Source organism: Platichthys flesus, chromosome 8 (genome assembly GCF_949316205.1).
Source record: "Platichthys flesus chromosome 8, fPlaFle2.1, whole genome shotgun sequence".
Taxonomy (NCBI): Eukaryota; Metazoa; Chordata; class Actinopteri; order Pleuronectiformes; family Pleuronectidae; genus Platichthys; species Platichthys flesus.
In genome coordinates, this window is record NC_084952.1 from 26,913,614 (window position 1) to 27,157,054 (window position 243,441).

At 41.6% G+C, this 243,441-nt stretch overlaps 2 protein-coding genes and 5 long non-coding RNA genes across 13 annotated transcripts; 5 read left to right on the forward strand and 2 right to left on the reverse strand.

Annotated features, from left to right (window-relative positions):
* The first annotated feature begins 12,248 nt into the window (after positions 1 to 12,248).
* Positions 12,249 to 75,729, forward strand: fbxo38 (F-box protein 38). 4 transcript variants are annotated; one of them, XM_062393385.1, is made up of 22 exons: positions 12,251 to 12,384; positions 13,735 to 13,882; positions 13,986 to 17,506; positions 17,959 to 18,092; positions 20,233 to 20,396; positions 21,681 to 21,846; positions 25,464 to 25,739; positions 26,070 to 26,163; positions 27,171 to 27,301; positions 27,644 to 27,814; positions 27,928 to 28,070; positions 33,596 to 33,791; positions 39,840 to 40,040; positions 40,151 to 40,306; positions 40,951 to 41,598; positions 46,644 to 46,744; positions 50,920 to 51,022; positions 51,688 to 51,854; positions 51,963 to 52,108; positions 66,990 to 67,093; positions 73,918 to 74,031; positions 74,153 to 75,729. In XM_062393385.1, exons 3-22 carry the CDS (start codon positions 17,328 to 17,330, stop codon positions 74,329 to 74,331), a joined length of 3,573 nt encoding a protein of 1,190 aa, XP_062249369.1. In that variant the 5' UTR covers positions 12,251 to 12,384; positions 13,735 to 13,882; positions 13,986 to 17,327; the 3' UTR covers positions 74,332 to 75,729. The 4 variants fall into 4 exon arrangements, 3 of the variants coding, with proteins under 3 accessions (XP_062249370.1, XP_062249369.1, XP_062249371.1); XR_009921691.1 differs by lacking the exon at positions 66,990 to 67,093 and having other exon boundaries at positions 12,249 to 12,384; positions 74,153 to 74,281; XM_062393386.1 differs by lacking the exon at positions 13,735 to 13,882 and having other exon boundaries at positions 12,249 to 12,384; positions 17,278 to 17,506.
* Positions 75,730 to 98,798: 23,069 nt separating this feature from the next.
* LOC133958568 (uncharacterized) lies at positions 98,799 to 100,037 on the forward strand. Its single transcript, XR_009921696.1, has 3 exons — positions 98,799 to 99,034; positions 99,587 to 99,640; positions 99,898 to 100,037. It is a non-coding gene; the product is annotated as an uncharacterized LOC133958568 (long non-coding RNA).
* LOC133958570 (uncharacterized) lies at positions 100,018 to 111,631 on the reverse strand. Its single transcript, XR_009921698.1, has 2 exons — positions 110,727 to 111,631; positions 100,018 to 100,255 (listed from the first exon to the last, which is right to left on the reverse strand). It is a non-coding gene; the product is annotated as an uncharacterized LOC133958570 (long non-coding RNA).
* A 3,134-nt stretch (positions 111,632 to 114,765) lies between these two features.
* LOC133958572 (uncharacterized) lies at positions 114,766 to 128,861 on the forward strand. 3 transcript variants are annotated; one of them, XR_009921700.1, is made up of 4 exons: positions 114,766 to 115,074; positions 116,032 to 116,081; positions 119,300 to 119,359; positions 127,161 to 128,861. It is a non-coding gene; the product is annotated as an uncharacterized LOC133958572 (long non-coding RNA). The 3 variants fall into 3 exon arrangements; XR_009921702.1 differs by lacking the exons at positions 114,766 to 115,074; positions 116,032 to 116,081 and adding exons at positions 116,110 to 118,584; positions 118,738 to 118,805; XR_009921701.1 differs by lacking the exons at positions 114,766 to 115,074; positions 116,032 to 116,081 and adding an exon at positions 116,110 to 118,805.
* Positions 128,862 to 134,572: 5,711 nt separating this feature from the next.
* LOC133958529 (storkhead-box protein 2-like) lies at positions 134,573 to 215,422 on the forward strand. Its single transcript, XM_062393389.1, has 4 exons — positions 134,573 to 135,588; positions 203,211 to 203,363; positions 210,215 to 212,597; positions 213,585 to 215,422. Exons 1-4 carry the CDS (start codon positions 135,156 to 135,158, stop codon positions 213,787 to 213,789), a joined length of 3,174 nt encoding a protein of 1,057 aa, XP_062249373.1. The 5' UTR covers positions 134,573 to 135,155; the 3' UTR covers positions 213,790 to 215,422.
* On the reverse strand, positions 141,099 to 151,959 carry LOC133958569 (uncharacterized). Its single transcript, XR_009921697.1, has 2 exons — positions 150,779 to 151,959; positions 141,099 to 142,229 (listed from the first exon to the last, which is right to left on the reverse strand). It is a non-coding gene; the product is annotated as an uncharacterized LOC133958569 (long non-coding RNA).
* LOC133958575 (uncharacterized) lies at positions 155,026 to 160,232 on the forward strand. Of its 2 annotated transcripts, none has more exons than XR_009921705.1 (2): positions 155,026 to 155,230; positions 159,988 to 160,232. It is a non-coding gene; the product is annotated as an uncharacterized LOC133958575 (long non-coding RNA). The 2 variants fall into 2 exon arrangements; XR_009921706.1 differs by lacking the exon at positions 155,026 to 155,230 and adding an exon at positions 155,247 to 159,118.
* Positions 215,423 to 243,441: the final 28,019 nt, after the last annotated feature.

Consider the following 243,441-nt stretch of genomic DNA (forward strand, 5'->3'; position numbering starts at 1 on the left):
TGACATATTGCACATCCCTTATACTGCTCATAAATCTTCTGGAGGGATGGATGCTTTTTAACCCCTTAAATTTTCTGGACAGTCGGTACCAGACGGTTGATCTGTGTCTTTTGCTGCGTAGTCGGGCTACCCTACCAGGCAGTAATTATATATTTTACAAGGCTCTCTAATACAGCCTGATAAAATAACAGCATATACCTCTGCTCCTGAGTATACTGTCAACATGGGACTTCCAGCTTATGCATTATGGGAACACTGTTTTTCCGTACCGACCTGGGATCACCTACGGCCTTTGTGTCATATATCATCTCCTCAGTCATGTCCATATTCAGGACAGGATTGGTTGTTTTTACACCACTGTAAGAAATTCCTAAATTTTGGAATGATATACTGATGGGCTGATGTATTTGTTTATAAGGCCGAGGATGGCTGTATCATCCAAGAATTTTATGATGTAGTTCACTGGGTGGCGTTTTGTGCAATCGTTAGTATACGATGTGACCATAACATGCTGAGTTCAGGTTGTTAAAAAGGAGAAATACAATTTCAAAATAAAAGGATTAACTTTCATCTGTTTCGGTTTCTGGATTAGTAAGTGAGGCTGCAGAGTGTTCAAATGTTAAAATGGTTAAAATGTTAAATGGTAAGCGTGCATAAGCCTTGGGGTTATCTGGGTGTTTACTGATCAGATCTCTGTTGCTATTAATAGCATAGTCTGTGCCACACCCTTGCTTGTACGCAAAACTGAAGATGATCTAAAAACTATTTAGCCTCCTGTTGAAGAAATGACACCATAATCCTCTCAAAACATTGGATGTCAGAGAATTGTTTTAGCCAGAGTCATGTTTATGATTGCCTTAATAGTGTCCCACAGTTTTTTGAGCTCATTGCTGTGAATCTCTGTGCAATGATCTCCATATGTCTCTTCCTAGCTTCTCTGAGCAGTTGATTCAGCTCCTTTTGCACAGTTTTGCTCTGTCCCCGTTTTGATGCCATTTTTTTGCAGTTGATATATTCTTTAAGTTGATATATTAACTTTCTGTTATATAAAACTCTTTATCTTTAGTTATAGGTTTTTTGTTGTTAAGATACACAATAATTTTTTTCTGGGCTATCACTTTGTCAAAACACTAAATTGTATATATTCAGTTACCATCAGTGTAGCATTATCCACATCCATCTCATGAAAAGACAGCTTTGGCACGGGTGAAGGTGGCTCCTTAGAACGTTCTACAGCAGAATTGAGTAGTCCAATCATTCACTCTCCTCTTCTTAAGCTGTGGTGTTGCAGAAACTGAGTCTTTGCTAGGTTGCAGGGAGAACATTTCTTACACACCTGAATCATGCAGTACTGGTTCAATGATCATGGAGAAATACTTTGATGTCCAGCAGATCAGCACACACTTTACATCTGAACAATCCCAAAGACTTGAAGTGCTGGCAACAATTTGACCAACTAACTAGTTTCTTATTACCTCGTGGCTGGTTTCGGGGGTTGTCATAAAGGTTATGTTTATCTAATAACATAATTTATGATGTCAACCAGGAAGGTCATATGTAATGGTTTCCTATTCTCTGCCCATGATATTTTACACCATCCAATTGTGGCTTTCCACCAAGTACCCCCTTTCACCCCTGGTGCCAGATTAAACCCCTTCCAACAGAAATTGCAGCAGCTAATTAATATAACATATTTCATATAGGACAAAAAGAACAAGAACAAATATAATCTGAAGTGATTTCGGTCCAAATAAACTGAGACCTGCTTAAGGAGTGGCAAGGTTGTAGATATTTTTTCTCACCCATAAAAAACAACACCTACACTTTTACAAATTCTTCATTACAGGTGCAAAAGTCCTATGTTTTGAATATCAAATAAAGAAATTCATGCTACAACATTTTGCCACAGTTTCTGCAGCAAGTTTGTTTCAAAAAAATACATTCACACACCCATAACAAAGAATGTAAAGTCTTGGATGAAATTTGCACATCCGCAAGTCAATATGTGCTTGACAATTGAATACCTGCAGAATATTTCTTTCTCTTTGAGCCACAAATTTTATTTTTTCAGTTCCATGCAATCACCTTTGCATCAAATATCACAGTGAAAGTGGACCAAAAGTGATTTCTGTAGCTTTGTAGCATAGGGCAGGCTTATTTAGAGATTTGAGAACCCCATTGGTCAATAAACAAGTATTGAGTATTATTGGTGGTTGGCAAACTACTGTATAGGTTATGCATCATCCATCTAATATCAACATAATTAGTGTCATCAAACATAATATATATGTTTAGTCAGTCCATATGAGCATTTTAACTCCATATTGTTATAATCTCCATCCATACTGACACACCTGAAAACGTACATCATGTTACCATTCACACACTCAGCCTACTGTATTGCCTTGGCCAGGCCAGGATGTAACAGTGGCTATTACTGGGGTGATTGGTTCCAACCTGTTTACTCTGGTCAGTTGATAAAAACATGTTGTACAAATGTATGTTACTGGGGCCAATAACTACAATTTCTGTTTTTGATGAATGTAAATGTCTTTCTTAATTAAGTGAGAGATCCATTCGATGAATACATTCTTGATCGGTAAGTATTGTTATGCTTCAGTAAGTCTGTAAAGTTTTTATTAGATATTATATTCAAGCTTTGAAAACATCAAAAATGAAACATTACTATGATGAGAATGACTGCTGTCTTTTAATTTATTCTTAAATCTCTTTCCAATTTCAGTATTTGAAACTTTAATTGTCAGTTTGTTGTATAAAATTCCAGTTTATTGTCTTGAAACCAAAGTGATATCAGGCTAAAAAGTAGCTAATTGTGTATATTCATAATGGAAATACAGGCCTGCTTACTTTATTTCTTGCTGAAGTAGGCCTGCTTGGTGATTCATTCATTTCCCGCAGGAAAATTCAAGCAATATTGTGTCTCATCTCAGTGAATTGCAAAGCGTTGGTACTAGCTAGGATAATTGCAATGATAACTGTTGTAGAAAATATGTCAATGGCTTGGTCACATTGGGGAATATCAGTTGTGGTCCCCACATTTTTTCCCTCTATAATTTGTTGCCCCTTGTTGCTGTTCCGTGCCAGCTGCAAGGGTCTCAGGTAGAGGTCTCTCACCAGTGGCTGTGGAAACAGTCTTTTATATGGCTAAAAGGATCAGATTTACACATTTAATTGTATTTCAAACACATACAATTCACATTTCATTAGAGAATGCTTACCACTTACCACCATAAAATATGTTTATACTTCACTTTAAGCCCTGTCCTTTAATAGTTGTTAAAATTGTTCCTTTTGGTGAGAGAAGCATGGCAGGCTGATCTGAATTTACAAATCACAGAAATGAATGGTTACTGGTCCTCTATATTTGATGCCCTATCCAAGATCATAAAAGGCCAATAGAGCCGAACCCGCTCACGGCTATATTTGGTATTCAATGTGAGGATGACCATCTTCCTAGGGCACAATCGAACCGCATTGCTTTTGTCACCCTCTTAGCGAGAAGAATAATTTTACTTAATTGGAAACAGGCTGCCCCGCCCTCCTATAAATATTGGGTTAGAGATACTCTACAACTCTTGAAGCTAGAAAAGATCAGACTGACTCTGTGACGTCCTAATGATAACTTCAGCAGGATATGGCAACCTTTTATTACATACCTGCTTGAACAAGTGTGAAGTTTTGTCCTATATGTCATGTACAGTATATTGTCATTTACCATTAATGAAAACCACATGAATGTTCTCTCACACACACCTTATGTTTTGTCAGGTTTTTTTTTGTTTGTTTTATTGATGACAATGATGTATATATATATATATATATATATTATTATTTTTTTAATTATTATTAAATTGTTTCTTTTCTGTTTGTCCCCCTGGGTGGTGGGGGGGGGTGATGTGTTAATATACGTCTGTATGTACAAGGTTTGATTTTCAATTGTGAAAACCAATAAATAAAGTGGAAATCCCTTTTGGGATGTGATAGAGCAGAATGAACTAAGACAAGAGGCTTCACACATACCCTGCCCTATTAGGCTACTATATATATTATTATATCTGTTCATATTCATGTTAATTTTTTGCTGTGTAACTGCCAAAATGACCTTTGATGACCTGCATCACAGCAGATGCATTAGGTATCAGTCTCCGAAAGATCCCGGGCCATAGGATCCACAAATCTGAACTCACTGTGCTTGCCTCCTCCACGAAGACCTTGAAAAAGGCCCTTGTTCTGTGTCTTATCTCCTGTCTCACGCTATTCACACAAACACACACATCTGCTATTCACACACAAACACATCACCCCTTCACCAAATCTACATTAAAAGCACACGCCTGGGAATGTTTCTTTGTCATTCCCTCTGCAGAATGCTCTTCACATGCTGTATAATTGTCTGACCTTCCTTCTAATGAATAAAGTATACTTTAAAGAACATTATTGTCAGATTCTTTATTTCAGAAGTCTCACCAGGTCAAATTTCACATCACATTCCCTTGCCCAAGGACATTTCGGCATGCGGAATGGTGGAGACGGGGATAAACCGCCAACCGTTTGGTTAGTGGCTGACTGGCTCTACCTCATATAAATGAGGATTTTATACCCATGGCTTTGGAATGCATTATATATTTAGTATGTGTGGCTTTTATATACATTCATTTATGTGGATTGTGTACACATTTATAAATGTTTAGTACATTTCTTTGTAACGTCTTATTGGCTGGTGCACATGTGATTTACAAACTACTTTGTTCAAGCACGATTCCATCGTCCCAGTAGTTCAGATGTTTTTCTCAATGGTACAATGTTAGCTATTAGCTGATTAAAATAGCAGATATATGAAGAAGCCTCAAGATGATCTGTATCAGTGTTTTGGCATAAACATAAACTTTTTATGAATCCTTTTAATTGTCTTTTAACAAGTAACAACTCTTCAAAAGCAGTAGTGAAAATTATGAAACACACAGTGTAAATATCCCTTGATTACTTTTACAACACACAGTTGGAACACTAGTATAGGTATAATCATCTCTGTTCTCAAGACCAGCAAGCTTAGCTGCATCAGTTAGTAATGTTGATAATACACAAAGTCTAACAGCACATTATATACAACTATGACCTCTCGTTATGTTTGTCACCCAAAAAAGGTCATCTCCAGCAGTTCATGACAGGAAACTAAATTAATTTCACACTTAACTTTTCAGAATAATGTTTATATAAGGGCCTCATATTTTCCAAAAATACATACTGTATTGTTCAATTTACAACTTAGTTGTCCATACTTGGCTATCTTAAAAATGTATCCTCACACCTCATGAAAGGGGTTGTTTAAAAGTTTTCTTTATAAGGAAACGGAGGCCTATCACTGCCAAACCTCAGAGAGAACTATTACGCTTCTCAACTGAGATACATTGTGCATTGGTGCCCAACTGAGTATTAGGCTAGATGGAAACACATTGAGCTGAATTTGGGACCTAATTATAAATAGTGGTTGTTCGGAGGTTGGTCGCGCTGCCTTGGTCAACCAGGATCGAGCAGGCTGTAGCGGTAATGATCCCTGCGCAGGTTCACCTTCAGAAACGTTGTTACGAGTTTTACTTCCCCGCTAGATAGTCAAGTTTCAGCGTCTTCTCTGCGCTTCGCCAGGTACGTGACCAACTCTGGCAGGGCCAACTCGAGGACCTCATTAAACCATCCAATGGGTAGTAGCGATATGTGTACAAAGGGTAGGGACTTTTCTTCTTTGTACTAGCACTGTGGAGGTTGTTAACAAAAGTGGAAAACTATCTATTATGTGTGCCTAGAACCTGTTTCCTTTTGCTGAGTTAGCATGGGCATTGTGTATCAATCCTGCTACTGATTAGAAAGTGAAAGGTCCATGTTTAGTGATATTTACAGTTAATACTTTTTTAGTGGTTATACTGTGGTCTATTAGTGTTCTAAGGCAGACACAAGAGGCACTTGTTTATTCTGTTTTTAACACCTCACTGGAGACATGCCATGTACCAGTCTGCTTCAAGACCTCCATTATCATCCCTGTCCCCTAAAAAAAAAAGATCACTGGACCAAATGATTACAGGCCCGTCGACCTGACCTCTGTGGTGATGAAGGCATTTGAGCGCCTTGTGCTGTTCCACCTCAAAGCCATCACTGACCCTCTCCTGGACCCCCTGCAGTTTGCTTACAGAGCCAACAGGTCTGTAGACGATGCAGTACACATGGCCCTTCAATTCATCCTCCAGCACCTGGACTCCTCAGGAACCTATGCCAGGATCCAGTTTGTGGACTTCAGCTCTGCCTTCAACACCATCATTCCAGATCTGCTACAGGCAAGCTCTCCCAGCTGAGTGTGCCTGACACCACCTGCAGGTGGATCACAGACTTCCTGTCTGACAGGTGGCTACATGTGAGGACCAGGACCATAAGCACTGGTTCCCCTCAAGGCAGTGTTCTTTCCCCTCTACTCTTCTCCCTGTATACAAACAGCTGCACCTCCAGTCACCAGTCCGTCAACTCCTTAAGTTAGCGGACGACACCAGCCTCATTGGGCTCATCTCTGGTGGGGATGATTCCGCCTACAGGTGGGAAATTGACCATCTGGTGACCTGGTGTGATCTGAACAACCTGGAGCTCAATGCCCTGAAAACAGTGGAGATGGTTGTAGACTTCAGAAGGAACCCAGCCCAACCAAACCCCGTCAACCTGAGAGACTCCCAAGTCTTCACTGCGGAGTCCTTCCGCTTCCTGGGCACCATCATCTCCCCGGACCTCGAGTGGGAACTGAACAGTAGCTCCATCTCCAAAAGAGCTCAACAGGTGATGTACTTCCTGCTGCAGCTGAGGAAGTTCAACCTGCCAAAGACAATGATGGTGCACTTCTATACCTGCATCATTGAGTCCATTTTCACCTCCTGTATCAGCATCTGGTACGCTGATACCACTGCAAATGACAAAGGCAGACTGCAGCGTATCATCCATTCTTCTGAGAAGGTGATTGGCTGCAAGCTGCCATCTCTACAGGACCTGTTTGCCTTTAGGACCCTGAGGTAAGATTGTGGCCGATCCTTACCACCCGGGTCACCATCTGTTCGAAGTACTTCCCTCAGGCAGGAGGCTGCAGTCCATTAGGACCAAAACCTCATGCCACAAGACCAGCTTCTTCCCGGCTGCAGTTGGCCTTATCAACAAGGCCTGGGACCCCCAAATAAATACATGATTCTGATTCTGATGTATTGGTTCTTTGTTTTACCTAGAAATTCAGATGCACAAGTCCAATACTACTTGAACTTCAGCATCTGGGGTTCAAAAGTTGTAAATTATACATTATATATATATTTTTGTCATACATTTTCAGTCCGTTGAAATAAGGCTGAAGAGAAAAAAATTACACAACTGCCTAGAGCCGTTTCCAAATCCTGGTTGGCACGCTCGGTCTGTTAGTTGGTTTGGGATCAGATAATCGGAGGACAAGCTGATTGATGCCCCCAGTGCCCGGCAGAAAGCTCCCCACACATGGGATGCGAATTGGGGCCCTCGGTCAGAGATGATATCCTGACCGTGCTCGGTCAGGAGGTCAGCGGTCTCTAGGGCTGAAGGTAGTTTGAAGAGAGGAACAAACATGCATGCCCTTGGAAAAGCGGTCCACAATGGTCAGTATGGTTTTGTTACTTGCCGATGAGGGAAGACATTGTTTGGTGAATTTCAGGGTTCTTTGGACAACGGGATGGCAGGTTAGCTTGGATGCATGCCTACAAACAGGTACTTGGGATCTGAGGGAGTCTAGAACGTAGAGGCGGTTAGAAGGACCGTTACCTTGGCCAGGTTGCTGGGCCTCCTTTACCCAGGACTCCACCTCCCAGAAGGCAGCTGCCACAATGCACAAAGGAGGAAGGATTACATTACATTACATTACATTACATTTCATTTAGCTGACGCTTTTATCCAAAGCGACTTACAATAAGTGCATTCAAACCCGAGGGTACATACCAAGGACGACAAGAATCAAGAAAGTACAATTTCTTCAAATAAAGCAAAACTACAAAGTGCTATAAGTAAGTGCCATTTAAGTGCTACTAAAGTGTTAGTTTCAAAAAGTTGTTTTTTGTTTTTTTATTCAAGGTAAAGTCGGAAGAGGTGTGTTTTTAGTTTTCGGCGGAAGATGTGTAGACTTTCTGATGTCCGGATGTCAATGGGGAGCTCATTCCACCATTTAGGAGCCAGGATGGAAAACAGTCGTGTTTTTGATGAGTGTTTAGCTCACAGTGAGGGAGCAACGAGCTGATTGGCCGAAGCAGAGCGGAGTGAACGGGGTGGGGTGTAACGTTTGACCATGTCCTGGATGTAGACTGGACCGGATCCGTTCACAGCATGGTACGCAAGTACTGGTGTTTTGAACCGGATGCGAGCAGCCACTGGTAACCAGTGAAGGGAGCGGAGGAGAGGAGTAGTGTGAGTGAATTTAGGTTGGTTAAAAACCAGTCGAGCTGCTGCATTCTGGATGAGCTGCAAAGGTCGGATGGCAATAGCAGGTAGACCTGCCAGGAGGGAGTTACAGTAATCTAGACGTGAGATGACCAGAGCCTGGACCAGAACCTGCACCGCCTTCTGAGTGAGAAGGGGGCGTATTCTCCTGATGTTGTACAGCATGAATCTACAGGACCGTGTTGTTGCAGTAAGGGAGAGTTGGCTGTCGAGTGTTATGCCCAGGTTCCTAGCTGTCTGAGTGGGGGTTAACACAGAGTTGTCAAAGTTAATAGTCAGGTCGTGGATGGGAGAGTCTTTCCCTGGAAGGAAAAGTAGTTCAGTCTTGTCAAGGTTAATCTTCAGGTGGTGTTGAGACATCCACTGAGAGTATGGACATTTGCTGAGGTTCCCACCGACACCAGATATGAGCCTATGAAATTCTCGTCGGACCCCGAATCCACCAGGGCTTTGAGGGGGTAAGAAAGAGAATTCAAAAAAGCTCTGCACGGGTTTCTGGATATATTACCTGTGTTAACCAGGTGTTAAAAACTTAAATAAAAAAAAAACTCAATAAAAAGGTACATTTCCAAGTCCATCAGGACATTGGGATAATTCAGTTTAACACAATGTTAAGGTAACTACTGCGGTAACAGTAGCATTAACTTTTTGTGTGTTTTGTTCAAGATTCAAGATTTTTATTTGTCAAATGCACAACAATAACATTAAGCAGTCGCTGGCAGTGAAATGCTTGAGTCTCAGGCTCTCTTCTAACAATGCTCAAGTAATTACACACTATACAATAAAATAAGAGAAATAGTATAAAATAGAATATCAAAATAGGAAATAATGTATATATCTAAATATATATGAACAGCTGAAGAGAAAATAAAACAACAGAAGTGCAAATATGCAAATATGTCACAGTGCTAGTTTGGAGTTATTGCAGTTCAGAGGAGTTTAAAAGTCTTATGGCCTGGGGGAGGAAACTGTCTCTGAGCCTGGTGGTGCGGGCCCGGATGCTGCGGTACCGTCGGCCAGATGGCAGCAGGCAAAAATGTTTATGGCTGGGCTGAAAGGGGTCTTTAATAATCCGGCTGCTCTTCTTCCTGCACCGCTGGGAGTAGAGGTCCTCTATGGATGGTAGCGCTGTCCTGGTGATTTGCTGGGCAGACTTCACCACCCTCTGTAAAGCCTTACGGTTCAGGGCGGTGCAGCTGCCATACCAGGCGGTGATGCAGCCAGTCAGGATGCTCTCTATGGTGCATCTGTAAAAGTTGCAGAGAATCCTGGAGTCCATGTGGAGCTTCCGCAGCCTACGGAGGAAGAAGAGCTGCTGTCTGGCCGTCTTTCTGATGGAGTCTGTGTGATGGGTCCAGGTCAGGTCATCAGTGATGTGGACCCCGAGGAACTTGAAGCTGCTGACTCGCTCCACCTTGGCCCTGTTGATGGAAAGGGGGGCGTGTTCTTCTCCTCGTCTCTTCCTGTAGTCCACGATCAGCTCTTTCGTTTTGCTGACATTGAGATGGAGGTTGTTGTCCTGGCACCAAGATGTCAGGGCTCTGACCTCCTCTCTTTAGGCCTTCTCATCGTCGCCTGTGATCAGGCCTATGACAGTGGTGTCATCAGCAAACTTAACGATGGTGTTGGAGCTGTGGGTGGCCACGCAGTCATGCGTGAACAGGGAGTACAGAAGAGGACTGAGCACGCAGCCCTGGGGGGCCCCGGTGTTGAGAGTCAGGGTGGAGGATGTGGTGCTGCCGATCCGCATCACCTGTGGTCTGCCCGTCAGGAAGTTCAGGATCCAATCACGGAGGGCGATGTTGAGCCCAAGGTCTCTGAGCTTGGTGACGAGCTTCAGGGGCAGGATGGTGTTGAATGCTGAACTGTAGTCGATGAACAGCATTCTCACATATGTGTCCCTCTGGTCCAGGTGGGAGAGGGCATCTGCAGTCGACCTATTTGACCTGTAGGCAAACTGAAGAGGGTCCAGAGAGTCAGGGAGGGAGGAGGTGATGAATGGTTGGACCAGCCGCTCCGATGTGATAAGTGTTGTACATCTAAAATTAATCAGGTAAAAAATTGGTAAGTATTTATGTAGAAAAGCTGTCAGATGATACTGACGGGGAAAAACGTAGTAAATTAACTTGATTAGTTTTTGAGGATTACATTCAGTTTTATGATTTCTCCTGGGCTACGGTTGTTGGTCTTCTTGGTGCCAGTGTCTTTATATCTACTTGAATCTAATTATTTCATTCATGATTTTTTTCTATTTCTCTCTGGGTGTTATTGTTTGTTTTAATAACCTACATGAGTACACGAGAGGCTGAAGGACTGAAGCTTAAGTTGATGATGATGATGTGAAACAGCTGGACCTCATCCAACAATCAGATCACTGGTGCCAAAAGAAGGAAGACCTCATGTATGGAGCCGCATATTTTGGTGCCATTCTTCAGCTGCATGTGTGATGGTGAGCTGTACCTGGCTGTGCCTCTGCACTGGGGGACACAGAGGAGCTGTGACATGATTTGTTTATATTTCCAGATTCCATTTCTTACCTTCTTAACCAAATTAATTCACTACTAGCAGTCAAAGGTGTTTACAAATGTGACACAAAGAGTCCTGGTGAAACTGTCCAACCGGAAGTTTACCTGTATGAATTGTGACTTCTATAACAATTGTTTATTTCTGTTTACCCTTTAAAAGTATGTATTACATTTACATATTTTGTAAATGTGTAAACAGATGTTTACTTCACCTCTGATATTTATGATTAAACTGTACAGAGTGCATTTTCCATTGACTACAGATGTCTAGTTTTTGCACATTTACCTCTTATGATAAATCAAACAGGACACTGTTTAATTAATGTTTTCATTGTCATGAAAGGTTGTCATAAGACACATAAGCAAAATATGAACTCATATCTTCTCCATCAATGGTTGATTTGATTAAAACCAAAATGTAAAATACCTGTTATTAATATCAAATTAGTAAAGAAGTATTTCATAAAAATCTTACAGTTTACTATAAGCTAAGGCCTGGAGGAACACAAGCTGCTCCTATATTTACAATGTTTAACTGTGTGTAGTTAGACTATAATGATGTTAAATGGTTTTGTATTAATATAGTGCTTTTTCTAGTCTTGACCACTCAAAGCACTTTACAGTACAGTTTTACATTCACCCATTCACACACACATTCATACAGTGCATCTATTCACAGCACTTCGATATCTATGGGGGGCCATTTAGGGTTCAGCATCTTGCCCAAGAACACTTATGCATATGGCTCAGACCAGGGATCAAACTGCCGACCTTCAATTTTGAGGACGACCACTCTACCCCTCAGCCACCCTGGTGGTGATGGAGGAAGGATGCAAACAGTCCAGGAGCAATTATTCATCACAGTTCATGTAGCATCTCACATATGTTCTGACGTCTCTGAGTGTTCTGAAGATTAAAACACGGTGTAAGTAAATATTTAACACAAAACTATTTAAAATTAGTTACATGCTAACTTATAAATATAGCAACAGAGTTATATCATAAACTTAAAAACACAGTCCAAAGGAACAGATTAACATTAGGGTTCAAGAGCAATGTTGGGATTCAGCTGATGCAGGACAGAGGGCAATCCTCAGGTTATTACAAAACAGAGAACTCTACAATATAAATGAGCTAAACATCCATTCTGACAGACACTCCTTTCCAGACAGTGGCGGTAATGCACCGATAAGCTATTTGCCAACTGCGTCTGAAGAAGAAGAAGAAGAAGAAGAAGAAGAAGCAGAAGAAGAGGAGTTCGAAGAAGAAGAAGAAGCAGCAGCAGCAGCAGCAGCTCAACTATTTCATAGTTAAGCTGCTGTTCACACAGTAACACCACTTCTTTGATAGAAAAACAGAGGTATGTTAGCTGCTCTACCATACACCGTTCACATTCAGTCAGTGTGATTGCCTCTGTGTGCTATGTTAGCTGGGACTGTGCTAATCGAGCTAGCTTTGACAAAGAGCAGGCTGAAGTTTACAACATGAAGACGCGTGTGACATGTTTGTGTCTTCAGTTTAATATAAATCTTTGGGTGAAGACGTAACTTTGACTGGTCTCTGGACATGTGTAATAACTTTGATTAATTGGCGAACAAACCGCTGTTTGTCTTGTAGCTGCAGCGTTTCCGTTAAGCTGCCTTTCTGGAGCTTTTTTGTTGTTAGACTTCTGCTGTTGGCATTTGTGCTAAGTAATGTTGCTATCATTAACTAAAGCCTTAACACTTACTCATACGTGCTCCTGTAATGGATAAAGCGTGTGCTTGAAGCCTCTGCTGCGCAGTGTGTGTATTTCGTTAAGAGCGAGCTGTCAGGACAAAGGTCCTTCTTCACATCAACAATAACCACTTCTCAGGTTTATTGATGTGAATTATCATCGCACAATAAAACCAAAAATTATATAAAAGTAAGGTCATTATCAGTTGGTATTTCTTACTTTAATTTCCAAGTGCAGTTAACCGGAATCCAATCTGTGTTTACTGTGATCCCCCTTCTTTCTTTACACCAGCACCAGTTCGGCTCAGTTCACTCTCAGGTACTTGATAGGCGGGTTGTTCAGTATCAGTGTTGTTTTTTTAAGCCAATTTCAGACATGAACCTTTGAGGATGTCCACACACTTGGGTCTGGACATTGTCTGGAGTTAGCCTTTCATACATGAACAACGCAGCAGGAGATTCTTGGCTCAGATATGTTTACAACAACACAAATCTCAGAAATTTAATGTATAAATTCTGCTGTTGAGATCACAGTTTTTTGCTGACAGTTCAAGGTTCAAAGTTTAGTTTATTGTCACATGCACCAACGACAGCGTCATCGGAGCAGTGAAATTCTTGTGACATGGCAGGCAACATCTACTCAGTAGCCGACTTTAGTAAAAATATATATATTACATAGGCAGATAAAAGTCCAAATGAAGCAGCAGTTTACAGGGTGAAGAAGTGGGGAATATTAAATAAAATTAATATATGTGAAGTAAGTGTATATGTATGAGTGGGGGAGCAGAATGTACATGGTGCCTGCTCAGAGGGTCAGTGTTGATTGTTCAGAAGCCTAATGGCCCGGGGGAAGAAGCTGTTTGTGAGTCTGGTAGTCCGTGCTCGGATGCTCCGGAAACGTCTGCCAGACGACAGCAGTGTGAGAAGTCCACAGCGTGGGTGGCTGTGGTCCTTGATGATCTTCCGTGCTTTTCTAAGGCATCTTGTGTTGTAGATGCCTTGCACGGAAGGGAGATGCAGCCAATGATGCGCTCCGCTGTCTTCACCAACCTCTGCAGGGCCTTGCGATCAGCAGCGGAGCAGCTACCATGCCAGGCAGTAGTGCAGCCTGAGAGGATGCTCTCAATGGTTCACCTATAAAGGTTTGTAAGTGTTTTTGCAGCCATGCCAAACTTCTTGAGTCTCCTCAGGAAGTATAAGCACTTTTGTGCAGTTTTGACCACAGAGTCCGCTTGTTTGGACCAGGTAACGTCATCTGTGAAGAACGCACCGAGGAACTTGAACTCGGAGACTCTCTCCACTACAGCTCCATCGATGTGTATCGGACCGTGACTCCCCCCCTCTGCAGCTTCCTGAAGTCCACGATCATCGCCTTGGTCTTGCAGACGTTAAGAGACAGGTTGTTCTCTTGGCACCATGTTGCCAAGCCTCTGACCTCATCTCTCATCTTTATAGGCGGTCTCATCGTTGTTAGAGATGAGACCCAGGATGGTGGTGTCATCTGCAAATTTGAGGATGATGTTAGAACTGTGTGTTGCCACACTGTCCTGCATGTACAGGGAGTACAGGAGGGGGCTGAGTACTCAGCCCTGAGGGGCCCCGGTACTCAGGGTCAGTGAGGAGGAGGTGTGTTTGCCCATTCTCACCACCTGGGGTCTGCTCGTCAGGAAGTCCAAGATCCAGTTGCACAGGGGGTTTTAAGACCCAGACTCCTGAGTTTGGGGACGAGCTTGTCAGGCACAATTGTGTTGAATGCGGAGCTGTAGTCCACGAACAGCCTCCTCACATCCAGGTGGGAGAGGTTGGTGTGTGTTGTCAGGGCGATAGCATTGTCCGTGGATACATCAACACCGGCATCGACCCTTATTACTAAAAGCTTTCTTGACATCTTCCTCAATGTCTTGTTCGTGTATCCTGAGATGTTTATATTTATTTATATTATTTTTTTTATTTTTTTTTACCTCTGTCGCATGATAGAAACTTGCAGAGAATGTTCAGAGATATTCCAGAGTTTAGTGCATGTTTGAAAGCAGCTTTAATTTGATCGCACACTGGCTCCATGATGTTGAGATCAGGTTTCTGTCCAGGATCAGACTGTACAGAATGGCTCATTGTCCTGCTGCACAAGAAATCTTGGATTATCAGACGCTGCCTGGTGATACTGATGATGGAGAACAATCTAAAAATCAAGAGCTAAAATTTTGATGTCTCAACTTTTATAGTCTCAAGTGTTGTTTGTGAGATGATATAATAGCGGGATAAGCTTGTGAAGCCAATTACGGAAAGCCTCTCTAGACCAGACGTTCCCAATTTAGTTCAGTCTTCGAAGGGGGTCGGTCTTGGGGGGCTGCATAGATGGTGTCCTCAGAAGGATGCAGCCCCTAAATTGAGACTAATATTTCGATGTCAACCACCATGCCTGGTTGACACCTAAATCATTGTATTAGAACATTGCTCCAAAAAAATTAAGGGAATATTCCATCATCCTATTATAACACCATGTCACTTATACTTAAGGGATATCTATCTGTGCATTTATGAAGCATTCGTGATTGATTCAATTTCACCTGCTTCTGTGTAGATGAAAGTGACAAAAGGTGCAATGGAGAGACAAAGCAAAACAACCCCCAAAAAGGGAACTTTTTTGCATGTAGTGGCCACAGACAATTGCGCTCTCCTTATCTGACTGGCCATTACCTTCCCCTTACCTACATCCAATTGAGCACCTATGGAACGTTATGTATAGTGTAGCCGACACCACCAAGTATCGCCACAGACTGTCCAGGAGCTTACCGATGCCCTGAAACAGGTCTGGGAGATCCCCCAGGACACCATCTGCAACCTCATCAGGAGAATGCCTAGATTTTGTTGGGAGTGAATACAGACACGTTGAGGCCATACACACTACTGATTCACATGATGAGTTGCCGTGATGAAATTAATGCAAGTTTGATCAACCTCTGATTTCAATAGTTTATTTTATTTTTTTAATCCAGCCCTTGATGGGTTCTTTATTTTGGTTTCCATCGACCCTTGTTACTTATTTTGTTCTCTACAAATGATTCAATGTACATCTGTAGAGACTTTAAGTGTTCCCTTTTTTTTCTTTGAGCAGTGTATATGCTCTCTGTAATGGATTTCTAAACTCAAGTCTAAGCTCAAGTGAAAATAACCTTGATGACATTGCTAAGCCATTATGAGGGTTATTTTCTCAGAGTAATACCCCTTTAATGGAACAGTATAACTTACAACCTAAGTAAACGCCAATGCCAACTCACAAACAGTATTTAGCTGCTAAGAAACATATGGTAAATAGAGTAAAGTGTCTGTTAGCTGTGGACACATACGAATTGCTAGCAGAGAAATAAGAGCTAAAAGAGCTATAACTGACTATGTGGAGGATCATTTGGTAATGGCTTGTTGCTCTCACCTTCCTACTGGTAATCAAATAGAATAAACCGTTCTAATAGATAGTGTTGTAGTGCAGCGATATTCTGGTAGCCCGAAATGAAATTGGTTAATTTTAGCCAATGAGATTGCTACAGTAATGTTAGAGATTGGAAGAGTGGTTATGCCTGGACAGGCACACACAAAAGGAGATACAAAAAAAGCAAGAGGCAATTCCTCTTCCTAGCCTAAATTGTTTGATATTACACTAAATGCACCTATATATTGCACTATCATGCAAGCACTTTGTAGTTTAGCTTTTTTTAAGGCAATGCACTTACATGATTCTTGCTGTTCTGGATTTGTACCGTCATATTTGAATGCACTTATTGTAAGTTGCTTTGGATAAGAACGTAGTAGGACTGGATCATCACACTCCTGTGACCAATCCTGCATGAGACTTGAGGTTAGGCTTGCCTTTCTCATTAGCATACAGTCACAGAAATACAGAAATACATAAATGTGGAAATATATTTAAGATGTTTATTTATACATTACTGTATTTATTTACTTAATTATGAATGCATTTATTTATTTATACATAAGTCATGTATCGTCCTCCATACTGTTATCCAGGAACATAAATATAAATTCAGCAAGTTTTTATAAAGATCAGCTCTAAGTTTGTGATTAGAAAAAATCAGAGGTGCAGAATCTCCTGTTGACCAGCAGTGTAATGCGGCTAATGAAGATGCACACCTCTTGTGTTCACACTGACAAAGATCTATCATGTGTTTAAAATAAAATTCTTTGTTACATTGATAATTGTTTGATATTAAAACAATAGCCCTCTGAATAGGTATCTATTGGTGACGTGCCTAGAGATTCCCACGCCTAGTGTTATGGAAATGCATAATGCAGTCACTAACAGGTGCAATTTAAATGTTGTCTGCATTTGATGAAAGACAAAAGTGAAAGATTGCCTTAAATACTTCCTCATGGCACCTCAGCTTCTTCAACTGTGAGGGGAAGTGTCCTCAACTATAATCTGTTAGATAAAGATGTTAGAATGACATGCTCAACCTGTGATACCTTGTGTCCTTCTCCCACAATCCCATTAGCTTTCCATCTTCTGTGATACTCTGTCTAGAATGATTGCTTGAGGAATAGATCCTCCAGGCTGCAGGAGGAAGGAGGTGCATGTGCGTGTGTGTGTGTAAAAGCCGGAGGCGTAAGGTAGTACCGATGGGTCCGAGGAGGAAGGCCTCTAAACTCCAGCCTGTTGGGGGCAGCGGTGGAGAGGAACTGGTCCACTGTCCCTGTGAGCCCAAGGACTACATCAACGAGCTGTCCCATGAAGTCCTCTGTCACATATTTAGGTACACCGTCCTCCTACAATTCTGTCATTTACTTTAACATAAATTATATATATGAATAGAACCCTACAATATGTGTTTTCATTGTCTTGCATTTTGCAAGACCATCACTGTGAGTATGATGTCAGCTCCGTAGGTTGCACTGTAGTTAAGCAGGGTGTTTATATCACAGGAAAAAAAAAAACTGTTTGTAATTAAACCCTTTTTAATGAAACGTTGTGAAAAATTAAGGTACTTAATTATGTTGATGCAAGTCATCTAAAAAATTGCAACAATGCTCAAATACACCCAGAGGTTTTAGACAGAACATTTTGACAGTATGGACAGTATCACAAAATCTTTGATGAACAAAACTCCCTTCATTATACATGTTTGTACAGTACACACATATCAAACTGTGTGTGAGTAAACTGCAAAAGGTTTTCAATCTTTTAAAATTGGTTTGTTTGCTGTAGATACCTACCCATGAAGGACATCATGTGTATGGAGAGTCTGTCCAGAAAGCTACGAGAAGCTGTGACGTTGTACCTGCGAGTAGTAAAAGTAGTGGATCTATGTGCTGGTCATTGGTGGGAATATATGCCTTCAGGTAAGACTCCAAAATAAAACCAGTGTTACAGCTACTGGAAGTGCTTCAGGTCAGAAATATTGTTTTTGAAGTCTGGTGTGAATGTCTTCTGAGCTCAGTCCACAGTATATCTACTGGGTTAAGGTCTTTGCTCCTACTAGATTTATTCTGCTGGTAGATATCCCTTTTTTTGAAGTCATTCTGTTTACAATCAACCGATCTTCAGCTGGTGGACCGAAACCCTGACATTATTCTGTAGGACACGTTCATAATCTTGGGCAGGGCCGGCCCTAGCACATTTGGCGCTCTAGGCAAGCTTCACTCCTGGCGCCCCCCCACACGAAAACTTATTATAAAATTATTTCTTTCTTCGTCGAAGTTGCTTGGACACACACACTCTAACCATAAGCCTCAATGTGCTAGCATGTTCTGACAACACAAAGGAGGTTCGTACTTCAATTTTTGCCTCATTTTACCCTAATGTTAGATTAATTTTTTTAATGTCAAAGTATTGGTTGGACATGTATGTTATGGGTCGCAAAATTTATACCACAGCAACAAAGTATATCTGTAGAATACAGCATGAATGCAGCCGCAGTAACGACACGGAGCATTCAGTTCCACATCCAGACTGCATCTTATTCAAATTAAACACAATTTCAAGTACAAGCATTTCTTTGAGTGTAACTGCATTTTAAAGTGCATAAAACATACATTCAATTATTATGGTGTCTCTTTCCTCCAAACATCTTAATATACATCATCACTCATAAAGAAATATAAACATTTACAATATAGACCTATTGAACATTAGCTTATAACTGGTCTTTATAAGGCACAATAACAATACATGAATTACAGAGTCTGTGTGTGTTAGAGCTGAACTACACACTGTAAAGTAAACAATATACTATCGCGACCCGCCTGCAAGACGACGTGCAGGTAAAAGAAACACCTTTACAGGCGAATGTAGCCCCGCCCACCTAGTGCGCGAGTGTCTCTCCTCACTGCCCAGCGGAGTTTCTAAGTTTTACCAGTAAACACGTCTCAAAGACACCCGTGGTGATCAAGCGAAGCTTTAGGAGCTAACATAGGTGACTCTCACCCACTACTACCCTGTAGAATACAGGATGGAAGCAGCAGCAGGAACGACACGGAGCATTCAGTTCCTCATCCAGACTGCACCTGACAGTACGGGGTTCAACTGCTCCCGTGCCAAACGTTCCACTTGAGTGCTGCTGTCATTTACTGATTTCTCTAATGAAACTACTTAAATTACTGTTAGAGTAATTAAATACAATGTTTTTGGCCATACCACATAGAGAAGGGGGCGCAAAAAACAATTTTTTTATTTTTTTTTTTTTGCTCTGCGCAGTTTTTGGCGCCCCCCTCTGAGTGGCGCCCTAGGCAACCGCCTATGTCGCCTGTAGGAAAGACCGGCCCTGATCTTGGGGATTAATTTTCCCCTTGATGATGTGAAGCTGTCTGGGCCCAGACGCAGAGATGTTACACCAGAGATAAAACATACTTTATCCAGTCCATGTTATGTACAATTGAGCCCATCTACAAACAGACAAAGGGCTGCATCCAGTTGACACTAGTATACAAATGTGATATGTAATAAATATGTTACTTAGGGCATAACAGTCATACATTTTTCAACTATAACATACATTTACCATGTTGTTTGACCATACCCTCAGCTTACTACACAGTAGTTGGATAATTAATAAATACTTCAGAGTAGCCCTACACTCCAGTCGGGTTTCATTGACTGGATTCCAGTTTTAATAAATACTAACTCCGGTCAGCTTATGTTGATGTTAGTGGAAGTTCACATACTGTTTCAAAACCTTAATGTGAATATTTCAATGTTATTTACAATATGGAGGAGAACAATACAATGATTTGTTTGGTATTCGTTAAAATATTGTGTTTGTCATTCAGTGTAACTTTGATAAGGATCTGACTAGAGCTGTAGACAAATATAAACATGAACACAAATATTTATAGAGGGTTCACCTAAGACTGAGACACTTCACTTGTGCACACATGCATGCTCCTTTTCCCGAGAAAATAAGAAGGGACTGCAGAGTCCAGTGGATGTCTGAAAGCAGCTATTAAGAGAGTCCAATCATGTTTATTGTGATTTCTGTTCTAGGCTTTACAGACAGCAGCTTTCTTCTTCTCTTGAAGAAGATACCAGATTTGGAGCAGCTATATGGCCTGCACCCTCGATACCTGGAGAAGAGAAGAGTTCGAGGCTATGAGGCTTTCAGTATACCAGGAGTCCTGGAGGCACTACAAGCTTGTCCCAATCTGCTGGTTAGTATGTGAGAATTATATACTAGAGAAGTTCTGAAAAATTGTAATTGTAGGTCCAATTGCGTTAATTATCCCAGTCAGTCACTTTCATTATTGTTCAGCTCAACTTTCAGAAACTCATGTAAACTGCGTTAATAGGAAAACCCGAACACTAATGACAACTGTTTTAAAAACTCTTTAACCTCCAGATTAAATTTTTTGTTGTGCTGTCTAATTCTGTGCAGGATAATACATTGTACAGGGTTTCAGTAGTCAAAGGTACTGAGGTTATAATATATGAAATAAGGGCGTAACAATTCTTACAAAGAACATTATACCCAAAAATAAACGTTAAATCTATATATATTTTCAACTGCTAGGTATCTACTCCATTATTAAAGGGTATATATGACCTGCTGAAGTATAATTTGGATGTTTAGGAAGAAGTTGGAAAATGTTGACCTTTTTTGTTACCATTTACTAGGTACATATCACTATTTCAATGTAGAGAATAACCATGAAACTGAGTAAAAATCTAAACCTTCATCACATAATAGGGATGCCACAATAGTGAGTGTTACCGGTTTTACATGGTGTTGAGGCACGCACTGATTACACAACTTGCGCACTGGCTAGGCAAGCATTAAACTTATTTTTGTTCATCAGTGGCAGTGCCTACAATCAATTCAAACATAAACATTTTTGAAATACTTACTCAGTTGTGAACTGAAAGTGTCTCCTCGATGCTGCAGGGTACAGAGTCAAATCACAGAGTAAATTAGTCTTGTCTTATTTGATTACAATTGACCTACAAGTATGATGATGACGTGCAAGGAGTCAGGCAGTTAAAATATGAATGAAATGTTTTGAAGATCCACCGTCTCACAGACAGACCTTTTAAGTGTTTATGAGAGACAGAGCGAGCGAGTGCAGACCGTAGAACAAATTTTGAGTTAGAGATGTTTCATGTTATGAGAACTTGAGTTCCAATGCCTAGGGTATTAATGGGAAAACGCTGCACACAACTTTAAATACACTACAAGACAGAGGCCATAAGGTATTTTTGGCTCAAAACAGCTTAGCACCTGTTGCAATGGAATTTGTACTCGTAGATAGGAAGTCGTAGTTGTAGGAAATGGTCAAACATGTTAATCAGTTAATTTGAAGTCACAGAGGGTTGCCCCCGTCTAGGTAATTAATGGATAACACAGGAGCAATTACTTTACAATTAAGCAAACTGAGTCCACTGAGAAAACTGCAAGATTTCGTTGAATAAAAAAATAATATGATTTGACCTCATGTCAGGGCGTGGAGACTTCCCACCTGGAACTCGTGGAAGCCATATGGAACTATATGCCCCAAGTTCACATATTGGGAAAGTTCCGCAACCGCAACGGGGCTTTTCCGATTCCTGATGAGAACAAACTGACCATCCCCTTAACTGCAAAGATTCAGACTCTACATCTAGTGGGTGAGTAGGACATCATAATAAATTTACACTTCTACCTCTGCCTCCACATTACAGGTGAAATACAAAGGAGTAATTTTATGAGATACTGAATGTAAATAAGCTTCATCCTCACAGGCCTGTAGAAAGCTTCTCTTGAATCTGAAGTAGGTTTTCACATTGGTGGCAAAATTATTTTGAGTTTTTAAAGGGATTCACAAATACATCTCTCTTTTTTTTAAATGTATAAAATAGATTAGCATTTTGTAAATACAAACAGACACAGTGAAAATAAGAAGTGGTTTTGTAAACATCTATGTAAAAGTTCATAGCAGAAAACTGTAAAGCTCAGCTGTGAGTGATGCATAAGTTACAAGTATGAATTGTAACTCTGTTCTTAACCATGATTTTGAATGGACAGTTATATCCTAATAAGCGGCAGCAATTTGTCAATATGGGGAGCTGTGGGCACCGCCCCCTCCAACATCCTGAGACAAAAAAGCATTGAGGAAATGTAAAATATGATTTAAGTCGATGATAATAGTTCACTTGTACAATGCACGTGGTAAATGTAAGTGGCTGTGAGCATTCAATAGAGATTGTTTCAAATTGTATTTGGGTAATTTCTGTCTAAATACATACACTTCCAGGTGTGGTGCGCCGGCCAGATGAAAGTGAATGTGGGTCCTTAAACCTTTAGAACCTGAAGCTGCTCTTTAATTGGTTGTTGCAGGTTTTCCATGGGACGCACCTCTCTGCGCCCAAGAAACTCCCCCTTTTATTAACAGCGAATAGGCTTTGATTTACGTTACGATTTTTTCAGCATATCAGCCCCTCCCTCGGAGCTGGTCAGAAACCAAAAGTATATCACACATGTTGATATTGCGATGACGATAGTTTTTATAAATATCATGCAGCCCTAATACATACTCCTGAGTCACATTAGGCGTTGCCATAAGAAATTTACACAAGTTGGATCAGCCTGTGATTACATTTTAGTGGATTTTTGGTGGTTTTGAATCCAGCCCTCAATGGGTTGATGATTTCTATTGACTTTTCTAACGTAATTTTGTTCTCAACAAATTATATCATTTAAGATTTTCAACTTGAATAATTCATTCATCAAGAGCTGATGTGTGATTTAAGTGTTGCCTTAATTTTTCTACTTTCGTTGAAAGTACAGATGATTAACAAACCATGACTTGGACTTGGATCACCTTCAGTTGTGGCAGAAACAAACGTTGTCATGTTAATGTTGGATTAATGTACCTTTTTATTTAGCTTGACTTCAACACCTGGTTAACACAGATGAGCAGCCCTGAGCGAACTGGTAGGCCCAGCACTGCAAAGTTACCAGATAAATAGCTTGGTTAGCATTGTAGTTCATGTTCACTGTGACAGTAACTAGCATGTTTACAGTTTCCTCTTCTCCGGTCAAAACTAGTGCTGTCAAAAGATTAAATTATTTAATCGCGATTAATCACATTTATGTCATAGTTAACTCAAAATTAATTGCGATTAATCGCAAATTTGTATCTATTCGAAATGTCCCTTCATTTAATTTTTCCGCATCATTTTTTTTTTTTTTTTAATGCTCTATCAACATGAAAAGTGGATTGGCTTGATTTATGCAAATGTTTTATTTTATTGAAAAACAACATTGCCAAACAGGGCACTACAAAATAAAATTTTGTGCATATTTCAGGTAAACAAGGACTCTTGTTGCCTACAGTGCAGTTAAACCATGGCTTAATATTGTCTTTTATTCAAGTTTGCTGTGAACATAGCAGTCAGGCCTCTCGAACAGACAAGCAACAAAATAACAAACAAACAAAATACACAGGCTTGTGTCAGTCTACTTTGAAACAAATTAAACACAGAACTGTGTAGGGCTATTTGAGTCCTCCCCATATTTGTGGAAAATGTATTAAATAAGAAGTACCCTATTTTGAAATAAATAAAAACATATAGCTGCAGCCTAATAGCTTATAAATATATATTTTAGTTGGCGAAATATTAAAACAAAAAGCGAGAGCAGGTCAGACTGGAGGCAAACACAGATACTGAAGCTCGGTAGAAACCAACTGCAGCTTCTGCTCTGATCGAAAAGCTGAGGCGCTGATCTCTGATCAGCTGAGACCAGAGAAACTCTGTGTTTTCACTGTTTCCATAGTTAAGAAGCAGTGAGTCACTGAGCTCTGATCTCACTGTGTCTCTCTGAGCGAGTGCGCGGGAGCAGGGGGTGGGGCTACGGTGCGCTATCTGGAACCACACACACAGACACACACACACTCGCCCCCTCCTTGTACTTCAAGACGGCCTGATACGATGATGTTTTAAAAAATTAATGTGACTCAGTCAACCACCAACATGCAAAAGCGTGTGTCACACGGCGAAAGCGTGAGAGTTGGCAGCTCTGCGTTAATCTCGCGATAAAAAAATTAACGGCGTTAAAATGGGTTTGCATTAACGCCGTTAATAACGCGTTAAACTGACAGCACTAGTCAGAACACATAGAAACATTTGTTGAGCACAGTGAACACTTGTGAAGATAAAGTCTGTAAAACTTTTAGAAACAGGTTTACTCAAGTAACATACCAGAGATATCAGCTCCTCTGTACTGTGTCTTTTGTTACTGAAGAAAAGGCCTTAAACCCGGTGAATTCAAAACTAATAATCAAAATAAAAGCACTAGTTTCCGTCAGTGCTCAGACACTAATAAAGACAAAGAAACAATAAAAGCGTCATGTAAAAATCCTCTTCAGCGACTGATAATGACAGAACTGAGTGAAAACGATAGAAATTGTGGGTTTTTGAATAGCAGTCTATGGAGCCAGAGATTTCTTTGTGCCAGTTTGAACCAGCCCCTGCCGGATTGCTGCCGTAATACAATTTTAAGCACTTCCGCACAGCCGTCTTCTTTTGGAGCAGGAAGCTACGTCCATTTTAAATATACAGTCTATGTTTGCACCAAGTTTTTTGGCTGGTCCCTAAAATAAGCACAGTCTGCTCTGAATGTTCAGCTACAGTTGGTGTTGAGTTAAGTTCTTAGGTCTACTGATCAGCTGTAGACACTGCTGTAACAATGGTTTCAGTTATCTCATACAACTCTGGGCCAAACTAGCCACTAGGTGGGTATGACACATCTTACTTGGTGATGAAAGAAGTTTTACAGAAAACAAGGTAGTAATGCAAATTAGTTTTCTGAGGTAAAGAAGGCCTTTGTAACCCAGAACTTTTTAACATTTTCAAAAAAGGAACAATTTCTCCCCATCCATGTTTTTCTTCAAAGTTGTCGGGCATAAAGCCGTTCTCAACTTTAGTATTTCAGTATACACCCTGGACAGGTTGCCAGTGTATCACAGGACTTGCATACAGAGACGAACAAACCCTTCATGCTCACATTCACACAAACGGAAAGTCTCCATTTTACCTAACCCCAGTTAGACCAAATGGCATGGGCTGAGCATGCAAACTCCAAACAGAAAGGCTTACTGCCAAACAAGGATTTAAACCAAGAACATTATTACTGTGGGGTGACTAACCACTACAGGGACAATTTTGAAGATCATAACATTGGCACTTAAAAAAATACACAGTTGAGTATATGATGTTCTTCAAATTGTGCATGTTTGTTGCAGGTGTTAATGTCCCAGAGATTCCTTGTGTTTCGATGCTGCGCCACCTTTACCTGAAGTGGGTCCGTCTCACCAAACCACAGCCGTTCAAGGATTTTCTGTGTGTGAGCCTCAGAACCTTTGTCATGCGGAATTGTGCAGGGCCAACCAACTCCCTAAAGTACGTTCCCTTGGTAACTGGTTTAGCATCAGCCAGGAACCTGGAGCAGCTAGAGCTGGTGAGAGTTCCCTTTCTGGGAGGGCTGATCCAGCATGTCGTGGAGGATAGCTGGAGATCAGGTGAGGATAGCGTGCGTTTCTAATCAGCCTGCAGAGTTGGTGTAACAAAAGTATTATAAATTTTAATGATTAATTGTTTGAATCTGGGTTAGGATTTTATACCAAAGGACTGTGACAAAGATATAGTACTCTTATTGTGTACCTCATTTTATTCTCCATTTCTCTTTATGCTTATCATGCTTTTTTTTGCTCTTCTTAATTTCAATCATCTTTCCCTGTCATATGTATTATGAAAATGACAGCAGAATTTGAGTTTATGAATTAAGAGTATTTGATTAACTGTAAAATAAATGGTTTGCTCTCTGTTATACTGTGTATTTTTATTCCTAGGAGGATTTCGGAACCTCCACACCATCGTGTTTGGAGCCTGTAAGAATGCTCTGGAGGTGGACTTAGGCTACCTCATTATCACTGCTGCTCGCAGGTGCTCAGCCAGTTTCTTTATCTAACTGAAATAAAAAACTTGTTTATATGCAGATCATGTTTTAAAGCAACAGGCAAATGGTTTTATTCAGTATACCAGTATTGTGTCTAGGAAAACGACTGTGAACCTCAGGAAACATTGAAATGTAAAAAGCCCTAACCCTAAAATCAGTGTTTAGTTTGTCTGTACTCCTGGTTAAACTTTCAAACCTTTTCAGAACCAATATACTTTTCCATGGGCTAGAACTTCCTTAGAGCCACGTCTTTGCGTCACCATTTATGTCACTGTCTACCGCTCAGATTTCCCAGAAACATTTTGCGCCGACTACAAGCTAGGGTTGGGCAATATTATCCATCGTCATTGTTCGTCGATCTTCAGTTGTCTTTTTAGCCATTTAGCCGGCTAATTAAAAAAATGTAAAACTGCAGTAACATAATAATGTCAAAGTAAGTAGGAGGTGTAATAAATATATATTTATTTGTAATTGCTTCAGGCTAATGAAATGTACAATCCATTAGTGAAAACACATTGCTGATTTATTTATCACGACCACTTAATTTGACAGAATGAGAAAAGGTAAAACTGAAAGAAGGAACAGGACATGTTCTATGAAAGGTCTGGACCACTCATTTCTATTTGTGCTTGTAAGAAAACTCAAAATACATGAGAATTGGTGAAAGCGACAAGTTCTTAATCATAAATTATTCAAATGCACAACTTTTTCTGCATGATTCTTGCATTAGGTCCAATGATTTCAGGTGATCTTATACTAATGTAAACATTGTTATGAATATAATATATTTCTGTCAATTTATCATATAGTGATCCTATATACATATTTAAGAAAATTTCAGGAGTTTTCTTTAAACAAATAAATTTGGTGAACATTCATGTAATTAAACAGTAAGCCTTCAATGTTTTTTTTTTATCTTCAGCTAACCGTAGAAAGGTTGTCAGAATTGTGTAATACAAACACTTCTCTAAACAATTTAATTGTGTTTTAACAGGCTTCATGAGCTGCGTATCCAGCCTTCACTGACTAAAGATGGAGTTTTCTCAGCTCTAAAAATGGCTGAACTAGAGTTTCCGCAGTTTGAGACACTTCATCTTGGATACGTGGATGAGTTCCTGCTTCAGTGTTAGTTCCTCCTCTCAAATATTATTACAAGGCTCTGACAACATTTTGGAGTTTTAAAAAAAAAAGTGCCCCTTTGCTTTTGTATTTTCTAAAAAAAAAAAAATGTATGACAAAAGGCTAGAGATACCCATTTGTATATCGCCCGGGGTCCTCCTGCAGTTTGAATATACCCATGTACATTTTTTCTGAACATTGTGAGCAAATTTGTGAACAAGTTTTCATACTGATAAACTGTAGCAATGGTAGAAAATCTCCAGAGTGCAGTAAAAATGCAACATTTTGAAACTTATGAGTTAAATTTGCAGTTGTGTGAAAAAAAGCTTGTTTGTGTGTTGATTGCAGGTAAAATGAGTCATTCGGAGCTTGTGAAGTACGGTCTGGCTGATGTTATTGAAAACCCAGGCATCATTACTGATATTGGCATAAAGGTTGTGAACGAGGTGTTCACTAATATTAAATACCTTCTCATCTACAACTGTCCTCACCTGCATAATCCTCACCACTGGATCACAGGTAAAGCACACTATCATAGCCTTAATATTCACGTACATAAGTATGTTTGTGGTAAGCTCAGTTTGATTATATATAAAAGAGAGTTCTAATATTTTGTCTATTTCTCTGCCCAGATCAGTCCAGATGGAGCCGTCTCGTTGATCTCACCCTTGTTCGCTGTCATGCAATCAAATTGGAATCCTTCTCCCAGTTCATAGAGTTACTACCCAGTCTGGAGTTTATCTGTCTAGACCAGATGTTCAGAGAACCACCGAAGGTATTGTGTGTGTGTGTGTGCTGCTCACAAAATTAAGGGAACACTTAAACCACTGTATAATTTGTTGAGAACAAAATTATGTTAAGAAGCCAATAGAAATCATCAACCCATAGAGGGATTGATTCAAAACCACCATAAATTAAGTAAAATATTTACTCACAGGCTGATCCAACTTGCGTGAATTTCATCATGGCAACTCCCAATGTGACTCAAGAGTGTGTATTGGGGCTGCACGAGATATAACAAAATCTATCGTTATTGCAATATCTTGTGCAATATACAGTGCATCTGGAAAGTATTCACAGCACTTCACTTTTTCCACATTTTGTTATGTTACAGTCTTATTCCAAAATAGATCAAATTAATTTTATCCTCAAAAGTCTACACACAATACCCCATAATGACAAAGTGAAGAAAAAAAAACTCACATGTACATAAGTATTCACAGCCTTTCTCAATACTTTGTTGAAGCACATTTGGCAGCAACTCAAGTCTTTTTTAGTATGATGCTACAAGTTGGGCACACCAACTTTTGGGCAGTTTTGCCCATCCTTCTTCGCAGGATCTCTCAAACTCCATAAGGTTGGATGGGGAATGTCTGTGCTTAGGGTCGTTGACCTGTTGGAAGATAATACTTCGCCCCAGTCTGAGGTCCAGAGCACTGCCTCTTTACGTTGCTGAATTCATCTTTCCCTCGATCCTGACAAGTCGCTAGTTCCTGCCACTGAAAAACATCCCCACAGCATGATGCTGCCACCACCCTGCTTCACTGTAGGGATGGTATTGGCCAGTTGATGAGCGGTGCCTGGTTTCCTCCAGACATGACGCTTGGCATTCAGGCCAAAGAGTTCAATCATTGCTTCATCAGACCAAAAACTTTTGTTTCTCATGGTCTGACAGTCCTTCAAGTGCCTTTTGGCAAACTAGAAATGAGGAAAGAAAATTAATTTAATCAGTTTTGGAATAAGGCACATAACAAAATGTGGAAAAAGTAAAGCGCTGTGAATACTTTCTGGATGCACTGTACGTATCACAAAAGACCGCCTTACTGAGATTATTGGTGATTCATGCGCCATGCATTCACGCTCTGCATGTCAATTGGATTCTCGGGGATCTCCTCCCAGACCTGGATCAGGGCATCTGTGAGCTCCTGCACAGTCCGTGGTGGTACTTGGCGGCGACGAATGCACCGATACGTAATGTCCAATAGGTGCTCAATTGGATTTAGGTCAGGGAAACGTGAGGGCATCGATGGCTTTGTCATCCTGGAACTGCCTACAAACTCTAGCCACGTTAAGGCTGGGCATTGTCCTGCTCCAGGAGGCCGGGCATTGTCCTGCTCCAGGAGGAACCCAGGGACCACTGCACCAACGTAATGTTTGACAATTGCTCAGTGAATTTCATCCTGGTACCTACAGCCGTCAGTGAACCATTGGCTATGACAGAGGTCTGTGTAACCCTCAGACTATATGCCTCCCCAGACCATCACTGACCCACTAACGAACCGCTCATGCTGGATGATGTCACAAACAGCATAACGTTCACAATGGTTCCTTCGGACTCTTTCAAGTGTGTCACATGTTCTCAGTCTGAACCTGCTCTCATCTGACAAGAGAATGTTGCGCCATTGGAGAATGCCAATCGAGCTTCACGGTGCTAGGCTGTGAGCACAGGTCCCATGAGTGTTGGGACCTCATGCCACGCTCAAGGATTCTGTTTCTGACACTTTGGTCAGATACATGCACACCAGTAGCCTGCTGGAGTTTGTTCTCTGGGCTCTGGCAGTGCTGCTCCTGTTCCTCCTTACACAACAGAGAAGATACGCCCCTTCGAGAAGCAGCCGGTCTCCTGGTACAATATCACCTTCATGCTCTTGAGACTGTGCTTGGAGACACAGAAATCCTTTTTGCGACCACACGTATGGATGTGCCACCCCAAAGGAGCTGGACTACCTGTGCTACCTAATTTGGATGCAGGTACCGCACCATGCTACCAGTAGTAACTGGTTTGTATTTATTTATTTTCTAGATGACCACTCAAAGTGCTTTACAGTACAGTTTGTCATTCAGCCATTCACATACGTGATACAGTGCATCTTTTAGCAGCACTTTTGTTCTTAAGAGGGGCAATTCGGCTTCAGCATCTTGCCCAAAGACACTTCGGCATGCAGATGAGGAAGACTGGGATCGAACTGCTGACCTTCTGGTTGGAGGACAACCACTCTACCTGTCACCCACAGCTGCCCCAGTAGTGGCAAGGACACTAGCCGAACACAAAACTAGAGAATAATCAGTTAGGAAGGGTAAGTACAGAGCAATTGTCTGTGGCCACCACATGCAAAACCATTTCCTTTTTGGTTGTTTTTTGTTTTGCCTCTCCATTGCAGCTGTTGTCCCTTTTTTAATTTGCACCAGAGCAAGTGATTTGCAAATCACTTGTGCCTCTTAAATGGACCGATTTAGAATTAACTGACTTGGTGTTATGCTGTGACGCTTAGATGTTCCCTTCACTTTTTGAGCAGTGTATATATGACATTCAAGGCATCAAGACCAAATCTAAAGGCAACATAATACCAAAACAGCATTTGGATGGAAACTAAATACCTAAATATAGAAAAATAAGAAATACAAGAGCAAAAGTTTACAGTGTATTGAAAACAATTATGTCTTTAGCTCGGATTTAAAATAGCTAAGAGCTGCAGGACACCAGTTTGTTTCACATTTGTGTAACGTAGAAACTGAGCACCGCTTCTCCATGTTTAGTTTTGACTCTGGGAACAGAAAGCTGGCTAATCCCAGATGACCTGAAGGGTCTGAATGGTTCCTAATGAATAAGCAGTCTGTGTTTTGGCCCTAAACCATTCTTTTCTTTTTTATCCACAGCAGAGTTTTGGAATCAACTCTTTAACATAAAGGTAGCTAGTGTAAGGATCTGTTAACTTGACTGATGTGACTTTCTTAGCTCTTAAGTAGCAGCATTTTGAAACAACTGTCTCATCCATTTTTTAGGGAGACCTGTAAGCATAGCCTTAGTGTGAAGGGGATGGAAGATAAAAAAACATGGACCCTTTTCTCCAAATCGTGCTGAGACTTTAGACCTTCATTCAGACTGTTATAGTCAATCCCATTTCACCCCTTCGTCCTACCCCTTGTTTTTGAGGGTTATCTTGCCACTTGAAATGGAGTCACAAGGAGTAGCGGTGGAAATATTCCCCTACGAATTAGGCCAGCCCTTCAAGAGGCCATTACATCAGTAGTCGTTTTGTCAGGGCTGTCATTGTAATAACATTGTTGTGATCTTAATTATACAAATTTTATGGTTTGCTGTTACTAACTTATTATATCCAAATAACATCTATGCTAATGCAGGTGAATCAATGAGATTTGAAATTGAAAAACATGAATGCTGTGCATTTTTTCATGAATGAATCAAAACCACACAGCTTCAGGCTGCTAGCAATGGTCTGTATAAAAGCCTGCCAGCATGCTGTGTTGTTAGAAGAGCTGTTCAGTAACATTGCAGATAAACACGGGTTCGATCAAATGCACCGTTTGTCTTCAAAGAGGGGGGATGCGACATTAAATTATGGCAAATATGGGATTATCATGCAAAAAAAAAAGCTCACTGGCATGCTAACGCTAGTGCGCTCGCAATCTCTTTTTTTTTAAGGTAGTGAAAAAAATGACTATAGTACATTGAAATTATATTAAACTACTCATCATTATTATAATTTAGCCTACAGATGATTTGCAAGGCATTCTTGGTACCCCTTTGTTTGGGTCCTAACCCTACGCAAAACAAAGAGTAAGGGCTAAGGGCTAGGGCCAAGGGGTGAAATGGAATTGGGCCTTAAAGTGAATTTTTATTTCTGGGTGAACTGTCACTTTAAGAGACCCCTGAAAAGCTGATATGCAATGTATACAAAAATACATGCATACAGTGGGGCAGTGGTGACTGGAGAAGAGGATATAGTATTTTTCTTTTAAAGCAGCCCGTCCAACATGGGGTCAAGTGTGTGTATTATAAACAGTGACATTTAAGACTACACCAAAAATGGGCCAATAGTACTTGCAAATATCTTCATATTATTTCTCATGGGGTAGTTTGCAAACATTTCTAATATAACTATGTAAATAAATAACAGCACTGCATGTCATTTAAATAGTTGAAAAGGCACTTCCATTCAAAAGTGAATTTTGAATTTTATAGAGGTTTTAGTTCACTCTATATTGTTATACAAGGAGCAGAATCTCACCATCAGCATCATGGTTGAACTATTCCGTTAATGTTATCGAAAATTGTGGTTTGAGTCCATGACTACACCAATATGTCTGCCTTGATTTGTGTTTTTTTGCTTAATAGAACCTGAATTATAAATGATCTTCCTTGTTCACAGAAACATTTTCTTGAGGTTTATCTTTGTTTAACTGAAGGATTTTCTGTCTCTCACGTGTCTAAAACAGCACTTAGATCCAGTAATACGAAGACACTTAAACAGTGCTCTGTTTAAGTGGATATCATTTCAGACCTTAATGAGAATGCTCGGTGGTATAGTGCGGTCATATTTCCCCTTTGAAGACATTAAAACTGAAATTTTACCACAGAAAATTCAAGTTCAATCTACAACCTTCTTATTCACATTGAAGGCCTTTGTATTTAGATAAGATTAACACTGACTTTTATAGTTAACAACTAGAATGAGCCCGACAGTCTCCTCAGGAAACCACAATTAAATTGACTAGAGGGGGATTTTTATTTGGATATGCATCATATTGGACTATTTCATAAATATCACTCCCTTAAACATTCCCTTTTTTTCACTCGAGATCCAAAAATTATGAACTCTGACAATGAGGTTATGTTTTCATTTGCATTTGTTTGAAATCAGTAAAAAAAAATAAAAAACATGGACCACCATCACCATTATTCCGATGGCGGGGTGGGTGAGGTTATTGAGTCCTTTAAAACACTTTTGGAGTTTCAGGGGTACAGCATGTTTTAAGCCGAAATGTTAGTTGTGATCTACGCGCAAACTAAGCTCCAGTGGAGGATATCAGAGGACATTTAGGCTAAACACATGGTTTAAATGACCTAGTTTCAACTTGAATTTGATCACTAAAAGGAGCAGTATGGAGACATATTATATATTTTTCTGTTATTTACGTTTGAAGAATTGGTCACAATTTAATTTAATTGTATTTGATTTAGCTGCGACGTTGTTAACCCCCAAAATCTTTCACACATACCTCCGCCATCAAGGTGTTAAGTAGATAATGAGTGAATATGTCCTAGTTGCCACTATTTTTGTGTTAATCCCTCCAGTAGTTTTTACATTATCCTGCTTACTAACAGAGATGAGGACAAACCAAGAGGAAAACATAACCTCCTTGGCAGAGGTTACAACAATAAACAAAAAAAATCAAAACAATTTCATGTGAATAATTGATGTGTGGCTCATACCTAAAACTGCTTAATAAGGTTGTTGCATGTGCTGATGCATAATAAATATTATGTTTGTATGTTAGGGATGTGCCAGAGTGGGCCTGAGTGCAGGAACTGGTATTGGCGTGTCCTCTGCATTGGTGAGCAACCAGAACTCCAACAATGACAATGAGAACAACAACCACCACCACCACAATAATGAGGCCAACTTGCCCCCGGCCCCCCCACCTGTCAACAACAATCAAAGGCAGCAGCAGAACCAGCTTCAGCAGCATAATGGCAAGTTCCAACTCATTGTTAGTCAGTGGAATAACAGCAATTAGAACACAGCAGCTTTGGCTTTCTCTTACAAATAGCTCACTCGTCTAAACTTATTAGTGAAGATGAAATAAGAAAATGTGATGTCATTCATGTACACTGACTGTTGTAACATCACATCATCACAAACACATCACTCTGTTATTGTTCAGTCACGAAAAAGATGTCAGCAAATTCTGAGAGCATGTTAATATTCAGATGAACAAACAGGGAAAGGATATTATCTGCTTGGTTAAAGAATGTAAATAATTTTACCCCTTTTTTGTAGATTATAAAAAACTCCAAGGCTCTCTTTTGAAGCTAAAAAAGTGCATTTATTGTCACATCATGGTCATTTGTACCTCAAAAAATGTAACTTTTCTTCATCTAGCCTTTGTCAGGGAGTTAAACAGATCACCTTAAACTATGGTTAATTTCTGTAGTGCGATGCAGCCAATAGGAAACTGCCAATCAGACATGGAGTTGTGGCCTAAAGGATGTGGACACATAAAAACAGCTAATGTGATGATTAGCTCAACATGTTCATCACAAAATCATCAAAGCATAATATAAACAATGACTGGTTAGGATTATACATTTTTTTTATCAAAAAACAATATAATACAAAAGCTCATTTAACCCTGGGTATTTTGTAGCCTGTAATTTATGGAGCGTCCTCAGGTTAAAGTCTGCTTTATCACCTTTTCAGATAGAAACAGGGACGTGCTCAATGCCAAATACTTGTATGGCATATTTGTGTTCTGCTAGTCTGGCCCGGAACTTTTTTTTATTCCTGATGGGGAAAAAAAACTTGGCAAATAGGACATTCTAGTCTGTAGATTACAAATGTTGCTTTACAGTTTAGGTAATGATTTATGGTGAGTTCCTTTTGGGTTGTACATTACATAATTGCCTGCTTGACATTTGTGCAGTGGTTAAAGGTAGGTTTTAGACCCAACCATGTTTGTCGGGTGTACGGTAGAAGATGGCTGTGTACCAATTAATGTTACACAGTGTATCCATACTAGAAAGGTACCACGGTACCCTTACTTAACCTAACGATACGATTTTGCATTTATTTAGAACCGGTGCTTCATAAAAATAGCACGCAAGCACTATCGGTTCCACTCCCTGTCAGGCTACCTGCATGCATCGACTGCAAGGGCGGGGCTGCCCACCTCTCACACATGCAACAGTCAGCCCTCACTCACAGCAGGTGATCTCAGGGGAGACATGGCTCATGTGCAGGAGCTCTTGCAGACCCTCCTCGGCTGGTTAAAAAGAAGATGCCAGAAGTGAGATTTGGAAGAACTTCAGCCTCGAAGCAGACTGTGAAGGAAAGTCCATCAACACACAGAGAGCCATCTGTAAAACATGCTTCAAATCCACTCAGGCAAAGGGAGACAACACGTCAAATATGGCTAAGCACCTCTCAGACAGACACCCCGAACTTTTCAGAGAGTTCAAAGAACGACAGATTAGCAAATGTGATTATAAACATGAACACCCCCAAGCTCACCCATATACAGCCTAACACGAGCAGCCTTAGCCTAGTTTAGCGACAGGATTTTCCCCATCACAGAATTTTGACGATGTGTTGTACAATGATCATAATGCAGTTTGGTTAACACAGTTTTAACGTCTGCCACTCCCCCTGCCCTGGAGCAGACTGTTGACAGGGTGGGGGTGCATGGCAGCGTGGCAATTTCTGAGGGACATGGTTGCGTTCTGAGGGACAGCTGGCAAGTCAGGGCTGAGAAGTGCAATACAGTGGACCATAGATTCGATTCAACTTTATTGTTATTGCACAGTACAATTACTTATACAATGAAATGCAGTTAAGCATCTAACCAGAAGTGCGAAAAAAAGGCAGTAAATGGCAGAGTATTGTGCGTATGGTGCAGTGGTAGAAATTCACCAGAATCTGAGGAGACAGATGGGCCTTCTTCAGTTTCCTGAGGAAGAAGGGTTGCTGGTGTGATTTCTTGACCAGGGTTGAGGTGTTGACAGTCCAAGAGAGGTCCTCAGAGATGTGGAAACCCAGGAACTTGAAGCTGGTGACATGCTCAACCTCCGTCCCGTTGATATGGATGGGGGTGTGTGTGCCATCTTTCTTCCTGAAGTCCACAATGAGCTCTTTGGTCTTCTTGGTGTTGAGAGCCCGGTTGTTGTCAGTGCACCACTCCGCCAGATGCTGGACCTCTTTTCTGTAGGCTGACTCATCGTTGTTGCTGATGAGGCCAATCACCTTTGTATCGTCTGCAAACTTGACAATGGTGTTAGAACCATGTACATATGTGCAGTCATAGGTGAAGAGGGAGTAGAGGAGAGGACTCAGCACACAGCTCTGTGGCATGCCGGTGTTCAGGATAGGGGTTGAGGAGGTGTGGTTCTCTAACCCAACAGACTGGGGTCTGTTGGATAGGAAGTCCAGTATCCAGTTGCAGAGGAAAGAGTTGATGCCTAGGTCACTGATAGTCCATAGACATGCAAGTACCCCTGCTTGCATGTCTCTGAAAACACAGAAGCATGCGCGGGCCTTAAGTGCATCAACTCCGAGGGTACAAACCAAGAACAACAAGAATTTAGAAAGTAAAATTTCTTGCTATAAGTAAGAGCCATTTAAGTGCTACTAAATTTTTTTTTTTTAATATATTATATTTTAACACAATTCAAAATGAAATGCCGAGCCGCAGTTTGGACACTCCTGGTCTAGAGGTTTCGCCAATGTGCATGCTATTTGGAGCATATAGTTACTCTAGCCTTGTTCCTGGAAATGTGTTTGTCACACATTCTACATGTTTGTTGAAACTGGCCAAAAGGCAAATTGTCTTTAAGCAACTGTGGATGGAAGCAGTTGGCATGTAGTATTGTAATTCTGTCTGAAGGTTTCATTAGTTTACATGTATGCCCTTGATTGTCTTTGAAAATGGTTACTTCTAAGAGAAATGAAAAAAGATAGATTGTTTTTTGTCACAACACACAGTACAGAAGCAGAAAACATTAAACAGATAAAAAACCAAAATTTGTTTATTTTGGTTTATTATCAAAATAAACAAATTGTATTGGTTGAAAATTGGGTTATCATTACAACTGCAAATTGGGGTATCAATAAAATGTTACGCAAGATCTTCCCGACCCACCATTGTTCCATTTCAGGAGATGCTCAACAATGCAGGATAAACTGGTACAAAGCCATCTTAAACCTACCACCCAACAAACTGGTTGGGCCCAAAACTTCAGGGTCCTACAAATGTAACCACTTCAACCACCACATAAATGTCAAGCAGACAACTGCATTTATGGACTGTACAACTCTAAAGTAATTCAACATCAATCATGACATTAACTGTATAACAACATTTGCAATCTACAGACTAAATCAGAATCAGAATCAGAATCAGAATTCTTTTTATTGCCTTGTATATTTTCACATACAGGAAATTGCCTTGGTGTGGTTGGTGCACTTTACAAACAACAATATAAAAACAACAATATAGAGCAATATAAACATCAATATAAAAAACAACAATATCGAAAAAATAATATATACAGTAAATGTGTTGTGTGCGGTTTTAAGGTGCAAAGATTGGTGGTAGTGCCAATAATGTAGTGTTATAAATTATGTGCGAGGGTGGGGGGGGGGGGGTCAGCAGAGTCAGTGTGATGGGGGGGGCTTGTTTGTGAGCCCCACTGCCATGGGGAAAAAGCTGTTCAGGTGACGCGAGGTTTTAGTCCTGACGGCCCGGAACCTTTTCCCAGATGGAAGTCTCTGGAACAGGTGGTGACCGGGATGGGAAGAATCAGCGATGATCTTGCCTGCTCTCTTTCTGGTCCTGGAGTGGAACAGGTCTTGGAGAGCCGGCAGGTCACAGCCGATGACCTTCTCAGCTGACCGAATGATCCGCTGCAGTCTGCCCTTGTCCTTGGCAGTGGAGGCAGCGAACCAAACGGTGATGGATGAGGTGAGGATGGACTCAATGATGGCTGTGTAGAACTCAACCATCACTTTCCGCGGCATGCTGAATTTCCTCAGTTGCCGCAGGAAGAACATCCTCTGCTGGGCCTTCTTGGTGATGGAGGTGATGTTCTCCGTCCACCTCAGGTCCTGTGCTATGATCGTCCCCAGGAATCTGAATGACTCCACTGTTTTAACTGGGGAGTCGCACATGGTGAGGGGGGCGGTTTGGGCTGGGCTCCTCCTGAAGTCTGCCACCATCTCTACAGTTTTTGAAGCGTTCAGCTCCAGGTGGTTCTGGCTGCACCAGGAAGCCAGGCTGTTAACTTCCTCTCTGTAGGCGGCCTCGTCCCCATTGGAAATTAATCCAATAAGGGTGGTGTCGTCGGCAAACTTCAGGAGTTTGACAGAGGGATGGCTGGAGGTGCAGTTGTTGGAGTAGAGGGAGAAGAGGAGAGGAGAGAGCACACAACCTTGAGGGGCTCCAGTGCTGATGGTCCGGGTGTCAGAGACAAGCTTCCCCAGCCTCACGCGCTGCTTCCTGTCGGTCAGGAAGTTGGTGATCCACCTGCAGGTGGGGTCAGGCACGCTCAGCTGGGTCAGCTTGTCCCGGAGAAGAGCTGGAGAGATGGTGTTGAATGCGGAGCTGAAGTCCACAAACAAGATCCTGGCGTAGGTGCTGGGGGAGTCGAGGTGCTGGAGGATGAAGTGGAGTCCCATGTTGACTGCATCGTCTACGGACCTGTTGGCTCTGTAGGCAAACTGCAGCGGGTCGAGGAGGTGGTTGGTTATAGTTTTGAGGTGGGTCAGCACGAGTCGCTCGAAGGTCTTCATTACTACAGAGGTCAGGGCGACTGGTCTGTAGTCATTAAGGCCTGTGATCCTCTGCTTCTTGGGAACGGGGATGATGGTGGATGTTTTCAGGCAGGCGGGTACAACACATTCAGCCAGTGAGGTGTTGAAAATGTCCGTGAACAATGGAGAAAGCTGATCCGCACAGTGCCTCAGTGTAGAGGGGGAGACAGCGTCTGGTCCAGCTGCCTTGCGGGGGTTCAACTGGACCAGACGCTGTCCTAGTTGCCAAGTTTTATCCTCGGGAGAACAAAAAACATTTCCAGGACAGACTAGCAGAATTTTGGCATTGGCCACATCCCTGTTTACATCCGAAAAGGTAACCAAAACCCTTGACTAAACAGGAAGATTTTGGGATCCATAAATGACATGCTACAAAATACCCAGGCTTAAAGGTCAAGTGTGAAAGATTTTTTCGTGAAAGGGATCTAGTGGCCGAAATGGAATATAAAATAATCCTAGAGGTGTTTTCATCCTAATTCTTTGTTTTTATAATGCTTTGAACAATGGAGAAAGCTGATCCGCACAGTGCCTCAGTGTAGAGGGGGAGACAGCGTCTGGTCCAGCTGCCTTGCGGGGGTTCAACTGGACCAGACGTTGTCCTAGTTGCCAAGTTTTATCCTCGGGAGAACAAAAAACATTTCCAGGACAGACTAGCAGAATTTTGGCATTGGCCACATCCCTGTTTACATCCGAAAAGGTAACCAAAACCCTTGACTAAACAGGAAGATTTTGGGATCCATAAATGACATGCTACAAAATACCCAGGCTTAAAGGTCAAGTGTGAAAGATTTTTTCGTGAAAGGGATCTAGTGGCCGAAATGGAATATAAAATAATCCTAGAGGTGTTTTCATCCTAATTCTTTGTTTTTATAATGCTTTGAATATTTTGTGATCAACATGAGCTAAACATTACCATATCCTGGAGTTTTTATTTGCCCATTCCCTTTAAGCCACATTCCATGTCTGAGTGGCAGTTTTCTATTGGCCGAATCGCAAAATGGATTTTTTAAAATTTTTTTTTATATGAAAGGCATTTTAATAGCTTTAAAGAGAGAGCCTTGCAGTTCTGTGTAATTTTGTATCCACATGTATCCAGGTCCAAAGATCACCTCAAGCTAACTCAGTTTGAGTCCAGGAAGTTCTTATTTTTTTGAGAGCTTTGAGAGAGAGCCTCTCAAAGTTCTCAAAAAAAAAAAAAAGATTTGTTTGTTTCACAGCTCCGGTTGAAGTAAATGGTATGGAAGATGAGGAAGAAGAAGAGGAGGAGGAGATGATCTTGGAGGAAGACAACATGGAGGCTGAACCACAGATAGAGGTGAAAGTAGAAGAAGGGGGGATGATAGTGGACGAGGCTGACATAGCTCCAGGGAACAGTTGTCCTGCTGGAACACGGCAACCTCTTGATGAAGAGCAAGCAGGTTTGGTGCTGCTTTTTGTTCAGAATAAGCAGATGTTAAAATAATTTTTGTGTTCTACACTTTTCATCACCATTTTATCAATAAGAAACTGATGTCCTTTGCACATCCAGGTCCCAGTGGTTTAGTCCAGCATTGCAGAACGGCTGGTACTGTGGTTCCAAAGCCCCAGCTGGTCATCTCAGACTCCGACAGTGAGGAAGAGGAAGGTCTTGTTTCAAGGCTGATGCCAGCTTCCTGTTTGCAGCAACCAGCATCCTTTACAGAAGGTGTCAGTACAATATAGAACAAACCAGTTAATCACAACAGTAGCCAGTGTCCATCCAATTGTAGTGCAAAATGAAAACAAATTTAAAGAAATCCACAAAATGCTAATGAATGTGTTTCCATCCACTAATGTAAATTTGGTTTATTATTATTATTTATTATTTCTAACAGCTGGGAAAGGTATTTCTCAATTCACTGCCATGAAACTACTGCAGAAGATGATGAGTTGATTAAAAGAGCTGCAGTCAATGCTCAGATAATGAAACAATTTCTGGAGATGATGGAAACTTTTGTTTAATATATTGATGTAAGGAAGGTTCCACTCTCGTCATTGCTCCACACACATCTGAAGTTTTCTCCCTTTGTGCTTCAGAGCTGTCCGCTTATTCTTTTAAATAGTTTTTTATCAACAACAATGCTTATACCTCAGCCAAATGCAGAACTTCTCTCGTGACATAGTGAGTTTCAATGTTTGCTCTCAGGTTTCTTTAATGTGCAAATTGTAACTGCATCAGATGTAGCTGAAAAGAGATCATCTAAGTTTCAAAGTTGAATTTATTATGATGAACTATTTCTGGACAATAGATATTTTGTGGTGGCCTTACCAGATTAACAAAAGTGTTTCTGTGTGCCTGATTGTTCTCAGGTAAAGGAAAGACTCCTCTGCGGCGAAGCAACAATGTCGCTATATCAGTGTCAATGGACAAGAAAAAGGTTCAGGTGTCAGACAGCAGCTGTGAGAAGAGCTGTCAGGTGACCAGTGAGCAGATCAAGGCAGATATGAAAGCTGCAGCTGATAACAGCAGGAGGACAAGCAGTAAGGGAATCACTACAGAGTCCCGGGAGACCACTCCAAGAGCTGCCAGTTGGGGAGAACAGAGCTCTGGAAGTACTGGGGCAGCAGCAAGGACTGAGCTGAGGCAAGTGACTGAATCTGTGGTCAGAAATGGAGCTGGAGCAGCCACATCCAGGCAGGTCGATAGATGTGGGAGGGTGGTTGTGGGGATGAGCCATAGAACAATTACAACCACTGAAAACCCCTCTGGAGCACTGGATGGGAGCACAAGGGATTCTGGGATCCGACTGAGCTCTAGTCCTGCCAGTTTAGAGCCAAGAGGTGCTGCTGTAGACCATGCTTCTAGGAGACCAGCACTGGTTGGAAAGCGAGAAAGCCAACATGTTCCTGATACTGGTTCAGGTTCAAAACATGCCAGAGACGAGAACTTTGTTCCTAGAAGACCTTTGACCCGTTCTTGCACACGTATGTCCTCTGTACCCCTGGTACCTGAGACAGGTAAGACTGAAGTTACAAACATAGAACACACTTGATGTGTGCACTGACATGAGTTAAATGAATGTATCATGTTTAGTTGCAAGGGTCTGGGCTTGTGCTTCCATATCAGTGCACGTGAGGCCCATTCCAGTGTTAACTAATTCTTGTGTGCAGCCATCCAATTAATTGATTTCCTAATTCCCCTCAGCTGTATGTTAAGTCTCTAAGAGGGGTAAGAGATTACTTCAGACACATGTTAATATGTAACCTGGACTTAACTTGCCGTAGACTCATCAGTCTTCATAACCTCAAGAAAAAAGCAGTGGCACAGTTTCAAAGTTTGTTGAAAAAAACAACAGTTGTGTTACTTTTGAGCTGAGAAATGCAAAGTGGTCACTAATCCTTCATAACTACCCTATGCAGGTCAATAAAACTAAACAAATGACAAATTTCTTTAAAAAAAAGCTCCTTTCTCTTTGTTGGAATGTTGGAAGGCTGAGGTTGCTGTCAGCTCTCACACTCACACGCCCACTCAGGTGAGAAGGTGAAATCTGACAATTTTAAAGAGCAGTAGTTCAGAAAAATGACCTAGGAACACCTTCACAACCAATCTAACATCCCAATCCATCCCCTAGACCAGGGGTCACTAACAAGCGGACCCAGAAGCCGTCCCGGACGGACCCAGGCTTACAGCCAATAAAGAAGGTTATGATTTTAAACCTGACGGGACACTTCTATTTGTAACCGTCGCAGCTTTTGTAGTCTTTACAGAGGTAGTTTAGCGGATGAGGAAACGCACAGACCAATTGCATGCGAGTTAAGTTATCCCACGTGATACTACTCAGCCAATCAAAGACAGAAAGGGAGAGAAACGGGAGTGAGACAGAGAAAGTTCAGAAACAGAGTGAGTCGGAAATGGGAGAGAAACAGAGGAGTGAGAGAGAAAGTTGAGAAACAGAGGAGTGAGACGGAGAAAGGGAGAGAAACAGAGGAGAAATGGAGAGAAACAGAGGAGTGAGACAGAGACACATGAGTGAGACGGAAAAAGGGAGAGAAACAGATGAGAAAAGTGGGAATGGGATATAAGAGGGGAAGAAAGTGATTCTAAAACTATTCAATTGTTGAGATGTGTTGAGATTTATTGTCTGTAACATTCTTTGAGACTTTCGAGTCAAGATGTGGAACAGAAAATTTAAATTATAGATCTACCTTTATTTTATTTTTCTGAAGTTAAGCCCTTTTATTTGAACATGCAGCCCTACTTTTATTTAGTTATTATTGTTGTGAAGGGTGAAAAGCTGTTTGTATCAAGTGTGATGCTGCGTCCAATGTATTTAAGATGCAGCACCTTGACGGGGACGTCTCGACTGCCAGCCACTCAGGGCTGGTGAATTTGTATAAGAGCAAAACAAATGCTAATAAAAAGAGAAACAAAATGCCGGCAATAAAACACAGCTATAACCCTGATGCAGGCCTGAATTTAGCTTGAGAGCACGAGAGAGCTAAGTGCACTTACAGCAGTACGTATGGATTCCTTACTCTTAGAGGTGATGACACAGTCGGCTGCTCACTCAGCACCAAAAGTGCATCCTCCTTACTCAGAAGACAGGTGACAGACAGCAGCTAAAGTCCCACTGGCCAAGAAGAACAGTGACGGCTGGTCTCCCTCGAAGCCAGTGGTGCAACCAATACTTCTAAGGTCACACAATGCGCTATCTGGTGCTCCTGTCCGGCTCCCACGTACATTTTTAAGAACTAGCATGGCATTAGCTGAATTCTAAGTGGCTAAAAAGAAGGCTCAAACGCAGGAGTGACCTCACACAGTCCAAGAACACTTGTCATGTTAACAGCTGTAACAGACACTTAGGATATATATACTTCTAATATAGCTAGTAGCCACATTAGGAGAAACACACACTGTGACAAAAGACCCCATTGTGTCCTCCATAGTTTACCTGCTCTCCTTTAGTCATAACCTCTTGATCAATCAAAACCTTGGAAAACGTTATGTATCTCTATACTGACTAATCAGAGGCAGATAATAAAGATACAAGATAAATTTATTTATCCCAAACACATGCACAGACACAATCATGCAATTGGGGAGACACCTAAATTAATCAAGATAGTGTGTCACCCCACATGTTAGGAGATGTACCTCCAAAACATACTACAGAGAGGTTACACATCTTAAAGTGACATACCCTATAATGTTGCTAGTGCATTACTTTATTATTATTAATGAAACTTATGGACCGGGAATAAACCCATACACATAATTGAAACCTATCATATCCAAGAACAATTGACTGAGCAAGGACCAAAAGGCAAGGTAGAACTCTGGCAGAATTATATCTGGACGTGGAAATATTTATTAAATCAAATCGCATAGTACATAAAAGATGTTTTAAGCATTTTGGAATTGGACTTTGGTTGCACATGAAAATGTATTCTTGAAAAAGATATATATCTATATCTTTTCTTTGTAGAAGGGTTTACTAAGCACCAAGTATCGACCCTACCGGTGAGGGCTGCTTAGTGATATAGTGCATCAGAACAGGACACACTCGGTAAATTTCCAGTGCTATGTGGATGACACCCAGTTATATTTGTCATTTAAACCTGAACCAAGTAATCAATTACCTTAACTTCGAGCATGTCTCAAGGACATAAAAACCTGGATGACCCGCAATTTTCTCTTATAAATTCAGATAAAACAGAGGCTATAATACTTGGCCCTAAACACCTTAGAGATACATTATCTCATGATTTAGCTGCGCTAGACGACATCGCCCTTGCTTCCAATGAAACAGTCAGGAACCTGGGAGTGATCTTTGATCCTGATTTGTCCTTTAATTAACACCTAAAACAAATTTCTAGGACAGCCTTTTTCCACTTGCGTAATATGTACAAAATTAGACATGTCCTTTTGCAAAAAGATGCAGAAAAACTAGTCCACGCCTTTGTTACATCCAGACTAGACTATTGTAATTCATTATTATCAGGCTCCAGCAGTAAGTCGTTGAAGACTCTGCAGCATGCCCAAAATGCCGCAGCACGTGTCCTGACGAGAACCAAGAAAAGAGAGCACATTTCTCCAGTATTAGCATCGCTACACTGGCTTCCGGTTAAATCTAAAATAGAATTTAAAATTCTCCTCCGCACGTTCAAGGCCCTGAATAATATGGCGCCATTTTACATTAAAGAGCTGTTAGTACCTTATCAACCCACTAGAGAACTCCAAGAATTCAGGCTTACTTGTCGTCCCTAAAGTCTCTAAAAGTAGAGTAGGAGCCAGAGCTTTCAGCCATCAAGCCCCTCTCCTGTGGAATAATCTAAGGCTTAAAACCTTCCTTTTTGATAAAGCTTATAGTTACAGCTGGTCCAGTCTTAGACCTGCCCTTAGTTATGCTGCTTTACGTCTAGAAGGTTGATAACATCAACTGGCGCTATGCATTAATTAGTGCGGCAGAACTTAACATGTCGTATGTTCTTAAATAGGAGGCGTTTAGTTTAAAAGGGCATAGAGGTAATGAGGTCTGATCTACTGAGTGGGCCACATGGCTTTCATAGTACTGCCATACAAACCAGTAGCCAGTCAGATTTACCTTGAGCCTCATTGTACCAGCAAGTTCAGCCTGTATCATTGATTACAAGGCAAAAACACCTGATGGTGCATAGGGAATTTGTGACACATGACACACGGAGCTTCTTCCAGCTTCTCCATCCTTACCACATCAAAGTAATTCATATCACATCAATACATGTTTATGACTTGGCCCCTTCCCCGGAGTCCCTGTGCCTTATCGCCCGCAGATCCAGGGCCACAGCTGTAGCTACATCATCATGGATTGCGATTTTTGGATTGCGTGTCAGGTCGCGGTGGTGGATCCAGTGTGGTGGATTCTATGTCGTGCCGGCTGATCATAGTGGGAATGGCGGATTCTTTGACGTGTTGTAGTGAGATAATGGTGGTGGACCATGACCGAGGTGGCAGCTGATGATAGATCCTAGCTTTCGGCATTCGACAATGACTGTGGACTATAGTGAATACGATCTTCATTATAGATCATGATCTTGCTGGCTGCTGACCATAGACTATGATTGCAGCAGGACTGCTTGATATATAGTATTGAAGTTAATCTTCAAAATGTTTACCCTCATCAATGCTACTAAAACTTGTATCTTGATGATTTTTTTCTACACTTGACATCTATTGCACGTCTGTCGGTCCTGGGAGAGGGATCCCTCACATGTGGCTCTCTCCGAGGTTTCTACATATTTTAACCCTGTTAAAGGGGGTTTTAGTAGTTTTTCCTTACACTTGTTGAAGGTTAAGGACAGAGGATGTCTCACCATGTCAAAGCCCTATGAGACAAATTGTGATTTGTGAATATTGGCTATACAAATAAAATTTGATTGATGAACAGAAGCAGGACATTGGTCACTGTTCTCAGCTTTGCCTGTTCTTTCAATATTACAGTCCCATACTGCATTGAAATCTGTACCAAGAACCAGGTGGAAATCTGTGTGACTCTGCAGAATTTTGGTTAAAAGATCATAGAAACCAGCATCAAAAGTGTTCATAGGCAGAGGTCAATGCAATGTTTTTCCCATCTAAACCAATTTTAGCAATGGCAATCTCTCCATCAATATCAGCCCAGGAACCAATAATATCAAACTTCAACTTTTGCTTACAAACAACCAACAAGCCCTTGGTTTTTCGTAGGAGCTGACGAGAAAGCAATTGGGTGGTAAAACGTATTTTCAAAACACCAAATACCCCTAAGGAGGAAAAAATAGCCATCCTCAAAACAAATAACCCTAAACAATAAAGAATCGCAAAACAAAGCGTAGTAAAGTGAAAAGAAAGCTTACTCTCCAACATTTCTGATAATTCCATCATAAGACGAAAAACTCAAATCGACGAACCATAATGCTGCCTAAAAGAGTCTTAGCACCTGCTTAATGCTGTAACATAAATTATGTGTGTGTGGCCTGTGAGTTGGCAGAAGGCTTAATATTAAGTTTTGAATCGTTGATATTTTTTTGTGTATGCTGTGAAGATCTTTCAAGAGCCAGGCCTCGAATTGCAGTGAGAAGGAAACGAATGGCTGACAAATCAACCAGCACCTCAGACCCAGTCACTGAGGATGACCATGTACAGGTATACACACACCTTACAGTAGACAATTGTTTATGATGTTACACTATAGTTTTAAAGTCATCAATTTATAAAGTGTCATTTATTTTATCATTAAATATCCAGGCGGGTGAATACTTTAGTATGCACGGTACAGACTATACATTTTTTTTATGTTATTAGGGCCCGAGCACCGAAATCGGTGGGAGGCCCTATTGAAATTGAAATGATTATTATTAGGGCCCGAGCACCGAAATCGGTGGGAGGCCCTATTGAAATTGAAATGATTATTATTATTATTAGGGCCCGAGCACCGAAATCGGTGGGAGGCCCTATTGAAATTGAAATGATTATTATTATTATTATTATTATTATTATTTTTCCTTGCTTACTAGAATTGGCTTTTTGAGGGCTTTAACATGCTCAAAAAGTTTTAAAAGTTTGCAGTAAGTTAGAAAGTCGTGAAAATGGACATATTCTGGGGTATTTGGAAGTGGGCGTGCCAAAATGGCTCAACAGCGCCACCAACGGAGCTTCCCCTCATTTATGGAGAAACACCTCATTTAGCATTCACTGATCCGCACGAAATTGAAGACAGTTGTGTATCATCACCAGATGCACAAAAAAACCCGCTAGGAGCAATATGAAAAACGCAACAGGAAGCACGCCATTTTCGATTTCGTGGCCATTTTGGTCATATTCCATAATCCTTTACTTTGATATACTTCTCGTACAGGTTTCATCACATCAACTGAAAATTAAGACGAGTGTCATCACAACAAGATGGAGATCTAAAGTTATCAAAGAAACAACTTTTCGTCACACTGTCTGACTGTGGCGGGGCGTCACATCAGCTCGCCATGACACACGAAAACGCTTTAACTTCCGTGTTCATGGGTCCATCTCCCTCAAACTACATGTGTGTATCATCAGCCCCCCTCCCTTGAAGATATTCAGATGGTTTTAAAGAATGGGCGTGGCAAAATGGCTCAACAGCGCCACCAACGGAGCTTCCTCTCATTTAGAATTCACTGATCCTCACGAAATTGAAGACAGTTGTGTATCATCACCAGATGCACAAAAAACGCGCTCTGAGCAATTTGAAAAATGCAACAGGAACCCCGCCATTTTCGATTTGGACCATATTCCATGTTTTTTATTTTCAAGTACTTCTTGGAGAGCTTTCATCAGATCAACTGAAAATTTAGACGAGTGTCATCACAACAAGATGGAGATCTAAAGTTATTGAAAGATCAATTTTTCGCCATACCGTGTGACCGTGGCGAGACGTCAAAATGTGACTAAACGCCATCAAAACACAAGCTTCTGTATCTTGGACATATTTGGTCCAATCGAGTTCAAACTACACATGTAAGACAAGAAGCGCGACCTGATGACATCAACAAAGACACCATGACTTAAAATCATAGCGCCACCTGCTGGCTACAGGAAGTGAAGCGTTTATCTTGCAGCAGTGCGCAAATGCATGCAACGCTGAGACGAGCGCTTGGTCATCGAACGTTCTCTCTTCCCCGACCGCAACAGACTTGAAATTGCCTGTGCTCGGGCCCGTTAGTGCTACAACGTAGCCCTAGTTTTATTTTGTATTCATTTTTTTGTGCAACAAAGCAGGGGAGCATACCATATAGCGGTTACACTATAGCTAAGTTACACATTAGACAATGATCCGCTTTTAGCATAAAATGAAATATAACAGAGCCATGGATATTTAAATTCAATTTAAGGCTGAGCGTTTGTTTTTGAAAAAAAAATCTGAAATTGCATCAATCATTCTCTTGCCATGGGACATTTAGGATTCTTCAAGTTTTGCAATACGTATCGATAAGATACATTTTTTAAATACTGAATTTGCTTAATCAGGTATCATTGTGTTGGAGTTTAAAAGTCTAGCACTGGGCCAGGTTCTAAGTCTAGACTTCTATTGCAACGCGTATACAAATAGATTTCAGAATTATTAGTATCACTACAGTTTCAAAACATTTCACTAGAGAAGCTCAAAGTTCAATAAAATGGAGCTTATTTTTCACAGGAGGTTACGCCGAGCAGGCTCCGGAACCCAACTTAAGGCTAAACCTTGATACCATCGCTTATATTGTCCACCTTCATCTCTGCTATGTCTTTTCATCCAATCAGGAAATGGGTGTCTCCATCCCCCTTTTTTTTTTTTTTTAAATCTAATTGTCTATCTCCCCCTACTTTTCCATATTTTGAATGTTATCAAAAGCAATTACGTTTGGCCTATGATCTCTGACACCTAACAATTCTTAGTATTCTTAGTATGACAGCAGTTTCTATTTTTAACTTCAGCATGTTTAGGAGATATCAGACTGCACTTTAGAAAATGTATTGCATATATCACCACACTAGCTATTTTAAGTTAATAATGTTTTTTAACGAGGATATAACTACTCAAAATGCTTTTTTAATGAGTATATTTAGTTGGAGTACACCATGGAGAGAGAATATTTATGATAAGTCATGTGCACTTCAAACAAAGGGGGAAATGTATGAATAGTGAGAGCTTATCTCTCACGATGAATATCTGATATTAATGAGAACAGTTCAAACTCAGACTAGAATGTTTAACAAAAGTTTTCTTCAAAGACAAAATCGTGGTTGTAATGGTAGAGCCGAACCCACCCAATTCCTCAATATTTTTCAGATATTTTATCGGTGTAGCATTTTATATTCTGTACATTTCCCCCAATAGCTTTTCTGATGTTTTTCCCTTTTTTGATACCTTATTATAATATTGATTTGTAAGGTCCTACTCAATCTCCAATAATTTTGTAATACTGCTTTTCAATAAACTCCGAAATCTCCAAGGGAGCATTATAGATAAACAGTGTTGGGAGTAACGCAGTACATAGTAACGCGTTACTGTAATTCCACTACTTTTAGCGGTAACGAGCATGTAACGAGGTATTTTTTTAAATCAAGTAACGCAGTTACAATTACTGAAATTTAAATGAGTTCGTTACTTGCGTTAAGTCGATTGCGATCTACTGGTCGACCGCGAAGGAAGTGTGGGTTGATCGCACTGGATAAGAGGCAGTCATGAGGACGCTCCGGCGCACGTAACAGCTCTTTTTCTTTTTTTCGCCCCCCCCACGCCTCCGCCACATAGTCGCGCGTTTAGATTTCTCATCTGCTCTCTGTATCGCTCACGGCGAAGTTCCATCCCGATGCGCACACACACAGGTGAGCACACTCCCACCAGCGGACAGAGAGCTTCCGCGCCCCCCCCCCCACCCAAAAAAAGCTGTAAACCTAGGGGAAACACTGACAGTGTTGGCGTGTCTATTAAATCTGTCCGCTCCGTGAGAGCTACAGGCAGTTACGCAAGGTGAGCTGATTCTCTCTCCAAAGAGGAAATAGGCTCTCAGATCATAAGTTTGAGAAGCTTCTCCTCACTTTTATTTCATTGGGCCTAATGTGGTAAAAAAAACACTGTTAAATGACTGAGACAGTTATTTTGTATTAAGTTAAGTATTAAAAGGGATTTTTGTACTACTGCTTTATTTGAAGGCGTGTTGCCCTGTTGATTACAAAAAATATGTTTATTGTGTTTAACTGTTCAGTACTATTCATATTCATTACATTTGAAAAGCAGACATATAAGTAACTTAAAAGTTACTTTCCCTAGTAACTAATTACTTTTGATATACAGTAACTGGTGAAGTAATTCAATTACTTTTAAAAGAAGTAACTAGTAACTGTAACTAATTACTAATTTTCAGTAACTTGCCCAACACTGTAGATAAATAATTAAATTTAGAAGCTACTACCATTTCAACTGTAATCACTTTACCCCAGAATGATAGCCTTAGAATTATATATTTTATTTTGCTCAATAGTGGGACATAATTTTAAGTATTTATTTCATCTAGATTTTATAGGCACTTCTTTCCACGTGGCACCCGTCTAAAATTGAACTCAAAGACTGGATTTGAATCACTGGATTACTCCAGATTTTTTTAAGTTAAAACAGTTTTCCCTCACTGGAGGGTGGTAGTCTGTTACAGTTGGGGCTCAAAAATATCATCATTAAACATAAGTCTGACTTAGTTTTTTCTTGCTTTTCTGTTAAACATGTTTGTAGAGGACATTACTTCTGCAAACCAAGGAATCTTCTGTAAGTGTAACCAACATTCGGAGATGCCTTTTTGTTTTTGCAGATTTTATCTCTGAGGAGCAAGAACCTGGTGGGCATCACTCTAACCAACTGTGGAATCACAGAACTGGTCCTCAAGGACTGCCCCAAGATGATGTTCATTCATGGTAACACTGATATTTGATGATTCAGTGATGTTTTTTTGAATTATTAATCTTTATAAATTAACTAATAGCTGAACAAGTGTTCCTTATTTAAATAAAGTTGTCTTCATTTTTCTTGAATAATTCTGAGCTTTATTTCACATTAATGCTTTATTCACAATAAATAAGATGTGCGTTAGCGAATAAATTATAAAGATCATAGAGAATTATGCCTTGAGAAAAGAAAGATGGAATCCAAACCATTCAATGATGATCTGACACTACTTTTACTTCTTTAAAAGTAAATAAAGATGATTTACCTGAGTTTGATGAAGAGAGGAGAGCTTGGTGAGTTCCCCTGCTCGGTTCAGGAGCTTAAACTGTTCCACAGCTGCTTCAGGAAGTATTTCAGGATGTTTTTCGTATGAAGAACTTCTGCAACAGCTGGCACCAAGACAATAGTTCATGAGTATTTAAATTGACAAAAGTCCATTTAGGGAGAACATTTATTCATTCATTACCCTGCTTCAGTACAGGCTTCTCTGTTTACTGTGTTAATTAATGGACTCAAGAATAAAGTTATATAAGCAGTCACATTCACTGAGTTTAACATAACTCGCAGCATTTATCCTAAGTCTCTATGCTTAATCACTCACTGCGCTGTCTCTTTGTGTTTCTTCCCTCTGCAGCCACTAGATGTCGAGTGTTGAAGCAGCTGAGAGTAGAAAGTGCCCCCATAGTGAACAGGTTTGACTATGCTCAATGTAAGAAGTTGGACATGGAACAGGTCCTGGATCAAATTTTGAGAATGCCTCCTGAGCGGAACCGCATCATCTATATGCGCCCTATGCATCGGGTTGGTAATCTTAAAAAATTAACATAAATTGTTATGAGGGTCCCTCTGTGTAGGAATCTTTTGTCATCCCTTGTTGGATCACTGTTATTATTTTTCTCCCGTCTTCAGATTGACACAGTGGCATTGGAGCGTCAGCTTTTCCAGGGACCATATCCCTACCACATTGCTGTAGTGCACGAATTCAGCAACCCTCCAAACATAAGGAACAAGGTTCGCATTCGCAGCTGGATGGACACGATAGCCAACATCAGCCAGTGAGTCGTATTTCACAAATAAGTCTACCTTTGTGTCAGTTTATGGCCAATATTTGCCAGGCAGTGTTTGTTCTCCCTGCTTTCTCTGTCCCTTTGCGAAATTGAATCCCTGACCCTACGATGTGTTTACTTTTCTAAGAGATGGCAGAGTCAAATGTTTAACTGGTAGTGTAGTTTCCACATTGAAAATAGTTGTTGTCATGGTTTGACTAATACTAATTGGAACTCCCAAACACACAAGGCTTGGGATGTGTTCAGCACTTCATTTACACTCTTGCTCCATCCGGTGCACAATGGAGTAGTCAATCTCCTTAACATAGTTTTTTTATTGCACTATGACAATTTCATATCATTATTATAGTGAGCAAAATTATCACAGTAATCAGTATTACTAGGGTAATGTTAAAATGTTCAAAAAGTACTGATGCTCAAACCGTTATATGAAGTATTAAATTTGAATGATATGTCATTGATGAAAATTATAATTTTATCATTTTTTAATGACAATAATATAATGATAATGAAACAAAAGTCAACACCATATCAAATTTGCGACATTCACATAAAAGAAAAGGATGATCTTTTTAAAATATTTTTGAATGAAAACTTCCCGTAATGCAGGTATATATTAACACAATCTTAAATAAGTACAAATGTACATGGTTGTAGATATTGTTTTTCAAAAGTCTTGGCATATTAATTTCTCTGTTTAGTCATGTCAGAATATAGTGATAATGCTGTATGATGTTTTTTTCAGTATGACTCAGTGTGAGTCTCTACTGCCTTTTACATCATTTAAAGTCAAGTTTCTCTCCGAACAGGGCAGGAATGGAGGAGACAAGTTAATAATAATAATAATACATTTTATTTGTAAGGCACTCTTTATCCGAGAATCTCAGAGTGCCACAAGTACATAGTTAAAAATCAAAAATCAAATTCCTAAAAACTCAAACTCAAAGTAAGAACGCCTTTTTGAATAAAAAGGTTTTTAGACCAGTCTTAAAAGAGTCCAGGGTCTGTGTTGCCCTCAGGTGGTCAGGGAGACCGTTCCATAGGCGGGGCGCTGCTGAGCAAAAGGCCCGGTCGCCCATGGTGCGGAGCTTGGTGTTGGGAACCCGAAGGAGCGAGCTACTTGTAGATCTGAGGGTGCGGGTGGAGGTTTGGGGAGTGATGAGTTCTTGTAGGTAGGGAGGTGCATGTCCATTTATGCATTTATGGGTGAGGAGTAGGACTTTGTAGTCAATCCGGGTTGAGACAGGGAGCCAGTGGAGTGAGTGTAGAATTGGTGTTATGTGCTCATATTTACGGACTCTCATCAGGATCCTGGCAGCGCTGTTTTGGATGTATTGCAGTTTTTTGATGTTCTTGCCAGTGATCCCAGTGAAAAGTGAATTGCAGTAGTCCAGTCTAGAGGAGATGAATGCGTGGACAAGCTTCTCTGCATCTGACAGGGTTAAAGTGGGGCGGAGTTTGGAGATGTTTTTGAAATGGTAAAAGGAGGTTTTGCACAGGTGTTTTATATGGTCATTAAAGGTCAGGTGAGGATCAAACCTAACTCCCAGATTAGTGACTGTGGAGGAGAGGGGTATGACCTGACCGTCGAAGGTGAGCTGATTTATGGAGGATGACTGAACCTGGTGTGGAGTGCCAACAAGAAGGGCTTCAGTTTTGCTACTGTTTAACTGGAGAAAGTTGCTGCTCATCCATGTCTTTTATCTCCCCAAGACAGGCGGTGAGACATGAAATGGCTACAGAGGGGTTAGGGGCAGTTTTGATGTAAAGCTGTGTGTCGTCAGCATTACAGTGGAAGGACATCCTATGTTTGCTGATGACACGACCGAGGGGAAGCATGTAAATAATGAATAGGATGGGGCCGAGGACCGACCCTTGCGGAACACCACAGGAGACAGGGAGCAGTCTGGACTTGCATCTTCCCAGTGAGACATATTCAGTTCTGCCAGAGAGGTAGGACTGAAACCACTTGAGTGCAGAGTCTGATAGTCCAACAGCGTTGTAGAGGCGCTCTAGGAGGAGAGTGTGATCCACTGTGTCAAATGCAGCAGTCAGGTCCAGGAGGATGAGGAGTGAGGGTGATCCTGCATCGGCTGTCATCAGCAGGTAATTTGTAACCCTGAGCAAAGCCATTTCAGTGCTGTGGGCTGAACGAAATCCTGACTGAAACTTTTCAAACAAGTTGTTATGTTTGAGGTGGTCCTGAAGTTGAGAAGCGACCACCTTCTCTAACACCTTGGACAGGAAGGCAAGGTTGGAAATAGGCCTGTAATTTGCTAGAACCTCCGGGTCCAGGGTGGGTTTCTTGAGAAGGGGACGGATGACAGCAACCTTGAGAGTAGGTGGGACACAGCCAGACTGAAGGGAAAGGTTAACAACCTTGGTGATGAAAGGACTGAGAGTGGAGATATGTAACTTTAGCAGAGCAGTGGGAATGGGGTCCAGGATACAGGTACAGGATTTCATTTTTTTGAGGATTGCCTCAACATGGCTCTCCTGAACCTCAGCGAGATGTAGAGGAGACAGCACACTCGTAGATAAGGTGTTGGTGTCGAAGGGAAGCAGAGATGGAGAGCTGGACATCAGAGAGCGAATGGTGTTGACCTTTGATCTAAAAAAGTCAATGAAGCTGTTGCATTGCTCCTCTGTAGCCTCAGTTGAAGAGGGTGGTTGTGGTTTCAGGAGATAGCTTATGGTGGAAAAAAGCTGTTTGGAATTGCCAGGGTTTTTATTGATTACCCCGGAGTAGAACTGTGAGCGAGCATCTTTAAGGGAGTTGGATTAGGCCCTTTGATGCTCACGGTAGGCCAGTTTATGGACAGTGAGCCCAGTGTGTCTGCAGCGTCGTTCCAGGGCACGCCCAGCTGTTTTTATTTTCCTTAGCTCATGTGTGAACCAGGGAGCGGAGCGTGAGAAATTGACCTCACGTGACTTGACAGGGGCATGGAGATCCAAAACACTTCTCAGTGATGTATTGTATAGTTCCACTAATTCATCCATTGATGCAGAGGCTGGGCAGGTGATGAGCTGGAGATCCATGGTCATAGTGGCCGACGCCTAGGTCTAATAGTAGGCAGCATAAAAGTTAAGGCCACTGAGACCACTTTGTGGTCGGACACACCAAGATCATAGACCTGTAGGTTATTGATGGAAGCAGAGTCAGTGATAACCAGATCAAGAGTGTGCCCCTTGGTGTGAGTAGGAACCTCAACATGCTGCTGCAGCCCAAGACACTCAAGCACACTCAGGAAATCTGCTGCAAACTGACAGGAGGGGTTGTTGACATGGATATTTAAACCAACAATGACAATGTTAGTTGACATAGTGCAGAGGGAGGTAAGGAGATCACTTATCTCAGGTAGAAAAGATGGGTTTGGTTTTGGAGGACGGTATATGAGAAGCACTGTCATGGAGTATGGAGATTTGCATTTGAAGGCCAGGCATTCCATAGAGGAAAGATCAGGCATTGGCAGAGGAGACAGTTTTAGCTCAGCCCGGTGCATGACGGCTAGTCCACCACCACGACCAGAGCTGCGTGCCTTCTCCATGTAGTTATAGCCAGGGGGGCATGCTTCATTAAGCACGGAGTAGTCCCCTGGTTTGTGCCAGGTTTCGGTTAGGCACATGAAGTCAAGCCCTTTGTCCAGAATATGTTTGTATATGAGGAGGGATTTATTTGTGAGGGATTGTGCGTTTAGCAGCTCCATGGTGGTAAAAGACAGAGGTCGGGGTGGAAATCCCTGAAAGCTCCGTAATACACTGTAATCCACTCCGTGTCTTCCATTTTGCCTGGTATTGGGTAGTATCGCGATGTTTCCAACGATGACTCCGAGGTTTGCTCTGTTTCCTGATTTCACGTTGAAGCCGCAGCGGGAGCCTCTATGGATGTAGGGAGGTCTGTTTTTCAAAATCCCACACTCGTGACAGAGGGCTTTAAACCCTTTGTCGGACGGAGCCATGAAGCGGCGCCAACGCCATAGCTGCGAAGCGGTGTATGAGATCATTGCCAGCACCAATGTAAAAGACAGGACACAAAACAAGCCGCGCCATCCGGCAACGACCACAGGCTGGCGAGCCCCAGCTCCCGAGTCATCACAGAATAAGGACTCCAGTAGAGCAGGTAGGCTCTATTAATCCAAAGTCCGCTGAATAAAAAAGTTTTAAAAAGTCACATAAATCACAGGAGCGGTAACAAAGTGTCAAGAGGAGCGGCAGCCAGTGTGCGCCAGCGTACCCTCTTGTTTCTCAAGTTGAGTTGAGGTTGAGGTCAAGTTGCTATGCTAAGTACTAAAATCTGAAAGGTTGGGTTCGATCCTCACATCACTGCTCATTTGTCAGTGTTTCAGGTCTGTCAGCCGCTCTCTTCTAAAATTGACTACTTTTTACTTTTTACATTACACATCTTATAGTATGGTAGTTTTAAATACAGGGTTCATACACATTTTGACCAATGGATTTCCATGATTTTTCCATGACTTTTTCATGCGTTTAAACCAAATTTCCATGACCGAACATTTTGTGAAATCTCTGTGTATTCGCGAAAAAGTGACAATGTGGTATTCAAACTAACAAGGAGAATTCCAAGGCATACAGTATACCTTAAATTACACAAACCCAAGTACCCAAGTTCCTGCTTATATTTTAGCGTTTTTCTTTAAAAGCATATGAATTATTTAAACTCAGCGTAAATGAACTAGGGATGGGCATTCGATTAAATTGTCTTAATCGATTGTTGGGAGAATTAACGATCGATTTTCGATTAATCATTAATATTTTCATATTAAAATTCACTATTTATAGGCTATGTTAAAATGCAGTGAAAATAGAAAAAACAAAGCGTGTTTCCTCATTGAGATCTTTATTCGAAGATGAACAACTCTTGGGGCAGATAAACAGGATCCGTTCACTGGTAACACTTGAAAAAATGCGCTGCTGTACTCTAACTAAGCCCTGTTGGGAGCTAGCTGAATTTGACTGTTCTCGCCCTCTCAGTCAAGTTATTGTCACGCCCTAACTCCCGGAACCCCTCACACAGACCCGGGTCTGTCCGGGTTCCCCTCTGCATGGACTGACGGTCTGTGTGCGGACATGAAGCCGAGCAGCGCAGGTTAGCTCCGGGTTGCTTTCTCCAACTGCTAACATCCTCACTGTGCTGCGTTCAAGGCAACTCGGATATTCCGACGTCCTGCCACATAGCGAACATGCAATAGTTTTCATCCATAAAAAAATAATGTAATAACGAAACTCATCGTCTATTAATTATGCCCATCCCTAAAATGAACAACATGAAAATATTAATATAACAAATTTCCATGACTTTTCCAAAACTTTAGGGAGATTATTTTTTTCCATGACTTTTCCAGGCCTGGAAAAACATTTTTTTTAAATTCCATGACTTGTCCAGGTATTCCATGACCGTACGAACCCTGTAAATAATATATTGTACTGGGTTGAAGACTTTTTAGCCTAGGTTATCAGGATTTTGAATACAATCAACCTAAAGTTCTCCATTCATTCGCTCGGCTGGTTGAAGTTACCTGGCTGCTAGGCTTCACCACCATTACCACACCTGAACGCAACCATGCCAAATAACTTTGGCTGCTCTGTTCCAATGTGGATAGTGGTCCTACTTTGCCGAGGTTGCTTTAGCACAGACTGATGATCCGTGGGTGACAATGGGAGCAAAGTTTGAAATAAAAGCCAGTTCTATTTTGTGCCAGGCTCCAGAAAAGGCGCACCCACCCCTGGACGGGTACCGGGATGGCCCCGATTGCCAACAGTTCATATAAAGCTGATGGAAAAATTGTCACACACAGTGTACTACCATATAAATGTCTTTAAAATTTTAGTACTAAGACACTGCCAATTTTATGTTTCTAATCGTCAAACACAGATGGGCGTTGATATCTTCTACGCTGAATATTAATAATAGTCCATGACAAAAAGATGAATGAATTAAATTAAATGTATTTAATTCAGTAAAATTTTAAGGGCCAAATCATAACATAAATAGATCAAGACCTTAGAATGAATAGAGAAACCCACCAGTTCCCTCAATGAACAAGAACTTCGGCGACTGTAGAGAGAAAAACTCGACAGGGCCACACAATTCCGAGTCTTGCAAAGTGGTCAGCTATGGAGCTGCAATGAGCCCTGTAATTTCCAACAGTAATACCTATCCATGTTATATGTAGTTTGTGTTTCATTAAACCAGAGGTGTTAAGTAACGAATTACATTTACTCACGTTACTGTAATTAAGTAGTTTTTTTTTGTACTTTGTAATTTTTTGAGTAGTTTTTTAAATGGGTAATTTTACTTTTACTTAAGTAGATTTTGACTGAAGTATTGTACTTCGCTACATTGGAATTACATCTGTTACTGAGTAAAAAAAAAACATAGTTCAAGGCGCAAGGCAATTCTCACTGCAGTGGCAGATGCTGCATAGAGTGGATGAGGTTCCCTCATGTGCACTTTCAACATATGAAAACTGATTGTAAAGTTTACTGTTCGCGAAAAATATGCGCGACATGCACAAAACTGGGAGCCACTGCAGAGGGGCTGAAGAGCAACCCGCGGCTGCAGAGTTATAAGTTCCGACCCCTTGCTACGGCGAACGAGCGATTATTTCTCTGGGCCGTCGTTACAGAGATGCGCACGTCTAAACATTAGTTCGGCTATCTTTTTCCCCTCCCGGTCGCGCGCACCAGATGTTATGGGCGCACCACACAGTTTGAGAATCACTGCGCTACACAGGCCTGGCCCTAACACATTTGGGGCTCAATGCAAGCTTGACTCCTGCTAATGGAAGTGAGTGGAGTCCATAACACACTGTCAATTATTTACATAGAATTTATTTAACCAAGGCAGGCATGTAGTTGATATAGTGATGATTTGCTACCAGAAATAAGATTTAGTTATATTTAGGCTTTTTAAACTATATTTAGGCCCTGAATAACAAACAGCATCTCACATTTAAAACTGACGTATCATTAGGTAACTAATAATAAACCACACAGAATAATAACTGTCACAAACATCTCCCTAGTATAAGAAAAACTTTGTGTTCACATGGAATAACAATCACCTGTTACAAACAGGAACATCATACTGGTATAAAAGAAAATACAAAAGCCGGCACTGGAAAACAACAAATAAAACGATCAGTTCAACCCCCCACATTGCAGGCCTGATAACTGGATTATTTTTCGCCCAATAATGGCTACTCATGACCACCCCGATAATATTGCCTTCAGTAGGTCCGCTAGCATCCACACGTAGCTAAATGGTCGTCCAACGAGGCTGAATGGAACCGCTCGTGTTCGTGGTAGCTATCGGTGCTATTCAGTTGCGTAGCTCCCACGTAGGCTGCGCAACTGGGGAACCACAATCGTCCGGGTTGCTAGGTGGCTCTCTGAGCAGCCCGTTAGCTTGCCAGATGACTGCGGTACACCTCCGCTAAATCCGCTAGCACTAGATATCTCCAAAAACGGAAAACATAAAATACTTCTCTGGCTGAATGAACACAACAAACGCTTAGGTACAACATTTAAAATGGTTTCACCATGCATGAACTCGTTCATGCACAACACTGCCTGAAACTCAACACTGGCCTACCTGCCTCGGCCGCCTGCAAGCAACTCTTCAGCTGTGCTGCTGTTCATTGCACAGATACCCTGGATTAGCTCTACTCACCTTGAAATTCAGCTGCCGCTCAAACTCAACAAGATGTTTCTAGACTAGTGCTCTAAAGGTGGACCAAAGTTTAACCAAAAGTTTAAATATACAGTGGGACAGCGGCATTTAAACTTTTTATTTTAACTGTAATGTGGTTGATGTCTTGACATGTCCTCCCAAAAGTTGATTGATTATTTATTTAAGCCTCGGAAAACACACTGAGGAATAAGACCCTCATTTACAACGGTCCCGAGGGGCAGTTATTAAATGTTGTGTTGACATGTTAAATTTTTAATGTTTGACATGTTTAATGTGTTGCACTTATATTTGTAAAGATTATCCTTTAATTAATTGGATTTATGACCCCTTGTCCTTTTTTGCACTGTATAAGAGCGGCCCCACTTGAGTAGATTTTTAGATGGGTACTTTTACTTGTACTTTAGTAAAAGTTCATCAAAGTAAAGGTACTTTTACTTGAGTACAATATTTCAGTACTTTTTACACCTCTGCATTAAACAGCGTACTTTCCCAACCCAATCAAACAACTTCAAGAAAGAAGTGGCATAGCCACCTACCCGCTTATGGTTTTATTATGGGTGCCGCCTAGTGGCTGGCACCACTAGGTCCATGCTTTGCAGGGCAAAGCCCTAGAGGCAACGCGCCATGCAAAGCATTACATATTACTATTCTGTATACTTCTTATTATGGGTGCCTAGTGGTGTACCACTCTCTCTCTCTTAAAGCAGCCAGTCTGTCTCTCTTCACAAAAAAAGAAAGTCTATTTTCGACCCGGACGCAGAAGGCACCCATTCGAAATTTCTCGGCAGGAGGAAATTTCTAGTTTCTCTTCACCGTTCTATATACAAAGGCATATAGAACCCTAACCCACTGGACATTTTGTGCCCTATGAAAGAATATAATACTGACCTAAGCCAACCACCAACCTGGAAAACGCATTTTACTCTTCAACAGCCCCAAATGAGCTAGATAACCACTCCATATATATATACATTTTCAAAGTGACGAATGTAATTTGTTGTGCAATAGAGCTAGACAATTCAAATAAAAACCTTTTTTTAAACACAAAAGTGAACATTACTCATAACATGCTGCTTGGAGATGGATGCATAAGAATTAGAAAATGGATGGTTAGTTTAACCTGCTTGTATAGGTATCCGGTTTTTGATGGGGTGTTATTTTATATAAATAGATCTTTTGAAGATCAGTGAAGTTACATCGTTTACATTTTCAGCTTCTTTACTTTTTTCTCCCCGCAGTTGGGCCAACGACTTAAATTTCAGAAGCCAAACATAAATGTTTGCAACACTTTCTGTACCCTTTTTCAAAATGTAAGCTCTTCAGCGTTTCTGTTCACTGAATCCATTCATTTGTATAGTACTGGTATTTATGTAGGACTACTTTTATTAAAGGAACTTCATTAGTCACACAAGAAACTTCAAAAGGACTGTAGTTATAGGCTATTAAAAGTTAATGTAAAGAACTTCACGTGATTGGCAGTCTCTCTCTCTCTCATTCTCTTGCTCCGTTTCTCAAATACACAAACACATACGCTGTAAATAGAAAATATAATTCTAATTATATTAACTTACTCATAATAATAACAATAATAGTCTTCTTTGAGAGCCCTCATCTGTGCTGGGCCCTTGGAATGGTCCTAACTCTATTGTTTAACAGGCTTTCAACTGTGAGTGGTCCGTTGTGTGTGACTCCCAGGTAAACACATACATCACCTTGTTTGCAAAGATGAAATTGGTTGAAAAACTGTTCTTCACTCAACAGCTCTGAAAAGTGCACGATTCCAAAACACCTTGAGGGAATTCTCTCACATTTGGCACAAGTAATCATTTTAGCTTGGATTTCATCTTGGCAGCCTAAGATCAAGGGTCAAGGTCACGGTGGCCTTAAGTAGGTTTTTCTTCAACATCTTTTCCATCCCTTAAATTCAGCTTTAGGGAACGTCTTCAAATTTACTGTGAATGTGACATATTACAACTGCCCGTAGGGAATTTCGTTACATCCGGCTCAATTCACTTGGACTCACTGATGAATTGATTACAGAGTGTCTGCAGTGCGGTAATTGTAGTTGTTACAAAATGTTCTTTAGTGAACAGAAAATATTATCTTAATGCTTTGAATTAGCTGTATTTTTATACTGATTTAGAAGCTGACTGCTAAAGCAATCATCAAACTTCGCTATGATCTTCTGCACGGATCAGCTCCAGAAAGATTCATTTTGCAAATTAAATTCATAACAATCTAATATTGGTTGATCTTCCAGCATTGAGAGTGGTTCCTTTTTTCCTTGTAAAATTTCAAAGTTGTATTCCTTCCTATGATGGAAGGAATCCAAATGGTGATGTTTTAATAAAACCTAGTAATCCCCCTGCTTTTTCATACGCTCCCACTAACACAATTAAAACTAACTAGTTCAGAATTCAGTTCATGCAAATGAAAGTGAACTAGTTCACGGTCATAGTTTATTTTTTAAATGTTGAACTTAGTTCAAAGTGCCAAAAATGAACGTTAATTTATTCAATTCTTTTTATTAGGATGATTTAGATGACAAACTTACGATCATGTGTTTAGTTATTAGTCGATGGTGTTGGATCATAAATCAGTTTCACTCACTTTAACACCAAGTCCTGCATTTCACGTCTCGTGTTATGCTGAGCACAAAATGCAAACGAATAATTTTTCATGATGTTTAAATTCAGTCTCACAAACACTTAGTAAACTTCATGTACTAATCAGGTCCTAATACTTGATGAGGGTTTATCACTTAAAGTGAGAGCAGGTCAGCAGGAGAGTGGAGGAGGACACAGGAAGCTCCAGCACGATACAAACCAATTGCAGCTTCTACTCTGTAGAACGTGTTCCCACACAGTTTAAACACATTTATTTTATCAATTAAAATTATAGAATTTAAGGTCTTGCCTATTAATTGGTTTCATAGCAAGGCATAGCACTATGATTTGTTGTGCCCTTTGTTTGCAGGGTATGAATAAATAAACAGGCAAAATTAGCAATGATAAAAAAAAAAAAAAATGTATGAAGTACAGTTTAAGGCAAGGGTTAGTGATGGATACAGTTTTCTTAAAAAACAAGTTAAGTCTTTCACTCCCACTTCCCACCTTTTTAACTATGACATTAACTGAAATATGAACTAGTTCAGAATTTAAATGGTGAACTATGAACGTGAACTATTCATGTTTACTTGTATTAACTGAACTTTGAACTAGGTCATGAGCTGTTTGAACTTGCACAACACTGGCTGTCTGCTGCGAGAGGGGTATCAGAAGAGAGCGAGAGATGTGAAACAACAAAGAATTTCACACTGATGTCTTAAAACATTCACTTGACATTTAATACCATCTCAAGTGGAAAAAGCCGGGATATATTGAGTATATTCAATATATTGCCCACCCCTAATAGTAACTCAACTTAATTTAATAAATATAAACACAGACAGATGTAGATGGTTATTAGACACCTTCTTAACCAAGTCGTAGTCAAAAGAGATGTGTCTTCAGCCTGCAGCGTAAGATGTGTAGACTTTCTGCATTACTGATGTCAATGTGGAGCTTGTTCCACCATTTTGGAGCCAGGACGGCAAACAGTTATGACTTTGTTGAGAGGCTAGCTGTCCCTTGCAGTGAAGTGAATATGAGCGAAGATGAGTGAATGACAGAGTCGAAAGAGTTGGTGTACAGAGAGAAAAGGAGGGGACCCAGGACGAAACCTTGAGGGATTCCAGTAAATGGGCAAGGTTCTGACGCAGAGCCTCTCCAAGTTAACTGGAAGGTACAGTCTTTGAGGTAGGGAGAGTGCAGAGCCTGATACACCCAAAGAGGAGAAAATAAGGATCCAGTGGTTCAGCTTATTAAATTTAGCAGAAAGGTCTAGAATGAGGACCACAGAGGAGAGATGGGCTGGAGGGCAGTTTCAGTTTAGTGGTAGGGATTAAGAAGGTTGTTCCAATGATGGTAGGTAAAGATAACACGCCCGAGTGCTTTGGAGAGAAAAGGAAGAAGAGAGACAGATCTCTAGTTGTTTAGTTTAGACGTTTTAAGGGGGGATTCACTAATCCACAGAAACTGCTTAATCCCTTTTCAAATCTCACCAAATCATTAGACTTCTACCATTAAGAACTGGGAAGCCATGTCATTTTTCGCTCCTATAGGTACCGTCCGCTGGTACTTTTTTTGGAACACCTATGCAATCAACTACAATCTACTTAGAGATTGTACCTGCAGGAAAAATACTTTTCTGATGGTTATGATGTTCAGTTGTTGCACTGTTCACATGCACAGATGCATCTGAGGAAGGATGATGAAAAATAGAAACAGCTCTCAGTAGAATGCATTCTAATACAATGCCACCTTAGAGAACTTACTCATTTCCCACTAAGTCACCACCTATAATATCTCAGCTGTGGGTTTGAACTTACATTCAAGATACATTGCTGTGTTCAACTTGATGTGTAATTCCTTAGGAAAGCATACATAAATGAGCAGTTTTCACTAGTGATGCACCGATGTATCGGTCGAACATCGGTAGTGGCCGATTTTCGCCTCGTTTAATGATATTGGCATATCGGTAATAAACTTGACTTTCACCGATACCATTGGCCGATGTTCATATTTGTGGTAAAACCGCTGGGCACGTGCCGCAGCTGGGGGAGCAGTCGCCCCGTCACCCTCCTCTCCACGCCGCCGGAGGCTAGGTGTGCGGCACACCAAGTTTTTTTTAGGGGGGGGTGGGAAATCGGCCCCGGCACCTCACAGTGTTGCTGGTGTGGGGGATTTCTTTCTCTTGAACCACGGGGCGGTGTCCATCGTCAGGTGCAGAAGGCGGGGCGTTGGAGGGGACCGGGTGCGGCGGTCGGCGTCGGCGACTCTGGACGGGTGTCGGATCCTTCTTGGGGACCACCTCAGCTACAGCGCCCGCTGGGGGAACCCTCCGTTCGCCCCGGGGCCCTCTCCGGCGCTGCGCCTCGGCTGGTGCCTAGAAGCTGCCTCAGAACTGGCGCTGACCAGGGGAATTCGACTGTTTAATTAAAACAAAGCAAACGAAGGCCCATGGTGGGTGTTGACGATGTGATTTCTGCCCAGTGCTCTGAATGTCAAAGTGAACAAATTCAATGAATGTAAACGGTGGGAGTAACTATTGGCACTCAAAACAGGTCAGTCTGAGGATGGCTGTTTTAGACAGGGTAAAAGGTGCTGTTTTAAATTATCTTTGTGGTATTTTGACCAAAATATGCCACAGATATTTCATTAAGACCCCAAGGAACCATATCAACTTGCGGTAAAATGGGCATAAAATGTCTCTGTTAAATAAAGTTTAGTTAAATTAAAGATTGTTTCATGAATCTGATTCAATATGTGCTCATTAAAAGATAACAGTGATAAAGGGCTGACATTTTTTTTTAAATAATTATTTAATAATTTTTCTGGCATAAAAGGGTGAATGAATAACAAAATAAATCATATCGGTATCTGCCATCGGCCAGATTTTTGTTTTAAATATCGGTATTGGCCAAGATTTTATTTTTCACCATGTAGATGTAAACTAAATGAACTAGGAAGATGCATGGACACACAAGAGATGGACAGATGAAGCATGTTTGATTAAATAGATAGTTGAGCAAAGAGATAATCATACTCACAAAATTGCCTTCTTATTTAGAGATCTGTAACAACTAGTGTTGCAAAGGGGTAAAACTTTCGGAGACTTTCGATGTGAATATTGGGCTCAGGAATTGGGGAATTGGGGAATTTTGAAAAAAAAAAAAAAACGGAAATTAAGCACTAAGCAATAAAAACATAATTCAAAACTCTATTTTAAAGATGTATGGAATGCAGCACATGCTGCCTATTGAATTTTAACCCTACACTGTGCATTCTTCCATCACATGCGCACATCATTCCCAGCAACCCTGCACACTACAGCAGGGCTATTTAGGCCTTCTGTAGTGTGCAGGACTAGTCAGGTAAGTTTCGATGATAATACTGGGAAAAATATATTAGCATGCTGATCAAGGATGGTTCATCTGTTCATCTAGATCAGGGTCGGGCAAACTTGACTCGCGGGCCACAATGGGTTCTAAAATTTGACAGAGGGGCCCGACCAGATGGATGGAGTGTTGTTGTGAACTAATATAGATGAAATGGAAAAATCCTCACATGAAATGATTTGGCCTTTAACAAGTAGCAAAGCATTTATTTGCAAGGCAATTTAACAAAACCCGCCTTGGTAGATGACTCTTGAATCGCAGTTTGTCGGTGAAAAAAATGTTGCGGAGTCTGTTAATTAGCCGCCATCCTCTGAGCCGTAGCCGCCCGTTCTTAAGTTGACTGCTTTCTAGCGTAGTTAGCATGCTTCTTAGCAAAGTGTCGGCTGATGTTGTACTCCTTGAAAACTGCGACAGTTTCTCGGCATATGAGGCATACAGCCTTCGATTGGTCTTCAGTGAAAAAATATTTTGTTGTCCACTCTGTGTTAAACACTCGGCACTCATTGTCCACTTTTTCGTTTCCTTGATCCGCTCATTTTACAGAAGGGCTCACAGGGCCATGCGAAAAACCGAAGGGAGATCATGTGCCCTTTCGAGCCCTATACACCACACTCCTGGTCAAATTTAATTTAGCTGATGCTTTTATCCAAAGCAACTTACAATAATTGCATTCAACACCGAGGGTACAAACCCAGTGTGGAGACATTTCACCCCAGCCAATGTAGAAGGAAAGGCTGTGTACATTTGCAAATTCTGTGGTAAGGCCTATGTTAAGAATGACACAAAGATGCAGAAGTATATAGTCAAGTACCCTAAGTTTCCTCAGGGCTCAAATCAGCATATGACAAAATAAAACGTTTATATTTATGTCTGTATATTAAAGGTAAATACAGTTAGTATAGATTACCCAACAAATTTCCAGTTTATTCCCATTAATTCCTGTATATATTCCCGTATATTCCCATGGAAAGTTTCCAACTTTGAATATTCCCGGAATTTTGCAACCCTAGTAACAACCAATCTAATTACACGCAAAGTTTAACTCATTATTAATGTTTGGTCACTCGTACATTGTTGTAGTATGAGACAAATGTTATTTCAGAACATTATCTTTGTCTCCATCTTCTGATCGCTGTGTTTGTTTGTCTTTCCCCCAGAGAGTTAATTAAGTATGAGTTCTTCCCAGAAGCCACCAGGACAGAAGAAGATGTCAAGAAGTATCCCAGATACCCTTGGGGCAGGGACATCTATACACTGGAGGGTAATAGAGTCATGCCCATACACATACAACACAGTGTTTTAAAGTGCAGATTAATTGGCAGCCACTTGACAAATTCAATGAAAACCAGCACAAAGTGTCTGAAAAAGGTGTCAGAACATCTTCTGAATACTGTACCTATGGTAGGAGTCCTTTTGTCAAACTTTTGTCAGATAGTTGATCCCCCTACTAGGTAGTGGGTCGTCTGATCTGAGGCCGCATGTTTTGGACACTCGGGTAAAGAGAGGGGCGGAACTGTCAACCGACCACCATCTGGTTGTGAGTTGGATCAGGGAGTGGGGGAAATTTCCGGATAGACCTGGTAAGCCCAAACGAGTAGTGCGGGTGAACTGGGAACGCCTGGAGGAGGCCCCCGTCCTAGGTATCTTCAACTCACACCTCCGGCGGAGTTTTTCTGGCATTCCTGTGGAGGTTGGGGGCATTGAGCCGGAGTGGGCGGTGTTCAAAGCCTCCATTGCTGAAGCTGCGGCGGCTAGCTGTGGCCTCAGGGTCTTAGGCTCCTCAAGGGGCGGTAACCCTCGGACACCGTGGTGGACACCGGTGGTCAGGGAAGCCGTCCGATTGAAGAAGGAGGCCTTCCGGGATATGATATCCTGGAGGACTCCTGACTCGGTTGCAGGGTACCGACAGGCCCGAAGGGCTGCAGCTGCTGCCGTGTCGGAGGCTAAGCAGCGGGTGTGGGAGAAGTTCGGAGAGGCCATGGAGAAGGACTTTCGGTCGGCACCAAAGTGTTTCTGGAAGACTATCCGGCACCTCAGGAGGGGGAAACGGGGAACCATCCAAGCTGTGTACAGTAAGGATGGGACTCTGTTGACCTCAACTGAGGAGGTTGTCGGACGTTGGAAGGAACACTTTGAGGAACTCCTGAATCCGAATAACACGCCCTCTATGTTGGAGGCAGAGCTCGAGGTTGATGGTGTTTCATCGTCAATTTCCCTGGTGGAGGTCACTGAGGTGGTCAAACATCTCCGCAGTGGCAAGGCCCCAGGGATTGATGAGATCCGGCCAGAAATGCTAAAGGCTCTGGGTGTTGAGGGGCTGTCATGGTTGACACGCCTATTCAACATCGCGTGGGAGTCGGGTACAGTGCCAAAGGAGTGGCAAACCGGGTTGGTGGTTCCCCTGTTCAAAAAGGGGGACCAGAGAGTGTGTGCCAATTACCGGGGCATCACACTTCTCAGCCTCCCTGGTAAAGTCTACTCCAAGGTGCTGGAAAGGAGGGTTCGGCCGATCGTCGAACCTCAGATTGAAGAGGAACAATGCGGTTTTCGCCCCGGACGTGGAACTACGGACCAGCTCTTCACTCTCGCAAGGATCCTGGAGGGGGCCTGGGAGTATGCCCATCCGGTCTACATGTGTTTTGTGGATCTGGAGAAGGCGTATGACCGGGTCCCCCGGGAGAAACTGTGGGAGGTGCTGCGGGAGTATGGGGTAAGGGGGTCTATCCTCAGGGCCATCCAATCCCTGTACTCCCAAAGCGAGAGCTGTGTTCGCGTCCTCGGCAGCCAGTCAGTTTCGTTCTCAGTGGATGCTGGTCTCCGCCAGGGCTGCGCCTTGTCACCAATCCTGTTTGTGATATACATGGACAGGATATCGAGGCGTAGTCGTGGTGGGGAGGGGTTGCAGTTCGGTGGTCTGAGGATCTCGTAACTGCTTTTTGCAGATGACGTGGTCCTCATTGGATCATCGGCTTGTGACCTTCAGCACTCACTGGATCGGCTGGCGGCCGAGTGTGAAGCGGCTGGGATGAGGATCAGCACCGCTAAATCTGAGGCCATGACTCTTAGCAGGAAACCGATGGATTGCTTACTCCGGGTAGGAAATGAGTCCTTAGCCCAAGTGAAGGAGTTCAAGTACCTTGGGGTCTTGTTCGCGAGTGAGGGTACTATGGAGCGTGAGATTGGCCGGAGAATCGGAGCAGCGGGGGCGGTATTGCGTTCGCTTTACCGCACCGTTGTAACGAAAAGAGAGCTGAGCCGCAAGGCAAAGCTCTCGATCTACCAGTCGGTCTTCGTTCCTATCCTCACCTATGGTCATGAGGGCTGGGTGATGACCGAAAGGACGAGATCGCGGGTACAAGCGGCCGAGATGAGTTTTCTCAGAAGGGTGGCTGGCGTCTCCCTTAGGGATAGGGTGAGAAGCTCAGCCATCCGTGAGGAACTCGGATTAGAGCCGCTGCTCCTTTACTTAGAAAGGAGTCAGCTGAGGTGGTTCGGGCATCTGGTAAGGATGCCCACTGGGCGCCTTCCTTGGGAGGTGTTTCAGGCACGTCCAGTGGGGAGGAGACCTCGGGGAAGACCCAGGACTAGGTGGAGAGATTATATCTCAACACTGGCCTGGGAACGCCTCGGGATCCCCCCGTCAGAGTTGCTCAATGTGGCCCGAGAAAGGGAAGTCTGGGGCCCCCTGCTTGAGCTGCTCCCCCCGCGACCCGACCCCGGATAAGCGGATGAAAATGAGATGATGAGATGAGATAATAATAAAAGTCTTTAGTTATTTTTACATCTTTTTATTTCCAAATAGTTCAAGAGAGACCACTACAAATGAGCAATGTTATGGAAATTGATGGAGTTTTAAATTTGAATGTGTCTAGTTACAAGGATTAATAAATCACATTACATCTTTCTTTCAACCAAAAATGCTTTGCGCTGGTCAGGGGGTACTCGGCAGAATTTTTTCTTCAAAGGGGGTACGTCACTGAAAAAAGGTTGAGAACCACTGCTCTAAAGTGTAAACGTAGTGATTAAGTGATAAAAGTGCAAACAGTACAAGAGACAGTTTGTTGTAGAGTCCTGAGTGTTTTTAGGGGGGTGGGGGGGATTTCAGACTGGAGGATATGGCTGGGGGGAGTGAGGTGAGAGAATTTTGCTTCCTAACAGCTTGGTGTATGAAACTATTTCTGAGTCTGGTGGTGCGGCAACGGAGGCTCCAATACCTTGTTCCAGCGGGTAGGAGGCTGAACAGACCGTGTGCGGCAGCCACTTGACAAATTCAATGAAAACCAGCACAAAGTGTCTGAAAAAGGTGTCAGAACATCTTCTGAATACTGTACCTATGGTAGGAGTCCTTTTGTCAAACTTTTGTCAGATAGTTGATCCCCCTACTAGGTAGTGGGTCGTCTGGGTCCTCTCAGTGAAGCTGTGAATGGTGATGAGAACCACCAGAGTTGTGTCGCCCGCAACCTTCACCATGTGATTGGTTCCTCAGGCCAGGACTCAGCGGTTCACTTATCAATTGATCAATCAATCAAATTGTATTAGTATCGCCCATATCCACAAATCCAAACTTGTCTCATAGGGCTTTAACCCGGTGTGACATCCTCTGCCCTAAACCATCAACAAGAGTAAGGAAAAACTAGTAAAATCCCTTTAACAGGGTACAAATATGTAGAAACCTCCAGGAGAGCCCCATGTGAGGGATCCCTTACACTTACACCTTTTATAATGTGTGTATTTTGGCCAGAGAAGATGGATGCGATCTCCAGGGGGGGGCGCAATGTCACAGACCAAAAAAAAAAAAAAATACGGCCGACGACCTGTCACTGGTTAGTGAAAGCTCCCTCAGTGGTGAAATGCAAGGGGCTAGACCAGTGGTCTGCAACCTGCGGCTCTTCAGCACCTCTGCAGTGGCTCCCTGTGCAGTGCGTGTTGCGCATATTTTTCGCGAACGGTTAACTTAACGAATCAGTTCTTTCATGGGCGGCTGTGGCTGAGGTGTAGAGTGGTCGTCCTCCAACCTGAAGGTCAGCGGTTCTGAACAATCTGCATGCCGAAGTGTCCTTAGGCAAGATGCTGAACCCTGAATGACCCCCATAGAATAACAAAGTGCTGGGATAGATGCACTGTATGAATGTTTGTGTGATGAATGTGAAACTGTAGTGTAAAGCGCTTTGAGTGGTCATCAAGACTAGAAAAAGCGCTATATAAATACAAATCCATTTACCATATGATGAACGTGAGTGAACGTCACGTTCATGTTCATTTTTTAAATAATCATCGTATCAGGCCATCATGAAATACCAGGAGCGGGTGAATGTGTATGTGGGTGTGTATTTGTTTGTACGCGCTCCCAGATAGCCGACAAACACACAGAGCCTGGGCTCCGCCCCCCGCCCTAAGCCCCGCTCACTCACTCAGAGAGACACATTGAGAGTGACTGACAGGCTGCTTCTCAACAGTGGAAACAGTGAAAACAACGAGTTTCTCTGGTCTCAGCTGATCAGAGATCAGCGCCTAAGAAGCTGCAGGTGGTTTGTACCGATCTGCAGTTTCTGTGTCGGCCTCCAGTCTGACCTGCTCTCACGTTTTGTTTTAATATTTCAGCAACTAAAATATGCGTCCCGGCGCTCTTCCCTGCATGTCGCTGATCTATAGTTCCGACCCCCGGCCTCGGTAAACTAATCATGGATAAATCCCAGCAAAGAAAGTCTGGGAGGGAAATAGAGTTTAATTCTGCGTTGACAGATTACATTGCTTTCACTGCCACCAATGCTGTCTTACATGTATGTTTGATATGTGGCGAGGAATTAGCAAACAATAAGAGACGTAATGTTGTAAGATATTTCCAGAGCAAGCACACAGCATCTGCTGAAAAGTACCAAGCTGGAGATGAGTAAAAAAAGCTGAGTTCTGTGTTTAATTTATTCCAAAGTAGAACCACACATGTATTTTGTTCTCCAATTAATAAGAGTTTGGTGATTTTGTAACAGGTAAAAATAGCAGTTAAATGTCAACAGCTTTTTTTTATTGTCATTCTATTATTTAATAAATGCAACAAACTATAGTTTTTATATATATTTTATAACTATATATATATACATATATAACTTTATAACCTGTGTTATCAAATATGTTGTGCGGCTCCAGACAGATTTAATTTGGGGGAAGAGGGGGCGAAGTGGCTCTTTCGATAGTAAAGGTTGCCTACCCCTGGGCTAGACTGACACAAACATATCAAATACTGTTTCGTTCCTGATCCGCCCGTCAAAAGAGGAGTGTTATCATTTGAACGCGATTTGCACGTATGCTTCCGGGTATAAAAGTAACTGCAGGCATGGTCAGCGCTCACACTCACTGAGACGACACTCTGCAGAGTTTCTGCGATTTCTCTTGTTTCCTCTATAATTCAGATATTCATTGCTTAATAAACAGTCTTTTTAAAGACTCACTCCTTCCTTAGTAATACCTTCCTGCACTTGCAGCAGGCCTATTCGTAGCCTAATCTAAGGAGTAATTTGCTCCAGTCTTTTTTAGAAAGCTCATAGCCCCAAGAGCTAGCCTTCTAGCTAATTAACTTCTTCCAACTGCAGCTAGCCCTTTTCACCTTAACACCTTCCTTTAAATCTTCAATCATCCACCGTGTTGCATCAAATAAAACACCAGCACACCACGCCGTCTCACTCCTGAACAGCCAATCCAAAGTGGCACTGTGCAATAACCCTGGTTCTTTATAATAACCACTGTACAAATACTCCGAAGTTATATTATATTGTAATTATATATAATTATATTATTTATTTCACCCTCACTGTACAACTGTAATACTCATACCATTCAATATTTATCCCTGCACTTCATCTCTTTCTTTTTCTTAGACCATCGCATTGTTTGTTTTGTTTTCTGTTATGTGTATTCTATGTAAGAACATTGAGAGCCACTTCACCATGTCAAATTCCTTGTTTGTACAACTTACTTGGCCAATTAAACCTGATTTGGATTCTGAATACTATTCTGTGCAAGTTTCTGATTCGTAAAAGTCAGGCAACCGTTGCGCCACTTGCGAAGAAGCCAAAGCTTTGCAAATATGACGAGAGCTATTTGCAGTTTGGTTTCACCGTCACTGGCACGACTGAGCAACGTCCTCAGTGTGTTTTGTGTGCCGAGGTGCTGGCAAATGACAGCATGAAGCCATGCAAATTAAAAAGGCACCTCGACACCAAACACCCCAACTTGAAAGAGAAGTCTGTGGACTTCTTTAAAAGGTAAACGTGATGGCCTCCAGCAACAACAATCCACCATCTCACACTGCATGGGTGTGTTCGGAGAAGGCTTCGACTTCCTGTGTTTTGATTTTTACCCAGGTTGTTGTTTCTTAATTGTTATGGAACTTTCCTGGAAGCTGATGAGAGGAGAACTCAGGCAGCAGCTGATGTCTGAAGATGTCTTTCCAAGTATCCCCATATATCATCCTCTACTTGCGTCACCCATTCTAACAGCACATCTGTGAATGGCTAGAATTGGTGTCACTCTCATAGTTACATGTAGGCGTTCGCATCCTATTGGGTAGTTAAGCCTTGTGTCCTTGCACCTTGCCACTAGTGAAATACGCAAAAGAGTTGAAGTTGGTGCCTCCCTGTCTGGCACATTTGAGTTAGATATGAAAGACCCTCAACATAGACACAACAATGCACTGTTGGTTGGCCCTTATCTATAACCACGACTCACACAACATCAGGGTGGATCTACAACCTAAAGGTATCAACAACCATTCACACCTTGACTCGGAGGTACCTAACGACCCACCATATGGTCGGGGTGTGGGTCCACAACCTGATTGCTTAACATAACGACTCACAGGACAGACCCACATAGGTTATATGATACACTATATTTTCAACCTCCTCTGTTTTGATTCAGAATCAACTAGCCTTGCCTAGTATTTGTATACATGCCACAGAGCATGATGGGATGTTGAAGGGATGTGAACTGACAAGTTGATATTTTAAAAGACCACCCATCAATTCACAGTCTGGAGACATGAGTCCAAGATTCTTACTCTTCATTAATGTCTCCTGTCATGTTCTTCAGGAATTGTGGATGGGGCTCCCTACAGCATGATAACTGACTTCCCCTGGCTGAGAACACTCAGAGCAGCTGCTCCCAACAGCTATGCCCGCTATGACTTTGAAGATGATGAAAGCAGTGAGTACAGTCAATGCATCTTTGGTCTAGTAGGCTCTCCATTTAGTTGTTCTCTCAATGTACACAATATTTATCATAGAGGCCTTAAAATATTTTTCTATGGTTTTATGTTGTTTGTTAGCCACCATCTATGCCCCACGGCGAAAAGGCCAGCTGTCAGCTGACATCTGCATGGAGACCATCGGGGAAGAGATCTCAGAGCGCCGACAGAGCAAACAAGGAGTATTTCAGAGAGTAGTGGTCGTCTTCCTTCATCACTGTGATACACCAGGAGAACCTGTGGATGATGATTACATCTAGACAATAGACCACTCCTATATAGGACTTAAGTGGGATCCATGCAATGACAGTCCTGCTGCAGGCTATGGCTTGAGCTCCGGACTGACGAAAGATTTGGTTTTGTGAAGACACAATGTGGGATCTGAAGAACACTGCTGTGTCCTTACAAACTGTATCGAACATGATTACTTAGCTTCATGGATGAGGAGTAACTACATTTGTAATGCACTGGGTGTTGCTGGTATCAATCGCTTTTCAGCCATTTCAAAGAAATTGATCATCTAACTGTATTATGTCATTATTTGAATAAAAACTGTGGCTTTCAAAATGAGCAAGTTCTCCAGTATAGTATTGCTCCAAATAAAGGCTTGACTCTTTGTGCTGTTCAGGCATAAGCCCAGCTGTCAGCTCTTATTTGTTTATCATGCTACTACGGAGAAGACTCACAGAGACGGGCTGCCTATCTTGTTTCCACTCATGACTGATCGCCAGACACAAATGTCAAACAAACCATACTTTTTAATTAAGTTTTCCTCAGATTCTTTTCCGTCAACTAAGATGTTGGTGGCTCTGTTTTGTTTTTAGACCAGCAAGAAAAAGAAAAAAGGGATATTCAGTCAAAATGGAGCTGAGAAATTAGAACTGTTGTGGGTGAACTTTTGACTTTTAAATTAGTTTTCTTGCACGTTTGACCCATTGGATAGAGATTAGGGAACTAGATCTTATAGCCAATTCCTGTCCATTGGAAGTTATGAATCAGATCTGCTCCAACATGAAGCTCACATTCTTATTCGGCCATGCAAACATAACATGTCTGACATGTCTTTAGCACATTGACATGCTGAGTTTCCACTGACTCAGGCTAAAAGCAGTGGATCAATTCTTGACGTTGGAGTTGCTATTTCAGCCTGCAAATATAAGAATGAACACATCTGAATCTACCGTTAGCTTATCTGTTCTATATTATCATCGACCCAGACCCTGTTAACAATATTAGTTCTGAATTTTGAAATTGGATTCCAATTTTCTTTTATTTAATTGTTACTATTTTTCTTTTCTGATGTCTGTCAATCATTGAATTAAATCAGACAGTTTGATTTAAGCTATGTACATTATTACAGATTGTGAGGGTCCATTTCCAGCACAGTAAACAGAACATGAACTGAAGCATCAACCTTTTGGAATGTGTTTGAAGGATTAGTAGCCCAAATGGGTTAGATTACTTTTCTTCTGGCATCAGATGAACATCTTTGTTGAAAACAAACAGAAAGTGCAGTGTACAGGTTAAAGACTGTACTTCTTAGTGTATTGACAAATGTACAGATGTCATGGTTGATGATATGCTTCCATGGTGTTCATATGTTTATAAAGGAAGAACAAGATTATTTCAGATAAATAAAATAAAATAACAGTAAATAACTTTTGCCTTTGTTGTCTTATTTCTGTATCAGAATTGAATTACCATGTATGGAGTTATCCTCATATCATTAAAGATTTACAAATGTATATACTTTGAAACCTGAGTTCCCTTCACACAAAAAAAAGAGCGTTCATCCACATCCGAGTATTGATTGTGGGTGCATTCGGAAAGTCATAATAATCTCCTTTCTTGATCACTATTCCTTGACCCCGACTCAATACGTCACAAGGTCAAGGAATGATGTGAGAGAAAAACCATGATGGTAGGAAAGGAGAAGCATGGTGCAGAGAATATCAAATTCCATTTACACTTTTAAGAACAACTTTATAACAATAGATACACACAAATTGTATGGTCTGTGTTGTGGGGTGTTTGATTTAATAAGTTTCCTGTCCAAAACAGAAGAATATGTCTTGAGAAACAATGTTTTCAGTTTATACAGGGGGCACATTTGATTATCAGATACCCAGAGAAAAAACTAAATCGATTTAGATCATGTCTGGTTAGGAAAGCGACCAGATATATGCAAGGCATATGTTTATGATTTACGAGAAATGTTTAACAAGTAACTGGTTGCTTTCATCGTACATGCCCGTTTTCTACCCCCCTCTATATGATTGCATGGGGGTCACAGTATTATCTTTCAATTATCTATTTTCTGAATTTTCTGAAGTGATTGTATATTTTTCAATGTACTGATAAGCCTAAAGCTTATATTGTTCCATAAATCCAATCATGTTTTATATGCCAGCAGGAGGCACTATTGCACAACTTGTTTTCATTCACTGCATTTAACAGCCACAACGCCCACAGCCATCAACATCTCAGCTGTCTGAATAGTTTATTATGAAACTTTTGGAGAAGTTGTTTGTCATTTTAAACCCTACTCTTCTTATTCACCAGGTGCACTGTTTTTCTTTACATTGATTTAATCTCATCTCATAGTACAGTTAGTTGTGTTTTTAAATCATAGGTCCATATATCCTTTATTGGAGAGATTGTCCTTTCAGATGCATCAAACGCATTCAGAGAAAAATCTTTACATTCCTTAAATTAACGTGCTATGTTTCTTACATGTTTTTTCGATTAAAAGAGGAACATTTTTTGATTTACGGTAGTACTTTTCGTAAACAGTCTGACAATAGAATACCACTTTCAAGCAGCTCCTACCATTGATAAACAGTGCATGCCAGCCAATGAGGATCAGTGAATGCTAAATTAGGTGCTTTTCCATAGGTGCCACTGTTGAGCCATTTTGTCACGATCATTTCCAAATATTCCAGAATACGTACATTTTCACCACTTTCTACTTTACTGCAAACTTTTAAAACTTTTAGAGCATGTTGAAAAACGCTCAGAATAATCCTTACAATTTCAATTGGGCCTCCCACCGGAGGTGCTCGGGCCCTAATAAATGCTGAAGTCAGAGTACACCCAATGTTTTATTAGGGCCCAGGCACCTCCGGTGGGAGGCCCTATTGAAATTGTAAGGGTTATTGAGCATTTTTCAATGTGCTCAAAAAGCTTTCTCCTCATCCATTTTGCAAAACCTTGTCATGTCATTTTGCAAAACCATGTCAAACTGTGTCAAATGGGTCTCAAGACATTGATAATGTAGCCAAAAGATTATTGTGACTTTTCATCATGTGGATTATTAATCTTGGCATCAAAGTCAGCTCGCCATTACACACGAAATCGCTGTAACTTCCGTGATCATGGGTCCAGCTCCCTCAAACTACATGTTGTTGTGCAATAGTAGGAGAAGAATTGACGTTGGCTAATTATTAATAATCATGAAATATGATTATTAAAATAACAATTATTTCTTAAAAATAATCAAAAATGATAAAGCTATTAATTAAGAATAGTAACACATTTAATTAGAAATTATACGGTTATCAATTAATAATAGTTAAAATAATTAATGAAAACAATAAAATTATTAATTAAGAATAATACAAATCTGTAATCATTGCTTATTGTCGTGGGGCACCACCCTGGTTACAGGGACCAACGAGTCAATCAATAAAATATCAGTCTCAATGATATAAGTTATATTAATAATCTCAATATTTAGTATTAATGATTATATAATAAACAATGAAGGGTTTTAAGTTCGAGCACAGGCATAATCCAGCTGCAATCACATACATATGCACAAATAATCACAGACTACAGATACTTTAATTACAAAAGCATTTATTAAAAAGGGGAAATAAAGTTATGTTATTCAATGATTCATCATTTTAACAAGCTCCGATATTTCAAAGATAAACACAGCAGCAGCACTTATCACAATTCAGAAAATACATGTAAAACCGGCGGTCTACCTATGTACGTCTGTCTCGGTGTGTGTGTGTGTCTGTGTCAAAGGGTCTCTCTGTGTATGTGTGTCTATGTGTGTGCATGTGAAATACAGTTAGTGTTATTTAATGATTCATCATTTTAACAAACTCCCATATTTCAAAGATAACAGCAGCAGCTTATCACAATTTAGAAAACACATGTATTCATCTATGTGTATCTGTGTGTGTGTATCTGTCCGTGTCTATCAATGTGTCTCTGTGTCTGTGTGGGTGTGTGTGTGAGTGTGTGTGAGAGAGAGAGAGAGAGAGAGAGAGAGAAAAAGAAGGGGGCGTGGCGATGACGAAGTCACGTCACATCTAAGATGGCGGTCGATCATGATTCGTGGAATCAAGGCCTAAAAACTCTCAAAATGGCGAATTGATTACAAAACAAGATGGCGGAGCCGTTATGAATTTAGAGCCAGAATGGGAGGAGAGTGAGAGAGGAGGCGTGGCAATAATAGACTCAAAATGGTGGTTTAACTTGCGTTATTCAAAATGGAGTCTATGTTAATGACACCATGTGGCCGGAGCTCACACTGGTGGTCGTCACATGAATTACACAAAGGGATTTTCAGACAAAGAGAATTCTTTGTCTCTGCTTTGGCGTTCGGCCGCATGGCTTCCAGATGTGTCCAGCCTCTCTGAATATAGATTTAACTATGTTACATGAACTGTATTCTAAATACAGATCGGATGTGTGTATAGGTCGGTTTAGAAGGAGAGAGAGAGAGAGAGAGAATATACAAGGAGAGAGCAAAGCTCTTAAAAGCACCGTCAGAGACAAGTTACATTTACTTTACCACTCAGCACCCAAGTGGCGTTGTGTGCTGAGGTTTGACCGGTAAAGTCTCTTTAAAGTTGTTCAAATGGTCACAATGAGCTGGAGACGCTGCTCACGGCGCTTAAAAACTATGGCACATGGCCGTAACCGGAAACAAATACATTCAAGTATTAAAACAATACGCTACGTATTAGATTAACATCTGCCCAGACAATAAAGCCTCTTACTGTGACCTTCACTGTGTTGCATGCGCGTGTCGCGCGGATATTTCCGAAGTCCAGTGAATAATCGTGGCCGCTCAAGCTCTGTTGCGCTGGTTCCTCTGTCGCAGCGGCGTCGGCTGGGCCGAATAGGAACGGATTCTGCTTGCTCCTCAACGGGATGAACGTCGTGCTTCTTCTTCAGGGGACGGCTGTGGAAGCCGTTTGTAGATCGTTGGGAAAAGAAAGTAAAGTCCGTGGGGAAAGTGAAACAGTCTGAGATTGTTCCGCGTGCAATTTCCTGTTTGGTCTTTTCAAGTTAAAACAAAAATAGTCTCTATCAAAGTAAGATCAAACTTAAGATAAAGAAAATGAAAGAAATGAACGAAAATAACTCTGGTTGCCCCCTTTAGCAACTAAAACAGCTGGAAGGCCCCGAAGGGGCCTCGTGATGTCTTCAGAGCAGGGTAAAAATGGCTGATAAACTAGAAGTTAAGGTTACCCCCTTTAGCAACTAAAACAGCTGGGAGGCCCCGAAGGGGCCTTGTGATGTCTTCAGAGCAGGGTAAAAATGGCAGCGATTATTGATGTCTCAGTGGTTTTATTCTACCTGAGAGGTTCTGCCTCCTTGAGGTGCTGGTCATAGGATGATGCTGGCTTTAAGCCAATTGATTGTCAGAGTTGGACCTCAGTGGGCGGGGCTTGGAACTCAGCGGGGGTCCTGAAGGCTCTTCAGGACATTTTCCAACCACCAGGGGGAGATTCTCAGGCCTGCTGGAGAATGTTTTCCCTCCAAAAGTTTTACAATCCTTTGTCCTCACCGTCGGCTCCAGGCTGTTTGAGGAAGGTGTGAATTAAGACTGAAAACTGGCCAAACTGGTTTCAGCTTGGCCTAGCAGGGCCCAAGTATTTACAACCCACTGGGGAGTCTACCCCAACAATGTGTGTAGTAAAAGCCCCCCCTTGAAGATATTCAGATGGTTTTAAGGAATGGGCGTGGCAAAATAACTGACTAGCACCCTCATAAAGGGCAGCCCCGGCACTATGATTGGTCTACATCTACAAAAATCGATACGGATATGAGGCTTTTCATGACAAAGAAATAAGTCTCTTGGACAGATATGGTTAACCAAACAGGAAGCCGGCCATTTTGCCCATATTCCACATTTTTACTTTGATGCACTTGTCGTTAAGCTTTCATTGGATCAAATTAATATTTAGATCAGTGTCATCAAAACAAGATGGAGATCTAAAGTTATCAAAATTTTAACTTTACTTCATACCATGTGACCGTGGCGTGGCGTCAAAGTCTGATTATACGCCATCAAAACCCGAGCTTCTGTATCTTGGACATATTTGGTCCAATCGAGTCCAAACTACACATGTAAGACAAGAGTCCCGACCTGATGACATCAACAAAGACACCATGACTTAAAATCATAGCGACACCTGCTGGCTACAGGAAGTGAAGCGTTTATCCTTGGCGCAGTGCACAAACGCATGCAACGCGGAGACGAGTGCTTGGTCATCGAACGCTCTTTCTTCACAGACTGCAACAGATTTGAAATTGCCTTTGCTCTGGCCCGTTAGTGCTATAACGTATCCCTAGTTTAATAAAATCTCGTAATAACAATAGAGGTTAAGGTATTATAAAATTAGTTTGGCCTGGTCACAATCTGGGTTTCTCATGTAGCACTCTGGAAAAATAATTGGCCTCCGATGATTTCAAATATAAAATCAGTATATGAGCTATCAGGTCATGCCCTATATACCCTACCGTTAAGTTGTTTTAAATGGCAAGCGTCTATAAGCATGATGCGAAATTTTGCAATAGCAGACAAAGACGTGGAAGATGTTCCAGTGAACATGGATACCACAACTCTGACAAGAGATTTTATAAACTTTTCTGCATAGTTAGGAAGACATAGAAGATGAATATATTGTAAAATCAGCAGAATAATATCTACAGTGGATATAAAAAGTCTACACACCCCTGTTAAAATGCAAGTTTTTTGTTATGTAAACAAATGAGACAAAGATAAATCCTGTCTGAACTTTTTCCACCTTTAATGTGAGCTTTAACGTGAACAAATCAATTGAACATAGAAACTGAAATCTTTTAGGGGGAAAAATAAAAATAAAAAACTAAAATAATGTGGTCGCATAAGTGTGCACAATCTCTTACAACTGGGGATGTGGCTGTCTAATTCACCAATCACATTCAATCTCATGTTAAATAGTAGTCAGTATGCACCTGCCATCATTTAGAGTGTCTCTGATTAATCCCAAATACAGTTTAGCGGTTTTAGTAGGATTTTCCTGACATTCTCTTAGTTGCAACTTACAGCAAGAGCCATGGTCCGCAGAGAGCTTCCTAAGCATCAGAGGGATCTCATTGTTGAAAGGTATCGGTCAGGAGAAGGGTACAAAATAATTCCCAAAGCAATTGTTATACCATGGAACACAGTGAAGACAGCCATCATCAAGTGGAGAAAATATGGCACAACAGTGACATTACCAAGAACTGGACATCCCTCCAAAATTGATGAAAAAACTGGTCAGAGAGGCTTCCAAGAGGCCTACAGCAACATTAAATGAGCTGCAGGAATCTCTGGCAAGGACTGGCTGTTTACTACATGTGACAACAATCTCCCTTATTCTTCGTATGTTTGGGCTATGGAGTAGGGTGGCATACAGAAGCCGTATCTTACCAAGAAAAACATCCAAGCCCGGCAAAAGTAATATTTTTTTTAAATATCATCGTATAAGGCCGTCATGAAGTACCTTGGGTCGGATTTATAACCGTCGTACGCACAAAACGGGTCCTGAAATGTGCGTACGCCACCTTTCACGCCAAAGTTGGGATTTATAAAAACAGACTTGACGGGAAAATGTGCGTATTTCTAAGCAAACTCTGACCCATGTGTACGGACGGTTTGGAGACGGGAAGGTGGCGATGCAGACATCAGGTGGTGCACTGAAGCCAGATTATTGATCCAATTAATCATTTACATTAAAACCAACATCTTAGTTTTGCTCGCGCGACATATCTGCTCCACCCGAGTCTCTTATTTAAAAATATATAATACAACTTACAGCAAATTACGTTCAGATTCTATTTAACAGTGAAGTTACAGAGCCGAGTCATTAATCGTTTTTAATAATATCTTCTTATCTATATTATCTTAATATCTTAATAACACTGTGCGTGTATCATCATATCGCTGCAGAGAACGTGACCCTGCCACAGAGCGCACGGAGCGCAAGTTTCTGATTCGTATAAGTCAGGCAACCGATGCGGCAGTTGCAAAGAAGCCAAAGCTTTGCAAATATGACAAGAGCTATTTGCAGTTTGGTTTCACCGTCACTGGCACGACTGAGCAACGTCCTCAGTGTGTTTTGTGTGGCTAGGTGCTGGCAAATGACAGAACCTCATGAGTGCGGTGCACTTCGTACTGCGGCGCATATCGTCCTGCTGCGCACATCATCCTAGGGCGCACATCGTCATGTGCGGCGCACATCATTGTGCGGCTCACATTGTTGTGCGGCTCACATTGTTGTGCGGCAGACATCATCCTGCGGCGCACATCATCCTGCAGAGCACATCATCCATGGAAGCACATCATCGTGCGGTGCACATCATCCTGCGGCTCACATCATCCTGCGGGGCACATCATCCTGCGGCGCACATCATCCTTTGGCACACATCATTGTGCGGCTCACATTGTTGTGCGGCAGACATCATCCTGCGGTGAACATCATCACCGCACATCATCGTGCAGTGCACATCATCTTGCGGCACACATCCCCACCGCACATCATTGTGCGGCGCACGTCACATCATCCTGGGGCGCACATTGGCGCACATCATCTTGCGGAGCACATCATCCTGGGGCGCACATCATTGTGCGGCTCATATTGTTGTGCGGCAGACATCATCCTGCGGCGAACATCATCACCGCACATCATCGTGCAGTGCACATCATCTTGCGGCACACATCATCTTGCGGCACATCATTGTGCGGCGCACGTCACATCATCCTGGGGCGCACATTGGCACACATCATCTTGCGGAGCACATCAACCTGGGGCGCACATCGCGCACATCATCCTGCGGCGCACATCATCCTTGGGCGCACATCATCGTGAGGCGCACATCATTGCCGCACATCATCCTGCGGCGCACATCATCATTGGGTGCACATCATCGTGCATCCTGAGACGCACATCGTCCTGTGGCGCACATCGTCCTGCGACACACATCATCCTTAGGCACACATCATCGTGCAGCCACATCGTCCTGCAGGGAACATCGTCCTGAGGTGCACATCATCCTGCGACGCACATCATCGTGAGGCACACATCATCCTGCGGTGCACATCATCGTACGGCCCACATCATCATCCAGGGCACATCATCCTGCCGGTTCACATAACAATTTCCTGGGACGCACATCGGCGCACATCATCCTGCTGCGCATATCATCGTGCGCATCATCCTGAGGCGCACATCGGCTCACATAGTCCTGGGGCGCACATCGGCGCACATCTTCCTGCTGCGCACATCGTCCTGCGGTGCTCATCGCCCTGCGGCGCACATCCTCTTGCGGCGCACATCATCGTGTGGCATCGTTTTTTTTCCTCGACAAACCTCAGACAAGACTAGTAACAAGAGGAGATCGCATTCGCAGTGGCCGCCCCAAACCTGTGGAACAACATACCACTTCACATTAGATCTGCCCCGTCTTTAACACAACTTAAATCAACTATTAAAAACACACTTGTTCTCACAGGCTTTCAGTTGAGTACGTTTCATCGCAGCTGATTTTATCTTTCTTATCATAAATAAAATTGATATTGACATTGACATTTACTTAAATGGACAAGCTCTTCCACTAATTTTATATTGGAGAGATATGGACCTGTAAAAGCAGTTCCGAACAGGCTATTTTTTGTTGTGGAAATATTCCTTGCAGCGCATACTTTGTTTTTGTCAGATTTGTTTGTATTTAAGAGAAGATTATTAAATAAATATAAATGACACAGATTTTTTAATTTAAATGTTTGATAAATTATATCATATTAATCGAATAATAAAAAGGAATCTTTCGATTAATCAAAAAATGTTTCATTAGATTAATAAAAAACAGTAGATAAAACAAATGTCGATAGGCGCAGCCCTAGTAAACAGTCTTGTGCTCCTCCAACAGCTCAACTAATTGGCTGTGATTTAATGCTCGTCCTGAATAAATGTCTAACTTTTGACAAATACTACAGTGCAAAAATTATAGCTTATATTCTAGGTTAATCTCAGACACTCTATCTTGCAGCCTCCTTAATGGCCAATGTTTTTTCCAGGTTAATTTAAGACACCTGTCTGTTGTAACATCGACCAACCTTTTCCATGTAGTCCTTACTTTTGCATGCATGAAATTGCGTCCGCAAATAAAGCCTTACCAGTTTTTGTCCCTTTCATTGATTGTATGGATGCCAGTTCCTCCATAATTTAAAAGTATTTTCTGGTTGTTTTGTCTTATTTGAAGTGACACTTCAAGTTATAGTCTTTCGATACAGCCACGAAGAGACGCATTTTTAAGCTCTCAACCTTACAATGTAAAGTGCCTTGAAAAAATGTATATTTTGATATGGCGATATACAAATATAATTGAATTGAATGTTCGTAGCAAACTAAGAACACAACTTTACCACAAAGGTCAATAGAAAAAATACTGAGCAATTAACCTTGAACGTTTTAGCACTCATTTTGAGTAGGTGATTCCCGATTGGAGGTCCATAGACTGCGTTGCACGAACAGCAGGACAACCCCACCTTCTTTATAAACTTCTTCAATGTTAAAATTGTAACTATTAGAAAAAAATCTGCCATCTCCACCCCTCAGTTGACGCGAATACATCGTCAAGCCCAGAAATCTCAGGAACAGCTGGGAATCCCAATTATTCTAGAAAACTTCTCTCCGATCCGCTTGATCATTTGACCACAATAATCTTATCGTCTAAACCTGCAACTTGTATCTCAGATCCCATTCTTACAGTAAGTAAATCTTACAAAAAGTAATATACTGAATATAATCAATCTATGATTATCATCAGGATATGAACCACAGTTCTTCAAACTAGCTGTAATTAAATCCCTTCTTAAAAAATCCATCCTGGACCCGGCTGTTGTAGCCAACCTCAGACCGATATCCAACTTCCCTTTCCTGTCTAAAATCCTTGAAAAGGCTGTAGCCAATCAGCTGTGTGAGTTTCTCCAGGATAGCTATGTATATTAAGACTTTCAGTCAGGGTTGAGAGCTAATCACAGCACGAATACAGCCTTGGCAAAAGTCACTAATGATGACCTTCTAATAGCTTCAGATCAGGGATTTGTGTCTATTCACGTTCTGTTAGATCTTAGTGCAGTGTTCAAAACTATTGATCATCACATTTTATTACAGAGACTAGAACAGTAAATTAGCATTAAAGGAACCACCCTAAGCCGGTTTAAATCCTATTTTTCAGATCGATTTGAATTGTGCAAATTAATGATGAAATCATGAAATATGATTATTAAAATAAAAATTATTCATTAAAAATAATTAAAACTATAAAGCTATTAATTAAGAGTAGTAAAACAATTAATTAGAAATTATACGGTTATCCATTAATAATAGTTAAACTAATTAATGAAAACAATAAAATTATCAATTAAGAATAATACGATCTGTAATCATTGCTTATTCTCCCGGGGCACCACACTGGCTACAGGGACCAACAATTCAATCTTTAAATATCAGTCTCAAATGATATAAGTTATATTAATAATCTCAATATTTAATACTAGGGCTACGTTGTAGCACTAACGGGCCCGAGCACAGGCGATTTCAAGTCTGTTGCGGTCGGTGAAGAAAGAGCGTTCGATGACCAAGCGCTCGTCTCCGTGTTACATGCGTTTGGGCACTGCAGCAAGGAAAAACGCTTCACTTTCTGTAGGCAGCAGGTGGTGCTATCGTTTTAAATCATGGTGTCTTTGTAGATGTCATCAGGTTGCGACTCTTGTCTTACATGTCTGGTTTGGACTGGATTGGACCAAATATGTCCAAGATACAGAGCTCATGTTTTAATGGCGTGTAATCAAACTTTGACATCACGCCGCGGTAACACCGTGAGACAAGAAATCGATCTTTTAATACATTTTCATCTCCATCTTGTTGTGATGACACTCAACTAAATTTCACGTTGATCTGATGAAAGCTCTACGAAAAGTACATCAAAGTAAAAGTGTGGAATATGGTCAAAATGGTGGGCTTCCTGTGTGGTTTAGCATATCTGTCCAAGAGACTTATTTCTTTGTCATGAAAAGACACATGTCCCTATCGATTTTTGTAGATGTAGACCAATCGTAGTGCCGGGGCTGCCCTTTAGGGGGCGCTAGTCAGTTATTTTGACACGCCAATTCCTTAAAACTATCTGTATATCTTCAGGGGTGGGCTGTTGCTACACACATGTAGTTCGAGGGAGCTGGACCCATGAACACGGAAGTTACAGCAATTTCGTGTGTCATGGCAAGTTGAACTTTGATGACACGCCATTAATAATCCGCATGATGAAAGGTCACAGTAATCGTAAGCCTACATTATCAATGTCTTGAGACCCATTTGACACAGGTTGACATGGTTTTACAAAGGGGATGAGGAGAAATGCATCCAAGTGTACAATGTACCAAAAACAAGATATTTCCTGCTGCCACCAGGAGGCTCTGTGATTTTAAGTCACGATTTCTGTGATGACACTCGTCTAAATTTTAAGTTGATATGGTGAAAACTCTACGAGAAGTACATCAAAGTAAAAATATGGTATATGACCAAAATGGCCACTTAATCCAAAATGGCGGGCTTCCTGTTAACTTTTTCGCAATGGTCCTTGAGGCTTTTCTGTGCATCTGGGCATGATACACAACTGTCTTGATTTTCCTGAGGATCGGTGAATGCTAAATGAGGGGCTTTTCCGTAGGTGGCGCTGTTGAGCCATTTTGCCACGCCCATTTCCAAATACTCCAGAATACGTAAATTTACTCTCTTTTAGTCTAGATTTATCTATGCCACATGAAATATGTAAGTGTAGGTCGGGATGTGTGTAAAAACAGGTTTAGGAGAAAAGAGAGAGGGATAGGGAGAGATAGAGAGAGGAAGACATCAGAAACATCGTCAGAGACAAACTTCCAGTGAAGCGGACAGTCCAGTTACGTGAGATTTATCTTTTAACAGATGTAAATCTCTGCACAATATCTCTGACGGTAACACGTTAAAAGGAAGCGCCAGCTTGTTACGCGCGCTTCTCAAAACACAGTAGACAAAGGAACCTGATGTGACGTCTCCGTTCGTTGTGCGTTACACAGCTTAAAACAGATTATCGATGTGCAAACAAACAAAACACTCAAATAAAATGACACGCTAAGTATTTAAACTAGTCTCTGCCCAGACAATAAAGCCTCTTACTGTGACCTCCGCGGTGTTGCCTGCGCGTGGCGCGCAGATTATCCGGAAGTCCAGTGAATCTCTTGTTAAACCTCAGGATGTGTGCACGCACGGGCGGATTCCTGGAAAACAAATGAGTGAAGTCCTGGCCTCTTAAGCGGTGCTCTGGTGGGTCTCGTGGTTGCAACGGAGGTCAGCGCTGGGCCGAATCGTCTGTGTTGTGTTCCTCGTCCTTCTCTGACGGAATTCTGCCTCGTCTCTTCTGCAGGGATGATCAGCTGTGGTGCAGCTGTGGATTGGGGAAAGAAAGTCTCTGAGCTTGGCCTGCGAGCGAGTTTCTGTGCGCGGCCTTTTCAAGTTAAAAACAAAAATAGTCTCTATCAAAGTCATTGACTGAATAAAGAAATAAAGAAAAATGAAAATAAAACAAACGTCTGTAATTGCTCCCTAAAAATACCTCCGGATCAACTAACTGGAAAGGTCAGCTCTATCTTCAGGGAATTGGGAAAGGCAGCGATTATTGAGGTCTCAGTGGTTTTAGTCTACCTGAGAGGTCCTGCCTCCTTGAGGTGTGGTCATGGGATGATGCTGGCTTTAAGCCAATTGAGTGTCAGAGGTCAAAGGAGAGTGGGAGCGGCCAGGAGCAGAGCAGGGGTTCCTGGGGAAACCCCAGGGATTAAGTTACCATCAGAAGATACAATCTCCATGCTTGATCTTAGAGGGAAACTTTAGCTGGCTTCATCTTGGCTCACAGGCCTCACTTTTATAACCTATTTTCTGGTCAACTCACTGGGCTGTTGCCCAACATTGTAGTTAGCTTAGCCGCCGCAATGCCCCCTGTCTTAGCACGTAGCTTAGCCTCAACTAGCAGTCCCTCAACTTATTCCGTGCAGCAGGTAGCCCAGGGCGGCTGGGTGACGGTCCGGAGGGAGCATAGTGCTAGTCTTAAAAAGCCCACGTTTAAAGAGCCATCAGCTCACGGTTTAAATAGATTCTCTCCACTCAGCGAGGCACCGGCTGATAAACAAACACTGATTATTGGCAACTCGGTTCGGAGAAACTTCAGGTTAGCAAAACCTGCAGCGACCATAGTCAATTGTATCCCAGGGGCCAGAGCCGGCGACATTGAATCTAAACTGTTGCTGGCTAAAACTAAACGTAAATACGATAAAATCGTAATTCACGTTGGCAGCAACGCCCTCCGGCTTGGCATGTCGGAGGCCATTAAACTTAATGTTGCGTCGTTGTGTGCTTTCGCAAAAACGATGTCGTACACAGTAATTTTCTCTGGCCCTCTGCCTAACATAACAGGTGAGAAATGTTTAGCCTCATGTTGTCTTTTAACCGCTGGCTGTCGAGGTGGTTTCCTGTAAACGGTGTGGGCTTTGTAGATAATTGGCTAACTTTTTGGAAAAAAACTGGTCTTGTTAGGAGAGACGGTGTGCATCCCACTTTGGATGGATCAGCTCTCTTATCTAGGAATATTACTCAGTCTATAACATGACAACCCATAGTTGGGACCAGGTAGCAGAGCTGCAGTGCTAAACACTTTTCTGCACTCCCTCTGGATCACTCACACAACCCCAAAGAGATTGTGTCTGTCCACCGTCCCATTACATTATCTAAATTAAACAATAACAGAGCGAGAACTCCACACAAAAATCTAATACAAATTAAAACAACCTCTGAAACAACACAGGACACTACGACTTTTAGATGTGGTCTTTTAAACATTAGATCACTCTCAACTAAGGCTATTTTATTAAATGAACTAATCTCTGATTACAACCTAGATTTATCGTCCCTCACTGAGACGTGGCTGGATCCTGATGAATATGTCAGTCTAAATTAATCTACTCCCCCCAGTCATATAAATTCAAAGGTTCCCAGAGAACCTTACTATTATGTTACTTAATACAATCAATCTGTCATTATCATCAGGTTATGTACCACAGTCTTTTAAAATAGCTGTAATCAAACAACTTCTAAAAAAAAAAAACACCCTAGACCCAGAGATTTTAGCCAATTACAGGCCAATATCTAATCTCCCCTTCATGTCTAAAATCTTAGAAAAAGTTGTAGTCAATCAGCTGTGTGATCAACACAATTGACCATCAAATGTTATTACAAAGACTTAAACAGTTAATTAACATTAATGGAACTGCCCTTAACTGGTTTAAAACCTTTTTTTTCTGATCACTCCCAATTCGTGCAAATGAATGATGAGTCATCTGTGCCCACCAAAGTTAACCATGGCGTCCCACAGGGCTTTGTGCTCGGACCATTTTTATTCTCATTATAAATGCTTCCACTAGGAAACATTATCAGGGCACATTCTGTAAATTTCCTCTGCTATGCGGATGACACCCAGTTATACTTGTCATCAAAACCTGGTCAAAGTAATAAATTAAATAAACTTCGAGCATGTCTCAAGGACATAAAAAGCTGGATGACACGCAATTTTCTCTTATTAAACTCAGATAAAACAGAGGTTATAATACTTGGCCCTAAACACCTTAGAATTACATTATCTCAAGATATAGCTGCGCTAGACGACATTGCCCTTGCTTCCAATGAAACAGTAAGGAACTTGGGAGTGATCTGTGGTCCTGATTTGTCCTTTAATTCACACCTAAATCCAATATCTAGGACAGCCTTATCTAAAAAATTAGACATGTCCTTTCGCAAAAATATGCAGAAAAACTAGTCCACGCCTTTGTTACATCGAGACTGGACTATTGTAATTCATTACTATCAGGCCCCAGCAGTAAGTCGTTAGAGACTCTGCAGCCTGTCCAAAAGGCAGCAGCACGTGTCCTGACGAGAACCAAGAAAAGAGAGCACATTTCTCCAGTATTAGCAACGCTACACTGGCTTCCGGTTAAATCTAGAATAGAATTTAAAATTCTCCTCCTCACCTTCAAGGCCCTGAATAATATTGCTTAATTTTACCTTAATGTCGGTTAGTACCTTATTAACCCACTAGAGCACTCAGCTCCCAGAATTCAGTCTTACTTGTCGTCCCCAAAGTCTCTAAAAGTAGAGTAGGAGCCAGAGATTTCAGCTATCAAGCCCCTCTCCTGTGGAATAATCTCTCACTTTCAGTTTGTTTAAGAGTAGGCTGAAAACCTTCCTTTTTGATAAAGCTTATAGTTAGAGCTAATTAGTGCGGCAGAACGTAACTTTTCCTACTACCATTCAAACCAGTAGCCAGTCAGATTTACATTGAGCCTCAGTGAACCCCCAAGTTCGGCCTGTAACGTTGTATCATTGATTACAAGGCAAAAAACCCAGATGACGCTAATACGCAAAGGGAATTTATGACACATGACACACGGAGCTTCTCTTTCCAGCTTCTCCTTTCTCTTCGTCATCCCTATCACATCGAAGTAAGCCATATCTCATCAGTACATGTTACTGACTTGACCCCTTCCCAGAGTCCCTTTGCTTTACGCCCGCAGATCCAGGCCGGCTTTGGCCGCACCATGGATTACGATTGTGGATCGGGCATCAGATGTCGCAATAGTGGATCCAGTATGGCGGATTCTATATCGTGCAGGGGTGATTGTAGTGGTAATCGAGGATCCAATGTCGCGTTGGCATCATATAATGGTGGTGGACTACGACCGAGGTAGGTGGCTAATGATGGATTCTAATAAGCGGCAGTGGACACTGACTGTGGACTGTAGTGGATCTCGAAGGCGGATCATGATCTTGCTGGCTGCTAACCATATACTTTGATTGCTCCTGGACTGCTTGACATATAGAATTGAAGTTATCCTTCAAAATGTTTACCCTCATCAATGCTGCTAAAAACTTGATGATGTTTTCCTACACCTGATATCTTTTGCACTTCTGTCCGTCCTGGGAGAGGGATCCCTCGCTTGTGGCTCTCTCTGAGGTTTCTATGTAGTTTTACCCTGTTAAAAGGGTTTTTAGTTAGCCTGACGTTGTCAGACTCATAATTCTAGTCAGAATGTGAGTCTGAGACCGCTCCATTGGGCTGTGATTATGGGGCGTGTTTCAACTGACCAGGAAATAAAATTCCTCTTCGCTCAATTGGATAGACCTACAACCAATCAGAGCAACGTAGTATGTGACGTATGTTAAGCAACGCATTGTGAGTTATTTACTAACGCCGGGTTCACACCGGATGCTGAAGCGACGCTTCAACGCAGCGCCAAGCCTTAAATAACAGCTGGCTCCCATCCACTCCCATGTTAAAACTTTGTGCGGGTCACACCGGAGGCTGAAGCGCCGCGCTGCAACAAAGCTGCTGAAGCGCCGTGCAGCGATCGTTTCGGCGTCGAGTCTATTTTTTGCGCTTGACGCGAGTGTATCGCACCAGGAAACACACTGAAAAACGATTTTAAACTATATTGATGACATATTTTATATGATATAAATGATCAAATATGCATCCCATACTTTGAAGTCCCCTTCTGTTGTCCTGGAGTTGCCCATCCACTACAGCCACACAAGCAGTGATACAGATAAAAAGAGAGAGAGAGGGGGCTACGTATTCTCCACATAGGCTTGAGTGGAGAATACGTAATTTACCCCCGACACCCAACATTTAACGGAGCAAACAGCGAAGTTCTTCAACATGGATGACATTAAATCAATAATTGAAGTGGAGAAGTACAGTGAGTTGCAGTGTTTCCCCTAGGTTTACAGCTTTGGAGGGGGGGGGGGGGGGCGGTGGCGGCGGTGGTGGCGGGGGAGGGGGTAGTAGTCACGGACTCAAAAACTTAAAGGAGTCATGAAGTTAATGTGTTTCTTTTAATGATTTTGAACTGTACATTGAATTTCTGAATTGTACATTGAACCAAACTAGAATTATCACGAAGCCCTGTCAAGAAAACACAGAAACGCTGGAGCAGAGTGGTTCAAATCGATGTAAAGCATCATGGAGCATGCGCATGAAGTGAAAGAAGACGAAAGTCGAGATTCTATTAGCTGAACGACTTCTCTACCACCTGAAATCACTGTTAGCACAGCAATCAAACAGGACTAGTAAGAATCGAGCACTTCGCCATAACCCTCGTTTGTGTTAAGTTACCATTTTGAAACTTCCATCTATATTACAAATCTTTTCACGTAAGATTTGCCGGTTTTGAATAATGGTCAGATGAGAATAGATTAAGCAGTGATAGATTAAAGTGTTGCTTGGTAATGTCATCCCTTCCCTAACCAGATTCTTAAAACATTGATATGGTTTATGTTGTTGCTATTATGAATAGACACAGCGGGGTTAATAAGGGTTCAGGCTGAGGTTGCGAGGGGAGCATTGTTGCCAACTTAGCAACTTTGTCGCTAAATCTGGCGACTTTTTAAATTCTCATGGCGAAAGCTACTAGCGACAAATCTAGTGACTTTTTCTGGTGTTATGGAGACTAGCTCTGCCAGAGTGTCTCTTTTGAATCATTTTGCTGGTCCCAAGCCCGGATAAAGGCGGAGGGCTGGACGTAGAGCTAGCAGTTCCACCCCACATAACAGCCTTTTGATTCAATTTGATATTCTAACATTTAATAATACAGGAAAAAATTTACTTATATATGTGGGTCTAGATACAGCATTAAAGTCATGAAGTTATTTTGAGAAGTGATGGCATATTTCAATGGCAAGATAAAAAAACAGAATCAACAGAAGAATACGGAAGCGTATTGCATTCATTTTAAATTTTTTATTCATTGGGAATTTATCTCGGAATTTCAGAGATAATTATCACAGAAAAACAGAATTATTTTTTAGTTTAGTGAATGTAATACTCTTCTGTAGAATAAAGCTTATTTGTAGTTCTCAACATATTTATTTTTTCTCACTTTTTGTATGGCCTACAGCGACCACTACATTATGCAAATTAGTCGATGGCGTCACTCAGCGACTTTTAGGAGAGCCAATAGATACTTTCCTTACTGAGGAGTTGGCAACAATGGAGGGGAGGCGAGGTGCGTTCACGGTTAAATACAACAAGCGGAGAAAGCAGAATCGCGGGCTGAACGGCGCTGAGAAATGCGCGTCCCGTTTTAACAGCCAGGCGCCTGCGCGCTTGAGAATTTCGCGATGCTGCGCTTCGCCGTCTTACCGAGATCAGTCTTGTACAGCCAGGGGGAGTATTTCCCGTCTAACAGCCAAAGTGGGTCAAATCCGATGGTGACCGGACAGATGCTTGTCTGGGGCAGGGCGTGCAGCACTTGGGCTCTTCTCTGCACTTGGACCCGGAGCAGGAGAGCTCCTCCGGCTGCTACTCGCAGGAGAGTGGCTGTTACCATCATAAACCTGGGAGCGTCTAAAAAACACGGATATTTTTAGCTGCTTCTCAGGTGGTTCATGAGACATGTTCTCAGATGCTCTCTGTCCGCTGGTGGGAGGTTGCTCACCTGTGTGGGCGCGCACGTGTCAGTGTGTGCGCGCATCTGGATGGAACTCCGCCGTGCGCGATACAGAGAGCAGAGATCTAAACGCGCGACCATATAGAGACAGACATAACATACCTCTGGCGATCTGGCGCTTTATTACAAAATAAAAAATAAAATAAATAATTAAGTTGATCTTCCAGGGGGGGCGGGAGGTGTCGTTGGCGGGGCGGGGCGCCCCCCTAGTAGAACGGTAGGGGAAACACTGAGTTGTATGATCCTCGGAACATGTTGTATAAAGACAACACCAAGAAAGACAAATGTTGGGACGCTGTTGCTTAATGTTGGAGCAACAAGTAAGTATATGCTTTAATCTACTGGATCAACGGATGATATTATTAGCGCTGCCCGGCGGTTCAGCGTCGCTTCAGTGTCCGTTGTGAACAGCCAAGCGCCGGCGCGATAGGGATTAGCGCGGTGCTTTGGTCTCGCCTCCACGTTCTCTGTTCCTCTTTCAAAATGAATGCGCTGTCGATGTCTTCTAAAACAGACTCAATGGCAGCATCTACACATCTCAGCTCTCAGGCATGCATGTCCCGGCAGGCATGTTTGTTGAAAACGAATTCAACCCAAGGGCCCTTTGCTGACGTGGTTACCGTTGATCATCTGTCCATCGTCGTATAAAGCTCGCCCTGACAATCTGATTGGCCCGGTCGGGCATAATTTCTCCTCAACGGAACGACTCCAGACCGAACTTCCCGACCTCAAATGTTGTGGGCGGGGCTAAGTTCGTCTGGCATCAAGACTTTTTAGTAGTTTTTCCTTACTCTTGCTGAGGGTTAAGGACAGAGGATGTCACACCATGTTAAAGCCCTAGGAGACGAATTGTGATTTGTGAATATGGGCTATACAATAAAATTGTATTGATTGATTGGGACGGAATTGAAATGCAAAAAAAAAAGAAGAATGATGGCGCTGTTGTGCAGAACGTTCATTACATCTGTCCTTTGTGTACTAATATATTTGATTTGCTTTTATATGCAAAGTACCATGAATGTTTGTTCGCATAACCTTGCCTCACAAGCATTATACTCTTGATTTGAAGTCACTTGATTTGCATGCATTTCTATCTGTGTTCTTGCTCTATGAAACGAGCCTCTCTCTTGCCATCCGTCTCTGCTCTGTCCCTCTCTACTCTGGGCTCAACTGCCCAAGCTTATACTGTTCACATGGACACACCACTTGCAAGTCACATTTGCATTTTACAAACAGCTGTTTCCAGTAGCACTACGTCTCCTAAACCTCTTTATTCACAGTATTGATGTTGACATTGATGTGAAGCTTTGTGTCTGTCTAATCCTTTCACTTTGTTGCAATCATTTTACTGTAATGCTGTATTATAGACAACATCTTTGTGTCGCGCCGACTCTAATACATGTGCAGTGTCAATGACATTGGATTTTTGCTCCCTGCTGGCACTCAAAATGCAGCCCATAGTATATCTTACTGGTCTATATCGGCCTACTGCTTATAATAATCAGCGACCTCTATTTTTCTGATAGTGACATGATATCATACAAAATTCCCACACCCGAAATTTCAGGGCAAAATCGCCACTGAAGCAAATGCAACCAGCATCACGCGTCACATGTTCACAATCCAACATCTGAAATCATTGTTTGTTGTTATATCTATTGACAACATTAGGACTCACCATCACAAACACTGCGATACAATAAATATGAGCGCAACAACACTGCTGTAATACATCACTGCTTAAAACACTGCACTTATTGAACGACCAAAAAAATCACATAATACAGCTTGTCACACAAATTCAGCTTTAGAAGTTATTGTCATTTGTCTATTACAGACGAAAATGTGCTATCTGCAAATGAAACTGATTGCCCCCAACCACTTGCCAACACAAGCATGATTTAATACATGACATCAAGTTATCAAAAAAATCAACTTTTCGTCATACTGTCTCACCCTGGCTTCAAAGTCTGATCACACGCCGCAACAGACTTGAAATTGCCTGTGCTCGACCACTCTTCCCCCTTATTTAAAGCTGTCTGGTGCCGCACAACATATTTGATAACACAGGTTATAAAGTTATATATATATATATATATATATATATAGTCATACAATATATAAAAACTATAGTTTGTCGCCTTTATTAAATAATAGAATGACAATAAAGACAACTGTTGACATTTAACTGCTATTTTTACCTGTTACAAAATAGGAAAACACCAAACTCTGACCATGGCATGGAGTCAAAGTCTGATCACACGCCATCAAAACACGAGTGTCTGTATCTTGGACATATTTGGTCCAATCAACTCCAAACTAGACATGTAAGACAAGAGTCACGGCCTGATGATATCTACAAAGACACCATGACTTAAAATCCTAGCGCCACCTGCTGGCTACAGGATGTGAAGCGTTTATTGTTGCTGCAGAGCTTAAAACGCACGCAAGGCAGAGACATGCGCTTGGTCATCGATCGTTCTCTCTTCCCCGACCGCAACAGACTTGAAATTGCCTGTGCTCGGGCCCGTTAGTGCTACAACGTAGCCCTAGTTATTATTATTATTTTTCTCTGTTTAAACTCATTGGCTTTTTGAGGGCTTTAATGTGCTCAAAAAGTTGTAGGAGTTTGCAGCAAATTCGAAGGCGGTGTAAAATTACGTATTCTGGAGTATTTTGAAAAGGGCGCGGCAAAATGGCTCAAGAGCGCCACCTACGGAAAAGCCCCTCATTTAGCATTCACCGATCCTCAAAAAAAACAAAGATTATTGTGTATCATGACTAGATGCACAAAAAAGTCCATCAGTGCATTATGAATAACGCAACAGGAAGCCCACCAGTTTGACTTTAGTGGCCATTTTGGTCATATTCCATATTTTTTCTTTGATGTACTTGTCGTACAGCTTTCATCAGATCAACTTCAAATTTAGACGATCGTCATCACAACAAATTGGAGATCTAAAGTTTTTGAAGGATTACGTTTTAGCAAAACCGTCTGACCGTGGTGTGGCGTTAAAGTTTGATGAAACGCCATCAAAACACAAGCTTCCATATTTCAGACATATTTTGTCCAATTGAGTCCAAACTAGACACATACGACAAGAGTCGCCACCAGAAGACATCGGTGCAGAAATTGTGACTTACAATCACAGCGCCCCCTGGTGGCAACAGGAAATGTCTTGTTTTTGGTACGTGTTATGTTTTTATGTACTACTCAGACAGCTTTCATCAGATCAACTTAAAAATTAGATGAGACTCTACAAAACAAGATGAAGATCTAAAGTTATCAATATTTAAACTTTTCATCATACCGTGTGACCGTGGTGAGGTCTCAAAGTTCGACTAAACGCCAATATAAGCGAGCTTCTGTAACTTAGACATATTTTGTCCAATCGACTCCAAACTACACATATAAGACAAGAGTCGCGACCGGAAGACATCTACTTAGAAATCATGACTTAAAAGGAAAGCGCCCCCTGGTGGCATCAGGAAATGTCTTATTTTGGTCATCTTACTCTTTGATGTATTTCCCCCCAGCCACTTTGCTAAACCATGTCAAACTGTGTCAAATTGGTCTCAAGATATTGATAATGTAGGCATAACATTACTGTGACTTTTCATCATGCGGATTGTTAATGGCGTGGCATCAAAGTTCATCAGCTCACCATGACAAATGAAACCCATTTTAACAGAGTTACCATGAACGCATCATGAGACCGCTTTCGGTTTTTTACGTCTCACACTTGGATGTATTTCTCCTCATTCACTTTGCTAAACCATGTCAAACTGTGTCACATGGGTCTCAATATATTGATAATGTAGGCATAACATTGCTGTGAGTTTTCATCATGCGGATTATTCATAGCTTTGCAGCAGACTTCTTCAACTCGCCATGACAAACGAAGCTCCATTTAACACAGCTGCAAGTGAACGCCTCATGAGACTTTGAAAAAAGTTACAACGTCACAAGCTGCGGAGCTGTGGATCACGAAGAACCTTAGGACGGTTGGCGAGTCTGGATGAGAGGACGGCGGCGGAGTCACTGTGGACGTTGTTCGCTCAGCAGGTTAGAGTGTGGGACGCTCTCAAAGCTTTTTTCCCCTCTCCCCTCGTGTCTTTTCCTGTGTGAACTCTGCCGCTCTCAACAGCAGCACTAGCTATGAGCTAGCTCCTGCTAGCTCCAACGAAGCATCTCTCAACTGCTACGTAAGTTAAACGGACACTTCATCAGATCAACTTCAAATTTAGACGATCGTCATCACAACAAATTGGAGATCTAAAGTTATTGAAGGATTACGTTTTAGCAAAACCGTCTGACCGTGGTGTGGCGTTAAAGTTTGATGAAACGCCATCAAAACACAAGCTTCCATATTTCAGACATATTTTGTCCAATTGAGTCCAAACTAGACACATACGACAAGAGTCGCCACCAGAAGACATCGGTGCAGAAATTGTGACTTACAATCACAGCGCCCCCTGGTGGCAACAGGAAATGTCTTGTTTTTGGTACGTGTTATGTTTTTATGTACTACTCAGACAGCTTTCATCAGATCAACTAAAAAATTAGATGAGACTCTACAAAACAAGATGAAGATGTAAAGTTATCAGAATTTAAACTTTTCATCAATCCGTGTGACCGTAGTGAGGCTTCCAGTTTGAAGAATGAAAACACCTATAACTGGCAGATGTGCTGCAATATTTAGTCACTAGATGGTAGTGTCAGACAATGGTTTGTGTTATCTATGCATTAACAGATTGTGTTTACAGGGTGGCCAACTTCAGCGGAGAATTAAACCTTTTACAGCATTGCTCAAACTTTGGTTTTAGTCTCAATCGCTAAGTTCTTCCTTCATGACAACTCTGAGGGGGGTGTATTTTTTTTTAACTCCCTGGTTTAAGCGATATAGATGTTTGAAATTCACGTGACGTCACAGGGACGAGCGGTACTTCCTGGTGCCTGCGGTTTCAGCTCAATAGAGTGAGCAGCACACGCCTCATCAGACTGTGCGCGGCTTCCACTCCCATATCGTATGAGAAACACGGTTTGAAGTTCAGCTTGTTCTCCTGAGGGACACGTTAAAGACGTCTGCGCTGCTGTTTCTGTGGTAAGTCACGTAGAGTATTTTATTTCCATGTGTTCGCAGTGATTCGCAGGGTGCCTTTCAATCAGGCTTGCTAGCTTAGCAACGCTAATTCGTAAACTATATAACAGCTGCGATCGTGTTAGATGCAAATGGCAGCTGTCACTGACACACCACCATGAACGCAGGTCAACAAAGCAGAGACAAGCGTTAGTTTATAAGGATGAATCTGAGACAGGAGACTGTATGTCGGTTTGTTAGTTAGCTTAGCCCGGAGGCTAAATAGTTTCCGGGCTGAAACCTGAATCTGCCACCTACACTCTTTAAATCGTTAATCTCAGACAGACTTCACTGAATTCTTTTGTGAAATATGAGTAAATCATAGCCTTGTAACTTTACTAGAACAGACAGTGTCATACAGAATTGTAGGCTAATATGCACTACCTATTTCCTAAGCTGAATTGATTTAACTTTGAAGTAATATTTTATTTTTACCATGTAAAAGTCTGTTAAGCAGTTGACCTGGCACATGTATGACTTTACATATCTGTGTATTTGTGGTCAATGTTCCTCTAGGGTGTTCAGCCTGAGACACAACTTGAATCCAACCAGTTTGAACATTGACTCCAGGTACAGACCTGTTTCATTACTTACAAACAATCAAAGTATTGCACATAATACATAATGTATTTAATTATAATGCAATACTTTTAATGTGAAATAACTCCATACTGTACATTTATTGTCATGCTGGTGCACGTTTTAATCCTAAAGCATATTCAAATACATAGTTGAATATCCACAGAAAATGAGAATACACACTTGTTCAAAAGTAACACTTCCTGTACAATAATGATATATTTTGTGTTTCCTATCATTTTTATTAGGGACAGACGAGCCTGAAGGACACAGCTGTGACGACCATGTTGTGTCTCTTATGGCAAAGCAGAAATATTAAACACAGGGTTCTTTTCGAAAGTGTATAAAATCAGAAAGCAAAAAATACACATTGTTCTAATAAATGTTTATTTTTTTAACCAACCATAATGAAGATAGACATTAACTCTTATACATGACACTTTGCAATGACCACCACCACTAAACAGCTGCAGGTCATATTTAGTTAAGGGAGGAATTTAGAAGTGTTGTGTAGATGACGATTCAGTCGTCCACGTGTTGACCAGCATGACGCTGCAGATCTCCACCATGTTGCTGCTGAGGACATCAGGTGCTGCAGTTCTTCATCTATGAAGACAAAAACAGCACTGTTAAAGAATGTTTTGTGTTGTGTATGAAGCACAACAGATTTCAGATAGAGCCCTTGTACTGTGGTCTTGGTTTGTATCGTCATGGTTAAATGTACATGTTTGAAGTCACTTTATTATAAAAGTAGGGAAAGAAATACAACATTGTACAAATAGAGAAAATGTATTTTTACCTCATCTGTAATATTCAAGGTGATAATTTCCCACAGAGCTATTGATAACAGTCCACATCAAGTCTCTCCACTTCCCTCAGTATGAAAACATAATTATACAATTAATTGAAGAACTGTGTTTACACTGGTTGTCACATTAGTTATTTGTGGGATATTAAAATATTATCCCAATATATGTACAAAAATCAAACTAACCATGTCATTTGTCTAAATGGTTGCATTTAATGGACAAGTACTTCAACATTACATATGTAGTCTGCGATTGATATGAATTAGTTCAGTGGTGTTTCTACATTTGGAACACCACATGTAGATGGCGCTGTTGTGAAGAAAGTCCAATACATCTGTCCTTTGTGGAAAACTATATTTATTGGATTTTATATGCAATATAGCCTGAATGTGTATGTGAATAAACTTGACTTACAAGCTTTACAGTCTTGTTTTGGAGTCTAATATTTTGTGTGGTTTCAATCAGTGTTCTTGCTCTGGGAAATGAGCATCTCTCTTGTCGTCCGTCTCTGCTCTGTCCCTCTCTATTCTGGGTGCAACTGCACAAACTCAAGCGTTTTGTCATGTAACCACAACTAGGCATGAATCACATTGTCCAAAGTGAACTTTGGCTTAGGGGGCAGAGCTGAGACACCTTCAAATTGCCGCATGAAATCTGCCTAGCAACTACAGTGCCATGATGGAAATGGGACTCCATCTGCGAGCCTATTGACTGCTGGGTTTCATCTGTGTCAACAGGCTAACACCAGTGAACAGTCAGCTGGTGTTGTCATCATAATGTCCACTTCATTAAGATGGCACTGAGTCCTGACATCAGAAGTTGTCAGATCCATTGACAACATCAGGAGCCACTATCAGGATGTATGCCATACACAAATATGAGAGCAAGGACAACGCTGTATTGTTTTAATGCATAAAACATTTCATTTGAAGAGATTACATATATGACATTATAGGGACTTTGTATTTGCAATAATAAAAATCAGATGACACATGTCTTCGGATGTTGTAGTGAATGGACAAACGATTAATATGTCTATGTAATATCATGGTGCTTGTTTATTGAAAAGACATTTATGTCTATAGAAATCAATTACATTTACTTGAATAACAGTGTGATTGAAATGCTATGACCGGTACACTGGGGTCATCATCATCAAGTCCTCTACAGTAAAATGCCATTGCGTTACCACAACATTGTAAGATCCACTGTCGGCATCTGAGAACACCGTCTTGACAAGACAAAGAATATATGGTTAAAAAACACTTCAATATAGTTATTGATCGTACAGAGTTATTTTGCAATGCATAGAATTACAACATTGTACAGTGTTGTGTAGTAAATTAACTATTATGCCAGTTGAGTGACCGTGGTGAGGCTTATAAGTTTGATAAACAAAATGAAAACACCGTGTCTGTATTTCATTGTGTTACATTCTCAAAACTGTCTCGTTACTTGAGCAGCACAGGTTGGCGCAACGCGAGCCTGTATGCACGGCGCACCTCTCTCTCTTGCTCACTCGCGTGCCAGCTGCCTCGGGAGATGTGCAGGTCCAACGGCGGGGGGGGGGGGGGGGGGGGGGGGGGCGCGAGACCTCCCTCACGCGAGAACCCAGCGTCCACAGGTTGGTCGTGCTGCCTTGGTCGACTGGGGTCAAGCAGGCTGTACCGGTCATGATCCCTCCGCAGGTTCACCATCAGGAACCCTGTTACGAGATTGACTTCCTCTAGATTCCAGTTTGATCGTCTTCTCGACGCTCCGACTCTGGCAGGGCCGATCCGAGGACCTCACTAAACCATCCAATGAGGAATAGCGATGTGTGTACAAAGAGGAGGGACTTAATCAACACCAGCACATTCCCCATCCATTTATTCCCTTTATAATGATTCAGGTTCTCCTGCAGGAGCTCGGTTCAGTTCAGCTTTTATTATTCGGTCTGAAATTTGGCAGCAAAACGAGACTGTCCAGTGAGTTTTTCTTATTTGTACTAGCAAAGTGCAGCTGTTAACAAAAGAGAAACTATCTTAATTTGTGTGCCTAGAACTTGTTTCCGGTTACTGAGTTATTAGAAGGGACATTTATGTCTATAGAAATCAATTACATTTACTTGAATAACAGTGTGATTGAAATGCTATGACCGGTACACTGGGGTCATCATCATCAAGTCCTCTACAGTAAAATGCCATTGCGTTACCACAACATTGTAAGATCCACTGTCGGCATCTGAGAACACCGTCTTGACAAGACAAAGAATATATGGTTAAAAAACACTTCAATATAGTTATTGATCGTACAGAGTTATTTTGCAATGCATAGAATTACAACATTGTACAGAGTTGTGTAGTAAATTAACTATTATGCCAGTTGAGTGACTGTGGTGAGGCTTATAAGTTTGATAAACAAAATGAAAACACCATGTCTGTATTTCATTGTGTTACATTCTCAAAACTGTCTCGTTACTTGAGCAGCACAGGTTGGCGCAACGCGAGCCTGTATGCACGGCGCACCTCTCTCTCTTGCTCACTCGCGTGCCAGCTGCCTCGGGAGATGTGCAGGTCCAACGGCGTGGGGGGGGGGGGGGGGCGCGCGAGACCCCCCTCACGCGAGAACCCAGCGTCCACAGGTTGGTCGTGCTGCCTTGGTCGACTGGGGTCAAGCAGGCTGTACCGGTCATGATCCCTCCGCAGGTTCACCATCAGGAACCCTGTTACGAGATTGACTTCCTCTAGATTCCAGTTTGATCGTCTTCTCGACGCTCCGACTCTGGCAGGGCCGATCCGAGGACCTCACTAAACCATCCAATGAGGAATAGCGATGTGTGTACAAAGAGGAGGGACTTAATCAACACCAGCACATTCCCCATCCATTTATTCCCTTTATAATGATTCAGGTTCTCCTGCAGGAGCTCGGTTCAGTTCAGCTTTTATTATTCGGTCTGAAATTTGGCAGCAAAACGAGACTGTCCAGTGAGTTTTTCTTATTTGTACTAGCAAAGTGCAGCTGTTAACAAAAGAGAAACTATCTTAATTTGTGTGCCTAGAACTTGTTTCCGGTTACTGAGTTATCAGAAGGGGCATTGTGTATCACTCCTGCTACTTATGAAAGATCCAGGTTTTGTGATATTTACAGAATGTTTTAGTTGTTATACTGTGGTTTATTAATGTTCTTAGGCAGACACAAGAGGCACTTGTTTATTCTGTTGTGTTGATTATTTGTTGTCTCTAGAAGTTCAGATGCACTGGTCCATTACTATTTGAACCTCGGTATCTAGGGTTCAAAATTTGTAAAATTATAGATTATATGCATATTGTTATAATTTTTCAGTCAGTTGAAATAAATCTTGAGGAGAAACATTTTTGGTAGTTTTCTGTCTGTATAGACTATAAAAAGTACTTTAGATTTGTAATTTTGGTACTTGTACTTTTGATACTTAAGTAAATTTCAACACCAGATACTTTTAATACTTAAGTACATTTAATATGAGCTAATTTAAGACTTTTACTCAAGTCATTTTCTGACGGGTGACTTTTACTTTTACCAAAGTCACTTTCAAGTAAGATATCTGTACTTTTACTCAAGTATGGCTTTCAAGAACTTTATACACTGGTTTTAAGGTTACTAACCTCTAGTTCATAGAGTCACCTGCTGACTACAGGAAGTGAAGCGATATTGCCGCAATTCACAATCACAGGCAACGTGGAGACGAGCGCTTGGTCATCGAACGTTCTCTCTTCCCCGACCGCAACAGACTTGGAATTGCCTGTGCTCGGGCCCGTTAGTGCTACAACGTAGCCCTAGTTATTATTATTATTATTAGGGCCCGAGCACCGAAATCGGTGGGAGGCCCTATTGAAATTGAAATGATTATTATTATTATTTTTCTCTGTTTAAACTCATTGGCTTTTTGAGGGCTTTAATGTGCTCAAAAAGTTGTAGGAGTTTGCAGCAAATTCGAAGGCGGCGTAAAATTACGTATTCTGGAGTATTTTGAAAAGGGCGTGGCAAAATGGCTCAAGAGCCCCTCATTTAGCATTCACCGATCCTCAAAACAAACAAAGATTATTGTGTATCATGACTAGATGCACAAAAAAGTCCATCAGTGCATTATGAATAACGCAACAGGAAGCCCGCCAGTTTGACTTTAGTGGCCATTTTGGTCATATTCCATATTTTTTCTTTGATGTACTTGTCGTACAGCTTTCATCAGATCAACTTCAAATTTAGACGATCGTCATCACAACAAATTGGAGATCTAAAGTTATTGAAGGATTACGTTTTAGCAAAACCGTCTGACCGTGGTGTGGCGTTAAAGTTTGATGAAACGCCATCAAAACACAAGCTTCCATATTTCAGACATATTTTGTCCAATTGAGTCCAAACTAGACACATACGACAAGAGTCGCGACCAGAAGACATCGGTGCAGAAATTGTGACTTACAATCACAGCGCCCCCTGATGGCAACAGGAAATGTCTTGTTTTTAAGACGTGTTATGTTTTTATGTACTACTCGGACAGCTTTCATCAGATCAACTTAAAAATTTGATGAGACTCTACAAAACAAGATGAAGATCAATTAGTAATCAATCAGTTATCAATATTTAAACTTTTCATCATACCGTGTGACCGTGGTGAGGTCTCAAAGTTCGACTAAACGCCAATATAAGCGAGCTTCTGTAACTTAGACATATTTTGTCCAATCGACTCCAAACTACACATATAAGACAAGAGTCGCGACCGGAAGACATCTACCTAGAAATCATGACTTAAAAGGAAAGCGCCCCCTGGTGGCATCAGGAAATGTCTTGTTTTTGTACATCGTGCGCTTTGATTTATTTGTCGGAGAGCTTTCATCACATCAATTTAAAATTTAGACGGGTGGCATCACAACAAGATGGAGATCTAAAGTTATCAAAGAAACAACTTTTCGACACACCGTCTGACTGTGGCGGGGCGTCAAATCAGCTCACCATGACACACGAAAACGCTTAAAGGGGACATATTCGCTTTAAAGGGGACATATTATTTCCATTTCACCACAGTTGATATGGTTCCTTGGGGTCTTAATGAAATGTCTGTAAAATATTTTGGTAAAAATACCCCAAGGATAATTTAAAACAGCACCTTTTTACTCTGTCTAAAACAGACCTCCTCAGATCAACCTGTTTTGAAGGCCCCGCCCCCCTCTCACCCCGCCCCCATCTTACCCCACCCCCTTTCACCCCTCTCATCCCTCCCCCTTCTCGACCCTCCCCCCTCTCATGGAGGTGTAGGACATGTGCTTGAATGTGTTCTCACTACAGAATGCATTCAACATCTATAGGGCAGATTATGGGCCTTGTGAAAATGTACGTATTCTGGGGTATTTGGAAATGGGTGTGGCAAAATGGCTCAACAGCGCCACCAACGGTGCTTTCCCTCATTTACGGAGAAACACCTCATTTAGCATTCACTGATCCGCACGAAATTGAAGACAGTTGTGTATCATCACCAGATGCACAAATAACGCGCCGGAGCAATGTGAAAAACGCAACAGGAAGCACGCCATTTTCGATTTCGTGGCCATTTTGGTCATATTCCATAATCTTTTACTTTGATATACTTCTCGTACAGCTTTCATCACATCAACTGAAAATTTAGAAGAGTGTCATCACAACAAGATGGAGATCTAAAGTTATCAAAGAAACAACTTTTCGTCACACTGTCTGACTGTGGCGAGGCGTCACATCAGCTCGCCATGACACACGAAAACGCTTTAACTTCCGTGTTCATGGGTCCATCTCCCTCAAACTACATGTGTGTATCATCAGCCCCCCTCCCTTGAAGATATTCAGATGGTTTTAAAGAATGGGCGTGGCAAAATGGCTCAACAGAGCCACCAACGGAGCTTCCCCTCATTTATGGAGAAACAACTCCTTTAGAATTCACTGATCCTCACGAAATTGAAGACAGTTGTGTATCATCACCAGATGCACAAAAAACCCGCTCGGAGCAATTTGAAAAACGCAACAGGAACCCCGCCATTTTCGATTTGGACCATATTCCATGTTTTTTATTTTCAAGTACTTCTTGGAGAGCTTTCATCAGATCAACTGAAAATTTAGACGAGTGTCATCACAACAAGATGGAGATCTAAAGTTATTGAAAGATCCATTTTTCACCACACCGTGTGACCGTGGCGAGGCGTCAAAATGTGACTAAACGCCATCAAAACACAAGCTTCTGTATCTTGGACATATTTGGTCCAATCGAGTTCAAACTACACATGTAAGACAAGAAGCGCGACCTGATGACATCAACAAAGACACCATGACTTAAAATCATAGCGCCACCTGCTGGCTACAGGAAGTGAAGCGTTTATCTTGCAGCAGTGCGCAAATGCATGCAACGCTGAGACGAGCGCTTGGTCATCGAACGTTCTCTCTTCCCCGACCGCAACAGACTTGAAATTGCCTGTGCTACAACGTAGCCCTAGTTATTATTAGTTCCCTTGTGGGGGCTTTTTCAGGGTCTAGACATGCTCAAAAAGTTGTGAAACTTTGCAGGAAATTCAAGGTCTTCGGATATTTTAGTATTCTGGAGAAATTTGAATTGGGCGTGGCAAAATGGCTCAACAGCGCCCCCTGGAACCAGCCCCTAGGTTTCCCCTTCTTTCGATCTTCACCAAAATCGGGACATAGGTGTATCGTGACCAGTCATGAAAAAAAGGGCCCCCTGGTGGCTACAGGAAGTGACATGTTTTATATTTTTGATGAACTGCTCCTGGCTGCTTTACAATATACAGCTCAAATTACCTCAGTCAAGTCAATGGATCAAGGTCAGAATTGTGACATTTCCTCAAACCATGTAAACATTGATGTTTGGCGAAGGATCATCCTTCGCCAGACGAGGCGATGTTTTCATAAGTCCACTGTGCATTGTCCTATTACTACCACATTTCTGTCACATGAAAATAGTACAAGCCTGAACAGCTCTGTGTGTCAATATTTCCTCAGTGTAATAGCGCCACCTACTGATTCGCCAGGAAACAGGAAGTACTTTGTTAATCCACTCTGCATTATCCAACCGGCTCCAAACTACTGACCTATAATCACAATACTGATCTGAACAGCTCCACATATAAATATTAGTTCAGGGTCATAGCGCCACCTACTAATCAGTGTGAAAATTACTTTGTGGTAAAATTGTCCAATTGACACAAAATTGCTCACGCTATATCAGAGCGGCTACTTGAACAGATCTTTATGTCTGTGTGTAATAATAGTGATGGCCCCACCTACTGGCAAACCTACTGCCGCAGAGCGCAAAATGGATGCAACGCAGAGACATGCGTTTAGTCATCGATCGCTCTCTCCACCGACCGCAACAGGCTTCAACGTGCGGGTGCTCGGGCCCGCCAGTGCTACAACGTTTTTTTATTGGAGTCATATCACAAACATGGTGCACATACACCTAAGAAATCAATACCTCCCCCATTTCAATGACAAAAGATAATTGGTCTACCTCCTATCAACAATTCTTTATTATTGAAAATAGAAGAAAGAAGATGCCATTTGCAGAAATAATTACTATACTTTTCTACTGAGTGCCATATCTGAAACAACTGGGACACAATCGGACCAAGCTGGTTAGTTTCTTTCCAGGGTAATTACAATAGGGTTATTTCTGCTCCGTTCGAGGTATGAGATCAAAAGCTATTATCGGCTAAAGTACAGATCCCTGGAAAAAGAGTAATGGATTTACAGGAAATTGACATGTTCAAAAGAGTTTAAGACACATTAAAGTAAGAAACAATATAAAAGCAGCACAGACCTTTCTAAAATTGTTTTTCTATTTCAGACCATCCATCAATGGTTCCACTTTTATAATTTATTATTACAATATATAAATACATTCCAACTGTTATAGCTTCATTTGAATCAAACAAAGATCCTTTGATTTCCAACATAATACCTGACAGTGTTGAAGCTTTTAAGGGCAAAATAAATACTTAAGTCTCTCCTGTCGTCATTAGACGAAAAAATACCCAATAATAACAGTGGTAAATTGTCTCTGCCTATTTACAGTTTCTCTTTGGCGTTACACTTGACAGATCGAGTTTCATATCCACCATAAACTTTTTTTTTCTGTTTTACAGATGAGACCGCCAGGTATCGAAGTTTCTTTTTATATAATTTGTTTCACAGTAGTGATAATTAACCGTATAATTAACGACTTTGCCTCAGTCACATGAATGCGCTTGTAATTGTAGAGACAAACCCAGAGTTAGCTGGGACAGTCGATAACCAGCTTGTAGTAAAGATTATCAGGAAAGATGGTGTTGCCTTTCGTGAAACCAGACAATCTTAATATATCCCGGGTACGTTGAACGTGAAGTACTCGCTGCTGGAGCACCCGGACACTCCGCCACAGTTTCGCAGATTTGCATGACCTCTCCCCTTTCGGTTCTGGTGTGAATTGGTGGCATCATGGCGGTCTAAAGTGTATTTTACAGTGCTTGGACTGCACCGCATGTCCTTGGCTATGCGGCGGTAACTCCAGCCAGCATAAAAAAGGACCTTTCGAGCCCGTTGCTCACTCGTTATCATGTTTTTTTGTAAGGAAAATGACCTAAATCTTCTTATGATGGCTCTATTCTATGGTTTATAGGGCATAATTGATGACTTTATAGATATTTCATTCATTTAATGGGTATTTTAATGGCCAATTCAACAAAAACAACTGAAACCTCTTAAATATGCCTTGTTCTAATAATTTTGGCCACCATTGTATATATTTAATGTTGTGCAATAGTAGGTAGACTTGACGTTGGCTAATTATTAATAATCATGAAATATGATTATTAAAATAATAAAATATTATTTATTAAAAATAATTAAAAATGATAAGGCCATAACTTATCGTAGAGGGGCACCACCCTGGTAACAGGGACCAACGAGTCAATCTATAAATATCAGTCTCATAATGATAAATGTCAAATCAATAATCTCAATATTTATTATTAATAATTATTTAATTAACAGTGAAGGCTTCTAAGTTCGAGCACAGGCAATCATAATCCAGCTGCAATCACATACATATGCTCAAATAATCACAGACTAGAGATACTTTAATTACAAAAGCATTTATTAAAAGGGGAAATAAAGTTATAATGTTATTCAATGATTCATCATTTTAACAAGCTCCGATATTTCAAAGATAAACACAGCAGCAGCACTTATCACAATTCAGAAAATACATGTAAAACCGGCGGTCTACCTATGAATGTCTTTCTCGGTGTGTGTGTGTGTCTGTGTCAAAGGGTCTCTCTGTGTGTGTGTGTCTATGTGTGTGCATGTGAAATAAAGTTAGTGTTATTTAATGATTCATCATTTAAACAAACTCCCATATTTCAAAGATAACAACAGCAGCCGCTTATCACAATTTAGAAAACACATGTATTCATCTATGTGTATCTGTGTGTGTGTATCTGTCTGTGTCTATCAATGTTTCTCTGTGTCTGTGTGGGTGTGTGTGTGTGTGTGTGAGAGAGCGAGAGAGAGAGAAAAAGAAGGGGGCGTGGCGATGACGCAGTCACGTGGTGACGTCACATCTAAGATAGCGGCCGATCATGATTCGTGGAATCAAGGCCTAAAAACTCTCAAAATAGCGGATTGACTACAAAACAAGATGGCGGAGCCGTTATGAATTTAGAGCCAGATTGGGAGGAGAGGGAGAGAGGAGGCGTGGCAATAATAGACTCAAAATGGTGGTTTAACTTGCGTTATTCAAAATGGAGTTTATGTTAATGACACCATCAAAGAGAATTCTTTGTCTCTGCTTTGGCGTTCGGCCGCATGGCTTCCAGATTTGTCCAGCCTCTCTGAATATAGATTTAACTATGTTACATGAACTGTATTCTAAATACAGATCGGATGTGTGTATAGGTCGGTTTGGAAGGAGAGAGAGAGAGAGCATACAAGGAGAGAGCAAAGCTCTTAAAAGCACCGTCAGAGACAAGTTACATTTACTTTACCACTCAGCACCCAAGCGGCGTTGTGTGCTGAGGTTTGACCGGTAAAGTGTCTTTAAAGTTGTTCAAACGGTCACAATGAGCTGGAGACGCTGCTCACGGCGCTTAAAAACTGTGGCACAAGGCCGAAACCGGAAGTGGCGAATCGCCGTTAAACACTGGAGACTCAGCGGTCTCATACAAAACAAATACACTCAAGTATTAAAACAATACGCTACGTATTAGACTAACATCTGCCAAGACAATAAAGCCTCTTACTGTACCACCCTCGCGGTGTGCGTGCGCGTCGGGCCAGTGAATCACGTGGTCTCTCAAGCGGTGCTCGGCCGCTGGACCGGACAAGCAGCGGATTTTCTCGTGCTGCCACGACGGGATGAACGTCGTCCTTCTTCTTCAGGGATGTGGAGCTTGTGCTCCTCAGCGGAATGAATCTCGCGCTTCTGCAGGGGACGGCTGTGGAAGCCGTTTGTAGATCGTTGGGAAAAGAAAGTAAAGTCCGTGGGGAAAGTGAAACAGTCTGAGATTGTTCCGCGTGCAATTTCCTGTTTGGTCTTTTCAAGTTAAAACAGCAAAAGTCCTTTTGAAAATAAAAACGTCGACTGAGATAAAAGAAAAATAATGAAATGAATTCAAATAAACGTCTTATCGCCTCCATTAGCTTGCTGAGTCGTGTAGTTCGGCCTCTGGAGGTCGAATACAACTTGAGCAGTGGAGTGAAAGGGAAGAGTTAAGAGTTAGTTGCCTCCTTAAGCATCGGGAACCTCTGGTCAGACCTGTAAGGGCCTGGTGGGGACATCTGTGCTGGGGTGAAAAAGAGAGTGAAAACCTGAAAGTTCTGGGACCTCAGCACTCTTATACCACCTGAGGACTTCCTGCTTCCCCCGGAAGTGGTCATAGGGTTCAGTTGGCACTCAGCCAATGAGAATGTCAGGATTCCGACCTTAGTGGGCTGGGAGTCGACCTCAGTGGGCGTTTCAGGATCCCAGTGGGGGTCCCTGACGGACATCCGAGATTCTCCCCCACTGAGGCGAGGCTCCAGGCTGTCTGAGGAAAGTGTGAATTAAGACTGAAAACTGGCCAAACTGGTTTCAGCTTGGTCTAGCAGGCCCCAAGTATTTACAACCCACTGTTTGATGTTCCTCACTGAGGAGTCTCACCCAACATTAATGAATAAACACTTTGTACTGTTATAAAAATGTGAACTGTTGAATATTCATAATATGTGGAGCCCCCGACATGTTTCAATTTTTTCTAAGATTTCAGTCAACTTATATTCATGTTTTATGTATTGATTAAATTTTTTTAATTCTTTTTTAAATGATCACAGAAATTAAATTTTCAATTTTCTTTATTTTTAATTAAATATGTAAATATAACTGCCTTATAGTTCCCAAATTACTTTTTGAGTGCTCCATATACTCTACTATATTCTTGTAGGAATTGTTGTGCTGTTTCCATAAAGATGCAAGACTTTATTTCGCAGTGAAAAATGCCCCAGAAACGGCTCATTGTCAGATATGATTTAAACATTGTAAATTAATGTTTTAATGTTGAAACGTCTGGTCATTTCTGTTTTAGGGACTTGTGTTACCTTAAATCACCATTTAAGCAGCAGGGTGATTTTGTTTAAAGGATTCATATTTTCCCAGGGCTTAGTTCGAATATTTACATTTGTTTATTTTATTTTAAAAAAATCGTGTCCTTTTTACATGTGGTTTTAGACATTGTTCAAATCTGAAGAATTAAAACGGCTGTTTTGTGTTTTAGTTTTTACAAACCATGACACTGTCTCACTTCTTTCTTGAGATTGGGGAGCCTAGTACATGTTTTGTTCAGGTATGCCCTATACATAAGCCATAATACAGGCCATACCAATCATTGTTGACTTGAAATTTAAAGCCAGACCCAGCACAGAGCCATCTGTTTCTAAGGCTAGACTGATATGGAAGGCTGTGCTTTGATTCCAGATCACAATAATAGCAGCTGACATCAGTAAGTTCTTCATGACTCCACTGTCATGAAGACTCCCTAACCCTTATTTTTTATATTTACTTTACAAACCCTTTTGCATTTAAACTTAACACAGTAGTTTATCATTAGCCCCCTAATTGTTAAGATTAGCATGTTTAAAACCCTGAGTGATCCTGCCCCCCCCCCCAATACATTTGTTGAAATCCTTTAAAAGGCATTTTACCGTCCATGTTGCAGATGAGTTTCAGCAGATACGTGTGTGCAACTTGTCTCTGTTTGAGGGAACAGACTGGAAACAAGATTACTCCTTATGTGGGCTTATTGTACATTTATTAAAGAGTAATGACTTTGTGTGTGTGTCTGTGTCCATGCTTGGGTGCATCACTAATAGCCCAGCGTTGTCAGTTGCTGTAAACAGTGAACCATCTCCAAACATTACCTTATTAAGACACAAGAGATAGGGTCTGAATAATCCAGTCACTGTGCTACAATATTTAAGAGAGAATTGGATAATGTTTGAACCTAGGCTACTGTTTTGTTCATCACTCAGCTCATATTTGATCTTAAATTGAAGCAAAGAAGATACCATTCAAAGCAATAGCAGCATGTAACAATATCCTAAAGTTTTCAATGAGAGTTGTTTACTGCCGGTCATGTGAGGCTTGCCAGTCAACACAAAAACCACAGATTAGCCAGTAAGTAGCCATAGTGTTTTCAAGAGCCACATCACATATGTTAAGTACTGTACATGCAACATAAACAACATTGTGGTAAGAGTAAATAGTGCTTTTCTACACTTAACGGCAACTCAAAGCACACACTATATAGATCATATACATAGCAAATGAGAAGGGGAGATGCAATGTGAGGAGAAGTGTACTGTGTTTCTCTGCTTCACCTGAGACAGGTATTTTAATTTGACAACGGAGGAAGTTTGATTCGAATGTAAAGTATATGTGAATTTGCTTGGAAAATATTTTGATAATGATTAAATAATATGAATGATTTTGAATGATATTGTATGATTACAATAAATTAAATGTAAAGTGCTTTGAGTGGTCACAAGACTAGGAAAGTGTTGTTGGGGGAACAATTTCCCTAGTGTTTAAAATATGTGTCTGACAACTTTCATATTTCTTCTAAATTTGGGCTTTTTCTGAATCGGGCAGCTGACTGGACGGCAAAACAAAGTAACATGTGGAAGCTATTAAATTGCTTCAGGGGGAGAAAAGGGGCGTAGAAAGAGAGGCAGAACAGGAGACAGAGAAGGAAGGATAGAATGCAGGAAGAGAGCAATTATTTGGAGACAGAGATTGCTATTCTTGCTTTCACAAAAGCAAAGGGTCTGTACTGATATGACTGAATTTAAATACAGCATAAAAAAGCACATAGTACAAAGAATTATCAATGGGAAAAGAAACATATTATCCAGGTATACCATTTAGACAATTGCATTATAGGAACTTGTCCTCCCCCCAAAAAAGTAATTTGATATCAAGGTGAAGCTTAGACAATTGGCTTGCAGTGACTTTTTACAGAGGGCCAGAAGAGCTACAAAAAGAATCGTTGCAGACCGGAGTGAGACAGACCGACTTTTGTTCAGTTCAGTGTCTCAAATATCTACATTCTCTTTCCAAACAAATAAATAAAAAATATCTGGCTGAATTTTGCTCTAACCAGAAGGACAGCAGTTTGACCCCTGTCTTCCCTATTCCACATGCCTAAGTGTCCTTGAGCAAGAAACCGAAACTCAAAAGTAATGTGTGTAAATAGGTGATGGGCAAAAACTTACTCTAACATTTATTCTTTTACTTTACACAAAACCTTTTAATCTTTCAATTTCACTCTGAAAGAAAGGAAAATAAATTAACAAAATCGTAAAACCCCAACCTAACCATCATTCATATCTTACCCCTTCCCTTACCCAGATCATTTGAAATGAAATCAATTAAATCCGAATTAGGTCTTGATATCTTGACAAGGTGAGTGTTTAAGCTGTAAAGGTTCCTGTAGAGTTAACCAAAACAAGGTCACATACACAGACACAGACAGAGACACACACACACACACACACACAACCACACACACACATGCATACACTCCGAACTCTGGCATCTCATTCATTCATTTTTACTTTTGATCTTCATGTCTTTTCTGTCCCTCCATCTTTCACAGACTCCACAGGTCACTGGTTAAGGCTTCTTGGTTTTCTCTGACATTGGCGAATCAGTCCTGTTTGGAGGAGGAGGCATTCTCTGGTGTGAAGCCCTCCCTCCATTGACCATACAAGGTAACAGAGGAATGCATGGCTTGGCGGTCCATCTGCTTCATAAGAAAGACACAGACAAAGACCAGAGGATGTCCCACACTGACGAGCAACCTTATTTTAGTGGGATCTGAACTTTTGCTAGCTGTGAAGAAAGGTTGAAACTAAATTTAGAGAACTTAGCTAGATACCCATATAACACTGTTGTAGAAGTAGCCCCACAGCGGACAAACAAGTCAAACAGCAGCTGATTGATTTCACCCAGGAAAACCAAGTATGCAGCCTGTGGAGATGGCAAGAAAGAGATGTCCAGGAGTGAAGCAGCTCTGAGCAGCACCTCAGCTGACCTGGAGCAGAGGACTTAATAAGGTATGAGATTTCGCAGATTACTCGTGTTTCACAAGAGTGAAAGCGGACATGTTTTTTCCCTGAAGGTTCTCCACACTGAGTTTGGTGTCAATCCAAAGCAGTGGTTCCAGAGTGCACTGTGTTCAGTGATGGCAATGTAGGGGTTTGGACAATATCCAAATACTTGGTCAATGTCGCAAGCCTTTGCTACAGTTCAGTTGTATTAACCAGCCAACCAAGGGCACTAGCCAATACCCGTGGACATGTATATGTTAGCACCAAAATAAATCATTTTTGTGATATGATTTCATGTAATGTCTCAGCTTGGATATACTGTATACATACATATTATATTAGCTTTTCTTCATACAGCCATGATTCAGCAATGCTAAAAGCGGACATTCTTCAACAGTTTTTATTAAATCATCTTACACAGTGTGATATGTAGTGACACTGTATGTTGTCACAATGAATAGGGGGGTTGTAGGGGCTGATTTAAGTTGGCATATGTACTGACATAATTCAGTACAGTTAAGTTTTACGTAAGTACATGTTTTGTAGATTCAGTGCCAGCCAAACAGATAAGGAGGGCAAGAAAGTCAGGAAGTAAAATTCAAAAACTAAAAGGTTAACTAAATGCCATTCACCGAGCCACCCCTTTAGTATTTGAAAGCAACTGAACTGATCATAAACAGACACAATTTACAATCAGTGCAAGGTGAGGTAGGGTGGGGTGGGTTTGGTTTTATGCTTTCTCTAAGTACAAAGCAAAAATCTGTTACGTACCCTCCTGAAGTATGGCTGACATTGGTGTCACACAATGTTTCATCTCAAACAGGAGGCCAACATTTATAACAGGTACTATAGACAACAGTTTATATATATAACATAATAAGAAAGAATAGGAAACAACTGCTAGTCATATACACACACATACAATATAAGCCCAAGCTTACTTAATTCCATCTGTTCCCACAGAGCCCTAGCTGTGCGAGTTCATCCTCCAACAGAGGGATGGGAATCAGAAGGTGTGGAAGAAACAGACCTGGCAAGAGCAACACACGAACGCACATGCACACACACACATATACATAATGGTCCTTTTACAAATGTACACACTGTGACATAATGAATTCTGAGCCTCTTTCCCCAACCTTTTTACCTGACCCTGAAACCAGGTATCAACCTTCAAACATTTAGGTAATAATGCAAAAGCAGATATGCACTCAACACAATGTTTTTTTTAAAACTGAAATAGGTACTTTACAAAGAAAACAAGATATGCAAACACTGTTAATTGGAATAGGACTGTACAGCAAGTTGGGTGAATTTTTTCTCCCCAGACTTTTGCTGGAAACAGCTCTGTAAATTGTGGCTTTCAACCAGCTGGGACTATGCATTCGGATCTTACTTTTTCCTCCAAAATGAGTTTGCACTGAGAGGGTACCTTGAATGTTAAGGGTTAATGATGATGGAAAGGGACTGCATTGCATATTTTAGAAGTCTAGCTTCCAAAAGTCCAGTGACTAAAACACGTGTTGTAACACCCCAGCTGTCAGGAGCTGCTGTCCTGCTGATGACTGGGAAGAACATGAGAAAGTGCAGAGGGAGGAGAGGAGGAAATGCTCTATTTATTTACTGAGTAGTCAGGGCACTAAGTTAGGAAGACTTTCACATAACCTACCCATATATAATCAACACCGGTCCTCCCCTGGGACCAAGAGACCATCCATGTTTCCCAGGGTCAGTTTCACATGGGAGAAGGAGGGGGAGCAAGAGGAGTTAAGACATAGCCCATGGAAGACTTCATGAAAATACCCCGGACTCAGAAGATGTAAACAACCCCCAACCAGTTCAACTCTTATAACCACACAAACCACTTTAAACCAAAGTTTTACCATTCATACAGTGCTTTTATGTGCAGCACTTTCTCTATTGTGCATCATTCATACACTGCTGGCACAGCTGTCAGGGGCAATTTATGGTTAAGTATCTTGACCGAGGATCCTTCAGATTGTGAAATGTGGGAATATGGGGATCAACTTTCTGGTCAGGGGACAAACTGCTCCATCTCCTAAGCCACAGCCGCCCCCTACTTGACTTGATATCTTTCCTTTTCAGCAAGTGTATATTTCTCATCATTGTCGTGTTAAAACACTGAACCATCATAACAGCCATAACTTCCTGTGCCCCTGGACTCCCACCAAAAATCCTCTCTAAGTTCCTTACAGCACCCCCTAATAACAGCCTTAATGTTCTGCGTTGCACTCCACTATGACAGGGTCCTGTAGCTCTGATCAAGCACCAGTGTTTGACTCCCTGTTCAGCATTGCCATTTTTGTGTCGTACAATGACTGTTTCTGTGTCTTTGTGTACGAAACTTTGACAACACCACTTACTAAGTCACTGCACTATTAAATCATTTTATACATACATATACATTCAAATATAATTTTTTTACATACATGAGATTGTGTGTATGTGTGTGTGAGTGTGTGTGTAGTTTGACAGACAGATGGATACAAATTGAGAAAGGGCTTCCTGTGTGTGTTTTACAGAGCCAAGGAGAAACAGAAATATGACCATATTAGGCAATGTTTGGCTCAACAACAGAGATGGCTCTGACTGTTATCACAGCCTGTCTTAACAGACACACACACACACGCACGCACGCACACACACACACACACACACACACACACACACACACACACACACACACACACACACACACACACACACACACACACACACACACACACACACACACTCACACTCACAATCTCACATATATACAAAGTAAAAGAAGACTTACTAGTGCTGTGATTTTTATGGAGTTACAGTTTCTGTGTAATCCGTTCTGGAACACTGCGAAGAAAGAGGTAGGGTGCAAGTAGATTCGGTTTTGTGCTCTCCTTAAATGGTAAAAAACGTGTAAATCTGATCCTCCTGTGGTATGGCTGACATTTGTCTCACACAATTTTCCATCTTAAGCCAGCATAGATGACAAGGATCATAGACATAATTATCTACACATACCAGGCTTAGAAAGAATAGTACAACTGCTAGATTTATACCTACACATAGAATATACACACAAGCTCACTTAACTGCATCTGTCCCCTCAGAGCGCTGCCTATGTGTGCTCATGCCTAGAAACAGAGAAACAGGCATCAGGTGATGTGAACAAAACAGACCATGTAAGAGCAATACACACACAAACACAGACACATCGGCGTAATGCAGTCCATAGCCGTTTACCCTCCCCTAAACACTTATTTAAGCCCTATGAGACAAATTGTGAATTGCTGATATGGGCTGATATGATGATTGATTGATTGATAACTAAATGCCTAACCCTAACATATAAACTACTGTCAGCCCCATCGTCTGTTTTGATACTAGGGTGAAACATGCAGGTGCTTAACAGAGTTTTGCGAGTGGAGCCTGAGTGTCCCTCAAACCGCACACACCTCAGCTCCACAGTTAAGCCATAATCCACATCTGAGGATCCTCTCTTTGAACCAACAAGTAAACTTTGATTCTCATTTCATATTTAGCTAAAACATACAAAACAACAGAGAGCTTCACAACTTGAATAATTATTGTCCTAGTATTTGATTTCCATTGCCTTACTAAATTTAATTAAATGTATTATTACTGAGAATGTTTTCCTTTTTACAGTATTCCTGGCATGCAATTTAAAACCATCCGTACCTGGGTAGCGGCTCTTTTTAAATGGGAATAAAGTGGTTGGTCTTTTGTTTGATTTGTTCTATTAGTTTTATTTATTTATTTTTGCACGTTGATGTAGCAGAGTATAGCCAATGTCACTCTCATGTTGTGCTAAGTTTTTAGGTTCAGGATGTAAATGTAACATATTTTAAAAACAGAATGTATATGTGTAAATTGGAGTGTAAATGATTGATAATGGTTGGTCTGATGTATTCATGGAATGGCCACACAGCTAGGCTGCTGCAGGACCTGGCACAAAATTATCTTTATAACGATAATTGTATAGATTATATGAAGGCTCTCCATATTAAGATGGAACATGGCGAATCAGTTGCTAATAAGAAGGTCCACTCATAGTAAAATGTGTCTTATGTTGTCATCAATTTAAATTGCAACGTGTCCTGTAATCACCTAGGAAGAAAACCTCTCTACAGTAAAAATAGAAAGCAGCCAAAGTGTCTTTCAGAGAGATCTTTCTGTGACTGAACATGTAACATTTGTAATTTCCAAGGGGTTGAGGAGAGTGAACAGGAGTGGCCAATGCCTGGATAAGAAGAGGCTAGAGGAATTGGTAAGTATGTCATCCTGAATACAGTGCAATACTTCTCGACTTTCTCAGACACTCACACGGATAAATATCTTCCCACTTTACAAATACTAATCACAACTAACCATGCAACATGGAGATGATGATCGTAAGTTTGAAGCTTGGTGTCATGTATGCATACACACACACACACACACACACACACACAGGAAGGCATTGAGAAAAGACTTGACGTGGGTCTGTGGTTTTGTGTGTGTGTGTGAGAGAGAGAGAGAGAGAGAGAGAGAGAGAGTGTGAGAGAGAGAGAGATGGTCTTTCTTCTTAATATGGACTTGTTTGGCCCAGAGCAGAGGGAAAGGGACTAAATAAAGGGCGCCCTCCTCCTCTGCTGCCTCCCCACTGTGACTAGAAAAGGGAATGTATTTAGCCAGAAGGGTAGGGGATGGTGGGGGTGACAAACTATCAGTGGGAGCAATCACATCCTGGAGGAGGGAATGTTTATCCAAAGCAGCAATCCCTTTTTCCATGTTCCCAGAAATGAAAGACCATATATGGGCAGACTGGGAGTTTCAAGCTGAACACAGTCCGAGCATTCTCTTTCTGCTCCTGTCTTTATAGGTCTCTCATTGTGTTGTGAAAGGGAGTTCAATTACAACATCTGTACATTTGATATGAATCCAAAGTAGATGCCACTTATATTCCAATTACATATACTGAGACCTGTGAAAGCGATTTGCACCACTTCTTCTTTTCAGTCTCCAAGGTCCAGAGTCTTTCAACAATTAGGTCTTTAAATACTGAGTAACAAAACATCACGTATAAGCTGCTGTTATATCCCAATAATGCCCTTTTGGATGGGATTTTTAAATTATAAAATTGTTAGACTGACAACAATGAGCTGTAGCAGCACTACCTCCACCTCACTCATAAGCACCTCGATTTTGGTGTTGGAAAAGTTGGTCTTCTCGCTTGTTGATGACATGATTCACCATAAGTAAATCATTGAGGAGCTTTGGCTTGACAATTTATGTTGAATGTGGGAGTGTAGAGGGCAGGATATGTATCCTTTTTTCCAGGTGGACTGGGATTTTGAAACCGAACATTGCCTTCAGCCGTGCATCTGCAAAGTTTTTAAATCTTATGATTTATTTCGCATACGCCATTTTTGGCTATTGTGCGCATGTTCATTTTAAATTTGAATCCTATGTAATGTTATATAAGTGAGTTCCCTAATGATGTTATAATTATAGAGGAAGATAAATACCCATCTTCTACATCATATTCTGACAACAATTAAATCCAGTGTCATATAGATACAAATAATTCAATGAAAACTCAGTCAATAGGAAATCACCAGTAGAAAGTTTCACTTAATTACACCAATGACAGCCCATGTGCAGCACATGGAATTATTAAACCGTCTCAGCTCACTAAATTTACGTTGTCTGCTATTTCCATTTTTTTTCTTCTATCAGTAGATGTCCTTCTCTTCCCTATGGCCCATGGTGCAGTGCTGCATCTCTGGTCAGTTGGTAGTCTGAGATGAAGCACTGTAGCTCGGGACGGAGGACAGAAATATCAATCTGAGCATGTCCACAGTCATGTAACAGCATCAATCAGCAGGTAAATGGTACATGGACACTATTTATATAGTGCTTAGTCTTATAGTCTTACCACCAGTGCTTAACACTACCATCCACATTTACCCATTCACATACACACATATTCATACAAAACTAATATATGCTGTGCATAAGTACCAGATATGTGGTTTTCTTGTGTTAGGGATTATGATGTGAAATTATATGATGATGCCAGTCGAGGATGATGTACGCCCACGTCTGTTTCTGCTAGAGGTTTGTTCCAGTTATTGGGGGAGTTTCTCTATAATATTTAAGGTCTCAACCTTACTATACGTGTGCTATGAAATGATGTATGTTATGATTTGGCACCATACAAATCCAATTTAAAACTTTGCTTGTCTTTGTAAGTCTTTATAGCCTCATAGAGATATATCAACCAGGCACCCCTTATTCTATTCCATTATTCTATTCTATCATCCAATTCTGTAATTGTCCATTGCAATGAAAAGCCTTAAATTACAGCTTGTGAATCCTTCCAGATTAATGAATTAACATGTAATCGATATCAGTTTAAATTGTAATTGGATTTCTAGACTTGAAGATAACTTTTTTGCAGTTTGGCCCATTTACACACATTCATAAAGTGCATCTATGTGCAGCACGGTCTCTAATAGATAACACTCACACACTGTCAGCACAACTGTCTGGAGCAATTTGGGGCTCAGTATATGCGGAAACCATTTTTGAAGTGGCACTATCAGAAGAAGGAAAGTAAAGTACAGATGTGGTCGTTTCTAATCAACAGCTGCAGTGCTGCATGTGAAGAATGGATCCATTGCTGTTGGTGTCTGGAAAATAATGGATCAAATCAAAAGATTTATCTCCTCTCTCCTGGGGTCCAGTTTTCCCAGGAATCCCTTGACCTATCAGAAAGAGGGATTCCTGGAAATACTGTTCTTGGGGGTTGGGCTTATCAGCAATTCCATGGGCCATATGAAACAGTATGCTCTTGTTTGGTACTTGTGACAATGCTAGGGCTAGAGTTGAGAAGCACAAATCCTTATTTCAGTAGCATGTGATGCTCTGGTTGTCCTTACTGAGGGGCTGCAATGTAAGCAGCCAGCGCACAATATGTAATTAAACAAATTAATACTGCTTATTGATCAATAAACTGTCAGAACAAAGAAATACTTGAATATATTGGACTTTTATTTAATTTAAATTTTTTAATTAAACATTTTTATGGGGGTGGCCTCTATTATGGATAGGAGAGTGAGCTAGCCGTGTGAGGAGCAAATAGTGTGTTGGGGAGGAGATTCAGCAAAGGGCCGCTGCGGATGCGGCATATCTTCAATTGGGTGGCAGCTCAACCAGGTGAGCTTTATGCTGCACCAAATATTTTGTCATTCATTGTATTTGAATTCTGCACTTTGGGATTAGAGTACAGGAGTAAAAAATATTTAAACTATCCATTTTTGTCATTTTCATTATGACCTATTCAAGACGAAATCTATACTATGTCAATTGAGCGGGATTTATTTGTTTATAAATAATGTCATCTATAATAAAATGTAATGGTAAATGGTTTTGTATTTATATAGCGCTTTTCTAGTCTTGACAACCACTCAAAGCTCTTTGCAGTACATTTATACATTCACCCATTCACACACAAACAAAAAAACAATCAAACACCTTAACCTTGTTGTAATTGGAAGTTTTTCAGGGAGCCTGTGTCCATCAGGTATTTCAGGGTCAACTTCGGGTTGTTAATGTAATTAATGTAGGAGCCAAATTTTGTTAGTTTTCAAATTGATGTGAATATGCAAACAAGGGAAAAAAAGAGTCCACAGCCGAGGTCAAAATTTAAATGTGAAAAATTAAAAAAAAATCGAAAATAAAAATAGATCAGAAAGCAGATCAAAAGTGTCAAGTAAATTAAATCAGTCCACGATTTATACAAGCAAAACAAGGTGACCAGTCTGAAGCAATGTTCTCCTCCGGAATGCCAGCTTGAGTCATAGGCTAGATAAAAAGATAGAGTTACAGCATGTTTTGTCTTTAACTGCGCTCATGTGTGAGTAGAATGGTTCTATATTGAAAGTTGCTGGGTCAAATTACCCCAGAAAGTAAAAATAAGGTTATGACTTATCAAAATCAGATGGGATTACATAAACTAGATCAAATTAAGCGTTATGCTCCCAGACCCAGAAATATTTGTGATAAAATGCTTATAATTTAATGCCTACAAGAATTACGTGATAAATAGGAAGTAAAGTATGATGTCTATGTGCTGACATTCCTGTAGTGAGTGAGTATTGTTTTGAGGAATTTACTACACTTACGTAATGTTTATGTGGAGTGTTCTACAATAAAATATTATTTAAGTGCTTTTACTTCAAAATGTTGTGTGCTATTTAATCTGATACTTGGAGTTTGTTAGTAATTCAAATCAAATCAAATCAATTCAGAGTTTATTGTCACATGAACCAAATAACTTAGCGTCATCAGAGCAGTGAAATTCTTATGACCTGGCAAGCAACATCTACGCAATAGACGGGATACAGGATAAAAAAATAACACATATCATATAACATAGTAACATATGACATATAATCCTCATATTGTTAAGTAATTTTGTTAATTCACGCCAAGTAATATGAAATACTCTTCTGTATTTACTGTACGACCCAACACAATAGAGCAGGGGTGTCAAACATACTGCCCACCAGGGGGTCCAGCTCGGCCCACCGGATGCGAGGCATGCTCTAAATTAAAAAATTGAAATAAAAAAACTGTTGATTTGTCAATCATTATCGTATCAGGCCAGCAAGAAATACCAGGAGCGGAAATGTGTGTGTTTGTCTCCAGACAGCACACACACACAGGCCCCGGGGCTCCGCCCCCACTCACTCGCTCAGAGACACACACATGAGATCAGAGCTCGTTGCCGTGAAGCAGCTGGTCAGGGACAAACAAGACACAGTGTTCAAAAAACAAGTTGAAAAGAAAGTATGATGAAGCCTGTCTTGCTCTTTGGTTCACAGTGAATGAAGGAGGACATGAGGAGAGACCAGTGTGTATTTTAGGTCTGAAAACTCTGGCAGCTGACAGTAAGGGACCCAACAAATTAAAAAGACACTTAGAAACATTCCACCCCAGTCACATGCATGTATTCTTTTTTTGTTAAGCTTTATCATCGTTGTAACAAAGCGATTATAATTTAATACATTTGTCTCTATTTTTGAAAAAGTACAGTCTGATGGAAGAATTTAGTGATTAATGTAGATAGATGATAGATGGATACTTTATTAATCCCGTGGGAAATTCAGAAAATAGATGTCACCAGAAGTACTTCAATTAAGTTGAATTTAAGCAAAGTTTAAAAAAAAGATATACAGAAATACATGTTGCATGTTTTAATATATCTGTTTACTACCATCATTGTTGTTGAAATCATTGTTAATAATTATTGTGAGAAATAATTAACATTGACGTGATCAGACAGTCTCTTCACATATATTATTATTAAAAGGTGATCTTTGCAACTTTGTTATTCAGGAAGTTTGTATCAAACAAGTAGCCCTTCGTACTAGTCAGTATCTTTGAAGTAACTCTCAGTTTCAAAAGGTTGGTGACCCCTGCCATAGACCATCGGTTCCCAAACTGGGGTACGGGGTACTCAAAGTGGTCCAGGGGTTTCGCAGTGCTGTCCACGGAGCCCTTGGGGGCTGGAATCCCACACCAGCCGGTGCGCGACGGCCCTCATCTTTCACTTTCAATGCGTGCGTCAGACTCCTAGGTCCTTGTTGGTATCTGCTGCAGCCACGTCCCCCCCACCATGAACGTCATCCAGGGCGGAGGGGCATGGTGGCGGCGGTGAAAAAAAAAGGGGGGGTACGAAGCTATTATGCTATGATTTTACTGGTCTGGCCCACTTGATATCAAGTGAGCAGTATATGGCCCTGTAACCAAAATGAGTTTGACACCCCTGCAATAGAGTAAAGTTTACTTGGGTAATGGGAATGAAATTCAAAAACCCCCTTCCTGCTCAGCCAGTGATGTAAGAGAACAGTTTGCGCTCCTTTCACACAATGGGTTAGACACTGCCCAGAGCAGCAGCACCTGACCCAGGAGGACAGATGTCTCTAGATCATTTTATAACTCAATTGATGAGACAGTTCATGGATGTGAAGCCACTGGGGTAGGTTGTGTGCTTAATTTACCTTGTAAATTCATGTTAGCTCATCTTCTAAAGTCAGTGCGTGAGTAGGCCACAGACTAATTTGCTAGGATTAACTTAGCTTGCTAGCTATTATAATGCTGGCACATGTACAAATTAAATCTAATTGAATTTAATAAAACTGTACGACCACACTTGGTAAATTTGTGATGATTATTATTCTGACAATAATAAAAACATATTTTTTTCCAACCTAAGACTTACTTAATATCCATACAAATACTTTATTGGCAAACCACTCATATCCCTTTGTGTGCTTAAAAAAAATATATATGTTAATTTGCATTAATCATTAAGATATTTACTACAATTGACATTTAAAATACAGTACCAATCAAAAAGCTGTTAGGCCAGCTTGTTGATTGGTATAGTCAATAGTTAAAAATAGTCCATAGCCTTCAAAGTTCAGATTTCGAATGTTTTTGACATCATTTCAGCAAGGAAGCCAAATATGACTTCTCTCATCATGATTTTAAGATCTGAAGGAAATGCAGCAAGGGAAGGCCACAACCCCTGACCATTGTTCTTGATTGCAAATGTTTACCTTTTACTCAAAGGCCTAAAAAAACAGAATTTGTTGGAAATTAACTTACTGCATTTCTATCCTGTATTTCTTACAAAGCTCTCTACACTTTACAGTAATACTTCATTGAAAATATAATCTCTGCAGATGTACACGTTTTTCTGTTTAGTCAGACTGTCTGAGTGATTTTCTGAAAGCTCTTGAAACTGTAATAAAGTTATGGCCACACTGTTGAGCATGAGGCCACTTTGTAAATATTGTATGTTTGGTTATGGCAATGGTTACAAATTATGCAAGCATTGCAGGCTAGCTGAAATATGCATACTTAAAGGCCTCAAGGGGTTAATTTGGATAGTTTTATGTGTGATTGTATGAGGTCCTTATCAATAGCCAGTGTATTCGCTACGTGGAGAAACAGCATGGAATATAAGCAATGATGTGCCATGGACGGGGTAAGCAAAAAACGTATTTTAGCAAATTAAAAGACCAACTAAATGCCTAAGGAGAAATCACATATTATTTGTGCTTGCATTATTGTGTGACCTTGGAAATCTTAACTGTCCCTAAAACACTGAAGTTGCAAAATAACACAAAAAAACTAAGGATCTAGGCTGCACTCTTTTTAAATGTCTAAAATGTGTTTGTTGCTGACCCTACCCGCAGTTCATTACTGAGCTTCTGTGCTGGTACCTGTCTGTGTTTCTTCTAACTGTGATCGGCTGACTGCTATCTACTGTAGCTAATACACTGACTAAAGACAAAAACCTCATACAGTCACACATTTAATAATATCCTATCAAACTGTAAGAGGTCAAATGCATCAGAAAGGTCACATGTCCTATTTGAAAATGTTTTAGTCTGAGTAGGTGTTTCAAATGCACTGATTTAGATATGTTTTAATGTGCACCAGATTTTGAAGTGTAAAAAGCATCCCACAAGGATTTAAGATAGATAAGAAAATGTGTGATATTCTTTAGGGAACTAATGAAATGTGCTATGAAGGGAGTTGAATTAAGATTTGAGATCCTTTATATTATTAAAAGTACATACGCATCAACAGACATAAGTGTCAGTATATTGTGATCTTTATCTTGATCTTTGCAGCACAAGCTATGTAAATAAATGTAGTAGGATGAGTGTCATAATGATAATGGAAATACTATATAGAAACTTTACCATTCAGATAAAATCCAGTTCAAATCCAAAGGAGAGCAGGGGAGACAAACAGTCTTTAAACTCTCCTCTTCTATTACGGAAAATAGAGAATAATAATCACTACTGTTCAAAATCAGCTAAATTTAAAGCACAGATTATTATGTAAAATCTTAAATAAATAAATCAAATTTATTAAAGGTAACGCAGATGAACAAGTACTCTCTGCGGGTTGCTTTGCCTCATGTTCTGTCACGAATTCGCCTTGTTATTAATATTTTTAGTTTGTCTGTTAATTTTTGTTTACTAATTCCCTTCTCTTTTCAGAACTCGGCCACTCCCCTCCTGCTCTGCACTTCCTCACTCCTCTGATTCCTTCACCGGCTCCACCCACTGACGCACCTGTCTTCCATCTTCTCATTAGTCTCCCCTGTATATCTGCATGCCTGTTCCCTTTGTCCTCTGCCAGATCTTTTAGTGTGTACGTGCCTAATCTGTCCAGTGTTTACCTCCTGATTCCTTTCCTGCCTGATCTCCACCGTGACCTGTCTGCTTTTTCTCTGGACTCCTCTTCTGCCTGCCCCTTGTCGGTTTTGTTTGCTTCGGACTGACTACCTGGCTCCTGACCACTGCTCTGTCTACCCTGGATTATCTCTGGCCGGCTCCTTATTGGATTTGTTTGCATCGGACTGATTGCCTGGTATCTGACCCTTGCTACGTTCCAATAAACCACGAACTTTGCTTATTCCCACTCTGCCTCATTGTCGTTTGCTTTTGGGTTCACGCCTGTCATTCTGCCAGCCCTAACATGTTCTATTGTATGAAAGGTTTAAAGCCATTAACTATAAGTTCCTCTCACTGTTTTCGGTATTAAACTGATAAAACAGGAAGAAGTTGTCCACTAACAATGGGTACTAAAGGGATTGCGTCAACCCCCTCCTATTCTCCTCCTCCAGTTGAATCGGAAAAAAAACGTTAACATCTTCATCTCTCAATCTTATGGGCGATTTGATTAACTGAAATTAACCAGTGTTAAACAACATGGTTTACCCTGCAGGTGCCAAAGATCCACACAGAGTTTGGAAAATCTGCTTTTTCTTACTGTATTCAAGGTACACGTGTAAGTTGCATGTGATAGTAACTAAGTTTCACAAATATTCTGATACAGGCTGGTATATCCACCATTACTACTGCATCTCGTTTATTTAGCCTGTTATGGAATTTTGGAGTGAATTAGACAGTTTAGACAGTTCTCATAATTATATAATTATGTTTTCACACTGAGGGAAGTGGAGAGACTTGATGTGGACTGTTATCAACAGCTCTGCTGGAGATTATCACCTTGAATATTACAGATGAGGTAGAAAGACATTTTATCTATTTGTAAAATGTTTTTTTCTTTCAGTACTTTTATCCCAAGCGACTTAAAATATGTGGATTTAACCATGAGGGTACAATCACAGAGCCCAGTACATCGATTCTGTCTGACATCTGTGGTGCTTCATACACAACACAAAACATTCTTTATACTGAGTGTCTTCTTTTCATTAGATGAAGAACTGCAGCACCTAATGTCCTCAGCCGCAACATAGTGGAGATCGGCAGCTTCAGGCTGGTCAACATGAGGACGACTGCACCAGCTTCATGTTTTCTGCAACTGTTTAAGGTTGGCAGAAATTGCTAAGTGTCATGGATAATAGAGTTAATTTCTATAGTCATTATGGTTGGTTAAAAAATTGACACATTAGAACAATGTGTATCTTCTGCTTTCTGATTTGATACACTTTAGATGTTTGATAAGAACCCAGTGTTTTATTTTTCTTCTTTGCCATAAGAGACAGAACACGGTCATCAAAGCTGTGTCCTTCAGGCTTGTCAGTCCCTGATAAAATGATAGGAAATATCAAAGTATGGCATTATTGTAGAGGAAGTGTTACTTATGAACAAAGTTTGTATCCATATTTTCTGTGGATATTCAACTATGTATATGAATATGCTTTTGGATTAAACTGTGCACTACCAAGACAATGAATGTATTGTATGGAGTTATTTCACATTAAAAGTATTGCATATATTAGTTAATCCATTATGTATTATGTGCAATACTCTGATTTGATTGTTTGTAAGTAATGAAAACAGGTCTGTACCTGGAGTCAGTGTTGTAGTGATGACTCAGTGTTGAGTCTGGTTGGATTCCAGTTGTGTCTCATGTTGGACATCCTAGAGGAACATTCAACACAAATACACCGATATGTAAAGTCATACATGTGCTAGGTTAACTTCTCAACAGACAGCTACATGGTAAAAATAAAAGTGTATTACTTCAAAGTTCATCAGATCATAGTCATTTCAGCTTAGGAAATATGTGGTGGACATCAGCCTCAGGTTCTCTATGAGACTGCCTATTCTAGTAAAGTTATTCTTCCTATAATTTATTTATATTTAACACAATAATTTAGTGAAGACTGCCTTAGATTAACGTGGAAAAACTGAAGGTTGCAGACAAGTTTAGTTTTCACTGTAACACGTTACAACACATCGACACCAATACTCTGAATAAAGAGCATTAGGAGAGGTAATGCTACTTTAACAGCGGCTCTTACAATGCAGATTTGACTTTAAATACTCAGGTTTCAGTTGACCATAGTAAATCTGTTTCTGCAGAATAATAATCTATGCTAATGCTAAGCTACCTGAAATTAGATAGTATCCGTTGCCTCTCAGAGCAAGAACAGACATGATGCAATATCTGATGGAATGAGGTGTGTTGTAGAAACCACCAATCCTTTCAATACTCACCAAATTCCAAAACAAACTGATTATTGAAGATTTGTCCAGGAATTGCAAGCCAGTAATGAAATTAATCGTTCAGATACTAATGCGATTTTTTGCTTCATTGCTGCCAGATTCAGTGTATTATAAAGTTGCCAATTTGAGAACAGATTTATCTTAATTCCACTACACCCAGACAGCCTGTACTTGTCTTTGTCCAAGAGAAGGTCTGGCGGTGTATGCAATAGTGGTAAAGTGTGACCTGAGGGCCTGAGCCTGCCTGGTGGCAGCACAGTCTTGATGTATGCTGGTGACATGTTGATAGTCTCCCTGTTGCAGGACGCGTGTCGCTCTTACTCTATTTTGCTGTTGCAGAGACTTCCTGATTGTGGTCACAGAGCAGGCCCAGAGGTTACATATTTGGTAAACCAGCGTCTGTCTCAGGCCTGTTGCTCTCAGGAATGAGAACAATTTTTTTTGCACATCTTGAACAGTTCTGCTACTCAGCACATGACAGCAGTTTGTTAATCTGGCTAAATCCCAAGCATTCATCTTAAATTTAAGCTTTCAGCACTCCTAAACCCAGAGACTCTTATTCCCATGATGGATGAAAATTATGAAAATGACATTGTATTTGATAGTGTACACCCTTGCAAGAACTCACATTTTGGCAAAGAAGAAAGCTGCAAAAATAAGATATGCTTTTGGTTTGATTTAAAGGGGACATATTATGAAATTCCACTTTTGTAGTGCTTCTGCACGTTAATTTAGGTATCTGGCATGTCTACTGTCCCAAAAACCCTGGAAAAAATCATATCCCGTTGATTGTTGTGGTTCCTCTATGTCAGAAACGATACACTAGAGTGCGCCGAATGGTATTACCACCATAACTGACGTCACAGTCTCGCTAACCCTCTCTAGGGCTGTTTGAGACAGGGTAAAAAGGGAGCTGTTTTAAATGATCCTTGTGGTATTTTGACCAAAATATGTTACAGACATTTCATTGAGACCCCAAGGAACCATATCAACTTGTGGCAAAATGGGCATTCGATGTGCCCTTTAATTAAATTATAAAGATAGTAGGTTGTTCAGTCTTTTTGCGATCCCCGTGCCAACTGTCATGAATGGCCCATCACAGGTGGTAGAAGGAGGATCAATAAGATAATAAGATAACAATACAGTGCAATATGATAATTTGTTACCTCCGTTGCGTCCCTTTATAAATCTGGAAATAGATCTGTACATGCAAAGCTATAAGAACTACAAATACTTATTGTAGACCAGTTTTTTAAGGAGGAGGAGTGAGGGAGGGTGGGGGGGCACTCAAAACAGGTCAATCTGAGGAGGGCTGTTTTAGACAGGGTAAAAAGCTGCTTTTTAAAATGATCCTTGTGGTATTTTGACCAAAATATGTTACAGACATTTCATTAAGACCCCAAGGAACCATATCACCTGTGGTAAAATGGGCATACGATCGGTCCTTTAAGTAGGTTGAAGCTTTCCCAACTCTTCTACATAAAACATCAGCAGAGCTGCCAACTTTTCAAAAAACCTTGGAGTGAGATTTTGTCGGGGGTTAAAATTTTGCAGCGCACGCAGCCACACTCGTTGGTGGCTCAAATATCAGTGAATTGGAATTTGCCGTTGTATCCATGTTGTGCATTCTGGTGTTATGGGGCCCGAAGTTGTTGATAGGGGCGGCCTAATGTAGATGGACAACATTGGTTACATTCTAAGAAGACATAGCTGAAGGTCCACCCCCAGGAAATTTTGGTTTAAGTAGATGTTATTTCCTGCATTCTAGTGGATTTTTGGATGGTATGCTAAAGATGTGCAATATCTGAACTTATTCTGATTCATGTTCCTCTGATCATGACTTGTAGGGCCTTCTAGACTTGAGCTGAACATTCAACCAGAAAACTATTGTTGTGCCTCAATGACTGTCTATGTACCACAATATAGCTGAATTAATAGACCTTTGTTTAAGATTTGACCAAGGTAGATTAATTGACATTTTGATTACAATGGTATTCAACTAATTCTTAACTGAAACCTAACCTATATTTTTAATAATTGTATTCTTAAGAGCATTTAATGATTTAAGTTCAGCAAAAAATTACACAAGATTAGTTAGGGAAAAATATTTTCATTAATCAAAGCCTCCCACCACATGTTCCATCAAACAAAAAAGTGCAACAAATAAAGTGCTTAAAATGCTTAAACAGTAGCCTTTTTAAGCAATACAATGGACCCTCTTCCCCTAAATAAAATTTGTCTGGAGCCGCAAAACATATTTGATAACAAAGCCAATAAAGTTTTATATAAAGTTATACTATACTAAACTATAGTTTGTTGCATTTATATAATTATAGAACAACAATAAAGAAAACTACGGTGGCCCTGAGAGCTCAACAAACAGCAACCTGAGAAAACACATGCAAGTTGACAAAACGCATGCAAGTTGAGAAACCAGAAGCATCAATTTCACAACACAACACAACACATGCGCTGCAAATAGACAAACGCGCTGCAAATAGACACATGAAATTGTTGGTGGCCTGCGATGCAAAATCCAGCTATGCTTGAAAGATGCAAGATAACACTGGAAAGCCGAGCGGCCAGGCTTTGCTGGTAGTTCTCGATGTCACAGAGGGACTTCACATTCCCAACGTCATGTGCAACAATTACTTCTCCTCCTACAAACTTGCGCTGCAGCTCCTGTAGAGGAAGATCACAGTGGTCGGCAAAGTTCGGAAGAACAAACCCAAGCTCCCGACCAGGCTGCTTGCAGTCAAGGGAGGATAGGTGTTCTCATCCAAGTTCGCATTCACGCCCACCGCCACTCTGGTGTGCTACATGCCAAAGAAAAACAGGAAGGCGGTGCTCCTGAGCATGCGGCACGCGGAGGCCAACATCAGCAACCATGAGAAAGGGAAACCGGTCATCGTCCTGGACTACAATCACAACAAAGGAGGCGCGGAAACTGTCTGGCCCTAGTCAATGCCCTAGCAGCCTTGCTCGAAGCAAGTAAGAGGAGGATTTGTCAGATATACCCCAGGAAAAAGGACTGTAAAACTCACACGTGTGCCGCGGGTGTAACAAATACATCTGCAAGGGCTGCTCACTTGTCTATTGCCCTACATGGGTGTGCTAATATGTGGCGGGCTATGTGAGGGGGCCAACAGCCAGGGGAAGCATGGACAACCGCCAGGGGAAGCAGGGACAACAGAAGGTTTAAGCCACCCTACCACAAGGCTAATAGCCATGTTTGCTCACTACTGCACAATGAAACACTCTGTTTAAGCTCATTATGATGACATGTATAGTTTATGAATTATAAACCATAATACATTATTCAATAAAGATATACTATGATTCTTTAAAGTCTATTGAGGTCAATTCAGTCCCATTGTTTACAGTTTTCTCTCAAATAATAGTCGGGGGTAAAAACAAGGATGGCTTAACTCCAGTGCGCCTGTCATATAATGGGCACAAACGAGAGGTTTAGATAACATATTTTTTCGAATATACTAAGTTAACAAGTCCGCAGAGTGACGGTTTTCATACTTTAAGGGTCGCTACTGACCCCCTTCAAGTAATTACGGATAGTAAAAGAAGTTTATTTTACACAATATGGGCCCTTTAAATTTGTTTCTTTTCTGTTGTTTTTTTATGTTTGGTTATGATGAAAGTCCCTAATATCTTCAGTTGTATTGGATTGGCTGCTATCTGACTGCTTCACATTTTACCCCTGAAACTCATGGCTCACATGAGTTTTGTCCGGAATATGTGCCTCCTCCAATGAGGTGCTTTAAATCTCAGCGATATGGACACACACAAACGTTGAAGAAATCACAGAGCAGCTTATGGTGTATTTTCAGTTCGAAAATAAACAGTGATCATCTAACAAGTTAAATTGGAGTGATATGTGACATATGCAGAGGCTGAAAAGATATATAATAACGAAACGAGAGGAACAAATGTTTCAAAGCCGGAATGAGCTGGTTAATACAGGATCAGGACGAATGTGGGAAAGCAGTTCAATTCTAGACTTTTAATATGAAATTGTCAGCGGTTACAAAATATTATCGATAAATAAAATATGTGCATGGCTTTGCTCTGTGTGTCCAGATATGTTCACAAGATGAGACAAAAGCAGAAGACAAATTTCCCTAATCTGCATGTCCTGTGATTGTGCATGTGTTTGGGATCAATAAATGCATCTTATCTTAAACAGTTGTAAGCAGATAAAGCTTGTTTTTAGTATTCAAAGAAAGCACTATCCAATATTCATAAAGGTAGGTGTAGAAATGAAAATGGATTCGGATGATAGAGAAGGGCGATGGAAGTTACAAGGAGCAAATTAGGATAAATATAAACTATTATCAGAAGAAAATGCAAGCATGTAAAAAAGATGACATCAGCAGAGAATTATGCAGCATTATTATTGGGGAAGCAAAAGACAAAATTCCAAGAAGTGGGAATAAACAGGGAGAAAGATAGTACCATGGTTGAATCAAGAATGCACCAATTCAATAAAAATAGAAATAATACATTCAAGGTATTGAAGAATATACACAATTTTCAATATTTCATTGAGTGCAAAAGGGAAACAAGCAGTTGTTAGGAATGCTATCAAAAGGGTAAACCTGACTTATTAGCAAAGGCTTTTTTGACGAAAAGAGACAGAGGGAAAGGACAATAGATATAAATATAGAAGCACCTCAAGATAGTAAGGATGAGTGAAGTAAACAGGGCATTAAGTCAGGCAGGCTTAAAAAAATTATCATTAGTAGATTGGAAAAAGATCACATTACATTGCTGGAAACAAGGCTGTTTTTTTTGTATTTTTTTTGTAGACTGAAAAATATTCTGATCCAAACTCCGGCTCAGAAGGGGGCGTTGATGCACCTAAAAGTCGTTTGCCAACCACCGTAAAAATTCAACAGACTCCGCAGAAGAAGAATAAGATGCGGTTTGTATAATTACCACTCCGTATCAGAGCTCCAAATAGTCGCCGTCATCATACCTGAATCTAGTTGAGAAGGTCCCGCATCTTGCAATGCTCGCCTGCACTGGACAAGAGCGTGGCAGGCCACAGCAAGACACCGTTCTCCCACGGCTGCTGACATCGCCTGCTTATTAACCTTAAAAGCAGCAAACAAACATACAGGTGTCCCAAGAGCAAGGGTTTGTGATCGGCGATGAGAAGAGGGGGCTGGCTGCATCTGTTGCGTGTGAATTAATTTCCACATTAGCATCCAGTTAGCTAACTGTAATGTCAGACACTTAACGTAAATATCAGGGTTTACATTGAAAATCGCAAATGTCAGCTTTCATTAGTGGTGGGCAGTGCTTAGCGGGGATCTCCAGTAAATACAGGTGTGGTAACGGACTGATACATCACGTCTGTATAAGAAGAAGGACCTGAAAGGTGCACGGATGTTCAGTGTAATGCTTCGGAGCTAACGGACTAGCTTGGTGGAAACATGTCGGTAGTCTGAACTGAAGAGCGTTGATTGTCGCTTTACACGGTGCTAGCTAATATGGATGGTCTTACTTCCACCAAGGATCACTGTGTCTCGCATCGGAAAATGCAATGAGAAGACTGCAAGAGGAAAACCTGTAAAGCTCGACGCGATAATGGAGACTTTCTTGCAGATAGCTCCCCATTCCCTGGCAATAGTGCTTTCCAGGGTCGAGACTGGGGAAGCAGAGGGGGCGGCCGGGGTATCAGAGAGCGATGAATTGCCGAAGCACCACACAGGCTATGATATATTTGCCGATTTCAAAGCAGAAAATACCCAGCAACGTGTGTGGAACCAACGGATTACCGACGCTATGTCCGAGACCTTCTTCCTGGGTTGGATAGACGAACATGTGCTGCTGATCCAGGGGAAAGAGGACCATCTGGAGGTGTTGAGGGATGGATGGATGCGGAGGTACCTCAATCCTCCTCGGGGATTCACCATCAAATACCTTGGTAAGGCCTTTACACTCAGATGTCTACTTAAGGTTGGGCCCACTCGTTTCCCCAAGCGTTTGCGTTTGTTTTCATTAAGACTGTGGGATACTACTGCCTTTCAGCACCCAGATTTTGATGCTAACATCAAAACCTTAGTCTGTTGGACTATTTCTCTCTTGCATCCAGACTTTAAAACGGAAATGTCAGTGCCTGAAAAATTTAAGAAGCAGTTGCATCATAGAGAAATATATTTTCTACTGTCATTAAAAACGCAGAGGTGGGTGGTATTTCATTGGTACCATATAATTATTTTGGGTGCTGCTTTTCTACATTTTAATTACCCTTTATACCTGCTCATGTTCAGAACTAGACTAATACATTTTCTTTTGTCAAATGTATAAGTCACATAGACCCACAACATGACATATGGCTTTATAGTTACCAATTTTAAGGTGAAATGGAAAGAGAGAATTATGTAGGTGGGGACGATGATGATTTTAGTCTTAACTTTGGAGTATTTATGATGTGAATTTCACAGGCAGTACAACTAAAAAGATCTTTTGTCAAGTCAGGCCTCATGACTTGCACAGCTACTAACCCGCTGTAACATATGTTGAATGCCTTAGTTGTTCTTAATATGAGATGAATCAGGTCTTAGCTGAAGTCCTTTAAACGTGTATTGATTCCTGTGGTTGCTACACTCTATTGCTCACTCACGGTCATACACTGAACTCTAAAGCGTTTTTCAGACATGAGCTCCAGGTAAAATCAACAGCTTTGGCAACGGAGTTTACCCAGTGTCTGCCTAACAACCCAGCGAAAAGTTAACTGCACAGACGCGTTCACAACAGCAACAAATCTCTTGCGTTATTCAGGAGAGAGGTGGTGCAGACAGAGACAGGTGACTTATTATCTCCGATTCGTAGATGACATGATCATGTTAACATCAGCCTGACACAGTCAACAAAACTCTCTTGACATCTTCGTCAGTGTTTTCTACGTTTGTCACAGCTTTTTCACTGGGAGATATTAGTTTTCGTTTTGTTTGTTAGTTGATTTTTTTCTTTTTTTAGGAAGTAGCGTGTTAGAAGTGTCATCAACCCCCTTACTTGTTCGTGATTACGTGTTCACACAATGACTTCTCCTGGATTTCTACGGACCTTATACTAGTTGGCCAGGTGGATAATGTCTGTAGAAACTGTGGAGCGTTTCACTCGTTTCATTTGCGTTCATACATGCACCTCCTCCGGAGAAAATACGGAGGAAATGCAGAGCCCAGTACATATCTGATAGCAGCTAATGTTTACTTTGTTACCAGTTAGGCTAAAGCTGCAAATATTTAATTAATTATTTACAAATTTTACAGAACAAAAGGGGGGGCTATTTTTTAACTGATAAATAATTTATGTAATTCTTCAAGCAAAAGTGTCTATTCTGTTTTATGTCATGTTAAAATATGATCAATAGACCCAGATGTGTCCACTTGTGTAGTTCCATTGAGTTTATATGCCATTGTAGTTTCATTAGCTTAAAGGGAAAGTTCATCCGAAAATGAAAATTCACTCATTATCTACTCACCCCTATATCAATAGTCTCGGGGGATGGGGGGGAAACTTGCTTGGAGCAGAATCCAATTCAATTGAAGTCAATGGTGAGTCATTCTCCAATCGTAATTAAACAACAGAAAAATCATAACATGCCTTCATACTGCTTTTATGGTGTCATTCAAGTGTCCGGAAGCCCCGACATCTACGTGAAAAAGTATTTGCCTCTTCCTGGTTTCTTAGGTTTTTGCATATTTGGCACACTTAAATTTTTCAGATTATTAAACCAATTGTTATATTAGACAAAGATAACCAGAGTAAATATAAAATGCAGTTTTTAAATGATGATTTCATTTATTAAGGGATAAAAGTTATCCAAACCTACCTGGCCCTATGTGAAAAAGTTATTGCCACCCCATGATAAATCATGAATGAATTGTGATTAACAACATTTTTGGGAAAGCTGAATTCAATTTCACTAGCCACACCCAGGCCTGATTGCTGCCAGACCTTTTGAATAAAGAAATCAATTAAATAGAACCTGTCTGACAAAGGGAAGTAGGCTAAAATATCTCAAAAAGCGAAACACCATGCCGTGATCTAAAGAAATTCAAAAACAGATCAGAAACAAAGTAATTGACATTAGGGCTGCTGCGATTAGTCGACTATTGACGCTGAAAATGCGTCGATATCAACATTTTAAACCGACGCGTCGGACCCACACAAATTATGAATTTACCTTAGGGCTGCTCGATTATGGAAAAAAAATCCATCACCGCCGATCACCACACACACAACTCGCCTCATTCACTTTACTGTTGCTTGAGAGTGAGAGCCAGTCAGCTGGTCTGCTGAATGTTTTGGGGGAAGGACTGAATTACATCGGACGCCAAGGCGCTGCACTGCGCAGCGCTATTCTGAAGCACGCAGGCGCCGAGCTGTTCACACGGTACGCGCATTTATCAGCGCTGGTCAGCCAACGATTCTGCTTTCTCTACTTGTTGTTGTATGTAACCCGTGATGATGATGAGGGTCTTCATAGCCCTCCCACCCCTCTCTTTCTCTCTTTCTCTCTCTGTCTATATGCTTGTGTGCTTGTAGCGGATGGGCAGAGGGGGTCATTTAATTATGTGATTGGGAAAATTGGGGAAATTAAAACATATTTGATCATTTATATCATATAAAATATGTCATTAATATCGTTTAAAATCATTTTCCAGTGTGTTTCCTGGCCTGCGGCGAGCGAAAAACATAGGCCGTGGCCTCGTTCAATGTTATTCACAACAGTTGATTGACATGTAGGTTTAGCTAATAGGAAGCCCCTATGTTGGTATGTTGTGGAACAATAGGAGGAGGCCGTGAATGTGGGGGGCAGGGTCAGACACAGAAGTGAGGACCCGAATAAAGAAGTCAACATTACTACACAGTCTGTCTCACGCACATTATTAAGCGAACACGACAGACTCGTCGCCGAAACCGTCGGTGCTGGGCGCGCGGCGCATCGATGCCCATGTGAACCGCACAAAGGTTTAACAGGGGGGTGGATAGGAGGCGACTGGCTTTCCTTGGTGCCGCGCAGTATGGCGTGGCGCTTTTGAAATGAAATAAAATGGTCGATTCGATTTTTTTGGGCAGAAAATCAATCGTTTAGATTAATCGACGCATCGGTAAAATAGTCGACAGATTAATTGATAGAAAAATTTGTTAGTGGCAGCCCTTATTGACATGTATCAGTCTGGAAAGGGTTAAGAAGCCATTTCTAAGGCTTTGGGACTTCAGTGAACCACGGTGAGAGCCATTATCCACATATGGAGAAGACTTGGAACAGTGGTGAACCTTCCCAGGAGTGGCCGGCCTACTCAAAATAAGACCCGAGAACAATATCTAAGGAACTGCAGGCCTCACTTGCCTCAGTTACGGTCAGTGTTCGTGATTCAACAATAAGAAAGACACTGGGCAAAAAAATGGCATCCATGGGAGAGTTCAAAGGCGAAAGCCACTGCTGACCAACACAGCATTTCATAAAAACAACATCATACCAACAGTCAAACATGGTGGTGGTAGTGTGATGGTCTGGGGCTGCTTTGCAGCTTTATGACCTGGACGACTTGCCATAATTGATGGAACCATGAATTCTGCTCTCTACCAGAAAATCCTGAAGGAGAATGTCTGGCCATCAGTTGGTGACCTCAAGCTCAAGCGCACTTGGGTAATGCAGCAAGACAATGATCAAAAACACACCAGCACGTCCACATCTGAAATCGATAAAAAAAGTCAGAACTTAAATCCGATTGAGATGCTGTGGCATGACCTTAAACAAGCCGTTCATACTAAAAAAAAACTACAATGTGTCTGAATTAAAACTATTCTGCAAAGATGAGGGAGCCAAAATTCCTTCACAGCGATGTGAAAGACTCATTGCCAGTTATCGCAAATGCCTGATTGCAGTTGTTGCCGCCAAGGGTGGCACAACCAGTAATTAAGTTTAGGGGCAATTACTTTTTCACATAGGACCAGGTAGGTTTGGATAGCTTTTTTCCCTTTAATAAATGAAATCATAAATTAAAAACTGAATTTTCTATTTACTTGGGTTATCTTTGTCTAAAATAAAAATGTGTTTGATGATCTGAATCATTTAAATGTGACAAATATGTCAAAAAATTAAAAATCTTGAAGGAGGCAAATACTTTTTCACAGCACTGTATATTTGACTCGAAACGAGGTCATTTACATTGTGTTTTTAGCCTTAATGTGGATTACATGTTGGATTTAAGGTTAATGTAAATAATCGATTCAAATACTTTGCCTCAAACCTTAATTTATTCCATATACTACTGCCGATTCTGTGTTTATTGGCTCTCTGTGCATTACAAAGGAACCAAGATAACAGAAATAATTGCTTACAATTAGGGCTATCAAACTAAAAAATGTTTTAATCAGATCAAACACAGGGTAGCTGATATATACATTTAACATTTGTTTTTTCTGTTGATGACAAGTCCAAGTGATAGTTATTAAAATAAAATCTTACTAAAACATTACCACACCAAAAAAAATGTAATCAAACTATAAGATAATCTTTATCCTAAACAATTGAGGCATCTTAGCCAATGTTTATTAATTTATTTTTTAACAAGTATAGGATGGTTGAATAAAACTTAATTTCTTTTTAAATCAGACAAACAACCAAATCTTTACACAATTAAATGTGAATGTAAAATAAGAATCTGAGTCCATCTTTAGAAGCAGTGTTGAGCCTGATCACACTTAAGAAGAACAAGTTTCAAGTTCGGTCATGTGTTTGATTATGAATCGATGGTGTCGGATCATGTCTGTGTGCTGTCCACTCATTTTACCACTGACTCCTGACTGTGAGCGTCACGTCTCGTGTTGCACTCAGCACAAAATGTTGACGAGTAATTTTCATGATGTTTACATACAGCCTTATAAACTCTGGAATCAAAGAAACACTAAGTTACTTCATGTACTTATCGGGTCCTGATAACTAGTGAGGAGTGTTTATTAGTTTAAGTGAGAGCAAAGTGGAGGTGGACACAGAAACTCCAGCTTGGTACAAATGTATTATTTATCCGATTACTTGATTAATCAATAGAATACTGGATTACTAAAATAATCGATAGCTACAGACCTAGAGCGAGTTTGGTGTGGAACAACTTGACTAACCCAAACGGGTCCTGACCTCAACCTCATCAACATCTTTGGCGATTGCAAGTCAGGCCCTTTCGTCCAACATCAGTGTCTGACCTCATAAATTCTCTTTTTAATGTATGGGCAAAAATTCCCACAGACACACTCATTCTTTTCAGAAGAATGGAAGCTGTTGTAGCTATTAATGCCTATGGATTTAGAATGAGATGCCATAAAACGCTCCTGTAGGTGTCCCAATACTTGTGTCCATATAACATATCGCATTCAGTTTCACATTCAGATGCCATAGAAGAAATAAACTCATGATAGTGAAAAGGAGTTCTAAACGAGTCCTTTACTACAGAGTGTTTGTTCATAACAGTGATATAGAGCTGAGTTATGTTTGAGTAATGAGCTGGGAGGGCCAATTGAGGTGCATCGTTAGTGAACATGTAATGAGAGAACAACTGATATACACCCCCCCCACATTTTTTACATAATTAAGTCGTAGCTTCTTGCAGTTAAATAATTGCACAGGCAATTGTAAAAATTGTCATAAGATGAATTGTGCAGCATAGGTTAATTTATTCAAGCAATTCATGCATTTATTTATGTCATTAATTCTGTGTTAATTAGGTCGCTGGATTAACTCATTCTTAAGCTTGTTGGGTTTTAGTTGGGTGATCATCAGATCTATTACTTCTGTCTCGATTTGGCCAGTACATGGGAGATTTGCCCTAAGTTCAATATTAGCTGCTTAGCTAATCAAAAGTAGTTGATGCTTAGTTCTACACTGTAATAAAACTGACAGCTGCGGTTGCCAGCTTTGGTTGCCAGAACTTCACCGTAATAAATACAGTAGAACTTTTTTATACTATTATGGTAAAGGGATATAGGCATATGGAAGTAAATGAGTCTCATCCACTTTTTACATTTTAAAACCTTTGAATTCCTAGTTGTGAATTTTTTTTTACATTGAAATTATTTATTTGTATTTTTTCCCACTGCTACCAGTATTCAAATTTCCAATAAGTATTTTTAACTTTTTTGGATGTTCACAAATATAGTTTTGTGAACACAATATTTCAACATTGTTAATTATTTATTTTCACACTGGACTGTACTCATAATAAAATGAATGTTTGTTCATCTTAAAATATAATAATATGTGAGGGATCCCTCTCCCAGGACTGACAGAAGTGCAATAGATGCCACGTGTAGGAGAACATCATCAATTATCAAAGTCTCTAGCAGCATTTGATGAGGGTAGATATCCCGAAGGACAACCCCAACATGACATGCCAAGCAGTCCCGCTGCAATCACAGTCCATGGTCAGCAACCATCCAGACCACGATCCACCATCCAGACCAGACGCCACTCCAGTTCTCAGTCACCATCCACCGCTGCGACCCCCGGTGAGCGATCCACAAACCGCAATCCATGGTGCGGCCACAGAGGCCCTGGATCTGCGGGTGATAAAGCAAAGGGATTCCGTGTAAGGGGGATAGGGATGGAAAAGAGGAAGGAGAAGCTGGAAAGAGAAGATCTGTGTGTCATGTGTCATAAAATAGAACAAGTAACGTTCTGGCGCACTAATTAGCTCTAACTATAAACTTTATCAAAAAGGAAGGTTTTGAGCCTACTCTTAAACGAAAAGATGGTGTCTGCCTCCCGAACTGAAAGTGGTAGATTATTCCACAGCCGAGGTGCTTGATGACTAAAAGCTCTGGCTCCTCCTCTACTTTTAGAGACTTTAGGGACGACAAGTAGGCTTGAATTCTGGGAGCGGAGTGCTCTAGTGGGTTTATAAGGTACTAACAGCTCTTTAAGGTAAAAAGGCGCTATATTATTAAGGGCCTTGAAGGTGAGGAGGAGAATTTTAAATTCTATTCTAGATTTAACTGGAAGCCAGTGTAGCGATGCTAATACTGGCGAAATGTGCTCTCCTCTCTTTGTTCTCGTCAGGACACGTGCTGCGGCATTTTGGACAAGCTGTAGAGTCTTTAACGACTTACTGCTGGAGCCTGATAATAATGAATTACAATAGTCCAGTCTCGATGTAACAAAGGCGTGGACTAGTTTTTCTGCATCTTTTTGTGAAAGGACATGTCTAATTTTTGAAATATTACGCAGGTGGAAAAAAGCGGTCCTAGAAATTTGTTTTAAGTGACTATTAAAGGATAAATCAGGATCGAAGATCACTCCCAAGTTCCTGACTGTTTTATTGGAAGCAAGGGCAATGTCGTCTAGTGCAGCTAAATTGTGTCGATTGCTGCACTGAGATCTAACAGAACGAGGACAGACACAAGTCCCTGATCTGAGGCTATTAAAAGGTCATTAGGGACTTTTGCCTAGGCTGTCTCTGTACTGTGATTGGCTCTAAACCCTGACTGAAAGTCTTCATATATATTATTTTCCTGGAGAAACTCACACAGCTGTTGGTTACAACTTTTTCTAAGATTTTAGACATGAAGGGGAGATTAGATATTGGCCTGTAATTGGCTAAATCCTCTGGGTCTAGAGTGGGTTTTTTGAGTAGGGGTTTGACGACAGCTATTTTAAAAGACTGTGGTACATAACCTGATGATAATGACAGATTGATAATGTTAAGTAACGAACTATCAATTAGGGGCAGAATTTCTTGAAGTAATTTTGTATGAATGGGATCTAAGATACAGGTTGTTGGTTTAGAACCTGAGATTATTTTGGTAAACTGATCACGGGTGATCAGAGAGAAGCTGTCTAAGTAAGGTAGGATTCTCAGCCGTTTCTGAGATCTCTGTTGTTGGGAGGGTATTAGTGCCAATTGAGGGCAGGAGATGGTTGATTTTATTTCTAATAGTTCGAATTTTATCATTAAAAAAGGTCATAAAGATATTGCTATTTAGGGATCGAGGAATACTGGGTTCGGTGGAGGTATGACTCTCTGTCAGCCTGGCTACAGTGCTGAAGAGAAACCTTATTGTCTCCTTACATCTTGCCACTCGTGTAATACGCAAAAGAGTTGACGTTGCTTAGAGTTGAAGTTGGTGCCTCTCTGTCTGGTGCATCTAAATTAGATCTGAAAGTCGCTAAGCATATAAGGTACAATGCACTGTTGGTTGGCCCTTCATATATGACCTGACCTTGGGTACTGCTTTGAGAGAGAAGGGAGAATTTGTGGAATTAGATTCTCCTGTACAGATATAGAGTAATGTGAGGATGGTAAAAAATTTCTTAGTACACAGTATTGCATCATACAAGAACACTTTGATGAACGTGATGTTGGAATTTGAAATTAATCAGAGGCCTTTTATATTTTGGTTTTAAAGCAAATCAATTATTGAAAGGTAAGATATGAGTTAAAACTTTGATTTTGTGTCTTATAACAAACTTTTATCACATTAATTCATCAAAGTGGCCTGTTTGATTTATTATAAGGAAAGACGTAAATGTGGAAAAACCAGGCAAGTCATCCGTAGTCAAAGTAGGATTTACTCAGTACAGTTTAATCATAAATATCAGAGGTTAAGTAAACACAAAAGGGTTTGTATATCTAATACACACTTTTTAAGTGTTAACAGCATTAAATGTTTCTTATAGAATTCATAATTAATCCAAGGCTTCAAGTTGTCCAGTCCCAACTGTTTACAATTGAGTACTCTTAATGTCACATTGGTAAACACTTACATATTATGCTACTTTAACTGAATTGTGCCTAATCATCTTTGACTTTCAGCCAATTGCTGAGACAGACAAGCATGTTCCCATTTTTCTGGAGCCAATGCTGCTCTCCTCTTCTGGACAATATGACCTGAGAGTGAGAACAGCCGCTAACAGGGCACTGTGGTAGCTGGGGTTGACAGGTGTTTCTTTGCTATTCCTGCACGCTTCTCATGTGTGTGCTGCCTTCCTGACCACCAATTTAGTAGACAGTCCCCCATCTGCAATTTTGGCTCCGCTCTGTAATGGTCCAGAATTTTGTCAGAGGAAGAAGAGGAGGAATCTTCTTCCTCTTAATCTGTATCAGAGTAGGCCAACAAGAAGGAAGACATCCGTGGCTTTTTTGGATCCTCTGTCTCTCTTCTCACAGGTGCAGAGCGCATCATACCTTTGTCCTTTAGCATCAGGTTGCGCAGTAAAGCCCACATCTCACCTCTTTCCTCTTTCAGGAGGCCCTTTAAGTCCTTAAACCTGGGGTCACACAGTGTCACAATCTTCAGCATCTTCAGATTGGTATTCTCTTTGCATTTGGCAAGGTCTGCAGTAAAGGTGTCTTTGATCCCACATAGATGGGATCATCATCAGATTAATCAATCACCCTGGACAGGTGGCACAGGGCTGGTAAGACCACTGAACAGGAAACATACTGCTCTCCTCCCAGTATTTCAGTCACATGTCTGCAATAAAAGGTGCAGGCATTTTTAAATGAGGGCCTTAAAATAATCACTCTCACACACATGCACACACACACAGGACAGGGCACCAGAAAAAAAGAAAATACTAGGAGAGAGAGAGTGAGGCCTCACTCAAAGAAAAAGACTGTCAGAGGGAGAGCAAAGACACATAGCCTACAATCTGAGGGACAGAGTATAGAGTAGTCCACACACACACACACACACACACACACACACACACACAGTTAGTTCAAGGCAGACAAAAATGCACATGGGAGGACTGGTTCAAGTAGCCGCTCCAACTTCTCCAGTTTAGCCAGCTCCGGTGCAGTCAACATCGAGATGTTGGTCTTGTGCTGAGCCAGGGTAGCAGCAAGCAGACCCTTGTTTTGCTGGATACGTTTGATCATCTCCAAGCCAGAATTCCTCAGAGTGGCAACATCTTGAACTAGCGACTCTTCCTGCTGTCCTTGTGCAGCTAGCTGTGCTCTCAACTCTCGATCATTTGATGGGCTGTGTTTGAAGTGCTCAGTCCACAGCTCTCTCCATCTTCAACTCGGTCTCTCCTAGCTAACTTACTGTAGGCATGCAGCGGTTTCGTGTCAGGGGTAAACGCACACCGGAAGTAAACAAAGTTGCGTTTACTGCATTAAAATATTTTATCGCATGAATCTCGGCCACAATATCTCATAGATTAACGCGTTTACTTTGACAGCCCTAAAACTAAGAGTTTACCCAGCGAACAAACCGGACATCAACTCCTCTGTGTCTGTTGTTACCGATACAGTCTGTTTGTTACTGTAGAACAGGTCTTAAACCCGGTGGACTTGAAACTATTAGTCAAAGCTAAAGCAATAATGTCCTTGCACGGTGCTCGGGCCGTATTAAAAACAAACTAACAGTAAACGTGTAGGTGTTAAAACCTCTTCATTGACTAATGACGACAGAATCATTGTAAATGTGATTGAGAAGTGAACCTCTCTTGCGCACACATTGGCATTACATGATCACAAGAACCCTGACTTGGTCTGCCGGAGGTTTGGTCTGATTTGATACAATTGATTGCTTATCCTTTGTATCCCGGATGTTTAATATGAATTTTAGAAAACTCAAATTTTGGCATCTGAAATTGAACAACTTGAATAGATATATACTTTTTTTTAATTTTGAACATTAAAATCTGGAATAGAGCAAACATTCTCAAACTGAACAGTAAAAGACTGAGCTCATGGTTGTGTCCCCCAAGGCTCTGCTCCAGAAGGTTGGAGATGACTTCCTGATCATTGGCGGCTGATCAATCTTCCAATCCCCAAAGGTCCGCAACCTGGAAGTCATTCTTGACTACACGCTCTCCTGCCAATCCTACATCAACTCCGTCACCAAATCTGCCTTCTTTTTCCTCAAAAACATTTCCAGACTCCAGCGTTTCAATCAATCTATCAAATTTTATTTGCATAGCCAATATTTACCAATCACAATTTGTCATTACTGTAAATTGTAAATGCTTTTGTAGTCTTGATGACCACTCAAAGCGCTTTACAATACAGTTTTACATTCACCCATTCACACAGTGCATCTAGTCACAGCACTTTGTTATTCTAAGTGGGGCCATTCAGGGTTCAGCATCTTGCCCAAGGACACTTCGGCATGCAGATGGGTCAGACTGGGGATCGAACCACCGACCTTCAGGTTGGAGGATGACCACTCTATCCCTCAGTCACAGCCGCCCCACTGTACTTGAGTCCTGTCCGGTGTACCTGACAACATCCTGAACTCCGCTGCCAGGGTTCTCAGCCACACTAAGCCCTGGCAGCACATCAAAACGGCCCTCATTCACCTCCCCCGATAAATACCTTTATTATAATTTACCAGTATTAAATACACAATCCCCTTTCTCACCTATAAATCCCTCCACACCCTAACCCCACTATGTTTAACTGACCTGTGTCGCAGCCCACACCCTCTTGAACTCCCTCCCTGCCGAAATACGCAACACAGAATCTCTCGACATCTTAAAAAAAACTCAAGCAGCACCTCTTCACTAAGGCATTTGGCCTCAGTTAATGCTCCACCCTGCTGTTTATTTCTATCCTGTTTTGTATTATTCGTTATTTCTTTTCTCTTCTGTTTCTTACCTCAGAGAAATATTTAAAGTGTTCTTGGGTCCCATGAAAGGCGCTATATAAATGTAATCCATTATTATTGTTATTATTATTGAGAATAAAAGTGAAAAACACTTTACTGAAATTCAGTGACCAAAAACAAATACATCAAAACTCAGTGATGGGAATTCAAGGCTTATTAAGGATATTACAAATCTGATCAGTCTGATTCACTAAATTGTTTGTCATTCTGATTTTATCGTTAAGGTTGGAGTATGATTCCGTATTTTACTGCTTAAATACAATTTTTTACCATTGAAGGAAATACATTTTGCCGTTTAATTAATATGAAAATACCATAAGAATACCGTAAAAATAAATTTGGTGCCAGTATAGTATATAAAGTATATCAAAGTATCCACATTTTTCTTGCAATTTGACAATGGTTTAAAAATGAAAGGACACTCAAACACCTATTTTGGCTACATTTTCATAGTCAGGCCTGTCATTGGTTATAATTAGATGTCCTAAAATATCGTGGTCTTTGAACAGTTGAATCAAAGGCGAACAGAGCCAGTAGGCTATAAAATACAGCAATATCTATAATAATTTAAAGTGGTTGATTTACTTTTACAATTATCATTAAAGACACATTTTTGTTTTAAGTTTTATTTTAATTTTCAAAATGGAAGATTTTGCTGGATGGAGTGCAAAATTACTGGGTCATTGGTTTGTTTAATGCACAGAATTTGCTACTTTCTGCTCATGGCTGTATATGGCACAACGTGAAAAAAGTAATTTTTCAATTGATATATGAATACATGACATGTTTATATAGACTCTGCTAGCAATTGGAATAATGTCATTTGGCCGATGGCAGGGCAGTGGGCAGGATTTAGAAATTAGGGTGGTTTCTTTTTGTTTTTTAAGGGAGCTTTATCTGTAAATACCTGACTTTGTTTGATGTTATTCCTTAATTTGACAAATCAAAAGGATGAAAAGAGACTACCATTTCCTTTTTCCTACTTTCTGTGCTCCTTACTATGTCTGACCTGCTCCCTTTTGTTCTCCTCCTCTATATTCTTCCCTGTCCTGCTCCTCTTTGTTTTCCTCTTCTTTCTGCTCCTCTCTGTTGTCTTCCTCTCTGTTCTTCATTTAATCTCTCCCACACAGATAGCTGTATTATTGAAAGCTGTCAGTTTCAACCGGTCTTCACATCATTCAGATGTAGAGATACTGTGGGGGACAGAGTTGTGTGGAGTAGCCAAAAACTGTAATCCAATAAAAGTACTGTTATTTTGCAAAAACAATTGCTCAAGCAGAAGAAAAATTGGTCTTAAAAATTTTGTGAGTAACTAACTTAAAAAATAAATAAAAGAATACAAAAACCTTAAATTGCACTTAAGGGGAGCTACAGTGTGCGGACTGCTGTCTTCTATAGGTCCAGCACATGCCTTTGACGGTATTTGGATGTGTCTGACTACTATGCCCGGTTTGAAGGTTAAATCCAACCCCTAAAATTAGTTATTGTGAACTGATTATTGGCCCAGTTCTAGGGCTGGGCAATAAAGCGATATTGATAATTATTGAGATATAACTTTTCCTCAATAGATATTTAAGACATGTCGATGTAACGTCGATAGAACTCATCTGATCCATATTTTGACAGACAAAACTAACAGCGGATAAATGACTATATCGATGCAGAGTCATTGTTTTAACAGGTTTCCACCGCTGAATAATTATAACACTGCTGCTTCAGAACAGTGTCACTTTACACCTCACTTTACACTTTAACAATTATCACTGATCACAAGTTATTAGTACATGTACAGTACTGACACTTACTTTGTGTTTATTCGATTCGCTCTATAGTTTATGAGACACATGTTTAAACCTGCTACACAACACAAGACGTTACGTGATGCCCACAGTCAGGAAATCAGGGTTCAAGTGATCAGGACGATCCGGAGTCATGATTCGAACCATCAATTAATAGTTAAAAACATGTGATTCTCAGTTTGTGTGTGAAGGACAGAGATGAGCAGGGACACACACACAAATACACACACAATTTTATTTCAATTATTTTCAATTATTGTTATTACCATTGTTGTTGCTATTTGTAATTGTACTTAATATTCAGCATAGAAGATATATACACCCATCTGTGTTTTGTTATTAGAAAAATAAAACTCTCAGTCCTTAAGTTTTAAAGATGTTTTCACACTGTGCATGACAATTTTCCTATGAGCCTTAACTGTACCGCCCGCAAACTTAATACTTTGCAGCAAATGAATTGTCCTTTTATGAACTTTATTACTTTGATTTGTGATGACTTTCTAAGGAGGCGCTGGAACTGTGTGGCTGGGTTCACACATCAAATTCTCCTGAATTTCTACGGACTATATACTAGGAAGCCAGGCGGAGAAAGTCCGTAGAAACTATGGAGCCTTTCACTCTGAAATTTGCATTCACACTTCCTGCACATGAACACAGCAAGAGCAAAACAAATAATATACGCAAACGAAGATGTTAAGAGAGTTTTAAACTATAAGGGCAAACGCCAGTATTTTGTATAAGAAAGCATGTAATCTCCGCAGCAGAATTACTATGATACGTCCTGCCCCTGCCTGCTGGTCCACCCCTACCTTGAATGCTTCGTAGAGTTCACATGTTGTGAACGTGTCTAAGTGGTAGGGCTGCTCGATTAATCGAAATTTAATCGTGATTACGATAATGGGGTCAAACGATCTCCAAACTGCTATAATTTATTTGAAACGATTATTTGATTTTTTTTTTTCCGAAAGAACTGAATTGCGCATTTTTTTTTTCCGAAAGAACTGAATTGCGCATGCGCAATTCAGTTCTTTAGTACTTTCATTCCCCCAAAGCATTCAGCGGCCCAGCTGACTGGCTCTCCCTCTCAAGCAGCAGTATAGTTAAGGAGGCGAATTGTGTGTGGTGATCGGCGGTGAAAAAAACAGCACGAGTGAAAAAGCAGGGAGGGCAGCAGCACACCATGTAGCGGCCGCGTCGCGCACCGCTATGCTCAAGCTCGCTCCCACATGGCTGTTCAGACCGGTCAGACCGGACCCGCATTTCTCCGCGCCGGTCAGTCGGTATAGAGTGTTAGGGTTGCCATCATTAAGGGTTTGAATAACAGGCCACCGATATCCTGGTTTCACGGAGGAAGACACGCAGCCGTCATCGGTGTTTACCGGAACCGGAAGTGATTAAAAAAATAAAGCATGGACTTCAGAATAAGGGCACATATTAATAATCGTTTGAATAATCGGGATTTTGATATTGTCCAAAATAATCGGGATTATGATTTTTTCCATAATCAAGCAGCCCTACTAAGCGGAGAATCTCCTGCTTGTTCATGTGTGAAAGATAAAGTCCAGACCCATTTGTGAGGACATGTCAAGAATTCATCTTTGAAAATGGCTATAGACAGATCATACTGTAGTACTAAGAGTTAATTTCTAACTTCATTATAGTAGGTTAAAAAAATAAACACACCAACATCCTTACTTTCCTTTTCCTTGAATGGCATCCATCCTGATGGTGTGTCCTGATGACAGCAAGATGGTGGAGATCTGCAGCTTCAAGCTGGTCAACAGGAAGACAACTGCCACATCATCATCATAATCAACACAACACTTCATGCGTTTCTCCCTTAACTACAGATGGCCTGCAAATATCAAATGTTTAGTGTTTGCAGTCATTGCCAAGTGTCATGGCTAAGAGTTAATTTCTAACGTCATTATAGTAGGTTAAAAAAATAAACACAGCAATATCCTTACTTTCCTTTTCCTTGAATGGCATCCATCCTGATGGTGTGTCCTGATGACAGCAAGATGGTGGAGATCTGCAGCTTCAAGCTGGTCAACAGGAAGATGCATTTCTCCCTTGGGTAAAGATGCCCTGCAAATGTTTACTGTTGGCAGTCATTTCTAAGTGTCATGGATAAGACTTAATTTCTAACTTCATTATAGTATGCTAAACACATAAACAGTTATTAGAACGGTGTGTATGTTTTCCTTTCTGATTTGATACACTTAAGATTAGAACCCAGTGTTTTATATTTCTGCTTTGCCATGAGAAACAGAACATGGTCTCACAGCTGTGTCCTTAAGGCTCGTCTGTAATTAATAAAATAATATAACAAAATGTGTATTTTTATTTTCTGTGGATATAAAACTGTGTATTTGAAAATGCTTTTGGATTAAAACTTGCACTACCATGACAATGAATGTACAGCGGGGGGAGTTATTTCACATAAAATATTACTTCAAAGTTAATCAGATCATAATCATTTCAGCATATGAAATGGTCTTTAGGACACTTAATGCTCCTTTGAACAGCTGCTCTTACAATGCAGATGTGACTTTAAATACTTAGGTTTCAGTTGATCACAATAAATCTGTTTGTGAAACCAACTTTATACCATTAGATATCGTGACAGAGCTAATTCTCCGGACACACACGGTCTCCTGTCTCAGAGTCATCCTCATAAACTAACGCTTATCTCTGCTCGGTGGACGTGTTCATGTCGGTGTGTGGCGGTAATATCTCCTGTTCGCGTAGAACGGCAGATATTTCACCCGTTCGAAGCTGTGTTTACCTTCCAGGCTAGCGTTGCTAAGCTAACCATCTGATACAAACACACCCTGCGATCACTTCGAACACATCTAAATAAAATACTAAACGTGACTTACCACAGAAACAGGAGCGCAGACGTCTTTAACGTGTCCCTCAGGAGAACAAGCAGAACTTAAAACCGTGTTTCTCATACAATATGTGAGTGGAAGCCCCGCACAGTTTCATGAGTAGTGTGCTGCTTACTCCATTGAGCTGAAACTGCAGCACGGCACCAGCGGCAGTGTGCGAGCGTGGCTGTGACGTCACGTGAATTTCAAACATCTATATCGCTTAAACTAGGGAGTTAAAAAAAAATACAGCTGTAAACAGGTTTAATTCTGCTCTAAAGCTATGTTAAATTGAGTTTCGTTTGTCATGGAGAGCTGATGAACTCTGCTGCCAAGCCATTAATAATACGCATGATGAAAAGTCACAGTAATGTTATGACTACATTATCAATATCTTGAGACCCATGTGACACAGTTTGACATGGTTTAGCAAAGTGGCTGGGGAGAAATACATCAAAGAGTAACGCGTACCAAAACAAGACATTTCCTAATGCCCCCAGGGGGCGCTGTCCTTTTAAGTCATGATTTCTAGGTTGATGTCTTCCGGTCGCGACTCTTGTCTTATATGTGTAGTTTGGAGTCGATTGGACAAAATATGTCCAAGGTACAGAAGCTCGCTTTTGTTGGCATTTAGTCAAACTTTGAGGCCACGCCACGGTCACACGGTGTGACGAAAAAATCAATCTTTCAATAACTTTAGATCTCCATCTTGTTGTGATTACACTCAAGTGAATTTTAAGTTGATCTGATGCAAGCTCTCCGACAAGTACAACTAAATGTAACATGTACCAAAAACAAGACATTTCCTGCTGCCATCAGGGGGCGCTGTCATTTTAAGTCAAGATTTCTGTATAGATGTCTTCAGTTCGCGACTCTTGTCTTACATGTCTAGTTTGGAGTCGATGGGACCAAATATGTCTGAGATGCAGAAGCTCGTGTTTTGATGGCGTTTAGTCACATTTTGAGGCTTCGCCACGGTCACACGGTGTGCCGGAAAAAACTATCTTTCAATAACTTTAGATCTCCATCTTGTGATGACACTCGTCTAAATTTTCAGTTGATCTGATGAAAGCTCTCCAAGAAGTACATGAAAGTAAAAAACATGGAATATGGTCCAAATCGAAAACGGCGGGCTTCCTGTTGCGTTTTTCATAATGCTCCGGCGCGTTTTTTGTGCATCTGGTGATGATACACAACTGTCTTCAATTTCGTGAGGATCAGTGAATGCTAAATGAGGTGTTTCTCCATAAATGAGGGGAAGCTCCGTTGGTGGCGATGTTGAGCCATTTTGCCACGTCCATTTCCAAATACCCCAGAATACGTAAATTTACACAACTTTCTAACCAACTGCAAACTTTTACAACTTTTTGAGCATGATAAAGCCCTCAAAAAGCCAATTCATTGTGACAAAGAATAATAGGAACTAGGGCTACGTTGTAGCACTAACGGGCCCGAGCACAGGCAATTTCAAGTCTGTTGCGGTCGGGGAAGAGAGAGCGATCGATGACCAAGCGCACGTCTCTGCCTTGCATGCGTTTTAAGCTTTGCAGCAAGAATAAACGCTTCACTTCCTGTAGCCAGCAGGTGGCGCTATGATTTTAAGTCATGGTGTCTTTGAAGATGTCATCAGGTCGCGACTCTTGTCTTACATGTCTAGTTTGGAGTCGATGGGACCAAATATGTCTAAGATATAGAAGCTTGTGTTTTCATGGCGTTCATCACAGTTTGCCGCCACGCCACGGTCAGGCAGTGTGTCAGAAAGTTGTTTCTTTGATAACTTTTTATCTCCATCTTGTTGTGATGACACTCATCAAACTTTTTAGTTGATCTGATGAAAGCTCTCCGAGTAGAACATACAAATATAACACGTACCAAAAACAAGACATTTCCTGTTGCCACCAGGGGGCGCTGTGATTTTAAGTCACGACTGCTGTGTTGATGTCTTCAGGTCGGAACTCTTGTCTTACATTTGTAGTTTGGAGTCCATGGGACCAAAAATGTCTGAGATACAGACGCTCGTGTTTTCATGGCGTTTCATCGAACTTTAAGGCCACGCCACAGTCAGACGGTGTGTCAAAAAGTTGTTTCTTTGATAACTTTAGATCTCCATCTTGTTGTGATGAAACTCAAGTAATTTTTAAGTTGATCTAATAAAAGCTCTCCGACAAGTACTTCCAAATGTAACATGTACCAAAAACAAGACATTTCCTGTTGCCACCAGGGGGCGCTGTGATTGTAAGTCAAGATTTCTGCACCGATGTCTTCTGGTCGCGACTCTTGTCGTATGTGTCTAGTTTGGACTCGATTGTACAAAATATGTCTGAGCTATAGAAGCTCGTGTTTTGATGGCGTTTCGTCACACTTTGATGCCACGCCACGGTCAGACAGTGTGTCTAAAAGTTGTTTCTTTGATAACTTTAGATCTCCATTTTGTTGTCATGACACTCGTCTAAATTTTAAGTTGATCTGATGAAAGCTGTACGAGAAGTATATCAAAGTAAAAAACATGGAATATGCCCAAAATGGCCACTAAATCAAAAATGGCGGGCTTCCTGTTGAGTTTTTCATAATGCTCCTTGAGGCTTTTTTGTGCATCTGGTCATGATGACATGATACACAACTGTCTTCATTTTCGTGAGGATCAGTGAATGCTAAATGAGGGGCTCTCCGTAAATGAGGGGAAGCTCCATTGGTGGCGCTGTTGAGCCATTTTGGCCCGCCCTCTTCCAAATACCCCAGAATACGTACATTTTCACGACTTTCTAACTTACTGCAAACTTTTAAAACTTTTTGAGCATGTTAAAGCCCTCAAAAAGCCAATTCTAGTAAGCGAGAGAAAAATAATAATAATAATAATAATCATAATCATAATAATCATTTCAATTTCAATAGGGCCTCCCACCGATTTCGGTGCTCGGGCCCTAATAATAATAATAATCATTTCAATTTCAATAGGGCCTCCCACCGATTTCGGTGCTCGGGCCCTAATAATAATAATAATCATTTCAATTTCAATAGGGCCTCCCACCGATTTCGGTGCTCGGGCCCTAATAATAATCATTTCAATTTCAATAGGGCCTCCCACCGATTTCTGTGCCCGGGCCCTAACTAGGGCTACGTTGTAGCACTAACGGGCCCGAGCTCAGGCAATTTCAAGTCTGTTGCGGTCGGTGAAGAGAGAAAGTTCGATGACCAAGCGCTGCATGCGTTTGCGCACTGCGGTAAGGATGATCGCTCCACTTCCTGTAGCCAGCGAGAGCGCTATGAACTAGAGGTAAGTAACCTTGAAACTATACAACAACAAAACCTATTGCTTTATCTATCATCATATGCTAACATGCCTCAAGTCTTTTTTTAACATAAAATTGTTATAAAAGTTACCGTTTATTTAACACGTCTAATGAACAGATTAAAGCAAGTTAACTACCGATTCGTGTGTTTGGTTGTGACTTTATTTTCTATATTTTTATAAGTTAATATCAATACGGTACACGTGTAAGTGTGGTAGATAGTCAAAATGAATGATAGTGCCGTTTTAGTTTTGTCAAGTGTCAAACAGAGAGTTGCATGTTATTAAACTTAATTCTTCTAACATTACTTCTAAAGAAGTGGTTTAAATAATATTCAAGTGTGTGATAGAGATTAGTTAATCTGCACTCCATTAGTATAGCCTGGTTGAGAGATCTGCTGATCGATCTGCTGATCGATTGGATATACCTGCAGAGGCTGGATTAGGGGAGCTCTGGGCACGGTGTCATTCTTGATGACACTGACAGAGGAAACACCGTGTCCGACTCACTTTATTAACATCTCCCCTTTTCAGGTAGGAAATGAGTGTTTATGGTCTGTGAATGTGTTATTGAGCTGTTTTGTTGTAAGATAAGATTTATTTTGATTGTTGAATGTGTGTTTGTGCAGTTAGTTAACACGTTTATGTAGCTATGCTCTTCTAGTGGCAGGCAGGGAGTAGCTTCTTCTTTCGTGTATCGTCTTCATATGTCCAACTTCGTGTCGTGTAGCCACTCCCTCGTCTCAGGTCCCACTTGGAAGAGGCCCTCCTCTGAGGGTGGTCTATGCCGGGGACAGGTGGTGATGATGTGGTCGGCAGTCTGCTCAGGCTCCCCGCACTCACACGCTGCACTGTCTGTTAGGCCCCACTTCTTCATGGACGCTTTGAAGCAGCCAACCCCTGTGCGAAGGCGGTTCAGGAGGGTCCATTGCCGGCGAGGTAGATCTTTTCCCTCAACGCCACCTCCAGGATCCTGGATGTAATGGTGTAGGCATGTCTGTCCTGCTGACTCCCACTCCTGCTTCCATGCCGCTGCCAGCCAGGCTTTGGTTGTCAAATCCTCCGGGATGGAAATAAGCATCTCTTGTGCGGCCTGATTGTATGGGTGGCGGGACTTGAGTCTGCTTGGAGGTGTTGCCATGGTGGTGGTTTCATGGAGGAGGTGCCAGCTGTGTTCCTGGGCCACTTGCCAGGGCGAGGGTAGCAGCCTCTCGCCGTAGGCCGGCTGGCGCTATTCCTGCTAGGACTGGCAGGTAGGACACAGGGGTGGGTTTCAGGCAGCCACTTATGATCCGGAAGGCATTGTTGATGGCCGTATCGACCTTCTTGGCATGTGGGCTTCTACTCCAGGTTGGGGCACAGTACTCAGCTGCAGAGAATACGAGGGCTTGTGTGGAGATACGTAGAACCTTGGCCGAGGCCCCCCAGGTTGCACCAGCTAGGCGCCGGATGAGTGAGACCCTTGCTGATACTTTAGCCTTCACTTCATCCAAATGCTGTTTGTAGGACAGTGTCCTGTCTAAGCGTACGCCCAGGTACTTTGGGGCCTGCTGGAACTCCAGGGGTTTGTTGTCCACTGAGATCTCCAGCTCCCTTCTTGCTTCCCTGTTGCAGAGGTGGAATGCTGCTGATACAGTCTTTCCCTTACTGAGCTGCAGTCGCCAGCTTCGAAGGTAGGCAGCCAGGACGTCCATGTCCTGATTGAGACCCTCTTCAACCGCCTTCCATGTGGGCCGGTGTAGCATGATGGCTAGATCATCCGCGTATCCATACCTTCTAGATGTCGTCACCGGTAGGTCAAAGATGTAGATGTTGAAGAGCATCGGTGAGAGGACCGACCCTTGTGGGACCCCGTTTCTCAGCCTCCTGAGCCTGCTGCGCTGGCCGTCACTGGTCTGGAGGATGAAGCTGCGGTTTGACAGCATCTCCATGATGAAGTTGACCATATGACGGTCCGGGATTGTTCTCAGCAGCTTCAGGTGGAGTCCGCGGTGCCAGACGGTGTCGTAAGCAGCAGTCAGGTCCAGTAGTACCACCCCAGCTTTGGTTTTGGCCTGGAAGCTGTCCTCGAGATCTTGTGTGAGAAGGGTTACCTGGTCCACTGTAGACCTGCCCCGGCGGAAGCCAGCCTGTTCCCTCGGTAGCTGTGAGTCAACTACTGGCTCAATTCGGCTGTGTATCATCCTCTCCAGGATTTTAAAAGGGACGCACAGCAACGAGATTGGTCTGTAGGACTTGGGGTCATCCGCAGGTTTGTTGGGTTTCAAGAGGGCTATGACAGCAGCCCGTCGCCATGCCCTTGGGAGCTTGGACCTCCGGAGGCACGCAGAGAAGAAAGCACACAGCCAGGCGGAAGTTATTTCGCTCTGGTGGATCACAAACTCTGGGTGGATGTTGTCGGAGCCTGGTGCCTTGCCTTGTTTGAGTTTGGCCATAGCGTCCTTGAGCCCAGCTGGTGTGAAATCTCCTGACAGGTTGGCATTGACCCTGGCCGCCCTAGAGAGACTGGATACCTCGTGGGATGTTGAGTGGGCAAACTCTTTGTCTGCGTCTGGGAAGCGGCCATTTTTCAGGAGTTGGGCTGCGATGGCGTTTGCTGTCACAGGGCACTTGGGAGGCGGTGTACTTCTTCCTGAGAGCTGGTTTATGGTCTGCCACGCTTTACGGCTGGAGTGGGTAAAGTCAATCGCCTCGACGACCTCTGTCCATCTAGCCCTGCGAGTGGTGTCCAGCTTCTCAAGCAGTGCCGTTGCTGTCGCATCCACTTCAGCTCTTGAGCTAGCCTGCTAGTGGGCTCGCAGGAGGTGGTTGCACTCCTCGTTCCAACCCGGGATGTAGTTTTCATTGTAGCCTCGTGGTATGGTTTTCTTCGCTGCCCCTGTCAGCACTTCACAGTAGGCTGCATATGCAGCATCCACATTAGGAGTGTCTGGGTCCGGGAGGGTGACAGATCTTCTCTCTGTGTCAACAGAAAAAGCATGCCAGTTGGCCTTCCGGAAATTCCATCTTTTGACAGGCTTCCCTGCGACCGGCTGCACCAGTGATGGTATTCTGATGACAGATGGTCGGTGGTGTGATCGGGGGAACCTGTCAATGACCCTTCTCTCTGGCATCGGGTCCTTACTGTGGAACACAGCAAAGGCGAGGTCTGGGTTGGTGAAGGTGTTCCATCTGGAGGAGTAGAAGCTTGGTGGCTCTTTGGGGTCAAACATGAGATGGGCGTTGGCATTGGAGGCCCACTTGCTCAGCGTCTCCCCATCCGGTGTTGTGTGGGAGTATCCCCAGTCGGTTTGCTGGCAGTTGAAATCCCCGGCGTAGATGGCCGGTGCCGGGGTAATTGGGAGGGCTGATGTGGACAGTACAGATGGTGGGGGCTTGTACACTTTCACAACCGTTGTTGTCTGTATCCTCGTGGACATCCACTCGAGACTAGTGCCTGGAGGGGATTGGCCTGTGGCTGTCCAGCTGAGGTCAGACCTGACAAAGGTGGCCATCCCGTGCTGCCTGCTGAGGATGGAGCGGCGAGGTGGAACCCGGGCAACCTGAGAAAGTCTGCTTTTCCACAGTGCGTCTCCTGAAGGAGGACGGCCGCGACTTCATGGGAGTCGGCGAGGTGGTGTATGATGTCCAGTTCGGCGGTGGTGAGGCCCTCGACATTTAGCTGGAGCACTGCCAGTGCCTGGCGCTCGATGGTCGTGATGGCTGCCCGCCCTGACGTGAGCTTGCGTCCCCCCGGCCTCTTGCGCCCTGATCTGACAGCGTGACGATTGGGTGGCGACATTAGTTTCATGAGCTGGTCTTGCACCATATCTCATTACTTGCAGGGGAGGCCGCGTGGAGGCTGTCGTCTTCTCTCCCTAGAGGGAGCAGCACGTGGGTAGCATGAGTGCAACAGATGTTGTGTGCATGGTAACCATGTTTAGCTCAGCCAGACACACAAACAGAAAGTATGATGTTGCTGATGTGTTTGTGTGTGGTTAATGTTCACTATGTTTATGGGTGTAAATAATAAGGATTAAGATATTTTGGTATTTTGGCCAATAATTTATGTTAATGTTTAAGGATTAATAGGCGTTTTCCATATATTGTTACCTGTCCATTTAAGTGAATAGTAAGAAAATGTATGACATTGTTTAGTATTTTATATTAAAAAACTGTTGTAACTGTGTAAATTGATTCTGTAAATTATAAACAAATTCTTGATGATGCTGACGCAGTGGAAACACCGTGTCCGAGTCACTTTTTTAACATCTCCCCTTTTCAGGGCACAACATAAGTTGCGTGTGATATTAACTATGTTTCACCATCATTCTGTTAAAGGCTAGACTATCCACCATTACTATTCCCACCTCGTTTATTAAGCCTTTTATGGCGTTTTAGAGTGAATTAGGCAGTTTAGATATGATTTTAATCTCCACACATCAGTATTGTAAACAGTTCTCAAATTAATTCTATAATACGTTTTCACACTGAGGGAAGTGGAGAGACTTGATGTAGAGTGTTATCAACAGCTCTGTGGGAGATTATCACCTTGAATATTACAGATGAGGTAGAAATACATTTTATCTATTTGTACAATGTTGTATTTCTTTCAGTACTTTTATCAAAAGCGACTTAAAATATGTACATTTAACCATGAGGATACAAACCAAGACCACAGTACAACGGTTCTATCTGAAAACTGTGGTGCTTCATACACAACACAAAACATTCTTTAACAGTGCGTTTTTTTCTCTTCATAGATGAAGAACTGCAGCACCTGATGTCCTCAGCAGCAACATGGTGGAGATCTGCAGCTTCATGCTGGTCAACACGTGGACGACTGCATCATCATCATCATAATCTACACAACACTTCTAAATTCCTCCCTTAACTAAAGATGGCCTGCAACAGTTTAGTGATGGCAGTCATTGCTAAGTGTCATGGATAAGAGTTAATGTCTATCTTCATTATGGTTTGTTAAAAAAATAAACATTTATTAGAACAATGTGTATCTTTTGCTTTCTGATTTGATACACTTTAGATAAGAACCCAGTGTTTAATATTTCTGCTTTGCCATAAGAGACAGAACATGGTCATCACAGCTGTGTCCTTAAGGCTCGTCTGTCCCTAATAAAATGATAGGAAACATAAAATATATCATTATTGTAGAGGAAGTGTTACTTTTGAACAAGTGTGTATTCTCATTTTCTGTGGATATTCAACTATGTATTTGAATATGCTTTTGGATTAGAACGTGCACTAGCATGACAATGAATGTACAGTATGGAGTTATTTCACATTTAAAGTATTGCATAATAATTTAATACATTATGTATTATGTGCAATACTTTGATTGTTTGTAAGTAATGAAAACAGGTCTGTACCTGGAGTCAGTGTTCAGTCTGGTTGGATTCAAGTTGTGTCTCAGGATGGACATCCTAGAGGAACATTGAACACAAATACACAGATATGTAAAGTCATACTTGTGCCAGGTTAACTGCTTAACAGACTTTTACTTGGTAAAAATAAAATATTACTTCAAAGTTAATCAGATCATATTAATTTCAGCTTAGGAAATAGGTAGTGCATATTAGCCTACAATTCTGTATGACACTGTCTGTTCTAGTAAAGTTACAAGGCTGATATGATTTACTCATATTTAACAAAAGAATTCAGTGAAGTCTGTCTGAGATTAACGATTTAAACACTGAAGGTGGCAGACACGGTTACTTTTCACTGTAACACGTTACAACACTACTCTGAAGAAAAAGCTTTAGGACACGTAATGCTCCTTTGAACAGCTGCTCTTGCAATGCAGATGTGACTTTAAACACTCAGGTTTCTCAGGTTTCAGTTAGCTTTGCTAGGGCTAGCGAAGCTAACTAACAAGCCGACAAACAGTCTCCTGTCTCAGATTCATCCTTATAAATTAACGCTTGTCTCTGCTTGGTGGACCTGGGTTCATGGCGGTGTGTCGGTAACAGCTGGCATTCGCATCAAACCCGTTCGCAGCTGGTATGTAGCTTCTGGATTAGCGCTGCTAAGCTAGCACGCCTGATTCAAAGACACCCTGCAATCACTTCGAACACATCTAAATAAAATACTAAACGTGACTTACCACAGAAACAGGAGCGCAGACGTCTTTAACGTGTCCGTCAGGAGAACAAGCAGAACTTCAAACCGTGTTTCTCATACAATATGTGAGTGGGAGCCCCGCACATTCTCATGAGTGTGTGCTGCTCAGTCCATTGAGCTGAAACCGCAGCACGGCACCAGCGGCAGTGTGCGCGCGTCGCTGTGACGTCACGTTAATTTCAAACATCTATATCGCTTATTATACTAAAACTAAAGTTTGAGCAATGCTGTGAACAGGTTTAATTCTGCTCTAAAGCTGTGTTAAATTGAGTTTTGTTTGTCATGGAGAGCTGCCAAGCCATTAATAATCCGCATGATGCAAAGTCACAGCAATCTTATGCCTACATTATCAATATCTTGAGACCCATTTCACACAGTTTGACATGGTTTCGCAAAGTGGCTGAGTAGAAATAACTCCAGGTGTGAGTTGACCAAAACAATACCGTCTCATGATGCGTTCATGGTAACTCCGTTAAAGTGGATTTCGTTTGTCATGGTGAGCTGATGAACTTTGATGCCACGTCATTAAGAATCTGCTTAATGAAAAATTACAGTAATGTTATGCCTACATTTTCAATATCTTGAAACCCATGTGACAAAGTTTGACATGGTTTAGCAAAGTGGCTGGGGAGAAATAGATCAAAGAGTAACACCTACCAATACAAGACGTTTCCTAATGCCCCCAGGGGGCGCTTTCCTTTTAAGTCATGATTTCTAGGTAGATGTCTTCCGGTCGCGACTCTTGTCTTATATGTGTAGTTTGGAGTCGATTAGACAAAATATGTCCAAGTTACAGAAGCTCGCTTTTGTTGGCGTTTAGTCGAACTTTGAGACCACACCACGGTCACACGGTATGATGAAAAGTTTAAATTTTGATTTAGATCTTCATCTTGTTTTGTAGAGTCTCATCAAATTTTTAAGTTGATCTGATGAAAGCTCTCCGAGTAGTACATAAAAATAAAACACCTACCAAAAACAAGACATTTCCTGTTGCCACCAGTTGGCGCTATGATTTTAAGTTATGGTGTCTTTGTAGATGTCATCAGGTCGCGACTCTTGTCTTACATGTCTAGTTTGGAGTTGATTGGACCAAATATGTCCAAGATACAGACACTCGTGTTTTGATGGCGTGTGATCAGACTTTGACTCCACGCCATGGTCAGAGTTTGGTGTTTTCCTATTTTGTAGCAGGTAAAAATAGCAGTTAAATGTCAACAGTTGTCTTCATTGTCGTTCTATTATTTAATAAATGCAACAAACTATAGTTTTTATATATATTGTGGAACACTTACTACTAGTTGTAGTGATAACAGGACCAGAGTCTAGGTTTCGTGGGAGCAGTAAAATGGTTAAACAATATAATTATAAATGTAATTGTTACGTGTGTGGTTGTTTTCCTGTGTCTCCCCTCTCATTCTCTGTAGGTCTCACACCATTGGCTGTTCCTCCACCATCGTCCAACCCCCTGTCCAATCTGGGAGCTGTCTTTTGGCCAATCAGTGTCGTCAGGCCTTGATAACTTGCACCTGTTTTGTCTCCATGTGGGGAGGCCATTGTCTGCCTGTGTGTGGGCTGTGTGGGGCTGTTGCCTTTTGTTTGTGAGATGCCACCGGGGTTTAGGTGAATAGGTAAGACACCCTTGGGTTTACATTGCCATCACGTAGACCATACTCTGTTATCACATCAGGTTAGGAGCGGGGCCACCCTCTGTATGTATTAGCTAGGTTGTATGTGTGCACTAGTTAGTTGTCACTTTATCTTGTTTTCTTTGCTTTGGCTCCGCTTATAGTTCCCTATTCCCCTTGGCGGAATCGCTGGCTAAATAAAACACACTGACTTATCCAGTTTGCTGTTGTGCCCTGTTTTGTTGTTCTCCGAGTCAGCCTAACAGTAACATGTGTTATGGTTCCCCTACTCCCCCCCTAGACGTAGCAAGCTAACATCCTGGAGCCGTAACATATTTGGGGGCTCGTCCAGGATCCTCATTGTAGGACTCCACGTCGGGCTGGCTGTGAGGTGTTCGATGCAGGTGTGCACATAGTGTAGCTGGTTTGTGTGTATAAGATAGGCAGTAGTTGTTTCTGTAGGGCTCGTTATGGAGGCTTTTGATTTGGGTGTCTTTTTGGCTGATCCGTCTATGGATCGAATTGACAGATGCCGGAAGGCTGATTTATATGCCATAGCGGCTCATTTTGAGTTTCCAGTTCAGGGGACCCTGCTCAAAGCGAGACTTAAGGAGTGTGTCGTGGATATGCTGGTGGGCAAGGAGGTGCTTGGTGTGAATGTGGCTTCTCCTTGTAGTGATGATAGGGAGGACATGCAGGCTGGGGCAGAGGCTAAGCCACCCGCTACCTTACCACGCTTTAATCCGTTGTCACCTACTTTATTAATGTCGTCTCAGGACGCCCGTCTGAAAGTAAGGTTGGCCCGCTTGCAAATGGAGGCTGAGCGTGGAGAGAGGCAAGCTGAGCGTGAGCACCATCTGGAGATCCGACGGATTGAGGCAGAGAAGGAGGTGAAACTACGGAGGTTGGAATTGGAGGCTGCAAGTGCAGCACGATCACCCCAAACCACCCTCTCTTCTCCACTAGCTAGCTCATTTTGCACATTGGATGTGACTAAACAAATGGCGTTGGTTCCGCAGTTCCGGGAATCGGAAATCGATTCTTATTTTGGTGTGTTTGAACGCATCGCAGTTTCTATGCAGTGGCCTAAAGAGGTGTGGCCCCTCTTGCTTCAGTGTAAACTAACTGGTAAAGCTCAGGAGGTGTTGGCGTCCATTTCGTTGGCGGACAGTCTAGATTACGAAATTGTTAAGACCACTGTTCTTCGTGCGTATGAGTTAGTACCTGAGGCATATAGACAAAAATTTAGGAGTTGCAAAAAGTCTCCTGATCGTACTTTCATGGAGTTTGCTCGAGAGAAGTCCACCTTGTTTGATCGGTGGTGCACCGCCACTAAAACTACAGATTTTTCCTCTCTTCGAGAATTAGTCCTGCTGGAGGAATTCAAGAATAGTGTATCAGAACGTATAGTAACATACTTGAATGAGCAAAAAGTGGTGTCAATGTCCCAGGCAGCTGTATTAGCGGACGAGTTTGTACTCACCCACAAGCCCGCTTATTCGTTCTCTACCTCTCCAACCACTCAGTTTCGCAGGTCAGTTTCGCTACCTTTACGTTCTAGGGAGGAACGGGAGTGTTATTATTGTCATGAATTTGGCCATTTAATTGCTGACTGTCAGCTTCGTATGAGAAATCATCCACCGCCCGTTCAACAACCAAAGGGGGTTGGGTTGATAAGTACAGTTTCTCGCTCTGTGGCAGTTATGCCGAATGTGTTTATTTCTGACCTTCCTGACCCCAGCTACAAACCATTCATTTTGAGTGGTCTCGTGTCACTGACCGGTGATCCAAAGGAACAGCAAAAGGTTCAGATTCTCCGTGACACTGGGGCGGCCCAGTCATTTATCCTCTCTGATGCAGTGCCATTGTCAAGTGATTCATTCTGTGGTTCCAGTGTTTTGGTTCAGGGCTTAGAGATGGGGTTTGTGCCAGTCCCCTTGCACCTGATACATTTAAAATGTGATTTAGTCAGTGGAATTTTCAAAGTCGGGGTATGTCATAACCTGCCGGTAAAAGGCAGGTTATGGGACATATTGGACTGTCCCGAAGCTAACGCTGAGGATGAGTTAGCCGAGAGATTCCCTGGGATTTTTCCGGTGGGGGCTGTTACACGGGCGCAGTCCCGACCATTGAGTAATGTGGTTGACCTGTCTGACTCCTTTCTTTTCCCAGTGGGGGACGTAAATGAGGTTGCTGGTTCTACCTCTGTGCCCCCTCCACAGCCTGATAAGAACAGTGCCGTTAAGAGTGCTGGCTTTAGTCTCGACCCATTGCCTCTACCGATAACTCGTGATAAGCTGGTTGCTATGCAAAAGATAGATTCTACACTGGAGCAGTGTTATGGGAAGGCTGTTACTCCGGGTGGGGATATCGACGGTAAGGTGGGTTACTTCCTAGATAATGCTCTTCTCATGCGTAAGTGGACTTCATCTCTTGATTCAGAACGTGACTGGAGTGTGATCTATCAGATTGTAGTGCCTGTTGCATATCGACAGGATATTCTATCACTTGCTCATAGTCACGTATGGTCTGGTCATTTAGGTATCACGAAAACCTATGACAGGATTCTAAGGCACTTCTTTTGGCCTGGACTGAAACGTGATGTAGCTGCATTCTGTCGTACTTGTCATACCTGTCAGGTCACAGGAAAACCAAACCAGGTTATTCCACCCGCTCCTCTCTGTCCGATACCCGCGTTAGGTGAGCCTTTTGAGCACGTGTTAGTTGATTGTGTTGGCCCATTGCCTAAGTCTAAGACTGGTAACCAGTTTTTATTGACGATTATGTGTGTTGCTACACGTTATCCTGAGGCTATTCCCCTTCGGAAAATCACTGCTCAGGCAGTGGTCAAGGCTTTGGTTAAGTTTTTCTCGACGTTTGGGCTCCCGAAAGTGGTGCAAACTGATCAAGGAAGTAATTTCCTTTCTAACCTTTTTGAGCAGGTGCTGACATCTTTGTCTATTACACACAGAGTTTCCAGTGCCTACCACCCTGAGTCTCAGGGTGCCCTCGAACGTTGGCACCAAACGCTTAAATCCATACTGCGAAAGTACTGTCTCGAGACCGGGAGAGACTGGGATGAGGGTGTTCCTTTTGCCTTGTTTGCGGTTCGTGAGATTGTTCAGGAGTCCTTAGGGTTTAGTCCGGCTGACCTTGTTTTTGGACATACGGTACGCGGCCCTCTCAGAGTTCTGAAAGACCAGCTTATCTCGGGTAGTGCTTCTTCTCAAAATGTGTTAACTTATGTGAGCCGGTTCCGTGAACGGTTGCACAGTGCCTGTGCCCTCGCTAGGGAAGCTCTGTCCGCCTCACAGAAGCGGATGAAGCGTCACTTTGATGAGAAGGCTGTCCCACGTTCACTGCAGACGGGTGACCAGGTTCTAGTTCTGCTTCCCATTCCCGGATCCTCCCTCTCTGCCCGTTTCTCCGGTCCTTATTGTGTGGGACGGAAGTTGAGTGACACAGATTATGTCATACAGACCCCAGATCGGAGGCGCAAGACAAGAGTTTGCCATGTTAACATGCTTAAGTTGTATCATGCAAAAGTTACTCCTCCTGAGGACTCCGTAGAAGGGTCTACGGGTCCCACAGTCAAGTCTGCCGTTCCAGCTGTATTGGTTCCAGGCTCCTACCAGGTTCCTGAGGGTGACGAGGATGGATTGGAGTTGCGGAGTGCTCCTCAACAGACCCCTCGGTTGTTGAACTCTCGGATGCTGTCATCTCTTGACTCGCATCTGGCCTATCTGGATGAGGAACGTAGGGCTGACATGGTAGCCCTAATACGTGGGTTCCCTTGTCTGTTCGGTGATGTTCCTTCCCTGACCAACGTTTTGAAGCATGATATAGATGTGGGAGGTGCAGCACCTATCAAGCAGCATCCATACCGCATTAACGCTACGAAAAGGTTGATCATGTCGCAGGAGGTGTCTTATTTAGTAGAGAATAGTCTGCCGTCTTCGAGCTCTAGTCCTTGGAGTTCACCATGCCTCTTGGTACCCAAGCCTGATGGCACGTTCCGTTTCTGTACGGATTATAGGAAGGTGAACGCAGTCACGGTTCCTGACTCGTACCCGTTGCCGCGTATTGATGATTGTGTGGACACCATTGGGTCTGCCCGGTATGTGACAAAGCTGGATCTGTTAAAGGGATATTGGCAAGTCCCACTTACTGCTCGTGCTTCGGAGATCTCCGCATTTGTCACTCCAGACAAGTTTCAGCAGTACTCAGTGATGGCGTTTGGGATGCGGAATGCACCTGCCACTTTCCAGCGCTTAGTGAATATTGTTTTAGCTGACGTCCCACACTGTGCTGCTTACCTTGATGATGTGGTTGTGTATTCGTGTGATTGGGCTGCTCATGTAGATACCTTGACAACAGTGTTCCAGCGTTTGGCGAGGGCTTCCTTGACGCTGAATTTGGCAAAATGTGAGTTTGGTAGGGCTACCGTTACTTACCTTGGTAAACAGGTTGGGGGTGGTGAGGTGCGCCCTGTGGAGGCTAAGGTGACTGCTATCACTGCCTTCCCAGTGCCAACCACCCGGCGTGAGCTGCGCCGCTTCTTGGGTATGGCTGGGTATTATCGTGGGTTCTGTAGGAATTTTTCCTCTGTTGTCGCCCCTCTGACTAGTCTGCTGACCCCCTTGGTCCCGTTTGCGTGGTCTCCAGATTGCCAACACGCTTTTGTTTCTGTTAAGACTCTGCTATGTAGTACCCCTGTTCTGGTGGCTCCTGACTTTGAGAAGCCATTCAAGATGGAGGTAGACTCATGCAATGTAGGTGCCGGTGCCGTTCTTATCCAGGAGGATTCCAACGGGCTGGACCATCCGGTCTGCTAGTTCTCACGGAAGTTCAATGAGTGCCAGACACGGTACTCTACTATTGAGCAGGAAGCTCTGGCTTTGCTGATGGCACTCCAGTTTTTTTTTAAGTTTATTTGGGATCGAGTTCTAGGCCAATTGTGGTCTACACGGATCACAATCCGCTGGTTTTTCTCCACCGGATGTATAATCAGAACCAGCGCCTCATGCGGTGGGCGCTGATTGTGCAGGGGTACAACCTGGTGATTCGTCACAAGAAGGGCTCCGAGAATATGTGTGCGGATGCCCTTTCTCGTGTGTGATGTTTGCTCTTATGGGTGGGGGTGTTACGTGTGTGGTTGTTTTCCTGTGTCTCCCCTCTCATTCTCTGTAGGTCTCACACCATTGGCTGTTCCTCCACCATCGTCCAACCCCCTGTCCAATCTGGGAGCTGTCTGTTGGCCAATCAGTGTCGTCAGGCCTTGATAACTTGCACCTGTTTTGTCTCCATGTGGGGAGGCCATTGTCTGCCTGTGTGTGGGCTGTGTGGGGCTGTTGCCTTTTGTTTGTGAGATGCCACCGGGGTTTAGGTGAATAGGTAAGACACCCTTGGGTTTACATTGCCATCACGTAGACCATACTCTGTTATCACATCAGGTTAGGAGCGGGGCCACCCTCTGTATGTATTAGCTAGGTTGTATGTGTGCACTAGTTAGTTGTCACTTTATCTTGTTTTCTTTGCTTTGGCTCCGCTTATAGTTCCCTATTCCCCTTGGCGGAATCGCTGGCTAAATAAAACACACTTACTTATCCAGTTTGCTGTTGTGCCCTGTTTTGTTGTTCTCCGAGTCAGCCTAACAGTAACATGTGTTATGGTTCCCCTACTCCCCCCCTAGACGTAGCAAGCTAACATCCTGGAGCCGTAACAGTAATGAACACACCAGACCATAGAATATGTTGGAATGCCGGATTTGGTTTATATAACAAAAGGAAAAAAATGAGTAGTTTTAGATATAATAACAGACATATACCATACAAAACATTAAAATACAGCTAACATATAACACACATTATATATATACAAATCTTCAAATGAGGGAAAGTTTAGTTCAGTGTGTATTAACACGTTCAGACGATCTTACAATCACGTCGGGCAGTCTGTAAATCCCAGGAAAAACACGTGCTGTGCTTGGCTCATGCAACTGTGCTTTGTTAAAGCAACAGTGCACATTAAACTTCTCTCACAACTAATAATATGGGTCCTTATGTATTAGTTTTGATATTTGTTTTAGTGTTTAGTAAAAGATTTCAATCAGATCAAATATAATGGATTTTTATAACTAATATGAACTAAACACAGGTAAATTTTAATAATATTTATTCAATTATTTGTTCACTAATTTATTTAATAAATCATGTTCCTTTTTTAACCTGGGTTACAATTGTATAACTATATATATATAACTTTATAACCTGTGTTATCAAATATGTTGTGCGCTCCAGGCAGCTTTAAATTGGGGGAAGAGGGGACGAAATGGCTCTTTCAATATTAAAGGTTGCCTACCCCTGCCTTAGGTGACACAATTTGTACCTTGATCAAACCATGGTCTTACACTGCCCTCTAGTGACTTAATATTGCGGTACAAGTAGGTGTGCCGGCAATATAAATCCACTAGAGGTCAGTGTAAGACCATGAAACGTATGACGAAAAGTTACAATTTTGATAACTTTAGATCTTCATCTTGTTTTTAAGAGACTCATCAAATTTTTATGTTGATCTGATGAAAGCCCTACGACAAGTACTTCAAACTGTAACACGTACCAAAAACAAGACATTTCCTGTTGCCACCAGGGGGTGCTGTGATTGTAAGTCACAATTTCTGCACAGATGTCTTCTGGTCGCGAACTTTTTCTTATGTGTCTACTTTGGACTCGATTGGACAAAATATGTCTGAGATACAGAAGCTTGTGTTTTGATGGCGTTTTATCAAACTTTAACGCCACACCACGGTCAGACGGTTCTGCAAAAGGTTGATCTTTCAATAACTTTAGATCTCCATTTTGTTGTGACGCCACTCGTCTACATTTTAAGTTGATCTGATGAAAGCTCTCCGAGAAGTACATCAAAGTAAAAAAGTAAAATATGGCCAAAATGGCCACTAAGTCTAAAATGGCTGGCTTCCTGTTGCGTTTTTCATAATGCACTGATAGACTTTTTTATGCATTTAGTCATGATACACAATAGTCTTCAATTTGGTTAGGATCGGTGAATGATAATGAGGAGCTTTTCCGTAGGTGGCACTGTTGAGTCATTTTGCCACGCCCATTTCCAAATACTCCAGAATACGTCACACTGCCTTCTAATTTACTGCAAACTCCTACAACTTTTTGAGCACATTAAAGCCCTCAAAAAGCCAATTCATTTACGCGAGGAAAAATAATAATAATAATAACTAGGGCTACGTTGTAGCACTAACGGCACAGGCAATTTCAAGTCTGTTGCGGTCGGGGAAGAGAGAGCGATCGATGACCAACCGCAAGTCTCTGCCTTGCGTGCGTTTTAAGCTCTGCAGCAACAAACGCTTCACTTCCTGTAGCCAGCAGGTGGCGCTATGATATTTAGTCTTGATGTCTTCTACTAAATCATGCTCTTGTTGGCATCTGTTCCTTGTTCCAAGTGGTTGGGGGCAATCAGTTTCATTTGCAGGCAGCTAATTTTCGTCTGCAATAGACAAATGACAGTAACATTTAAAGCTGGATTTGTGTGACAAGCTGTATCATGTGATTTTTTTAATCGTTCAATAAATGCAGTGTTTTAAGCAGTGATGTATTATAGCAGTGTTGTTGCGCTCATATTCATCATATGGCATCATTCGTGATGGTGAGTCCTAATGTTGTCAATAGATGTAACATAGGCTACGGAGCCGCTTGCAGCTCTTCAGCCCCTCTGCAGTGGCTCCCTGTACAGTGCATGTTGCGCATATTTTTCTCGAACGGTGAACTTAACGAATCAGTTCTTTCACATAATGAATGTGAGTGAATGTAGCGTTCACGTTCATTTTTTAAATAATCATCGTATCAGGCCATCATGAAATACCAGGAGTGGGTGAATGTGTGTGTGTGTGTGTGGGTGCGCGCTCCCAGATAGTGGACACACACACAGATCCGGGGCTCCGCCCCCCGCCCTGAGCCCACGCTCACTCGCTCAGAGTGACACAGTGAGATCGGAGCTCGTTCACGTGGAGCAGCCTCTCAGTGACTGACCGGCTGCTTCTCAACAGTGGAAACATTACATTACATTACATTTCATTTAGCTGACGCTTTTATCCAAATCGACTTACAATAAGTGCATTCAAACCCGAGGGTACATACCAAGGACGACAAGAATCAAGAAAATACAATTTCTTCAAATAAAGCAAAACTACAAAGTGCTATAAGTAAGTGCCATTTAAGTGCTACTAAAGTGTTAGTTTCAAAAAGTTGTTAGTGTTTTTTTTTTTTTTTTTTTTTTTTATTTTTTTATTTTTTATTTATTCAAGGTAAAGTCGGAAGAGGTATGTTTTTAGTTTTCGGCGGAAGATGTGTAGACTTTCTGATGTCCAGATGTCAATGGGGAGCTCGTTCCACCATTTAGGAGCCAGGACGGAAAACAGTTGTGTTTTTGATGATTGTTTAGCTCGCAGTGAGGGAGCAACGAGCTGATTGGCCGAAGCAGAGCGGAGTGAACGGGGTGGGGTGTAACGTTTGACCATGTCCTGGATGTAGACTGGACCGGATCCGTTCACAGCATGGTACGCAAGTACTAGTGTTTTGAACCGGATGCGAACAGCCACTTGTAACCAGTGAAGGGAGCGGAGGAGAGGAGTAGTGTGAGTGAATTTAGGTTGGTTAAAAACCAGTCGAGCTGCTGCATTCTGGATGAGCTGCAAAGGTCGGATGGCAGTAGCAGGTAGACCTGCCAGGAGCGAGTTACAGTAATCTAGACGTGAGATGACCAAAGCCTGGACCAGAACCTGCACCGCCTTCTGAGTGAGAAGGGGGCGTATTCTCCTGATGTTGTACAGCTTGAATCTACAGGACTGTGTTGTTGCAGAAATGTTGGCAGTAAGTGAGAGTTGGCTGTCGAGTGTTACGCCCAGGTTCCTAGCCGTCTGAGTGGGGGTTAACACAGAGTTGTCAAAGTTAATAGTCAGGTCGTGGATGGGAGAGTCTTTCCCTGGAAGGAAAAGAAGTTCAGTTTTGTCAAGGTTAATCTTCAGGTGGTGTTGAGACATCCACTGAGAGATGTCGGTCAGACAGGCAGTGATTCATGCTGCTACCTGTGTTTCTGATCAGGGAAAAGACAGGATTAGTTGGGTGTCATCAGCATAGCTATGGTAGGAAAAGTTGTGCGATTGAATGACAGAGCCGAGGGAGTTGGTGTACAAAGAGAAGAGGAGAGGACCTAGGACAGAACCTTGAGGGACCCCAGTAGTGAGGGGACAAGGTTCAGACACAGACCCTCTCCAAGTTACCCTATAAGTGCGTTATAGTGGAAACAGTGAAAACAACGAGTTTCTCTGGTCTAAGCTGATCAGAGATCATCGCGTAAGCTTCTTGATCAGAGCAGAAGCTGCAGGTGGTTTGTACCGATCTGCAGTTTCTGTGTCGGCCTCCAGTCTGACCTGCTCTCACACTTTGTTTTAATATTTCAGCAACTAAAATATGCGTCACATCCTATTACATCCCAGCGCTCTTCCCTGCAGGTCGCTAATCTATAGTTCCGACCCCCGGCCTCGGTAAACTAATCATGGATAAATCACAGAAAAGAAAAGTCTGGGAGGAAACTAGCGTTTAATTCTGCGTGGACAGATTAATTTGCTTTCACTGCCACCGATGCTGTCTTACATGTATGCTTGATATGTGGCGAGGAATTAGCAAACAATAAGAAATGTAATGTTGAAAGATATTTCCAGAGCAAGCTCACAGCATCTGCTGAAAAGTACCAAGCTGGAGATGAGGAACAAAAGCTGAGTTCTGTGTTTAGTTTAATCCAAACTAGGCCCACACATGTATTTTGTTCTCCAATTCATAAGAGTTTGGTGTTTTCCTATTTTGTAACAGGTAAAAATAGCAGTTAAATGTCAACAGTTTTTTATATTGTCATTCTATTATTTAATAAATGCAACAAACTATAGTTTTTGTATATATTGTATATCTATATATATACATATATATATATATATATGTATATATATAACTTTATGACCTGTGTTATCAAATATGTTGTGCGGCTCCAGACAGATTTAAATTGGGGGAAGAGGGGACGAAATGGCTCTGTCAGGAGTCACAATTTGAGCCTTGATCAAACTATGGTCTTAGGATGCCCTCTGGTGCCAGAATATTGGCACTGCAGGTGAAATTCAATATTAAGTAACCAGAGAGCAGTGTAGGACCATGAACTACAGACATGGTGTTTTCATTTTGTTTATCAAACTTATAAGCCTCACCACTGTCACACAGATTGATGAAAAGTTAAAATTTTGATAACTTTAGATCTTCATCTTGTTTTGTACACATGCATCAAATTTTTACGTTGATTTGATGAAGCCCTTCGAGAAGTGAGTCAAATTGTAACACTAACAAAAACAACACATTTCCTATTGCCACCAGGGGGCGCTTTGATTGTAAGTCACAATTTTTGCACCGATGTCTTCAGGTCGCGACTCTTGTCGTTTGTGTGTAGTTTGGACTCGATTGAACAAAATATGTCTGAGATACAGAAGCTTGTGTTTTGATGGCGTTTCATCAAACTTTAACGCCACACCACGATCAGACGGTTTTGCAAAAACTAAATCTTTCAATAACTTTAGATCTCCATTTGGTTGTCACGACACTCGTCTAAATTTTAATTTGATCTGATGAAAGCTGTACGAGAAGTATATCAAAGTAAAAAACATGGAATATGCCCAAAATGGCCACTAAACCAAAAATGGCGGGCTTCCTGTTGAGTTTTTCATAATGCTCCTTGTGGCTTTTTTGTGCATCTGGTCATGATACACAACTGTCTTCATTTTCGTGAGGATCAGTGAATGCTTATTGAGGAGCTCTCCTTAAATGAGGGGAAGCTCCGTTGGTGGCGCTGTTGAGCCATTTTGGCACGCCCACTTCTAAATACCCCAGAATACGTCCATTTTTACGACTTTCTAACTTACTGCAAACTTTTAAAACTTTTTGAGCATGTTAAAGCCCTCAAAAAGCCAATTCTAGTAAGCGGGAGAAAAAAAAAAAATAATAATAATCATTTCAATTTCAAAAGGGCCTCCCACCGATTTCGGTGCTCGGGCCCTAATAATAATAATAACTAGGGCTACGTTGTAGCACTAACGGGCCCGAGCACAGGCAATTTCAAGTCTGTTGCGGTTGGGGAAGAGAGAATGATCGAGGACCAAGCGCACGTCTCTACCTTTCGTGCGTTTTAAGCTCTGCAGCAAGGATGATCGCTCCACTTCCTGTAGCCAGCCGGTGGTGTTGAACTAGAGGTAAGTAATCTCAAACTATACAACAACATAACCTATTGCTATCATCAGATGCTTACATGCACAAAGGCTTTTGTAATATTTAATTGTTATAAAAGTTACCGTTTATTTATCACGTCTAATGAACAGTTTGAAGCAAGTTAACTCCACAGTCTTGTTTTGGTTGTGACTTTATTTTTTATTTTAATAAGTTAATATCAATACCCTACACGTGTAAGTTGCATGTGATATTCTGATACAGGCTGGTATATCCACCATTACTATTTTCACCTCGTTTATTTAGCCTGTCATGGAGTTGTAGAGTGAATTAGATAGTTTAGATAAGATTATAATCTCCACACATCAGTGTTGTAAAAAGTTCTCCAATTAATTATATAATTATGTTTTCACACTGATGGAAGTGGAGAGACTTGATGTGGACTGTTATCAACAGCTCTGTGGGAGATCATCACCTTGAATATTACAGATGAGGTAGACATTTTATATATTTGTACAATGTTGTATTTCTTTCTCTACTTTTATCAAAATCGACTTACAATATGCGCATTTAACCATGAGGATACAAACCCAGACCCTAGTACATCGGTTCTATCTGTAATCTGTGGTGCTTCATACACAACACAAAACATTCTTTAACAGTGCGTTTCTTCTCTTCATATATGAATTGTAGAATCTGATGTCCTCAGCAGCAACATGGTGGAGATCTGCAGCTTCATGCTGTTCAACACGAGGATGACTGCATCATCTTCTATATTCATTGTGGTTTGTTAAAAAAATAAACACTTATTAGAACAATGTGTAGCTTCTGCTTTCTGATTTGATACACTTTAGATAAGAACCTAGTGTTTTATATTTCTGCTTTGCCCTAAGAGACAGAATATGGTTATCACAGCTGTGTCCTTCAGGCTCGTCCGTCCCTAATAAAATGATAGGAAACATAAAAATAAGCAGATCATAATCATTTCATCTTAGGAAAGAGGTAGTATACATCATTTTCAAATTCTCTATGAACACTGTCTGTTCTAGTAAAGTTACAAGGCTATAATTTATTTATATTTAACAAAATAATTCAGGGAAGTCTGCCTGAGATTAAAGATGTAAACAATGAAGGTAGTACACACGGTTATTTACACACGGTTATTTTTCACTGAAACACGTGACAGGACATCAACACCGTGACTCTGAATAAAGAGCCTTAGGAGACGTAGTGCTCCTTTGAACAGCTGCTGTTACAATCTGTAGCAAGTGCTAAATCTCCATTAGTATAATAGTAATGAAAATCACCCTTCACATAATTGAACATATATTTTCCATGTGAACCCCTTCAACACAGTTCAATTCAGGATCAAAATATAACTTATACAGTATTTATTAGAGCTAGTTTTAGTAAACAGATCAAACAAATAGGAGTACAACACATCACATGTGCACCAGCATGCAGTCTCAATGTCGCTACGGAATTATTCTTAGAGTGTGTGCCGCGCACTCTACTGTGCACAGTCAGTTCACAGTGTCTCTTTTGCTTATCATCACAGTCAGTCAGAAGTGTCTGTTTAATTACGTATCAGTTGAGAGATGCTTCGTTGCAGCTAGCAGGAGCTAGCTCATAGCCAGTGCTGCTGTTGAGCATGCAGTTTCAATGTCGCTACGGAATTGTTCTTAGAGTGTGTGCCGCGCACTCTACTTTGCACAGTCAGTCCACAGTCTGTCTTTTACTTATTATCACAGTCAGTCAGTCAGTCAGAAGTGTCCGTTTCACTTACGTAGCAGTTGAGAGATGCTTCGTTGGAGCTAGCTGGAGCTAGCTCATAGCCAGTGTTGCTATTGAGAACAGCAGCGTCAGAGTTCACACAGGAAGAGACACGAGGGGAGAGGGAAAAAGAGCGTGGAGAGCGTCCTACACTCTAACCTGCTGAGCGAACAACGTCCACAGTGACTCCGACGCCGTCCTCTCATCCAGACTCGCCAACCGTCCTCCTGTTCTTCGTGATCCACAGCTCCGTAGCTTGTGACGTTGTAAGTTTTTTCAGAGTCTGATGATGCGTTCACTTGCAGCTGTGTTAAATTGCGTTTCGTTTTTCATGGCGAGATTGATGAACTCTGCGGCCAAGCCATTAATCATCATGATGAAAAATCACAGCAATCTTATGCCTACATTATCAATATCTTGAGACCCATGTGACACAGTTTGACATGGTTTCGCAAAGTGGATGAGGAGAAATACATCCAAGTGTGAGACGTAACAAAACGAAAGCGGTCTCATGATGCGTTCATGGTAACTCCGTTAAAATGGAGTTCGTTTGTCATGGTGAGCTGATGAACTTTGATGCCATGCCAATAATAATCCGCATGATGACAATTCACAGTAATGTTATGCCCACATTATCAATATCTTGAGACCCATTTCACACAGTTTGACATGGTTTAGCAAAGTCCCTTGGGAGAAATACATCAAAGAGTAAGACATACCAAAACAAGACATTTCCTAATGCCCCCAGGGGGCGCTGTGATTGTAAGTCACAATTTCTGCACAGATGTCTTTTGGTCGCAACTCTTGTCTTATGTGTGTAGTTTGGACTCGATTGGACCAAATATGTCCAAGTTACAGAAGCTCGCTTATATTGGCGTTTAGTCGAACTTTGAGACCACACCACGGTCACACGGTATGATGAAAAGATTAAATTTTGATAACTTTAGATCTTCATCTTGTTTTGTAGAGTCTCATCTAATTTTGAAGTTGATCTGATGAAAGCTCTCCAAGTAGTACATACAAATATAACTTACCAAAAACAAGACATTTCCTGTTGCCACCAGGGGGCGCAGTGATTTTACGTCACGACTGCTGTGTTGATGTCTTCAGGTCGGGACTCTTGTCTTACGGGACTCTTGTCTCACGTTTAGTTTGCAGTCGATTGGACCAAATATGTCTGACATAGAGACGCTCGTGTTTTCATGGCGTTTCGTCACACTTTGACGCCACGGTCAGACGGTGTGTCTAAAAGTTAATTTTTTGATAACTTTAGATCTTCATCTTGTTGTTATGACACTCGTCTAAATTTTTAGTTGATCTGATGAAAGCTGTACGAGAAGTATATCAAAGTAAAAAACATGTAATATGCCAAAAATGGCCACTAAATAAAAAATGGTGGGCTTCCTGTTAAGTTATTCATAATGCTCCTTGAGGCTTTTTTGTGCATCTGGTCATGATACACAACTGTCTTCATTTTCGTGAGGATCGGTGAATGCTAAATGAGGGGAAGCTCCGTTGGTGGCGCTGTTGAGCCATTTTGGCACGCCCACTTCCAAATACCCCAGAATAAGTCCATTTTCACGACTTTCTAGCTTACTGCAAACTTTTAAAACTTTTTGAGCATGTTAAAGCCCTCAAAAAGCCAATTCTAGTAAGCGAGAGAAAAATAATAATAATAATAATAATTTCAATTTCAATAGGGCCTCCCACCGATTTCGGTGCTCGGGCCCTAATAATCATTTCAATTTCAATAGGGCCTCCCACCGATTTCGGTGCTCGGGCCCCAATAATAATCCTTTCAATTTCAATAGGGCCTCTCACCATTCGGTGCTCGGGCCCTAATAATCATTTCAATTTCAATAGGGCCTCCCATCGATTTCGGTGCTCGGGCCCTAACAATCCTTTCAATTTCAATAGGGCCTCCCACCGATTTCGGTGCTCGGTCCCTAATAATAATAATCATTTCAATTTCAATAGGGCCTCCCACCGATTTCGGTGTTCGGGCCCTAATAATAATAATAATAATCATTTCAATTTCAATAGGGCCTCCCACCGATTTCGGAGCTCGGGCCCTAATAATCATTTCAATTTCAATAGGGCCTCCCACCGATTTCGGTGTTCGGGCCCTAATAATCCTTTCAATTTCAATAGGGCCTCTCACCATTCGGTGCTCAGGCCCTAATAATCATTTCAATTTCAATAGGGCCTCCCACCGATTTCGGTGCTCGGGCCCTAATAATAATCCTTTCAATTTCAATAGGGCCTCCCACCGATTTCGGTGCTCGGGCCCTAATAATAATAATCCAGTCAATTTCAATAGGGCCTCCCACCGGAGGTGCTCGGGCCCTAATAATCCTTTCAATTTCAATAGGGCCTCTCACCATTTGGTGCTCGGGCCCTAATAATTCTTTCAATTTCAATAGGGCCTCTCACCATTCGGTGCTCGGGCCCTAATAATAATAATCATTTCAATTTCAATAGGGCCTCCCACCGATTTCGGTGCTCGGGCCCTAATAATAATCTTTTCAATTTCAATAGGGCCTCCCACCGGAGGTGCTCCTGAGGGTATTATTATTATTTGCACTTTCGCTGTAGTGGTTTGTATGAAATGTTATAAGTAAAGTGCAGTGACAGGACGGTGTGTAAAATCTCTTGTGCGTCCCCCAGCTTGCATGCGTCCGCCAATTTTTCTAACTATATGACAAAGCGATGCGAGCCTCACTCAGCCCCGAAGGTTTCCGGTTTCATTTCCTATAATATTGGCAGAAATCACGGAAGATTTAGAAGAACGAATATGGACCAGATAGAAGAGCACTTGGCAGAAGAGATCCGAAAATATGACCACTTGTATAACCCGTCACTGACTGGCCGATTTGTCCGCCAGAAATAGGCTATGAGGAGCCGCAGTGGCGCTGTAAATAAACAGAAGACATCTCTTCTTTGTGTGTTTTGTATTCGACAAAACACGTTACTCCGCCTAGTGTTCTGGCGGGGAATTAACACGCGCAACCCTTGGGGAACCATAAACCAAAACGAGTCCGTCGATGCAACTGCATGGCCAGCCACAGTGGGGGGGTCATGCCTTAGCAAATAATCGATTAATTGTTCAAAAACGTTATTAGTAGTCGAACATGAAAACTCCTGTATAGTCCCATCCCCAGCATCAACACTTTTGAGGAAGTTTCAGAGGCATCAGCCCCTTTTATACACATTCGCAAGGAAGGACTCCATTAGACTCTCACCAAGTTCTTGGAAGTGTTATGCTATACCAGCTTCCTTTAACAAAAATGGCCACTCTTGGCTGAGTTTCTGGATGCTTGTCCCCTCGTTGATGTCTGTACGCTGCATGTAATAGGTTGTATAAACAATTTTTTTCCTGGCGTCTTATTGTAGTTCATCTCTTCAAACATCTTAGTCATCTTATTTTTAATTTTTTTTGCTGATTCTCCACAGTCTCAGAGAGGGGCAGATATTTCGGCTCCTAGTTCTACCGCCTCTAAAAAAGAAAGATGTAATAGTAAATTAGCTCTGTGGTATAATTCCAAGAGTTAAGGCAAGTATCAAGAAAACTAGAAAGAAGGTGGCGCTCCAGCAACAGTGTTGAAAATCTCCTAGACTGGATGAGTAGTGTTAAAGCATATAAAAAGGCCCCCTGCAAATAAAGAGCTGCCTACTATTCAAAACTAATAGAAAGAATAAAAACAACCCCAGGTTTCTCTTCAGTACTGTAGCCAGGCTGACAGAGAGGCACATCTCCTCCGAACCCAGTATTTCTCGATCCCTAAATAGCAATATCTTTATGACCTTCTTTAATGATTAAATTCGAACTATTAGAAATAAAATCAACCATCTCCTACCCTCAATTGGCACTAATACCCTACCAAGAACAGAAATCTCAGAAATGCCTGAGAATCCTTCCCATTACTTAGACAGCTTCTCTCTGATCACCTGTGATCAGTTTACCAAAAATAATCAGAGGTTCTAAACCAACAACCTGTATCTGCCCCTAATTGATAGTTCGTTACTGAACACAATCAATCTGTCATTATCATCAGGATATGTAACACAGTACTTTAAAATAGCAGTAATCAAACCCCTTCTCAAAAAACCCATCCTCGACCCAGACATCTACAGAGGTTTAGCCAATTACAGACCAATATCTAATCTCCCCTTCCTGTCTAAAATCTTAGAAAAAGTTGGAGCCAATCAGCTGTGTGAGTTTCTCCAGGAAAATAATATATATGAAGAATTTCAGTCTGGGTTTTGAGCTAATCACAGCACAGAGACAGCCTTTGGAAAAGTCCCTAATGACCTTCTAATACAGACCTGGGCATTGTACGGCCCCCGGGCCGCATCTGGCCCTTTGGCTGTCTGTGACCGGCCCGCGTGACGTCAACGGAATATTAGGGAATCATACGTAAATAAGTGAACATGCAAAGAATACAACAACATTTATTTTACTTTGAAGGCGCCTTTTTTTTTACATTTACCTGACGTACATCCTGAATGCCCGCGAGCGAGTGACGTGTTGGCGAATGGAGTTAAGAAGAGATGTGAGTTAGCTGTTAGCCCGCAAACATGTCAGCCCACGTTATTAAGACAAGAAGGATTTTAATGAGACGTGGAGTGCTAAGTATTTATCTACTGACGTCAAAGGGAAAGCCGTCTGCTTAGTTTGCAGAGAAAAGATCGCTGTTTTTAAGGATTACAATTTAAACCGCCATTACGAGTCAAAGCACGGAGAGACTTTCACAGACGGATCGTAACGAGAAGGATCGAGGACATCGCGGGAAGTCTGGAGCTTCAGCTGCTAAAGAAAGAGGCTGATTGGACTTTCTCTCCTCGGCTCTGGATGAGAGCTGTGATGACCGCGACACAGCCCAGTTCCTCATCTGTGTTCGTGGGAAGACGAAAGACTTTGACTTCACTGAGGAGTTGGCAGTGATGGGTCAGTAACAGGGACGACGGCTGGGAGTGATGTGTTCACGGAGGTAACTGCATGCTGGGACAAGCTGGGACTCAAATGGGACAAACTGGCAGGTGTCATGGAAATTTGTTATATTCATATTTTCATATTGTTAATTTACGATGAGTTTTAATTAATTCAAATGCTTATAAAGGAAATGCGCTTTAAATATAAGCAGGCCTTCTTTCTCGTACTAATTGAAGTGTTCGAGGGGAAGCAGGGGAGATAATGCACTACGCCAGGGAAGTGTAGATTTAACCATGCTTGGCTACAAATGGAAAAGTACATGCCATGGGTTACAACATACGTCTATCAAACTATTGACTCATTCATTTGTGTAATTCAAGGTTTACTGTATGCTTTGAAATTCTCATTGATAGCTTAAATACTAAATTTAGTCTCTTTTCCATGTGTATACACTGAGATCACACAATGTTTGGTCATGGAAAGTTGGTTAAAAGTTATTGAAAGTCATGGAAAAGTCATGGAAATCCTTGGGTCAAAATGTGTATGAACCCTGTGTATTATACATCAGGAAGTGTTGTGTAAGTCAGTGCTCAAAATGAATCATGTTACTGATGTTGTAACTGAATTAGTAAAGTTTATCAGGGCAAGAGCTGAATCTCAGACAGTTTGTTGCACTGTTGGAGGAGCATGAGACTGAACATGGGGACATAGGCTCCCACACAGCTGTCAGATGGATCAGTCTGGACAAAGAGCTTAAAAGTGTATGGGACCTGAGAGCATAGATTCAAGAGTTTTGTGAAAAGAAAGGCAAGGACATCCCAGAGCTCAGGTACTGGATGGAAGATCTTGCATTTGCTGTTGATGTCACTGCATTAATGAATGAGCCAAATACCAAACTGCAAGGCAAGGGCCTATGTGCACATGAAATGTACAGCCTGGTGAGGCTTTCATGAGAAAGTTGCAGTTTCTTTCAAGCCAGTTGGAGGGTAACTTTCTCAACCACATGCCATCACTGAAAGAAGCCCCACCATCAATGGATCACCTCCACAGGGACACTGCTGGCAGAGCACTTTAAGTCAGCATCACTGCTGGATTTGTATTCTTCTCTCAAGGAGGAGAACTTTTCACTCGTGAGGAAGCATGCTGAGAAGATGTTAGTTCTCCTTGGATCTACTGACATATGTGAACAAACGTTTTCTGTGATGAAGTTTAACAAATCCAGATACAGATCCTCTCTCACTGATGATCACCTGTCAGCTGTCCTTCGCATATCCACCTCAGTTGGGGTGATTAGACTATATGCAAGTAGTAATAGCACTTTGTATACAGTTAATTTGAAGCTGATCTTTGGAATACTGCAAAAAAATGTCATATTTTGTTCACAGCTGTTCTTGTAAATGTTGATTAAAGTGATATATTGTTGGCGTTATTACTTTGCCTGCCTCACTTTTTCATTGCCTAACCATAATATTTACTCTTACCTGTAGAAACTTATCAAATTAATATGAGTAGAATTGAGTTCAGCTTATTTGTCCGGCCCTCCACAACTGTCCATGTTTCTCATGTGGCCCCTCGGGAAAATGAATTGCCCCCCCCCGTTCTAATACCTTCAGATCAGGGATTTGTGTCTGTCCTCATTCTGTCAGATCTAAGTTTAGCATTCAACAGAATTGACCATCACATTTTATTACAGAGACTAAAAAAGTTAATTAACATTAAAGGAACCGCCCTGAACTGGTTTAAATCTTATTTTTCTGATCGCTCCCAATTCGTGCAAATTAATGCTGAGTCATCTGTGTGCACCAAAGTTAAGCATGGTGTTCCACGGGGCTCTGTGCTTGGCCCAATTCCTCTAGGAACCATTATCAGGAAACACTCTGTAAATTTCAACTGCTATGCGGATGACACCCAGTTATACTTTTTAATAAAACCTGACCAAAGTAATCAATAAACTAAACCTTGAGCATGTCTCAAGGGCATAAAAACCTGGATGATCCGCAATTTTCTCTCATTAAACTCAGATAAAACAGAGATTATAATACTTGGCCCTAAACACCTTATATATACATCATCTTATGGTACAGCTGCGCTAGACGACATTGCCCTTGCTTCCAATGAAACAGTCAGGAACTTGTGAGTGATCTGCAATCCTGATTTGTCCTTTAATTCTCACTTAAAACACATTTCTGGGACCGCCTTTTTCCACTTTCGTAATATCTCAATAATCAGACATGTCTTTTCACAAAAAGATGCAGAAAAACTAGTCCAAGCCTTTGTTACATCCAGACTGGACTAGTGTAAATCATTATTATCAGGCTTCAGCAGTAAGTCGCTAAAGACTCTGCAGGTTGTCCAAAATGCTGCAGCACGTGTCCTGACAAGAACCAAGAAAAGAGAGCACCTTTCTCCAGTATCGCTACACTGCCTCCGGTTAAATCTTCAATAGAATTTAAAATTCTCCTCCTCACCTTCAAGGCCCTTAATAATATGCCGCCAATTTACCTTAAAGAGCTGTTAGCTGTTATTACCTAATCAACCCTCTTGAGCACTCTGCTCCCAGAATTCAGGCTTACTTGTTGTCCCTAAAGTAGAGTAGGAGCCAGAGCTTTCAGCCATCAAGCCCCACTCCTGTGGAATATCTCTCACTTTCAGTTCGGGAAGCAGACACCATCTGTACGTTTAAGAGTAGGCTTAAAACCTTCCTTTTTGATAAAGCTTATAGTTAGAGCTGGTCCAGGCTTGTCTTTGACCTGCTCTTAATTATGCTGCTGTTGGTCTAAAACAGTGATTCTCAAAGTGGGGGGCGCGGACACTCTCCAGGGGGGGCGCAATGTCACAGTAAAAAAAAAACAAAAAAAACGACAGACGACCTGTCACTGGTTAGTGAAAGCTCCCTCAGTGGCGAAAGCAAGGGGCTGGACTGACACAAACTAATCAAATACTGTTTCGTTCCTGATCCGCCCATCAAAAGAGGAGTGTTATAATTTTAATGAGAGCTGCACGTACGCTTCCGAGTATAAAAGTAACTGCAGGCATGGTCAGCGCTCACCCTCACTGAGACGACACCCTGCAGAGTTTGTGCGATTTCTCTTGTTTCCTCTATAATCAGATATTCATTGCTTAATAAACAGTCTTTTTAAAGATTCACTCCTTCCTTAGTAATGCCTTCATGCACTTGCAGCAGGCCTATTTGTAGCCTAATCTAAGGAGTAATTTGCTCCACAGTCTTTTTTAGAAGCTCATAGCCCCAAGAGCTAGCCTTCTAGCTAGTTAACTTCTTCCAACGGCAGCTAGCCCTTTTCACCTTAACACCTACCTTTACATCTTCAATCATCCACCGTGTTGCAACAAATAAAACACCAGCACTTGAATACTATTCTGTGCTGTGCCTGTCTACATTGTGTACTGTTCGTTTTATTAGGAACCATTGCCTAGCACAGCCTTATTCAGTATTTGTGTGCATGGGGCGCTCACAGCCTCACCTACAAACGCACTCACAAGACCACGACGTTGCAATTAGAACTTTATTAACATCACACACACTGTTTCAGCAAACAAACACAACTATGGACAAGTTTCTGATTCGTAAAAGTCAGGCTTCCGATGCGCCAGTTGCGAAGAAGCCAAAGCTTCGTAAATATAACGAGAGCTATTTGCAGTTTGGTTTCACCGTCACTGGCACGACTGAGCAACGTCGTCAGTGTGTTTTGTGTGCCGAGGTGCTGGCAAATGACAGCATGAAGCCATGCAAATTAAAAAGGCACCTCGACAAGAGAAGCCTGTGGACTTCTTTAAAAGGTAAACGTGATGGCCTCCAGCAACAACAATCCACCATCTCCAAGCATAGCACTGTCTCCAAGCTATCTATCTATATATAGATTGTGTTGTAGCTGAGGGCGGTGGGGGGGGGGGGGGGGGGGGGGAGCAACTACCCCTTACCAGCTTTGGGGGAGCCCAGCTTGCAAAAGTTTGAGAACACCTGGTCTAGAAGATCAATAACATCAACTGCTATTAATTAGAGCGGCAGAACGTAACTTGTCCTATGTTCTAAAATAGGAAGGCATAGAGATATTGATGTCTGATCTACTGAGTGGTCCATAAGGCTTTCATGGTACTGCCATACAAACCAGTAGCCACTCAGATTGACCTTGAGCCTCAGTTTACGCTCAAGTTCGGCCTGTATCATTGGAGCTTCTCTTTCCAGCTTTTCCTTCCTCTTCTCAAATCATTATCAAATCAAAGTAATTCTAATCTCATCAATACATGTTTCTGACCTGATCACTTCCCCGGAGTCCCTTTGACTTATCGCTCGCAGATCCAGGGCCGCAGCTTTGGCCACTTCATCCTGGTTTCTACGTATTTTTACCCTGTTAAAGTTTTTTTTAGTAGTTTTTCCTTACTCTTGTTGAGGTTTGAGGACAGAGGATGTCACACAATGTTAAAGCCCTATGAGACAAATTGTTATTTGTGAATCTGGGGTATACAAATAAATTTGATTGATTGATGATTGATTAATTGTAAGACACTTCCCTTGATGTCTGACCTACTCATGATTGTGTGCAATTATCATCTTGGTAATGGAATGATCCTGTGGGATTATCACTGGATGTTTCTGTGAGGAAGGGAGAGATGCGTTTTTTAGTCTTCCTCCCACCTTGAGGATTCCATCTTGGTCAAGGAAAGCATCCATCTGATATAATTCACTCTGAGATGGAAGACGATTCCCTTTGCTGAACAACTTAATCTCTTCTTGGTACACTTGTCTCTGTAAATCCTTTATGACAATGCATTGTGCATCTTCTCGCTCTTGGACAGTGCTGTGGCCTGTTGATGGCAGAAGAAACTTTAAATAGTTCCCTTAACAACAGTTTCTTCTGCCAATGTGATCACATTTTTCTCCAGTACATTAAAGTCATCAAGCAACTCTGGGGAAACCTTGGCATGGCTAAAGTCGTTGAAGTCCTTCTCTCTACACAACAAAGCCAGCTGCACGTGATCGAACAATTTAGTAGTGAGAAGTACCCTTCAGTTTTGCAGAAACTAAAGAGTTAACCACCTAAAATGCATCCTGGTATAAAACCAGATTAAGACAAGTTGGGTTTTCCTGAAAACATTTGTTGAATTTAAACACCTTACCATCATGGCTGTCATAGACAACATCTGTCATGGAATCATCACTAGGATCGCCTTACATGAAACCCTGCCAAAAATCGGACTCTAAAATACTCTTCAAAGTGTTTAATACAGGAACAGAATATGCAAATCTTTCTATTCTATTCTATTCTAATCTCGGCCTCAAAACACACTTTGGGCTCAACATATTTACAAATTTCTTTAAAGCTGTAAACTGAAATAATTATAATATTAGAGCATAATCCTGCAAGTACACCCTTTCAAAGCTGAATGAACTTTTAATTCTTAAGAATATTCAGTTTTACATTTGAATTAGAATAAAAAATTGAATAATATTCTCAATAAATAAAACATAAATCAGAAAAACAACCCACAACCCAAATTAGATTTGTCCTGGCTCGTGTTCTGAGCGTACACAAATGTTGACATTATGTTTAAATGCATCCTCTTGATGTACTCATCAGGTCCTCATATGTTGTGACGATTAGGGCTGCACGATATTAGGAAAACATCAGTCAATCGATCAATCTAATTTCATTTGTATAGCCCATATTCATTAGTCACAATTAGTCTCATAGGGCTTTAACAAGATGGGACACCCTCTGTCCTTAACCCTAAACAAGAGTAAGGAAAAACGAGAAAAAAAACTCAGAGAGCCACATGTAAGGGATCCCTCTCCTAGGACGGACAGAAGTGCAATAAATGCCGGGTGTAATGGAGAACATCACAAAGATAAGGCATAAGGACTATGGGGAAAGGGTTAAGTCCGTAACAATGACAAGTTATTTCATATGATAAGAAGGGAGAAGAGGAAAGAGAAGCTGGGAAGAAAAGCTCCATGTGTCATGTGTCCCCCCACATTCTATTCCGAGGTCTGCAACCCGCGGCTCTGGAGGCGCATGGGTCTTTTCAGCCCCTCTGCAGTGGCTCTCTGTACAGTGTTGTGCATGAATGCGTGTGCAGTGATTCATGAACGATGAAATGAACAAATCAATTTTCTTATGCTGAACATGAACGTTCATGTCACATTTCCTCAGTGATCAGAGCAGTTGGTTTGTACCAAGCTGGAGTTTCTGTGTCCTCCTCAACTCTATTACTTTAACCAATAAACACTCATCACATCACTAGTTTCACTGTGACCATGAGAGAGAGAGAGAGGATTTTTGATCAATGTTGATGTTTTGGCATCGACCATTATGTGATGTTCAGTGTTGATAATGTTGGAGTGTGGAGGGAGAAAATAGGAAACTGCAGCATGGTACAAACCAACCGCTTATCAGCAGACCATATTGAAACCCTGTATTTTCACTTATTGTGACTAATGTTCTTCAACAAAGTTGACTAACTGGCCAGGCTCTGTTCCTCTTATCTCTGCCTAACTGTGTCGTTATCATGGTGGCTCTGTGTGAGTGAGTGGGGGCCCCGGGGCCTGTGCGTTCCCAGTCTGAGGAGTCTTGGAGCACACGTAACCCAGTACGTTACATTCCACCCCAGAGACAATTAAATACTGGACTATTTCTATGCCGACACCAACAAAACCAGCTGTAACTCGCAGTGAGTAAGTGGTCCAACGAAACTGGATTTGAAGGACTGCTTTGAGTCAACTTTGTGGGAAGAACTTTGCAAAGGTCATAGGGAGGACATTGAGAGCCTCACACACTACATCACGGAATATATTAAACGAGACATATTATGCCCATTTCACCACAGTTGATATGGTTCCTTGGGGTGTTAATGAAATGTCTGTAAAAAAATTGTCAAAATACCACAAGGATCATTTAGAACAGCACAACATCAACATTTGATAATTTGCACTATACTGTTATTTTCTTTACTACTGTAATATCCCACCTGTAGTATATTCATATTTATATATATATTTATATTCCTCATAGTGTATTCATCGTTCTTATATCATACCATACCTCTTAATACGCTTCATATTCCATTTATATTTCTTACTGTACTTCTTATTTATTTACATATTTCACTATGCACAATACTCTGCCTTTCTTTGCACTTCTGGTTAGATGCGAAACTGCATTTCGTTATATAAGTACTTGTACTGTGCAATGACTATCAAGTTGAATCTAATCTAATCATCTAATCTAAATCAAATACTAGGTCCCTACAGAATATAAGACAAGAGGGAGAATCTCCCTCGTACGTTATACCTCACTAATTAATGCCTACTGACAGTTGATGTCGTCAGATTTTGTCGGATGTTAGTGACATATTCTCAGTTGTGTACCTTAGCATATGAGCCGTGTTTCAACCTTCTAATCACAAGACATTCTCTTTCAAGGCAGGCCCTGGGCCGGCCCTCAATGTTGGCCCCCTAGGCGAGATTTCAGAATGGCACCCACCAATACACACGCAAATTGTCATGCATCCCCATGAACTTTTGGACTGTAAACAGATGCACACACAGTCTAACACATAGAGGTAACACCAGAGCGTGTACGTCAGGGACACACCTGACGCGTAAGCGCAGATTCTGTGCAAGCAGCCTCCTGGCTGTTCACACAGAAAGCGCATTTCCCTACGTATGTTCAGGGGTAAATGATGAGATGAGATGAATGATAGTAGCTGCCAACCCCCACAAGAGAGTATGTGCTTGTGTGTCTTTGTCGGTTTAGACACAACTGACAAATGTGTGGATTAAGTACGTAATTGAAGATGGGGACATTTCATCATGTGGGGGCAAAAATCAGGGAAATGAAACTCCAGGAGAACAGCTGAGAAATCGAAAGTATGGGATGTATATTTAATCATGAATATAATGTATCACTTATATCGTTTAAAATCGATTTTCAGTGTGTTTTCTGGCCTAATTTGCTCGAAAATTGCTTAGTGGATTTACAAAAACTTATATTTTCACAGTGATTCAGTAGGCGGTGCTATGACTCTGACTCAATATTGACATATGAAGCTGATAAGGCCTGGTTTCTGATCGTGTGACATGATTTTGGGGCCTAATAGCTGGTCATGCCATGATTCCGATCTTAGGTTTTAGTTTTGGTACCGATGGGACAATGCAGAGTGGAGTTTAAAAAATATCCTGTATCATTTTGAATCAGTAGGTGGCACTATGACCCGGAGTTAATATTGACATGTGGAGCTGTTTAGGCCGGGGCTGTGGTCATAGGTTTAAATATTGTTTCTGATTGGACAATGCACAGTGGAGTTTTAAAGAACTTCCTGTTTCATAGTAAATTATTAGGTGGCACTATGACCCTGACTCAATATTGACTCAATTTTAGTGAATTTGAAAAGTTGATGGTCTGAATAGTTTGTATTTGAATTTTTGTTTGTTGAGGAGGTTACTAGGTATGTGTTTGGTTCCGAGTAAGTCTTTGTTGCTTATTTCTTTGAGAGGCCACGGCATCCAGTCTCTTCACCCCTAGCTGTAGACAATGTTATCTTGCAGTTTCCTCTTCTCTTTGTGGAATATGCTATTATTCTGCCACTTAAAACTACTTTTGCTATTTCTCAAAGAGTGCATTATGTCTGTGGTGTTATAAGTTGCTGAAACGTTTGACCATTCATTTAAAAAATACTTTATTAAATCTAGGTCTTTCATTTTACCACAGTTGATATGGTTCCTCGGGGTCTTAATGAAATGTCTGTAACATATTTTGGTCAAAATACCACAAGGATAATTTAAAACAGCACCCTTTTTACCCTGTCTAAAACAGCCCTCCTCAAATTGACCTGTTTAGAGTGCCCCGCCCCCCTCACCCTCGGTGAGCCTGGCTGCGAGAGCCCCAGCTCCCCAGCGCAGCCCCGCAGTGGGAGCAGTGGGAGCTTGAGCTGGCGCAGTAGCATCATCCTTCCACACTTTAGAGCTGTCCCGGGGGTCCCTTATTTATGCGACCACTTAAATGTCTGACGGTTAGCGAGGTAGAAGGCCATGTAGCGAGACTCCCTACATGGGCATGATGTGACTATGACGTTTATTTCGGTCGTAATCCCATTCGACGCACTCTAGCGTATCGTTTGTGACATAGAGGAACCACAACAAATCGCGAGAGTTGTTTTTTTTCAGAGTTTTTGGGACGGTAGACATGCCAGATACCCAAATTAACATGTAGAAGCACTACAAAAACGGAATTTTCATAATATGTCCCCTTTAACGGTGATTGGAGCATTGTCTGAGATAATAATTGGGTGGATGTTTGATTCTTTAACTCTATGTGCGAGTAAGATAATAAGTAAATCTTGGCTTATTTTAAACTAAGGGATGGCTCAGGGCTCACTTGATCCAGCCCTAACTACACGCTTTATCGAACAGGAACATTTTAAGTTTAACTTTAAATGTAGAGATGATGTCTGCTTCCTGAACCCAGAGTGAGAGCTGGTTCCACAGGAGAGGAGCCTGGTAGCTGAATGCTCTACCTCACATTTATCTCTTAAGGTTTTTTCAGTCATCACAAGAAAAGTGGGTCCAGAGTTAACCCAGAGTCTGCCTTTCACACATGCACAATGCAGTGGGAGGTAATATGCACAGACACATTCACAACAGCAACTAATCCTCTGCATTATTTAGGTGAGAGGGGGAGCAGCAGAGTGCAGCAGGACGTTATATTGTGCTTTTATATTTTAACCCTTTTTAACTCTTTGATGTCTACTTACGGGGTGTGTGTTTCATGGAGCGCACAGATATGAATTCAGCCACCAGAGTCCAGCAGTTGCCAATTACCTTGTTAGAAGGGACTTTTTTGCTTAGTTATTAGTATTTCTTCAGTTAATGCATTTTCTTCATGTATTAGTAATTTACAATGTGTATAAAGAACAGAGAGTAATGTTGAACTCTTCTTTATACACATTGTAAATGTTTGTAAATCATTATGGGAGTGTCACTGTGTAATGACGGAGGGCAGAGGCCATGTTAGAAAAAGCCAGGGGAGAGGTCAGTGAGGGATAGAGAAAGAGGGGGTCAGATTGACTGTCTGGTCTTCTCTGCTCTGCTCGACTGCTAATGTCTGCTGCACCTATGTGACTTCTTTGTTGGCCAGCCTTCTTTGTCCTTTTGATGAGACATGTGGGTCTTATTTTAACCCCTTTTTTTACATAAACAAAATTCGGAGCTCTTGAACCAAAGATCCCGGCTTGTCTGATGCTCCTAACTTCTACCACCACGCATTACACCTCAAGGCAGCTTGTTTCATCTTGTTGTAGAGTTTAACCACAATCAAAACCCTACAGAGCTGGGCGGCTGTGGCTGAGGGGTAGAGTGATCCCCAGTCTGACCGATCTGCATGCTGAAGTGTCCTTGGGCAAGATGCTGAACCCCGAATGGCCCCCAATAGAATAACTAAGTGCTGCGAATAGATGCACAGTATGAATGTGTGTGTGAATGGGTGAATGTAGAGCTGTACTGTAAAGCGCTTTGAGTGGTCATCAAGACTAGAAAAGCGCTATATAAATACAAAGCCATTTACCATTTATCACCACAAACTGTCTAGAAATCTTTGTTGTTGTCTTCTACGTGTGTCACTGCTTTTTTTCACACAAAGATATTTATATAGTTCTATTCTGCATGTGTGCGTGCGTGCAGATCATTTACAAAGCATGTGACATGTATACTGAAGTAAAACCATTGAATTATTAATGTTTTATTCCTCACCTGGTAAGTCTGTCCTCATATATCCACCCACTGCAATTTTGTTTTTTTTGTTTTAAATGCTTCAATCAATAACTGTTCCTTCTTCCACTTGTGAATAATTGTTGGTTTCAGAAACATCCTAGCATGCTACAACACCTGTCTGTTTAGATGAAGGATCCACCAGTAAAATAAATGGCAGCAATTAGCTGAAGATTTCCGACAGGTGTGCTTCCCCTGACTCTGCCATTTCCTGGTTTACTGGCAGTTTGGGCATAGCTGACTAGAGGAGACAAAATGTCCCCGTCTCCACCGTTGGAGCTTACATTCCTGCTTGCATAATGGGTAGTAGGGATGGGCATTCGATTAATCATTAATATTTTTATATTAAAATTCACTATTTATAGGCTATATTAAAATGCAGTGAAAATAGTAAAAAAACACAGCGTGTTACCTCATTTAGAACTTTATTACAAGATGAACGACTCTTGTGGCAGTTAAAAAGGATCCCTTCAATGGTTACACTTGAAAAGATGCGCTGCTGTACTCTTAAGCAGAGAGAGAGAGAGCTAGCTGGATTTGGCGGTTATCGACCTCTCAGTCCGGTTGTTGTCACGTCCTCACTCCCGGAACTCCTCACCCAGACCCGGGTCTGTCCGGGTTCCCATCCCCGTGGACTGAGGGTCAATGTGCGGACATGAAGCTGAGCAGCTGAGCTAGCTCCGGCCTTCTTCCTCCAGTTGCTAAAATCCTCACTGTGCTGCCTTCAGGGCAACTCGAATATAGCGAAATCCAGTTTTTCCGTCGATAAAAAATAATATCGACATAATTCTTAATGATCAATAATCGATTGTCGATTGATTATGCCCATCCCTACTGGGTAGTTCTGGAAGAGGTCTTTAAGGCAGCTCTCAAACACAATTTATTTTTTTTACATCTTTTGTATTTACAATTCGGCTCAACTCCACTATCGGATCAGAACAAAAATAATTGCTTAATTAAATTATACCCACAAACTAAATTTGTAAGAGTAGCACCTTCCCTTTATTTGAGATGGCTCTGTCATTGATTCACCAGGAAGCACTGGGATATTTGAAAGATTTTTTTCATCCTCTTCCTCCTTGTTACGCCCAGTGCATAAGTAGGCTCCCCTCTTACCCAACTCCCATGTACAACAGAACTGCAGTCCAAAACAATAGGTGATATCTTTGATCTACCAAGTAGTAAACAAAACGTCAGGAAGAGCACAGTCAAAAAAACAAACAAATATCTCTAACACCAAACTAACTTCCCTATATCCAAAAGAGACGAGCAGCAAACAAATGCACGGCCTTGTTTAGAGCCATGAAAAAGACAAGACAAAGGCAACCAGCCCATCCTCCAATCATCTGCCGGACCAGGAACACAGACAAAGAAAAAACACAGAGCAGGGGAACAGTACCACCCCCAGGCAGGGAGGGAGAACAACAATATGACTTAATCAATCAATCAATCATCAATCAAATTGTATTTGTATAGCCCATATACACAAATTACAATTCATCTCATAGGACTTTAACAGGGTGTGACATCCTCTGTCCTTAACCCTCAGCAAGAGTAAGGAAAAACTACTAAAAACCCTTAGAGAGAGCCACATGTGAGGGATCCCTCTCCCAGGACGGACAGAAATGCAATAGATGCCACGTGCAGGAAAACATCATCAATCTTAAAGTCTTCAAGATTAAAGATTAAAGTCTCTAGCAGCATTTGATGAGGGTAAGCATCCCGAAGGACAACCCCAACATGACATGCCAAGCAGTCCAGCTGCAATCACAGTCCATGGTCAGCAACCAGCAGGACCACGATCCACCCTCCAGACCAGAACGCCACTCCAGTCCTCAGTCATCGTCCAGCGCGGTCCTGGTCCAATTTCCGTACCCGATGCCAACGCGACACAGGGTCCGCCACCACCACCACGATCAGCCCACACGACACAGAATCCGCCACACAGGGTCCGCCACCACCACCACGATCAGCCCACATGACTCAGAATCCGCCACACTGGATCCAACACTGCAACCCCCGGTGCGCGATCCACAAACCGGGTGATAAAGCAAAGGGATTCCGGGGAAGGGGGACAGAGATGGAGAAGAGGAAGGAGAAGCTGGAAAGAGAAGCTCTGTGTGTCATGTGTCATAAAATAGAACTAGTAACGTTCTGGCGCACTAATTAGCTCTAACTACAAGCTTTGTCAAAAAGGAAGGTTTTGAGCCTACTCTTAAACGAACAGATGGTGTCTGCCTCCAGAACTGAAAGTGGTAGTTTATTCCACAGCAGAGGAGCTTGATGGCTAAAAGCTCTGGCTCTTCTACTTTTAAAGACTTTAGGGACGACAAGTAGGCCTAAATTCTGGGAGCGGAGTGCTCTAGTGGGTTTAAAAGGTACTAACAGCTCTTTAAGGTAAAATGGCGCCATATTATTAAGGGCCTTAAAGGTGAGGAGGAGAATTTTAAATTCTATTCTGGATTTAACTGGAAGCCAGTGTAGCGATGCTAACACAGGAAAATGTGCTCTCTTTTCTTTGTTCTCGTCAGGACACGTGCTGCGGCATTTTGGACAAGCTGTAGAGTCTTTAACGACTTACTGCTGGAGCCTGATAATAATGAATTACAATAGTCCAGCCTCGATGTAACAAAGGCGTGGACTAGTTTTTCTGCATCTTTTTGCGAAAGGACATGTCTGATTTCAGAGATATTACGCAAGTGGAAAAAGGCGGTTCTAGAAATTTGTTTTAAGTGACTATTAAAGGATAAATCAGGATCGAAGATCACTCCCAAGTTCCTGACTGTTTTGTTGGAAGCAAGGGCAATGTCGTCTAGCGCAGCTATATCATTAGATAATGTATCTCTAAGATGTTTCGGGCCAAGTATTATAACCTCTGTTTTGTCTGAGTTTAATAAGAGAAAATTGCGGGTCATCCAGGTTTTTATGTCCTTGAGACATGCTCGAAGTTTAGTTAATTGATTACTTTGTTCAGGTTTTATTGATAAGTATAACTGGGTGTCATCCGCATAGCAGTGGAAATTTACCGAGTGTGTCCTGATAATGTTTCCTAGTGGAAGCATATATAATGAGAATAAAATTGGGCCGAGCACAGAGCCCTGGGGAACACCATGGTTTTCTTTGGTGCGCACAGATGTCTCATCATTAATTTGCACGAATTGGGAGCGATCAGAAAAGTACGATTTAAACCAGTTAAGGGCGGTTCCATTAATGTTAATTAACTGTTTGAGTCTTTGTAATAGAATTTGATGGTCAATTGTGTCGAATGCTGCACTGAGATCTAACAGAACGAGGACAGACACAAGTCCCTGATCTGAGGCTATTAAAAGGTCATTAGTGACTTTTGCCAAGGCTGTCTCTGTACTGTGATTGGCTCTAAACCCCGACTGAAAGTTTTCATATATCTTATTTTCCTGGAGAAACTCACACAGCTGAATGGCTACCACTTTTTCTAAGATTTTAGACATGAAGGGGAGATTAGATATTGGTCTGTAATTGGCTTAAACCTCTTGGTCTAGAGTGGGTTTTTTGAGAAGGGGTTTGATAACCCCTATACCTCTGCTATTTTAAAAGACTGTGGTACATAACCTGATGATAATGACAGATTGATTGTATTAAGTAACAAACTATAAATTAGGGGCAGAATTTCTTGATGTAATTTTTTAGGAATGGGATCTAAGATACAGATTGTTGGTTTAGAACCTGAGATTAATTTGGTAAGCTGATCATAGGTGATCAGAGAGAAGCTGTCTAAGTAATTTGTAGGATTCTCAGCCGTTTCTGAGATCTCTGTTGTTGGGAGGGTATTAGTGCCAATTGAGGGCAGGAGATGGTTGATTTTATTTCTAATAGTTAGAATTTTATCATTAAAAAAGGTCATAAAGATATTGCTATTTAGGGATCAAGGAATACTGGGTTCGGTGGAGGTGTGACTCTCTGTCAGCCTGGCTATAGTGCTGAAGAGAAACCTGGGGTTGATTTTATTCTCTTCTATTAGTTTTGAATAGTAGGCGGCTCTTGCTTTGTGGAGAGCCTTTTTATATTCTTTAACACTATTCTTCCAGTCTATGAGGTTTTCGACACGGTTACTGGAGCGCCACTTCCTTTCTAGTTTTCTTGATAATTGTTTTAACTCATTTGTCTGGGAATTATACCACGGAGCTAATTTACTATGTTTGACATTTTTCTTTTTAAGAGGGGCTATTGAAACTAATGTTAATTGTAATGAGTCTGCAGAGCTATCGACGAGGTGGTCGATCTCAATGGAGCTCTGGTTTTTAAAGAATTTGGTCTTTATATCTACGGATAATACGGGTTTAAATGTAATTGGAATTATTTCCTTAAATTTAGCTACAGCACTATCAGGTAGACATCTAGAAAATGAGTCTTTTATTATTGGCATATATTCAGTTATTGAAAAATCGAAGGTTATTAAATTATGGTCTGATAGAGCTTGATTGCGCGGAAGAACTGTTAAATGTTCAATTCCGACACCGTACTATAATATAAGGTCAAGTGTGTGGTTACAACTCAGCGTCATACACTCCTTTTATTCCAGAAATTCAAGCCGTGGTTTCTTTACAGGTGTAGACAACAGTTTTATTTCATAAAGTAATTTAAGTAATATTATTTTGTTACTGTGCTGTATCAGAAGCTGCACCATTGTTGACTAATATGCAGGGTAAATCTGTTTGCACCTTTTATCCTGACATGGTGTGATATCATCTCTTGTCTGTTTAAGACACTTTCTCACACGCTGGAAATAATGATGATATCCTAGATGTTTTCAAACGTGTGCACAGGAGTAAACAGCTACATGCTGTCCTGCGTCTCCATCATGCCTAATCTTAGTGTGAATTCACCAGTCAAATTATTTTAATCCATTCACCGACAACAATGAAATCTACACAGCCTTATTTGCCCGTATCTCCTTACCCTACCCAATAGCTTCTTAAGAGCAAGTTTAGCATATGCAAACAACTATCTGAATAAAAACTTTGGTTCATTTACCGCTGTTGTAAAAATAATGTGTTACGTTTATGCATATCAATATAAAGATAACTGCAGCTACATTACATTGCAAATTCACACTCTCTGTACTGAAAATGTATTCAGAAGCAATTAAGACTGACTGGGCAAAACAAACATTTAACTGATATGTTATTTACGACTTGCATTTCTGGGTCCCTGGCAGGGCCTTTGTACCAAGGGACCCGTCCTTTTTTTCAGCAGAAGGCTAACTGTAAATCCAGGTTCATGTTGTCGATGAAAGAGTTCTCTGTGAAGTTGCGTGATTAAAGACAGCAGCATTTGCCTGTTTTTGGCCAGCAAAGATAAAGATTAGCCATTCTTTCTTGGTGTTTTTTTTCTCTACGAAAGGCAAACAATTGCACACCTCTGAGCCAAGCAGACTGAGCAGATAGAGGTGTGTCCCTGTGCTGAGTGGGTGTTTTTATGTTCCCATTACCTGGATCAGATGCTTAAATATGCAAGTCCTAGGTAATCTGACGTCAGATTAACAAGAGGGTGGAAAAAACAGTTGGAAAGCAGGCGTCCAAAAAAGAAACACGCTGCTCCCTGTGGCTCAATGAGATTATTCCAACATGCATTTCCCCAATTTTTGGAAGCTGATAACCTTTAATCTGACAATCCAGTTCCTCTGAAAGTAAGAAAAAGCATAATAGGTCCCCTTTAAGAGGAGTTTGTGAAAGGAGAAGCTGTGGAACTGAAACTGCTGTAACTGAAAAAACTAAAGATAAAAGCAGGTTCAGAGATGGGTAATTATGCAGGAATGCCTCCAACTATCATAGCTTTAGTTGAGAGTCTCCAGTATTCACTCTAAATTTGAGTTGTTTTTCATTAAAATGATTTGTTACTTGCGTGGTTCTTCATTTGTTGATTTATTTTTTATATATATACACACGTGGACAAAATTGTTGGTACCCTTCCGTTAAAGAAAGAAAAATCCACAATGGTCACTGAAATAACGTGAAACAGACAAAAGTAATAATAAATAAAAATGTACTGAAAATAACTAATACAAATAAGACGTTGCTTTTGAATTGTGGTTCAACAGAACCATTTAAAAAAGAAAACAAGTGAAAATGGCCCGGACAAAAATGATGGTACCCCTAGAAAAGATTGACAATTATTTGACCATATAAGAAAAAAACACGGTTCAGAGTGAGGCAGTGTTTGATTGGTCACACCCCCTTGTCTTTGTGTGGCGCAAAGGATTATGGGTATCCTTAGACTGAACGCATATTTGTGTTTGAGAGGGTGAGAACCGAGAATGACGACGTTTGCACGCGCGCGTGTGTATGAGAGGGAGAGGTTACATACTACGTGTGTGAGCGAGAGTAAGAGGGGGAGGTGGGGGGCTGGGCAGAGTACGTGTGTGAGACAGACAGAGCAACGCTGCCATCAGAAGCTACACTGAAAAGCTCACCAGTGGACTTTGGTTTTAGTAAAGGAGTTGATACTAGCTGCCAAGGTATGAGTCTATGTCTGTCTGTCTTCATTGGCGAGCATGTAGTAGGAATTTCTCGTTAGTATTGGTAGCTTAGCGTCATAGCTTAACATAGCGAGACAGTGTGAGATAAGGATAGATGGAAATGTGCTATAGCAGAGAGAAAACAGGTTTAGAAAAAGAATGAGGAATTGAAGAAAAGTAGGAGACCTAAATGAAGGGTGAGAGAGCGAGGGAGGCAGCCAGTGAAGGGCGAGCATGACAAAAAGGGGGAGGGTGTGGTTTAACATGGTAGACAAAGGCTCATTGCTAATTGTTTACTACCACTGCTCACAGAGAGACATGGACGATGCATGCTTGAACATTCTTGCTCTTTTTATTATCTCACCACTGTTCCCTTTCGCTGCATCACAGGTGTGTTTTGCCAGCCTGTCTCTTCCTCTGCACTATTTTCCCCGTCCTGTAAGCTCTTGTCTGTCTGTGGGGTGAAAATGGAGGGAGCATTGCTTTAATCTAACGCCTGCTGCTGCCACAAAATGTCTCCTCTTTACGTCCTCTCCTCCTCCTCTTACGAGCAGATATACTTGTGCCGATGCGTTCTGACCAGCAACTCTCAAAGTCCACAGTTAATGCCTTTTATTGAGTTTTCAGACCAAGTGTTTGTGATGACGTACTACATTATGAGTACGTCATCACAGTAATTATGACTACATTATGGTCTATAGCCATTTTCAAACATGAATTCTGGACATGTCCTCACAAATGGGTCCGGACTTCTCTCACACATTAACAAGCAGGATATACTCCGTTTAGACACGTTCACAACATGGGAACTCTACGAACCATTCAATTGAGGGGTGGACCAGCAGGCAGGGGCAGGACGTATCATAGTAATTCTGCTGCGGAGATTACATGCTTTCTTATACAAAATACTGGCGTCTGCCTTTATAGTTAAAAACTCTTAACATCTTCGCTTGTGTCTATTCCTTGTTTTGCTCTTGCTGTGTTCATGTTCAGGAATTGTGAACGCAAATGTTAAAGTTAGAGTTAAAGGCTCCGTAGTTTCTATGGACTTTCTCCGCCTGGCTTCCTAGTATATAGTCCGTGGAAATTCAGGAGAATTCGTTGTGTGAACCCAGTCATATAGAGGTCTTAAAGAGCATTACATTTAACTTTAAAAATGTATTGGCCTGCTGTTGTTGTGAACGTGTCTCTGTTAGGGGTCTAACTCAACACAAAAATCACGGTTCAATATGTACCTCGGTTTTGAAGTCACGGATTGGCATGTTTTCAGTACAGTAGAAGGGGAACTGAAATCATTAAACTGATTTTCCATTTTCGTTTAATTCAACCCTGGTTAGCTATGGATGTTTCTGTATTACCTAAGTAATTTTTATAAAAGTTTTTTGTGAACTAAAACACTTCACCTACCCCTCCATCGACATAGGGGTGAGTAGAGAAATTATTGATTTTCATTTCTGGGTGAACTATCCCTTTAAATTGCAGCATGCAGTGTATGTATTATATGGTATGACTATTTCCATTTTTTTAATTCAAAAATAATTAACTTGTCCACAGTGGTCCTGCTGGTATTAGCAATGTCAATGTGGAGAACACTTTCACGCTAGTGACAGAGATTTATAAAGGGATGGTATGATGTGACTTGCTGGCTGAAATGCAGACAAGAGGGAATTTCATAACAGGGCTTGGGCAGTTGGATATTTGCTGATATGAAAACATCTATGTCGCTCGTTATTGCTTTGACACAGTCTGAATTTTTTGCAAGTGCAAATTTAATGCAGTGGGGAGCTGGATTTCCATAGAACTTGTTTTGTTGGATGATATATTGTTCCAGAAATTATTGTGATAAGTCATATTAGGATAGGACAGAGAAAATAATTTAGTGGAAGAGACAGACTGGCCAAAAAACATTTGTGATGCAAACGAACTGAGAGGGAAGATAATCTCCCCTTCTTCTCCCATACCCATATATTTTGCTCTGCTCTACCCTCTTTTCCACCCATCTCTCTTATTTTCCGGTCGAGGCTACATTGTACGGAATCGTATTGCATTCAGTTGAAAACATTTTAAAAATAAAGCTAGGTTTCCTGAGATAATTATGTCGGGAGAAACCGAAGACGCAGACTTACTGTTATGAATCTGTAACTTCACAAAGGTGTTGTTTAGGGAAGTTTCAAATAAACCTGAAAACATCAGTTGAAAGTCTCGACCATCTTTCGTGGATATGCTACAGATAGGTAGATGGAAGATTTATGTGTACAGCTGTGGCCAAAAGTTTTGAGAATGACACAAGTATTGAAGTTCACAATGTTTGCTGCTTCAGTGTTTTTAGATCTTTTTATCAGATGTTACTATGGTATATTGAAGTATAATTACAAGCATTTCATTAGCGTCAAAGGACTTTATTGACAATTACATCAAGTTTATGCAAAGAGTCAATATTTGCAGTCTTGGCCCTTCTTTTTCAAGACTTCTGCAATTCACCCTGGCATGCTGTCAATTCACTTACGGGCTACATCCTGACTGATGGCAGCCCATTCTTGCATAATCAATGCTTTGAATTTGTTTGTTTTTGTTTGTCCACCAACCTCCTGAGGATTGACCACATGTTCTCAATGGGATTAAGGTCTGGGGAGTTTCCTGGACATGGATCCAAAATGTTTTGTTCCCCGAGACACTTAGTTATCACTTTTGCCTTAGGGCAAGGTGCTCCATCATGCTGGAAAAGGCATTCTTTGTCACCAAACTGTTCTTGGATGGTTGGGAGAAGTTGCTTTCTGAGGATGTTTTGGTACCATTCTTTATTCATGGCTGTGTTCTTAGGCAAAATTGTTAGTGAGCCCATTCCCTTGGCTGAGAAGCAACCCCACAGATGAATGGTCTCAGGATGCTTACTGTTGGCATGACACAGGACTGGTGATAACGCTCACCTTTTCTTCTCCAGACAAGCTTTTTTCCAGATGCCCCATACAATTGGTAAGGGGATTCATCAGTAAAAATGACTTTACCCCAGTCCACAGCAGTCCAATCCCTGTACCTTTGGCAGAATATCAGTCTGTCCCTGAAGATTTTTCTGGAGAGATGTGGCTTCTTTGCTGCCCTTCTTGACACCAGGCCATCCTCCTAAAGTCTTTGTGTCACTGTGCGTGCAGATGCACTCACACCTGCCTGCTGCCATTCCTGAGTAACCTCTTCACTAGTGGTGCCCCGATCCTGCAACTGAATCATCTTTAGGAGATGGTCCTGGTGCTTGCTGGACTTTCTTGGTTGCCCTGAAGCCTTTTTCACAACTATTGAACCTATCGCCTTGGAGTTCTTGATGATCCGGGGAAAATTATAGATTTAGGTGCAATCTTACAAGCAGCAATATCCTTGCCTGTGAAGCCCTTTTTGTGCAAAGCAATGTTGACTGCACTTGTTTCCTTGCAGGTAACCATGGTTAACAGAGTAAGAACAATGATTTCAAGCACCAACCAACCTCCTTTTAAAGCTTCCAGTCTGCTCTCCTGTCTCAATCAGCATGACAGAGTGATCTCCAGCCTTGTCCTTGTCGACACTCTCAGCTGTGTTAACAAGAGAAGCACTGACATGATGTCAGCTAGTCCTTCTTTGGCAGGTCTGAAAGCAGTGGAAATGGCTTTTTGGGGATTTAGTTAATTTTTGTGGCAAAGTGGGACTTGCAATTTATTGCAATTCATCTGATCACTCTTCATAGCATTCTGGAGTTAGGGCGTTAGAACTTTTCTTCATCAAGTTTGACCATCCAGATTTAACTTGGCAATATCAACGTCATTTTGAGTTTTTCTGTGAATAGTAGGAATTGTTGGGTAGTTCTGTTGAGGCTAGGACACAGCTGCTCAGAGATCAGCGCAGAAGCTTCTTGAGCAGGAGCTGCAGTTGGTTTGTACCAAGCTTCAGTTTCTGTGTCCGCCTCCAGTCTGACCTGCTCTCACTTTTTATTTTAATATTTCGTCAACTAAAATATATTTTTTTTAAACTATTAGGCTGCAGCTAAATATTTCATTTATTTCAAAGTGGGCTACTTCTTATTTTATACATTTCCCACAAATATGGGGATGACTCAAATAGGCCTACATAGTTATGTTTAATTTATTTCAAGTAGGCCTACACTTGTATTTTGTTCTCCTCTTCATAAGAGTTTGGTGTTTTTCCTTTGTTATAACAGGTAAAAATATCCATGAAATGTCAACAGTTTTCTTTATTGCTGTTCTATAATTTCATAAATGCAACAAGCTATAGTTTATATATGTATATATAAAGTATAACTATATATAAACCTTTATAAGCTGTGTCATCAAATATCTTTTGCTGCTCCTTTTGAGTGCTACATATAAGTGCAACTCACTTTTTTGTTCTTATGAAAAGTCGTAGATATCTAAACAGGAATTGTCATATAAATGTAGCTTTTCTATTTTTTGTCTAATTAATAATTGATTAAATCGAAGAAATAATCGACAGAGTAATCAATTATCATAATAGTCATTAGTTGCAGCCCTACATTCAACTCAACTAAAAACGTCAGAATGAAGAATGAGCAGTTAGATATGTGTAGAAGGAAATGCTATGCTATCAAACTGACCAATCACAGTTATGGACTGCATTGCCTTGTCAAATATTCATTAGAAAGGTGCACTTCAGGCAATGGCATGCACCTAAACTTCAGCTATAGCATCTTTTCATTGCAGAATTTGGCTCTTATGTATTTAGATGATCTGGCAGAAAAAGAGATAGGATATCTTAATTTGATATTCTTTCTTGTAATTGTTGACAAGATTTTGCTTATTGGGTAGATAGAAGTAGGGATGTGACAGGAAATCGCGAATTAGAGTGATGACATGACATATGGAGGATGCCTTATCCTGCAATGCAACAGGGTCAGGTATCAAGTGTAAGTGCAACATTAAGCTTAACTGTCTGGCTTCTGTCTTTTCACAGGTGATGTGTCACCCATCAGTATGTCCCCCATCAGCCAATCGCAGTTCTTTCCTCTGGGAGAGGTGTTGCTATTGGCTATCTCCGCGATGAACTCTGCCCATAGGCCTGTCAGTCAGGAGGCCCTAACTGAACACCTGCAGACATGTTTTCCAGGTAATACCAGCTTACACACCACCACCAAGCAACAGCCAGCCATCAGTTTATGCCTACTGATGCTTGAGAATGGCTCTGGATATGCCAATGATGATTATTAAGAAATTAATTTCAATTATATTTTATTTGTATAGCGCCAAATCCGAATATACATTATCTTAAAGCACTTAATAGCAGGTCAAGAAATCTGCCTCGACCGGTTGGGGTGAGTGGAGAAAAATGGGGAGGAGAGGAAAGATTGGTGGACAAGAGGGGAGAGAAGATAGAGATGGGGGGAGAAGGAAGAGAGAGAGACCAGGTACAGTTGTGTTCCCTCAGGTTTCAGCTCTGACAGACTAGTTGTTATGATGGTTATACTTTTATTTGCAAAGATCTCATGAAATCATTGCTCCTCAGAGTTTCAGCTCTGACAGACTAGTTGTTATGATGGTTATACTTTTATTTGCAAAGATCTCATGAAATCATTGCTCCTCAGAGTTAGAAGAATAGATGGATAAGTAGTGCTATTTTAATATCCTAAATAAATAAAACATAAATATAAAAACCACACACCACCAAAATTATGAATAAAATGGACTATGTGGCTCTGTCAACAAAACTGCTCTTGAATAAATATTTAACATTTGGAACGTTTTTCCCCCTCCCAGTCCTTCAACAGATTGTTGGGTGCAGCCTGTCATGCACAGATAATCGCAAACTAAGAATATTAGTGTGTGAGTGTGCATTCCGCCTCATTCTGGGAGAGGAGATGAGACACAACTCACCAAAATATTATTATTTTATGTTAACAACGGGAAAGGGTTTGCAAGGCTGTTGAGAGAATGAATGGGTTGGGGGATGGGCATATCTTCAACCGGACTTTTTATTGTGAAAATTGTTTGCAATATTTTTAGATTGGGCCTTCATAATTATGATCCCTACATCCTCAATAGTTATATATATATATTTTTTTATGTAACATAAAAATGCAATTGTTCTGCCTATTCAGTCCTGCAGTATTTTGTTCAGAACCAATGTATCTGAAGCACAAAGGTCAACAGTTCAGGGGTGGGGGAGGGGAGAGGAGAGCACAGGCCAACTGCCACCTACTTACCCTCCCTGAGTGCATAACATTATTAGACTTCATCTATATGTTGAAGTATATGTAAATTAGTCCACAATACTTACATTCTTGCGAATTTGAAATGAAAAATCAATTTTCAGACTTTAAATTTGGTTTTAATCTGAAAAGTACTTTAGGTGCAAATATCCTATAAATATTTTTTTAAACAAATGCAAGTAAGGGTTACTTTAGGGTGAACTAACAATGCACTTACATATACTACAAATTTATAATATACTTTGAAATATATCACTTATAGAGCGCAAGTACATTTACATTAGTATATTTAAGGCTTGAGCATTTATAATTTAAAACTCCTCAAAATGTATTAGGGAAATTATAACACATTTGTATACTTAAGATGTGCTAATGATTAGGGCTGCTCGATTATTCTGAAGTCTATGCTTTATTCTTTAAATGACTTGAGCATGCGCAATAAAGTGAATCACTTCCGGTTCAGGTAAACACAGATGACGGCTGCGTGTCTTATTCCTCCGTGAAACCAGGATATCGGTGCCCGGTCATTCAAACGCTCAATGATTGAAACCCTAACACTAGGGCTGCTCGATTATGGGAAAAATCATAATCACGATTATTTTGGACAATATCAAAATCACGATTATTCAAACGTTATTAATATGTGCCCTTATTCTGAAGTCTATGCTTTATTTTTTTAATCACTTCCGGTTCCGGTAAACACAGATGACGGCTGCGTGTCTTATTCCTCCGTGAAACCAGGATATCGGTGCCCGGTTATTCAAATCCTTAATGATGGCAACCCTAACACTCTGACCGACTGACCGGCGCGGAGAAATGCGGGTCCGTGCTGACCAGGTTTAACAGCCAGGCGGGAGCGCGCTTGAGAATAGCGGTGCGGGGCACAGCAGCAGCCGCTACATGGTCTTAGTGTTGCTCTAAGTTTTTCGACTCTTTTTATCGATCAAACGGGGCTGCCTTTCCTTTTCTTCCACTCGCGCTGTTTTTTCACCGGCGGTCACCACACACACAACTCACCTCTTTCACTTTACAGCTGCTTGAGAGTGAGTGACAGTCAGCTGGGCCACTGAATGCTTTGGGGGAAGGACTGAATTGTGCAACCCTAACACTCGAAAAAAAACACCAAATAATTGTTTCTACTCGATTATAGTAGTTTGGAGATTGTTTAAATTTCGATTAATCAAGCAGCCCTACTACTGAGAGAGTGTAAGCCCATTTACTTTCTCCTAAAACAACTAATATTGCAGTGGTGGAAAGGCACAGAGTAGAGATGTGAGATGTGCTTTATAGTCCCTGTGATGTCATGGCAGTAGGGATCCCCACAAGGGTCCTCTGGCGCACGTCTAATGGGACACCAGAGATTGGACTCAGGAAAAACCTCATAATCAGGTGTAAAATACAAAACCTGATGGGGGTTGAGCACATTTCTGTCCTTTCTTTATTTGGATTTTCCCATAATTTAGTGTAAGTATTACTTTAGAGTATATCTCCAAATTATGTCATCGTAGTTAATCCTGACTCCTACCTGCCTGCCAAAAACTGTAAACTGTTTATGGATGGTGAGCTCCCACTTATGCAAATAGGATATCTTCTGAGGCTCATTCTGAAAGGGACAGACTATCTAGTGTGGTAGAGAGAAAGGGAGAACTAAAAGAAAGGGGGCCAAAGAGTGCTGTTCTTTTTTAATGCCATTTGGTTTGACTTTTAGATAAACTGCATATCCCATAATGTAGTTATCAGCACTATCATAAGGATGTTCTTGGATTTTGTGGGGGATGGGGGAAATAGGTGAGAGTGCAGAGTCGGATCTCTGACAGTATCAATCATTTGTATCTGTTGTTCCTCCTAATTAACTTTGGTATATTATAGGGATGCACCGAATAGAGAATTTGTGGCCGAAGCCGAATAATAATCAAACGGTTGGCCGAATACCGAATACCGAATACCGAATGTGGTTGTTAAGTTTTTCATTATTTTTTTTTTTTAATTTGCAAAAATAAAATACATAGACATGATTTTCAAAGAAAGTAAATGTTTATTTAACATTTCTGACATGTTGTGCAAAAGTTGGCACAAGTCTACTAAGTAACAGTAGGCTATAATGTAAACAATAATGTAAAGGCTGAGGTAAATAGCAAGTGTGCTTGTAACATCAAACACTTACAGGTACATGCAGGGCCGGTCTTTCCTACAGGCGACATAGGCGGTTGCCTAGGGCGCCACTCAGAGGGGGGCGCCAAAAACTGCGCCTAGGCTGAATTTTTGGCGCCCCCTTTTATATGTGGTATGCCCAAAATATTGTATTTAATCACTTTAACAGTAATTTAAGTAGTTTCACTAGAGAAATCAGTAAATGACAGCAGCACTCAGGTGGAACGTTTGGCACGAAGCAGTTGCACCCCGTCCTGTCTCTTTGGGGGTAACGTCCGCACACCTGTCAGGTGCAGTCTGGATGAGGAAGTGAATGCTCCGTGTCTTTACTGCAGCTGCATCCATCCTGTATTCTACAGGTTAGTAGTGGGTGAGAGTCACCTACGTTAGCTCCTGAAGCTTCGCTTGATCACCACGAGTGTCATTGAGACATATTATGTCATTTTGATTATCTACTTAGACTGGTTAAACTCAGAAACTCCACTGGGCAGTGAGGGGAGACGCTCGCGCACCAGGTGGGAGGGGCTACCTTCGCCTTAGGTTTGTTTTACCTGCGCGTCGTCTTGCAGGCGGGTCGCGATAGTATATTGTTTACTTTACAGTGTGTAGTTCAGCTCCGACACACACAGACTCTGTAATTAATTCATGAATTATTATTGTGCCTTATAAATACCAGTTATAAGCTAATGTTCAATAGGTCTATATTGTAAATGTTTATATTTCTTTATGAGTGATAATGTATATTAAGATGTTTGGAGGAAAGAGACACCATAATAATTGAATGTATGTTTTATGCACTTTAAAATGAAGTTACACTCAGAGAAATGCTTGTACTTGAAATTGTGTTTAATTTGAATAAGATGCAGTCTGGATGAGGAACTGAAGGCTTTCTGTCGTTACTGCTGCTGCATTCATTCTGTATTCTACAGATATACGTTGTTGCTGTGCTATCAATCTTGGGACCCATAACATATATCTCCAACCAATATTTTGACATAAAAAAAATGAATACAACATTAGTGTAAAATGAGGCAAAAATCGAGGTACGTACCTCCTTGGTGTTGTCGGAACATGCTATTACGTTGAGGCTTATGGTAAGAGTGTGTGTGTCCAAGCAACTTCGACGAAGAAAGAAATAATTGTATACGTTTTCGTGGAAAATCGTTTTGAAAAAAATATTAATTTTTTTTGGGGGGGGCGCCAGGGGTGAAGCTTGCCTAGAGCGCCAAATGTGCTAGGGCCGGCCCTGGGTACATGCAGTCGTGCAGTCACTCACGACTGCATGCACTTTTGATGGGTCGATATGCCAAGTTTGAAACATCCTGGCAAATGCATCAGAGATGGCTACTGCCGTGTGTGATCCTCTGAACTCCTGTGAGTGAAGCACTATATTTTGTAACTTGAAATCTGCATCGACCCACTGTGCTGTTAAGCTCAGCATGCTGGTGGGGCTGACATCCGAGCTCCATATGTCTGTCGTGAAGCTGAGGTTAACATCTTTATCTTTAGCCAATAGCTCGTGGACGCGAGTTGCAACGCTCACGTACATCTCAGGTAAGCACACGTCCGAGAAATACCGCCCGCTTGGTATCGTGTAACGGGGCTCAATGTGCTCCACAAGTCTCCGAAAGCCGATGTCCTCCACAACACTAAACGGTTGATCATCCAAAGCATTAAACTCCATTACCTTCTACGTGATTGTGTTAACTTTGGCATTGTCCTTTGCGAACTTTTTTGTCTTTTGAAAGACCGCGGCCACGGACGGAGTGTGGGTGCTGCTCGGAGCTTTCCTCTTTGATGCTACTGCAGCCGTCGCTCGCTCAAACTGAGCATGCTGCTCGGGGTGTTTGGCTTTAAGGTGGTTAATTAAGGCAGTAGTGCCAAAGGTCTTTGCGGACGACCCCCCTCTAGATATTTTGGCTAAACACTGCTTGCAAACTGCAATTCTTGTGTCGCTCTCCGACACTTTAAAACATGACCACAGGGCAGGATAAACCTGCCCTTTAGCCTAACTCTATGTTTCAACCTCTTTCTTTCTGCTTGGTTTTTCTTCTAATCAACAAATTTGGGATGAAGAGGTATAGACAAACACTTTGTGTGTGTGTATACATATGCACGCATGCACACAAACATGTGTGCAGATTGTCAGTCTGTCTGCATGGCAGTGCGTCATTCTGGCTGGGCTGAAAGGCTGTTATGATGTAACTGCTAGTAATACCTCCAGACTGATAAAGAGAGAGACAGCTGGAGATTTTGAAGAGAGACAGAGAGGGGGCTGTGAAGGGGACACAAAGGAGGAGAGAGCAGGACAAAATGCGAAGAAACCGACCGTAGAGACACAATGAGAGTTGTAGTTTGTCAAAAAATGTACACACACTCCTCACTGTTTCATAAATCGCTAATTAGTGCCTGTGTACCTCATTAGAAAATGCTATAACCCAACAGTTTTAATGCACAAAATATTCTTTTTATCCTTTCTTCAAAATTATTTCTAACAAACCGATAACAAGGAGAGTGAAATGAACTATTCTGTAATAATCCAGTTAAGAAACATGTTGCTGGGCATACTTGGATAGACTCCGATTTACTTTTGTCCCATGGATACACCCTTTGTTACTTAATTTTATTATTATATTAATTGTATACCGAGTCATACATTCCTTCAACCACTTAATTGAAATTATCACATTCTGACATTTCTCACAATACAATTCATAATCTTACATAATTGAGGTGTTTCTCCGTCTGTAAAGAAATATGGTCTTTTCTTTTTGGTATTTATCACCAATCCAACCTTGCAAACTTTTGCCTGGTTATTTTGTGTATTACTCATAGAGATTACCTTCAACAGGTGAGTCTGTGTGCTGCAAACTGTTACAAATTTCTAACATATCACATATCCTGAATTCACTGCATTCACAACCAAAGACTACTCCTAAAACCCAAACAATATCAGTGAATCGGAAAAGTTTTACTTTTCGAGATGTCAACTGAATAGGATTATTATTTTCAGAAAGTTACACAAATCGTTGGAAACAGTCCCATCAGAAATTGATTTTCAGATGCTTCAACATCTGAAATCCCCGTTCAGGCTTGGTATTAATATCTGAGTGATTTTATCACAATTGGACAGCTCTTAGTATATGTGCGAATGCACCCAAATGTATACTCAATGCTGAGTTCTGATCACTCGGACCACATTCAAAGGTGATCTGATATGCATGTGGCCACACTTCTTTGCTGAGTGAACACAATTGTGTCCTGGGCCACATGAAGGACCCCCGAATTGGCTGATGTCCTTTGACATTCATTGTTTTGCAATAAATCTAACTTATTTTTATACTTCTTAGTGCACATACATTTATTTGCGCGTGGCAACTGTCACCACATAATGAGGTACAAAACAAATGTTGAATACATCTAATCTGGTTATTTATTGGTATTACTGTGTGTACCTTTGGCAGCACAGGATTTACAAAATCTTGGAATTTTACATTTTATCAGTTATAAATCTTCCGAGGTATGACTGCTTGCAGTTTAATCTAATTACCTGTGAGAAATGCCTCTGCTCTAAATGCCTGTTATTATATATTGTTCTTAGGTGTTCCTACGCCAACAGAAGAGGTTTTGCACCACACACTAAGCATGCTGGTCCATGAGAGGAAGATCTACCCAGCAACAGACGGATATTTTATTGTAACCCCACAGACCTACTTTATCACACCGAGCCTAATCCGAACCAGCTCCAAGTGGTACCACTTAGACGAGAGATCCATTGACCGACACCAGCAACATCAGCAGACACAGTGCACCTCACCTCACTTTGGCACCGTCACCCCATCCACTTCTGGAGGCGTGCATGATAAAACACAGATTAAGGCTAGCCAAAACCATAGTGCAGGCGGGGGTGCAGGTGGAGATTCTTTTTACAGCAACACTTACCATGGAGACGACCCTCCAAGCCAACACACCAACCTACAGTGCCGATTCCCCAAAGACCATCGGGAAGTGTACTCATCCCCAAACCCTTCACAAACACCTCCCCAGCAAACAGGAGGCGCCACAGAAAAAAGCCGCAGCACCCTCGGGTTCACCTTCAAGACGGAAACTCTAACCAAGCACAGGGGGGGGGGCAATGGGGGAGGTGGAGGAGGAGGAGGAACTGCAGAGATAGAGAAACAAACCAGTGGAGGAAGTGGTACAGGCAGTCGTAAGTTTGGTCTGAAGCTGTTCCGTCTGAGCTTTAAGAAAGATAAGACCAAGCAGTTTGCGACCTTCTCAGCACAGTTCCCCCCTGATGAGTGGCCACTCCGTGATGAGGAGGTGCCCAGCCAACTGCCACGTCATGTAGAGATGGAGATTATCCGCAGAATCAACCCTGACCTTACTGTTGAGAATCTTGCCAGGCACACAGCTGTCATGAAGCGTCTTGAAGAAGAGCGTGCTCAAAGAAGTAAAGCCTCATCAGCCAATCAGAGCTCTAGGAGTAGGAGAAGTGGAGGTAGACACAGGAAGCAGTCACAGACCAAATTAAGCCGCTCACATAGTAAAACAAGGGCATTGCATGGTGAGCCAAGTGATGCATCCCACCTAGAGCTGGCTGACAGGGACTATAGAGCCTACTCATCCTCACTGGCTCGGTCACCAAGGGAACACGCTCTGGCCATGGAGCGACAGCGGGCTCGGCTTCACCTTGCACACAGCAACCCCAACATTCTAGACACCTCTCACCTGCCTATCACACCGGAATGGGATGTGTCTGGAGAGCTTGCTAAGCGAAGAACGGAAATGCCTTTCCCAGAGCCAAGCCATGGCCCATCAGCCCACCACTCCAAAGTCCACCGCTCACACTCGCACACCCAGGAGAGAAAATCCAGGAATGAAAGGAGTGACAAGGCCAAGGAACGTTCCAGATCCATGGACAATTCCAAGGGACAGCTTGGAGCAGGGTTGATCGCACCACCTGATTATTATGATGACCGGAACCGTTACTATACTGATGATGGTACCCTGCGAGCGAATCAGAGCTCTTCTCACTACTCTCGTTCCACACCCACCTCAGCTAAGCTTGCTGGGGATTGTCTGGGGCTGGATGCTGGTAGGAGCTTAGAGAGGAATAAGAGCAGGGACAACCTTCCAGCATACTCACCAAAACCCCTGCCCACTTCTGTTGCTCCTGATGATTACTTTCATTGCTCTGGTTCCTCTGATGCTGTTATCACAACAGCAAATCCACTGGGAACTCTGAGCAAAAGTTGCCATGATGGATTAAAAGTAGGTAACTCTAACAGGAAGACAGACAGACAGACACCCCACCTGACAGACCATAAGGAGGACAAATGGGTGGGACCTAAAGGTGGCAGTCTGCCTCCTATACCTCTCACTAACCCTGACCCGGCCCTTCCAAATGGACGGCCTCCCCACAGTGCCTCCTTTGGTCAGGAGAAACGTAAAGAGATATTTAGTAAAGACACTCTCTTCAAACCTCTTCCTGGCCTACATTTGCCTGGCTACAGCTCCCTGAGAAAAAACCCTGCCCTTGTCTCTTCTACCCTGTCCTCATCCTGCGATGTACTCGATTCCCAGGAGGCCTTTGATGCGCCCAGACCTTTGATGGCCACAGCATCTGACCCCCCACAGGGGCTTGAACCCACGACCAGTACTGCAGAGGCATCATTCGACTATTACAATGTCTCAGATGACGATGAACTTGAGGAGAGTGGGACCAAAAGTCGAGGAGAGGACCAGAAGGCTGGAGGAGGCATTGTTGGGATGGGAGGGGGTGCAGCAGGTACCATGCAGTGGCTCCTGGAGCGAGAGAAGGAGAGGGACCTACAGAGGCGATTTGAAAGAACCCTCACCTTCCCCAGTGCTAAAGAGAGGCTTCCAGAGTCCAGTCAGAACCAGCAGTCAGCCCACTCTGCTAGACTGGACAGTATGGACTCCAGCTCCATCACAGTTGACAGTGGATTCAATTCTCCACGGTGAGAACTTGTGGATACACAAACAAACATTTAGAACTGATACTGTAGTTTGATTTATCAGTGTAGTTTTTGTTAATTTTTGTCACTCTAAGCATTAAATTGTTTTATCTATTTTAAGGTAAGTGGATGATGTTTAGCCTCAGACAAGACTGCATTGGGTTTTGCAAGAACTTATCATGTCCCGCAAAAAACTTTTAACAGGGAGTAGCTAGATAAAAGAGGGAGAGAGAGACACAAGAGGCCAGGAACAGTGGTGTAACAGTCATATTTAAGCTCTGTCAGAATTGTGGTTATAATGGAAATTATACTGCAGTAATCAGTAATTCTGTTATTATAGATAGCACAAGTAGTAGTAGTAATAATAATTGTGTTGACATTTTTGTGTTCGATGTGAAAAATTGCCTAACATTTTATGTATATTAATAAGTGTCGCCCTCACCCCAAGTGGGGATGGTGGGTATGTCTTCCTCAAGTTTATATCCTTATATGTTTTGGTTTTTTAAGTCTGTCTTGTTTAACTCATCCCCATTCTGCAGGGAGGACCCCTGATTTACGGAAACTGAGAAACAATACCAACACTGCAAAATGTATATTTATGTGTGATACTACAGTTTTTTGTATTATGTTTGATATCATGTGCCTTATTCTATATTACTAACTCCTATTATCATTTCTAAATTCCACTTGAGTTTAGTATAAGTGTCTTATCTTATCTTTGCCTGTTACATCCTCTTGTACATCCCAAAAATATGCAGCATTATAGAACATGGAAATCACAAACAAAAATTGGATAAAGAGTTGATGGCCATAAAGTTGTTTTGAAGCTGTAGAAAAGAGTTCCATCCAGCTTCTACATAGAAGTTAGGGCTAGGGGATCTGGACTCCTATTTTCATTTCCCTATGCTTTATTTCCAGCAGAAGGGGAAGCTTTTAGTGCTTTTTTCAGTGTTGTACAATTTGTCACTGAGTTTCTCTGTCTCTTAACAGAACAAGGGAGAGTCTAGCATCTAACACCTCTTCCATAGTGGAGAGTAACCGTCGTCAGAACCTGGCATTGAGTCCTGGACACCTCAGCATCACTACTGGCAACGGTCGCCCCTTCTCCTTCCGTAACATCACAGAACCTACCAGCACCCAACCAGAGAAACTCCAGAAGCCCAGCGCCTGCCTTGCATCAATCACCAGCGTCTAGGGACAGAAATAAAGGCTGGGCGGGATGCTGAAATCCAATGGACAATGGCCAGAAAATTTAAGTTCCAACCCGAGGACTGTTACACCTTAAGACGAACAAATGGATTTAGCCAGTGGAACTGTACCTGTTTAAACACACATACTCACATAAATAAACAGGCCACTGGGCAGTCATTGTACAGCCTCTTGTTTACACTGCTGTTATGTTCTTTCACATACATTGGTGTTTGTGTGTGGGCGTGTGTGTGGGCGCACTCTCTTGTACAGCTATCTTGTGAGGACCAGTTTGAGTTTAAAACCCATCGAGTGAAGATATTTTAGGAAAGTGACGACATTTTGGCCGGGTCCTCACTTTGTGACCCCCCCTATAATGGGCTGGGGGTTAAGACTGGTTTCAGTGTTAGAGTTAGAATTAGATGTAGGTTAAAGTAACCCCTAGAGCAGGGGTAGGCAACCTTTGTTATCGAAAGAGCAATTTGGCCCCCTTTTCCCCCACATAAAGTTAAATATATAGTAGTGATGCACCGATGTATCGGGCGATCGGTAGAGGCCGATATTCGCCTCGTTTACTGATATCGGCGTATCGGTAATAAACTTTACTTTCACAGATATCATTGGCCGATGTTCAAATTTGTGGTAAAACCGCTGGGTTTTATATATATAAACAATATTTTGTTGCATTTATTAAATTAAAGAACAACAAAAAAACGTGAAATTATATTGATATTTTTACCTGTTACAACAAAGAAAAATATCAAACTCTTATGATGAACCTGAGTGATATATAAAAAGTGATTTGTTAAGTTTACCGTTAGCAAAAAAAATGCGCAACATGCACAACACTGTACAGGGAGCCACTGCAGAGGGGCTGAAGTGCCGCGGGATGCCAACCCCTGCCCTGGGTTGGGCATTAAGTTTGGATGGTTAAGGTAAGGGGCTAGGGAATGCACTATGCTAATAAGTGTCCACACTAAAATAGCTGTACAAATGTGTGTATGTGTGTCTGTTATATTTGTATAATCTGTAATCTCAGGTCATGTTTTTTCCACTCTTGTTCTAGCTGCTCCAGATCAGTACATCTAACTATGTGTGACTAGGTGTACATATTTAAGAGATGCTGCTCTGCTGACCACTGTTACTAATGGTACACACTTTGACACTAATCCAACTTAACATTCTCCACTAAGAGGTACCCTGTAAAATGTAGCAAACAAATTCTCATTGAATGAATCATCCCTCCAAAATGCAAGATTTTGGTGCTTAAACATTCAAATGAATAACCTGTTACCTAGGCTTTACCCTCTGCACCATTAATGTGACGATGACCATCGGAACTGTGTAAACATTCTTTCCAGTTTTAACTTTAAATCTCCTCCAGCTTAACAGGAAACCTGAGGACCAGCTCCAGGGATAAGATTTGATTTGAAATTATTTAATATTTTCCACATTTCTGGCCCCCCTCTTGACTGCTAATTCAACAGATGAAGATGTATCATGTTTCAACTTTCTGTTGGTTGCCAGAAATAATCTCTGCCATTCAAGCGAGTGTTCTAATGTTCACTGACAGATGTTTTCACTACTGTTCTATTGTAGCAGGCCAGGTGTGTTTTTAATAAAAAATACTTTATTGATTACTCAGGGGAAATTCCTGTGTTGTGGCAGTACAGAGATGCAACTTAATTAATTCATAGAGTGAATTCGATATTAAATAACTATAGCAATTGTAATAAACATCTTTATTCAATATACATAGGGCTGTCAAAATTACCGCCTGATGATTAATTTGTGGATTAAACACAATCTTTTTTTGAATGACCCGCTCTGTGTACTCATACCCCAGTCACTTGCTCAGAGCGACGCACGCACAAAGTGAGATCATTGCTCTGATTTTTCTAACTACACGTCGGCATGGCGGAGACCCACGGATAGCTCTTGGCTGTGATTGGTCCGCTAACGCCAGCATTTCGGGACGACATCATTTCCGGACCTCAAACCTGTTTCATTCCCTAAATCACAATAAACCTAAATCACAACTACGACTCTATGATTAATGTGACAACTGTGTTAAGCCAGCGGCTGACGGTGGCTGGTTAAAGCACTTACGGCATGTGTGTACGGTCACATACGGTTATAACGAACTTTGATAACGGGGATAGCGGGCTAGCCACCATGCTAACTGCGGTGGGAACAGCGCAAAAACCCGCTGACTTTAATCCCACGGCTCTCATGACACTGTTTCTCAAACACCGTCAGGTTAGAAGCAAACACTTGGTAGTAGTTAGTATCGGGTGTCCGTGCTGACTGTGTGTGGAAGCTGGGGGCAAGACAGCTGCCTCCGTGTAGCTTCAAGCTGTTGCAGATGTTGAATTAGCAACGCAGTTTGGAAACAAGACCGGGGAACCGCTGCGCTAAGACACGATACCATAAGCATGTTGACCCGCTGGGTGTCACTTTATTTCAGCAAAAACTGTCGCGTCATCTACAGCCTTTTTCTGTTTGTTGCCATCGTTCACTGTGTGTGAGGAGCCGGGGGGACGTAAATAAACCAGCGTAGACTTCTTCCATATACCACATGAGGTAGGCTTCTCTAAGCTCGACTTCCGTTGCGCCAACTACTGTTCTGGCGGTGAATTGTTTTCAGAACAAAAAGGCTCGTAGAGCTATAAATCAAATAGTGTCCGTCTGATACGTCCGTGCCTCCGTCCGCAACGGACTCGGAGAAGCATAAAGAGGCCTTCGAGTGTGTGTTTGATACCTAGTTCAATTTTATTTGCATGAACTGAACTTGGTACACGTTCTTTTTAAGTGTGAACTGGCTCAACACTGCTTCTGCAGATGGGTTCAGATTTCACATTCACATTTAATTGTGTAAAGGTTTGCCTTAGTTGTTTGATTTAAAAAAAGAAGATAAAAGTATTATTCAAACAATCCTATACTAGCTAAAAAAAACAGAGAGCAAAGGCTAGGATAAAGGTTATGTTTGATTGTGATTAAAAAATATATATAGTTTGCTCAGAGGCATAGCAAAGAGACGGACAAATTTAATTATGGTTTGGTATGTTTTAGTTTGATTTTATTGCATTTTTCAATCTCAATAACTGTCATTTGGACTTTAAAACAAATGTTAAATGTATATATCTGCTTTCTGTCATTTATCTATCCATTCCAACAAGAATATACATAGAAAATGGGGACAGTCGTAAAACTGTTGTGCATACTGCATTAACTACAGCCACGACTGGTGTGGCTCATACACAACATTTCCGCTCTGGGGAACTGCCAGTAGTGGAGTGTGGTGTTACCCCGGTATTGTCCGGTAGTGGATCGGGGCAGCCAAGAAAGGAAGAGCATTCACCAGGTGCGCTCACCCTCACCCCAGGGCCTGGTGGTAGTACATTTGTCACTGCTCACACGCCCGGACATAGGCCAGTGCCTCCCCCCACTGAGAGCTTTTGTTTAGCTGAATTGAGGTAGGCTCTTGTTAGGAATTTAAATTCTGGCTGGTATTTGGGTCTGACTGAAACTATTTGCAACTAAAGGGGGGGGGGGGGCATGAGCAGTTGGGCCATATATAAGGCCTTTATACAAATGATTTATAAATAACCCTTGCTGCATATTGTTAATAATGAATCTTATAATCGTTCTGAATTCTAACTTTTGGCATTAAACCATTATTCCCTTAGACTCATTCACATATATTTCAAGCAGCTGTCTGATAAAGTTCTGGAGGTTGGACAGAGTGACTTTGTTGACATGGTTTTGTCTCATTGTTTTGGGTTCGAGGATCCTAATGTTTACACCAAGTGCACATTGTTTGAATATAGCAGGAACTTCATATTCCTTTCGCCAATGGCCTACATGGCATCACTGTGTGAAGGCCTTTTATGAAGAGAACATTTTGCTTAGCAACTATCAGAGTAGTAGTAGCTTCACAGAGAGCGGCTTCTTGTCACTTCTTGGATTCCTTGACAAGAGGCGGGGGACTACAGCTGTGGACCAATAAGGGAGAACCAAATTGATTTGCGGTGACTCCCCTTCAATCTTTCATAACCAATCATATTAAATCTACTGTTATAACTATATCAAACCCCTTTTGTTCTGGGCCATTATTAACTACCTATTGCTAACTTAATTAGCCTAGGCTGTGATAATTGTCCATAGCTATGTTGTTCAATTTTCATTGCATCTCAATAAATATTTAAATATTTCCGGCTCTTCTCTTATTTAGGATAAACCAACACGCCTGACACTCTCTGCTGGTCATCACAAGCATCCGTTAATCCAATGGCCGCTATGAATGTTTCAAACGATTCATGCAAGAGAGTCCATGGAACAGAGAAGGGGTTGGGAACGGAAACTCAATCGTCGCCAATGTTAATTCGAATGACTTGAAGCAGCGACTTCAGTTCGAACATTTAACTTCATTGTAACGCACATATAACAAAACCCTTCCCTGCAGCCTGTCGTAAAACTGTCATGAATACTGCAGTAACTACAGCCACGACTGATGTGGCTCGTACAACAGCTTGGACCTTAAACATTTTTTTTTACAGTTTTTCTGCGTCTGTCAATTAATTACTGCTCTTCTCTGTCATTCGTGCTCTGCAATGCCGAAAGAAAAGACCCCGCCATCTCCTCCACCTCTCCATATGTTGTCTAAGTTCACAAATTTTGTTGTTTTTACCCGCTGTGAGTTTACATTTGTGCTGTCACATTGTGTGTGTGTGTTGTGGGAGCCTGGCTTTGCAAAAGCAAACAGTGGGTACACAAACCGGAAAAAGAGCAGTCAGAAGCAGGGGTTGTGGTGAATATAACATAAGAGGTTTATTCATAAATTGAGGGGAAAAAGGAGGAGGGCGTCCAAAGGTAACTCAGAACGGTTGGCAGTTTGCATCTGGGGCTCCGTCGGGCTATTCCTGATCCAACAAGAGAGAGAGACAGCAATTATTCCTCTTTATGCAACAAAGAGGCAGGCCGCTGGCCTCTTACCCTGAGACTGTTTGGCAAAAGCGTCTGGGTCTCACTCCTCTGCAACTCAGGGCCTCTCACTCCTTTGTTTGAGGTTTTTAAGATGGCTCCTGATTGCCTGGCTGATTCACTCCACCTGTGAGTGACAATCAGAGCCACCTGGGAGGAGAGGAGTTCCCTATGAGGATCCTCTGGAGTAGTACCGACCCATCCAACACCACACCCCTTGATTTCTTTTGTCTGGCTGTCCTCAGCCATGTGGGGCACTGCTCACTGGCTGGGCCCTCACAGTGTGTGAGTGTGTGTGAGAGAGAGATGCCGAATTAATAAATTATGCGCACAGCTGTGATGAAAGAATTTACTCATTTAAGAACAGTGTTGACCACCACAAATGGCAGCCATTTCAAACAGATAAACCTTAAAACTGTAGCAGGTGTGGACTCCGCTGCTTTGGGATCATGGCAGACGCTAATTAAAGTTGCAGAGTGTAGATTTTAGTGACATGAAGTGGTGAAGTTGCATGTTGCAGCCGAATAACTCTCACCTCATCCTCCCCTTCCAAACATGAAAGAGAACCTATGGTAAACGTCAGTTTTCATTAAAACACAAATAGTGTTTAGTTTAGCCAGTCTGGGCTACTACAATAAACATGGCGGCCTCCATGAAGAGGACCCCTCTAATGTAAATATATAGTATTTCAATATATAGGGCCCATTCTAGGGTTAATTAAACAACAATTTGTTTAATTTACTATAAAACAAATCACTGTCACTATAGCCCTTTCACCTAGATCTTACACACTGGACCTTTAAAGGTCTGGTCTCTGTCAGAGTTTGTTTCCTCCTCACTCCTCAGACCTGTGCTCACTTTACACTTTAGCAATAAAATACAGCAATGAACACAAGTTATAAGTACACTTACATGACTAACATGTACTTTGTGTTTTAAGACATGTAAACCTGATACACAACACGAGATGTAACGTGACGCGCACAGTGAGGACATCAGGGTTAAAGTGAGCTGAACGATCCGGAGTCGTGGTCCGACATCATCAACTAATAACTCAATACATGGGAGTATCAGTGTGTGGGACAGACGAACACACACTCCTGTACACAGAAGTTATTTCCGCAGATTATGACTTAACGCCCCTTTTATCAAGAAACATTTATAAAGTCAGCATGTTTTATAGAGATGATGAGGATGAAAGGGCATACATTTCATAGTATTTTTAATACATTTGCTCAATGTATTAGTAAATCAAATGATTGCTATCTATTTACAATTTTTATTTACATAAATGTAGTTTGAATATACGATGCATTTAGTCAAAAGGGTGTGTGTTTATCTTTTTCAGGACAGTCAGGCCTTCATCATTTATTCGTTTGCATGGTCTGAGGATTTGTTCGCAGAGTACGAACAATTTGATCACAAGAACATATTGATGAATCCCAGATTCATGCATCGTGTGTGTCTGCATACATGAATGAGCGATTTGATATCGAACATTATCTTAAAGACCGCCATTACTTTTACCTGAAGTTCTGGGACTATCTTACAGAAGCTACGCAGTTAGGTTATAGTAATTAGCCGCTTATGGTGATAAATTTGTCCCTGGACAAACATGTTCACTATAAGCTGTTTCCCATGAATATGTTAAACTACCTTACACAAAATAATACACACACAATCATTTATAGACACAATATATGAATGGTGTTATTAAACATTTGTCATCAACTTTATTATTTAATGACATGCCCAATTTAGACTTAAACCTAATGTTCATACAGTGTATGAAGGCAATGGGGGATGCATGAACATGCTCTCAAAAGTCCTTCTCCCGCGGAACAGATTCTGAATGACAGGTACACAGACTAAAGAGTAAAAGAACTGCTTTGCATGCCACAACTGCTGTTGAAACTACGAAGTCTGACTGTCTGCTTGAACGGTAACAACATTATGGACCATAGTGCAAGAACGCAGTACCTCATGGTAGCACAGGCACTTGCTAATGCAGCAGCCAAATTAAAGATCTCTTATGTTATTATGAGAAGTGTAAAAGGTTTTTGGTTCATTATGAATTTGTAGAAGAGCAAATCAGAAAATGATGGGTTGATACATTCAAGAAAGTTGATGGCAGAAACACAGGTGGGACATGTTTCGAAGTTATATTTGCATTTGGGGAGGCATGTAATGACCACTTGCATATAACAATTGGATTTGTTACACAAAATGTGGTGACACACATGTTGTACAGTGACAGTCATTCAAAGAAAGAAAAAAAGAAAAAAAATGATGAATGTCATTATATTCATTCCATATGAAATCTACAGCAGTAATTGTAGTTGCATTCTTCTGTAATCTGCTGATGAAACTTTAACCCACATTCCAGTAAACACTTGATCAATAAAAACCAAACTCCACTAGGGGTGTGAATGACTGCTTAAAGACATGATGCAACTGCAGCCAGTGGAACGGATGGGTCTGTCACATTAATGTAGATTTTCAGAGAGACACTGTTCTAAGTTGAGATGTTAAACCAGCAAAAAACGTTGTGCATTTTGAGTGGAATATGTATTGAAATGAAAACTGTGTAGATTGTGCTGCTCTATGATGGTCAGTCGATGGCATTTAGGTTTATCTGGAAGTAGCAGAATAGCACTTTATGGCAGGGCCTCCAACAGAGATCATGTGAACTCGTCCTCACCACCACACAACAAGCAAGGGGGTATTTCTTTTTCACCTTTTCAAGCTCATGATTACTTGACTTATTTGAATCAGGTCCCTAAACCCATCTCAATCCTTATAGTATGATGTATATTGGTCCGTGATGGCTATGGTAACAATTTTTAATAAAGACAGTGTTGGACTATAGAATCTAATGACTGTCTATAATATGCTGTATAATAGGTTAAACTGGCAAACATTAAGAAAGGGCTATTTAGTCCCATCTATGATGCATTTGATGGAAAGTCTAGGATTTCACACTGACTGAGCACTTAGTAATTATTACAAAATTATTACATGAGAACTCAGTAATCACGGGTTGTACCACACTATCTTGTTACTCAGCATCCAGTTTTATCTTTACACACCTGTAAAGTTTTGTTACTGCATCTTGCACAGAAGCTGCCTCTTACTGGGCTGAAATTGCCTTTTTTTAAATATCACACACTATAGATTAGGTGTTTCTTGTTCTCATACTTGCTCAGGGAGCTGTTGTCATCCCAGTGTTGTTTTAATCCTTTTTACTATCGCAGTGTCATCAGACTTCAGCCTTTGAATTTCTGTACACATACACTCCTTGGCTGGTAGATGACTTATTCTGTCAGGATACTGTTTTGTTCTTTTATCCCAAATATGAGAAGAGCCGGTCTTGGTTTGGTTCAATAAGTATTTATTAAGAAACAATAAAAATGTAAGAAAAGCACAGCACAGCAATTGGCGGCCAACGCACATAAAAATATTATCTCAGTGTTGCACAATGTCCTTTAACTCTATTTACATTAGTTCTACACCAGGGGTGTCAAACTAATTTGAGTTAAAGGGCCACATACTGCTCACTTTGATCCCAAGTGGGCCAGACCAGTAAAATCATAGCATAATAACTTCGTACCCCCCCTTTTTTTTCACCGCCGCCGCCAAGCCCCTCCGCCCTGGATGACGTTCAGGGTGGGGAGGCGTGGTGGCGGCGGATACCAACATGAAACCACCATAACTGGGGTCCGACCCGTCTTGGAACACGGACCTAGGAGTCTGACGCACGCATTGAAAGTGAAAGGTGAGGGCAGGCGCACGCCGGCTGGGGTGGGATTCCAGCCCCTGAGGGCTCGGTGCACACCACTGCGTAACCCCGTAACCCAGTTATCAATCAATCAATCAAATTGTATTTGTATAGCCCATATTCACAAATTACAATTCATCTCATAGGGCTTTAACAGGGTGTGACATCCTCTGTCCTTAACCCTCAGCAAGAGTAAGGAAAAACTACTAAAAACCCTTTTAACAGGGTAAAAATACGTAGAAACCTCAGAGAGAGCCACATGTGAGGGATCCCTCTCCCAGGACGGACAGAAGTGCAATAGATGCCACGTGCAGGAAAACATCATCAAGATTAAAGTCTTCAAGATTAAAGATTAAAGTCTCTAGCAGCATTTGATGAGGGTAAGCATCCCGAAGGACAACTCCAACATGAAAGGCCAAGCAGTCCCGCTGCAATCACAGTCCATGGTCAGCAACCAGCAGGACCACGATCCACCATCCAGACCAGAACGCCACTCCAGTCCTCAGTCACCGTCCACCGCAACCCACCACGAGCCGCCGCCATGGTCCTGGTCCAATGCCCGTACCCAATGCCAACGCGACACAGGGTCCGCCACCACCACCATGATCAGCCCACACCACACAGAATCCGCCACACAGGGTCCGCCACCACCACCACGATCAGCCCACACGACACAGAATCCGCCACACTGGAACCACCACCGCGACCCCCGGTGCGCGATCCACAAACCGCAATCCATGGTGCGGCCACAGAGGCCCTGGATCTGCGGGTGATAAAGCAAAAGGATTCCGGAGAAGGGGGATAGGGATGGAGAAGAGGAAGGAGAAGCTGGAAAAAGAAGCTCTGTGTGTCATGTGTCATAAAATGGAACAAGCACTAATTAGCTCTAACTATAACCTTTATCAAAAAGGAAGGTTTTGAGCCTACTCTTAAACGAACAGATGGTGTCTGCCTCCCGAACTGAAAGTGGTAGTTTATTCCACAGCAGAGGAGCTTGATGGCTAAAAGCTCTGGCTCCTACTCTACTTTTAAAGACTTTAGGGACGACAAGTAGGCCTAAATTCTGGGAGCGGAGTGCTCTAGTGGGTTTATAAGGTACTAACAGCTCTTTAAGGTAAAATGGCGCCATATTATTAAGGGCCTTGAAGGTGAGGAGGAGATTTTTCAATTATATTCTAGATTTAACTAGAAGCCAGTGTAGCGATGCTAACACAGGAGAAATGTGCTCTCAGATGGTCTATAGCAGGGGTCACCAACCTTTTTGAAACTGAGAGCTACTTCAAAGGTACTGAGTAGTACAAAAGGCTAATTGTTTGATACAAACTTCCTGAATAACAAAGTTGCAAAGATCACCTTTTAATAATAATAATAATATATGTGAAGAGACTGTGTCTGATAACGTCAATGTTAATTATTTCTCACAATAATTATTAACAATGATTTCCACAACAATGATGGTAGTAAACAGATATATTAAAACATGCAACATTTATTTCTGTATATCTGTTTTTTTAAACTTTACTTAAATTCAACTTAATTGAAGTAATTTGGTGACATTTATCACTACATTCCTCCATCAGTCTGTACTTTTTCAAAATTATAATCGCTTTGTTACAACGATGATAAAGCTTAACAAAAAAGAACACATGCATTTGACTGGGGTGGAATGTTTCTTAGTGTCTTTTTAATTAGTTATGCTGCTAAAGGTCTAGAAGGTCGATAACATTAACTGGCGGTATGCATTAATTAGTGGGGCAGAACGGAACTTGTCCTATGATCTAAAATGGAAAGCGTTTAAAAAGTCATAGAGGTAATGAGGTCTGATCTACCTTTGTGGGCCACATGGCTTTCATAGTACTGCCATACAAACCAGTAGCCAGTCAGATTTACTTTGAGCCTCAGTGTACCCAATTCGGCCAGTATCATAGATTACAAGGCAAAAACACCTGAGGACACTAAGGTGCAAAGGGAATTTATGACACATGATACACAGGATTTTTATGGTGGATCATGATCTTGCTGGCTGCTGACCATAGACTTTGATTGCAGCAGGACTGCTTTATATATTAATACACAAATATATAGTAAACTTGACATCTATTGCATTTCTGTCAGTCCTGGGAGAGAGATCCCTCACATGTGGCTCTCTCTGAGGTTTCTACATATTTTAAACCTGTTAAAGGGGGTTTTAGTAGTTTTTCCTTACTCTTGTTGACGGTTAAGGACAGAGGATGTCACACCATGTTAAAGCCCTATGAGACAAATTGTGATTTGTGAATATGGGCTATACAAATCAAATTTGATTGATTGATTGATGAACAAGAAGGAAGACATCCTCTGCTTTTTTTTATCCTCTGTCTCTCTTCTCAAAGGTGCAAAAACCATCCCACCTTTGTCCTTTAGCATCAAGTTGCGCCGTAAAGCCCATACCTCACCTCTTTCCGCTTTCGGGAGGCACTTCAAGTCCTTAAACCTGGGTTCAGACACTGTCGCAATCTTCAGCATCTTCAGATTGGTATTCTCTTTGCGATTGGCAAGGTCTCCAGTAAAGGTGTCTTTGAATTTCACCACGTAGATGGGATCATCATCAGATGACTTCATCACCCTGGACTGGTGGCACAAGGCTGGTAAGACCACTGAACAGGAAACATACTGCTCTCCTCCCAGTAGTTCAATCACATGTCTGCAATAAAAGGTGCAGGCATGTTTTAATAAGAGCCTTAAAACCATCACTTGTAAGCTTTATGCATACACACACACATAGGATAGGGAAACTGAAAAAAAATAAAATACTAGCAGAGTGGAAGCATAAGTGAAGAGAGAGAGAGGGAGCATAGAGTAGAATATAGGCCTTACTCAAAGAAAAAGACTGTCAGAGGGAGAGCACAGACATAGCCTACAATCTGAGGGACAGAGTACAGAGTAGTCCACACTAAGAAAACATTAGCAAAGGGAGAGTATAAGTAGGCCTACACATATGAAGATGCACACATGCAAACAAAACAGAGAGATGATATGAGAGAGAGAGCGAAAGAGAGAGAGAGAGTGGGGGTAGGAGACGTCGAGTACGAATATAGGCCCTATCGAAAAGAAAGGGAGAGCAGAGACAAAGATGGAATGAGAGAAGACAGGGAGAGGAGTAGCTTAGGCCACACGCAGAAAATAGTAGCAGAGGAAGAGAGTAAATAGGCCTACACACATGAACATGCACGCACGTGCACAAACACACACACACACACAGTTCGAGGAAGACAAAAAAATGCACATGAGAGGACGGAAAAAGTGGACTTGCTTGCATGGTTCGAGTAGCCGCTCCCACTTCTCCAGTTTAGCCAGCTCTGGTGCAGTCAACATCCAGATGTTGGTCTTGTGCTGAGCCAGGGTAGCAGCAAGCGGACCCTTGTCTAGCTGGATCTGTTTGATCACCTCCAAGGCAGAATTCTACCGGGTGGCAACATCTTGAACTAGCAACTCTTCCTGCTTTCCTTGTGCAGTTTTCTGTGCTCTCAACTCTCGATCATTGGACGGGCTGTGTTTGAATTGCTTAGTCCTCAGCTGTCTCCATCTTCAACTCAGGCTCTCCTAGCTATCTGACTGCAGGCACGCGGTGGTTTCGTGTTAGGGATAAACGCACACCGGAAGTAAACAAAGTTGGGCTAACTGCGTTAAAACATTTTAGCGCAATAATCTTGGCCACAATAATCTTTGACAACCCTAGTTTGAAGTCATCAGTGGATAATGATGTGAAATGTTGCTTGTCATCAATATAATCATATTATTTTTGCTGATGATAAAGAGAAGGGGAATCATGTAAAGTTAAAAGCGCACGGGAAGGAACCCTTTTGAACCAAAACACTAATTATTTTTTGTTGCACAGGAAGTCAACTGTTAATTGATTACTTGTTGAAGCCCTAGATTCTCACACCAAGTATGTGAGCGTTTCAAGAAGGGTCCCATGATCTCCATGATGCTCCATGTGATGAATGCATAGCTTAGGTATGAGTATAAGGATGTTCACTGACAATTGATTATCAAAATGTGCAACAATGCTAATATTAATATATATGAGGTCAGATTGAGAGTAAGTGTAGACTTGTTTTTCTCTTTCAGAAGCAAACATTCAATCACTGGAGGAGAGAAGTATTACCCAGTAAAGAAGGTACTGAAAAGCAAATGGCTCAAGGTTTGTTTTCATGTAATTTGAGGTAAAAAAAAGGCAGTTATCTGACCATGGGTTTGCTTGTAACGGTAAACATGTTTTTATATTTTTAAGGGAAATGTTATTGCCTCTAGGACCCTGCGACGTGCAGGCAAGATTGTGGCAGTATCTTCCCACCCGGGTCACAGGATGCTGCAGTCGATCAGGACCAAAACCTCACGAGACAAGACCAGCTTCTTCCCGGCTGCAGTTGGCCTTATCAACAAGGCCCGGGACCCCCACATGACTTGGACTTTTAACCTGCCCCCACACCTCAAGGATGTGTTACATTAACACATATTATATTATATTGCATTACATTGCATATTGCAAATTGACATTGCTCCCCTGTTTTGCATTTCACTTTCTACTTTACTTTTTATATATATTTTATCTTTTATATATTTTTATTTTATATATTGTTTTTCTTATGTGTGTTGTATTTATTGTGTTTTTATGTTTTCATGTTCGTTGTATGCACCAACAACCAGAGCAAATTCCAGGTAGGTGTAAACCTACTTGGCAATAAATACATTCTGACTTCTGATTCTGAGTATCTTATAAACCTGCATGTCTTTAGACTGTGGGACGAAATGGCACCCAGAAAAAAACAACACAGACAAAGGGAGAACATGTTAACTCTCCACAGAATCGCGTTTGAACCCAGTACCATCATTCCGTGAGCCAACCATGCAGTACAACAATGATAATTTGTAATATTCATAAATTTATGATATTAACATGTTTGTCAATTGTTGCCCGTCTTGAGTCCTGCAGTGTCCTCACATCAGTTCCATTTCAAGCCCTTGCCTTTTCATACAGTCCTTAAGTCATTTCAAGTTTCTCATATTGATAAACCAGCATATAAACTGTCAGAAAACTAGTCCTAAATTTAAAATTGGCGCCCCCTGCAACTGCAGGCTCCCCTGCTTGATGCTGTGTGACGCCGGATTCACACTGGATGCGGAAGCGATTCCAAAGCGTGGCGTAAGCGCAGCGGCAAGCCTTAAAAAACAGCTGGCTCCCATCCACTCTCATGTTAAACCGTTGTGCTGGTAACACCGGATGCTGAAGCCGCCAAGGCTGCCTAGCACCATTTTTTCTGCTTGACGCGAGCGTATCGCGAAAAAGGAGACACACTGAAAAATGATTTAAAACGATATTGATGAATTATTTGATATGGTACATACCACAGAGTTTAGTTTCTAATATGCACCCAGATAGTAAACAGTGGTTTGTTTTTATACATTTGGCTAACCCTTCCCATTCGGGAGGGGGGTTGTTAAACAGTCAATGGATGAGATCTTCTGATCACATGAATACAAACAATGCCTAGTTTTAGGCAATCAGGTCGATTTCCTTCAGTTATACAGGAAAACAGCATAATCAGGCTACTGTGTCTAGACTAATCAGTTTACTGTGTTTAGACTAATCAGAATACTGTGTCTGGAGTAATCAGGTAACTGTGTTTAGACTAATCACGTTAAAGTGTCTAGAGTAATCAGGCCAAGATTCATTCATTAGTACAGGAAACAGTATGATCTAGGTTACATTGTTAGATATTCAATCATGATCAATCAAAGGGGAAATAAACATGATTATATTATGGTCACATGTTGCATTTCCCTTACACCATCCACTACTACAGCCACACAAGCAGTCATATAGATCTATAGAGAGAGGGGGGGCTATGTATTCTCCACCTATGCTTGAGTGGAGAATACGTAATTTAACCTCGACATCGGACATTGGATGGAGCAAACAGTGGAGAAGTTATTCAACATGGATGACATTATTTAATAATTGGAGTGGAGAAGCAAAGTTCATACATGTTGTATAAAGACAACACCAATAAAGACAAATGTTGGGACACTGTTGCAGTTAATGTTAGAGCAGCAAGTAAGTAAATGCTTGAAAAAAATGATTAAATGCCGTTTTTACTGTAGGCTGATAGCGGCAAAAGTATGTGATATCATTAGCGCGGCGCTTCCGCGTTCGGTTTGAACCCTGGATGATAAGGGGGAAGGGGAGGGGGCGCGGGAGACAGTTCACATCTGGGTCTCCTAAAATGGAACGGATAAGGGGGGGAACAGGGAACGATTATGCGGTCACCAAGGGCAAGGTGAATTGGTTTAATCATAAATTCTGGACGAGTGACAGTGTTGGGGGATGGGAAATTTGTTGATTGTCAAGTGCAACTGTGCAAAATAGGCACAGAGATCATGTCTCAAGAACGGCTGACTGGCCTTGCCGGCCTTCATCAGTATCAATCATCAATAGGGGAGCAGATTTCATATGATTACATTATTGACGATTTTGCATCAAGGAAGGCCAGAAAGGTTAAATTTTAGTTTTAGTTTTAGTATGTGTTTTCTGTTCTTACTGTAATTGTGTAATAATTAGATTTTCTTACGTGTGATTATTTATTCTATATTGTATTTGTATATTATTCTTAATATTTTATATTATTGTATCTCTGCTCTTATTTGTATATTATTCTTAATATTCTATATTAATGTATCTCTGCTCTTGTTAACTTTTTTCTATATCTGATTGTATATATTTTTGCCACTTTTATGTTATAAACTGTGTTTAGCAGAATTGTGTGCATTGATTCTCTTAAGTTCTCGCACGATGGGGGTCTCGCCCGGGGCGCAATTCCATGTACTATGACTAGGACTTTTTCAGAATGAATGTTATTTTTTACCAGAGTAGTATTGATCTGTGTTACATAAATGTGAAGAAAAAAAAATGTTTAAAAACCGCTGTTTGGCAATTGGTGAGCTTGAAGGATAAGAATTATGTTTTAGAGTTTATGATCTTACAGGATTTCCTTCAACTAAGCACGTAGTTCAAATCTGATCATTCTTGTCCACCTGTCTGTCACTATATTATCATTTCATTGGAACTAAAAGTATCGTCAAGTATGTCCTATGCTGTTGTGTTGGTGAATTTAAATGCTCAAAATGCTAGTTTGAACGTGAACAAATCCTGTATTGCTTTCCATAAGTTGTGCCAACACCTAAAAAATATCATTAAGCTTTGGCTATACTAATAATTTGTGACGATTAGAATATTTTTGTAAAGACAGTGGACTAACTGGCAGGGTTAAATTGATGTACAACGCATAAAACACAAACTGTAAAAACCCGCACACATACACAAACACTGACACACTGGTGGACAATGGACAGAAACATAAGGACATACAGTTTCCAGGGTGGTTCAGAGACACTAACATACAGTCAAAGCATCAATTGAATGAATATCTCAATAATCTGTGCAAATGACAAATTTGTGCAATAAACAATCCACAGATTATACCATACTTAATATGGGCGGCCATCTGACAGGTTGAAAAGAAGTAAGAGAAGAGATAGAGATAGGGGGGAGGAGGATAAGAGGGGAGAAATAAAATAGAAGGAGCTTCAAATAAATTAATGAGGTAACAAGGTTCTACAGTTGCATCTGGGGCAGCAACGAATCCCGGCTTTGTATGTCGGGGGTGACTAAAGTTAATGTTGAGTCAGTGTGTGCTTTTGCAAAAACGATGTTGGACACTGGAGTTTTCTCTGGCCCGCTCCCTAACACAACAGGTGATGACATGTTTAGCCACATGTTGTCTTTTAGCCTCTGGCTGTCGAGGTTGGGTCCTGTAATGGTGTGGGCTTTGTTGATAATTGGCTAACTTTTTGGGAAAACCTGGTCTTGTTAGGAGAGACGCAAACATCCCACTTGGGATGGGGCATCTCTCTTATCTAGGAATATTACTCAGTCTATAACATGACAACCCAGAGTTGAGACCAGGAAGCAGAGCTGCAGTGCTTAACACTTCTCTGCGCTCCTTCTAGATCAGTCACACAACCACAAACCCATAGAGATTAAAAAAAAAAAAAAAAAAAAAAAAAACGATTTAGTGTCTCTCACTGAGATCTGGCTGCTTTCGATGAATAGGTCAGTCTAAATGAATCTACTCCCCCAATCATGTTAATTCACCCGTTGCCCGAGAATTTGGCCAAGAAGATGGAGTTGCTGCTATTTTTAACTCCAGTCTCAAAAACCTAAACTAAGCTACATCTCATTTGAAAGTCTTGTTCTTACTCTTCCACAACCATCTCTGACTACAAAGCAAAGACTGATGTAGTGTCTGCATCTCTCCCAGAGGATCTGAACATCATTTAAGCATGCTTTGAGAGTAGCTCCCTGGCTGTGGAGATCCAAGAGGCCTGCTGCCCCCCTCTATTATCCAGGGCAGACATGTGGAGATCTCTTAACCAGATCGACACACGCAAGGCACCTGGACCTGATGGCCGAGCTCTCAAGGTGTGTGCAGATCAGCTGGCAGATGTGTTCACAGACATTTTCAACCTGTCACTGCTCCAGCCTGCATGTTTCAAGGAGACCATCATTGTCCCTGTTCCCAAAAAAACAAAAATCCTCTGTCAGAACAATTACCGCCAAGCAGCACTCACTTCCACCATCATGAATTGTTTTGAGCGGCTAGTCAAATCCTTCATCACCTCCTCCCTCTCTAACTCTCTGGACCCTCTTCAGTTTGCCTACAGGCTATAAAGGTTGACTGCAGATGTCATCTCCCTCATCCTTCACACTGCCCTCTCCCATCTGGACCAGAGGGACACAAATGTGAGAATGCTGTTCATTGACTACACTTGATTACAGTACAGTCGCCCTCTGTGATAAGATCCTGAACTTCCTGATGGGCGGACCACAGTCGGTGCGGATTTGCAGCCCCACATCCTCCACACTGACTCTAAACACCGGTGCCCCCCAGGGCTGTGTGCTCAGTCCTCTCCTGTACACCCTGTTCATGCATGACTGCTTGGCCACCCACAGCTCCAACACCATCAGTAAGTCTGCTGATGACACGACTGTCATAGGCCTGATCACCTGGCGACGATGAGAAGGCCTTCACAGAGGAAGTCACCACAGGTGCAGTAGTTTATTTGCAGTAGTTTATTTATAGATCTCACTCTCCCCTTAGGAGTCATAGATTTTCAATTAGAGCATTTTGTTCGGGACCTTCTCCTCAGGTCTGATGTCTCCCTCTCATTCTCGCACACCTGCGGTTATTAGCGAGTTACACACGCTGAGGAGGGGGGCCAAATGGGGAAAGGGGAGAGTGAGATCTATAAATAAACTACTGCACCAATGTTTATCACTGCTTTAGGTGGTGCAGTCAGTAGGGCAGAGGGATAGAGACCCAGAAATTGATGGTTCAAGTCACAGTGTGGGCGGGACCTGAACATAGATTTTGTCTTTCAGGGGGGAACTGTTGAACTACAATGTGTTGGCTCTACATCAGATTCCTGTATTAGTGTGTATGAAGTGATAGTGATAGCGCCACCTGGTGGTCGTTGTGAAAATTATGTTTTAATCAATTACCCCCAAAATCCTGTCTCATGATCAGAGCCCTGACCTGATCAAGTCAAGACTATTACTGCATACACACTAATAGTGATAGCGCCACCTCATGGTCGGTGTGAAAATGAAGTTTGTGCAATCACCCCAAATTGAACACACTTCATCAGTTTCCAGACCTGAACATATATATTGGTGCATTTGCAGTGATAGTGATAGCGCCACCTAGTGGTCAGTGTGAAAATTAAGTTTCAGCAATCGCCGCCAAAATCCTGTCACATGATCAGTTCTCTGTCCTGAAGATCTTTGAGTGTGTATGCAGTGTAAGCGATAGCGCCACCTGCTGATCAAGTCTCTCTCTCTCTTAAACCAGTCTCTCTCTCTCTCTCTCTATTTCTCTCTCTGGGTCGCTCTATCTCTCTCTCTATGGGTCTGTCTCTCTCTCTTAAAGCATCCAGTCTGTCTGTTTGTCTCTCTCTCTCTCTCCCTCTCCCTCTCTCTCTCTCTCTCTCTCTCTCTCTCCCTCTCTCTGTCTCTCAAATTGACAGATACTGTCTCTCTTCCCCAAAAACAAAAATATTTAGTCTGGAACCGGCAAATTGTAGGCACCCATTCGAAATTTCTCGGCAGGGGGAATTTTCTAGTTCTTATACATTCTTCCAAAAAGTTTGGGACGCTTCTCCTCCCACAAAGAGGCATTTTCAGGTGCCCACGGTGCACTAAAACTGCTCTCAAATCCCCAAACGGAGGTCCTGTAAGGGAAATGTAAAATGTGACTTTGATTGATCCTCTCCTTGAACCGTCACCTTATCGTGGTGGAGAGGTTTTTGCGTGTCCCTGTGAACCTGAGGGCTGTGTTGTCTGGAGCCTTGTGCTCCTGGTAGGGTCTCTCATGGCAGAGTGGTCTCAGGTGAGGGGCCAGACTAAGAATGGTTCAAAAACCCTCAATGAATATCGATACAAGAGGAGATGGGACCCAGCCCGGAGGAAGCCCGGGGCCCCCGTCTGGAGCTAGGCCCAGACGGAGGGCTCGATGGCGAGCGTCTGGTGGCCGGGTTTGCAACGGAGCCCGGTCGGGCATAGCCCGAACAAACTACGTGGCACCCCCCCTCTCTTCATCTCATGGGCCCACCACCTGTGGGAAGACCCGTTGGGGTCGGGTGCGCAGCCACATGGGTGGCAGCGAAGGTCAGGGGTCTCGACGGACCAGACCCGGGCGGCAGAAGCTGGCTCTGGGGACGTGGAACGTCACCTCGCTGTGGGGAAAGGAACCGGAGCTTGTGAGGGAGGTGGAGCGCTATCAGTTAGATCTGGTGGGGCTTACCTCCACGCACAGTCTCAGCTCTGGTACCGTACTCCTGGATAAGGGTTGGACTTTATTCTTCTCCGGAGTTGCCAAGGGCGTGAGGCGCCTGGCGGGTGTGGGGATACTCATAAATCCCCGGCTGAGCGCCGCGGTGTTGGAGTTTACCCCGGTAGACGAGAGGGTCGCCTCCCTGCGCCTAAGGGTTGTAGGGGGGAAAACTCTGACTGTTGTTTGTGCGTATGCACCAAACAGCAGTTCAGAGTACTCGGCCTTCTTGGAGACCCTGAATGGAGTCCTGTATGGGGCTCCAGTAGGGGACTCCGTACTTCTGCTGGGTGACTTCAACGCCCACGTGGGCAACGATGGAGACACCTGGAGAGGCGTGGTGGGGAGGAACGGCCTCCCTGATCTGAACCCGAGCGGTCGTTTGTTATTGGACTTCTGTGCTAGCCATGGATTATCCATAACAAACACCATGTTCGAACATAAGGGTGCTCATAAGTGTACCTGGTACCAGAGTACCCTAGGCCGAAGATCAATGATCGATTTTGTGATCGTGTCATCTGATCTGAGGCCGCATGTTTTGGACACTCGGGTAAAGAGAGGGGCGGAACTGTCAACCGACCACCATCTGGTTGTGAGTTGGATCAGGGAGTGGGGGAAATTTCCGGATAGACCTGGTAAGCCCAAACGAGTAGTGCGGGTGAACTGGGAACACCATTGAGCCGGAGTGGGCGGTGTTCAAAGCCTCCATTGCTGAAGCTGCGGCGGCTAGCTGTGGCCTTATGGTCTTAGGCTCCTCAAGGGGCGGTAACCCTCGGACACCGTGGTGGACACCGGTGGTCAGGGAAGCCGTCCGATTGAAGAAGGAGGCCTTCCGGGATATGATATCCTGGAGGACTCCTGACTCGGTTGAAGGGTACCGACAGGCCCGAAGGGCTGCAGCTGCTGCCGTGTCGGAGGCCAAGCAGCGGGTGTGGGAGAAGTTCGGAGAGGCCATGGAGAAGGACTTTTGGTCGGCACCAAAGTGTTTCTGGAAGACTATCCGGCACCTCAGGAGGGGGAAACGGGGAACCATCCAAGCTGTGTACAGTAAGGATGGGACTCTGTTGACCTCAACTGAGGAGGTTGTCGGACGTTGGAAGGAACACTTTGAGGAACTCCTGAATCCAGTTCGGTGGTCTGAGGATCTCGTCACTGCTTTTTGCAGATGACGTGGTCCTCATTGGATCATCGGCCTGTGACCTTCAGCACTCACTGGATCGGCTGGCGGCCGAGTGTGAAGCGGCTGGGATGAGGATCAGCACCGCTAAATCTGAGGCCATGACTCTTAGCAGGAAACCGATGGATTGCTTACTCCGGGTAGGAAATGAGTCCTTAGCCCAAGTGAAGGAGTTCAAGTACCTTGGGGTCTTGTTCGCGAGTGAGGGTACTATGGAGCGTGAGATTGGCCGGAGAATCGGAGCAGCGGGGGCGGTATTGCGTTCGCTTTACCGCACCGTTGTAACGAAAAGAGAGCTGAGCCGCAAGGCAAAGCTCTCGATCTACCAGTCGATCTTCGTTCCTATCCTCACCTATGGTCATGAGGGCTGGGTGATGACCGAAAGGACGAGATCACGGGTACAAGCGGCCGAGATGAGTTTTCTCAGAAGGGTGGCTGGCGTCTCCCTTAGGGATAGGGTGAGAAGCTCAGCCATCCGTGACGAACTCGGATTAGAGCCGCTGCTCCTTTACTTAGAAAGGAGTCAGCTGAGGTGGTTTCGGGCATCTGGTAAGGATGCCCACTGGGCGCCTTCCTTGGGAGGTGTTTCAGGCACGTCCAGTGGGGAGGAGACCTCGGGGAAGACCCAGGACTAGGTGGAGAGATTATATCTCAACACTGGCCTGGGAACGCCTCGGGATCCCCCCGTCAGAGTTGGTCAATGTGGCCCGGGAAAGGGAAGTCTGGGGCCCCCTGCTTGAGCTGGTCCCCCCGCGACCCGACGAAAATGAAAATGAGATGAAATGAGATGAGACTTTGATTGATCATGATGAATCCTCTAACAAATGTAACTTTGATAATGCTGTTTTCCTAATGAACTGAATGAGTGTGGGCCTGAGTACTCCAGTCACAGTAATTGAATTAGTCTGGACACAGTGTGATAGTAATTAACTATTCAGGCAAATGATTGATGTAAAGAGCCACTTTGATGTATAGAAAGATGAGCCAAAGTATCCCTGAAAACTCAGGATGTTGCTCCACCAACTGATCTCCTATAATTTTCTCACCTACAAATTCACCTTACAAAGACTTTACAGCACGGGGGATTTATTGTGGGTGTAAACATAAAGAAGGGATCTAGGAAATAGATGTTACACTCCAGGGGTCTGAGAGCAGATGGACAGTAAGATGTTTGAATTGCTGCCTTTCTTGCATGTCATTAACTGTTTAACCACCCCCTCCCAAATGGGTGGGTTAGCCAAATGTATAAATACCAACCACTGTCTTCTGTCTGGGTGCATATGACAAACTCAACTCTGTTGTATGTACCATGCTCGAGCATTAAAAGTGTGACAATACTGTTAGAGAATTGTGTCTCGTTTCCTCCTTGCTAAAGATGGGATTATTATTAATTTTTAGATATTTGAGGTTGTGAGATTGTTTCCTTCGCAGACATGTCACTCTCAAATCTCTCGGACCTGTGCTTATATCCGCATCGAAAAATCGAGGAAATATCGAGGGAGGGGGGGAAAAGGGGACAGTCAGATCTATTTTTAGACTACACAGGTGTTAATCAGCACAGCAGGTAGTGCATTCAGAGGAGCTGAGGGACAGTAACTCAAAATGGCGTGTTCCAGTACCAGTGTGGGTAAGATACAAACATTGAGTTTTTTTCTTTGTCTTTCAATGGGGAACTGTTGAATTCTTTAAATAATCAACTGTCAATGATATCTTAAGTCAATGTGTTAATTTTCAAGATAGGACTTGTAGGGCCGGTTTCGGAGACAGGGCTTAAATCAAGACTGGAGTAGGCCTAAATCAGACTAGTTAATCCTGGCTATTTAAGTGGCTTGCATGAACATGGCATAAATTTGGCTTAGTTAGTCTGAGACTATGGAGTCCTGGAGTAAGCTTAATGAGAACACCTGGTTCAAGCCTCATTAGACTAAGTGGAAGCACAGGCTGTTGGTCCAATTGTGCTCATGAAAACCTGAAATGGAGTATGAAACACCCTTTTTGCAGTGAATTTTGAGACAACACAATGGCAGAGGCAAAGAGAATTCGCTCCAAAAATTATAGTGAGCATGAAAAAACACTACTAAAACTAATTGTATCGAACCATCCAGTCATTGAAAGCAAAATCCATACTGCTGCTATTGAACAGAAGAAAAGAAGTGCTTGGACTGCAATTGGCAATGAATTCAATGCAAATGAAGATGTCACCACAAGAACAGTACAACAACTGCAGGTGAGTTAATCTTCATTATTAGGCACAAAAATATGTGTTTGTTTCCTGTTGCCTATACCCTGCTTATTTATGGCCTACCCAAATACAATACTCCTGCTGCTTGTAGCATTCACATTGAATGAATATCCTGTTTAAAAGGATAGTAACCTATTTTAAAGGGGCATATGCATGTTAAACATGGTGGTAGAGTAAGATATGTTGCACAAAGGAAAATCCATACCTATATGTGAGGGGGAAAGAAATATAAAATAAAATCATTTCTCCACCATGACCTAAATTATCAGGAGACAAACTTATTTTTATTATGCCTTATCAGTACCAGTATTTCAGATTTCCCATATTACTATTTTTGTGACATCAAAAAAGAAAACTAATGAATGATATCTGCCTTCATAGGTTCTATGGAAGAACATTAAACTGGGATTAAAAAAAGAGAATGCAGCAAGCAGAAGAGAGTGATGTATTACAGGTGGTGGACCACCAATAAAGGACACATGTGATGAATTGGGTGACTTGCTGTCTGGTATAATAGAGCACCAGCAACCTCTGGATAGTATACCAGACAATAACCATTTGGACAGTGAACATGGAGAACTGAGCACAAATGGTAAATATACCTTAGGAAGTAAATTGGTTACAGGACCATATTAGTTGATTTGAGTTTGGAACAGTGGTCTTTTTTTCCAGAGGAAACCAATCAAGAGCCAGTTCACAACGAGCCTGAACCCTCCACATCTGCTATGGCACCCCTGGGAGATGAAGCTGCTACCATCCATCAGAGACCAAAAAAGATAACTATGCATGAAAAGTTAGCCAGAGAATTTCATGAGCGTAAAATTGAATATTTAAAAGAAGAACATGAAATGAAAATGAGAATTCTAGAGGTTGAACTAGATATGAAATTGGGAGAGAGGGCTATGCTCCAAAAAAAATGCTGAAGTGCTGCACTGTGAAAGCAGCTCTGTCGGCAAGTCCTCGCTGGTCATTGGCTGCCTCTGCCACCATGGGCACATCTGCATCATCCTGATCTTCCATTGGCAGATCAGGACAGCCATGCTGCTTCAGGTAGTTGTGCAGCACAGCTGTAGCAATGATCACTTTGCAGCATCTTCTTGGCTTGAAACGAAGCGTATTTCGTAAGCACTGGAATTGAGTTTTCCATACTCCAAACATACGCTCTATCATCCCTCTAGTACGGATATGAGCTCTGTTGTACCTTTGCTGCTCAGCTGTTGTGGGATTTAAATGTGGTGTGAATAAATAGTTACTCTGACCATATCCACTATCACCAAGTAGTAGTCCACTATGTTGTCCTCTCTCAAATTGTGCACACAATGAAGAGTTGAGAAAAATCCTTGAATCATGGGTTGCACCTTTCCAACGGGCAACAATGTTTGAAAACTCCAAATTAGGAGTGCATATACCCTGAACATTGATTGAAAAACATTTCTTACGATTCCTGTATTCCTCTGCATCAGGAGTTGATGGACACTTGATGGGAACATGACATCCGTCTATACAGCCAATCACTCCTGGGAAGTGCCCATATTCATAGAATTGCACTTTATAGTTGGCTTGCCCAGCAGCATCAGGGAACTTGATGTAAAGACTCCTCAGTTCACAAATGGCACTGCAGTGAACTATTTGTGAACTATTCTACATACAGTTGGTTCACTGACACCACACAAATCACCAGTTTCACGATGAAAGATTCCACATGCCAAGAACCTCAAAGTGATCAGAACTTGCAGTTGATTGGACACAGGCCTTCCTCTTTGAGACAGAGAGGAAAGTCTAGGCTCAAGCAAAGTAATTATCTCCAATGCATTTTCCTTGTGCATACGAAAGCGGTCTCGAAAAGTTATTTCATCAAACTGATTCAATGGATCACTCCTATCCAGCAGTATTCGTCTGGCTGGCCTTTGTCGTGCATGTTGGTCCTCATTTAGACATTCCAAATAGTCCATGCTCCCAAATAATCCAAGCTCAGTTTCACAAACAGTAGCCTAGCCTACTAAGCGGGAGTTAAACCTGCCTCCTTGGCAGATTGTTTTAAGCTTCAATTCAGTCCAATTTAGTCCTGGAGTAGCTCTAATGCTCAATTTTGCAATCGGCTTTGTTTAATCCAGAACAGGCTTAATCCACGACTATTTTAAGAATTTCAGTTAAACCAGCTCAAACAGCATTTTAGTCTGGGACTAGGCTTAAGCCTTGTCTCCGAAACCGGCCCATAGTTTTTTAGTAACAAGTATTTGTTTGGTGGAGATTTATGAAATGAGAAGTATGTTTCTAAACTGTCTACATGGGCTCTTTTTTGGGCTCTAAACAATAACATAGATATGTCCTTGTTCGTCCAAGCCTTGTGGTTCTCACGGTGTCATTTCTCGGATAGGAGTTATAGATTTTTAATTAGAGCCTTTTGTTCGGGAGGTTCTCCTGAGCTCTGATGTCTCCCTCTCACGTCGCAGCTGTCGTAATCAGCGAGTCACACACGCAGAGGGAGGGGTGAAAGGGGACAGTCAGATCTATTTTTAGACTACACAGGTGGTAATCAACACTGCAGGTAGTGCAATCAGAGGAGCAGAGGGACAGTAACTCAAAATGGCGTGTTCAAGTCTGAGTGTGGGTAAGATACAAACATTGAATTTTTTTCTTTGCCTTTCAGGGGGAACAGTTGAATTCTTTAAATAATCAACTGTCAATGATATCTAAAGTCAATGTGATTGGATTAGTGGATCTGCTGCTGACTCAGTGACCCACTGGTTATGACTTCAAAACCAACAGAAGCCAAAAATTACTTTTGGACAAATATATTAATGCATCTGGTTGTAGCTTATAGTTTTTGAGTCACAAGTATTTGTTTGATGACGGTGCTAGAGGTTGGAAAAATGTCTCTTCAATTAAAACTAATGATAGCAAAAGGAGGAGATTTATGAAATGAGAACTATGTTTCTAAACTGCTCGCATGGCCTCATTGTTTGGCTCTAAATAATGATATAGATATGTACTTGTTGGTCCAAACCTTGTGATTATCTGTTTTTTTATTTCACGGATAGGAGTTATAGATTTTGAATAAGAGCATTTTGTTCGGGACCTTCTCCTCAGGTCCAATCTGTCACTGTCTCTGTGTCACAGCTGCGTCGTTAGTGAAGTCACACAAGCTGAAGAGGGGGTCAAGAGGAGAAAAGGGGAGAGTGAGATCTTTTTTTAGACTACTCCGCAGGTGATACTAATTACTATAGGTGGTCCAGTTAGTAGGGCAGAGGGGTAAAAACCCAGAGATTGTTGGTCCAAGTCCAAGTGTGGGTGGGACTTAGACATTGTTTTTTTTCTTTGTCTTTCATGGGGGAATTGTTGAACTACAATGGCTCTGCATCACATTCCTGTATTAGTTTGTATGCAGTGTTAGCGATAGCGCCAGCTACTGATCAAGTCTGTCGCTCTCTCTTTTATACAAGCCAGTTACTCTCTCTCTCTCTTAAACCAGTCTCTTAAAAATTCCTAAGAAATTCTGCCCCTAATTGATAGTGTGTTATTGAGAACAATCAATTTGTCATTATCATCAGTATGTGTACCAGAGTCCTCTAAACTAAATGTAATCAAACCCCTTCCCAAAAAAAGCACCCTAGACCCCAGAGGTTTTCAGCCAACTAAAGACCAATATCCAACTTCCCCTTCCTGTCTAAAATCCTTCAAAAAGTTGTAGCCAATCAGCTGTGTGAGTTTCTCCAGGAAAGTAATATATATGAAGACTTTCAGTCTGGTTTAGAGCTAATCACAGCACAGAGACAGCCTTGGCAAATGTCACTAAAGATCTTCCAGTAGCTTCAGATCAGGGATATATGTTTGGTCTCGTTCTGTTAGATGTTAGTGCAGCATTAGACACAATTGACCATAAAATTTTATTACAGAGACTAAACATTTAATTAGTTTTATAGGAAACGCCCTAAACTGGTTTAAAAATATTTTTCTCATATTGATTTCATTGCTTGAAAGCATAATGGTCAAATGACCACAAATGTGTTGCGTTGCCTAGATACGGGGGTCTCACATGACCCTCGATGTCACAAATTACCCGGTTCTCCCCTACTCCATATGTCACTGGAAGCTCTCTCGCATGTTTTTCATTATTTTGTACTTCTACTGTGGTGATCCTAAAGAAGAAAGAGTTCTCTGTGTTTAGTCATCTGATGATGAATTTTAGCTTCTTCCCGCAGGTAGTGTCTGTATTTAAACATGGCCACTTTACAGTATAGTTTTATTTTTTCGGCTGAAAGAAAGTTTTCATTCAACTTTGCTGTTCATTTTTCTTTGTGTAAAACAGGGGGATTTCCAAAGCAACCGTTATATCTGCAAAGAAAAAAGCTGATCATTGTTCTTGTCTCACTGTCACTACGAGAAGTAATAAGTGTGACATGAGTCTGCGTTTTTTACTCCACCCCAGATCATGTAGGCGGATCAAGTCAGACCAAGTCGCATCCTAATGAGACGTTTCATAAGCCAACAGGAAGTTTGCCTTTATTCTGAAATCACTCTAAAACGCTCTTGAAACGTATTGAAAAAAAGGCGCAACGTGAAATGAGTTGGGGCGAGTTTTGCACGGTTTAAGCGTGTGTTTCCGGGTGAAGGCTGGTGCAACCGTAGTCCTCCCACAGTAGTTGCGGACTGCAGTAAAGTGAGCCGTCATGTGTGAAGCCAGCCGCCCCTCGGGTTTTCGTTGCGCGTCTACTTCTGACTTTGCGGTAAAACAGCATGGTTGGTTGGAACGGCCAAAAATTACGAAAAACAACTATTACGAACAACAACTATTTTTTATTGGATTGTTTTTATTAAATCTTCATGGCGTATCTGCTCATGTCCATTATCATGTATTTTTACCGCAAATTAAAGGGCAAGTCTGTTTAATTTTTTTCTTATACATAATGTAACCATAGTAGCAAGCTTATTAAAGATATTCCTTGAGGGGTTACAATTGACTTCGAGTGGATTCCTGTTCGTGGTGTGTATGACTATGCTCATACACATTTTCGTATATTTTTACTGCAGAATAACTGAGAAAATTAAAGGGCAAATCTGTAAAAAAGGACCAATGTATTCCTAATGTAACCATTTTTGGATGATGATTAAAAATATTCCTTGAGAGGTGATATGTGGCTTCGAGTGGATTACTTTTAGTGTTGTCTCTGACTATGTTCATACACATTTTCGTGTATTTTTACTGCAGAATAACTGAGAAAATTAAAGAGCAAATCTGTGAACGTGGCCCAATGTATTCCTAATGTTACCATATTTGGAAGCTGATTAAAAAAATTCCTTGAGAGATTACAATTGACTTTGAGTGGATTCCTGTTAGTGGTGTCTCTTGCTATACTCATACACGTTTTCATGTAGTAACTGAGAAAATTAAAGGGGAAATCTGTGAAAGTGGCCCAATATACATATTTGGATTTTAAAAATATTCCTTGATAGGTTGTGTAATTTCCGGTGGATTCCTGTGCCATATATAAGCAATGTCCACATACAAATTTAGACGAAACCACCTGTTTTCACAGACTCATTCCACTTCAACATGGTAGTAGACTATTAAGGAATATTTTTAATCAGCTTCCAAGTGATGTATCTTTATGCGCAGTAGAGAAAGGTTGCAATGGCTCCGCATGCACTACGCAGTTTTATGTTTATTACATTTTTTTCTTTTTTTCTTTTTTTTGTACAAACTGCACTGTCGCTCATGCAGTTTGATCGACTGGCACTTTTGGGAAGTTGGGAGTTTTTCTCAACTTACCGGAGTGCTCTCGCTGGGGCTCGGATGTTGTTGCGCTTTCAACACGCTGCTAACCAGACCTGGAGCTGCTATCGATAAAAGTTCGCCCTTTTACCTTCCCCGTGAATTCAGCTCCGTTATAATAACAGCTGTTTACATTCCACCGCAGGCAGACAAAACGTGCGCTAGACGATCTGTACGGCGTAATAAATGGACTTGAGGATGCACACCCTCATGCAGTCTCTATTGTTGTTGGTGACTTCAATAGGGCTAATATGACCTAGACACCTTCTACGCACGGTTTGAGGCATGCAACACCCTTCCATCCGCAAGACTGGCCGAGGACTGAGACGACTACACTCTGTCCCTGACCCAGGCTGACGTGAGGATGAGAGCTTCAAAGAGTGAAGCCTCGAAAGTCATCTGGGCCCGATGGAGATCCAGGCCTCGTCCTCAGGAGGTGCGCCGACCAGCTAGCGGAGGTATTCTCCTCCATATTCAACCTCTGCCTACATCTTTCAACAGTACCCACCTGCTTCAAGCAGGACATCATCATCCCCATACCTAAGAAATCATCCATCACCTGCTTAAACGACTACCACCTTTTAGCACTGACCTCCACCATCATGAAGTGCTTCGAGCGGCTGGTCAATCCCACATCTGCTCGACCCCTCCGAACACCCTTGACCCCTTCCAATTTGCATACCGCCCTAACCGATCCACGGACGATGCCATCGCCCTGACAGCACACACCACCCTCTCCCACCTGGAAAAGGCCAACACATTTGTGAGGATGCTGTTC

Coding starts and splice junctions, on each gene's coding strand:
- fbxo38 (XM_062393386.1), top strand. CDS start 17,328: ATGTGCGTGTGTGTGTGTAAAAGCCGGAGGCGTAAGGTAGTACCGATG. Junction 28,071..33,595: donor TGTTCAGAGAACCACCGAAG/GTATTGTGTGTG, acceptor TTTGTATGTTAG/GGATGTGCCAGAGTGGGCCT. Junction 40,041..40,150: donor TCTTGATGAAGAGCAAGCAG/GTTTGGTGCTGC, acceptor TTGCACATCCAG/GTCCCAGTGGTTTAGTCCAG.
- LOC133958529 (XM_062393389.1), top strand. CDS start 135,156: ATGGTCTTACTTCCACCAAGGATCACTGTGTCTCGCATCGGAAAATGC. Junction 135,589..203,210: donor ATTCACCATCAAATACCTTG/GTAAGGCCTTTA, acceptor GTCTTTTCACAG/GTGATGTGTCACCCATCAGT. Junction 212,598..213,584: donor AGTGGATTCAATTCTCCACG/GTGAGAACTTGT, acceptor GTCTCTTAACAG/AACAAGGGAGAGTCTAGCAT.